Genomic DNA, 219,030 nt, shown 5'->3' with positions numbered 1-219,030 from the left:
AATAAATGAGAGATTAGTGAAAAGGGAATATGGGAAATTAAAAAGAAAAAATACTAAAATATGAAATATTTTAATTTATAAAAAATATTTAGATAAATAAAAGGAGCCTGTAGTGAACAACTGTTAATTAACGAGCAACAAGTAACACACACACACACACACACACACACACACACACACACACACACACACACACACACACACACACACACACACACACACACACACACACACACACACACACACACACACACACAACATTAAGTGTACAATTAGAAAATGCTCTGGATCAATGTCTCATTGCAACTGATAAAGTCCTACTACTAGGCTATACAAATGCGAGGTAGATATGTTTAATATATTAAGTGAAGAAGTCTACTTCTCCATAGATTATATTCAGAAGGTTTTAAAAAAGATACAAAATATATACAAACTGTGTTCTTGCTTGTATTTTATCTTGCGATCACATGAACTCTGTGATTCCAAGCACCGATCAAACTCTCGTATTTATTGTCTCGTATTTATCCACTAGATGGCAGTAATGACTCAGATTGATCTCCAACAGTCTACACGAACGGAAGCAGTGATCAGGAGTGTAAACTGCTTCCCGTTGAATGTTTATGTGATACAGTGACATATTTGGTCATACAATCTTAAGTATTTTTGTAATTTTGTTGAGTTATGGACATCCTCAAAGCAGAGATCTTGAGGAAAAGAAAGCTTATAGAGGACAAAGATCTCATAGACGTGAGTATCGACTGTTCTAGAACGTTCTATAGTTCTACCCTTTAACTTACACAGTTGTGTTTTTTACAGCTCTGTTTTTAATGTTTTTGTAGTTGTGTGCAGATATGTGGGTTTGTGTAATGATGTACTCTGTTTCTCCAGGACTCAAAGAAATACTTCAAAAGGGCTGATCTCGCGCGAAAGGAAGAGGAAGAATATTATAAGAGATGTGGATACAAGGTAACTTACGCACTTTAGCTGTGAATATAGACAACTTACGAAAATTAACCATGTTTTATTGTAGTAAAAGTGTAGTAACCATGTGTTTTGTCGGATTTTTTACCATTTGTATAACAACAGCCAGGTTTACTACAAATACCATGCTTAAACTATGGGTTGTGTAGTAAAACCATGGTTAATTTGTGGTTACCATGGTTTAACTGTAAACATGATTTTTGGTTCTATGTGTAGTAATACAAATGGTTAATAATTTTAAATACATTATGAGTCATACATTCAATTACTTCCATTTTATTCAAGTGGTTGAACAGCTGGTCGAAAACTACGGAGACCTTAAAGGGACCTTTGCAAAAATAAAAATATACAGACTTTCACGTGCTCATGAGAAACTTTCTCGTGCGCACGGGATACGTTTCTCGTGAGCACGTGAAAATCTGTATATTTTTATTTTTGCAAAGGTCCCTTTAGGGTCTACGTTGTAAACACATTTAACTACATTGTATTTGTAACGTTATCCGTCCTGATAATATCTCTATAACAGACTTTCTGTCTTTTAGCTGCCATGGACCCCAAATATGATCATCATCCTAACATTTAAAAGACAGCTATAAGGCAATTTAAAAAAACGCTTTCATCTATAAAGACCCAATTTATACAGTGAAAAATGAATACTTTTAGAATGTAAAATATTTAGTTTACATTGTTACCTTATTATGTGTTTTACTCAGTGTAGTTCTGTACTGTTAAGATGTATTATTTAAACCAACTTTATTAATTATTTTAATATGGTTTACATTTATTTTAGTACATTTATTTATTTAGTTTAATCTGATTAGCCTACTTGTTATATTTTTACTGTTTTAGCAGACCCTAATTTTAAAGTGTTATTTTAATTGTATTGTTTTATTAATTTTTAATTTGCTTTTATTTTTAGAATGATCATTTTCATGTTAATTTTAGTTTTCCAATAATTAATTTAATTGCTTTAACTTATTTCAGTGTATTGCCAAGGCAACATTTCTCATGTTTGTTTAGATTGTTTTTCAACTAATATTTATATTTTATTGTATTTAAGCTTTATTTCAATTAACAAAAAGTTTTTAATAGTTTTACTTAAATAAAAAAAACCCTGCGACATAGAGGGGTCGCTCACTTGCCTGTAGATTTAAAATAAATGAACGGTCCTATTTAAAATGTGTCTTCCCATACTTGTGCATTCGCTCTTTCTCTCTAGTTTTCTCCTTCAGCAGCAGTGTCTTCTGTCTGCTGTGTATCTTCTCATATTGTCTTTCCTGCTGTTTGTGTGTGTGTTCTGTGAGTTTAGGTTTCTAATGAGCAGCCTGTGAGACAGGTAGGGCTCAGGCAGACAGAATGCATGCTGCCAGAGAGATGTTTGATCGGGTTTCGGTTTCGGCATGACTGAAGAACATTTGTGTTTAATTGCCTTTGCTCCCAGTGTTGCACAAAGCTGAAGGCAGCACTACCGAATTTTTAGCCCAGCCTGCATAATGACCACAGTAAAATCATGTGACAGAGGTGCCTAGCCCGGAGCAAATCACAAGTTGCTTAAATTCTAGATGTCTCGCCTGCTCTTTCATTTGTGCAATGCTCTTTTTTTTTTTTACTTCCCTATTCGGTTTTGATTTAGCAGTGCACTGCATGCATGGTGTGTTAAATTCAAATCAGTGTCAAGAAATACAGCTTCAGTGTCAGATTCCTTGCTGTTCACCCATTGCATCTTGGGAGAATTATGTGCACTCATACTTCTACAAGATTACCAGAAGATTTAATCAAATTTTAAAAATACATACCTGCATGATTATATGGAGAAGTATCTGTTTTTGGCCTTTTTACTCGAAAATCTGGCCAGGATAGTTTTTCCTTTTTGTTGTTTATTTATTATTATTTTGCAAGCTGCCTTTCTCAATCTTACATTTATATGCTTTGCAGTGGACTCCCCTGGATGTAACCATAAATAAATTGAAAAAAGAGACCATTTTCTTGTCTCTCTCTCTCTCTCTCTATATGTTGTATTTTTTTTTTAAAGCTGGACAAGACTGAGGATGAGGAGCCTCCATCTACATCAGCCAATCCTGTGTTAGAACTAGAGCTCACGGAGGAGAAACTGCCAATGACGCTCTCTCGACAGGAGGTGGGTCAGCCAATCAGAGCTCACCGAATGTTACTCGTATACTGTGCTTGTTTTCTTGAATGAGTAATCAATCTTCGGGCCGCGTGTAGGCGGTCAGACGTCTGAGGGAACGAGGCGAGCCGGTCCGTCTATTTGGCGAATCCGATTACGATGCTTTCCAGAGACTCCGCAAAATTGAAATTCTAGCACCAGAAGTAAACAAGGTAAGATCCAACTTTCCTCTCGCCATCCTGACACTCTTGTCGTGTGCAGTGTTTGTTTGTTTACCAGGAAACCACATTGACTCATGCTGAATACTCATTGACATACTTCTCATGGATTACCTTGTCTCTGTGTTTAGGGTTTGAGGAACGATCTGAAGGCTGCCATGGATAAGATCGATCAGCAGTATCTGAATGAGATTGTGGGTGGAGCAGAAGGTTCAGTTTTACTGGACACACAACACGACCTCAAAGTGCATGAAGAAAATACCACCATTGAGGAGCTGGAGGTAAACCCACACACACACATAGAATCCACAACGCTAACTTCATCATCATCCATATAGCAGGTCAATTCCAGAATCGGTAGAAAGAAAATCAGAAAATGTCTGATTAGGAGTATTTTAATCATGTTCCCGCTAGGTGGCACTATAGTCTTACATCTGAAATCGAATGTTCTCCATAACTGCAAAAACAAGTAGAGTTCCCAATAATACTCCTCTCGAAAGAAATGAAAAATAAACATGAGAATCCATCAATATTTCTTCAAATGTCCACACTTTTGCACCCTGAAGGACGCTGTTTATTCAAGCTCAATTAAATGATTGTGCCTAAAATATTTTTTACTGTAAAACAGAGAACAAAAATATAAGCTTGAGACTTTGAGACCTTTTTATTGATGTATAGTTTGTCAAGTTTATTCTATTCTTTTGCTTTATAACTAACAGCAACTTTGAACAGGACACCGGTTCACCGTCATGCAAATGTGTTGTTAAATTATTGAAATGTTAACCTAAAGTATCAGAGTAAACTTCAACTAAGGGGTTTGAGTGATACATTTTTTTGGGAAACCCTGAACTAATCTATATGATAACTGGCTGTCTGGATACTAATGCTTTTATGATTTCAGTAATTGTATAATATAAGATTTGCCTCATGTCTGATGCTATATTCATGTCTAATAATCTGTATAAAACAGGATCTGGGAGCATCTCTTGGCACTGGTAATGATGTTCGAGACATGGACGTCATAAATAAAGTACTGAGGGTATGTATTTTTTAATTTACTGTGGTTTTACATTTTTGGGGGGGTGAGTGTTTAAATCATTTAAATTAAGGATGTCAGTTGACACAAATTTGTCAAACATTAAAAATGTTTAACCTGAATTTTAGGATGAACTTTTCACCACCCTGCTCAGACACACAAACTCCATGCGCTGACTGAATGTTGTGTTGATGTGTATGTATGTATGTGCCTGCGTCCAATCACGTGATGACATTCTCCTGGAATCAGTTTGTCTGCTTATTCTGTGCTAATCACACCTCAAGACATTCTAAGTGTCATTTTCTTCCTAAATGAACTGGATATTGTAGATATTACGGAGAATTTGGAGAATACGAAAAAGCATACTTTTACTTATTAACAATCTGCTTTCTGTCTGCTGTTCGTTTGCCAGTCAGACATATTATCCTTTATTCATACTGCCTCAGTAATAAATGTAAAATTAGCGTTATTTGCTTTATTTTATTTTCAGTCACACAGACTTTACTGTAAAATGCAAAGAACGTTCATTAAAGATACTGTGCATTCTTGTATCAAGCATTGGATTTTATTTTATCCAAAATTGTTTATGATTGAGACAGTGAATGTAAATTCTGGTGTATTGTTTTTCAAATAATACAGATTCTATTTTCAATATATTTTTGAAAAAAGGTTGTTTCAAAATAAACAGCTAACCTACCTATAGAGAGTCCAAGTCCCTCCCCTTTCGGTGGACCACCATGGGACCTTATTTCGGAAAAATATTGTATGGTAGTCAATGGCGAGAGACAACAAATATTTGGATCCCGTTTTAATTGTGCCCTGAATTACACACATGATGTTTGTCAATTTAAAAGATACATTTTAAAGTCAAGAAAGTCGCAGTTTGATGTAAAACTGTTGAGGTATAAGACTGTGAAAATACGTAATTACAAAGACTACAAACCCAAAAGGCACGCACGTGACGTCATACCTTTCCTCTCAATGAATGAAGCTAACTTTACTAAAGCTAATGTCTGTCATTTTTTCTATAGTCTACATTATAATTGTAACGTTACGCCGTCATGCCTGTGTGTTTTGTACCAGACTGCACACACACGAGCTTGGTGACGTACATGGTGACAGTGCGAGACGAGAGATGTAGTTCATTGAGCGATTTTCACATAAAACTAAATGTTACTCTTCTGTTTTATGACAAACTGTGACGTTCTTGACTTTCATAATCATCTTTTAAATTGACAAACATCATATGTGTAATTCAGGGCACAGTTCAGACGGAATAAAAAGATAAGTTGTCTCTCGCCATTGACTACCATACATATTTTTGCCAAAATAAGGTCCCATGAGACGGAAGCGGACTTAGGCTCTCTATTCCTTTGGCGTGATTTATTTTTCCAAAACCACTTCAGCGGAAATCCCGCCCTGCAGCCGATTTCATTGGTTTAGGTTACAGTGACGGGTAGGTTTAGGGATCAGTGTTTGGTGTAGGCAATCAGTACAGTGATTGAAATGACCAATGAAAACTTTAGAATCGGCTGCAGGGCGAGATTTCCACTGAAGTGGTTTGGGAAAAAAAAATCACGCATTCCTTTGCACGGCTTAAAGACATTGATACATTTTCCTCCAACATCGCCAACTACTGGCCTGGCATGCAGAATTCTGCGTTTTTAGTCATTTTCACGGATCCGTGTGAAACCCTAAATTATCAACAACATTCAATTGTCGATTAATCGTTTAATGATTTAATTAATCATCTGATGCATAATTTAAGCGTATAATCATTTTATCTTGTGTGCCTGTATATGCATATATTTTGTTGTAGTTCTTGCTGGGCGTGTGGGCTAAAGATCTGAACAGCCGAGAGGACCATGTGAAGCGCAGTGTCCAGGGCAAGCTCGCCAGTGCCACCCAAAAACAGACCGAATCTTATCTGGAGCCTCTTTTTAGAAAACTACGAAAGAAGGTACGCTGTTCTACATGCAACGTATTATTAGATACAGATTCACAAGCCTTTTGTTTAACTCATTGTGTCTTCTATATGTAGAATTTACCAGGAGACATTAAGGAGTCCATTACAGACATCATAAAGTTTATGCTGGAGAGGGAGTATGTTAAGGTTTGTCTTACTAATCTCAATAGTTTGAATTTCAGTTTCAGTTTTTTGTGAAGAAACCCAACTAACACGCTGTGTACGTGCAGGCAAATGATGCTTATCTGCAGATGGCTATAGGAAACGCTCCTTGGCCCATCGGTGTGACCATGGTGGGCATCCACGCTCGTACTGGACGTGAGAAGATCTTCTCCAAACACGTTGCTCATGTGCTCAATGACGAGACCCAAAGGAAATACATTCAGGTATGAAATGACAGTGTGAATAGGAGTGTTATATTACATAGTAGTTGTGTTGTTTATCAGGTCAGTGATCGTCTTTTTTCTTTTCATCTTTTCAGGGGCTGAAAAGATTAATGACTATCTGTCAGAAACATTTCCCGACAGATCCCTCAAAGTGTGTGGAGTACAACGCCCTGTGATGTACACATCACAACATTCAAAGTCATGTTGTCTCTCGCGCTCTCGTGTTGTAAATAACTTATTGATTGTAAATATACCCAACCCCGCTCTTGAGAACATATGGATTTCTGTATCAGTGGTTTTCAATCCTGGGGCCCACCGGTTTGCACGTTTGTGTGTTTCTCTTTTATAACACACCTGATTCAGATCATCAGATTATTAGGTGAGAGTTCCATGAGTGTTATTGAGTGTGTCAGATAAGAGAGACAAATGTGCAGAGCGGTGGGAACCCAGGACCAGGATTGAAAACCACTGCTAAAGGATTGAAAACACTACAGTGTTTTACTTTTTTTTTTAAATAAAAGCTGATCTTACTGAAGTGATTATTTTTTCATTCCATTTATTGATTCTTGATGTATTTGTACTTTAATATAGATTACTGTCATAGTGGGCCGAACACTATGGAAAGTGTTAATTAATTTCTCTAGAGATGTAGATCTGTTCTTTGATAGAAAGATAAGACAGTCCTTTTAAGGATGAATATCAAGACGAGTTGCAATCTGATGTCATTTTCTGACATCTCCTGAGATGAGTTAAAGGAAGTGCTGAGTCACAGGAAGAGTGAGTGACTTCCTCACACTGGGACCAAATCAGATTTAAAACATGAGTAAGCCAAATTCGCATAACTTTGATTCTTGGATTTCCTGCTGACTTCCTGTCTTTTTAAGATTTGGGAAGTCTGATTCATTTTAGTTGTTTGGTTGACAGATTTAATTTAAAGATGCCAATCTCAGTGGTCTCTGTGCTGCAGGTTTTCCTAAACTGAGGTTTGTGAGGGAACTGCAGTGGGTTTGTAAGAATGAAAAGCTAAAATATTTTTTCCCCCAGTGTTTAATGTATGTTTTAGCATTCCAGTTTGATGCTATCACCCTAAAAGAGTTGGTTCCAGGAAAACACTGTTCTAACAATTTGTTTTCAAACATTTCATTTCTTATGGGCATGGCATACGACTCGCACTAGTTTTACAGGTGAAAGGACTTCTCTCTTAACTAGTCTTATATATTTAACTTGTAGTCCTCTGGTTATTAGTTACTTTGACATGTAAATCAATTAGTCAAATCAATACCACTGTAATATAATTTGTTATTTGAAAAGACATTAAAATGTACAATTGTACAGAAAACACTGAAAAGTCAAACCACAAGACAATTTAAATTTTTTTTTTAAATTACCAATAGGATTAAAATCAATGGAATTATCCTCTAAAACAGGTGACGGCAAGGTTATGAAAAATCATTGTCCATTCTTTGATCGTATTTATGCAAAATTATTCTGGTGCAATTTGGCTCTTTTTGATAAAAAAACACTGAAATGCAACTCAGATAAAAGTATGATTTATTTTTGTATGATATATTATATTTCTAATGATAGTAAATTTAAATATGGTATATAAAAAAATGAAGGATAGGACTTGAGTATGTCCATTGGGATTTGATAGTTGTCATTTACTATTGCTCTGACCTCATGTGAGTTACACGTTGTCCCTATATATATACACACACATAAATATAAAAAAAAAATATATGTTTTGACCCATGTAACATTGTATTCTAATAAATAAGCCACCTCTGAGCTACTGACCTACTGAGTCTTCAGTAATAAAATTAGATGACAAATAAACAAATTACAGTCAACAGCTCAAATAAATACAACAGAACAAAGATACAAATTACATAAACAGTGAGTTATTCAGAATAAAGCCTACAGAAATTGAATAATCAAATATAAAATAGCACTGCTCACTGTAAAAATTTAATATAAATTAATCCTTTGTTAAAGCTACAAAATATGCTCAGTCAAGATCAGTGAGTGATTTTCTCTTCGTCTTTTGTTGTTTGATTAACATTAATGGCACAGACGGCAGCATGAATTTTAGGCTGCTGTCACTTTAAGACCTAAGGCATGGATCCAATACTGTTGCACATGCATTATCTTTCTCCTCTGTTTTCGTTTAGTCAAAGCAACACCAAGGAACTTTTCCTCTGCGGTCGCCCTACAGGTTGGAAGCGGAATTGTCCATTACCGTTGTCGTAAATAATTTAGTCTACCGCAGCCTACTGTCGCACACGCACGCTCGATGTTTATCCAGCACCGGCTTTGGAATGCAGATTGTAAATATACAATGATTTCATGAAAGACAGCACAAACGAAGAAGAAACTATGTATGCCGTATAGCAGTCGAATTTTGTAGTTCTTTTTGTGCTCCGGTTACTACCCGAAACCCGAAGTTACATAGTCAGGCAATGGCAGACGTGTCATTCAACCTATTGTAAGTCGATGTACCATCACAAGGGTCTTGGAAATATATTATGAAGGTTGAAAAACTACATAGTGTTACTTTAAGACATAACCAACTGTGTTTGCTTGAACAGTCGCCAAGACAGGCATTTTTTGACACTTTTGTTGTGTGTATTTTTCCATTGAAGCACTAGACGACACACATAATTTTTATTTAGATTACAAAAAAGTCATCATGAGCTGTTTTGGCGTGCACACAGGGAACTATGAGTCTGTGTGTCTGTGCCTAGAAAACATCAAACTGTGAAAAAACTCTTTCACGTCGTCTTGTGCTTGAATCTGAATGGTTAAAAATTGGTTGATTGTTTAAACGGACAAAACTTAAAAACGTGCAAAAAACTTTTATGATGATGTAGAAGTGGGCTGATCTAGCAAGTGACAATTCAAGATGGTCCTTGCGATTCTGCCGTCTTTGGCACCAGAACATATCTGCTAGGGGCACTGTCTCTATAGCACATTTTACGTGAAGGTTGTGTTTTTCCTCTTGCAGAACTGAGGCATTCTGCTCCCGTACAGTGGACATTAACACACCATTGAAACGGGGCAGTCTGTGAAAGAACTGAAGCGTGTGTTTTTACTGATCTCATAACCCACTCTGATACCCCTGGCAGCACCTGCCATGCTTTTGTTAATTGTTTCAGCTGAATTGTGACTCGCTGCTGAGGAGCAGGAAGTTTAAAGGGGTCGTATGATGGAATTTCTTGTTTTCCTTTTTCTTTAGTGTGCTATGTAGCTGTTTGTGCATGTATAAGATCTGAAGAGTTACAAAGCTCAAAGTCTCAAACCCAAAGAGATAATCTTTATAAAAGTTAAGGCTCAGCCACACCTTCATAAAATGCTTAGTTCAAACACACCCCCACAAATCTACGTCAGTATGTGGGGGCAGAGTTTCAAAACACCGCCCAAATGTATACGCAAAAGGCGTAACTTTTATTCTCGCTGTATTATTGTTGCCGCCGGCTCCGTCATGTTATGGAGACGCTGTGTTTTTTGTTGCGAAAGCCAAACTACTTTGTTTGGCCTTCCAAAAGAGGACACAATTAGAAAACAGTGGTTAAGCTTGATTTACAACACTGTTCCTGAACAGCACAACCAAAATATTCGACTGTGTGCTGCGCATTTTTCGGAGGATTGTTTCCAGAACCTGTGAGAGTTGCTCCAAGGCCAGCTGTGCACAAAGGCTGATTCTAAAAAGTGGGGCAATTCCATCTTTGCAAGTACATTCTGGCACTTCTGACTCACACAGCCTGGAAGTATGTTTTCATGTTTTAAGAATTTACTACTGACTATTCAAACGCGAGTTTTAAGCAGAGTAGCACTTGTTTGTTATTTCTACAATCAGAAATGCAGACATGGTTTTATGTTTACATAGTGTTTTCCCCCCGTAGCGTGGCGTGTAAAAAGACAGTACATGTCATTATAATCAGTAATTATGTCCACAATGAAATAAAACCTTACCAGTCTGATACGTTCTGGTCCAGTCCCACTGGCAAAGTTGACCGATCAGCTTGGTCATCGGTATTTCCGGATCAGATTCGGGCTCGAATTGATAGCTGTAGTTACGGACATTATCACCTGTCATTATTGCTTTGGGAGCTGGTGTTCCAAAATAGTAAAGTGTGTGACATTTCCGTCTTGCGCATAAGTTATTCGGGCCAATCAATGCACCGAATCGCTGGCAAATCAGAGCACACCACGCTTTTCAGAACGATGAGCTTTGTAAAATTCGTCGCGTTTCAGAAAGGCGGGGCATAGAGGAGAAACAATAATGTACGGTAAGTGTAAAATAATTACTTTTTAAACGTAAAACTGCGTAAACACATTGCAGTAAACCAAATACACAAAATAATGTTCTTTTTAGAACTGTCAAATGACACCTTTAATACCACATGAAAGTGAGAAGAGGAGGAAAATCGCTCTGATGTTGAGGTAAATTTGGGATTTTTTACTTGATTGCACTGCATAGTGAAATACGCGTGGTGAATACACAGGGGAGCGAGCAAACTTCTTCTGTGGCTCGTCTGTGGTTCTGGTTGCTAGATTCTATCCTCAGAGAGACAGCGTTAGGAACCTGGCTTTGTTTCCAGTGCCGGCCTGCTGTTCCTGTCAGGTTGAGGCCTCTGATTCTTCGAGCCATGACGACGCCTTGGCCACGGCTGTTTTGGCGGGTCATGCTCACTCCGAGCAGCGGCAGTTTAACATACCCCACTCGGTCAGCGCCGTCCAAAGAAGACGAGAGGGAGGATCCCGGATTGTGCACTCGGCTCGAGAGTGACGCGTTCCACGAGACTTTGATATCTCGTCGTGCACCTCAGGGAAAAAGGGGGCGGGAACCACTGTCAAGGTGCGTGGGCATTGAGCCGGCGTGAGCTCATCACCTGACAGGTCCATATCAGAAGCTCATGGCACCTTCCCCGGCTTGAAGGAGTTGGCAGATGAAGAGCGCCGCAGGGCTTGTTGGGTGAGTTCATTGCTTTGGACGATGGCCACACAGAAGCAGGCTCATATCTGTGGAGGCTCATATCTCCGACCCCCCAAGTACCCGCCTCTGCGTGGGCACGACCCAGACAGAAGACACGTCTCGTGACCATCTAAAGGTTCGACTGGCTCTGCGCAGGAGAGGTAATAGCTAGAGGTCATCCTTATCCCAATGCTCACAAAAGGGGATGCAAAGACGTTGTCCACTGCAGCTTGTAAATCACGGTAAGTCTTGCTTGATGATAGGCTTCTTGTAGAAGGTTGGCTGAAGGAAAAGATTCTGAATAAATGCCGCCTTATATAATGGGAAAGCCCCCTCGTATTTTGCGTGTTTGAACGCCATTGGCCAGTGTTACTGTATATATATACTGGGCCTATATATATATACTGGGGTGGTGATGGCGCAGTGGATAAGACACATGCCTTTGGTGTGAGAGACCCGGGTTCGAATCCACTGTGAGACACCACTGTGTGTCCCTGCGCAAGACACTTAACCCCTAGTTGCTCCAGAGGCGTGCGACCTCTGACATATAGCAATTGTTAGTCGCTTTGGATAAAAGCGTCAGCTTAATGAATAAATGTAAATGTAAATATATATATAAATATATATGTATATATATATACTCCCCTCATATTGGCAGAGCTAGAGCAGATCTCTCTCTGGGCTGTGGAGAAAACCAGACTCCAGCTCCCATCACCCCTTGCTGCAGTTTTCATGGTGATGAAAGAGTTGCGATCATAAACACACCAATCCCAAACTCCCAGGTCACACAATATATGTCCTTTCACATAGCATTCCAACACGCGCGCTGTTCTCACGGTTTGTGGGAGAAACACACACATACACACACTTTCATCACATGAGAGAATAACGGCTTCCAGCTGCTTGGAAAGCTGTAACAGAATAGCTGCTCTGCTCCAGACCCTGCAGGGCTCAAACAGAAACATTATTCTGGAAGAATGGACTTTATTAGCATGGGATAGGGAATGTGTGGGTATTTATGTGTCACATGAAATATCAGTGACTACATATGGGGGAAAATAAAGACATAGATGTCGTAAAGTTAAAGCCATACTTCTGTCTTTTAGTGAAAAAGTGTTAAACCCCGTATATTTGGTTACTAGTGTCTTCAACAAGACAATAAACAGGTTAACATTGAATAACTTACATTTTAGACGCAATATTGCCGGTTACTTTGTCTATTTTTGCTCCGCCAACGAAAAGAGGTCCAGACGAAGTCAACGCCTGTTTAATCGTCCACGTCTCCATGTAGCAACACACACTTAAATCGGCATTTTAAACAAATCATTCAGTTAGTGGATGAATCAATCTCATTTACTTAATTTGCATACTAATATACTTATAGTACTTTTACCATATCTTTCAATAGCAGAAATAGTATGAGTAGAAGCCTATGTACCCCCTGAGGTTTCAATTTCAGCAATTGTGTTGATCCTGAAATAATAGTTCACAAAATGATTGACTGAATAATACTTCCTTTGAATGGTACCTGGTTTAAAAGTATGTTCAAAGTTCCATATAGTATGAGTGTGTGTAATTTGAATTAATTCCAGGAATACTACATTCGACATGTCATTGTCATGTGACATCCCAACATCACCCAGACAGCAACATAGCACTGGCACAGATTCGGACCACATCTGGTGCGGGTGGAATCCACATGTACCGTGTTGCTGTCTGGGAAGTTGAGTCCCTACAGTAAAGTGTCCATCAAAAGCACACTTTAAAGTCTTGGCAGAAGTGCTTTTCACCTACTGTTTTATAAATACTTTTTTTCAGGAACTTTCGTCTACTATATAGCAGGAAAGTAGCCTATGCATATTTGCATGCAGCCAGTGATTTTGAAAAAATCTGTTAAGTCGATGTCTCACTCATGATAAAGGCAGATAACAACAAATCCATGTTTTTAAACAAATCGGTTGAATAAATGTTTCACCGTCTCAGACAGATAGCTGCCACCTCCAGCATTATGATGCAACTTGCAGAGAATAACTGAAAACCCAGAGTAATTTACGATTGAAAATCTAATTTACATTGAAGAGACGTTGTTTTACCATGTTGTGCTTGTTTGGACAAGGTTTGAGTCCCCCTGGACTCAGTTAACCTAGGTTTAAGGGCACAATGTTAATTGTTCATGAATTATTGGTGGAGAATGAACCTTTCAAGTCCAGATCATTCAACACTTCATCTTACCACCCCCTTTGGACTGACAGAAGTGGTGCTTTCCACAGACTCTAGTGTTTATTTTGGCCTATAGTCAGTTGTGAGCCTGCCAAATTCAAACAATTCTCCAAAATAACTCCAAATGCCTTGACCCTCCATACTCGGGGTCACGATGATGCCCTATGAAGTCTAGCTTTCATGTTCACTGAACACAACATTCCTCAGTGTTCCTCAAGCCCTTCACACACAGCAGGGGAATGTCATGGATTCAGTGGTGAAATATATTTCATTCAACAAAGCATCCACTGAGCTTCACAGGAAATGGAAGATCTCCATAAACACAGCGTCTCTTTTTGTTCACATTCCAGCTGCAGTGGGTACAATAGACTCAGCTGCCCCAAAACACATATTTCGAGCATCGCACTGAGTTTTCAGCACAATAACATCAGCCAATTCTCCAATGTTTGGTTTTCCAGTGTTGTGTTCCCGTTGCCGGGGGAGATCCCAAGCCATTGTCTGAGGCACAAACATCCTCACACACTTCCTGTGGCACAACATCTGTGAGTCATATTAACATAGTATGTAAGAAGACGGTAAGGAGTTGATCAGAACCCTAGCAGGCATTGCATAACTTAGTGTCCAGTCTGGCACAGGAAGTGATCATAGGGACTTATGGGAAATCCACTTGCATGTGTACTATCAGAGTCAAAAGAAAGTTGTCATCGTTTACTCACCCTCATGACGTTCCAAACATGAGTCTCTATTTTCTGTGGAACATAAATGAATGGAGCAATATATTTGGATATATTAAATGTTCCAAAGGTCCGAAAAATGGCAAAACAGCACCATGGGAGAAGTCCATACCAGTGTTGTTATTGTTAACTAAAACTAAATTATAAATAAAATGGTAACACTTTAGTTTATGGTCCAATTCTAACTATTAACTAGTTGCTTATTAGCATGCATATTACTAGGATATTGGCTGTTTATAAATGCTTATAAAGCACATATTAATGCCTTATTCTGCACTACCATATTCTACATCCCTTAAACCTAACCAATACCTAAACTTAACAACTACCTTACTAACTATTAATAAGCAGTAATTAGGAGTTTATTGAGGCAAAAATCATATATTATAGTTAGTTAGTAATAAGCATTGGACCCTGATCTAAAGTGTGGCCATTATATTTTAATCCAACAATGCTAATATCAAAATCTTTGAGTTTCACATTCCGTTCATAAGCAAACAAACATTGAGGAGAAAATAATTCATATGCAATCAACAGAATCTACCTGGTAAGACAAAAAAATTCTTTATGATTTCAGTCCAAAACTGGACATTCAGTGTGTGTAACCTTGCATGTAGGTTCGAAGCAGGACAATTTTCTTTCCCTTTTACTCAATTAACATGATTTTGCCTATTTTTAAGCAGAATTCAGATATGGCAATCAAATTTCAGTTTCATGTACTTGGTATTTCAATCGCCGGGTGTGACTGTCAGCTTCATCAGCGGCTGATCTCATTACAAATGCAGAAACATAATCCACAAAGGTGACATGCGAGAATTTCAATGACGCCTGGAGGAAGCGGATCATCACCTTCATCCACCTGGAGGGGCATGTTGCGTTATGAATAACGATGAATATACATTAACCATGCATGCCACGCTGTTATCGACATGCAAGATGCACGATCTGAATAATAGCAATAAAGTGATTTCACGCTTCAGTTTAGCGAACATTCAGCAATAATTTATTTCAGAATCTCAAGAACCACCAAGATTTCTCATCTGGAAAATTCAGTATCAGTTGCCAACAACACGGTTTTTGAAAAATGTTACTATACAAATTCTTAATAGAAAAAAGAATAAATTAAGTGTGGAATTTGGTTATATTTAACCTGCCCAACAATTCCACTTTTATTTTTTTCTACAACATTTTATTGTGTCCGGTTATATCTGAAAATGAACTCATAAAACATGCTCTATTGTCAAGATAAAGTGGTAAGACAATTTAGTAACTAAAGTCCTTCATTTTGCACAACTGGTATTAAAACTATGGACAACAGTTAGGAAAAGTCTACAGCTCGGAAACCAAAGCAGCGACTGGTCTTCCTGTAGCACCTGAACGTGTTGTTGCGATTTCCCAGCTTAAAGACACGGAAATAAAACGAATACCGATTTATAAAAATCAAATGATTGGTTTTACTTTTCTTTTAAAAGAACCCAGTTTCCACAGTCCTGCCTATAAATGTTGATAAATGTGTTAGTTTTTTTTTTTTTTATATATAAAAAGATTTATGTTTTTGTTATCGAGTACAGGTAGACGATAGGAGTCAGCTCACATTGGCCTAAGGGGGTATGAGGTCTGAACGACCTCTAAACGTGGACGCGGATGAGGTGTTTTACTTTCCATTAGGGCTGTTTTCACACCGGGTTTTAGTTTTAACATCAAGATGCATTACACAGTGTGCTGAGCATGCACGGAAACAATGAACAATCAATGTTAGGGCAGATAAAAACGTCTTTGAATGGGCAGAATCAGATGACTTTTAGATTTAGCGTCTGGTGATTTGGACCCTTTTGAATACACATTTGTGGTGTCTGCTTATGTTAACGCACAAACTATTGAATTTCTGTAGTAATGGCAAAGGGTGTGCTTTTAGCTACCTGTTTCTTAAGGTACTTTGCATGTACGATATTTTTCGTATCCTGCAGTGTGTAACAATGTCTTTAGCGTTATGGCTTGATGTTTTTCCTCGATCGGACGATCGAGGCGAGGGGCACGCGTGGTTTCGGATCTTGTTGACTGCATGACGAAAGCATGAAACACCCTGTATTGTTTGAGCTTGTGGTTTCTTACCGGTCGCTTGTAAAACTAAGCACCTGCTTTAATCGTGTCACATTCTGGAATGCTGTTCTCCTGAAAGCCTTCGACAGCTCAGGGCGGAGGTAATGTCATTTCCGTTGAAATATTGAGTCTGTGTGCCACGTTGGGTTGTGCTCATCGGACGGATTTATAAATGTGAACATAATCTCATAGTGGTGTTATTGTTAAGTAAAATCCTGAATATTAAAAACGGATACATAAAAACAGAAAACCGATAAGGCCAGGAGTGTTTGGAGAAGGTATTTTCGTGTGTCTCGTTACTTCACTGATGTCACAACACTATACGCGGGGGTTAGTGACGGTTCTGCATGCAGTGTGGGCTTACAGCAGGGCATTGTGGGATGTACAGCTCAGGCTCGGAGCACCATGGTGGCGAAGTTGCCTTACTAGCAAAGTACACCGGTTTGGCCTGAGTTGCAGTACTTCACAGATTGGTCGTTCAATGCCGAGGGTCATGCTAATGCCTCTAACCTAATGCTTCAGATTTGTTGTACAGCTATGGCTTCTAAAAGTTAGCTAATGTTCTGCAAAAATGGTTGAACTTTCTGGATGAGAACCAATGAACTTGAGAATGACAAAACCAACATTACGTACAAAGACCACAATGTTTTTGAATTTCCTTGAAATTATGTAGTTTGTAACGCTTGCGTCATCACCATCTTGGGCGAGATGATATCGGGGCTCGTTTTCCAATCCAGGATGACCGAAGACAGGCTTCTGACATTTTAAATGCTCTTTTGTTATTCACAAAATATCAAAGTCCACAGACAGAGGGAGGGGCTTATGGTGCGCTGCGGTCCAAATGAGATGGGTAATGAAAGAGGGGTTTGTGGTCACATATTGTTTTTTTTTTTTAACAGAACTGAGAACATAAAGACCTACAAAGATGGTTGACGACAAAGCAATCCATCGGAATGTTTTTTGTGCATGTCATGTGCATGAGAGAGAACGACGCCGGCTCTCTGACATTAGTGCAGAGGGACACACACGACAGCAGGGGACGAATGTCTATTTGAGTGTGTGTGTGTGTGTGTGTGTGTGTGTGTGTGTGTTTGTGTGTGTGCATTAGTGGAGTACACTTATAGTACAACGCACAGAAGACATCTCTCTTTTGCACATCACTCCAGCGATGGAATAAACACAGAGGGTTTGTGCATATGGAGGAACCGGCTGCCAGCTAACTGGGTCAAAGTTCAAAAGTCTGAGTGGGAGGGTCAGACAAGGTCAAGCTCAGTTCATTCAGAGTCTTGTATTCCCATAGTTCATATACACTGTACCGCCGGGTATACAGAGAGACAGAGATGAAAGAGAGGTTGAGGTGGTACTGGCTCCAGCCATAAGTGTGTTCGGATGAGTTGAGGTCCAGACTGTGGTCAGGCCTGCCTCCTGAACACTCTTTTAAAGAGAGAGGGATGAGGGAGGATGGTTTAGACGAGCGTTCCCGGCTTTGCCTTCTCGTGCCCGTACCACTGTACGTCCGCTATCTCAGAGCACAGGGGACTGCTCAGGAAACAACTATCGGCGAACGGCGATCTGCAATGACAAGTCGAGGAAAAAGTCTGATAATGTCTTGACATTTTATAGGTACATTAACCATTTATATCACTGTAGCTAGCTTTATATTTGTGCAGCTATCAGAAAGCTCACACAGAATTGAATATCATCTGAATAAACAGGTTCATTTGAACATACTTTCAACTATCCCTATTCATTTTAGTGTTAAAATACATTTTGCAAAAATGTCCCCAAAAATCAGCACAGAAAAAGCAAAAACCTGGACATGGGGAACAATGGTAATGACTACTTTATGCTTTTTGCACATGGAACCAAGGAAGAAAAATGAGAATCCCAAATAAGACAAATACTTGTTATTAAAAGAAAAAAATAAATAAAATTAGATTAATTACTAGGGGTGTGACGAGAACTCGTGCCACGATATTTCTTGTCGAGATGAAAAGCTGTCTCGCGATATCAGTCGGCGATGAGTTTGTGTCATTTACTGCTTATGATAATATGATGGACAAACCCCAAAGTCCAGGTGACCTTGAGTGTCAAGAAAGGCGCCTATAAATAAAATGTATAATAATAATAATTAATACTAAGTAGAACTGAAGTGAGATTCATAGGTAGCATTTTTCGTCAAGACGCCTGCAAAATACCGGAAGTGGTGCATTCCACGGATGAGAATCCATGAACTGCATTATTAGACCTTTTTCTAAGGCTGTACGATATATTAAGACCATTTAAATCACAATTAAATAAATATGTGCAGTAGCACTATTATCATTTGTGGAGCGTGTCTCAACAGCTCGATCAACAAACTCCATTTCTGCATAAGTTGTGGGTTTGGGTTCATGTTGGGATGCAGCGTGCGCCATTTCACCAGATTTGTAACAATCATTTATAAAAATACACCAACTGAGGAGAATACATCAATATTTTTCTAAACATGCATTGTTGTTCAGCGTGATGTTGACATAAAAGTTTAAACGCTTGCTCTGAGTTTGCATGTTTTGATGTCCACATGTTCTTTTTAACACAGTAGCATTTGTATCATAAAGAAATGGCGAAATATTAAAGATTAAGTGAACATTTGGATTAAATTTTGTTTGGCCAACATTAAACGAGGATTTGATCATGCTGTAAAGTGTAACAACAACAATCACAGGCCACTGGCGCCCGCTCTGCAGGCATTTCTTATAATGTGTATTGAACAAAAGTTTATTGTTTATTACATTATGCATTTTAATTGTTGTTCCGTAAAACCATATGATTAGTTGCTTTTGAATCAATTATTATTGCCTCGTTGTTATTATATGTATTTTAAGTCATGTTTTAAGTCTATTGTTCACTTAGGTCTATTTTTATTACCATATTGTTTTGCATTTTGTGATTTTCAGTCGAATAAAATACTTTTTCCAGTCATATTTTGTAATTGAAAATTTCTTAAATATAGTGTTAAAATATCATCTCGTGAACCCAATATTGTGTATCGTTTCATGAGCTAAGTGTATAGTCACACCCCTATGAATTATGTTTTATTTGTAAAACAAGTTCAATTTACTGTATGAAATATATATTAAATGTAATTTTAGATTTCCTTCTTAATATATTTTATATAATTGTTTAACAACCTAAATATATATATATATATATATATATATATATATATATATATATATATATATATAATTTAAATAAATACATATATAAAGAAACTACTTTTTTATTTTTTTTATTTTTATGCAAAAGTTTGGTCATACTGCCTACACCTAAAAGTTTTTTAAGAAGTCATTGCCTCTAGTAATTTAATAATGAAGTCCGCTAAAATAAAACTTGTATTTTGAAATAAATTTAGTTACAAGTTAAATTCCAACACAAAAAAATGACACAATCAGAGAGGTGAAGGAGTGGAAGAGTGAGATACAGAACATGCAGAGAGAGAGAGAGAGAGAGAGAGAGAGAGAGAGAGAGAGAGAGAGAGAGAGAGAGAGAGAGAGAGAGAGAGAGAGAGAGAGAGAGAGAGAGAGTACCTCTCTACTGGTCAGTGCTTTGGTGAGAGGGAGAACGGTCTTCAGTAGGAGAACTTTCAGTCGTATCACTGCCCCAAGAAAACACACACAGACACACACACACACACATTCAGGCAGAGGTGGGTTAGTGAGACACAAAGAGAGAGAGAGAGAGAGAGAGAGAGAGAGAGAGAGAGAGAGAGAGAGAGAGAGAGGGAGAGAGAGAGAGAGAGGGAGAGAGAGAGGTTAGCGTTTGTGGGTAGCCGTAATCAGTTAATGTAGAGTGAGTTGTGTAATTTTGAGACTGGGATAGTTCTGTTACACACTATTAAAGTGAACAACACAGACAAAGCATTGGTACTGTTAGGTGAACGTCTAAACCAAGACAGTATGCTCCATAGCCCAGACTTTGACCAACATCCTCAAATATGTCTAAATTTAAATATAAATATCTACTGACAAACAAAGTGCAATCTACATGAAAACCAAGCCAATTGTGCAAACTTGCAAACAGCAAAATGAACATTTGAAGTACATTTAAACATTCTTGGTCAAAGTTAAGTGCATGGAGAACCATATAAACCTTGAGTGATATCACTGACAAATGTTACAGGTCATTTTTTCCTTTTTTTGCACAAAACTATTCTCGTTGACTACACGTGAAACACGTCCTTTGCTTTACTTTGGGTTACTTATTTAGTTTTATTAAACGATTTTGATTGGTCAATCCACCTAAGAAACTACAGAGATGCAGCACAGTATCTAACAAGCCACTTGAATACTAGAGTGTGTTATATACAGTTTGTGTTATTTTCATTGACTAGCTACTACTTACATATACTATATATATATATATATATATATATATATATATATATATATATATATATATATATATATATATATATATATATTTTTTTTTTTTTACAAATATTTATACTATGTGCTTAAATACATTGATTCTATGTCTTACCCGCTCTGCCAATTGAGTATGTGTTGTGGGCTGCAGGGGGGTGTAGCTGCAGGCTCACTGCAGGGAGTTCCACTCCTCTGACTGTGTGGAGATGCAGCTGAAACACACATAGACTTCACTATAAGACACTAATGCATACTATTGAACTCCAGTCACATATGCTTATGCACGTGGTGAACTTGTCGGAGATAAAGCTGACTGCTTGCTGCCAACACCCTCTTGATCTGCTGGAAAAGGTTTGGAGTGTTTCTGCCACCCAGAGAGAGGCGAAAATCCCCACTACACACACCCACACACTGACCAGACCACCCTGGCAGCATCTATACACACACACGGCTCAAAGCAATGCACTTTATTTTAAGGTGTCATTGTTACAGTGTAATTATATATCTAAGTACAGAGTAATATTATGCAACTACATGTACTTACTATAGTGTTAGGGTAGGATTAGTTGGGGGTTAGTTGCATGTAATTATGCATAATTTACTGTTATTACTATGGTAAGTACATGTAAGATATGTAACAAGGACACTGTAAAATAAAGTGTTAACAAATAGGTCTTATTCCAATTCCATTTCTTTTTCCTTCTTTCTTGCTTACACACACACACACACACACACACACACACACACACACACACACACACACACACACACACACACACACACACACACACACACACACACACACACACACACACACACACACACACACACACACACACACACACACACAGGAGTAGCATGTAGCAATGAAGTGAAATGTACAGACATTACTTAAAGGACAGATGTGAATGAAAATAAGGTTGTGAGGGTAAGAATTACAGTCTGTGCGATTTTTTTTACCATTGGGTACCTGGGTACTGATCATTCAGTGAATAGATAAACTTTATATAAATGAAAACACCATAAAACATGGATTGTGAACATGTTGAATGAAAATTTTTTCTCTCGCAGCCTCATTTTCATTACCCAGGGTTATTACAAATAAATAAAGAAGAGAAGTAGGAGTTTCTCGATCCAAAAATAAAAAAAAGTTTGGATTCAAATAACTTTTTCTAGACGTCAAATTATAGAGTCGTTCGATACAATGGTTAATTAAAACTGTTTTCAGTGTCACAAACCTCAGAAACTGCTAAACTGAAATCATACATAACCAAAAAAAAAAAAGACTTGCAGTTTAATAAGTGATGTCAGATGAGTCTGATTCAAACTGATAACTCTATTGTTCAACACTTCAACACTGATAAAAGAATCTTTTTATCAGACATCATAGATAGCATGCAGTTCTTTTTTGCATAGAACAAGGAAATTGCATAGACAGAGTTATAACTGTCACTAAGAAAATGTTCTTATTCTGTGTTGCTAAGAATGATGTGTGTATATATATATATACACTGCAAATAATTAATTAATTTTAGCATCAATCTGAAGCCAAGTTTGTGTTTAATTGATGTTTACTCTGATTGAGGTATATCGGGTATCCATATATGTTTTGCATAGTTCATATTTGTCCTGCTCACCTGGTGACCCCTTCACTAGCGACCCTATTCGTCCTCCACGGCCGTCTGAAGCGTTGGAGCTGGTGTGTGTGATGCGGCTGTGCTCCTTTATCGATCCAGACGAGCGCTGGTACCAGCACCTCAGCTCCTCTGACACCGCTGCCCGCCCCCCTCCTCCTCCTCCTTCCCTGCCCAGAGACGGAGTCCTCACAATCTGCGAGCGGGAGGGCGTCAACCTCCCGCTGCCGCCACCCGCTTCCCCGTCCTCCCCGGAGCCCCACCCCTCCTTATAAAGCCCCCCAGCTGTGTAAGAGTTGGAGGTCTTGAACTGTGCCTTGACGCTGTAGTGCCCCTCCTGGTCATTTTCCAGGCTGCGGACTACCACGGCATTGGGGCTGCTGCCCTCTGTGTACAGCGGGTACTCTTTGATACGGTACTGCGAGGATGGCTGGCTCTGGCTGTGGAGGTACACACCCTGGTGGCTTCCACACACTCCTCCGTGGGTGCTACCGTTACGGGCCGCTAGATTGGGCATGCTGCCGGAACTGGACGCACCCAGGTGTCCGGCGGACTTGTGGCGCTGTCGCTGGCGCTGACGGGCTTTGGATGGCGAGTCCTCGGCCAGCGTACAGTAGTTGGGGTTAGAGGTGGACGAGGGGTAATAATGTTCTGAGCTGGAGTGGCTGGTGCAAGATGAGCAGTCGTCGGGGACAACAGAGCCATTGCTTCCTGTCCTCTGGGGTCCTGACAGAAAGAGGTCAGGGCTAAGTCCTGCCTCTGTGTTTGCCTCTAAGGATAGCAGCTTCCCCTGAGACTCCAAACTGGAGCTCCGGCCACGGAAGGGCTGAGTTAAACTGAGAAAGAATAGAAAACTGACTTTTAGTGGATTGTTTGGATATATATATATATATTTTTTTTTTTTACAAATTGTTTACGTCAACATGAAACAATGCGGTGTATCTCAAATTGAATTAGTATATTCTATGAAAAATTGCAACAAGGGATGGATTCTATTAATTAGAATTGAGTTGATGTTAAAATAATAGGAATTGATGTAGGAATTATTTTAAAGGAAGATTACAAACACTAACATTACTTTTTATTTTCAAAATAATGAGCACTAATTGATCATTAATGAACGAGTACTATAATGGTAAATAGGGTTGATTTTGGATTTATGTTGATTCTTTAAAACTTGATTTAAATTAGATGTAAACATATATAATTGTATTCAATTTAACAATTTAAAATATGAATGATTCCTATAAAATAAGGATGAATTTATTTCACATAAAAATATAATTATGTGAATAGTGTGTTAAATAAAACACCAGGTAATGTTCTCATGTTGACAGTAGAGGACATTGGAGGGTGTGTGGCAGCACCTGGCTGAGTGGACGTAGCTCCGTGTCCTCAGGTCAGGGGTGGAGGGCATGCTGGACTGACTGTTCCAGTGAGGGAGGGAGCGGACCGGGCTGTTCTGGAGAGAGTTGCTCCCTCCCGCCTCACAGCTGCCTGTGCTTGGGAACCGCCTGTGACTACTGCACAAAGTGAAAAGACAAAACATGATTCATTCATTTAAAAATGCACCAAACTATTCATACCAAACACAACACACATTTTCGGTTCGGTCCGTACCTGGAGTGCGAGGATCGTTTCTTCACCCGTTCGTAGGGTTCGTCTAATGAGCTTTCGCTCCACATGCGGGGTTTGATCGGGGACTTGTCGTAGTCACTACGCTGGTAGTGCAGGTGTCTCAGTCCGTCCAGGGATTGGGGGGGAGGTGGCCGGCTGTGGGACGGGGGTCGGGGAGGGAGACCTTTGTGTGGGGAGGCAGCTGGAGAGAACGTGGGGGTTCCTGTCACCTGGGAGTCATCTGGAGCATAGAGTGAGATGAACTGAGATTAATATATGACTATATGAGTGTTAAGATGGCGTGTGTATATGCGTTTCCTTTCTGGAGAAAATTGCTAAATGTTAGAAATGAAGAAAATTACATTTAAATTAATTTTTTTTTAAATAAAATGTATTTAATTTAGTAAAAAAAGAACTTAAAATAGAAAATAGTTTACAAAATGGCTTGATGTGGATTATCTGATTGCATAAGCCATACTTGAAGTTATTGTAAAAAAAATATTAATTAAAATCTATACTAAATATTAATGAGCCAATTGAATGAATATTAATTAGGCAAATGTTTTGTATCTGTAAACTATATTCCTTGGCAAAATAATTATTGTGTTTATTGTGACTTTTATGATATACCAAACAAAACACTTCATTCTTGTTTGCAACACCCAATCTTAAACTATAGATAGATAAAATCAAACCCTAAATTTTGCTTGTTAAATATTCTGCTTCAACTTGAAATTAGATTATAGAAGTAAAATTGTTATGCGTGTATAAAAGTGTACAAAACGCACCATCATCCAGCACCAGTGCGTCAGACAACGAGCTGTCCTCTGAGCCGATATTTGCTTCTGCCAAACAAAGACAAAGACGATAACAAAGAGGAAACTCCAACACACCAAAATGTCAAACAAATCGCTGCAACCTGAGTGTGAAAATGAGTGAATTTTCACAGCAGAGGTCACACACAAACACATACGTTCACACTGTTTTATAGGTCTATGGGGAGGTGTGATTACTCTTGCTCTCAGCATGAAAGACTTTACAGAGGAAACACTTAATGAACTCACAAGTAACTCGGTGAAAACATCTCTATAAACGTAATTCCTCACCCTCTATGATGAGAGAGGCACGTTGCGTGGGTTTCTTCCCGGAGCGAACGCGGTGCTCGTTGATGCCGTTCTCAATGTCTTGCAGCTTCTTCAGAGCATTCAGATACGACGTCTTCCTCTGTTTCTTCAGCTTCTTGCTGCTGATGTGAGGATCCGATGCTAACCGCCGCGCCGCCTCTGTTATCTGAGACTGGATGGCAAATTCCCTTTCCAAACGCTCCAATTCCTCTTCCTAAAAAACACAGAAGTAAACACACACAAAATGAGTAAATCAATCAAAAAACATGTAATTCTTCACTTTGTGAAACTGCAAACACACACTCCGTCAGAATAACAGCTACGGGCGCCAAGCTGTCTAGTTCTCACACACACATTGAGAGCGCTAAGATATTGTGGCCTCTTATCAATGCCTTCGATTAATCACCCAAAATAAACAATCATCAGTCATGTAAAAGGAACATACACTCTGAGGCGTAGATGACATTGTAACCTCTTATATAACTTCAGCTTGCTTCTTTCACACACACATTCACACAGCTAAGCTCTTTTTTGGGTTTTGTAATCCTGCTCCTTTGGCTGACACTCAACACATACACTGCACTATCACCACTTCCCCTGATCATCCCAGACTGGAGCTATTTATAGACCCCTGCACACAAACATGAGCATCTGAGTCTGAGTTTGGCTTAAAGGGCAGTTTATGATGAAAAAATTGTGCAGCATTCGCTTTGGTCAAGGGGGTCAGAAGTTTGAACGGCACTAACTAAATCAAACTATAAACAGGATGCCCACTCAGACGGGTCGTGACAGTGGTCAAAGGGTGGGATGAGGTTGGATGTCACTGACCTCTCCTTTGGGCAGGATCTTCTTCTCATCCAATTTGAAGGCTGTGCCGATTTTGCGTCTGACGGTGGGCGGCTCCTCACCGGGGTCCAGAGGGTACTCTTTTGGAAGTTTTCCAGTCAACTCCTGAAACAAATCGCACTATGTTACACTCTTAATCCAGCTGTTTATGTAAGTGTTTATTCATATAGATATACACGAGTGTGTGCGATTTAAATACAAGTTTTGATCAAAACTTTTGTGAGCAAAATCCAGACTTGACTGTTTGCAACGCAGTTTTTAGTCATCCTAAGGTGTGCTTGCATTGTGAAGGTCATTTCAAACAGAAGTGTGCTGCCTTATTAGATATTTTGTTTTGTTCAAAATCTACAGCAGCACTTCATGTAATCCCAGAATGCACTGGTCAATGTTAATGCAACATAGCAGAGAAAGTTAATAATTGACAATTAAAAGGTATATTAGATAATAATTCAAAAAGTAAATAGAACTAAGTGGCTAATTTGAAGCCATTTTCATGATTTGAAACACTCTTCACACAAAAATATTGAGTGGAATTGTCTTTGTCTGGCAAATACACAATAAAAAAAAAAAATCTGCCAATGTAGATCGTAGACAGCAAGTCAACTTAGGTTCTCAAAAAGCCGTTATGCGCAAGTGAAAGGTTGTTTCGGTACTTACCGCTTCTCTGATGCAGATGCTCTTGAGTTCCTCTATTCTCTGTCTAAGCGTCTCCTCCAGTGCTTCCTGTCTGGCCCTCAGAGCCGCCAACATGTCCTTCTTAGCGGTCTGGGAGCTGTCCGACTCTTGAGAGCCTACAAATACACACACACAGGGTTAGATCAAATCTAGGGTTGGCATAAGTCACATTTGACCAAATACGTAAATGTGTGCGTGTAACCTAAAGGTCAAAGATCAGAAACATTTAAAAGGTCAAACAAGCATCAGCAGCTCCAGATTTCAGCTTAAACAATCAGACTGACCTTCTCGCTTATTGAGAGGGTGTGTACTTCACCTCTTTCGACGCTCTGAAAGGGGAAGAATGTGTGTGTGTTTCCGGACAGAACTGAACAAAGGGTCCTAATTGTTTAGCAGAATCAGAGCATGGAGCAAAGCTGTGTGCATGCATCAATGCATCTGAGATGTTTACAAGGAAGCCAGTGGAATTACATAACAACAATACCTTAATATCACCAGACAATGCTAAAGAAATTAAATCAGTGTTTGTTTACCCAGTGGGAAATAGCATCATGGACAGATTCCTGCATCTCTGCAGAGGAATATGATGTGTCTGGTGTGTTTAGAAGGGGGTAATGAGTGTGTATGTGGGTAGGTAGCTGTCTGGGAATCAGTGAAGGGTCAGCAGTAATAGAGAGAGAATATGACCGGGGTCACTGGCTGTGTCGCTAGTGCCCAGTCAAGCCTGTTATGTGTGTGTGTATCTGTATCTTTGGTCTAGGGCTACACAAAAGCCCTGAAACCAAAGCTTTTCCTGTCACTGTAAATCACTGTAAAGCACAATATGGCATGGCATTTGGCAATCTTCCATATTGTAACATACACTAGCATTGGGGTCAGTAATAATTTATTTTTTTCAAAGAAATTAATAGTTTTATTCAGCAAGGATGCATTAAATTGATCAAAAGTGACAGACATTAAAACGAATACAAACGATTATTTCAAATATATGCTGCTCTTTTTGTTTTTCTATTCATCAAAGAATCTTTAAAAAGATTTTTTGTGTTTCCACAAAATATTAAACAGCTCAATTGTTTTCAACATTAATAATAATATGAAATGTAAAATCAGCAAATCAGCATATTAGAATGATTTCTTAAGGATGTGACACAGAAGACTGGAGTAATAATGCTGAAAATTCAGCTTTGCACCACAGGAATAAATTATATATATATTTTGTTTTTAAAACAGAAACCAGTTATTTTAAATTGTGATAATAATACACAATATTTCTGTTTTACTGTATTTTTTGGCCATATAAATGCAGCCTTGGTGAGCATAAGAGCTTTCTTTTTAAAAACATTAAAAAATCTTACAGGCCCCAAACTTTTGAACGGTAGTGTATTTCACAGTAAAAAAATATTCAGAGTGACATATAAAATAAAGTAAATATGATCCATTTTAATGTCATATGGACTATAAGCTCCAAAACCAGCTGTTAGGTGAGCACTTCTAATGGCACATTTAAACAGCTGTCTTCCCAGAATCACTATGAACATACGAGTGAAGCAGAGTGGGATTTCTTGCCTCCAAGTTCCTGTGTGTGTGAGAGACAGGAGAATTTAGCTGCAAAGAGCTTTTCCACTCCACCAAGTCTGGAACTGCTGAGAAGCTAAATAAATCATTTTTGCTTCCCACTGGAAAATGTCCAGCACAAAGATGTGAAAAGAAAGACATTAGGAGAAAATCATTTATGGGTGGGGTTCATGGGAACTCCAGAGGTGCAGAACCTTCCTGTAGTGAACCTATGAAGCAAACCTACTGCAAAGAAAGGCATCACGCTGCATGGCACACAAAAACACAGCATAATTCTGTCACCGGAACAGAGGGACATTGTTTTGGAGAGTGTCTCTGTGAAATATCTCTATCTTTTCAGACACTACAGTTGAAAAGGGGTCTCCTGTAACATCTGAGGACTTTACAGAGCAATGACACACACACATGCACATTTAACTGTAGTGCATTTATAACAATGCACGTATCCGCCATTATTCAGCTTGAATTTGCCACAAACAGCATATCAGAATGATTTCTGAAGGATCATGTGACACTGAAATCTGGAGTCATGCACAACAACTTTTTGTTTTCTGCTTATATAAGCAAAACTGCATGGGCAGAAACAAATAATACCAACAACAATAAAGTATAACAGCCTAACTTTTCACAATACAACTAAAACCAGTGGTGGAATTATTTCCCTCCATTATGTCCCACTGAATAGTCTTTTTAAAGTGAATGTGAAATCAAAAATAGATATTGTTTACTTAATGCCTTATTGTGCACAATGCACGCATGTTTTTCCAAAGAAGAAACTTTCTATGTGAACTGAAATAACTGAGTATGACTCCATTTTGGATTCTCCAATCAATTCCAATTGGATAACATCAAGTGCTACCCTACATTTTTTCTCTTTGAATTTTCGTTTTCTCTTTGACCTTCCACTAATCTTTCACGTGTGGTCAATGATTAAGAGGCTGAAGAAACAGCCCAGATGAAAGGGGAGATCATATGACTGACACCAGTCCTGCTATGAGCTCATTTAATTCATGATATCTGACACCACGGCAGGAGTCCAAAACCAGCATCAAGACAAGCTGTTCTCACTCTCACCCCATAGAAAATGTACACACATACCCACACCCCAAAACTCCCAGCGTATGACATCATCATCACCATGAAATCATAAACATTGAATTCACACATATAATATAAGTATATGAAGCCAAGTGCACACTACAAAAGTTTAAGGTTTCTTTTTCTTTTTTAAATAGAGATTGCAATTCTTTCACAATTCCGAATAGACAACTACACAAAATAACATGTAATTTACTAGAGGTTCTGACAAAATGTCAATTGCCCATTAATGTAATTTAACCATGCTCGTATGAGTGAATGTGTGTTCTTCGTACGTGCTTTTGATTTTTAATTTAGTCTTTTTAATTTCTGCTTTAAAATAGTAAGCAATCAGTTGATTTTAGGTTTAGAATGTAATGTTTGTATTTAACCTTTTTTTTTTCTTATAATGTACAGCATAGCCAACATAGATACATTCACTATTTTTTTTTCATAGGCTTTATATTACACGTTGTGTGGAGGACAGCACTGGGCAGGGTGTAACAATAACATGTTGTATACATGGTGAAACAAATAATGGATTACATTTTTTTTTAATGTAAAATAATTAGGCTGTATTGTATAATAAAGGTCAAGAGGCCCATCTATCACCGTTTTCCATGTTCATAGAGTTAGTTTCTGGAGCAAATATATAGGCTATAATCTTTGTTTAGCTTTTTAAAAATTGGCGGATGCTGGTGTTTCGCGTGCGTTCGGCCAATCGTGTACACTAACGTTACTGGTAGTTCCTATAGTGCTGGTTTAGACCCCACCCTAAAGTAGGAGCTTCAATTAGTTCATCCAAAAGGAGTTCCTAGAACTAAAATCGTTCCTAGTTCCTGCGGTGCGAACACGCCAAAATCTGGGTATTTCCGCCAATAGTTCTAGGAAATATGAAAAGGATCCTCTGTTGCGAAAGACCCTATTCAGTAATCTGAATCACTATCGGATAATAACTGAATTGAGCTGGATGATGACAGCCTTCTGCAGAGCTGCTTTATAGCGGATCAAAATTGTTTCATCATTTATACATTTTGCAGTATTGACACTATTGAACTGATTTCAATCACTGAACTGACTCAAGCTGAATAATGACACTATTGTCTTCAGTAGAGCTTATTGCAGAACTGAATTAGTTTCATAATTGATCAACTTTACAGTTATTGAACTGAACTGAACCAACACTGGTTCTTCATATGAATAATGACACTGTTATCTTCTGCAGAGCTGCTTATTGCGGAATTGAACTAGTTTGGTAATTGATTAACTCTACAGTTATTGAACTGAACTGAACACTAGTTCTTCTGATGAATAATGACACTATTGTCATTTTAGAGCTGCTTTACAGCAGAACTGAATTCTTTTTGCATCATTGAAATAATCTGTTAAGTATAAAGCGATATATAAATAAAGGTGACTTGCGAGCATGTGTGCGTTCTGACCTGAGGACAGTAGGCTCCCGCTGCTCCCGCTGATGATTTTGCCTTTGCTGCCCATGTTGGCCAGTTTGGAGGTCTTGAGGGTTCCTGTTTCTGTCAGGTCTATGGCTATCTCGTTCAGACTGCGCGCTGCGTGGATCTTACTCTGAGAGACAGAGACAGAGAGAGTGAATGTGCTTGCCAGCTGTGACGAGTGTGTCAGACTTTTCCAGGAGACGAACATTCCGCAGCTTTTAAAAGTGTAACAGAATCCATGAGCAAGATCAGAGACAGATAGTTGTGTGTGTGTGTGTGAGTGAAAGAGAGAAAGTTAATGTAGCCCTGATGATTGCAGAGAGATGGTAGTCTAGACGGTGAAATGGTTCGAGGGAGACCACAGAAACACACAGAAAGGTTGTTGTAGTAAGAAAAAGGTAAACAAGCAAACACACACACGCACACACACACACACACACACACACACACACACACACACACACACACACACACACACACACACACACACACACACACACACACACACACACACACACACACACACACACACACACACACACACACACACACACACACACACACACACACACACACACACACACTCTTGTACATCTATTTTTGTGTATCTATTCATTGACACAATGGAATCTCTAGCTCCTAACCCTACCCATCACAACTAGTGCCTAACCCGAAACCGAACCCCTAAACCTAGCCTAACCTAAGTCTTGACCCTCACACAGGCCTCTAAATGGATCTCAGAAAGTGAGGTCCAGCCAAAATGTCTCACTTTACTCTCTTTGTCCTCACACCGATAGTCTAAAACCAGTCCTCACAAAGATAGTTGTACAAGTACACACGCACACACACACACATAGATCCTAAAAAACATAAACACACTTACTTTGCTCTGTTTGCGGTCCAGGTAGAACTGGTGTTGGCTGATGGCCATGGCCCAGATGGATTTGATGAGGGTGGGACAGGCGTACCAGGTGTGCACGGCGATGCCACTGTGACCAAATGTCCTTCGCGTTACCGACGCCCTGCAGTTGGAGCAAACACAAACCGACTTTATATTCACTGAATTTTATGACATTGACAGTGCAGAAACGGATGTAAAAAATGTTTATTATTGTCCAAACACATTTAAAACACTGTTATGTGATGCACAGCATATTTGTGTTTGCTTTTCAATAAATACACTGTCATAAAAGGATACTACCTCTAAATTAGAAGAACTACATTCCAAGCCAAAGTAAACACAAGCAAAAAAAACACTGTTGAGCATCTTGTTGCTGGCTAATTAAGCTAATGCTAAGACAAAGCTTATTTGATCTAAAATGTATTTGATTTTTATTACTGTGATGCAATGCTGAATTTTCAGCATCATCACTCCACTCCAGTGTCACATGATCCTTCAGAAATCATTCTAATATGCTGATTTGGTATTGAAGAAACATTTATGATTATCAATGTTGTAACAATTGCCCTTTTTTTAGGATTCTCTTATGAATGTTCTGAATAAAAGTTTGATATTAATTTATATTAATTTTTTTTTTTTTAAGAAAACAAAACAAACTTTTGAATGATAATGTATATAATAGAGAGACACATAAAAACATAACACAAAAATCCATTTAAATTATACTGTCTGCCATATTATTAGCCACCTGTATAATATATATTTATGTGGGAGATATGAAATGTGAACTGGTGTTAGCACATAGTACTCCTGACAGTCATGCAATGTATCGTACTTAACATACCACACACAGTGTAGCCCACATACACACACTCCATTTACACTGTGGTCAAACCCAGCGCACGTGTGTGTCCTGTGATGGGCTTTATAAAAACCTCCAGGCCTCTCCACTAGAACAAAGATAAACAGCAGACCCTCGTGTTCTGATGTGTGTGTGTGTGTGTTGCAATGATAACTGAATGACAGTGAATCTAACAAGAAGTAAAATACATTATAGACCCTCATGCTGCAAAATAAACAAATTGTTTCATCTTCCTAAACTGTTTTGCTCTCTTTCATGTCTTATTTCCCCAGCCTCCAGCATTTCTGTGAGCTCCCCCCGTGTTCTCCTCGTTTCTGGGCTGTCGTGGTTGTTGTTTGAACAGCGTGAATGAGGCGGTTTATCTGTCAGCATCTGAGGCAGCGTGTGCTGCTGCTTTTGGCAGCGTCTGCTCTCCTAAAAGACTAACCAGCTCTCAGCACGCACTGATGATGTCATAAGGGCCTGATTAAAACGTAAACACATCTTAATATCGATGGAGAGAGATTCAGAAAAAACTGAAGATCCGAAACATCCCCAGTTTTGACAGGACGAGAGAAGAGCAGAGAATCGGAATAAACTCAAACTGCATCTCAATCTCTACAGATTCAGAGAGTCAGAAAGAGTAGGGTATGTTTTTGTTCATTTGTTCCAGTTGTATTTCTACGCTCTTCTCCACAGGCCACAGGAAGTAAGAGATTTCAATCCAATAACAAATAGCTTAGCTCGGTAAACGCTTGTGGATGGAAGCCAACCAGTCTAACTTTGAACATTTCTCTCACAATGTTTCTCTTAAGGAAGAGGAGGACAGGAAAATGGGGTTTCCTGTCAAAGTCTGACATATTTTAGAATAAACAAAAGAAACCTTGTATAACTGACATGTAAATGCTTTATAAAGATACTTCATAATCAACCCAATTTTACTCTTGATGCTGTAGAATATCCTATGTTTAAAGCTCGGTACATCATGTCACTTTACTTCCAAGTAATTCCAATTATTCCCACACTTGAATTGAAAAGAATCAAAGAACAAAAACATACAAAAGGGACCCACAAACCGCTGAGATCTTTCAAACGTTTCATGACATCTAAACAAACTTGTCTTTAAAATGTGTGCTGGGTTGGAGTGAAAGTGGTCCCCACCGCATGTCCTGTCAGTGTCATAGACATTGTTTGTAAGCCTATATAGTCCATGACCTGTGTGTGTGAGCGAGCATGTGTAGGCTGTAATGTAGATTTACCTTCTTGGGTCATGAACTTCCACTGAGAACTTCTTCTCCCTGAAGTACAGATTCTCCAATTGTCTCCATTGGAACACCTGCAGAGATGAGAGAACGCTTTAACAACATTCCCAAAACGTCAATCAAACATTCCACGGATGGTGCTCCAATGTCTTCAGACTGTGAACTCCTTCCAGATCAGAAAACTACAGGAACAGCCAGTAAAACACAATCCAAAATGCAAGTCCAAGCAAAGATATTTTACTTTTTCATTCACCTTTGTGTTTATGGTGAAAGTGTGTGATTAAAATCCTCCTTAAATACTGGGGAACATCGAGCCCACCTCTGTATATGTGTAAAATGAGAGAGACTGTTTGGCTTAAGAGAGATGGAGAGAGAAAGCAAGCAAGTGTGGGGGGAGTCAAACCCCGTCCAAGCCTCTCCTCCCTCTGGGACACACACTTCCTGTGTGGGCGGGGTTTATGGAGAGTTCAGAGTGATGTGTTATGAGTGTGTGCTGTAGTAACCCCTGAAAATGCAGTTGCTACAGCTTTGTTAAACTCCTCCACCTCTTTTCCCCTCATTCACTCAAGAAACCAGGTTCTGGTTCTCATTACACACCATCACGCACACACACTGCTGTCTGAGATGCACACACTGAACTCCTCGAGCCATCAGCTGCACAGACACAAAGAAAACGCAAAAGTAAGAGAGTGGCGGAGAAAGTGGTATGAATGTGCGCTCACTGAATCTATTGCTTTCATTTAATAACAGGAGAGAGAGAGAGAGCACTATACACTCTTTCCAAAGCTAGGCTATATAAACTATCCACAATTACTGTTAATATCAATAGTAAGAGCATTCCCTTGCAAAGATTTTGATATAAGGGAAAAAAAGAAGAAAAATAAAGGAAAAAATGATGAAAAATGAAGAAAGGATGGAAGAGAGTGGAGTAGGAAAGGGAGGGGGGTTGGCTTAAAGAGCTCAAGAATGTTTAGAGCCTGGGAAAACAATGGACAGATGAAGGAAGAGGGGAGGGAAGGAACATAGTTACACATACACACACACAAAACTATTTCCACATATATCACTAGGATTGGGAACTAAGAACTGCTTCTTATTCAAAACCAAATGATTTTCACAATGATCGGTTCTGTTAATGTTTTTTTTAATGTCTGCATTGCTCCATCAATGCAGATAAAATACTGCATTCAAATAGCTGTCCTGCATCCGAACAAATATAATAGACCTACATGAAAAACTTCAAGATTTCAAGAGATTTTATCTCTTTTATTGTTTGAATTACATTAATGACACAGAAGACAGCAGATATTAGGCTGCTGTCCCTTTAAGACCAAATGCACGGATTCAATATACACGTGTTTTCCTTCTTAACTGTTTACGTTCACTAAAGACATAAATGATACGTGTATTTAATCATTTAAGCACAATTAGGAGGCAAAAAAAACTCAGTTCAGTACACACACGCTCTATAAGCAGCGGCTTAATTAATGTGCGTCTCTCAAACAGTGCCCTCATATAGCGAAATGAGTTCTCTTTTGCTGCTTATTGAGCATCAGTGGTTTAAACTCACTTGCTTTTTAAGCCACAATGCTTAAAAATGCAAGCATACAATAAGCTTTCGTGACTACACAGCACAGAAACATCATGTGTGCATAACCGTGATATAGACGATAGTCCAAATTCTCTACCGGTTGACAAATTTCTACTGGTTAATCGTGTCTATCAGTATACTGCCCACCCCTGCAATACAAATAAATGAAATGAGAAAGTCTAGTTATTGCAAAATAATACAAAAAGAATCACAAGAATACAGATCTGTGAACAACAATTTGTGAACAAATGACTCTTTTGAGGGAGTTCTTGTAAAGAATCTGTAAAGAGTCTCAAACTTGTTATTGGTTTGAATTGGTGTAGTGACACATTGGTGTTGTAATCATTAACTAAAACTAAAAAAAATATTTTACAATAATTTAAATGAAGTTGAAATTAAACAAAATATAAATATTAGATAAAAAACTTAAAAAATTAGAAATGTTGCCCTGGCAACTTACTTAAATAAATAAGTTGAAATAAGTAAATAAGTTGAAGTAATAAAAGTACTAAAACCAAAATTGAAATAAAATCAATTAAAGCTACATAAAAGTATTAACACAAAATCAAAATAATTAAAAATGACAAAATCACATAACAAAATTGTCAAATGAAAACCAAATATAAAAATCAAGGCTGATTAAAATATTAATAAACACTATAAAAGTATATAAATAATACTAAGCTTATACTGATACACAAGTTTTATGGTAATTCAATAATATAAATAGCACATTAAAATATGTTACCAAAGATTTTTTGTAGTATATTGTTCCTCAAAAGTTCTAAAATTGTAAATTCAATTCAAACTTGTTTATAAAGAAATTTTTTAAAGCACATTATAAAGCACAAAGTGCTGAGCTATAAAAATAATTAATTAAGATAAAACAGAGGACCATTTTCAGGAAAACATTGAGTGGAATTGGAGCCAGAAGAGTTAAATTCCTTACAATTTCAATGCCAATATATCACCGAGACAGTGTCACTGAACAGCAGAGAGTTGTTGATGGTGTTAAAGTGAATGTTTCTTGGTGTTTATGAGATGCTTTGATGGTCTCATGGGACCAAGAACAAACGTGACCCTCAACACTTTCAAAACAACTTTCATTATGGAGATACTAATCTCTCTCTCTATCCTTAAGAGAGTGGGAGGGAGAGGAAAAAGAGAGTGAGTGAGGCTACAATGTTCCATGACATCTAAACACTCCGTAGCTCTCTGCAGTTATAAGAGCCAATGAGGCATGGGGCATTAACCACACAAGAGTATTTTGAGCACAGTGAGGTGGAACTGGGGACTTCAGCTATTGTTCTGGAATGAGACAATCTCAACTGTAAGTGTGCATGATTTTGAAGCATGCAGTCACGAGAGGCTGTAAAAGAGAAAAGGCATTTCAAAGGGTCCCAAGTGCCCAGTGATGCCCTTATGAGCTGAATCCTGGCTCGTTCACAGCTGAACTGTGTTCTAGGCCTCGTGTTGTTTTGTTATTTAGATTTAGTTATTTCCAGAAACCTTGTTCTGGACTTCAAAGGATTTAAAATGAAGGCTCATGGTGATAGGGTCCAGAGAATGGCCATGCCTCTATCTGAAAACCCCATTTCTGTTCTGAAGACATAGATGTAGTTCCAATAAAGTCTGATGTAAGCATGCAGCTAAACTAAAAACTTATAAACAAAAGCATGCAAACACAACTCATACAAAAATGTTGAGTGAAATAGACTTTTCTCAATAAGATGGTACCATTTTCATCAATACTTGTATTAATGAACAACATAGATTTACACTACTATTCCGAATTTTGGGGAAAGACTTTTTTTAAAGAAAGAAAACAATACATTTATTCAGAAAGAACGAATTAAATTAACCAAAAGTGGAAGTAAACATTTATAATGTTGGATAAATTGTTCTTTTTTACTTTCTATTCATCCAAAATGATCAGTTTCCACAAAAACATTAAGCAGCACAACTGGTTTTTAACATTGATGATGATAATATCAAGAAATATTTCTTGAGCAGAATATTAGAATGATTTCTGAAGGATCATGTGACACTGAAGACTGGAGTAATGATGCTGAAAATTCAGCTTTGTTGTCATGGGGAAAAAATGTGAGTCAGCACGGGTATATTTGAAGCAATAGTATTTAGCAAAAATCATTAGGATCAACAACATCAAAAAAATCTTACCAACCCCAAACTTTTGAACACTAGTTTTTATTCAACCTTCTCACCAATTCCAACCATTTTGGATGTAAATAAACACTGCAATGCATTTAGCAAACAGTGCAAAATGCATTCATGGTCTGTCAATAAAACATGCAATGTTGCCTAAATTTGTTGTCTACTATTTGAAAAAAGATTTTTCATTGATACAATGATACCTTATAATCTTGCCTATAATAAGCAGCCAACTAGGTTTTAGAACAGCTAACCACTTAGCTGGCCAAAACCTGCTTACACAGAATGTTCCAATATAAGGGAGTTTAGTAAATGTCATAGGTGTGTCATCACTATGACTCACATTCACTGCTGTTCCTTTTAATATAATGCACAACGCCCACCCTGCAGTCTGTCTGTACACAGAATAATACAATAAACCCCCAACCCCTCTCTCACAAAGACACACATACAGAGTACAGGAAGACTGTGTGTGTGTGGGGCATGGTATTTACTTAGCCAGAGCTATAATGAGCGCTATTGAGAAAAGACAGGGCATTGGAGAGGTCAAAGGTCACCAGCAGCAGACAGAATGAAAATAATCACCGGTGACTCAAGGGTTGCATCTCATGATTCATAGCTACAGCATCACATCTGGCTAGAAAGGCAACTATACGCTTTTCATATTTGCTTTGCTGTTCATACGTTTTATAAGGCACAAATCTTTTAGTAACTGGAGCTAATGAGCTGATCCAAACGAATCAGAAACAGCTACACACATGCCAGTTTTTGGGGAGTGGTCCCAGATTCGTCAGATGCACTAATGTTTCCAGCATGTTTTGTGTTGTCAGGGCGACAGTAATCCTGCGGGTGTCTGCTGCTGGGTTTCCTGTTGCGGGTTTTGGAGTCAGGGAGGCTGCTGGAGGGGGTTTAGGTAGAGGACAATAGCTCTTGAGAATCACACGCACCACAATTCATGACGAAACCACAAATGTACTGGTCACGCCTCTGTAAAACTTTACACACACACTTTGGCAAAGATGCTCTCATTAGGAGAGGGTTTAAATTAGTTTGAAAATCATTAAATAAACCCAACCACTCACTCACTATGTCTGCAACTTTTAGTGTGTGGCATTTTTAACTCACAGTCCCACACACTGCCCACAGATGGAGAACAGCCACTAACTATTAGTGCATGAAAGCTTATCATCAAAACACGAAAACGTGCATGTGTGATGGAGACAAGCTGTGTAAGGAGAACATCAGTGGCAATGACCCATCTGAAATGCAGATCAGATCAATATAAAGCAGCAGACTGGCATTTCATGCAGGACTGGACGTCTGCTTGTCCACTGTAATTAAAGGAATAGTTCATACAAAACTAAACATTTTGTCATTATTTACTCACCCTCATTACAAACATGAGGACTTTCGTTCTTCTGTGGAAAATAAAAGAAGATATTTGGAAAAATGTCTCAGTGTTTTTTTTGTCCATACAATGAAAGTCAATGGGATCCAATCTTGTTTTGACTTGCACTATATGCATAAAAACAGTAGAAATATTCTTTAAAATTTATTATTTTGCATTCTGCAGTGGAAAATAATTCTTACAGGGTTGGAACAACATGAGGGTGAGTAAATGGTGACTTTTTTTTGTTGATTGAACTGTCCCTTTAAATTGTCATCCAGGTTTAGGTGGATTTGTCAGTGGAACTATAATTTTGTTTATTTTGCATCTGTGGCGTTTTTGCAGATGCATTTGTTCTTCTCGCTGGTTTCTCTTCCCTACATTCTGAGCTGACCTCTGCTGCCGCGTTTCATTTTAACTCGCTTTCTGTAACAGATCCTTCTCTGTAAATAGGCCTGAGTTTGGCTTTTCGCTTGGCTAGACTTTCTGCTTTGAAAGCTATTTTTAACTTGCGGTTTGCGGAAAGGTTTCTCTGTTCCTCACCACAGGCTGAAGTTTTTGCCTGTCCTTTGGAGAGAATTTAAACACGGGTGTGTGCTGTGAGTATGGAAAACCAAAGCTAACGGGGCGCACACCTGAAGTAAAGTCATTCTGACAGCAAGCGATTCTTTTGATTGAGACACATTTGTAGCATTTCAGTTACTGGGTGTCACTGATTGTCTGTCTGGAAGTTTGAGAATCCCTGTCTAAAGGGGTCAGACTGCCAGAGGTCATGACCTCTCTGAGGTCACCACACCCGAGTGTCAGACGGTCAGACTTCTAATGGATGATGTCCTGAGGTTAAGCAAAGGTGACCAGGTGATGAACACATATTCACAAACACACACTTGAGGAAGCTCACACTAAGTTTCAAAACACAGCGACAGGACAACTGCTTACATCCACTAGATTTTCTGCAAAGCAGAGAGTTTTAAAGAAGAAGTCAGATTTTTTTCTCTCCCACATGAAGAAACAAAACTTCATAAGAGCTTTAGGGAAGTGACTAGTATTAGGTGGTTGCCTAAGTCAAAAAAATCGCCTAACAAGCGACAATCACAAGTCTGATTGTGTAGAAAAGTAATGGGACACCTTTTCTCAACAAGTTAAGGTATTGTTCAGGTCTGTAGCACAAATGGTGCAGGACAAATTATGCAAAGCCAAGATCTACTAATTAACATCAGGGAAGTAAAACCATTTAGAGATAATGGAGGTGAAGAGATGTGAAGAGAGGACAAACAAAAGTCAAACTGTTGTAAGTCCACAGAGGAAAGACGGTCTTACCTTTCTTGGTTTGACTTTGTCCTGGTAGTCATACTGAAAAATGCCTTTATAACTCAAACCCAGCCACCATGGGATACCTTGCTTATCCTGAGAGAGAGCAAGAGAGAGAAAAAGAGAGCATTAATACACACACGGCGATAAGATGAGTAGTGTCAGCTCATGGTTGATGACAGCATAATTATCTTAAACACACAGTCTTAAGCATGCTTTAACACTTAAATAAAGTGCCGATACTGCAGGTTGTGAGAACATACGTGTGTGTGTGTGTGTGTGTATGTGTGTGTGCACTGACGGATGTACTTATAAATTTCCCCTCCGAGCAGACTGACCCACCTTAACAGCGTAATAATGCACTCCATATGTGGGCATTGACTCCACTACACTCATATAACTGTGAGAGAGAAGAAAGAAGAAATCATTGACAATATGTAATTTATGTTCCATATGCAAACAATTTGCATTAGCAGACAACATGAGGGAGTGGATCTCGGAAGTAGAAAAAGGATTTGGATACTTCAGGCAACCTTAAAATACATGAATGACATTTCTTTAGATACTGAATCAAAAGATCACAAAGAGTTTCCATGATGAAAGTCAATGGACTCCAAAACATTAAATCTCACTCTTGCTCTCTCTGTTTCCAAACATAATGATATTTGAGGTTTATGTCGCCATTGACTTTAATAATAAGGACAAAACTGCTGTGTCTTCTTTTGTGTTCCACAGAAGCAAGAAAGTATTTTTTGGAATGACAGAATTTAGATTTTTGGGTGAACAATCCCTTTAAGGTGAAAAGCATTTGGACACTTTCTGGTCGTCAAACTTAGTGAACATTTTGGACATAACATTCTTTCTCGCTCTCTTACTTGACGATAGCCTGGCCTCTGGACTGTCCGCTTAGCTTCTTATAGTGCTCAATGACCCGGTCCTCACTGCAACACACACACACACATTAGAGGCAACAGATGACAATGTTCATGAGAATGTGGCTGTCAGCCTATTTTAATTCCACAGGAACACGAAACGGACAAGAGTAAGAGCTTACAGATGTACAGAGACACAGCCAATGAAACACAACACCATGAAGGAGATAAGTTCATTCTTAGAACAGGAAGTACACCGGCCTGCTCAATATGAATGTGTGAGTGAGTGAGTGTGTGCGTCTCCGAACGGCAGCATCTGTGAAACACTTCGTTCGCATCAAATAGAATCTGAGGTCAATTATGTTAGCGAATTATTCAAGGGAATCCTTTCCCATGGTGCTCTAAATCACGGAGCAGATACATCTAGTTAATACCTCTTCATTATCAGCTGACAGCTGTGTGTGTCTCTCACCAATATGCGAGCGAAGGGTGCTCCTTCAGTGCTTGTGTAGGCAGTGCAGGCAGTTTCTTCAGATCAGCCCTAGTAACATCATTACTGTAAAAATAACACAAAATGCTCAGAAAGAGTACCACCTAACAGGGCAAAGAATCAGCCAATCAGAATCAATGAACAGCAAGAAGGCGGCAAATGATGAAGAGAAAGAATTAAAGACACGGGGAAAAAAATATAATAAAAAGTATAATAAGAATAATAAGAAATTACTATTATTATCAATAATAAGAATAATAATCTATTATTCATTTTTTTATTACTTATTGTCTGACTTTAATTATTTATCTTTATCAAGCTATGTAAAGAAGAATTAATGATAATAATAATAATTGAAATTGTAATAACAACTGTGTACAAAAATAATAATAATTGTCATATGACTAGTTATAAGCTGCATTTTCAACCAATTTGTGTAAAAACGTTGATCAATTAATAAGTCAAGATTTAGATATTAAAATCTCATTTGATATCACTTCCAGTTAATTTTTTATATGGAAGGTTAAATTGTATAATATCGCTCACAATGTGCTCTGCACATTTTGGCAAAATTAGTAGACTACTAGGGTATTTCACGAAAATAAAATGTGCATATTGTGCCACTCCAAACAGAGAACGACAGAGAGGCTGAGAGGAAGTGTGATAGGAAATAGAGTTGAATAAAACTATCAGACACAGAGTGACAGAGTAAAGCTGGAAGGATGCACATGTGACAGATTTGTAGCTGAGATACTGTGTGTAGAAAGTGTTTCAAGAGAGTGTGTGTGTGTGTGTGTGTAATGGAGAGAGCCAGAGGTTAGTGTGTGTAATTTAACACTGTTTATCCTCTGCATTCCATTTCCTCCCCTCTGTCTCCGTTCCCAGGGCTCACACCCCCATATCTCTCTCATTCCCCCTCTCTCTCCATCTCTCTTGAATCGTGTGCATGTGCTTATGTGGGAAAGAGAGTTTGATATATGCCACAAATTGGATCTGCTTTCACTCTGCAATGACACACTGATAGAAACTTTGATAGTGTGTGCATGTTAAAGGGGGTCAATGGAAGGTGATTCATTCATTCAAAAAGCTTCTTACCTCGTGAAGTCTCCTTTACCTTCCTGTGGGAGAGAAAATGACATATTTTAGAATCAATAATAAGTCTTTGCTGGTAGACAAGAACGCTTGGAAAGATTGTATCCTCTGATACACAGGTGTGTGTGTGTGTCTCATTGGGGAATGCAGTGGCAGCCATCTGGACTGAATCCTTTGAAAGGTCAAACACACATAACATACCTTATACTACAACACCTGGATCACACATACACATCGTAAAGGAAAACCGTATTTCTCTAAAGTACTTCCCTCGTATGATTAACTTACAGTACAAAGGAAACATCCTGTTTTAGATTTAAAATAAAGCACCCTGTCAGGCTGAAATACTGTAGTGACCGGAATATGACTCTATAATGCTTACACGCGTGTGTTTGAGACGTCCTGAACTTCATAAAAGTTCAGCGCAGGGTTCATGAAGGTGCATAAAATGATAAACAGTCCAAAATGATCTTACCTGTAAGATGTAGGAGGCCAGTTCAAACACCACCTCACTGTCCACCTCTATGAGCTCCTGGAGACAGACAGAGAAAAAGAACGAGAGAGTTAGGTTCAGGATTACAGCAGACAGGACAACTCCATTAATCTGCCTCTTATCTTATCTTATCTCTCTCTCTTTTTTAATGACCTGATCTGCTGACTTATCACTGAAGGGTCTATCTAAATCACTTCAGCTATTTCCTGTGTAATCAATAGCAGGACAAAGCCACATACACACACATGGGTTTTTTAGATGAGGGGTTATTGAAGTGTAGGGGGTCTTTACTACTTAAATGACCGATTCAAAACCTTTGCAGAACACAAGAATTTCAGGAATGTCTCTCACAGAAACACACACACACACACACACACACACACACACACACACACACACACACACACACACACACACACACACACACACACACACACACACACACACACACACAGTACTGGCATATATTGGGAAGCTGACTCTAAAGTAGAGTGTGAGCAATGAGCTCATGGTGGGAATGTGTGGTATGCGACAAATGACATTCACAAATACAGAATGTTTTTGGAAGAATTAAACACTTTTTGATACGTTTTAAAACTTAGCAAAAGTTTGGTGTTGGAAAGTTTTTTTCTGTTTTTGAAAAAAAGTCTCTTATGTTCACCAAGGCTGCATTTTTTTGATAATAAATACAGTAAAAAAAATGTAATATTGTGAAATATTGTTGCAATTTAAAATAACTTTTTTCCATGTTAATATATTTTATGATGTAATTTATTCCTGAATTTTCAGCAGTCATTACTCCAGTCTTCAGTGTCACATGACACATGATGATTCTCTAGTGCAGACTTTTGCGTTCCAATCTAAGTAAGCTTAGCTTGGTGCTCAAGAAATTTGTTATCATCATCAATGTTGAAAACAGTTGTGCTACTTAATATTTTTGTGGAAGCTGTGATATATTGTTTTTTCAGGATTCTTTAATGAACAGAAAGTTCAAAAGAACAGCATATTTATATTTTTGCAATAGAAATCTTTATCAAACAATGTCAAAATATATGGTTACTTTTGATCAATTAAATGCAGTTCTTTAAAAAAAAAAGTTTACATACATACGTAAATTTTACACATATGTATATATCATGACATTTTATTTTATGCTGTTTGGTGCCTGAAGGATAGTCGATAGAGAAGAGCTCGGTAATGTGCATGTTTTTATGGTGCCAGAGGCCAATCAGTGTTGTCATGATGTCATTTTCCGGCAGCTCCAGAGTGATTTGTTACATGGAATTTATGGCTAAGATGCTCCAGGAGAACAGATGGAGGTAACAAATGTATGCTAAGGGTAGTAGCTAATACTGCCCTCTAGTGGTAGAGCAGTGACAACAGTTTACCTTATAGATGCAGGACTTTGCATTGAGGAAGAACAACTCTATTGTGGCATTGTCCTTAAGGTAAGAGATGCTTTCAATGTAGAACCTGTTGAAGAGAAAATACACTCAGCAAAAATGGCTAAGTTTAAAGACTGTAGTTTTATATACTACATACACAATAACAATTAACAGATTAAAATTAGTTGTGAATGTGATTAAAAATTGTTCAGTGTGAGTAACCAATTCTGATTTCACTTTAGCAGGTCATTCAATGAACTCACTGAAAAAAAAAAAAAGATTTATTATATACACACTCAAAAACCAATCACCAGAGGGCAACATAAACACTCGCTATATCCTCTTGCTGTCTCCATCCTTCTCAAAACCCACAAAAAGAAAACAATTTCCACTGTACAAGCTTCATTTAGCACTCTGATTAGAGTTAGTGGTAACTACAACAACAAACAAACACATAAGTAATTGTCTCAAAATCAGCATGAATAAATAAGCGGTCTCGGCATGCCAGTTTTCATTTCAGCTGAAGGCTCAAGCCTGTGACATTCACATGTGGACGGTTACACAGACACACACATACATAAATATATGTACAGATGCATGTAATGTATATGACCTTGAACGTACACTGAGGCACACAATGAACTTAAAATGAACCCTACGACACATGACAAAGATATATGCTTTGAATCCATGACTGTGTAAAGAAGTAACTGGCAGTAAAGAAAGAGTTGAAGAGAGAGAGAAAATGAGTGAAAGTAAGAGAGATCAAAGTGATTAAAACAGCATTGACAGCTGGTTTAATTTGAGATGTGAGTGAGACAGAGTCTTAAACGCATCAAAGACTTTAGCTCTCTCCAATCAATAGCCCATTCACAGGCAGAAAGGATAACACACATACACACTGATGTACACAGGACATCATGCATGCATTAAAACGGGGCCTTCACACTAATTCAAACTGCACTGACGTGCAATAGCTCAAGCAGAAGACTTACAACTACGCATGCAGCATTTAAAGCAAAATGCATGCGTGCGTATGCGTGCATTTAAGTGTTTGTGTCTGTGTGTGACCCAGAAAAGCAAAGTGATGCAAGTGGAATAGACTGAAAGAAAGAAAAGCAATCCAAATGTGTCCCAACAATTGCTGAGCTATTTTAATGCGGAGCTTGACAGCAATAAACCAGCATCTACCCACAGCGAGGGTGGTGATGTATGACTGTGTGCTGATTGCGACTTACACGGTAAAATACTGCGAGGGAGCAAACAAATTTGCCCACTATAACTCTCTCGCACACACACAGAGTCATACAAACACACATGAGCAATACATATACTGGGTTGCTCTTTGTATTGGTCATATTTCGAAGCAGATGCAATTCAAATATAAAAATGAAACAACCCTCCCAGCAGATATCTGCTCATGCCCTGCAATTCAAACACAGTCTGATTAACACGCTGCTGTTGCCATGGTGCTCAAATTGCTTGGGGTGTTAATGAGAGGAATGGTGGATTCTGATTGGCTAAGTTCTCTGTAACTGCTAGTGAGCTGTGGTTTACTGACCCCGCTAATTTAAAAGAATAAACAAACACAGACACAACCCCTCTCCCCCGATACGAAAATACTCAGACAGAAGTGGTGACGCCAATTCACTCATAAAGTGTTGTTTTTTTTTAAGCAACTGTGATTTTTTGTTTAATGTAATAAGAACATTATATTTATTTATACAATATTAGTTCTTTCTGGTTCTTGAATCTGATTGGCTGAGATCAGCTGTATCAGCACTGGAGCTCTTTCAGCGTCTGTATCACTCCGTTTGCGGTGACTCATGGCGGTCGAGCAAATCCACTATATTTTCATTTTTGATAATTCGTAGGCGCAATCAAACGTCCAATTTGATGCTTAAAAACGCAGCTCGACGTGACACGTGTTTATTGTGTTTTTTATGCCATTGTACTTACCTTACGCAGAAGTACAGCACAATGGGTCCAGATTTCTTGGGAAACTCATGTTCCAGCACACGACGATCTAACTGCAACCAGCTGAAATGACCCCTGAAACACAGCCCAAGAGAAATGACTGATAGTATCCGCTACAGCAACCGGAAAATCTTGCATCATCTTACAATGTCTCATTCATAGTACCACATAACGTTAAAAAACATCATGTGAAAAATGAGCCACAAGAGGGTAGTTTTATGTTCAAGATGTCATCACATGTGCATTTTCATGCATAATTTAGTCAGTGATGACAAAAACAAAAGCACTCAGGGAAGTATTGCATTGATATATGAAATACTGATGCTAGTCTTAGCAAGTACCACTGACAAGCAACAACACAATGTGTTTTAAATTGTATTTGTATAGGAAAATTTGAACTCACACTGTGTGTGCACTTGTTTCTGACAGAAATCCATTTGTCTATTTGCATGTTGTCCTTGGCGACTGCAAACTGTCAACCCCTTGTTGGGAAGGATCAGCGGGCGGATCAAAGGTCACCAGACAACATTTCAAAATCTTTGAAAACTACAAATAACACATTTCCCCAAGCACACTAGCAGCGAGAACAGACGTGATGCTGCTCTTAAGTGTGCCTTAAAGAAATCATGCGAAGATACGTCTAACAAATGCCGCACAGCGGTAGGTCACACTGTGTAGGACTAAATGAAAAGCTGGTTGTCGCAGAAAGTGAAGAAGGGAGAAAGAGGGAAGCCAATCATCTCCTGTGGCATTATCACAGCATGCTCACTCATTCAGTCAGAGAGCTGAACTATTCATGACTACAGCTTCATCTGACAGTCTTTTCTCATAGGTTAGAGGCATGTGTAGTATTTCATCGGATGTGTTGGGTATACGTACGTCTCATCTACGTAAGAGATTCCAAAATATTCCTTCTCCTTCAGGTTGAAATGGGACGCCACCAGGTCTAGAAGATCCTTCGCCATTAGCTTGGGCTGAGAGAGACAGAAGAAAAAAAAGAAGTTAGGTTTCATCACGAAAGAGATCTTTTCTTTCAGAACATTCACCCAGAGAAAAACACCCAGATACACACACACACAAGGTCAACGAGTTGGCAGGCTGTGAGCATCGTATTCTGATGAGTATTGATGCACTGCAGTGACTCTGCAATTTTATGCCAACTCTGTCTGCAGTCTGTGTGTTGCATCTTGAACAGAACCTGATTTGCTGCAAAAGTAATGTCCAAAATATGCTCATACAACTGGCATATTTGCTCTTAAGAAGGAAAATCGTTTTGATGGTTCTCAATAACGAACTACAAAGGTTTTCGACTTAGCAATGACACACAACCAGAACATTCTGGAAAACTGAGAGACACACCAGTTGTCAAGCTGTCTATGATTCTGCAAGCTTGGGGCTTCCCTGTGTGTGAGTGTAAGTGAGTGTAAAGTGTGTGTCAGAGCCAGTGTGTGGTAAACCATGGGTGTGTCACTGGCTTTGAGCGTAGACACTAAAATCACTGGCATCTTGGGATATCTCTGTACTGCTTCCCAACCAATAAACCATCATCAACACAATCTTTATGTCTATGTCTATACAAACATGCATATTAAAAGTTTGGAGTCTGTAAGATTTTTTTTAATGTTTTTTTAAAGAAGTAACTTAGCTCACAGAGTCTGCATTTATTTGATCAAAACTACAGTAATATCACTTTTCTTTTTTTAATATATTTTAAAATGTAATTTTAATCAGTGTAACATGATCCTTCAGAAATCATTCTTATATGATGATTTGCTGCTCAAGAAACATTTCTTATAATTATCAATGTTGAAAACAGTTGTGCTGCTTAATAATTATTTGATGATTAGATAGTTCAAAAGAATAGCATTTATTTGAAATAGAAATCTTATGTAACATTATTAGGGGTGGGATAAAATATCGATAGGGCCAATAAATCTTTCTCTCTTTCTGTATAATTATAGGATTGTCTAGCAATATATTGATTATCGCAGAATTGCTGTATCATGAATCATGATATTATCTGTACCGTGAGCCATGTATCATGTATCGTATCATCAGCCATGTATCATGTATTGTATCGTGAGCCATGTATCATGTATCGTATCGTATCGTGAGGTACACTGTGATTCCCACCCCTAATTATAAATGTCTTTACTGTCACTTTTGATAAATTCAATGTGTCCTTGCCGAATGTACTGACCCGAAACTTTTGGATGGTATTGAATGTTTTGCTGTGTATGTATATGTTTTAAATTTATTCACTTATTCTTTACAAAATTATATGTTAATAAAAAAAATGACAAAAGTAACAAGCACTGAAAAGAGTCATCAAATCAAATCAAATTAAAACAAGATGTGATTGTGCACTTGTTATGCACAAACATTGTGTGCATGAGCCTGTCTTCAAACACTTTAATTACTGTTTCGGTTTCAACACAGACCATTCTGAATTAAAAGCACACATAAATACACACACACACACACACACACACACACACACACACACACACACACACACACACACACACACGCACGCACGCACGCACGCACGCACGCACGCACGCACACACACACACACACACACACACACACACACACACACACACACACACACACACACACACACACACACACACACAACCCTCTTTATAAGCCAGCCCACCCACACACCCTAAAAATAGCACAGCAAAATCTGGAGCAAAAGTACAATCACTGCCACAACCTCTGCTAACAGAAAGAAAGAAAGAAAGAAAGAAAGAAAGAAAGAAAGAAAGAAAGAAAGAATTTGTAAAATTACAAGATCATCATTATTTTGTTGTGTATTATTACATTTTAAATTGTAATGTAAGCAAAACCCCAATAATAGACCTTATTAAACAGAAAATATCAACAAAATAGTTCAATCCAAGTAAGAAAGAACTATTGCTGTCAATATTATCATGTGCTATGTATTTTTATTTACTCATTAGAGCAGCAATTCCCAAACTTTTTTCTCAACCGAACCCACTTTTGATAAGATAACAACACACTTGCATATTTACAGTTCACTGATGTTGGTAAAAAGTCCCAGAAACATATATTTTTTTTAGTTTAGTGTTGTTTTATTATCTAAATTCATTTAAACGTTACATATTTAGATTTAATTATTAGCTTTTTTATCAACTCACAAAGCCCCCTTGAGTTCCCTTGAGCCTTTCCTTTCTGATTCACTACCCTCCCTTCAGGACAGATCTCAAAAACCCAGCTTTCAGCAAGACATCTTGTTTTAGATATTCTTTTATGGCGTTAACGTTGTGGTTATTCACACATGAACCAATCAGTATTTTATGAGATTCTTCACCTCTCCCACCTTCTTCAGGTGAGACATGCAACTCTTTACCACATAAATCAAGTGGCACATTTAATCTCATCATTCAAAGCAACATGGTGTGAAACAGCCTGCTTCCTCAATTAGCCAAAGCGACTGTGTAAGTGTGTGTCTGCGGTAAGAAGAGGAAGTGGGTTTAACATGGCTGCTATCTTCAATCTTGACCCATTTGTGGCGGTGTATGTGTGTTTGTGCAGTTGAGAAAATGAAAAGAGCTAAAACTCAAGCCATATAAATTTTCTTAAAGAATGACAGTATATTCTATCTCTTTCCGCATCATTCTCTCTCTGTTTAGCCTCCAGACTTGATTATGACAGTAACTGATATAATAATGTGTTCAGACTCTTTGAAATGTGAAGATAAGAAGGATAAAGCAGTATTAATATCCTGTTAGTGTGCACTGTGGGCCATCAATATGAGCGCTATATGGTTTTAACAGATTTAATGTGGGATGGCTATCATCTCCTCTCTGCCATTACACTTACAAAGGTTGATGCAAATCACAGACACACGTTTCCACATGGAGAAGCATGTGATAGCGCATGTGGCTGTGAGGAAGAATATCCGGACGGTTGTGATTTAATATCATTAAACAGTGGGTGTAGGATCAGGACGGAAGAGCGATGACAAGAACATGCGCCGTAAGGTCTCATCAGGTCTAGATCACAGAGATGAGAGATGAGTCAGCTTTCATCACACAGAATGACTTCAACACAATGTAACGCTAGTGTTTTAGTTGAGGATGGATCACTGTTATAACATGTTATCTGACCAAGAATACAGACTAAATACTGCCCTACTTGTACACTGTAAAATAACAGAATTCACATCTGAAGCTGCATTCATACAAAAAGGTGCATTTATAGATAATGCATGTTTACTCCAAAACAGCCAGTATAAATGCATTTATGAAGGAGGTGCAAGCATGGGAATAAATGGGTCCATTCCAAAACAAAGTGAGAGGCCTTGATGCCTTCCTTGTTGGATTTTAGTTTTCACCGAGATTGTAGCAATACCTTCTGTAATTGCTTTTTCCCCAATGAATGTATATGATTGATTTAAAAGTTGGCCAAAAAAGTATGTAAGTGGTATATAGTGAATCTAGGTAAGTATTTAGTCTAAAACTCAGCCCTTTAAGAACCAAATTGCTTACCACAGCTATGCAGACATTACACAGATCTAATTAGCCCTAGGAATGAGTCACGATTTTCGAATATTTGATTAGTTGATTTTATTATAGAATATCGAATAGGTTGTGCGATTATTCTCTATAAAAAATCCCCATGTTTTCGGTTCTGATGCGGTGACACGTTCATGTAACCAGAGGGTGGCAATGCCAAAAATGCATCTAAAAGCTGTCAATCAACTCTCAGACAACAGAAGAAGATACACATTGTCTTACACCAGAGCATGTGAGCGGAGTGGTAATATTTCCTCCAGAGCGGAGAGCGCATTTATGAAGATTACGCACGCTCGCTCAGAACGCCCGCACTGGTTAGAAAATATGTGAAATAAGTAGGGCTGCCCGTGCACGACTAAAGTTTTTTTTCTAGTCAACTAGTAGTAGTTAATTTAAGCAATTACTCTAATCACATACTTATATTGATTTAATTACTTATATATATATGGGAGAGAATGCTAAACCATAATGAGCGTTTTGGTAATATATTGCCTGTTCCGTATCTCAACGCACGCATAAAGCTGGCCACAAAAAAATGCCAAAAGTAATGATTATGCATGAAACATTTGAAATTTTTAATAAACTAGTGTTTTCTGTCAGTGTCGGCTGCAAAGATAAAGTTGACGATGGTGATTCGCTATCTTCGCAGTAGTGAACGCGCCTATAGAGAGAAATGCACACTTCATACGAATTTCATTCGCAGCCCATTTCTTTTAGTTTTTAATTGTTTTGTTTAAAAGTAGACATTTCAAGCATTCTATAGATATACTGTACTTGTCAGGTCTGTGTGGCAAGTATCTTATACGCTGAGTTTCAGTTCATTTATGAGACGCACTCCAGTTCACGCGCCGGCACCTTCGTGTTCCTGATTATATTGTCTACTATATTTGCTTCTTATTTATTAATCCAGGCAATTTGTTGATGAAACACTGATTAAAATGAAGATACAATTTATACAAAACGAAATTCACTTTAAAGAAAGGCTTTCTACAAAACTCAAAATCATGTCTGACCCATTCCAAATGTTTTTCGATATATTGGGCATCTTATGATCCTATCTTACTCATCTCATGTGGTTCCATTTTCATATAATCAACATAGATGAAATAAATAAAAAAAACCATTAAATTATTAAACATAATTATGAAACGTATGTTTTAGTTTTTATTCATTTATGTTTAAGCGTCACACCGCTCCACTTTGCTCACATGCTCTGGTGTGTAGCCTATACGATTTTATACGATAGCGATTTTCAAATAATAATCGAATAATATCTTTGATCTTTGAATTTTTTAATTTTATTTTTGCTTGAAATGCCCATCCCTACTTAGCCCTATCGCCTAACGATTACAGCCCCATTGACTCCCTGTGCCAATGCATTGATGAAGTAAACAGTTGGATGTGCCAAAACTTTCTTCAGATAAACAAAGACAAAACTGAAGTCATTGCGTTTGGAAACAAAGATGAAGTTCTCAAGGTGAACGCATACCTTCACTCTAGGAGTCAAACAACTAAAAATCAAGTCAGGATTCTTGGTGTGTCTCTAGAGTCAGACTTTAGTTTCAGTAGTCATGTCAAAGCAATAACTAAATCAGCATACTATCACCTGAAAAATATTGCAAGAATTAGATGCTTTGTTTCCAGTCAAGACTTGTGCATGCTTTCATCACCAGTAGGGTGGATTATTGTAATGGACTCCTCACTGGCCTTTCCAAAAAGACCATAAGACAGTTGCAGCTCACACAGAACGCTGGTGCCAGGATTCTGAGCAGAACCAGAAAATATGAACATATCACACCAGTCCTCAGGTCTTTACACTGGCTTCCAGTTACATTTAGGATTGATTTTAGAGTATTATTACTGGTATAAATCACTCAATGGCCTAGGACCTCAATACATTGCAGATATCCTCAGTGAATATAAACCCAACAGATCACTCAGATCATTAGGATCACATCAGCTAGAAATACCAAGGGTTCACTCTAAGCATGGTGGGTCTGCTTTTAGCTATTATGCCAGCCTCAGCTGGAACCAGCTTCCAGAAGAGATCAGATGTGCTCCTACAGTAGTCAAAACACATCTGTTTAGCTGTGCATTTACTGAATGAGCACTGTGCCACTGTTCATCCGACTGTTTGTACTGTATTTTATTTTTTATTCTAAACTGTTTTAATTATTCTGATTTCTATTGATTATTTTAATTTCTTCTATATAAAGCACTTTGAATTACCATTGTGTATGAAATGTGCTATATAAATAAACTTGCCTAAGGTACTTTTAGTGTATTATTTAGCACCTATATAACTTCTTTAAAAGTCTTCTTTAAGAATTACCAATTTTGCTCTTGTAAAACTTGTAAGTTCCTCACAGACACAGGGCTCGACACCAATGATTGCCAGATGGATCGAATACTACATTGTTCTCTTTCATGTCTTCTTACACTTGAACAAACAAATTCAGACAAAATTATGTCAAAATGCCCGGTGAGTATCCTAGTAAACATAGTTGGTTAATGTCTTAGTGAATGTAAACAGTTGAGAAATAAAGCACACGTGTAACACTATATTTGATCCAGGCATTGGGTCTTAAATTGACTGCAGCCTAATATTCCTGCTGCTGTTTGTTTTTAATGTTTTAATCAAACAACAAAGGGCAATAAAAAAAAAATCACTCACTGCTCTTGACTGAATAAATTTTATAACTTTAATAAGGAGTAATCTATACTTAATTTATTCAGTGAAGAATATGCAGTTCTATTTTACATCTGATTAATTTATTTAATTTCTGTACCTGATAACTACTGTTAGACTTACCTAAAAAAACGGAAAAGCAATGTTTATTTCATTTGAATATTTGTTCTATTGTATTTATTTGTGGTATTGCTCATGAGTTGATTATTTGTTTACTTGTCTTTAATAATATTCAAAATGTGTTTTAGTTAGGCTAGTAGTTTTTGCTGTGGTATCAAAATTGGAATCAATAATTGTGAAATTTGGTGTCATAAACTTAAGGTTGCATGGCTCAAACACAATGAAAACAATAACCATTTTAATTAATTCATTTATTTATTACTTTTTTGTGGTGGGGGCGGGGCCAGTGAAAATTTTGGCAGGGCAAGTAAAAATTGTTGTTTGATAAAAATCCTTAGCATTGAACCTTGCAGAAATTGTAAATTAAAAGTACATCTGAGAAGAAGGATCGAACTAGAACACGAGAGAACCTAACAGCATCTGCTTTGACTCACCATGGAAAATGATGAACACGATGAACACATAAACGCATATAATTCACAAAATTACAGTCTGTTGGGACAGGTGGGAGATGCTAACGAGCAGTTAGACAGCTGAAAAACAGAGCAAGCTTATCCAAAAATATGAACAAGAATGTTGGCAGCTGTTTTTGTATGTCAAAACTTCATGTCAAAACTGCAAACAGGAAATAAAAAAAGGAAACACAAAATAATTTATCTCCGTTAAAGCCAATATAGACTGCATATTTTCAACAGCCTTGTATGCAAATAAGACTAAAGATGATGATACAGCAAAGTTCAGTCTATAACGGGACTATAAAATCATCAGATGATGTTGCCAGTCGCACAGTGCAAGATCATCCACGATAACATTCAGTTCAATGGTACATTGCCTCTAATGAGATGAGGAAGAAGAAAGGAAGAGGAGGCAGTTAAATGAGGCTCCAGAAAGATCCAATAGTCATCCGTAAAACCGAACCAGTCAAGTATTTCACCACTGCATGTGTAAGATGTTTTACAACTTAAAGTGTTGTCACACAGTAAATTAAAACACCATCTAGTCCAGTTTCTAGTCACCATCTAGTCCCATGATCAGTGTTATTTTAGTGTTTTATCAGTGTTATTTAACTAATATTATATCATAGTTTTCAATATTCAATTTTTTTTTTTATATTTTGTTTAAATTTTGTTGTGTGTTTTGTCATTTATATTCTTTTTTTAATGAAAAAAAATATTTGGTTTATTGTTTGTATTACTATCTAAGTTTGTATTTAAGTTTCTCATAAAGAAGTCACATTTTTATTTTATTTTAATGAAGTCAATCTGTGACATTTAGATTCTCAATTGGACAAATGTATTTCCACCAAGCGAATTTGCAAGTCTCCAAACATCAAATTCAACACATATTTTTTGCGTACATGTTCTTTCACATGCATATGAATGTAACTGTACAGAATGCCAAATTTAGTGTGACCGCCCCTTTAGTTATCACAGAGTCCTGTAGGTACATCAACATAACTCCTCTTACAGAAAAATCGAAGAGCTGCTCAAGGAACATGCAGAACAAAACTAACTTGGAATAACACCAGAATTCTCAATGGCCTGATTAACATACACAACCTTCTCCAGAACATCTGCCCACATGGAGGAAGAAAAAGAGGAGAAAAAGAGTCAGAGAGCAGAAAGAATAGGCTAAATCTTTAATCCAATGCTCAAAGAACATATATCTAAGCACTCATGATTAAAGTAGGACAAATGTGTAAAGATTATGGAATAAGCGTTTCTGCAACAGCTCAATAAATCATAAACTGAAGAGAGAGTGGGGGAAATACAGGAAATACTGCCTTGTTTTTAATATCTTCTCCTCTCCCTCTGCCTCATCCCTTCTTTATTTTCTATCTCTTCCTGGAAATCCCTTCTTTTCCTCTCCCTCATCCTCTTACCTGTTTGTTAAGGACTCTCTCACCTCCTCTCCTCCTTTCTCTGTTTATCAGACCATAACTGCAACCGCAATCAACTCAACCAGCGTTTCAGAGGAGAGAAAGAGAGTGTGTGGAAAATTAGAGATGGAGAAGGCAGAGGAATTACATATCTCCAACTATGATGGAGTTTAAACTCGATTGGAGTCTAAAGGAATCAGGTCACCTAACTGCATCTGACAGACAGGAGAGAGGAGAGAGAGAAGAGAGAGAGAGAGAGAAGAGAGAGAGAGAGAGAGAGAGAGAGAGAGAGAGAGAGAGAGAGAGAGAGAGAGAGAGAGAGAGAGAGAGAGAGAGAGGAGAGAGAGAGAGGGAGAGAGAGAGAGAGAGAGAGAGAGAGAGAGAGAGAGAGAGAGGGAGAGAGAGAGAGAGAGAGAGAGAGAGAGAGAGAGAGAGGAGAGAGAGAGAGAGAGAGAGAGAGAGAGAGAGAGAGAGAGAGAGAGAGAGAGAGAGAGGGGGCCTTCAGCAGAGCTGGAACGGTACTGTCACGACTGTGCCCTGACCGTCAATCTGTACAAAACCAGAGCCATGGTGTTCCAGAAGAAGGCCAGATCTCAGGGACACAATGCTATAAAGTCACGATGCGGCCACTTAAAATGACCCATTAAAACCTGAATCAAATTATATAATTCAATAATAAAACCAATTATGTTATATTGATGTGAAATTTGGGGATCAGTACAAAATGTAAAAAATTGGGATAAAACACCAGTAGAAAAATTACAATTGGAAATTGCCAACAATATTTTAGGGGTTCACCGAAACACATCCGCTGCCGCCTGCAGGGCTGAGCTAGGCTTGTACCCGCTGAACATTGAGATCCAGAAGAGATGTGTTCAGTTCTGGCATCACCTCCATCAGTCCAATATAAAGCCCTCCTCGCCAATGAAACCTCAGCAGAACCTCATCCTCTAAACACACTCGCTCTTCAACTCGTCCATCAGACTACACCCCCCATTGACCACAGCTACAGCCCCAAAACTATTGTTAAAGATATACACACACATCTAAAAGACACTCATGTTCAATCACTAAAAGCTCATTTTGACCTCCAGAATAAACTCCAATGTTACTCGACCCTCAATAGAACCACTAAATTGCCCAGTTATCTATTTATTAAACATTTTAAAGAAAGACAAATCCTCTCCAAATACAGATTAAGCGACCACGATCTAGAGATAGAGAGAGGAAGACATAGACAAACATGGAGAGAGAGAGAGCAGAGGATCTGTAGACACTGTGATCTACAGCACATAGAGGATGAGGAACACTTTCTGCTCTTCTGTCCCAAATATACCGATATAAGAGAAACTTTTCCGCCCAAATTTGAAGCCTTGATCCCATCATTCTATGAACTGAGTGACACTGAAAAAATGTCCTTCTTACTCGGAGAAGATGTTAATACAGCTGCACTAGCGGCTAAATATGTGCTAGCTATTCACAACGCCAGAAACAGCTAATTCTCTGGAGTGATCAAATGTATTTATTTATCTATTTATTAAGATAGATTGTTTTTATTTATCTATCTATTTACAATGCTACATATGACATGATTTATACATATATGTTTACTGTTTGTTTTATTATTTATATATAATATGTTGATGCTTTGGCAACATTGTGTTACACAGTCATGCTAATAAAGCTAATTTGAAATTGACATTGAGAGAGAGAGAGAGAGAGAGAGAGAGAGAGAGAGAGAGAGAGAGAGAGAGAGAGAGAGAGAGAGAGAGAGCATGAAAGAAAGTAAGACAAAATGAATAGAATTGAGCAGGACAGTAAAAAACTAAACAGAAGAGAATAAAACAGACTTAAAGAACAGATTTTTTTATGCAGGATAAAAAAATAGAACATAAGAAGAGAACAAAACAAAAGACAATAGGACATATTAGAACCAAACCAGTTTTGTTATTGTTAATCAAAACATTTTTTCCCGTTAATTCAAATAAAGCTGAAATAAAATAATAATTAGATGAAAAATTTTAATTTAAACTTGTTGCCTTGGCAAGTAACTGAAATAAAATAAGACATTAAAAATAAAAATTTAAGAAAGCAATAAGGTACGAGAGGCTGTGTTGTATCATGAATAAGTCACGGCTGAAGTGGCGTTAATAAATGCACGATATATCAGCCACCATATCGGTATCGGGCAATATGTTCATTTTTAATGTTATCGTTATCGGCCCGATGAGAAAATTTGGCCGTTATATTAAAGCCAATAAATAATGGATTATTTCCTACAGCTGAGACACTTCAGATGCATTAATGGTCAAAATTTTCATATTGGAGCATCTCTAATAAATACTACAATGACATAAAAATAAAGAAAAGAACAGACAGAGGGAATAAAATAAGAACAGAATGAAAAAAATAGAATAGAATAAAACAAAAAACAGAATAGAAAAGAATATTGCATGACAGAACAAGACAGAGGAGAGTAGAATAATAAAATAGAAATGTATTCTGTATGTGTTCAGTGACTGAGATTACCTCGTGATTAGGGTTTTCCTGAGAAAGTTCACATGAGTGTGAGTGTTGAGGAAGTTGTGCTATGTTCTGTTTATATTGAGGTCTGAGCAGGGCTGATGGGGCATGGGAGACAGACAGTGCTGTTATGGAAACTGAACTCATCCTGAGAGAAGATGTTTGCGTTCTGATTTATGGAGTGTTTTGGGTCGGAGGGGGTCGCTGTATGCCTGATTTGAGAACCTGCTGGTTTGGGTCGTTATGGGAACCAAAACCTGCCAGACTGACTATTAGTAGTAATGATGTTTAAAATACACTTGGGAGACCGACATATGCATACACATATGATTGAGTTCAAGTCAGAGTGACCTAATCTCAGAGTCTCTTTGGCCATGAAATCGGAGATGGGCATAAAGGAGTCATTTTACACCTACACACAGAGCAAACATTCAAACTCATACATGCACAGACCGATAAAGATCCACCTATTTCCACAAGACATTAATTATGTCTCAGAGGAACAATGAGGATTTCCCTTCCCAGACAAACGAGAGGAAACCTCAGGCCTTGCCACAAAAACATGCACTAAAACTTCACACCTATACATATAATGTTAACACTACTTAGATATTTCTGCACTAATACTGGACATTGTGCTGTTGGTGAAGCATCATAAAGTCAAACATAATCAATTATCTCAACAAAGCACATCCAAACCAACAATATCACATTTGGGCCATGTTGTACCATTATCTGCATTGTTGTAAAACAAACAAAAAAAGTGTGTTGGGTCTTACCTGTACCAGGAGCTCCAATTTCCTGTCATCCAGGAGATGAACCTGACATCTCCGCCCTTCCGTCATCTGTTGTGGAGAGAGAGAGAGAGAGAGAGAGAGAGAGAGAGAGAGAGAGAGAGAGAGAGAGAGAGATTAATGAAAGCACATTCACCGTAGGGTGAAATCAACTGTAAATACTAGGTCATGGTGACATGACAAAAATAGAAACTCTTTTTTACACACATGCAGCGCGATTCCCAATCAAGCAGCAGAATTCAATCTCTTTCACTCCCACACACATTTAAAGTGAATTATCGCAGACTTCAGCGCTGATGCTGAGTAGCTTGGATTTTTTGTAGGATGTCATAGGTCTTGTTTGATTTAGCCCCTTCTAGTTCTTAAAACATACTGTTAAGTACACATAACTTGGCCACCACCAATCTTTACGAAATTTACTAATCAAGTATTGTAATAAATAAATAAATCAACAAGTAAAAGGCATCTTGTATCACAGAGAACATGCAGATTTTATAGCTGGTCAGACATGAGATAATGACTACTAATTTTCAAATAGTGTTGTTTTAATGTTCTGCACATAGGGCTGGTCCGAATACCATTTTTTAAGCTTCGAAGCTTCGGTAGTAATGAACATCGAATATTCGAAGCTTCGGCGAGAGGGGGCTGAACATATTCTTTTCACTAATAAAGGCAGGAATCCCTGTGTTGGTCTGTCTGTTTGCATTTTGATTATTTCGAGAACCGTTCATCCAACCGACTTCACAAGGGAGTGCAGTGTCGCATTTGGTGCAATATAGATGGACACGCGAGACGCGACACATTCAGAATTAATAAACTTTTAGTCAGCTACAGAACAGCGCGAGCGGGAAGCAGCGCACCTCACGCGGGCAGGGTTTATATGCTCCGAGAACGGACACTCCACTATGATATAAAACGCACACTCACAGGTCTGTTAAATTAAGCAATATTTTTCTGACTAACAAATTACTGACACAGTAAAGGGTAGATTTAAATAAAGAAAAACGAAATTTAAATAAAGAAAAAAATAAATTTAAATAAGGAAAAACGAAATTTAAATAAAGAAAAAAATAAATTTAAATAAAGAAAAACGAAACTTAAATAAAGAAAAACGAAACTTAAATAAAGAAAAAACGAAATTTAAATAAAGAAAAATGAAACTTAAATAAAGAAAAACGAAACTTAAATAAAGAAAAAACGAAATTTAAATAAAGAAAAACGAAACTTAAATAAAGAAAAACGAAATTTAAATAAAGAAAAAACGAAATTTAAATAAAGAAAAAACAAAATTTAAATAAAGAAAAACGAAATTAAGTTAAATTAAAAACGAGATTAATTTAGATTGATAATAACGGGTAAAAGGCTAATACATTTTGTTTCTATTATTCTATTTTCCACAATGTCAAAGCACCGCAGCTTAACCCAAAACACAAGCTCAGGCATGCACTTCGGTCCATACAAACTCCGCTGTTCTGCGCTCTAGCCAGAGAACACTCCCGTTGCAGTTAGGCGTCGGTTCTATTTCTAGCATGCACGCATTTTCCGCGTGGCTCCAGCCGCGCCTGAGACGCGTGTTTCACACAGGCAGTGTGCAAACTCCAACCTGTTAACATGGGAGCTGAAATAAAAACGTACATGCCACACAGCTGAGACGCTCACGCCATGCAGCCAGTGTGTCGCCGGCCTTATTCAAGCGCGAGTGAGAACCGTTTCGCGGGGGATCCCAGGTGTGCAAAAAAAAACGAATATTCGAATGTCAAATTTTCAAATCGAATACCAACCCACTGAACGAATATTCGAATATTCGAATATTCTGGTCCAGCCCTATCTGCACATTGCAATTTTTTTTTTTACTAGTAACATACAAGCAACCACTGTTTATTTTGTTTAGGGTCAAGTTTATCTGTTTAGGGTCAAGTTTATCTGTTTAGGGTCAAGTTTATTTGTTGTAAAAGCTGATACAACAAATACTATAAAACACTTGGGAGAAAATGGGAGTAACATTTACAGAAAATACCACTTTTGTAGTCAAAATTAAAGTCATTAGTTAAAACCAATGGTTACACTTTATTTTTTAAGGTGTCAATATTATAGTGTAGTTATACATTTAAGTACAGAGTAATAATAATTAACTACATGTACTTACTATAGGGTTAGGATGAGGTTTGGTTTAGGGTTAATTACATGTAATTACACATAATTTATAGTTATTACTACAGTAACTTCATGTAACGTGTAACAATGTAATGTTACCAAACTAACATTCTAAAGATTATTTTACAAACAAAAAGAATAAACAGTTCTGCTCATGAATATCTAGCTTAATTGCTTCAAAACGTGCCTCAAACAGACTAGACAAATCAGGACTAATCTAGTCACAAATGTAAACTCCGCATCTTTGGCCATTAAAGGAAAAGTTCACATAAAATTGCAAATTCTGTCATCATTTATGTTGTTCTAAATCTGCATGACTTTTTCTTCATTGGAACACAATAGATGATTTATGGAAAAAATATCCAAATAGTAAATGTCAATAATGTCCAGTGTTGTACAAAAACAGTTAAGGTAGAATTTGAAAGTAGGAACTTTCTTCAGACTATTTTTCCCGTGTGTGTGTGTGTGTGTGTGTGTGTGTGTGCGTGTGCGTGTGTGTTCTGCAGAAGAAAGAAAGTCATAAAGATTTGGAATAATGACAAAATATAATTTTTTGGGTGGACTGTACATTTAAACAATTGCATACGCAACTCAGAACTGCAGTTAACTACATAAAGTCACTTTGTATTGTTTATACGTTATTATGACTATACACATCAGACATAAGCTTCTATCTAGAGATTAGGGCTTACAGCTAATGTTAACACAAAACACACCCTCAACCATGGCTAATTTGTAAAAGAGGGATTGTGCCATGTCAGTCCATATAGATACCTGCACCAGTGCACAATCTGATTAGTGCTTTGATTGCCATCTGTCATGGCGGGGAATGTCTTTTTTTATCAAAGCCAGAAAGGACGGCTCATAATTAATATTAAATTAAGGCCCTGTTTACACGAGAACGATTCTGGGTGAAAACGTAAAAATATTTTATCGGATGTGCCTTTCGTTTACACGGCGACGGCGTTTTGGAGGCTTAAAAACGCAAAAAAGTGAAACCACCCTCCAGAGTGGAAATCTTAAAAACGATCCACCGTCGCGTTCCCATCTAAACAGTAAAAACGCAAATCTGCTCACTGTGGCTCGTGTACGTGTTTACGTCACAGGCATGCGCCATTACAGAAAAATAACCCCAATATGTCGGATTATTTCCAAACGTCGGACCTTCAAGTTGCCATAGCAGCTCTGATAAACATACAAGAGTCTTTTCAGCAGTTGTACAAAATATTCTCAGATATTGGTGTTGTTGTGTCGCAGTGCTTTACATTGCCACCTAGCCGCCTGGAGTGCATACTACATCGAATTTCACACACTTTTGCGTCATCATATGCACGCGGATTTCCCCCCGATAACGCTCGTCTAAACGCAGAATAAAAAGTGATAACGCAACGCCACTTTTGCGTTTTCTCTTCAGATCGTTTCCGTGTAAACATAGCCTAAGTCTGCAGGAAAAAAACAAAACCACGCTAACATCACAGTTTCCTCCAGGCTAAATTGAGAGTGTGCAGTGCCTTCAGAAGTCCTCACACTGTGACAACCATGGTCCAGACGCACTCAAATTACGAAACATGTTTAGAGTTACTATCGTCTGCACACTCCAATCGTTTGATCTCAAATCACTACTTGCTCCCACTCACTTTCCATTCAGTCTCACACACAATTTTTCAGAGTGTTTACTTAAGATTGCTGCTCCTGTGCCAAGCCGTATAGTAAACATCCCATTACGAGCAGGTGGACAGACACATCTGTGAGGAACAGTGTCTGACTAACAGCCATGTCATCGCTTGAGTTATATGGCCTTAAGGATTGAGCTGGTTGGACAACTCGAATACAAAGAACTAAAGTGCAACCAGATACTCCCATTGTTCTTTTCCCTTCAAGAGAGCTTTTCATTTTCTGTTTATTTTCTCTTCAAGGAAAAAAAATGTTTCCAAGGAATCTGAGAGTTGGTGAATGTAATACTAACAGTGGCGGTAGTTCACATCCATCAGCGGTCTTTCCGTCCGGTTCCTGTTTATACATCCTTTATGGATAGACGAGTCAGAAAGGCAGTCGGCACTGACTCACTCTCTCTAATGTGCTATATCTCGCTCTTATTCTATCTCTCCATCTCTTCCTGCTCTCATCCACCTCCTCTGCCTCTATATGTAGGCCAAGTTAAAAGGAATGTGGAGAAAACGGAAGAATACAAGACGTTTCTTAAGCTTTTCAGCGTGGTGGTGTACGTAAGGACATCAGAATGGGAACATGTGGAGTGTTCTGGCTGCCATGAGGAAGCACCGTCCCTGAGGAACACTAACAATGAGGCTGATAAAAGCAGCATGGCTCACATTTCCTCCACGCACACGTGGGGGGAAAAGACTGGAGGAGGGGAGTCACAGGACTAGAAACACATCCTTTCTTCCTCTTCTACTCAGCAGAGCTACAGACTACACAACCACGTGACTGACCACATGATTGATATTGTGTGTCCGAACAGACTGGTGTGAGTTTGTTGTTGACCTGTGAAGATGTGTTTTTACAGGGGGGCTCAGCTTGATGAATTTCTCTTGGTTGTGCTAACATTGAATCTAACTCAACAGCATAGAAACTCTAGCTCCTAAAAATTGATAATCTGTCTTCAGAATAACATACCTTTAGGCAACATCCGGATTCTTATCCCTCAGTAGATAACATTTCCATATCATATAGACAAACCTAAATCAATATGAACTGGCTCACCTGAATGGTTCAGTCTTTATTTGTGTTTTTCTTTTTTTAATTGTATAATTCCTTCCCTGGAGCAGCACATAATCCAATTAGGTCTAACTTTTATGATACTCATTTATAAGAATAAAAATGGAAGCATAATTGATCCAAACTGACTGCTGCAGCACCATTTAAACCATATATCTACTCCAGTTTAGGTATGGGTAATGATGGTTGACTAATCTACTAGTTGTCCAAAAACCAAATAGATCCTTTTGAAAGCATCTTTATGTAAACCCCACCTAAGAAACACATTTGATTGATATCAATTCAACCGAAACCAGCCCAGTTAAACAGGACTTCCTAAAAAAACAAAAAGTTGATTATTGTTTGGGCAACCCACCAATCGATCTTGAAAATATGTAGCTTTGCACATTCATGTTACAGTTTAGAATGATCTTTTTATTAAAAGAGTAAAAAAAAAAAATCCCAGCCAACACCTACTCAAAATGTAATCTATTAAAAATAACAAATAAATTAATTAGTGCCGTCACATCGATTAATCGCGAGTAATTACATCTAACATGAAAGTTTGTGTTTATATGTTTGTACAATATATTGTTTATATTATTATATTCATATATATATATAGGGCTGTGTTGAAAAAATCGATTCACCAATTCTGAATCGATTTTCATATTAATTTCTAAAGATCGATCCGTAACTCAGAGGATCGATTTAATAATAGGCCTACATTTTCCCCGTTAACTTTAACTTGCCGCGTCATTGAATTCACGCATACGCGCAAGGTGGAAGGACATTACAACAACGAACAAGGCGGTCAGTAACGTTAAGCAAGCGGTTGCTTTGAAAACTCCAGAAACGCTCAAAGCTGCGATCTGGCACCATTTCGGGTTTAGAACAAGCAATGCAGAGAACGAACTGACAAAAGCAAAGCAATTTGCAAAGCCTGCCAAATGGAGGTGAAGTATTGTGTAAATACTACTAATCTCAGGAACCACATGATGCGACATCATCAAGACATCATATCCAAGCCCGTGACCGGACCGCAACAGATGACACTGAAAAAAACTGTACAACTGGAAACTTATTCTGCACTCTCTGTCAAAATAACTGAGGCGATTGTGGGCTTCATTTGTAAAGGTAAGCGCCCGTATTCTGTTGTTGAGAACGTGGGATTCAGGCGGCTAATGAAGGTAATGGAACCAAATTATGTCACTGTGTCAATGCTTTTTTCAAAAACACTTATCTAAATCTCGAAGATCGGATCATATCGAATCGAATAATGATAATCGATTCAAGATCTTGAGAATCGGAATCGAATCGATTCTTGAAATTTGAATCAAAATCCAGCCCTATATATATATATATATATATATATATATATATATATATATGTGTGTGTGAGCGTCTGTGTGTATACTATATTTATCTATGAGTGTATATATATATATATATAAATGCATACATATACTGTGTATATAAACACCAACTTTTATGTTTGACGCGATTCATTTATTTGACACAGGAACTAAAATGAATACATGAATAGAGAATGCATCTTTCTCGATCCTTCCTCAAAGTTCGATATCTTTGTGTATATACTACCAAATAAACACAAAACTTTAGAATTCCATGGAATGAATTTAAACAAAGTTAAACAGCCCTACACATATTGGCAGCTAAAACCATATTCAAATTAGCCAAAACATTTAACAAACAAACACAGTTGTGGGATGTGTAAATCTCTGAAGCTTTCTGAGAGCACAGATTCCATGTGGGCCTTGCTCATAGCAAAAGCAAAACATGCAGATCCCACAAGCAAGAGTTTGCGGCATCTGATATTGGGCTGACTTTCCAATCTTAAAGGTTAAACTTCATTACCGACCTTGCGGTAGCCCAAAAGCACCACAGTTTTGTTACATCACCATTTTAAACCTCTTAAGGTTTGAGTCAGGCTTGATAGGAACACTTCCCACCACACAATAGGAGATTAAAAACCTGAGGCTTTGAATAGAGCAAACAGCACATCCCTAAAGCCTGAAGCTCAAGATGTCAAACCTCCGCTCCACTAAATGAGAACACTTCTCACTGGGGTGTATTTGGAGGGGGAGGTGAACAGCTCTCAACCACAATGTCAGAATCTAACAATCAGGTGCTGGGAATTGTGTGTTTGTAGTAGTGTGTTTGTGTGCTGCGTCTGGTGTGGGGTTACAAAATGCCTTGCCTGTAATCACTGAACGGTGAGTCACTGCTTTCTCAGCTGAACTCCAGAGTGGTACATTACACTCACACTGCCCTACGAACCTGTGATGTCATTAAAATCGCACAACACAGACATTTCAGTCAGAGTAATATTTGTAAATCATTGTCATTCTTTTATAGATGATGAAAGTAGGGCTTGCATTATTAATCTAAATGAAAACGAAATTGCGATATGGCTTGGTGCGGCTTAATTAAATAATATGCACTGTGTGTTTCAGAGTGAAGCATGGCACTTTGTTCTTTTACACACAAGCAGCTCATAATCCACTGCCTACAGTTTCTCGTCACAGTAAATCACAGTAAATACTGCTGTGCACAAACTCATCTCTGCATCTTCCCTGAGTTTGACTTGCTTATAAAATGCATTAGGGAACGTAACGTGCTAACCATCTTCCCAAACTTGTAACGAGAAATCAACAAAATATAAGCTTTAAAGTCTCCCTATGTTTTTATGCCAAAACAAAAGCTTGATTAACATTCAAAAATGAATGACAGCCTTAAATACTTAACTAAAACTGTTATTGTTCATTTTCTTATGACTACTTTATAGTCGTATTGTGCAGCCCTACAATGAATAAAGCACAGCAAACCTGGAGCTTTCACACACAAAAAATATTTAAAAAATGAAATCATAGCTGTCATTTTTATTTTAAAGAATCACAATTAGATTCCCCAAACCATGCAGTCCTAATATAAAAGTGCAGTTACTCTGATGCACACTGCAGAGGAGACGATTATAGTATAATATAATCTGATCCGATGATAAACCCACTCTCTGATCAAATTTAAGGCTGACCCTGATGCCCTGTTTAGGGTTTCATTGCGGTTTATCCGTACTAAATCCTAAGCTACATGTTAGCTTCACATTCACTCTCACTGAGCAGTACGATGAGTAGAAGATAGAGATTTAAGAGCATTTGAATTAGTGAACATCCAATATTAAACATGGTAGGAGGTGGTTGATGTCCTTGTGATGGTACAGGCCATCAGACACAACCCCATGCACACAGCAAGGGGGTATTTAGCCATTATTTCCCCTTAATACACATTGACAACAAAATGACAGTGCACCACATTGACCACACATGCACATGGGCACCACAAAGGCAGAACAATCAATGTTCATCACAAATTCGAGTATAAATTAAGTCTCATGATGCAAACTGACAAATGATAAAAGTCTAGGCGACTGCAGATCTGGTTTTCCTGACCATACGTGCTGCTAGAGTACATCAGCCTGCTGACACTGCTGCCCTGCAGTGCAGACATCACAGGGTGAACAGCATAAAAAAAGGCATCCGTCACCCTGAGCCGGCAGGACCACAGCTGCCTAGATAGGCACATCCCAGTCTGCTTTGTTTACAGACAGACCCCAATCACAGGCTGTTCCCCCAAACCCAATGGGCTGCTATCTAGATTCCAGACAGTATTTTAAACGGCATGCATGATGCCTAAAATAATGTCTAGGCAAGAAGCTCACATCTCCACAGAGATGAGTATGTCTGATGTCATGGGACATTATACTAAATCAAAGTGGAATGCATCTTTGAAGCCCAAAAATGCTCTACTGAGGTGTCTAACAGAATTGTTAGGTCCATGCACCAGTAAATGCTGTCTAGGTAGGCAGTTCACATCTCATCAGTCTTTTGGCAGCTGTCATGGGAAACTGCAACAAAAATGAATAAAGTGAAACACATGTATGCAGCCCAGAAGTCAAACGTTTTTGAGAGACAGCACAAATCAACATCTATCTATCTATCTTATTAATGCTGATGGTAATCTCATTTAACAGCCTTAAAACAGCATTTTTCATTAGGTCTTGAGACAGCACAATCTTTTGAGGCTGTCTAGGACATTTCGAGTAAATCTAATAAAGCAAGACTTAACACAGCTACATTGTTCAAGGATTTTAAGGATATGACCGTGATGGTCACATGCATGCAATCCTTTTAAGTTCCTGTCACTATCCACAGCAGATCTGATCATATTCAGCTGTCAGCACAGGTTAATAGCCTTGGAAAAATGGATGAATGAGTCTGAATGGGCAGTAATGGTGACCAAGCAAAGCAGATAAGCTAGCAAGTTTAGTATACAAACTCCTTAAAACGCAACATTATTCGTTTAAAAAAAATACTTTAAGGATGATGTTCGTCAAAATAGATCAACATTATGAGAAAACGATGCAGTATTTATCACATAATATGCCTGTGTTTCTGAGATAAATGGTTAGCAGGCTAGCTGCATTACATTAACAGTTTGCACTGAGCCTTTTCACCTCAAAAATCAGATTTTAAAGATGATATCCTCCGTGTATGGTCACAAAACAGTGCTCTATCGTGTGTTTTAATCAGTATTTCGGAAAATAATTGAAGTATATATGTGTAGTTAAGTAAAAAACATCACGTATTTCACGCATCCATCCTTCCATCGCCCCTCAGACTGACTGAATTGGGAAGCGCGAGACCAGCGCAAAACAAGCGCGAGACGTGCGCGCGATTTACCTTGCTGGAAATCCTTTACACTCCCGCGTTCATGAATTCCTCTTCGAAATAAGAAATAAATGTTCTCTAACAACAACAGCAGTAATCCAGATGGGTTAAGTCCGAAGAGAAAACGTTCACACGCCGGCCTAAATCATCTTCGAACTTAGCATCATCCATGTCGTTGTTGAGATCCCCGGTGAAACTGCACAGGCGGAGCGGAGCGGACTGACAGCGGCAGTGCCAGCATATCCCATCCCATCCCTCTCCGCTCTCAACGCGCTGTTTCACAGGGACCGCTGGCCTGCGTCCAGCAAGCAGATCCGCACAACACTATTCACATACACACTCACAGTTCCTCCACAGCAAACCCCAACCCCTCCTCCTCATCCTCCTCCTGCTGCTGCTCTTCCTCCGCCTTTCCCCCGTGACACCGCGGAGCCGCTGTGATCCACAGCAAAACGAGACGTACACACTAAACAGTTCTGTCTGACATTACCATCAGTTAACACCAGTCTTGTTTTTGTTGTTGTTAACAAAAACTATTAAATGTAATTTTCGTTAATTGAAAGGAATCTGAAATAAAATAAAATAAAAATATGAAAAACTTTTTTTAAATTAGTAAACAATAAAAAACAAAACAATTAGAAATTTTAGAAATGGAATTATAATCAGAAATGGCAACTAATTGAAATAAGTTGCTGCTGCTTTTTTATTTACTCAATATTTTTAAGTGTAAAAATGTTTCACCAATAAAATTAAGTTTATCCCAGTAATAGTTTTTAGAGTGTAGAGCAAGTACCAAGACTTACTGCCAATATATTCGCAGACATTGCTGTGAGCAAGTAAGACATGCTGCTGCTGCTGCACATGTGGCATTCATGAAATAAACCCCCGCAGCAGATCTATACAGGTGGACGGGTTTCTGAAAGGTGCTATAGCTGGCACTGCACTGCTAACAGCAAACTACAAGTAGCCTAGCCTGCATTTGAATGTTGAGCAATGTAGATAATAATGTAAACGCTACCAAATGAGTTAAGGACAGCCTGTGCCATCTAAAGTTTCATGCCAGAACTAGGTTGGCCTATATATAAACAGTACCATGGTAACATCCAAAAAGCATGGTAGTAGCATGGTACTTTTTGGTATTTCTTTATATCACCACAATATTACACAATAAGGATAAAAAATATGGTATAACAATGGTTTGTGGATGTAATGGCATGTTTTGTTTTGCTTTTGACAATGTACCTGGCAATTCCATCACATTCATCGAAATACTTTGGGGTATAGTGCAAAATACTGTCCATGGAATACTGTATGAATATGGTAACCATTGAGTACCATGGTAAATACCAAAGTACCACAGTATTACCATCTGATACTATGACTGTCAGGAATTTTCTGCACTGTGGAAAAAAGTCCTGGTTGTGTGTGTGTGTGTGTGTAGATACTGACCAATGACTAACAGACCCACATCTGGATTTGCAGTAGAAACGCAGAAACATTTGGGAATGGGTTGCACTCACTTTGCCTCAGCCTGACTTTCTTCCGCCCCCTCCGTTTCTAATTTAGATTTCCTTTCCCATTTAGTTTGGCCAGGGTAAATGAAAAAGGGGGGAAAGGAGAGAGAAACGTTTGAAAGATGCTTTTCAAACCGAACCGACTGTTAGAGGGAGCTGATTTGTGTGAAATCCTTCACATAGACGTCTAACGGCCGTTTCACCGCAAAGTCAACATTGCAGAGGACTCAATGAAAACTTTTACAAAAATTGGAAGGTGTTCTTCTTGTAAGGGTCATAGCCTGCATGCATAAATTCTGCATAACGATTCACAATAGCTATTTCTATAATTCTCAGAAAAATTAAGGGTAAACCTGTACAAAAAGGTTTAATTTGTTAACATTAGTTAAATAGATTAGTTAACATGAACTATGGAAAAGACTTCTATTGTATTTATAAATCTTAGTGGAAGTAATTTTAGCATTTATTAATGCAATATCTAGCAATAAATAGATGTATTTTATTAACTAATGTTAACAAGGAATTATTGCATCAAATGTATTGCACATTGTTAGTTCATGTTAATGCATTAATAACGTTAACAAATAGAACCCGATTGTAAAATGACACAAAGAAAGTGATGTGTTCTTTGTGGGTTACTTTACATTTCATATTTTAAAAAGTTCATTCAGAGACCATTTTATCACTATGTAGAAGTAATTCAGCTTCTGTGGAAAGGTTGTGCAATTAATTCACTTTGGTTGGTCTTATGTCTTTAGAAACACTACAAAAGACAAAAAACAAATTCTGTATCATTCGACATTTTTAAATGACAAACTAAACACAACATGTAAAAGCTCTTATGACTATACAAGAGCATTAATATTTATGTGTCATCAGTTCATTAATGCTTACCAGTAATTTAGGTAAGCATTGTTTACTTAATGATTGACAAAGTGACTTTTGAACCACAAAACTAAAAAGAACGCAATTTTAGCCATGTAGTGTGAAAAGCCAAACTACCACAAGGTGCATATAGGGCCTCCGAACAACCAGGGGGCGCCCCTTACTCTCAAAGATTATTTAAGTAGCATATCATTATATAATGTAAACAGATTTTTTATAAGATGCGGATTCAACTTTAGCAGTATTAGCTGTCAACAAAAATGTGGATTTAATTTGACTTGTTCTAGCAGTTTAATGTATTTCAAAGGGTTTTCCTTTCAATTTATAACTTTTTTTTTCATAAAGTGCAATTTGTTGCCAGTGCATACGGAATACCATTGTCATTAGTACTAATGTTTATTGATATTAAACTCACTGTATGTTGTTTGTTTACAGTGGGGGTTGGGTCATTTCGACAGAGGCCCCTTCACAAAGTTTTGCTTAGGGCCCCCTAGAAGTGTATGAACGGCACTGCCAACGCATTCTGTCTTACAATGATACAGCACAGAATTTCCACAGCCCTTGGTTTAACGATTTTAAGCCTTGCTTTAAAACGCACTTGAACTATGGAGTGAAACACTGCACTGAGGGTCAGGATTTTCCATCTCTATTCTTCACTCTCTCACGCATACTCATGGGAGGGCCTTTTGAAAAGTAATTGAAAAACACTCCAAACATAATGCAATTAGGCTGCAGGCTTACATTTCATTATAATCTGACTGCTGGTGATAACACCATCAATAAACAAACACAAGTAACTGAAGTCAATCGCATCTCAGTGTGTTTGTTGAATTTGATGACAGTCTGATCATTCATCTTTGATTTAAATCGTTATTGAGGTCATAACGATTTAAAGGTGGTGCAAGGTAAGCGAGTCACATCATCCCGGCTGTTTGTACCGCTGTTGATTTTGGACTCCCAGCCACAGCGGAAACACTACTGTCCAATTTAAACAGTCCCTCGTGATCTCTCTGCGCTCTCTAATACATATTTTAACTTCATTTATTGGCTCCTTCCTCTGGGCACATGTCCCAACAGTGTCACAAGAGCCCGTTGTTTAAAACAGGCAGTGTGTGTATTTCTGTGCATGGATGGAGGTGAACATTTGTACAAAAGGAAACCCTTGATACTGTGGGGGCGTTTCGGAATAAATGAGAATGTCCAGGCTCACACGACTGTGACTGGGGAGGAAGAAGGTCTAAAATAAACTCCTGAAAGACCAAGCACAACTAAGTCTGCCAGACCAAAGCGCACAATTTGTTTTATACGTACCGTCTTTTGTGTCTAATTCGGCCAGAAGAGTACAAGAGGAAGAGTTTGCAATGTTCTCTGAGAAAATTAAAGGCTGAAATTTTCCTCAAAATGTATAAAAATAAGGGAAACCGACCTCTCTTGCCGTCTCTACAGGAAATGTGGTTCTGGTTAGGAGTCTCAGAGTTAGGTTATTTTTGTCTCACTGCCTCAGGCTCAGAGACAAAGTGGGTTGTATGTGTGTGTATATATCGAGGGGTTTGTTATTTTTTTCGGAAGGCGGTCACACAGGTTCACCCTTTAGCTTCTGCGGACATAAGGACAGGTTGTATGGCTGACATAAACCAAATTGGATAGAGGAAGGATTGAATGCTATTTGTGTGTGTGTGTATACGTGTAGTGAGGTTGCAGCTGTGGCCTATAATGTCTGAACTAGATGTAAACAATGCCGACCTTTAATTGAAGCAAGATGCAGTTCCCTGCTGCTCACATTGACACACACACAGACGTTCATTTTTGTCACTTTATTAATCGTGCACTTCGTATTCATCAAAGAATCCTAAAAGATGCATCACAGTTTCCACAAAAATATTAAGCAGCATCACTGTTTTCAATATGGATAATATTCAGAAATGTTTCTTAAGCACCAAATACTTATATTAGAACCATTCCTGAAGGATCATGTGACACTCAAGACTGGAGTGATGATGCTGAAAATTGGGAAGAAGAAAGTGACTCAGTAAACAACAATGGATGACATTAGATCTTGTTCTTACTTCTCTGCATGTGGCTGTCACAAGACAAAAAAACATTGTGTTGCAACTGTATTAAAAAATGGCGCCTCTTGTGTTGTCTGACAATCGAAACGGAAATAGTTGCGAATCATACTGTACTGTACCGTACCAGTTTAGTCATTCATTATTTGCCACAGTCCCTGGTTTGTGTCTCACCTGTACCCTGTTCCATTGATTATCATCCTCTGTGTATTTAAGACTTCGTCTTCGTTTGTTCTGCGTCATGCATCTCTTCCTTTGGATTATCAATACAAGCCACCCTTGACAGTTAGGCCTGGTTTCACAGACAGGGCTTAGACTAATCCAGGATTAAACTAAACTTAGTTCAATTAGAACATTTAAGTAGTTTTTATAAACGTGCCTTATAAAAAACATTACTGGTGTGCATCTTGAGATAAAAAAAAAATGGCACTGACATTTTAACTGCTTTCAGTTAAAACAGCTCAAACATGGATTTTAGTCTAGGACCAGCTTAAGCCTTGTCTGTGAAACCGGGGGTTAGTTAAACTTCAGAGACTTAAAAAAATGGACCATTAAAGAGATAGTTCACTCTTAAATGAAAATTCACTCATCATTTACTCTTCCTCATCTTACTCCTTTCTTTCTTCCGTTTGCACTGACAGCACTTTCACATTCAACAAAAGCATACATAGTGACCATAAATCTCCTGTGTGTTTCATGCTACAGTCATAAAATTTCCTTTCCATAAAATAGGCTCTTATAATTGCCATGTTCTCATCATCTTCTGCTCAGGGGCTGGGGGTGGACGAGCCACAGGGCTTTGGTGTGGTTCAGTGTTTAGGGTGTAGGATGTTGGCTGTGGGTGGAGGTTTTTTTAATGAATAATCTTAGTGGTTACAAACCTCCTTTAAATCACATCAAAGATCCCCCACAGTCACTGCACTGAGCCCTGTGTTGATATTGAATTTGTGTAATTCTATATGGAGAGTCTTTGCAGATCCAGGTGTGAGTGAGGTTAACAGCAGTTATGGTATTTTCTTAATGGGAAAGTCGTAGATGTATTAGCTGTGGGTCATAAAAGAGTTTTAGATCTGGATCTTTAAAGAGATAAATGGACTAATTGTGCATTGTAAAATAGTTATCCAAACAACGTTTTTGGGATGGACACCAAAGCACCTGTGTATTTACAGCGGTGTATGCTATTGGACAACTGAGGATCATAACTGCACTCAGATGTATGTGAGAATGTTATTGAACGGTCTAAAGAGACCTGTAACTATATAGAAGCCAGTGCAGAGAAGACCGGGAATGACTCTTTTTGGGCCTCATGTCAGCATGTGTGTGTTATGAGGGAAGAAAATGTGTTTCCAGTTAAATCCAGGGGGGGAAAACCAACACACACCCACATGTAAGCACTTCAAACGTGTGTGAGATCTCTCCTGCTGTAAAAAGCTGCAAAGCTTTGCTCCCCTCTGGCCGTACACACTCAAACACACACACAAATAGACATAACCTAAACATCTACAGCTTCAAGCCTACTAACATACCCACACACGCAAATATATCCCACCATATACTTTGGAAACACATGTGACAAATACATAAGATAGTTTTAGTTGAAGTTGTTTCGGTGTGATTGTAAAAGCCCCAGTGTTGAAAGCTAAGTCATTCTGTTCTCAAGCCCTTTTGAATATTGATTAAGGGTAGAACTACTGAATGCAAATCCACCTCTGACAAAAAGAAACCAGCCCTGCTGTGAATGTGTATGAGAGAGAAAGAAAAAGATCTTAGAAAGAGACTGTATCTAGACTATATATATTCATCATTATTCTAGACACTCTTCAGTAGTGATGGTAGTGTAATATGCTTTATATAGACTACTTGCTGGCCGGGGGAGATTGTTTAGCAACTCTTTTTGTACGTAACATCACTCCACCAGTAGGTGGCAACAAGTGAGTCACTGAATCATTAAATCAAGCAGAGAGGAATTGCATGCCTGTCTTTATGAGTGACTCAACGAATACGAAATTGCAAACACTCTTGAGTAGGTACTTATTCTGAATATGTAATTACTTCAAAGCCGCTAAAAAAGTATGTTCTATAGTAGGAGTGTGTGTAGTATGAATGTAATCTGGATGTACTACATCCGCCATATTGTCATTGTGACCTACCAGTGTCAGCTGCGTCGCTTCACTGCCATCCAAAAATCCTCCTGTGCCCTCATGGGATAGGGAAGTGTCCATGTATCAGAATCTCACCAAAAGTAGTAGGGTACTTTTTTTGCCTACTCTTTTATGAGTACTGTTAATTAAGACATGCTTCCTTTGTCACAAACTGTTTTTCGCCTACTTTTTTTTAGGAAGGGATGTGATTTCAGATGCAGACAGCGACTCAACCGATTTAAAAAAACAAAAAAGCTGATTAATTTAGGAACGAATCAAGTGATTCTCCTTGAATGATTCAATGAATCATTTACTAAACAGATTTGTTCAAAAATGTTTTAAACTGTTGAACGTGGATTAGCGATGTCTTCCTATTATGTCTACGTGTATGGTGTGTATATTTTGTGTCATTTTTTTAAATGTAGGTTCTGTTGAAATGCTTGCTATTAAGTCCATTACAAATTTCCCTATCAGGGACAATAAAGTATTTCATTCATTCAGGATTATTTAAAATGACATCTAAAACCATTTTTTAAATTCCTATTATTATTAAGGCATTTTAAATATTAAACTATCACACTACAGGACTATTTAAGCGAACTGGAAAAAAGCTGAAAAAATAAGTTGTGCTATAATTGTCACCAGTCATAGAGAACAAAGAAAGTGTGTAAGTCTGTGCGTAACATGAAGATTGCTGACTCAGGAACTATATGATTCGATAAATGAGATCTCCTCTCACATGACTATGTGTGTCTTTAATTGTGTGTATGTCAGCACAGTCCTCTGAACGTGTATCTAAGAGTGTGAAAGTGTGTGTGTGAACTAGGACATAAACCTCAGTGAATATATGAGTCAGTAGAGCAGCAGAAACGATCCCTCACACACATCACAAGACAGAGAGAGTTTACAGCAAACGAGTCTATTCCTCCTCCATCCAGCCTCTTACACACTCTGACCACAGACCACATCTCTCCTCTCACCATATACACTCTCGCTCGTACCATCATCTTCACAGGCCGTGTATGTTTCTGTGTGTTTAATAAAGGGCTCTCCTGGGAATGATGATCTATTGAAGAGGAAACATTATCTAGGAGTGGTCTGGTCTTAAAGGAAAAGTTCACCAAAAAATGGAAACGCATCATCATTTCACCGTCATGCTATTCTACAATTCTGTGGGACTCCAAAGAAGATGTTAAATGTAAATTATATGTCAAATTAAATGTTAGACAGTGAAGGTCATGCTGCTCTTTTCCTTACTAACAGTTACGGATGCTGTCAATGTGCAAACACGACCAAAAACACTATAATGGTAGTGAGTGGGAGATTTTCCAAAAAATAATCAGGGAATTTAATCTGTTACTTATATAATCCTACATGGAATGAACTACTTTTATGGTGTTTTTTGTTTGTTTTTGGACCCTGACTGAAGTGAGGACGAGTAATCAATTAATCAATGACAATTGAAATTTTTGGATGAACTATTCCTGAAACATTCTCTCTATTTCTATCACTCAATCTCAGAGTCATCCAGCTGTTTTCCCATGCCATGTGTTTGTTGGAGGAATGCTTTCATGAAGCACCGTTGGCTATTTCTGTATGAGAAAACATCTTTAGTCGGTCAAGCATTCTTGGGATTCTGGAGAAACTCGAGCAATTTGGAGTTTGTTGACAAAAGAACTATAGTGAAGGAGCATTCTGGGCCACACACACATCTGCAGTTTATTAAAGTGAAATGGATCTGTGAATGGACTTTAGGTGTTCCTGGATATGATGGACCCCCTACGATAAACACACACACACACTAAGCTCTGCTTTGAGAAATGTTTTTATTCCACCAAAGACATTCTATTGCTCAATTCAAACACCTACTGAGCCGCCTAACTACAGTCTGTTTATATATATATATATATATATATATATATATTTCTTCAAGGCTTGTACCTTTGCGTTCTCGAGCCACCAGGCTGTGTTGTTGTACGAATGAGCGGGCCGGAGTGCGTTAAGGGTTTTTCTGTTAGAACGGTGACCCTAAGGTAATAACTAATGATCTTTGCAACGGAAGTGAATCGATCAAAACTAACTTTAGCTGGTCAACAACTTTATTCTAGAGCTGCTGTAAAGCCAAAACAATCTCTGTTACTTTAATTTCCTATTATCACTGTAAAGCTGCTTTGAAACAGTCCATATTGTTAAAAGCGCTATATAAATGAAGGTGACTTGACTGTTTCAAAAGTAGAAATTTAATACTGCCTCATTTCGACAATATGTCTAGAAATGTCAATTATAAATACTTGTATTTAATCAATGAAATATAATCACAATAATCAATGCAAAGGAAATATAAAAAAGATTCTTGCGGATGGATGCACCAGTATTAAAATACTGATACGATAATTATTATATTTTAAATACACTTCCACATACGTTAGGTTTTCATGATAAATGGTCACTATTAAAACAATTCTGTTTAAATCAATAAAAAACAGTAAAAACATAAAGCAACGCTACAAGTGAATTCAGGCATCACAGCAGAAAAGGTTGCAGTGTAGTTGCCTAAAACTAAAACAATTGAATTCATTTTCAGCAATTGAAATAAAGCTGGAAAAAAATAGCTAGATGAAAAACTTGAATGGAAATTAGAAATTGGCAACTAACTGAAATACATAAGTTTAAACTGAAGTACTAAAATTACTAAAACTGAAATAAAAATAAATCAAAGCAAAATAGAAATATTAAAAATACTAATAAAACTGAGAAAATTTCTAAAATGTAAAAAATTGAAATTAAAACCGAAAATATAAAAATCAAAGTTAATTCAGTAAATACTATAATCGTGTATAAGTAATACTGAATTAACATTGTAATGTACATTATGAAAAATGTATATTCATTTTTAAAATGTTAAAGAATGAATGAATGAATTTTCTACACCAGCCAATAGGCTATTTAAACCTAAAAAAATCTCTTATTACATCCAATAACCGATGTGGTAACAATAAGTTGTGCTTTCTATCTCTAGGCTTATGAGCTTCTATTTCAGTAAGAAGAACGCTGTCTTAGAAACTATGAAACAAAGATAATATATGACACTGAACCTCTTTCAACAAGAGCTTTATAAGTTTAATAGTACATTTCTCACACGCTCAATGATGAGTAGGCCTACATTATTATGTGTCACTGTCATAGAAGTGGGCAGTTTCCACATATCTGTTTCTCTCCCACTCATTTATAATTAAACAAGTGTAAATCAATCACTTTGACCTGGCCCGATGCATAAATGCCCATCTCAACAGTTTCTCAAAGCTGTGATTGGTATGTTCAGGTCAGGTGTGAGAACTGAGCCCCGATTGGCTGTGTTGTGCAGGCACTGCAGACACAATGAACTTCATGACCCATCACATAGTCTAACCAATATACAGAATATCAAACAGAAAGAGAGGAAATGAGCGGGCCAGCTGCCCTTGACTACCCTTCATATCACTTTCTCAAACAGGAAGAAACGACATCCTTTCACACACAATTAAAGTCAATGTGAATTGTAGTCTCCAGACCATTTTTTATTTATTTATCAGGAATTAATTGCATCAATAAGTGGAAACTACATACAGTATCAGAATGGAACCAGGCCTGAGTGTGAGTTTGCTAAAACACTACCTACTGTAAATAGTTTTTACACTCTTCATATCAGAGCAGATCTGTTTGAAAAGTTTGGGGTCAGTATAATTAATACTTTTATTCAGAAAAGAAGCATTAAATTCATATAAAGTGACAATAAAGACATTTATAATGTTGCAAAAGATTTCGATTCATGTTCTTATGACCTTATATTCATCAAAGAAATCCTGAAAAATGTATCACGGTTTATAACTGTTTTTTTTTCTGACATTGATAATAATAAGAAATGTTTCTTGAGCAACAAATCAGCATATTATGATGATTTCTGAAGGATCATGTGACACTGAAGACTGAAAATTCAGCTTTGCATCACAGGAATATATTTCTAATAATAATAATGAATAATAAATAATTTAATTATAATAATAATATCACAATATTACAGTTTTACTGTATTTTTATATTTATCAAATAAATGCATTTGGTGATCAAAGCGATTTTCTTTTATTATTATTATTTTTAATGGGTATGATGCAAACTAATTTGTGCAGGAACTATTTTCACTTAGAAAATGCTAGTAAATTTCACAATTAATTGCAAAGAAATGGCAAGTATCACATCTAATTAAACGTGACATTTTTTTTTAGTAAAATTACAATTATCTTTGTTTTATTTACAACTTCAAAATCATTTTTACAGTGTGGCAGAAGCATTTTTTTCTTTGGAATTGACCTGCACATTAATAAAATAAATAGATAAAATCTTGATTTCATGTTGAACATGTATTGTACAACACACAGTCGACTAAGCTTTGTATCCATACAGGACTAGCAGTGAAACAGAGAAAAAGGAAGACTTGGTAAATCTGATATGCAAATTAGTCTTGGTATCATTCCAAAATGTTTAAACACACGCATCTCTCTTTAATCCCTTTCCCTGTTTACTTTTCAAATACTAATATATCAGCATTTCAGCCTCCTCTTGACACCCTGATGTCACTATTAGTCACATGTATCCCCATAGTAACAGAACGTAATGGTTGCAGGTGCATTTATCTCTCAATTCCTGACTGGCACTAAATCAAATCTCATCTCTGCACACCTGTCTTGTTCCTGGAAGCTGCATAAGTCAGCTCTGGAATTTCTCAGAGCCAAGAGATCCTATCCATTTAATATATCCATTTAAAGAACAAGTAATATTAAAGATATACTTTGGTTATGTTTTGAAAAAACCCAATAGTGTGCAGTGCCTATACTATATTGTGCACAGTATGCAAATTTTCTGTGTGAAATCCCCTGATGGTCTACTATATATGCCAAAGGTGCAGTATAGAATGGAACACACTGTATCCCACAATGCAACACGCTCAACTCAGTGTGATAACAAATATAAACTGTGATTTTGAACATATATTTCCTATTGTATATTCTCATTCACACAATATGAGGTCATTTGACAACCATATAGATGTTTAAAATGCTTAGCAATGCATATTCTTCCACATAATATGTTTTAAAGAAATACAGTATACTACAGTACTCCGAACACACTCTATGTGAAATCTTTAACCACACAAACATGTCATTCACATATGACTTAATTTCTGACTTATTACGTTACTTGATAAGTGTCTTCAGTTAAAGCTTAATCAGAGTAGGAGTGTGTTTGCATGAAACATTAAAACAGCCTAATGATGTGCTGAATCAGGTCATAGGTCACAGAGGATGACGTGGGAGTTTCTGACTGTAATTGGGAAAATGTTCTGGACAATGCTGGTTTTCATCTCTGAATATGACAATTCATGTCGGAGTTCAGCCAAAGCCTTCATCATTTTAAAAGGATGTTCATTAAGAATCTCTTACTATGTCACCCACTAACAAAACTGGACTATTATAAGGGTCAAAGTTCACACATTCAACTGATGAATCAAACGTAAAAACAGTTTGATGATGAATTGTGTATCACAGTTTCACAAAAATATTCAGAACTGTTTAACATTTAAAACATAATCAGAAATGTTTCTTGAGCAGCAAATCAGCATATTAGACTGATTTCTTAAGGATCATGTGACACTGAAGGCTGGTGTAATAATGCTGAAAATTCAGCTTTGCATCACAGGAATAAAATACTTTTTAAAATACATTACAATAGAAAACAGTTATTTTAAATTGTATAATAACATTTACACTATTACTGGTTTTACTGTATGTTTGATCGTGCACACACACACACACACACACACACACACACACACACACACGCACACGCACACGCACACTTCAATTTTCCTTTTCATTTAATTTCTTAAATTAGAATCCACATTCTTTATGATCAAAATAAACTGTGTACCAATGAAACAAACAAACTTCTCATAAATTATGTCATTAGAGGTATTCATAGAGCTATATTTCTGAAAGCCATTAGTGATAATGAAATATATACAGGCAAAATGCAATTTAATTAATGAGAAAATAAATTAAGAAAGTGTCATTTTCTTTTATGCTCAACTGGTGTTGATTGACAGAGATTTTATTTTATCACTATTATCCCACAGAGACTTCATAATCATATTGCATATGTAGCAGGGTATGTATAACCCTTGCTGTTATTGGTTGGTGTCATGCTAACCCTGTGAGCCTATCAGTGCCGAATGTAGCAGGGTGATGTATAGCCCTTGCTCTGATTGGTTTGTGTCATGTCAACTCTGTGAGCCTATCAGTGCCCAGTTTGGGGAGTATAAAAATGTGAGTGGTTTGTTGGCCAGGTATGCGTCACTATGGGTCCTGCCCCTTGTAAACTTAATGTTGTGAGTAATGGTAGGTGTAGTAGTGTTGGGTTTGAACCTCAAACTTTGAACTTGATTGAGATGTTTACATCAGTATATTTGTGGCTGGCAGGAGAGTTTGATGCATCTTCTGGTTTTGCTCTCTGGTGTGCACTTGCTCTTGCAATAGCTGCTAGGTAAGTTTATGTATGTAAAAAATGTGTTCTTTGTTAATGGGAGACTGAATTGCTTGCATGTTTTTAGTGTGTTGTCTCATAAGCGGCGGCATTCTCATAAGGCGAGTGACGATGTGTAGTACAGTGCTGCAAACCTCCTGTGGTATGTATGATTTTAAGTTAATTTAGTTTTTGTTTTGTTTTACAAGTATAGAATCTTTTTTATGTCAGTAGTTTGTGTATTTTTTTTTCCATTGTTTCATTGGATCGCTGAGTGGGAGGGGTTGGCCGTGGTTATAATTTGATTTTGTGTATTTGCACGTAGTGCGTTTAATACTTTATCACTGTGTGTGTTGGATATTGAGTGTGGGGTGGAAATCCAAAGTGTCTCTGCTGGCCATCTTCCTCTTTGTGTCTTTAGTAAATGTTGTTATTTGATACGGTTTACTAGTGAGACTTGGCATTAGGTATTGTATGTCTTCATTCTTGTTCTTTTGTATTTTAATAAAGTGACTTGTTTGTGTATTTTAGTCTACCCATCCTTGCTCACCCCTGCATGCCCTGGTATAGGGCTGTTATTTTCCTGGTGTATTCCAGGTGGCGTAGTCTAGCATTGATTATAGGATCTTTGGTCCCTTTGCAGGTATTATATATTTATTTTCAAATGTCCTCCGCTTCGCCACACATAAAACAATATACAAGCCACCTCATACATTTCTGTGTTCAATCTATCAAATCTAGGGACTCCCTCATCTCATTGTGTGTGCGTGACCTGGCCTTGTGGGTAATACACACTAATCACATGCATTTCACTGTAATCCCGCCAGATTACACACATGCAAACACACAGCAGGGAAATCCCATGATTAGAGAACTGCTGGACTGAGCCCAAATTAATCTGTCAGTTCACTTAATCAGTACTGCATGAGAGGAGGCTATTTCAATTAATTAATATTTATGCTCTATTATATGACTAATAAAATCTGAATATAAATGGAAAATTCTAAATGCGTTTGCGAATTAAACTCCCTCTCAATATGTTGCCTATATAGTATCTGACATTTTATGCTTATCTCCAAGGGATTCTGTTCAGTAGTATGGTGAATAATATTCACACAGGACATCTAAAAATAGTTTCTTACCCTTATGAAAAAAATTTTAATTACAAAATAGGTCTAATATAGCTATGAGCTTCAATGGGGTGCAATTAGAGACTTGCTTAAAAAAATTAAAACAACAACAACAACTCATGCCACCTATTTAGAATACATTATCAGCTGCATAGCAATGTCCTGAAAACAATTCAAAACACCATAGCAACTGCATAGCAACCATCCTGTCAACCAGCCAAAACACCTTATCAACTGCATAGCACCCCCCCTGGAAACCAATCAAAAATCTGTAGTAACTACATAGTAACCCCTTAGCAACCAATCAGAACAATTTAGCAACTGCATAACAATGCCCTGGCAACCACCTATAGCATTAGAGATACAAAAACATCTTAATATGTCTTAATCTATGCTCAAAAGAAACTAAGTTGGCAACCAAATTCAAGTTACCTCAAAATAAACTTTATTATTTTTATCCAAAACGAAATGATTCACATTCATTCAATGATCCACATTCATTTTATAACTCTAAACCCTTTTACAGTCTATTCTCTAAACCCTTGAGAGTTAAATTGAGCCTATTGTATTCCTCCTGAAGTATTTTAGACATTTTAACATTATACTTTTAGATGAAACATAATTGAGAACTGCTGTTTGACTTGCACGTTCATTTCATCACTTTTTTTCAGTTATAACCATTTTTAGCATCTGTCTCATCTATTTGCATTTTTGAATCAAAACAAACAGTTTAACGTTTCTTGCAGTTGCCCGCTCCCACACGTTCCCAAGCAGCATCTGCAGCCTAAATATCTGAAATTATAAGGCACTCAATCATATGATCAGCCCGTCAGCAGCAACAGCGCCACACACATAAATGCACTCTGATCAGCATGATATAAATGAAGCCAAAGAATGTGCAGAGATTAACAGACATTATGTTCTGGGAAAATACCATTGTGGATAAATACAGCTGTGGCGTATCAGTGTGTGTGTTGGGTTGCGTCAAAAGTGATGTTTAGAGAATTCCAGTTTGGAACGAGACAAGGCCGAACAGCTCCAGAAGGCTCTTAAATTTTCCATCTCTGATATCACAATGAGAAGGGAAGGATCCCAGAGCAGCGAGGCCCATTTACCTGCTCCACAGCTGGAAAACAAACTGATGGATTGTGGACCGAAGGGAGAAACAGACTGAGAAGAATGGATGTGTGTCAGCCAGACCTGAGCTCTCTACAGAGTTTGAAGTGGAAGAGTCCACTCATCCGCAGCTGGAGGGGTGGCACGTTGCCACCAAACAGGAGAAAATGGTATTTCCCTCAAATTCAGACCATGTCGGTTAAAAAGACGGAGGAAAACCGCAGGAAAGACTGCTAAACCTGATCACACTGACACACACACATTCAGACTCAATCTAAGAAAAAGGAAATTCCTCCCATGATTCTCAGCACAACATCCATTACAAAATGTAACCTAGAGGCATCTATTAGCTTTGTTATTAGTAACTAAAATGAGTTAACTGAAATAAAGAAATGAAATATGTTAGATAAAAAACTTAAAATTAGAAAACTGAAATAAGGTTAAAGGGATAGTTCACCCAAAAATGGAAAATCTGTCAGCATTTAATGCACCCTCAAATTGTTTCATCAATTGTTTGGTTTCCGACATTCTTCAAAAAAACTTCTTTGGTGTTTGCAGAAGAAAGAAACTCATACAGAGTAAATGAGATAGATTTTTGATTTTTGGGTGAACTATCCCCTTTAAGTCGAAATACAAAAATTACTAAAACAAAAACTGCAAATAAAAATAAATTAAATTAAATTAAAAATGACAAAAATGCGTAACAAAATGACTAAAACCTAAACTGAAATTAAAATAAAAACTGAAAAATATAAAAATAAAAGCTAATTCAAAAATTGAATGAATACTACAATAGTAAATAAATGATAGTAAAATAACACTGACTCCTAGTAGGCTACTATGGAAACACTGAATACCATGGTACTGAATGATTAGCATATTCATATAACATTGAATTTACATGGTACTTCCAATACTATGACAGTGATGGTATAAGATGGGAATATTGTGGAACTTCTTTTTTTAACCATGGAAGTGAAATTTATGTACCATGGCATTTGTATGGTAATGCAAGGAACTTCAAAAAATACATGAACAAAATACCAAGGTATACCATGTCCATAATTCCAATGGTTGAACCATGGCATTTTTTAAATCTCAAAGTAATATAAACATTCCAGCACTATGGTAAATATCAATGGTATTGACATCTGATACTATCACTTAACCATGTATTTTTTTGTTGTTGTAGTAAGCAACCAGCCATCTAGCAATGTGATAGCAACCACTTTTAACACCAGCATCACGGCGGCTAGTTTTGCACGATCAAATGTAAAAATAAACTCCTAGTTTGCTAGTGACGTTCTATTACATGTCCCTTTTATTAATATATATCTCCTGTAAATCAAACTATCTGGGTCATTAAAAGTGAGGACATTCACTCTGTCAGTTGTCTATAAATCAGAGCAGAATGTAAAAACAACTAAACCATTTACTATGTGCAGAGCACTAAACTAACCTCGGGAGTCTTCTGTCTTTCTCACATTCACTCGTTCTCTCACACACCCTCTGAGAGACACACAATTAGGAGCTTAAATGGAACAAGAGCAGCTCTATGGATGTCTATTACGACGCAGGAGAGAAAGGATAATGCCTTCACAGAGCCTGACGGACTGTGCTGGGGTTTAAAAAGAACAGAGAGAGAGAGAGAGAGAGAGAGAGAGAGAGAGAGAGAGAGAGAGAGAGAGAGAGAGAGAGAGAGAGAGAGAGAGAGAGAGAGAGAGAGAGAGAGAGAGAGAGAGAGAGAGAGAGAGAGAGAGAGAGAGAGAGAGAGAGAGAGAGAGAGAGAGAGAGAGAGAGAGAGAGAGAGAGAGCGAGTAGAATGAAAGGAAAAGGGGAGAGGAGGGTGAAGGGGTCTCCCAAGGAAATACCTGCTGGATCAAACACTGCTGCCTGCAAGCAAAGTGCATGGGTGTAGAGACATGGAAAGAATGCATTAGGAAGCCCCTCCTCGTCTCCTGAATATGCCACAATGTATGTTCATCATATTTACTAGCTATGCTAAAGCCATTATCGTCACAATGCGTGTGTGTGTGTGTGTGTGTGTGTGATTTTATAGACAATAACACCATGAATTACACTGCAGACACAGAAAACACCCTCTGGCCAAATTTAAAGGTCATTTTGGGTGGTCACTGTGAGATTACCTCATAGGTTATACAGGGGTGTTGTTTCTTTTTGTAATCTTGAGATTCAAGTGGTCATATGATCGATGAAGAGGGTTAGAAGTCACTTGGCTTTTCATCTGCATGTACAGCTCTTAGGGAAGAATGTGTACTTTTGAAGTATAGTTTACCTAAATATGAAGTATTTAAATATTAAATCAGAATGTATATATAGATGGATAGATAGATAGATAGAGGCTATGTTTCTGTAGGCTCTAGCAGTAGCCTGTAACACATCAACCCTGGAACAGACAAACACTTTTGCTATCATTTATTCAGGTATGTCACAGCGAGATGGAAAACTTTGAGATTTGTCTGCTTCAGTCTGGTCTGTCCTGTTCACAGTAGGAAGGTAGAAGAGAGACACAACCTGAATACTGATCTCTCTCGCTCACACACTCACATACAGATAGATAGAACCGTAGACTCCTGTGGAGAGCTGTTTTCATGACCGTGAGATAGTGGGTGACTCAAGCCCATAGAAACCATCATAGCAACACTAATGCGCTTTATGGCGCACACAATGTCCTGAGTAATGAATTTAAACAGGATGACAAAACCTCTAGAGTTTTACATTTTGTGAGCAAAATGTGAGTACCGTAGTGCATGTCCATGGAAAGCTCACCAGCATGATGCTGGGGTGCTGTGGATAGTTTACAGGGTGTTGCTATGTAGTTATTAAGAAGTTTTGGGTCAGATGAGCCCTTCCCCAAGTTTGTATGATATTCTGGTCTCTAGATATGGTTAATTCTCCCTTTCACCCATTTTATTGTCTGCAAGGTGAAATTCTCCATCAGATTTAAGGTATCATTCATGTCTGTACAAACAAACAGTGCGGGACGAGTTACACGAGAAAGTACTTGTAGTTAGGGGTTTATCAAATCACTATTCTCAGTATGAGCTAGAGTTCAAGTGATTAAATATTTTATATAAATAAATTAAATAAATTAAATTTTATAAAATAATAATACATTTTGTTTAGAATACCAATTGATATTTCTTTTATATATAAAAAACACATGCCATTTAAAAAATATTTATTTAAAAGTTGTCATTCATGTTTGTAATAGACAATTTACATGTGAAAAGTGTTAGATAGTAGATAGTAGATTTTATTTATATTGATTCATTAATATATATGTATTTGTATGTTTTAAAAATACACATACATTAATAAAAAAAATATATATATATATATATAGTTATACAAAATGTATTTATTTAAAAAAAGAAAAATAGTAAGGTGGTTATCATCTACGGATTTTTGCCATACTGAAAGTGACCAAGCACACACACACACACACACACACACACACACACACAGGCACACTAGCCTGCAGTTCATACCTGATAGACGGCACGGACTAGGATGTTAGGAGCTCTGAGATGCGTATGCCTAAATCTTCTGAGGGCGGCCGAGGTCACATCCCATAATGCACTGTGCCTCACACAGACACTCTCTCCCAGACTCATGAGCATCGCCTCCATGATGACAAACATACAGGTACACAGGTGTGTGGTCAAATAATCCCTTCTCAGCACAGGTGTGTGTGGGAGAACAGGTCCCCAGGTAATGTTGGTCTCCCTTTTGTGTTCTCCTCTTTCATTTTCTCATCTCTTCTTCCTTTAATCCTTAAAAATGCCCCATGGGAGACTGAGATTGTGACTTCTGTGTGACTCAAATCTCGTCTTGGAAATGAATTCGGTCTCACTGGTCTCTCTCTCTCTCCACTGCAGGACAAATTCCCAGAATAACAGCTCTTGGTTCGCCCAACACAAACATTCCCACATAGAGAGCACCATTGGTCCCTCTCTCTTTTTCTCTGTTGTTCTCTCTCCCTCTCCCCTACTTGTTTGTTTGTTTTAAAGCAACAGTCCCAGAGCAGGGCATGAGAGGTTTTAAGCTCGCACAATGCTCTGAGACGCCCATCTAGGGCAGAGTGAAGGATAGTTGTCCCTCCCCGCAGGACAGATCCTGCTCGGGTTCATCGACCCTGGGCCACTGAAGAGATACCCGATATGTGTGTCTCAGCTTTCCCAGTGTGGTAGAGTAGCAGACAGAACAACTCATGGGAGTTGAAAACTCGTTTTTCCATAAATGGTTAGGATGACGTCCAGATTCCAAAGATTTAGAGTGGGACATGTCATTTGTGCCAATGTTCTCAAGGCACCATGTGCCCTATCCACATCCAGTCACTAAACTACAGACTAACCAACAAACATTTACCTCCTAACCCCTCCCACAACACCAAAATAGTTCAAAAACTGTCCTGAACACTGTTTGACAGTGCTAGTTAGCAGAGCCGGCCAAGTAGAGCACTGAAGAGGGTCGTCTAAAATAACGAAAGAGGACGATGACGTAACACAAAGTAGAGCTGTATTTTTTGTGGAGCAGAAAGGTTCTTTAAGGTTCACAAGTTCGCCTGCCCATTCAGTCTTAATACTTAATGGTAAACCAACCTGGCTTGCTGTCCTCGAAGGAGGCTCGACCCGAGGCTCGGCTCAAGCTCTGAGCTAAACCCCCCTATAACAGTACTGCACAGAGGAAGAAGAAGAGAAATAGAGGAAATGGGAAGGACAAGGGATGCCAGAAGAATTGTCACTAGGATGACACAGTGACTGCTGTTTATATATGCTCGTATGATGATTATATATGCTATATGATGATTGACAGGACTGAACCTCTTGAACCTACATTTGGAACTACATTTCATTTGTCAATCAAAATTTGACTTTGCGAAACTGACAGTCCTAAAATGTTGCTTTAGTAGCCCAAAATGTATTCTAGAAAGCATATGCACTTGGCAATTGTGATTTTGAAATATTCTATTTCATCATTAAAATCCATTTTCACATTTATCTTTACTGAGGGGACTGGATAGTCCTGGTAAGGGTGCAGGATAGTCCAGGTGAGGGGGGCAGGATAGCCCATGTGAGGGGGTAGGATAGCCCGGGTGAAGGGTCAAGATAGTCCATGTTAGGGGGCAGGATAGTCCGAGTTAGGGGGCAGAATAGTCCATGTCCGTGGGCACCATAGTCCGAGTGAGGGGGCAGGATAGTCCGGGTGAGGGGGCAGGATAGTCCGGGGTGAGGGGGCAGGATAGACCAACTAAGTAGGCAGGATAGTCCGAGTGAGGGGGCAGGATAGTCCACGAGAGGGGGCAGGATAGTCCAAGAGAGGGGGCAGGATAGTCCGAGTGAGGGGGCAGGATAGTCCGGGTGAGGGGGCAGGATAGTCCGGGTGAGGGGGCAGGATAGTCCGGGTGAGGGGGCAGGATAGACCAACTAAGTAGGCAGGATAGTCCGAGTGAGGGGGCAGGATAGTCCAAGAGAGGGGGCAGGATAGTCCAAGAGAGGGGGCAGGATAGTCCGAGTGAGGGGGCAAGATAGTCCGAGTGAGGGGGCAAGATAGTCCAGGTAAGGGGACTTCTTTCTCTTGCTTTTCGAATAACTCTTGCACTCTGACTAAACACCGGATACAGGGATTTACATTGCCTCTTATTTGAACACAGCACATTTTTCTTTCTGTAATTGAACAGAAAACCTTAGTCAATAGCATAACAACAGCGTAAGCAAACCCTCTGATCTTGATTAAAATAACCTCCCGTCTTAAAAGAGATTCCTGGGATTTTCATATTGATGCCGGTGTGGATTAAACTTGCACACACTATCTATGCACACACTATCTTGCACACACTATCACATATCTATGATGAAAAAAACAATACCTGACTATATAAAATTTGGAATAACGTTTAAAATTAAAATTTAAACATGACTGTTTTGTGATCCCTTATAAAGTTTTACCATGGTACCCATAGTTTCAGCTAAAATACCACACAAAAATAATGTAACATAACTTGGTATTAGCCATTTTATGTAACCAAAAATATTAATATATATATACAATATAAATACAAATTAAATTAAATACATACATTGTTTGAAGATCCCATTTTAGCTTATGATTTCAACAATAATTGTGGCATTTTGAAAGAAAATATAGATACCATGGTGATACTCTGCAAGGATTTACAAGGCTACACAAAGACTAACATAAACATTTCTGTGGTGCAGGGAGAGAAATGCACTTGTTCAAAATAGTAAAATCATATGCGTACAGAGAGTGAAATGACACTGTGTGACACCAAACCTCATTCACTAACAGTCAGCTGGAGTCTAATGAATGAGCACAGAAGCACATGCACTTATATTTGTCTGCATGCTGTGGTGGTACTAAGGGGTAAATACAGGCCTATAGAACCAGGACAACAGGGTAAAGAATTGCAATAACTTATTCATGCTACTCTCCTGCCATGCATATTGAGTTTGCACAATAAACCTGATGGGAAGAGTGATAGTACTACTGTAAAGCATAAATGTGAGAGTATTCATGAAGATACATGAGAGAGAGAGAGAGAGAGAGAGAGAGAGAGAGAGAGAGAGAGAGAGAGAGAGAGAGAGAGAGAGAGAGAGAGAGAGAGAGAGAGAGAGAGAGAGAGAGAGAGAGAGAGAGAGAGAGAGAGAGAGAAACAGAATTCCTAAGAACCGTCTCAATAGCTTTGACTGAATGTTTAATGACCTGTTACAAAATGCAGATGTTTCTCCTTGAATTCTGTTCAATGTGAATAAAAAAAACAGATCCTTTGAGAAAACACATGAATTTTACTTTTAATTTGATGAAATTTATTGTGTTTGAAGGGTTTTGTGTAGAATTACATAACATCTATTTGCTTCTGGGAAATGCTGCCAAAAAACCATACCAAGATTAATGAAAATAACGAGTAGTGTTTGCCCAAACAAAAGTTACTGCATGTCACTAGGGTGTTGCTATGTGGTAACTAGGAGAAGGAGGAGCAGAAATTTGGACAAAAAAAAAAATTTGAGTGATGTTGTGAAAGTTGAGCATGTAAGTAATGTGTTTTTTCTTTGAAGGAAATAAGGACATAAAAAACAAGTTATCCAACAATAAAGCAGCATCCATGAAACATGCATAGTCCTTAGTTTCCTGCTGTGTTCAGAATTCATGTTCCTTAATTCGTGATTCTTTATGAGTCACCAGGTGCTTCTTCCTGAGGGGTGAGTGGTGAGACTGTCATTTAGATGTGTGAACGTGTGTGAGCGGCTATTGTGTGGAGGAAGAGGATCAAATATTTAAAAAGGAGGTAGTTCTCAATCTTCTCTCTCTCTCTGTGTGTGTGTGTGTGTGTGTGTGTGTGTGTGTGTGTGTGTGTGTGTGTGTGTGTGTGTGTGTGTGTGTGTGTGTGTGTGTGTGCATGACCAAGTTTGAGCATTGTGTAAAATCACTGAATACCACAGCATTTCCCTGGGTTTCAGAAGATAGACTGCACACACACACACACACACACACACAAAGAACCTCTGGCATCTTCAGTACCATGTGACAGAATTAAAAAAGAGAAATAGAGTTGTAAAAGGGAGAGAGAGAGGGGGGAGAGAGACTTGCTGTCTCAGTGCAACAAAGCTGTTTGAAGTTTATGTGCACTTGCATATATGTATGTGAGTGCACGTGCGCGCGGTGACCTACTTCATTTTGCATATAGGCTAATAAGTGTTTGCTCCTGAATCTTTCTGTGAGCATAAATATTTATGAGGATTATAATGTAATAGCGCAAACCCGCGAGAGAGCAGAGGAGGCGGCCGCACACACACACACACACACACACACACACACACACACACACTGAGCCGGTAGAATTAAGCCTGGTGTAACTCCAATCCAAGGCCACCAGCAGAAAGCACATGCATTTCCTCCCTAGATACCCAGGCGCATGAATAGTCTATTGAGAGAGAAAGATGAGTCAAAATGTATGTGTGGTTGTGTATAATGCTCTATGACAGGCCTGTTCCAGTGCATGTGAAATGATCCATTCTCTACTCTTATTTTTAGCACAAAGCTCGGTACTTGTTCATGTCTAAGGAACATTTGGGACATTTTGGGGGGTGATGCATCCTGTTTTGGGGGACGAATGTGACCCCAACTGACCCTGGGACCATGCACTGGTGTTTCTGGGAACAGAACATGAGATTTAATTGAAACCAGTCCAGTAGACGTCAAGTTCACATAGAGGTTGGAGTCATTTAAAAAAGCTTTATTTTCTCAGACATGCAAAGAGATTGTGTGTGTGTGTGTGTGTGTGTGTGTGTGTGTGTGTGTGTGTGTGTATGGCTGAGCTGCATTCCATTCTAACATATATTAGGTGATTGAAAGCAGTCAGAGCACAGCTGAAATGTTCTACTAATATGTGGAAGTGTGTGTGTGCGTGTGTGTGTGTGTGTGTGTGTGTGTGTGTGTGTGTGTGTGTGTGTGTGTGGCTGAGCTGCATTCCATTCTAACATAATTAGGTGATTCAATGCAGTTAGAACACACTTGAAATCTTCCACTGATATGATAAAGTTTGTGTGTGTGTAAGGAGGAATTAATTTCTATTCCTCAGACTGCTCTAGGGCAGCTGATATTGCAGCATTCGCATGCTGAAGTCTGTGAGGGGTATATGTGTGCATGGGCATGAGTGTGTGTGTGTGTGTGTGTGTGTTATGGGATGCTTTTTCCTCTGAAAATCAGTTTGAGCTTGAGGGGATGTCTAAATGGAGAGGAAGACAATAAAAAAGATAGCGGCAGCTTGGTGTGTGCGTGCCTATGTCTGGATTTCTTGGGGGCACAAGTGAAAAAGCTAGAACATGATGATGTGCCTGTTCTAAATGATCGATTTATCAACTATGTCATTAGTACAAAATATTTGGATGTTTACTTAGATAGAATCTTCAACTCTGCCAGAGGCCATAAATATGAAGACAATGATGCTTTAATGTTGGTAACTACTGAGAAAAAAACCAACTTGTGTAAAGTCAGAATTTAATATAAATAGCATCACATCTTTGCTTGCATATTGTGACCGGCATAAAAAAACTGAAGGGCGAAGACTTGGTTTTATCCATCGGTTGTTGATTGGATTGATGGCATTTTGATAAAAAATAAAAAAAACTCACATTTTTAAGAAATTAAACATATGCATGGATTAATATTTAACAATAAGATCAGGTGAATTTCGATTTTGACAACTTTCAACTATAAGCTGGTTTACTGGGTTTCTCAATCTGGCCAAGCTAGTCTTCAGCTGAAAATCCCCTAAAATCTTTCTAAAATTCAGTCAAAATACAGCCTGGACAGGCTAGGAGACTAGCTAACAATGATCTTAGGCTGGTACAAAATTATTATTATTATTCTTTCAGCAGGAAACAAAACTGACAGAGTGATAGTTTCTTCAAATTTGCCATTAAACTTTAACTTGATCAGCAAGATTTTCTTCAAAGAGTTGACCAGAGGCAGTTAAAGGTAATTTCATGAAACATTTAGAAAAATAAACAACACAAAACATGAAATGTATGGCAATAGCTTGCCTTGTAGCATTTGTGTTTGAGAACTTGTACAGAATCTTAAATCAATAAAGACAATACAACACACACTTCAACACATTCTTGACTTCAGACATGGCACAAGTGCATTAGCAACAGTAAATGTGTTACTTTGAGCATTTTAAAGAACAGCTGACATTACGCAAGCTCAAGCCCATACTTGCATATTAATCCACATTTTCTCTGCATCATGCCTGACCTGCTTCCTAATGGGAGGCAACAGAACGGTTACATTTAACAAGGCTCAATTAGCACTTTGCTTTAGCCGAGCAGCCGAGAGTTAGAGCACTGCCCAGAGACAAACTCTATGGAGCACACAAAACAAGACCCAATTAAAGACACACACACACACACACACGCACACGCACGCACACGTGATTCCACCCAATGCAACAAAGGGTCTCCAAGGAGAACCCCGGCAGCCCACAAAACATGAACAGTTTTCCACAGCCAAACTGCTACTGTTGTTTCGCTAAGCACTGGATTGGAAATCTGCCATCGAAAGCTGCCACTGGTCACACCATATCACAGCAGAAGAACATGCTGAGATAAATTTGTAACTCGACCTCAAAAAAAAAAAAAAGGAAATGAGGAGGAGGAGAGGAAGGAAGTGGGAAGCTGAAAGGATAGGAAATATAACAGTGGAGCATGAAAAGGTAAATGAATGATATAATTATGTGGGTAAAAGAGTAGGGCAGTTGAAGGAGGCGTGAAGAGAGATGAGTGGAGGGAAAAAGGGAAAAGAGGCAAGAGAGAGAAAGATAGGGCTTCTTTCATTGTCATAGGCTAATGAAGCAGAGCATATTTTTCTGTCACAAATGTCCAACAAGCGTAAAGACTTTACTCCTATGGAAAGCACTGCAGCTAAATGATTATATTAACCTTCTGTGAAGAAACATCACACATTCACAAACACACACATGTATTCAATTCAAATTACGCTATTAAGTTAATAGGAGTCTAATCATCGAGTTTTGAAGGGTGAACCTCACCTAGAACATGTACAGGTGATATTTTACCCTGAAACCATAAGAAATAAGTAATATCTGGCTTAAATAAAATGAGGACTGTTAACAGACCATTACAGTTTTTGCATTGTGACATTATTTTCATGACACTTATATTAATTTCCCCTTCAATACGTATTAATGTAATGCAAAAATATATTTTATTATATATTATAATTGATAATTTTAATATTTACTTTTATCTGTAGTAATGAGAATTTGGGAAAAAATGTGCATCATGAAAATAATTGTAAAATAATATTAATATCATAGCTTTTTTTCTCGGTTCGATTTTGGGGTAAACGTGGACATGTTTTTGTGAGATTCAAAACAACTTGTTCTCTCTGACTAAGTCTGTCTCACTCTGTGATTATCCTGTGGTGTATGTCTGCTGTCTGTGGGAGCTGTGAGTCGAAATCACTCAAACAGATGAAAATGAGAGATGGCAGAGCACAAAAACAAAAGAAAAGGGGAAGGGAAAAAAACAATGAGGGGAAGGAGGGGAGTTTGAGAAGCCCGGTAATCAGAGAAGGAGAATGAAGCCCTTGTTCCTTTGATTAAATCGCTTTGTCTGCTAATACCAATGGTTATGCCTTATCAACCGCTGCCGTCCCCCCAAAAAACCTTGTCTGCCATCCTCACAGGAAATCCCTAAATTACAACCGTGTTTCAAAAGAGCCAATCACACAACCCAGTGAGACAGACACACAACACACCACAGCCCTTTATTAAGACCAGCGCTTCCTCTTAAAGGCACTGAACAGCCCGAAGACACGTTCTAATGAAAACACAAGGCAAAGACTTCTATCGTGTTTCATTAGTCTAAAAGTGAACAGATTTTGGATGACTGGCAGCTTCATATAATTCAACTCATCAGTCGGGACGGATTTTGGTTGAATGAACCATATGCTTCTTCGGTGGTCCTCTGATTGACAGCTCATAATTGATGGTTAAACAGGATGGTAGACATCTGCACCCTGGTTATGACCCATATGGACATACGATGGATTAAACATGCCTTCTTGCAACAGACAGCTGGAGAACTGGGAGAGAAAGTGGGAGAGTGGGCAATAAATTGAGAGATGGAATTCTGCAGATGGATATATATATATATACAGTGGGGGAAATAATTATTTGATCCCCTACTGATTTTGTAAGTTCGCCCACTTATAAAGATATGAAGGGTCTATCATTTTTATGGTAGGTTTATTTTAACGGATAGAAAATCCAAAAAAAACACACATTATATTAAGGTTATAAATTTATTTTGCATTTCAGTTAGTGAAATACGTTTTTGATCCCCAAGCAAACTATGCCTTAGTACTTGGTGGAGAAACCTTTACTGGCAAGCACAGAGGTAAGACGTTTCTTGTAGATAGTCACTAGGTTTGCACACATCTCAGGAGGGATTTTGGTCCGCTCCTCTTTACAGATACTGTCAAAAACCTTGAGGTTTCTTGGCTGTCACTTGGCAACTCAAAGTTTCAGCTCCCTCCACCGATTTTCTATAGGATCAAGGTCTGGAGACTGGCTAGGCCACTCCAAGACCTTAATGTGCTTCTTCTTGAGCCACTCCTTTGTTGCCTTGGCGGTATGTTTTGAATCATTTTCATGCTGGAAGACCCATCTTCAGTGTTGTGGCTGAAATAAGGAGGTTCTCGCACAAGATTTGACGGTACATGGCCCCGTTCATCGGCCCCTCAATACAGTGAAGTCGTCCTGTACACTTACCAGAGAAACAGCCCCAAAGCATAATGTTTCCACATCCATGCTTGACTGCCAGGATGGTGTTCTTGGGGACGCCGAGTTGATGCCAAAGAGCTACATTTTGGTCCCATCTGACCACAGCACTTTCTCCCAAGCCTTCTCTGAATCATTAGATGTTCATTGGCAAAACTTCAGACAGGCCTGTACCTTCTTGAGCAGGGGGACCTCGCGGGTGCTGCAGGAATGGTTTGCTTGGTGACTGTGGTCCCAACTGCCTTGAGAACATTAGCTCCTCCCGTGTAGTTCTGGGCTGATCCCTCACCTTTCTCATGATCATCCTTAAACCATGAGGCCAGATCTTGCATGGAGCTACAGACCGAAGGCGATTGATTTTTCATTTTGTATTTCTTCTATTTCTGAATAATCACACCAATAAAAGTCTCCTTCTCACCAAGCTTCTTGTTGATGGTCTTGTAGCCCATTCCAGCCTTGTGCAGGTCTACAATCTGGTCCCTGACGTTTGACAGCTCTTTGGTCTTGCCCATGGTGGTGGAGAGGTTGGAATGGAAGATACAGATTCTGTGTCCACTGACAATAGGACATTAGGAGTACTTTCTTAAAGTGACAGGACAAATCTGTGTTTCACATGGACACATAACCAATCTGTGCTAGGCAGAATTCTTGCTGGTTAGTAGGGGATCAAATTCTTATTTCACTCGATCAAATGCTAATCAATTTACAACCTTTATATAATTAGTTTTTTCGTGATTTTTATGGTTGATATTCTGTCTATATCTATTAAAATAAACCTACCATAAAAATGATAGACCCTTCATTACAAGTGGGCAAACTTACAAAATCAGCAGGGGATCAAATTATATATATATATATATATATATATATATAAATATATATATATATATATATATATATAAATAATATATGTCCCATGTGTATCTGACATCAGTCAGCAGGACTTCAGATTAAGATGCCAATCTCTTTTATTAACTTATCCCAGCAGGTAAAGTAGCATCTCAGATGGTAGTGTGTTCCTCTCCAGCTGGTCCGGGCCAAAACTAAGAAGCTTTAGTCTCAACTACTGTGTCCATTCTGGCACGTGCTTGCACACGCATTCAATGGAGAGCAGCCTTTAAAAACGGCTATCAAGAGAATCTCACATTAGTCACGGTACAGTTTTGTGGAGAGCACTAATGGCATTCGTGTTAGATTAGTTAAGTGGATGGATTCTGCAGCCCGCCGGCTCAGCATTGCTGACGGTGGAAACAAGAGTTTTGTAAAGCTGCTTTCACTGTAATGAAGAATCACAGTGAATCTGAGTTACACACACACAGATTCACATTCTATCTCACAGCGCTGGATATTATAGAGAGTGTAAAGTATTTAGAGTCAGTTTTTGCATGTGAGTTTGCATGCAAGAGAGAGAGAGAGAGAGAGAGAGAGAGAGAGAGAGAGAGAGAGAGAGAGAGAGAGAGAGAGAGAGAGAGAGAGAGAGAGAGAGAGAGAGAGAGAGAGAGAGAGAGAGAGAGAGAGAGAGAGAGAGAGAGAGAGAGAGAGAGAGAGAGAGAGAGAGAGAGACTGCGTAATACGGCATTGTAAAATATTAAACATTTCTTGCAATTTTAGAGCAGGACTTGAATCAAATTAGCACACAACACAATATGTAAAAGCCATGAATGTAGGCTACTTCAGAAAGAGATGTACATGTTCTTTTTATGTCATGTGAAGATAGTTTAATAGTAGTGGTCATTTTTTGATGGCTGATGGGGACCAATGTATGTATGTGTGTGTATATATATATATATACACATCATACAAATTCAATGGTATTTAATTGCACATACAAAGATACAGTGCATATATAAATAAATATTCTAACTATATCGATTTGATTGAATGAATATAATATTTAAATTATTAATCATAAATATGATTAAATAATATCAACAATTTATTATTAATTATCCATGTTAATATTTTCATAATTAGACACATACAGTATATGTCTGTCAATCTGTTATATTAAATTATTATTAAATAATATCAATACTATTTAGAACTATAATGACTTTATTATATATCGGGCACTTGATCTGCCTGACATGGTAGGCTTGATATCATCATGCTAATTTACATTTGTGATAGAGTATGGATCTCTATGAATATTTAATTATTAGTTATTTTGATGGCCCAAAATGTCCACCCACACACACAAATATAAATAGAGATGTAGGCTACACACCCACACACAGAAAGAAAGCAAAACTATGTGTGCACAGTCACATACTGTACGCACATCTGTACGAACAGAACTTTTACCATGCAGCTGTTCTAGTAAATGACAGTGACGTGAAGTGTAGTGTATGAGTGTTTTTTTCTGCTAACATGATTCACATAACAGGGCAGGCTGCTGCATGTTTTGGGATAAACATGGTGATTTCTAGTGGATACCTTTTATCTTCAGTGAACAGACACTATTACGCAACACTTTTCACTGTCATTCAAACTGTAGACCTTAGGAAGCCATAGCGATGATAGTGACCCTCATGAGAGCCAACTGAAGCATTAAACCAACACAAATCACATAGAATTACACAGAGGTTTCGTGCAAAGGATTCATGGAGGTGCATGTCCACTAAGTCAAGACATAAACAGTTAATCATCTCCATTTTCTCCCCAGCTGCACAAACTAACACACAAGTGACAGTCCTTGATAACCTTGAAACAGCAGCATTCAGAAACACACAAGTGCAAGTGCACACACAAGGATCATCTCACGTCTTACCCTCTCCTCGCTATTTCGCCTCAGCGTCCCCACCGGCAGCTTGAGCAGGAGCCTGCGGGTCCTACCGGGCGTTACAGCCGCCTGGACCACCATGGTGTGTGTGTGCGCGTCTGGTCCGCGAGCGTTCAGCGTCTGCTGTCCCGCCACAGACAGACGGGTTGTTCCTCTCTCTCGGTCCGTCTCCACGGCTCCCTCCCTCCAATTTTCAAGCCTGTTTTTCCTTTCTCCCCTTTTTAAATGTGCCCGTGCCTTCTTTGTTGTTGTTTCTTGAACTCTTTCTGTTCGTTTTGCCTGTGTCTTTCAGCGGTGGGTGTCCTCAGTATGGTCTTCAGTCCATACTGTGGCAGCTTTCATACTGCTTTCTTACGAGAAGCGTGTGTGAGTGAGAGAGAGAGCAGAAGGGAGGGAGGTTGTTGTCTCTCTCTCTCTCTCTCTCTCTCTCTCTCTCTCTCTCTCTCTCTGGATAGCCGTGGAATGGCGTGTGTTCTAGATACGTCAGCTTCGCTTCCTCCAGTCAAACTCAATCCAGGTCACTGGATTAATATGAGTATTATCACATACACACACAGTAGCTCACGTGACACTATACAAGAATGTGTGTTTATATAGCAAAGTTCATGTTGTGTATATGTCAATGTTTATGACGAGGGAAAAAGTGTGTGTGAGAGTGTTGTTAAATATCCATTCTCCAGCTCAAACAGAATATCTAATGTTTTGCCATCTGCTGTTCAGATTAGCTGTAAATCCCATGGCTGCTTTCACCAGACAGACAGACAGACAGACACACACACACACACACACACACACACACACACACACACACACACACACACACACACACACACACACACACACACACACACACACACACACACACACACACACACACACACACACACACACACACACACACACACACACACACACACACACACACACACACACACACACACACACACACACACACATATATATAAAGGGAAAATACCCTCAAGCTGCCAACAAGATTACACACTAGGGATCGCTGCATTTGTGTAGGACATTATCGCCTGTATGTCCTAACAGGGACCACGTCTTGTTAAAACCAGCCCTAAACGCCTGTCCGTCCTTCTCTGCTCTTCAAAACTAAATGAAGCAAGCAGACACTTAGTATTACAGTTTTTTACAATCGCTATAACAACGCACCAACACACCTACAACACACAATTGGCAAAACAGTTAATTTCAAGCTCAAAATCACACGTTGTAAACTAAACTCCAACAATAATTTTCAAAATACAATAATACACTAGCAACAATACACTGTCTACCAAAACACTGCAAACATGTCTCAAAATCAAATCATTTTACAAAACACTAACATATATTCTCGTCCAACTGGAAGATTTAGTCGGTCATAGCACAATCATAAAAACACAAACATCAGATGGAATTACAGAAACTGCATTATTTTATATGTGTCAGGTCTGCCCTTATACAACAGACTGTATATTGTATTGATCATAGATTGTGTTTTGCACTGCAGTTTCTTTTGAAGCCTCTCTACATTTTTGTTTTGTTGGGTTTAGGTCTTTTGTTGCAGAAATTCAATAAAAAAAAGACTCATCTCAGAGTGCTTTATAGAATGGTTACTGTAATGAAAAAACGAAGACAGAGACAGAATTGCTGCAATAAAGAAAAAAAAAAGATTTTTTTTTTATATATTTGCATAATTCAATCAGCTGTTTCTCAGTAACAATAGAATAAAATACAGGGGATATATTTCAATTCACAATATAAACAGCTGTTTACCTTGACTTTAGCCTGTAAGGTTAGGTTTAGAACATGGTGTTATCTGTTCTGACATACAGTGTTAAAGCATTGGTAAATTGCCAGTAAAAATACTTTGTTTTGGTCTTGTTTGAGCTTGTGTGTAAAATAAGTTCAAGCATTTTAAATGTGTGTTAATTGTATGCATTTTATGTTAAAGTAACAAGAAATGTGTTAATAGTATAACTTACACAGACGGATGTAGTGCTAACTGTGTTAAGTGTTCAGGAAATTTGTTAAAAGTATTGAAAAAATTGTCATAGCGATTGTAAAACAAATGTAAGTAGGTTTTTTAGGGAGATGTCTGTCTGGAAAACACACTGAAAAGATTTGACGTATCGTCATATTTACAATAGAGTTTAAGAACAATCCTGTAATGCTCAAGAAACAATCGTTATCAATCTTGGCTTGAAACCTCTAGTGAGTTGCGTTCCTCCTTGCCGATTTATGGTTTTAAAGGGATAATTGAACCAAAAATGCTTCATGTAGTTCCAGACCTGTATGGTTTACTTATAAATGTATTTGAACAATATTTCTTCTGCTTTTGTAAAACCACTGAGCCCTGAGATGATTCTAAGGGCCCTGGTCAGAGAGGGGATCCGTTCTGCACTATTGGGGGACCGCTCACCCCCTCCCTCTCTCTTTAATTATTCAGAGAGAGAGAGAGAGAGCGAGAGAAGAGCTTTCCTTCTAATTCCCGCTCAGCATCATTCATTCAGTAGCTGCTCTAGATTAGGAATATTAAAAACCGTTTCTATTTTTACCGTACTGCTAAGTCACCGAGAGTTTGGACGGCTCTTTGCACACTTGCTTTATATTATGGATATAGAGGAACAGTTCTTTATAGCTTAATTATGCATTTGTGGTAAACCAAGATGGGGAACAGGGGAACTGATCAAATTTGTCACAACGTGTGAGCTGGTTCCCTCCCTACTCACACACTATAAACCAAGCTATTACTTCCAGTGTAACCGTGACATTCTTAATACAACCCGAGAGTGGATAAAACGCCCGGGGGTACGGGTTCTAACTCACAAACATACCGTATACAGTATATAAACCTGCCTGAGCATTTTCTCCAATACAGCTGGCCATTTTAGCAAATAGCTGAACATGTCACCATTCAAAACACGGTAAATGAACCTGTCACAGTCTTACTGTTTGGCTAAGTCAATTTATCCAATATAATAACACAAATAAAATCTCTAAACACCCTCAATAACACAAAAGAGAGTGTACGGCAGGGGATGGGGGAGGCTGCTTGAATCTTGCTGAGATGTTCTAATGGAGTTCTGGAGCTCTGCCTCTGTTCTGGGACTGCAGGGGATCTTCCAGACCCTGTTTACACAGCACCCTGTAATCTTAGCCCATGGCACTGTGTGTGTGTGTGTGTGTGTGTGTGTGTGTGTGTGTGTGTGTGTGTGTGTGTGTGTGTGTGTGTGTGTGTGTGTGTGTGTGTGTCTCAGATGGCGTCCATTGCAGCCTATGTGGCTGTTATCCAGAGCCAGTTTTCATAAATTTCCATAATTATAGCAAAACCCACCACACACACACACACAAACAGAAAAAAAAACATATATCCACACCAACGCTCTTCTCAGAGCTTTGAACCTGGTATAAGACCTACTTTGGTGCGAACAGAAGCCAATTGGATGGAGAAGGAGAAGGAAAGGGTTTTGAAATACTTACCGTGGGAAAGGGTGAGGCTGAGATGAGAACGCAGAGTGAAACAAAGAAAGAGGGAAAACACAAGCGCCGACAGCAAGGGTTTGTTCGGAATAATTCACTTTAGTGAAGCAAATTGATAACGCTCCTGGGGTTATTGAGTCTATAAATTATCAACAGTCACTTTAATTTTCCTCATTAAAATAAAGCACATATCTGTTATAGAGTGCTGCAGATGGTTTTTAGAAATACTGATTTGTTTCGGGAGAGAATATTCAAAGGATATTCAAATATTCACTATAGAAAACATAGACTTAAATGAGCCGTATTCTATGATTTTATAGCATTTTAGTGTTGTTTTTTTTCTCTACTTAAGTCTCTACTTAAGAGTAAAAAATAAAAAATGTAATTGTGACAAAGTTTAAAATAAGAAAAAAGTCTTTTGAGAGAGTTTGAGATATAAGGCAGTTAAAAGTATAAAGTCATAGTATAAGATACAAAGTTACAATTAAAGAAAATAAAGTTGCGTTTATGAGATATAATACAGAGTTTCCGCTATTAAAAAAATGGTGCCGGTCAAAGTGACCGGCAGAGGTTTCGTTTTACGGACATTTTGATGATATGCCGGTCAAATATCGCCTCTTAATTAGTCAAGTTGAGGAAAACTGGAGGGAGTCTATTTAACTTAAAAAATTACATAATCAGACCGTATAGAATGCAACATGTTGTTATTATTAGCTTAACTTTCAAATAGACGGAAAAAATCATGAACGTGTGATTGGCGTCAATCAACGCCAATTGTTTTTTACTATGGTTTCACACACATTCACTTTTTGAAACATTGAGGCACGGTGTACCTAATAAATAAAACATCTCCAGTTAACTAGCAGATTATTAATTTAGTTCGCTATTAAATAAGAGATCTAGCGCTAAAATCTGTTGTTTTTGAAATCAAGCTGAGCGCTCGTGTCCGCTGCTATCAGTTGCATGGACGACGCGCTGCGCGAGTTGCGCAATCTTCACTCGGAAGCGCGTTTCAATCTATCGCCGTTGAGGAGACTCTCTATTCATTCCGGTGAAATCACAAAATAAAATGCACACAAACGTGTCCCTGCTTGATATAGACTGTAACCATGCACTGATGAACATATGCTATTTAGTTTTGATGAGAGAAAAGAAAACTGTAGGTAGAAGTGCGCGGATTAGCCACTCATCTAGGCTATAATGAGATGTTCCTGATTCACCATCGTCTGGCCTCTGAAAAAAGCTTTTAAGGCTAGTCTGCCTGGGCCTGGCCATATTTGAAACGTCTTTCAATCGTTCGTTGTCTAGGTCTATATTACAGCCGTTTTAGGGGTGCGCTTTATTTGAAATGCAGCATGCAATGTGGTTTCATAACTTTCAAACGGTAGAGCCTGTTCCTTTATATTTATAACTTAGCCAAAGTTCTGTGTATTTTTGCTTTATACATTTTAGGCTTATTCTCAAATTCAGATTGTGTTAGGGGGGCGGGATCATTTGGCAATTTTAATCGGACAATTTGACCGGAGAGATTTAATTTTGTCGGACATTTCATTTTTTTCCCGGCCAATGTCCGGTAATTACCGGACAACGGAAACCCTGATATAATAGTTGCAATTATGGAAAATATACTTGCAATTGTGCAATAAAAATGTATATTATAAGACATAAAGTGAAAAATTAAGTCGCAATTGTAAGATAGGTCATTGATTAAAATATAAAGTCAATTATGGCAAATAAAGTAGCATTCGTGAGGTAAATAGTTAGATAGATAAATATATATAAATTGTTACAATTATGGGAAATAACTGCATTTGTGAGATAAAATGTCATTGTAAGCGTAGTTTCTGCAGCTTGGAGAATCTTGTATTCCTTGATATGGCCCCTTTAAATATATCAAAGTGATAGAAACATCATTGCGAGACAATACATGGGATGATGGGAGTCACCCCCTTCACCAGTACATGCACTGAAAGACGTCTTACATAACGCATGACGAAGGCACACAGGTATCTACGAAAGACCTATTCAAATACCACATAAACCACAACAGCGAGAGGGACCGAATGTTTTGTCCCTGGTTGAAAGTTTGAATACTGGGTGCCATTGCTTTGTGAGCTGGAAACATGAAAGACAGAACCTGCAGTTTTTTCAGGCTGAAACATTGGGACAATGCTGTGTGAGGTGCATTTACAATAGAAGTCACTGAATACATCACAACACTGCAGCGCTGCCAAATGCACGAGCCAAAGCCAAACAAACATACACAATGGGGTTTATCGCTCATTCTTTATAGTGGCCGGTTTCACCCTGTCCTCTAGTTGGACGTTGTTACTGTTGGGAGACTCACATACACACTGTGCAGTTGTGTGTGTGATGGAGGGCCAATAAAATGGAGTCGTGGCCAGCTATGCCCTTTACACAACCCCATTGTTCCCATGGTGACAAGCGACAAACTACTGGCCATGCCCTCTGCCATTTTGAAAAAATCAAACACAAAAAAATACTTTTATTCAGCAAGGACATTGCAACGCTGTGGCTGTAATGAGCACACAAAGACGAAGGAGATCAACAAAACTACTTTAATAAATCCAAAAAGGTAACAAAGAACACGCAGGAGATCACAGGAATAAGCGTAGCAAAAACGAGACCGAACACTGAACAAAGGGAACCAGGGGCTTAAATACAAAGGGAGACTAATCAAAGGAACTGGGAACAGGTGAGTAACTAATTAGAAACATGACAACCGATGAGTAAACTATGGAAACTAACAAGGAACTAGAACACTGGCAAATGGTAACAGGGGAAACCAAACTAAAACAATCAAACTAAACAGAACTAAACATTACCCTAACAGATGCAAGCAAGGAAAGGAAAAACATTTGTAACGTTACAAAATGCTAATCTTCTAAACTTCCTATACATCAAAGAATCGTGATTTTTATTTATTTATTAATGTTTCCACAAAAATGTAAGCAGCACAACCGTTTTCAACACTGATTAAAATAAGAAATGTTTTTTCATCACCAAATCAGCATAGAATGATTTCTGAAGGATCATGTGACTGAAGACTGGAGTAATGACGCTGAAAATTCAGCTTTGCATCACGGGAATAAATTATATTTTAAAATATATTAAAACAGAAAATGGTTATTTTAAATGGTTAAAATATTTCACAAAATTGCTGTTTTTACTTTATTTTTGATCAAATAAATGCAGCCTAGGTTAGAAGAAAATACCCCTACTTTTGAACGGAGTGTATATCATAAGGTAGAAACTCAAGAGCATCTACCTCAAATTCTTATTTACTTCAAAATCCAATTACATCACACCCTTATATAAAATGCTTCCGACAGCATACATCTCTGGGAAAATAACCTCTATTATTTGTTCCTAAAAGATCTGACGACAGAACATCACACATCACCAAAACCAGTTTTTAATGTGACAGACTGTTCACGGAAATCAAACTTTTTTTTGTGGAACAAAATTAATCTTTTCCAAAAATAACATCAGAGGAATTGTTGAAATATTTGACGTCAGGAGATTAAAATAAAGGGATTATAAACCGGTAGGGTAAAAATATAATCAGAGCTTTGTTCTCAGACTTCCTGAAGGCACTGCAGGCTCTTGATGAAAGACATATGCTCTTCAGCTCACAGAGACTACACAAATCTAATTATTGTCAAAGTCATTAAACAGAAATATAAGGAAAGACATGCTGATTGTATTCAAACATGAGTTGTCTTTCACTTACTCACACAGACAACTAGATTTTAAACTAGAGTGCAAAATAGGGTGAACTGGATGTTAGGGCGTTTTATGTATTCTGAGTGGTTGCTTACTAGCCCACCAAGCAAAAAGTGTCCCACCCACAAGATCAAGTCCCTCTTTTAATGTAAGTCTATGGACTTTTTCCCCACTTGTTTTATTGTCCACCAGGCTAAAATTAGTGTTTCAGTGCAATCATTATCATGGAATTTACAGCAGTTTTTCTTTAACTGGCACACATGCACAGTCGCACACACACAAACAACCAGATTGCACTGCGAAAGTCTGTCAGGCCTGCGGTGTCTCACTCAGACTAATTCAAATGATTGAATTATTTACAGAAGTGAAACTTCAGCATAAACTATTTTCATCAGCATCATCATTTTCATCACCTTGCAGTCACAGATGAAGCACACATTTGAGCAAAAGCCAAGATCAGATGGAAGAAACAACTCAAACCCTTAAGCAATAGTTCACCAAAAAAGAAAATTCTCACTTTAGATTAGCGTCCAATTCTCACTATAAACTAGCTGTTAACTACGACTTATGATGTTAGGTGATAAGTTTAGGCATTGGCTAGGATTAAGTGATGTAATACGGTCATGCAGAAAAAGGCATTACTAATTACTAATAAACAGCCAATTTCCTAGTGATATGCATGCTCTTTTCAAACCTGTATGACTTTCTTTCTTCTGTGAAACACGTAAAAAAATATATTTTGAATAATTGTTTATGTTCATTCAGCAAAAGTCAATTAAGGTCCAAAATAACATTGGACCCCATTGACTTTTTATTGTTTGGAAAATATATATTTTTTTGTGTTCCACAGAAAATGTAAAGTCAAAATGATTGGAACAAAATGAATGAATAATAATATGTGAACCTGGACCACATACCTGGTCACATAGTTCAATTTTTTTAAATTGAGATTATAAATAATAATAATGCTGAAAAAATAAGCTTTTCATTGATGTATCATTTGTTAGGATAGGACAATATTTGGCCGGGATACAAGTATTTAAACATCTGGAATCTGAGGGTGCAAAAAAATCGAAACATTGAGAAAATCGCCAGTTGTCCATTTATGTTCGCGATTGTGCTGCATTCACTCACAAAAATAAATGTTTTATATATTTACGGAAGGAAATGTACAAAATATCTTCATGGAACATGATCTTTACTTATTATCCTAATGATTTTTGGCATAAAAGAAAAATCAATAATTTTGACCCATATAATGTATTGTTGGCTATTCCCACAAATATACCCGTGCTACTTGGGGTTTTGTGATCCAGGGTCACATATATACATATACATATATACACACATAATTTTCATTTTGGGGAGAACTATACAAACTATAGTAAACAAAAAAGAAACAGACCATATATGGTATTTACATGTTTTTCCAAATTACTTCAAAGAATATCATGGAGCTGTCACTTTATTTTTACCATTTTTTGTTACACAAAAGGCATATAAAGGTTTCCTTATTTGGCATATATGGTTCCATAAATAATTTTTTACATCAATGAAACGTTATAGACACTTTATAGTGTAAAAAGATTTTTCAGATTGTTCAAATGTTCTTCACACTATAAACAGAAAAGTTATTTAAGGAACCCATAAGGGTTCTTCTACGGCATCAATGTGAAAAGCCCTTTTGGAACCTTTATTTTTAAAAGTGTAATGGAGAAAGAAAGAAACAAAAAGAGAAAAAGAACTTCATTTGACTTACAAACACGTCCATTAGCATGTGCTCCAGAGTTGTTTCCAGGTCATCAAGTCTTGCTGCCAGTGTCATGATGGCTTATACAGTCAACCAACTCAACATAAACTGATGATAACTTCCAATACGAAGAAAACAAGGCTGTTTACATAAAATGTTTGCACACTACAGCCAAAATGGACATCCAGTTTCCAAAAATTTGAACATCCATAATTGGAATGTCGACATATCCACATGCAATGTCCAAAATCCTTTCTTTTAATCAACGTTCTCTATAACAGCCAAAAGATATCTGGATCACAGAGGACCACACCAAACACAAGGTCTCTTGACTGTGCTCCTCAGAGGTCCGTCCCGGATCAGATTGTGTCAAACTGGACTCCAGATCCAGAAAATAGCTCTAACTAGTGTATGCGTTTCTGAACATCCACATGAAGACCTCCCCTTCTTTGGCTCAATTCTCGGAAGACCGCACCGTATGACAACCCCATGACCCCTAAGTAGCTCATAGTCTTCCTCCAGCCATGAGCACTTTCACACGCAGGACATCACTGAGACAAGAACAGACCGTCCAGCTCACTTCACATAGGGACAAAACTTCATTCCTGAGGATGACCAACAGTCTATGTGTGTGTGGAACAGTGTGTCCGCCTCTTCCTGGAGGCAGTGGACCCACAGTAGATCCCATTGTGCACCGGGACCCATGAGGATGAGGAGGACCCGCGAGGGTGTCTGTGTCTAATGCCCGTCTCATTCACACGGACCTTCTGATCAATGCGGCTTTGTGTTACCCATTAACGAAGGGCCAAGAATGTCTCTGTGACTCAAACAAGGCAATGTGCCGATTCTCTCCAACTTATGTAAGCGATCGAGAGTTTACCACTGTTTACGGCGCATGCAATGCGATTAGAATTATAAATATGAGGTGGAGAGAGAATGACGAGATAAAAGAGACACTGGGGTGTAATTATAAATAGCAGGATATGACTCCATTTGAGTCACAAGTTTAAAGTGTAGACAGAGAAGACACACACTTACATACAGATGCTAACATCTGTTGGCTAATCAAACAGGCCTTATCCTGTAAAATGCAAAGCTAAAAAAACTTCCCGAAGCTGAGGCGGCCATATTCTGAATCAATGATCAAACATGGAACTCGTGCATTCATGTATGCTTCACTATATCAGAACCTAATCTTCTGCATAATGAAAAATTATCAGAGGTCTTAGCGTTTTAAAAGAGCTTCTTTTTATAGAGCTAAACACCATAGAAACACATTTCCTCATGTCTTAAAATACCATGGAAAAGTATTCACAGCACTGAGGCATGTTTAGATCTGAATACAATTGAACCTTGTTCACTCTTAAAACTGATACTCTACATAATCACAATTTTAGAAGATACAAAATGTGCCAGAAATAAAACAAAATGCGGCGGAGTGCGTTTCATTCTCCACAAAGGGCCGCTGTAGTGGACATTAGCATAAAGGGTCAGTTTGGGGTCAGTTAAGATCTTTAAATAAATGTATACTTTTATTTATCAAGTATACATTCAATTTATCAAAAGTTTATATATATATAAAAAAAATTTACAAAAGATTTGTATTTCAAATGAATTGTTTATTGAACTTTCTATTCATCAAAGAATCCCAATAACTGTCTCACAGTTTCCACAAAAATATGAAGCAGCAAAACCCGTTTTCAACATGGATAATAGTAATAAGAAATGTTTCTTGAGCAACAAATCAGCATGTCAGAATCTGAAGGATCATGTGGCTGAAGATCACATGACACTGAAGACATTGGAGTAATGATGCTGAAAATTCACCTTTGTCATCACGGGAATAAATTACATTTTAAAATATATTACAGTAAAAAAACGTATTTTAAATTGTAATAATATTTTAAGTTATTACTGTTTTACTGTATTTTGGATCAAATAAATGCAGCCTTGGTGAGCATTAAAGGCTTATTTCAAAAACATTTGAAAAATCTTACCGACCCCAAACTTTTAAACGGTAATGTCCATGTCAACCCATTTTTAACCATGGCGGAAGGCCTGCAGAACAATCCCATTATGAGGGACACAGCCAGCAGTCGATTAAACTCTCTCTGAAGGACCGGCGGAGGTAATATTCAGTGTGTTAACTGCACCAATGACCAGATAAGATGATCTGATGCAGACTGATGAAGACTGATGCAAGCACCACACTGACTTGTAAGACTGTTGACCTATGACCTCCGTGAAAATGGCAGGTTCACACATGCACTCACACCTTAAAGTGACAATTTGTTACATTTAAGTCTTGTTGACCCCTTGACCCTACAATTTAGTCTGGTTGATTATGACCGTTGACGCTGCTGAGGCAACTTATCTTCTACAGAGGTCACTATCATTAATGCTTATGCTTAGTACAAGTATGTGGTTTAGAACAAAACTCTTACCCTATAGTATATCAATGCATCAAAAACCACATACACACCTTAACTGCAGGGCAAAACTCTGGCATCCACCCACAACACATCAGCATAATGGTATGTATGGGCAAGCAACACTTATTTTTAATCATGTGCTTACTTTCCAATATGTAATGTTTTTTTTTTTTTTTTGTAATGCTACACTTTATTTTACAATTTCCAGTGCCTCCTGTTCAAAATAGTTTGTGCCACGTGCCAACAATCATTTATTTAATCTCATTTGCATAGATGCTAATCATAGGCATGATCAAGTATGCACACTTTTCTAGTGTAAAAATGCTTTCTTACCATAAATGAGAACATGGTCGACTTTAGTTTTTAGTCCAGGAAGACACTCTTTTTCACTGTCACATCAATTATTTCATTCTGCTCTGGGAATGACTCAAACTTCCTTCTGTTCATGTTCAATGTCACAGCCAAGATCCTCACCAGACCAGAGCACATTTTTTGATTAAACGCAGCCGTCTGTCAGATATCCAAAGCGCTCTGACCATGTTCTGACTGTCCACATTCATTCAGTAGCAAATTAACTTCGCAACTCAGTCTCGTTTTTGGTTAAGAAACAAAATTTCTCAGCCAAACTCTTCAGTGCACATGCAAACACGACCTGCAGCCACTCTCACACACTCTTCTAGGCTTAACACACACACGAGAGGAGAAAGACTTAGGTGATCCATTTTAGTCCTGACCTAAAGCCTCTTTCCAGCTTTTCTTAACTGACAAACATCACTCCCCTAATCCACTATGGAACTGCTGTACATATTGGTTGTTATTTTTTATATTTATTTTTACCTAAAACTTACAAGTGAGTGTAAGTCTAAGGGACTTTATTAGGGGTTTATTCCATAACTCTAAGTAACTATAATCATTGTTCAGCCAAAGAATCCTATCAGCCTGACATTTACACACAACCACATGCCCACTGACATCAGGAGTAAAGAGGGCCAAAACATGCTCTAATATCAGTTCAGTTTGATTCATTTTATCCATCTATTTAGTGTTTGTCCTCCTACATTGAGCTAGGTGGGGCATTATTCACACTGGCACATACTGTCACGAACACACACACAGACAGCGTAGATCCAATAGCAGGTATTTATTAAAAGGGGTAATCCGTACTCACATCCAGTCCAGGCAAGGGTCAAATTCCAACAAAGACAGTCCAAGAATAAACAACAAAACATGAGAGAGAAGCAACAACAGGAACGGAAGTGTGGGGACATTAAACAACGAATCCGTACACATACTAACACAGATAGGGAATATATACACAGATCTAACAAGACTAACAATGAACAGCTGGGAACAATGATGACGGGGAACAGCTGAGTGCAATGAACTGATGAGTGACAGTGACAGACAGAATGCTGGGAAATGAAGTCAATAGTGAAGGACACCGTGATAACGAGGACCTCTAGTGGACACCTGGGGAACACAAACCCAACACTGTGACATAACCCCCCCTCTACGGAGCGGCTACCAGACGCTCCAAGACAAAACACACAACACAAGAGTTCAGGAGGGAGGTGGAATGGTGGAGGATCAGGGGGAGGGATGGGGGGCCAGGTCCATGAAAGGGAACAGAAACAGGGGGTGATGGTTTAGCCGGGGGCCAGGGCGGATGCAGACAGTCCATCGGGCGGCCAGGACGAAGCAGACAGTCCATCGGGCGGCCAGGGCGAAGCAGACAGTCCATTGGGCGGCCAGGGCGAAGCAGACAGTCCATCGGGCGGCCAGGGCGAAGCAGACAGTCCATCGGGCGGCCAGGGCGAAGCAGGCGACCCATCGGGCGGCCAGGGCGAAGCAGGCGACCCATCGGGCGGCCAGGGCGAAGCAGGCGACCCATCGGGCGGCCAGGGCGAAGCAGGCGACCCATCGGGCGGCCAGGGCGAAGCAGACGACCCATCGGGCGGCCAGGGCGAAGCAGACGACCCATCGGGCGGCCAGGGCAAAGCAGACGACCCATCGGGCGGCCAGGGCGAAGCAGACGACCCATCGGGCGGCCAGGGCGAAGCAGACGACCCATCGGGCGGCCAGGGCGAAGCAGACGACCCATCGGGCGGCCAGGGCGAAGCAGACGACCCATCGGGCGGCCAGGGCGAAGCAGACGACCCATCGGGCGGCCAGGGCGAAGCAGACGACCCATCGGGCGGCCAGGGCGGTGAAGACCCCTCGGGCGGCCAGGGCGGTAAAGACCAGGGCGAGGACGACCATGGCACAGGAACAGCAACAGACACCGGCTCATGCACTGGAACAGGAACTGGCTTTGGAACAGACATTGGCTCCAGCTCTGGAACAGGCACTGGCTCTGCCTCCGGCTCTGGAACAGACACTGGCTCTGCCTCCGGCTCTGGAACAGACACTGGCTCTGCCTCCGGCTCTGGAACAGACACTGGCTCTGCCTCCGGCTCTGGAACAGACACTGGCTCTGCCTCCGGCTCTGGAACAGACACTGGCTCTGGAACAGGCACTGGCTCTGTCTCCGGCTCTGGAACAGGCACTGGCTCTGCCTCTGGAGCAGCAGCCACCGGCTCAGGAACTGCAAACACCAGCTCAGGAACAGTCACTAGAACAGAAATGGTAACAAGGACACACACAAACACATAAACAAACACTGGCTCAGGCGCTGGAACAGGCACTGGCTCTGGAACAGGCATTGGCTCTGGAACAGGCATTGGCTCTGCCTCCGGCTCTGGAACGGGCATGGGCTCTGCCTCCGGCTCTGGAACGGGCATGGGCTCTGCCTCCGGCTCTGGAACGGGCATGGGCTCTGCCTCCGGCTCTGGAACGGGCATGGGCTCTGCCTCCGGCTCTGGAATGGGCATGGGCTCTGCCTCCGGCTCTGGAACGGGCATGGGCTCTGCCTCCGGCTCTGGAACGGGCATGGGCTCTGCCTTCGGCTCTGGAACGGGCATGGGCTCTGCCTCCGGCTCTGGAACGGGCATGGGCTCTGCCTCCGGCTCTGGAACAGCAGACATGGGCATGTCCAGGATCCTAACCAGACGCTCCAGATAGTCCAGATCCAAGAAGGCAGACAGCACTGGCTCTGCCTCCGGCTCTGGAACAGGCATTGGCTCTGCCTCCGGCTCTGGAACCGGCAATGGCTCTGCCTCCGGCTCTGGAACGGGCACTGGCTCTGCCTCCGGCTCTGGATTGGCCATTGGCTCTGCCTCGGGCTCCGGCTCTGGAACAGCAGACACTGGTTCCGGCTCTGGAACAGCAGACACGGGCATGTCCAGGATCCGAGCCAGACGCTGCAGATAGTCCAGGTCCAGGAAGGCGGACGGAACGTGAACAGTCTCTCGCTGGGCAGACGTGACGTGAACAGTCTCTCGCTGGGCAGACGTGACGTGAACAATCTCTCGCTGGGCAGACGTGACGTGAACAGTCTCTCGCTGGGCAGACGTGACGTGAATAGTCTCTCGCTGGGCAGACGTGACGTGAACAGTCTCTCGCTGGGCAGACGTGACGTGAACAGTCTCTCGCTGGGCAGACGTGACGTGAACAGTCTCTCGTTGGGCAGACGTGACGTGAACAGTCTCTCGCTGGGCAGACGCGACGTTAACAGTCTCTGACTTGAGAGACGTGCCGTGAAGAATCTCTGACTGGGCAGACGGGACTTGAACAGTCTCTGACTGGGCAGACGGGACGTGAACAGTCTCTGACTGGGCAGACGGGACGTGAACAGTCTCTGACTGTGGAGACGGGATGTGATACATCTCCCTTTCACCTCCTCTGCGGCGACCTCCACGGGTCCCACGGAACTTTACCAACCGGGTCCCCTTAAACAACTCCCTTCTCTCCCGCTTGGTGGCTGGGGAAGAGATGTTGCAAAACATACCGCTGGATCTTGTGACGACGGATTCGTTCTGTCACGAACACACACACAGACAGCGTAGATCCAATAGCAGGTATTTATTAAAAGGGGTAATCCGTACTCACATCCAGTCCAGGCAAGGGTCAAATTCCAACAAAGACAGTCCAAGAATAAACAACAAAACATGAGAGAGAAGCAACAACAGGAACGGAAGTGTGGGGACATTAAACAACGAATCCGTACACATACTAACACAGATAGGGAATATATACACAGATCTAACAAGACTAACAATGAACAGCTGGGAACAATGATGACGGGGAACAGCTGAGTGCAATGAACTGATGAGTGACAGTGACAGACAGAATGCTGGGAAATGAAGTCAATAGTGAAGGACACCGTGATAACGAGGACCTCTAGTGGACACCTGGGGAACACAAACCCAACACTGTGACACATACACAGACAATTTTGCCAACAAAGATCTCAGTGTTTGCACTGACAGCAACTTCAGTATGGCAGAATGGAGTTAAAACTTGTGAGGATTCTAGCAAAAATTATATTACTATGACTTTTGCCTCAATAAACGCCTAATTGCTGCTTATTAATAGTTAGTAAGGTAGTTGTTAAGTTTAGAGATTGTGTAGGATTAAGGCATGTAGAATATGGTCCTGCAGAATAAGAAATGAATGTGCTTTATAAGCATTTATAAACAGCCATTATCTTAGTAATATGCATGCTAACAAGAAACTAGATAATAGTGAGAATTGGACCCTAAACTAAAGTGTTACCATTATAAATTAAATATATAACGGATATATATATCCAGGCCATGCATTACAGATCAGATTTTAGCTCCTTTTCTCTCACTCTCAGCTTGCATGTCTTGAAAACAGGATTAAGCACTATGTGTGTCCACTTTAACCCCTAAAATAGTCTTGAGGTCAAGAGTCTAAATCACAAGTCCACTAAGTGGTTTGCATCTCAATTGCTCTTAACCTACTCTAACATGATGCACTTTTTAAGTCACCCACTTCACAGAAATAACATTGTAATCAAGTATTCTGTGATGGCCAATTATGTGATGTCAGTCAACAAACCACAGCATTGAAAATGTATTCTTCACTGTATGTGTGTGTGTGTGTTTGTGTAATAAAGAGCTCTCTGTATTCTCTGTGTTTCTCTCTGTGTATCAAGGTGACCTTGACTGCAGCAGTGTAAACCGAAATCCTCACACTCCTTCAGTCTTTCATTCCATTCATAGTTTATTCTTACTGATTATTCTTATTCTGCCTGTATGTCAGAACCACGGTATCACTGTGTCTACTACCCACAATGCTCTACTTTTCAACCTGAGTCAGCATTGGCTCTCTAACCTATATAGAGCTTTTTGATTCTCTCTCTCAAACACTCACACACACACACACACACACACACACACACACACACACACACACATATAGTGTACATACACCATCGATGGGAACCTGTGTAAGTGAATCTCTCTGATAAAGACGCAGTACGGTGAGTCACGAGTCAGCATTTTCTGCCCTAGTAAACTCAGCCCAGTTTTATACTGAGAACAGCCATAATTCAGAACGACGCACCAACACACACAACACCTACTCCAGAATTTCACAAGGATCCTCTTAAATTAAACAGTCTGGGTTATTTTTAAAAAAAGGCATTAAAGTTACTGCAGGAGCATGTCAGGAGACTCCCAAAGGACATGGTAAAATACTTGAACAACACACACACACACACACACACACACACACACACACAACACACACACACACACACACACACACACACACACACACACACACACACACACACACACACACACACACACACACACACACACACACACACACACACACACACACACACACACACACACACACACACACACACACACTATTACGATCACTGCTACATATGCCCACATAAATGGTGTCATGTATGTGTGTGTCCTTTCATCTCCCTTCTGTGCTGCTTAAAAAGAATGTAAATACATATGCTAGAATATAGCAAAATATAAATTCAAAAGCATTCATAATAGAATGTAAATTCAAATATGACATGTAATTTAAGTTTAAAATGTAAAGCTAATGTAAAATCAAATTTGAAGTGGAATATACATTTAACATGTATATTCATGTGTATAGTAGAGTGTGTAAATTCACATTTAAATTCAAAAATGCACAATGGAATGTAAAGTCAAACGTGGATTGGAATATTGAATCAAATGCAAGCAGAATACAAAGTCAAATGAATGTCTGAATTACAATAAATGTAAAGTGGCAGGTAAAATCATGTAAAGCCGAATGTAAAAGAAGTGGAGTGAAATGTAAATTCAAAAACATGAAATGTAAAGTAAACAAAAAAAAATAAAAAAAAATGGAATTTCGGATTTGGATTTTAAAGTAAACTCAAAAATGTAGAGTGGAATGTGAAATTAAAATGCAAAATGGTCATGTAAATAAAAAAATTGTACAATCATCATTTATACTTCATAGGTAATTTACACATAATATTACTGAAAACCATAGAAGACACTGAATAAAACTCAAACTCAATCTAACTCTACCAATTTATAGTGCATTCTGACCAAACACCTTTCACAGAAACAATACTCTTGACTGCATAACTGCACGACGTGTGGAAGAGAGATGGAGTGTGTGTGTGTGTGTGTGTGCTCATCCGATCTTTAACTCATCTAAGCGACATTCTGAATCACATAAACCAATTTCATGCATGAGGTGAACCAAAGGATCAGTGTTCATAATCACCCTAAGTGTGTGCATAAATTGTGCCTCCGGCTATACAGCCAGATCCAAGCAAAACACTGACAATTAAATATAAATAATGATCACCTAAAATCTCATTGAGTCACCAAACAGAAGCAAATTTTCTGCATAATGACAATGACAACAGAAACAACAATTATAATTCATGTACTTATAAATGAAGTAAAATGAGGTATGTAATGAGGAGAGGTTTCTGCAACAGATAGAATGATAACAACAGATAGAATGATAAATAGAATGACAGAGAGAATGATAGATATGTATGATTGAAAATAATCCAAAATATTTGAAAATAAACAAAGTAATTCGCTTTTACTGAAATGGACAAATACATTTGCTTTTACTGTTTTCCACCACCTCTTTCTACCACAAGGACCATTTGGAGTTCCTAAACGCATCGAGGTGCTGATGGCGATCAAGGCCTGTAGGACAATATGTGTGTACTTCGGGAGTCTATGAACTGTCACACCTTTAGTACGATGGGGGAAGGAAGTTGTAATTACCTAATTTGTCAGTTGGAACGTCTCACATTTGGGTTTTAGTCACATGGTCACAGAAGGAATAAAAGAAGATTGTAACTGTTGTTCTGTCTCTTTTTTATGCTCTTGCTCTTTCTGATTCTCAGAGTCCCTTTCTTGGGGCTCTCTATCTCGTTGCATCCTCTTTTCTTTGTCTCTCTCTCAGGTAACATTTTACATATATGCTGGGTACAATGTTATAAGTTATCATCATCTTATACATCTATTGTGTAACTATTTTAAGTGTATCCATAACCATATTTTGGCATTAAACCTTTTCAATTACAATTGATTTGGTATTGCCTTTGAAGTGCTACCTACTGCAATACAATATTGTCACTCTATATAGCAACGCTCTCCCACATATTAAGCTATTGTAACTGTGCTTATTTCCGTCATTGGTATAAGTAGCAGTGGGTGGTAATAGACAAGAAATGTACAGTTTTCTACCATCTTGCTGACAATGTTTCTTTAATCATTCGGCAGCCTTGCAGCCTGAGCCCCTGTAGGAAATTCACTGTTACAGACAGACAGATAGACAGATAGATAGACAGATAGATAGATAGATAGATAGATAGATAGATAGATAGATAGATAGATAGATAGATAGATAGATAGATAGATAGATAGATAGATAGATAGATAGATAGATAGATAGATAGATAGATAGATAGATAGATAGATAGATAGATAGATAGATAGATAGATACTGTAGATAGATAGATAGATAGATAGATAGATAGATAGATAGATAGATAGATAGATAGATAGATACTGTAGATAGATAGATAGATAGATAGATAGATAGATAGATAGATAGATAGATAGATAGATAGATAGATACATAGATAGATAGATAGATAGATAGGTAGATAGATAGATAGATAGATAGATAGATAGATAGATAGATAGATAGATAGATAGATAGATAGATAGATAGATAGATAGATAGATAGATAGATAGATAGATAGATAGATAGATAGATAGATAGATAGATAGATAGATAGATAGATAGATAGATACTGTAGATAGATAGATAGATAGATAGATAGATAGATAGATAGATAGATAGATAGATAGATAGATAGATAGATACTGTAGATAGATAGATAGATAGATAGATAGATAGATAGATAGATAGATAGATAGATAGATAGATAGATAGATAGATAGATAGATACTGTAGATACTGTAGATAGATAGATAGATAGATAGATAGATACTGTAGATACATAGATAGATAGATAGATAGATAGGTAGATAGATAGATAGATAGATAGATAGATACTGTAGATAGATAGATAGATAGATAGATAGATAGATAGATAGATAGATAGATAGATAGATAGATAGATAGATAGATAGATAGATAGATAGATAGATAGATAGATAGATAGAGGATCTCAGTATGGATGCGTGCAAATAAACTATCGGATGTCAACACATAGACTTCAAAGGAAATATTTCTAAACATAATTACAGTTTTTATCCCTTTATCTGCTGTTGCTTCACATCAGTGCTTGAATGTCCGGTTTGACTTCAGTTAGCTGCCAATTCATCTGCCATTACTCTTAACTTCTGAACAATAACACCCAGTAATTATAATTAATATATGTCCTCAACAGCCAGTGTAACATTAGTTTTTGTGGTTTTCATTCCAGGATAACTGTTGACTCTATGCTCCCACTCTAAACATTGTGACAATTGTGAAATTTCCAGCTCAGTGCATTTTTGGCACAGTGACATCAGTGTGTTTTGGCTGCAGCTCTTAAAAGTCTCTGTCTCGTCATGTTCAATTTGAATGGAATGACATTTTTCTGAGGAAAGAAATAGCCATAATGCTATTATATAGCGTATATTTAATTCTTCTGGCCAATGGGGTTCCATTAACTCACAAATGACTCTTATGAGTCAATTATTTAGTGATTCAATAACATACAGTGCGTTGTCTGATTCACAAACAAATGACTCAAGTCAGTTCTTTTAATCGTTCAAAAGACTTATAAAGTTACAAGTTTAAATCACTCAGACGAATCCGTCACTGAATAACTGGCTGGATCAACATCTGACTCACTTACTGAACTGCAAGTTATCATTACTTTAAAGGAATAGTTTACTTGAAAATTTAAATTCTGTCATCATTTACTCCCCCTCAAGTTGTTTCAATCCTGCATGAATTTCGTTCTTCTGCTGAACACAAAGGAAGATATTTTATAGAATGGCAGTAACCGGACAGTTCAATGTACCCCATTGACTTCCATTGTAGGAAATAAAAATGCTATGGAAGTCAATGGGGTCCATCAACTCAGAAGCAGAAGAAAGAAATTCATACAGGTTTGAAACAACTTGAGGGTGAGTAATTTAAACTTTTAAGTGAAGTCTATTCCTTTAAGACAAGTGATGTCAATCTCAAAATGAATCACATATTGTATACTTGTGTTATTTGACCAAAAATACAGTAAAAACAGCAATATTGTTTATTTGTTTATTTAAAAGGATCCCCATTAGCTGACGCCGAGACGGCAGCTAGTCTTCCTGGGGTCCAAACAATACATCCAAAAGCCAATAATTACAATCACAATTACTCCCAAATATATCATATATAAATACACATAAAGAATAACATAGCAAATAATACAACCTCACTCAACCAATCCAGACAATATTATGATATTGAAAACAAATACAGTCTAAGTCTTTTTTTAAAACCAGTTTTTCCCTTGGTTTCACGAACCCCAACTGGAAGAGTGTTCCAAAATACAATTGACCTATAAAACACAGTCCTCTTCATATAGTCAGATTTAGGTAGGGGTAAACAAACCTGTCGACTATTCACCCCTCTTGTGTAATGTGAATGCATATCTGAACAATAAATTATATTATCATAAAAAAACTTAGGAATCCGAGTGTTAATAATTCTATGAAAATATACTAACATATTAACAGATAGTCTATGTTTGACCACCAGCCAAGCAAGACGTTCATGCATCTCTGCAACACCAGTTCTCGAAGAACAACCGAGAACCGGTCTTGCAGCCTTATTTTGCGCCACTTGTAATTTTTTTAAATGACTGCTTGATGCAGCAGACCATACAACAGAACAGTAATCCAAATGACACAAAACCAATGTACAAACAACACGACTAAACAACTGTAAGTTTAAAAACTGTGCACATTTACGCATTACTGCAACAGCTCTGCCCATTTTAGCAACAACTTTGTTGATGTGATCCGACCATGACAATGTGGAATCAAGCCAAAGTCCCAAAAGCTTCACCTTTTTTACTTGCTGTACATTTTGACCATTTACTTGTATATCAATTTTAGGATTATCAGATAATCTATACTTAGAACCGAATATTATACTCACAGTTTTTGAAATATTTAGAACCAGTTTATTTGTTTTGATCCAATTATACAATTTGCTAATCTCGCTAGACAGAACCTGATTAAGCTCTGAACATGTAGGGGCTGCATAATAAAGAGTAGAATCATCAGCAAACATAGTCAATGTAGCCTTACTGAGTATATACGGCATATCATTTGTAAAAATTGAAAATAACAAAGGTCCGAGGCAACTTCCTTGAGGAACACCACAATCCAGGGACTTGCTACTAGATAATGCACCATTAAAATAAACTCTTTGCGACCTCTCCGACAAATAGCTCTTAAACCACTTGATTGCTGAGAAAGTAAAACCATAACTAATAAGTTTAGAAATCAAAATTTCATGGTCAATCACATCGAAGGCAGCACTGAAGTCTAGTAGTAGTGTACCCACTAGCATTGAGTTATCAATTGATGTTAACCAGCTGTCTGACATTTGTGTCATTGCAGTGCATGTGGAATGACCATACCTATAAGCATGCTGAAACATCGTAGTCAAATCATTGTTAGAAAAGTAATCTTGCACTTACTCAAATACAATCTTTTCCAATAATTTACTTAGAATAGGCAAGATGCTAATAGGCCTACTATTTGGACCACAGAAAGTTGATTTCGTGTCTTTGGGTAAAGGAATTATCTTACCCTCCTTCCAAAGTTTTGGACACACACCACTAATCAAACATCTGTTGAAAATGTGACAGATTGGTTTAGAAATATGTCCAGCTGATAACTTCAACAGCCGACTATCCAAGTTGTCTGTGCCAACAGACCCACCAACAGTCAAAGATCTCAACAACATTTCCACCTGCACAACATTAACCTGATGAAATTCAAAACTACACAGTTTATCTTTCATAATACACCTTTCAATTAGCTCAACTGAGTTGTAATCAACATTGTATTTCATTGTCTCTCTAAAATTAGAAACCTTATTAACAAAATAATCATTAAAATAATTTGCAATCTGTATTGGCTTAGTCAAATAAACTCCATTCACTTCAACAAAAGAAGTACAAGTAGATTTTTTCCCCATGATTTCATTGAGTACCTTCCACATTCTCTTACTATCTGTACCACTATCATCAATTCTCTTCTTAAAATATTCTTTCTTTTTCACTCTGTTCACCTTGGTCACCTCATTCCTTAAAATACAATACAATTTTCTGTCGTTAGGAGAATCAGAAATAACCGCAACCTTTTTAGCCTCTTCCCTTTGAGCCATTAAACTCCTTAACTCAGTATCAACCCAAGGAGCACTTTTGGCTTTAACTGTAAATTTCTTCAATGGGGCATGATTGTTAACAACTATCATAAAACAATCCATAAATAAATTAAGGGATGCATCAACATCATCAATGTCACTTATCAAATTCCATTTAATATTATCCAATTCATTTAGAAAACTCTCCTCATTAAATACCCTATAAGATCTTTTCATAATAATTTTAGGACAGGCTCTAGGTAGCTTAGTTCTCCTGGAGACAGCAATACAGTTGTGATCACTAAAGCCAACTGTTACAGAAATGGGTATTGAGCACATATCGGGATTATTAGTGTAAATATGATCAATACATTTTGATGTTGAAAATCCTGTATTGTTACTAGAAATTCTTGTTGGTTGATCCATTAAATGAGATAAACCACAGGTGTCTGTCATGGTTTTAAGCTTGTTCTTCAAAGGACAAATATCAGACAGCCAATCAATATTTAGATCACCCAACCAGTATAGCTCTCTATTTTCCTCAGTCACCTTATCTAGCATATTACATAAACCATTTATATACTCTATCCTGGCACTAGGTGGCCAATAACAACAACCAAGAATAATAGGTTTTAAATGTGGAAGATGTACCTGTAACCATAACACTTCCACATCATCAATCATTAAGTCATGTCTCAGTTTAACAGGGAAATGATCTCGTATATAAATGGGCACACCTCCTCCAAACCTGTTTCTATCATTTCTATAAATTGAAAACCCCCCTATATCAACATCTGAATTGTCTATGAAGTGATCCAGATGAGTTTCAGAAATCATAAGTATGTCTATTTTTTTCAGTTACAAAAATAACGACAGGTCTTGAATTTTGTTCCTAAGACTACATATATTAATATGTGCAAGGATTAAACCTTTAGGCAATTTATTTATTCTGGTCATCTTAATTAAAGGTAAAAAAAAATTTTTTCAATTAAAGTCCTATATTATAATCTAGTTGAATATCTTGTACCCTAAGTTATTTTAACTTCATCAAGTAGGCTACATACATATAAGTCCTACACACAGACACACATGCATGTACACAAACATATATAAAATTGAGCATTAAAGCTCATTAGGCCAATAACTGACTTTGTCCATCCCTTGGGGTGATAATCAGTTTATCATACTTCAAACTCGCTTTATCACCTCTCTCTCTGGCAGCTTTCACCTTCGGCCACAACTCCTTCCTCCTCAGTTGCACAGCTTCAGAGAAATCTTCGTTAATGTAGATCTTAGTGCCCTTTAATTTCTTGGCAGAAGAAAGAATCAGCTCTCTATCTTTAATGCGAAGAAGTTTGACAACAATTTTCCTTGGTCTTCCCCTCTCCTGAAGATGACCAAGTCTCTGGGCACGCTCAATGTCCATATTTATTCCATCTAAGCCCAAGTTTTTTGAAAACATATCTCGCACCTTTTTCTCTGATTCACACCAATTCTCTCCTTTCTCGTCAGCAATGCCATCAATTAAAATATTTGTTCTCCTGCTCTGGTTTTCAATGTAATCAAGCTTGTTGAACATTACATCCAATTCCTGCTTGGAAGTAGTAATGTTTGTCTCAAATGCCCTTATCTTTGACGCAATCTCAGTGCATCCCATCTTCTCCTCTTCAAACTTTGTTTGGGTAAATTCCAAGCTGGTCTTCAGCTCCTGTACATCTCTGATAACACCATCCAATCTTTTGTTAGTTCCATCCATGATCAGCTGAATGAAACATTTGAAGTTATCTTGCTGCTGCAATAACATATCTTTATAGATCGCTCTCTGCTGCTCCATTAACTGGGAGAGTACACTCATTGTGACAACAGCATCCTCCTCACAAGGAGATGTTTTAGCATTTTTAGGCGGCATAATGTGTCTTACCAGGATGTACCGGAAGTTGAAGAAAGTTGCAAATGTTGATGGTGACAGATTTGTTTGTCAAGATCCTAGTAGGCCCAAAAGCCCATCAACTTGGGCTACAGCCCAAGCTCAGCGGATAGTAGAAATATTGTCCCCAATATTGAGACGTAATTTAAATAAAATACAACTTGAGTCAATTAACCACTAAATTTGGTAATACCAGAAAGGATTCAATATATTTTTGTTAGATTCTAAGAGGCCAGGTTCTCAGACAAAACTCCTGGCAGCCATCTTGGCAATGTCAATTATTCTGTTAAATATTATTACAATCTATTTTTCTATTTTATTATATTATATTTCAAAATGTAATTTATTCCTGTGATTGCTAAACTTATTTTTTTTAATAATATCATCAAAGTTGAAAACTACGCAGCCCGACATATGACATAAAGACAAAAAAAAAAAATATATATATATATATATATATATATTAATTTTCTTTTTTCTTTTTCTTTTATATGTATATATATATGTATATATCATGGCCACAAATTCTCATTTTTGGCCACTCTATTTTTTCCCACATGTCGTGGATGAAACCATGATACATTTAAACATGCCTTTCTCCTCCCACAACACCTCATTATCATCTGTGCAGCAGCACCCTTCTTTTTCTCCATCTGTCATTCTCTCTTGTTTATAATGAGCAGGTGTAGGTGTGCGCATGTCCATTATTACTATCTACCTTCGCTCCCCTGTTGAGCTTTCCTAATGAGGGAAATACTAACATTTTACGCATAGAGCTTCTGCATTCTTGATGAATTCTCACTGGCGTGTCTGTAATGCTGCAAAGTTGCTTTGTTGGCCAAATAAATATGCTAATATCTGCTGAACCTTTGTGGTGTTTTATGTCGGGATACCTGTCTGTCTTTTGAGCAGGACAGTGGATTCCTATAAAGACCTTTTTGTGTCAAGAAAAAAAGACAGTAAGAAAGTGTGAGATTTAAAACCAGCCATGAAAATGTCAGCCAGGGCAGCATGGACGTGTCTTGCATTCGCATATTTCAATTTCAAAGACTCTCCCTCTGTAGATCAGTGGGGTGTCCCATCTGAAAATGATACCTCTAGGGACCTGCCAATCAAATCACCAATTGATCCGTATCAGGGTGACGCGCACCCTCCCTGCAGGCGGACACGCACACGCTATAGAATATATGAGCAATGAGCAAGACCATGAATAAAAGCAGAGATGTGTGAGTGATCTGGTGAAGGGGAAGTGTCTAATACACCCACCCCATCTCTACACCATTCAAAACACACAGACAAGCTTTGACCTCACTTAAACAAATTCTCCCAACACGCCCAACAGAACAACAGGATTTTACCTGCATGAGTATAATATCATGAGTATTCTTAAAATTCTTTCCAACACTAAGGTTAAAGGGATAGTTCACTTTTTTGTCCATACAATGACAGTCAATGGGGGATTTTATTGTATGGGGAAAAAAAACAGCTGAAACTTTCTTCAAAATATCTTCTTTTGCGTTCCACAGAAGAAAGTCATACAGGTTTGGAATGACATATGGGTGATTAAATTAATTATTACTTTTTGGTGGACTATCACTTTAAAGCTAAAATATGTTAAAAAAAAAAAAAAATACAAATATATATAAAATTACACAAAATCATGAGCCAAATCACAGCAGTGCTAATTGGAGGAGTGTGATATTGTTTTTTTCTTAAAAAAAAAACAAAAAAAAAACGGTTGAGACCATATCAAGAAACTGACATTTCACTTGTGTTTTGTCTAGAGTAGACAAACGAAGTAAAATGAACTAAATGTGTGCATGTGTGAGCGAGAGGAGTTGTGGTAGCTAGAGCAATGGCTGTGGTAATTATTAATCATGCTGCATCTCTCAGACACATGCTACACTCTGGCAGATGCACCAGGACAGAGGGCATCAATTACACAAGCACACACACTTACCCTCTTAGCATTTTTTTTAAGTAGGTGTACCCCCACCTCACACACACACACACACACACACACACACACACACACACACACACACACACACACACACACACACACACACACACACAAAGTGATTTATGAGTGTGTGTCTGGGGTGGACCTTGTATAAAACTCATCTTTAACGGTTAATGAATAAAACAAAAGTCATTGTCAGTGACACGGCCCTAACCTCTCCTACTGCTCTCTCGCTCACACAGACACACATGCTCAATGTCAGGCATTAAAAAGATGGATGAGGTAGCTCTCTCTCTCTCTCTCTCTCTCTCTCTCTCTCTCTCTGTGTGTGTGTGTGTTTATATAGAGGTAATAAGTGCAAAACATAACAACATAACAAATGTGCAAACAAACACATGAATGTAGTATGTATGTACAGCTTTACAGTAAATCAACATCAAAAGGTTTCATCAGCATAACCATTTCATCTCTTTGCTCGGTGCAGGAACTAAACTTTCCGTGGAGCTAAACCTCAGGAGGGTCATCTGTCACCTGACCTCTGGCTTTAACCTCGACCCTGACTCTGACCCCAGACCACATTCTGTGTCAGCAGTGTAAGCACACACTCATGAGATTGGATGGATGTGTGTATTTGCACTGGCAGTCTGCCGAATGCTTTGGGTTGATGAATTTCTGCTCTATTCATAACTGCAGAGGTTATTCTGTGTCTCCTCTCTGTCCTTCACTGTGCCAGTCGTTTGGAATTAAATACTAGTGTACTGCTTTCTACATACTGTACAGTGTACAGTATATACTGAGCGCTATAAAAACAACATGAAACATTTCAAACTAAGATCTCACTATCAACAACAACTTGCATGCTTAATTAGATGGCATACAATTCTTATTTTGGAAATATACATGACATTTATAATGTTCTAAAAGATTGATATTTCAAATAAATGAATAAACTTTCTATTCATCAAAAAATGTATTACTTTTTTTCTTGTTCGCGAAGCCATTTTACTCTGATATATGTCACAACAGGGAAGAAAGACTATTGTCGTCTTTGAATAGTGGTATGCTACATCGATGCTACATGACCTCGTTAGCGTGCAGTTATCATCTGGGAAGGAATAAAGGTTATTTAGATTTTTTTGGTTATTTGGCATATTTTCCATCCATTTTTTTTTTTATGATGGTTTGACAATCTAATGGAATCTAAGTGCATTGCATTATGGGATACAGTATTCCACACAGTATGCAACTGCTGCAACAGTAACAAGGCATCCAGTTGTGCAAACTGTGCTCTATTGCATACTAGTAGTAGTTGTAGTACAAGTAGTATGGTACTATGCCATTCCAAATATACCTAGTGGTGTGTGACGGTCTGAATCTGCCTGTGTGTGTGTTCATCTCACAGCGCCCTCTGCTGGTCATTCATACAACCATACTGAATCTAGGTCATAATTACAACTAGCGCTCAGTAATTGTAACAGTTTATGCAGCGAAAATCATGAGTTCTGCTTCTTCTGGGGAGACGCAGGGAGATATCTGACATTGTGCCTGCATTCAAGAGTCATTCAACTGTGCCCTGCAGCGTGTGTGTGTGTGTGTGTGTGTGTGTGTGTGTGTGTGTGTGTGTGTGTGTGTGTGTGTGTGTGTGTGTGGAGCCTTACTGAGGGCAGCGACTGAGAACATGTTACAAAATTAGCATCTCCCCAACCAGAGGCATGTAAATTGGGATGAAGGAGACAAAAAAATATAGACTCTAGATATCTAAAATATAGGTATTTTAGTTTCTTCAGTCCACCCTCTTATCTAGATAAAATAATAATTTTTCAGTTCAGACTCAAATCCCCTTGTATCAGTGAACACAGGAAAATCAGACTTTGATCACACATGACAGAGCACACCTGCCCAGTTACAAATCAGATCGGGGACAGAGGATTATGGCCTGGGATTAAAGCACTTTAAAGACAGAGGCAGTGTCCTAACAAGTAACACACTGCTCTCGAAAGCATCTGATGTCCGGGGCAGACACGCTGACTTACATAAACACCCCAACTGAGTTCTCTTCAACATCCCAGTTGTTTCTCCTAGACGGCAATGAGATGAAATGGAGAGCAAATGTTTGCTCTTCAGATTTAGGCCTACTGATATCTGCTGAGGAAAAATCCATAAACATAGTCTCATGTTTAATGTTAGAAAGACAATCAAATATCTGAGCAGCTCCACATTCATTTCATATACTGTACTAGTACCGGTCAACATTTTTGGGGTTGGTAAGATTTGCTTGTGTTTTTACCAAGGCTGCATTTATTTGATCAAAAATACAGTATAAACAGTAAAATTGTGAAATACTATTATAATTTCAAATAGCAGTTTCATATTTGAATATTTTGTAAAATGTGATTTATTCCTGGGATTGCAAAGCTGAATTTTCAGGCTTCAGTGTCATATGATCCTGCAGAAATCATTCTAATAACATTTCTTATTATTATCAAGGTTAAAACAAACTCTTCAGTTCAAAAGAAGAGTATTTATTTGGAAAACTAAACCTTTTGTACACTGTAAACCAAAATAAGTTGGCAAAACTAAAACAATTTGAGGTAATCATTTACATCAAATTTTTTTAAAGGTGCAATGTGTAATAATTTTGAGTATCTATTAACAGAAATGCAATATGACATCCTTAACTATGTTTTCAGTGGTGTATAAAGAACTTACTTAATAAACCGTAATGTTTTTATTACCTTAGAATGAGACATTTAGATCTACATAACCGCGAGCACCCCCTTCTATGAAGGTCGACATATTGTGACGTCATGTTTCTACCGTAGCCGACAGTGAACAAACAGCGCTACAGAGCGCGTTTCGTCACTATCTTGAAAGAGAAGCAGCAGAAAGCTAGAAGCTAGCCATAAACACCGTCAGTAGTGACTTTTCCCTTGTAAGTGGTGTAAAATATGTAGTTGGATTGTTTCATGTAACTTAGTTCTTCTCCCTCGCTGTGTTATGGCTTTGCTATGTCGGGATAAATGTGCTGGTTACGTTCGTGAGACATCTGATAAGTACTCTTGTCATTGACCGTAAAACAGTATGTTACTGGAATCACCAACCCATCGATTGCGGTCGACAAGTCGGTCTTGGAAGCATTTTAAGTCGATCGCGAAGAGTTTTCATAAATCAGAGAAAAAAAGCCTATTGTGTGTAGTAAATGGTGTCTAGGGGATGCGGAGGCGCGCGCGCTGTTACAATCATGTCATTTGATTTTAAACAAGGCTTTACGCTTTACGAAAAGGAGGGGTGAGCAGTGGGCTGAGCCCTTAGTGCAACTCGCAACCGAACCACTAGATGTCGCTAAAAAATACACCCTGCACCTTTAAGTTAAGAAATCCAAAGTTTAAGTAAGCAGAACTCGCAGATTTTTATTTTGTACTCTTACATTTTAATTGCTCTTAACTTGAAATATTTGAGTAAGCGAATTCACACATTTAACATGTAATCTGTTCAACTAAAATATTTATAGTAGTGGAAACTTAGCTTTAACAAGCTAATTTGATAAATGCTACCTTGCTAACTGCTAACACAATTCTTTGATAGCATTAGCATAGCAAAGCAATTCCCGAATGAGTACGGCAATTTAGAACATTTAACATTTATCTGTTCTCAAACTAAGCTCATGCTCCACTCATCACCATGATGGTTATCCTTACACATTTTGAGTAAGCTAATTCACACATTTAAGTTTGTCTAAATTAAAAGAAACAAGTTCATAAAACTCAAAACAATGAAACATTTCAGATTACTTAAAACATGTCAGTTTTGTGAACTCAAAAGAAAAAATATGTTCTACTCATAATAGTTCATTGGATTGAACTAATTGTTTAATTAAAGCTTACCCAACTCAAACCAATTAATTTGAGCAATAGGGTTTACATTGATAACATTATCAATGTCTTTACTGCCACTTTTTATAAATTTAATTCATCTTTTTGGGGGCCAAATTTATTATCTACCAGGCAAAAACAACACATCCAATTGCTAATATAAGCAACAGCACACATTTTAATTTTCTCTTGGATGCTCTGCAAGGTCTATAGGGCAAACAACATTATCACAACCTCAAGAGACATTCTGATTTTGATTTTGGAGGGTTTGATCTGATTTAATTCGATTTTCAAATATATTTTCAGATCTTAATAATGATGTTGAAATAGACTGGCTGAAATCTACACTAACAAAACCCCTCTCTTTTATAAGAAATAGGTCAGTGTGGAAGATAAGTGGCCCTCAAGAGGGACTCGAATCTGGACTACTGAAGTCATGTTAAACAGAGCAAAGGAAGCATCAGAAAATTGTGTGTGTGTGTGTGTGTGTGTGTGTGTGTGTGTTGCACTGCTCTTCTGTTGGTCCTTAAAATAGTCAGATTAATTCATGAAGAATAAAATGGAAATGCTCGGAGGGAAACGAGGCACATAAACATACACAGGGGCAAACAACAAGCACTTGATTACTCATTAAGGCTAAAGCTTTTTGGAGGTATTCTGAGTGACTGAATGTGGGTCAGTCTCATTAAACTGAATTAGAGGAGTGTCTCTTCGTACAAGCTCCTCTTAGGGACCCCTGACTGATGTGTTAATACAGGAGGACAAAAGCACAGATCCAGATGTGAAAGCTACACTGGCCAGGTTGACCCAGTTCTGTGGGTTCTATATGACCCAACGTGCTCTGCAGAAGATGCCTGGGAGCCAGAAACAACATTTCACATGGAGGACAGGAGCTGTGCTCAGTGGAGGATGCAAATCAGAGGTTCCTGGCCTGCATAGGATAATATTAAGCTACTATTGCTCAGGGCCGTCCCAAGCATGGGGCGAGACCACATGCAAGTTAGCGGAAGTGGGACTCTGAAGATGGGAGGGATATCCTGCTCGGTCTGTTCACAATCGCATTCCGGAGGTTTTGATAACTCAAACCAAGTGGCTTGAGGAAAAGTGCACAATTACTTTTTTAACTTACTTAAGCATCCAAGAAATGCCCTGGCAACCACTCAGAGCACCACTGCAACCACTGAACAACCTCTCAGAACACCTTATCAACCCCCTGGCAATGACCCAACAACCTCTCAGAGCACCTTAGCAACCACCGAACAAACTCAGAACACTTTATCAACCCCCTAGCAAAGACCTAACAACCACTCAGAACCCCTCAGCAACCACATAGCAACAACTCAGAACACCTTGGCAACCACCTAGAAATGCCCTACACTGCTCAGAACACATACGAAATCATTACTGTAGCAACAATTAAAAACACCTTAGCAACCACTCAGAACACCTTAGATATAAATTACTATAGCATCCATCAATGCCCTAGGAATGCCATAGCAACTACTCAGAACACCTAAAGCCTAGTTCACATTACATGATTTTAAGCCCGATTTAAGCCCGATTTGCAAATCGTTGAGCTCGCCGACAGGTCAGGGTGTTATCGCGTGCAAATCGCGAGAGATTAGCGGGCGATGAATGCTCGCCAATCTGTTAGTATGAAAGAGCCAACAACGCATCAAAGACGCTCGCAGACGCCTCGCAGACGCGTCGCCGAGCCTAGAAAAATATCTAGCATGCTAGATATCCAGAGCTGTCGCACGACTCAACCTCACTGATGTCATGAGCAACAGCCAATCAGAGCATGGCATGGGTTGAGGTCACCGGGTAAATACACGATTTTTGCCGTCAGCCAAACATAAACATGCAGCTACATCTCCGATATAAACATGCTGTACTCACCTCCAACTCTCTCTGTAGCACAGACAATCCCTGCTGTTCGCGTATGTGGATCCACTCGCCCATACTCTCTTATTTTTTCTTTTTTTGCGTTTTTTTCTCAGAGCAAATCATCGCGCAAACAGTTTGCAGCACTAGTTTCTGTCTGACGTCCATATTCGCGGCTGTGTTTGTGTTCTTCTTCGGCGTGCGTGCGGGTTCGCCTCATTTCCGGTTCGTTTTATCGCGTGATTTTTCGTGGCAAAACGTGGTTTGTAGACAAGATAGAATCGTTGGGTGACAGAGTTGTTGTCAACTCGTGTAGTGCGTTACCTCCTGTTGCGGATCAATCACGTTGTGTCGTGTGGTGTGAACAGCTCAACAACTTGAACACTCCTGAATTCACAGAGAGCATGTCATGTAGTGTGAACCCCACAGTTCAGCCTGACGTTTTAAAATCATGTAGTGTGAACTAGGCTTTAGCAATTGGCTACTGTAACAACCACACTCAGAACACCTTAAGCCTAGTTCACACTACATGATTTTAAGCCCGATTTAAGCCCGATTTGCAAATCGTTGAGCTCGCCGACAGGTCAGGGTGTTATCGCGTGCAAATCGCGGGGGATTAGCGGACGATGAACGCTCGCCAATCTGTTAGTATGAAAGAGTCAACAACGCATCAAAGACGCTCGCAGACGCGTCGCCGAGCCTAGAAAAATATCTAGCATGCTAGATATCCAGAGCTGTGGCACGACTCAACCTCACTGATTTCATGAGCAACAGCCAATCAGAGCAAGGCATGGGTTGAGGTCACGGGGTAAATACGCGGATAAATACACGATTTTTGCCATTAGCCAAACATATGCTACATCTCCGATATAAACATGCTGTACTCACCTCCAACTCTCTCTGTAGCACAGACAATCCCTGCTGTTCACGTATGCGGATCCACTCGCCCATACTCTCTTATTTTTTCTTTTTTTGCGTTTTTTTCTCAGAGCAAATCATCGCGCAAACAGTTTGCAGCACTATTTTCTGTCTGACGTCGATATTCGCGGCCGTGTTTGTGTTCTTCATCGGCGCGCGTGCAGTTTCGCCTCATGTCCGGTTCGCGTGATTTTTCGTGACAAAACGTGGTTTGTAGACAAGATAGAATCGTTGGGTGACAGAGTTGTTGTCAACTCGTGTAGTGCGTTACCTCCTGTTCCGGATCAATCACGTTGTGTCGTGCGGTGTGAACAGCTCAACAACTTGAACACTCCTGATTTCACAGAGAGCATGTCATGTAGTGTTAACCGCACAGTTCAGCCCGACGTTTTAAAATCATGTAGTGTGAACTAGGCATTAGCAACCACTCAAAACACTTTAATAACCACCTAGCAAAGCCCTGGCAACCATCCAAATCATACAAGCATTGTGGCAACAAGCAGCACTCACATTTTCAGTTCTCATTTAGGATCAAAAACGCTAATAAAGACATACATGCTATATATTTGACACAAAAAAGAGCAACAGGGGGACAGAGAGAGAGAAAGAAAAGAAGAAGGTTTTGACTGTCTTCTTTTATTCATAATGATGGCCTCTGTGCCCCTAATACCCTCCTTGCCTACTGCAGATAAGGAAACAGTTGATTTCACACACACACACACACACACACACACACACACACACACACACACACACACACACACACACGCACACACACAAACACAAACACACACACGCCAAAGAAGGCATATTACATTTAGCATTTGAGTGAGATCAGTTACTGTGTGTATGTCAGTGCATTTATTTATTAAAACTACAAGTAAATGTCAGTGGATTACATTTAGACACTAGCAAGACCTTACATAGTGCCTCTAGAGATATTAACATTTGCAAATTAGATTTAGTGGTAATGATAATTAGATCTAAGACAAGGATTGATGATTGGGTTAAAGGCCTATTCTCACCAAGAGCAAATACTTACCCCAAAACACGATTTTAAATTGAAACATTTATAGGGTCCCATTCACACTAAAGGGTGAAAATGTGTTATGTCTGTCTCAGTATTTAATGTGTACACACACAAAAATTAGCAAGTTTATCTGTCCTATAGGTAAATGTGTAAATTTCCTCTCTCCAGTCAAGTAGAACACTATGAATGTGGAATGCTCACAAACATGCCGTGATAATATTAAAATCACGTTACTCATGCAAACACAGGAGAGAGAAAAAGATCCTTTTGATTTATTAAACTGAATTTAAATGAAAATACACTATTAAATACACATTAACAGGGAAGTAACATGACAACATTCTGTCACTAGTCATTTCACAGCACATTATAGTCATATTACTGTAATGTATTGGAACATTTGTTTCTCTAAACTATAAGAGATAGAAAGTTGATGGGATTTGAATTGAAAAACAGCTACGTTTTCGGGAGTCATACCCCCCTTTTTTGATGTAACTTTCTACATTCAGTATGATTCACATTACACTTCTTCTGCTACAGACTTCAATGATACCTCAAATCACACAGCTTGAAGAGAGGTGTGCACTTTTAGAGACCAGAACATTATTTTAGAGTTTTCGCTTTTGCCATTTTGTAACCAATTAGATATATCTATGAACACACTAGCAACCATATTTCAACGCATTAAAAACCTGGTACGCACTGATAATAAAATTCTAAATAAATACAATTCTATATAATAAAATACAGATGATCTGATAACTATTTTCATAATATTGCCAGTCCTTTGATACGATTTTGTAAATATAAATTAAATTAAAATATATTTTTTTGATCATTTTATTATTATTAATAAAATGGGTACAAATTTCAAGATTTAATTTAATGTTGATTTAAATTATTAGTAATTTTAAAGATTAACTTTAAGCGAGCATCACATAACGGCAAAGGTAATTCAAATGTAAAAATATGGGAACTTAACATGCGCGTAAAAAAATGCTATTAAAAATAACCGATGCAGAAAACAGTCAATAACTGATATAGTACCAATATTGCGTGCATCCCTAAAAACACTGAGAACACCCACAACAACTGCATAACAACACCCTGGCACACAGATTCCTAGCATTGTGGCAGTGTTCATGTTTAGACAATGCAACATCAAGTCTTTATGTTACAAATTGAATGTACACATGTCACAATATATCGCAATACAAAAATGCAACAATATGTATTGTACATGGTGAAAATCTGTATTGTGTATAGTTTACCCAAAATTAAAATTTCTATTTGAAGTTAAAGTTTACAGAGTTTTGGTGTCGGTACTACATTAAACTACTATATAATGTTGAATATAATGTATAATAATGAAATGGGGGAATATCTGTGGGTCCTGATAATGCCAAATGTCTTATGTTATTTTAAATATATCTAGTCAGTGAAAGAGTGCAAGTTCATCTAAAATAATTCTGTATTTTCAGTGTCAGAACCATGACTATTTTTATTCTGGTGTCACCTAGTGCATTGGGTTACCAGCACCAAGTCCAAGCCTATTCATTTACACCCACAATGTAATACCAAATTTAGCATTCTAATTAACAGTACATTTTTGTTAACCTTTAACCTTTTTACCTTGGAGTATCGCAATTATATATTGTATCGTGACATGAGGGTACCCTTATACCCCTAGTTACAAACGCAATACAGCACAATGCACAAAGTGAGCTACTGTAGACATAGTGCCCATTTGATGTCAGAGAGATGGTGACATCATCAAACCACCAGTTCCCAGTGCTAACCTGCGCGTCCCTCACTGTAGACCCTCTGCAGACCCTCAGCCCTTACATTCATGAATCAAAGCACTTCACACTGATCAGCAAGATGAAGACACACTACAGTGTGCAGAAGAGGGTCGGCGTGAGGGGATGACTGCATGCTGGATGTGTGTGTGACACCGTGAGCTTTCTTGATGATAAATGAGCGGTATTACCGAGGGCCTGACTCTGCCCAAATTCAGCAGCCCTAATCAAGGCACAGGGAAGACTAGCCTATATAGAAAGGAGCTGTGTGTGTATGTGTGTGTGCCGATAAGCAGTTTAAATGATGAAAAATTTCCTCTAATGGCCGTTTCTCATGGTCACACTACCACATTCCCTGTGGTGCTAAAATATCCACATATTAGAGTATTCAAAGAGGAACAGCATGAATTAAAACTTCAAGAGATGATGACGATGATGATGATGTCATGGAGATGACACACATGTACCCAGTTGAATGTATGATTACATGAGTGGCATCCACTGCGACAGGGCCCGTAAATCATCACACCGCTGCGTGAGACTGCAGATCAAATGATGATGCCAACCCATCAGCCTGCCTGCTGTTTCTATGACAACTGCCGAAGCAGGGCTACAGTGTGAGAGATTGGTAAAGTGCTCTTGGTCTGACTGCCGCTGATGAGGAACATCACTAGTCCTGATGGAACAGAGCAAAGAGCCGCCGGCCTCGTACTGCACAGCCACACACACACACACACACACACACACACACACACACACACACACACACACACACACACACACACACACACACACACACACAAATGCTGAGTGTGCGCTCTGAACTCCTACTGGCCGTCTCCTCCCTTGAGACTTGAAAGGTACCATGAACATGTGGAGTAAATTGCTCTAATTCAATGCATAAATCAGGACCCCAGGCTGGCAGCTCTCTGGACTGTCCAAATGTGTGCCTGATCATTATTCAGAAAACTCATGCAATAACACTACAAAGGGGAAGGGGAAGGGATGTGTCACTTCCATTCATTAATCCCCTCCAGTGGCCTCATGGGATAGTAAAGTGTCCATCAAATGAGCACTTCAGAATCCCAGCGGAAGAAGTAGGTTATCCAAGGACTTTTCTGCCTACTGTTTTCAAATACTATGGCTACATCTGAAAGCTTAGGCAGCTGACTTGTTGCCTCACTGCCCTATAAGGCAGTGACTTCGCAGGCAGCATTTGCGCATGAAGGCGCCTCACGAAACTGATTTTGGACAGACTTAGGTTGTCTCTTTGTTCTACTGTATTTATGTATGCTTGTAATTTGTTGATTATTTTCAAAGCAGATTCACTCCCCTACAAAACCACACCAATCATTCTAGAATGATTGATTCTTTCCAAATAGAGCTATTCATCTGGTGAACTGTTTTCATATTGCAATATATATCGCAGAAAAACTAAATATCGCAATGCCAGTTTTTTTCCCTTACATCATGCAGTCCGAAGGTAGAATTTTTCAGCTTTCGGATGCAGCCTATGGACGTACTATTTTTTGGCGTTCTGTTTTTCGTATACATTTCAGATGCAGCGCAAATGATAGGAAACAGAAAAATTAAAGTGAAGTTGAAGGAAAAAAGGAATTGGAAAAAGGGTAATGAAGTGAAAGAAAAAAGGTAGAGGATAGTTTATAATTTATGAATGACCGTGAGACTCATTAGCATGAGGACAAAGGCTTTTCTACAGGGAGGGACAGGCAGAGGGGTCACGGCCTCTGTAAGTCTCTCCTCTCGTCTTCAGTCCACACACACACACACACACACACACACACACACACACACACACACACACACACACACACACACACACACACACACACACACACACACACACACACACACCGCTGCAGCAGTCTCTCTCCCTGTCTCACACACACATACACAGCTTCACTGTCTACAGCAGAGACTTAAAACAGACTGACGATTGACCCTATTCTGGTTAACCGTTTACTTGTAGGACAAAATTATATTTCTGGCAAAATCCCACCGTTTTGTACAATAGCAATGCCATACTACATGCATGCTACTACTGTTAACTATAATATATTAAAATTGGACCTCCTTCAAGCAATACAAGACACCTATAGGATTTTTTTTGTTATTTAATTTGTATGATTGCAGTGGCTAATATCATCACAACAGTAGTAACAATAATTAAATTGTATAAATAAAGGAACATGTGAAAGGTGAAGGTGTGATGTTTGCATGCAATACTAATGCAATAAGAGATTAAATGCTACTGTTTGTAAAGTTAAAGCATAAAAATATGTCAGGATTGAGAATATATGTTGTGCCTGCTGTTTGTAAGAATACTTATGCACTGACAATGTAATGGAAGAAAAATGTATAAGTGATACTATGCAATAAATGAAAACATGTCAAGTGAGGGTATGAAGTTTGCATGCAGTTTATGATAATATTATGCAATGAGATAGAAAATAAGTATGAGAATATGTCAGGAGTGAGAATGTATTTAAAAAAAAAATGTGTATGCGCTGAGAGAAATTGCTTTTGCATCTAAAGTCGCCTTTGGCTTTTGGCTTGCTTAGTTGGAGACACTTCATTTTCAACAATAATTGACCAACACAACTGGCCCAGTTTTCTCCCAGCACTTCACCCGGATAATCACTTCCTCATGAACTGTCTGTACTAGCAGCTCCCTGACCCTGATCACTATGACCAGTCAGATCACAGATTCATTACTGCAGCAATGACAGCTGGGAGATGGAGTGGGCAATCCCGCTTCCAACATGGACACCACCTGCCTGTTACGCTACAATAGTTTGCCCCTTTACAGGAGAGCCGACAGAGAGATGGGGGAAGTTTTTGTTATTTGGTTGAGTAATTCAATCAGCTGTTTTCTAACTCATGTACAGGTTTTGCCCACTGCTCTCATCTTTGACCTGTAATATCATACCAGCTGTTTCCCTGTTAATTAACAAAGATGGGAAGGAAACGACAAGGGGATAGAGACAGAGAGACTGCCAGTGGGGTAGATAGACTGGAGTTTCTTTGGTCCAAACCTCTCTCTCTCTCTCCCTCTCTTTCTATCAGTCTCTCTCTGGTTTTTGCTTTGGGGGTATCTGTCTTAATGGGTCCATCTGTTAATATTAGCATGGACAGCTGTAATGCCGCTTACCACAGAGACACATACACTAATGACGCCACAAACACACACACTTGATATGCTCCAGACCAACAATCACATATAGCCTATAGTAAAACCGTAAAAAAATCTTATTGGATTGGACTGATTGTCTGTACTATTCTGTGTGTTTTAAACATTAAAGGGATAGTTCAGACAAACATTTAAATTGTTATCACTTACTCTGTTACTATTTTTAACAAAATAGAAGTTGAAGCCTTCCTTCGAGTTTCAACCTAAATAAAAGCATGACGGTTGAGAAAGCCATAAATATTGCTAATGTAATTGTATACAGTTGTATTATTATTAAATACTAGATTTTTTATTTTACAGTGAAGTATCACAATAGTAATATGTATTATTTTTCTTAAATGTTATTTAGTAATACAATCACCATCAATTTAAAAATCTTATTATATTTTATTAAATATTATATACGTATATTATAAAATTATTGCAATATTTCTTGTTTTTTATATTTTTATTTAGTAATAATAATAATAACCATTTTATTATTATTATTAATTCATATTGATACATAACCACACATTTTGGCCAAACTGTGAAAATAATAAAATAAAATAAATTAAATAATAAGTAGGCCTAATAAATTGCATTTTAACCCTCTGGGGTCTAAGGTGTTTTTGGGGTCCTTGAGATGTTTTGACATGCCCTGACATTTGTGCTTTTTTCAGTTGCTTATAAACATATTAATGGCAAAGTTGTAATTACATTCTATTTAGCACAGTCAATTACAATGGCATTTTTAAAACAGAGAAATCTTTCCCCAAATTGTGCAGTCCTGCCAAAAATGGGTCCGTAGTCTTCTGAAATGTTAGGATATCTTTGTGCTGGGAACATAAATTTAAGTCGTTATTCATTATAAATCTTGCTTGACAGAAGGTCATCATTCACTTGTGAAATGGAAAAGGGCTTCTGGGACGTTCTTACACACAAAAACAATTTAAGTCACACAAAGATTTAAGAAAGAGATGACAGTGAAAAATTATAACAGGATTAGCATTTTTGTGTGAACTATCTCTTTATCAGGTTGGTTTTACTCAACCTGAATTTATTAATAGAAAAATACAATCCAGTCTACAAAAAAAAAAAAAAAAAATCAGAGTCTGTGCACATCTTTAACACCCATCCCTCAACTAAAGCAAGTCTAATTACACGCACAGACACATCAAACTCCCTCGGCTCCCTTCAATAGCTTCTGACATGTAATCCAAGATAACATCTGCTCATTGATCTACTCTGAGTCTAATGGAACTGATAGAAATCACCTTGTCTTTACTCCTCCACATCAGTTAGAGCTTATGGACACAGTGTGTGAGAGAGTGTGTGTGTGTGTGTGTGTGTGTTTGTGTGTGTGTGTGTGTGTGTGTGTGTGTGTGTGTGTGTGTGTGTGTGTGTGTGTGTGTGTGTGTGTGTGTGTGTGTGTGTGTGTGTGTGTGTGTGTGTGTGTGTGTGTGTTTTTCTATCCGGGTGGGGACTTCAACCTGAATGCACACAGACTCATGGGGACTCGTGTCACCGTAGGGACCTAAATTGAGGTCCCCGTGAGGAAACAAGCATATATATCATACAGAATGACTTTTTTTTAAATGTAAAAATGCAGAAAGTTTTCTGTGAGGGTTGTGTTTATGGGTAGGGTTAGGCTTAGGGGATAGAATATACAGTTTGTACAGTATAAAGATTAAGATGTCTATGTAAATTCCCCATAAAACATGGAAACAACCAACGCGAGTGTGTGTGTTTGTGTGTGTTGTGTGTGTGTGTGTGTGTGTGTGTGTGTGTGTGTGTGTGTGTGTGTGTGTGTGTGTGTGTGTGTGTGTGTGTGTGTGTGTGTGTGTGTGTGTGTGTGTGTGTGTGTGTGTGTGTGTGTGGGACAGCACACAGCAATCCAGATTTTTTTTCTCGTTTTTGATCCACTGGCCTACATACATACATTAAGGAGCCAGAGAAACACACTTTCACACACATGAACAACGAGAGATAAGGATGGAAAGCAAAAAACTACATTCATGTAAACAGTCAAACACTTAGCCTCATTTGTAGTCCAACATAACATTTCTGCGAACCACCAAAGACATGAATGTTATAGTCAACATGAAACAGCATTCACAACCCATTCTGCTCCCTTTATGTTGGAGTGAAACTGAATATTCCATAAGGAAAATGTAAAGCGCACTAATGACTCAACTCACTTCAATTACTTGCGATGGAGTGATAAAAAAATAAGTTAGCATTTTTGCACTTCTAGTTCCATCATCCTGAAGTCAATGGATTTGAGGTTAAATTTCGGAAATAAGATTTTCACATTTTATTATATGATAAATACATTACTTGGGATTTAAGCTTCAATGTGTCTACGTACTCCGCTTCCACAGCCTCGTTGCATTTTTACTCATGAAACAATGTATGAGTACTCACATTCATCAAGCTATTCTAACTCAAACTTATACATTTTAAATAATGACTGAGTGGTTGTAAAGAAGTTGTGCAACTGTGGATAGTTTGTTAGTTAGTTATACCAGTTATAGCCTACCTTTAACTTTTAACTTCTGGCGATTGTATTTTGGCTTTAAGATTCATGTTCATTTGTGAAGATTATCTTGATGAATAAAATTAGCAAGAATCATAAACTTTTGTTATTTTCTGCAATAATCCAAAAGCCAGTGAAAAATCTATTGGCATTTTGTTGGGGGAATCGAGGTGATGAAGTCAAATTTACATCAACCTTGCAGCACTCTTTTGCAATCCACTACAGGATTGTATCTCCACAAGGATATACTGTATGCAAAGCCTTATATAACAAAAACGAGGTATCTTATAAGGCAGCATAATGTTGCTTTGGGAACAGCTTTCACATCAGGAGTATATATCATCATACTTTAAAATGAGGTGGGCAGTCACTGGGGTTTCATGTTTTGGCAAACACACTTAATGTTCAATTACTGAGTGTGTTTCAATAACTCTAAAGAGTGTTTCTAGAACCCCTGTGGACTAAAATTAAGGAATAATGTATTACATTTCTGCTGTCTGCTCATATCAGACAAGACTGCTGACATCTCTTTATCCCCCTTTCTCTCCATCTCTGTTTTTTCATGCATGGCTAGACTTGACTTGTCGACAATTGCTGCCTCAGCACCACAATACAGTGGTGGATCCACACACACACACACACACACACACACACACACACACACACACACACACACACACACACACACACACACACACACACACACACACACACACACACACACACACACACACACACACTAAGTAGGCGTAATGGTTTTCATACTATACAAACTGTATATTCCATCCACCTACACTAACCCTACCTCTAAACCTACCCATCACAGAACACATTTGGCATTTTTAAATTAAAAAAACACAATTTAGTATGTTTTTTAAGCCATTTGGCTTACGAGGAGGCAAGAAGAAACCACGTTTATGTTGTAATACCCATGTCATTATACACATCTGTGTCCTCATAAACCATACAAGAAAGAACACACACACACACGCGCACGCGCACGCACGCACGCACACGCACGCACACGTGCACGCACGCACGCACGCGCACACACACACACGCAACAGTATCAGAGATAGCATTTTGTAAAAGTGAATGTGTGTTAATTAATTGAAATGGAACTCCTAAAGCAACACAGTTTGAAATGGTTTATATTAGAAAGTAGAACAAACATCCTGCTGTGCTGGCAATCTGTTGGCCTCATGTAAACACACACACACACACACACACACACACACACACACACACACACACACACACACACACACACACACACACACACAGACACACACACACACACCATGAGCTGATCAAAAATCAACAGCATCAGGAGAAACCAACCGCAGCCCACTTGTCCTGTATGAGTGAGAATAAGTTAGTGCAGTGTATTCTAGTGGTGCAATGGATCACACTTAAGGTGATGATACATAGGGCAATTTTTTGAGCAATGTTGCTGGGCAATGTTGCCGTCAGCGGACAACCAGATGAGACACAGGGCCCACGAACTATTTAAATTATCCAGATATAAATGTGTTTCCCATTTTCAATGGGAAAGTGCCCAAGCAACAATTACTCGGCAAGATTGCCCAGCAACATTGCTCAAAAAGTTGCCCCGTGTATAATCACCTTTACTGTTCTGATCATTTACGTTTTTTGAGTCACAGATCGGATAATTTTTCGGATCAGCAAAAAAAAAAAAAAATTTAAATGTAACTTTGCTTTTTATTTATTACTTAACGCTCACTTGAAGTACTTCGATACCACAGCAAAAACGACTAGCCTAACTGATAAAGTTCAAACACAAAGACAAGTAATAAAATAAGAACAAACACATGAATTATAAGCAAGGATGAATACTAAATAACACAGTTACAAAGTCTACCAGTAATATTCAGGTACAGAAATTAATAATTAGGCCTAAATGTTGTCACGGGAGTGGTGCGTGACCCTTCGGGCGGCTATGGCGGTGCAGACCCTTCGGGCGGCTATGGCGGTGAAGACCCTTCGGGCGGCCATGGCGGAGACGACGGAGGAGGGAGCCATGGAGGAGGCGGGGCTGATGACTCCAGGGCGCCGACTGATGGGGGCAGACCAGAGCCGACGAGCCCAGGTGACGCCGAAGATCCAGCGGGACATGGTGGGGTCGCCGGCTCAGGCGACTGAGGTGCAGGCGGGGACACAGAAGGGCACACTGAAGGCAGAGGGAGTGAGGACCAAAGGGGAACTGAAGGGAGTGAGGAGTCCAACTTCAAGGGACTAGGTGAAGCCAGAGGAGTGCAGTCCAGAGGTGAGGGAAGGTGGACGAGTGACCAAGGTGGATTCGGGGGGACGAGGGAGACTGGCCGAACTGGTGCACTGATGGACCACGGTGGAGCTGAAGGAGGTAGGAGCCAAGGAGATGTGAATGAACTGTTGGGCTGAGGCGGAGTTCTGGTCACAGAGGGTGGAGGTGGAGACCGGGAATCCACCAACCCAACTGGAGCTGCAGGCTGGCAGACCCACGGTGACTCCACCTCGCAGAAGGAGATGAGGAGCTGAGAGGCTGACAGGCAGAGGCGGAAGATCAGAGTGGTGGCATGAGAGGAGGTGGGAGAGGGAGTCTGGGTGGGAACTCAGTCTCAAACTGGGCAGACGTGACGTGAACAGTCTCAGGCTGGGCAGACGTGACGTGAACAGTCTCTGGCTGGGCAGACGTGACGTGGACAGTCTCTGGCTGGGCAGACGAGACGTGAACAGTCTCAAACCGGGCAGACGTGACGTGAACAGTCTCTGGCTGGGCAGACGTGACGTGGACAGTCTCTGGCTGGGCAGACGAGACGTGAACAGTCTCAAACCGGGCAGACGTGACGTGAACAGTCTCTGGCTGGGCAGACGTGACGTGAACAGTCTCTGGCTGGGCAGACGTGACGTGAACAGTCTCTGGCTGGGCAGGCGAGACGTGAACAGTCTCTGGCTGGGCAGGCGAGACGTGAACAGTCTCTGGCTGGGCAGACGAGACGTGAACAGTCTCTGGCTCTGGGCTGGACGGGACCAGCGGTGAAGGTTCTGAGCTGGACGGGATCAGCGTCGAAGGCTCTGGGCTGGACGGGACCAGCGGAGAACGCTCTGGGCTGGACGGGACCAGCGGTGAATGCTCTGGGCTGGACGGGACCAGCGGTGAAGGCTCTGGGCTGGACGGGACCAGCTGTGAGGGCTCTGGGCTGGACGGGACCAGCAGTGAAGGCTCTGGGCTGGACGGGACCAGCAGTGAAGGCTCTGGGCTGGACGGGACCAGTGGTGAAGGCTCTCGGCTGTACGGGACCAGCGGTGAAGGCTATGGGCTAGACGGGACCAGTGACCAATGAACGGATTCTCAACTGTTCACTTATGACATAACCGAGAGAATACTTGCCGGGACGGGTATTTGGACTTAATTTTGTATGTCCCCGTTCAAGTGCAAGGAAACGTGAAAGAGGAATCAATTCGGTCTTTGAGCGTTATGTGAAACGAGGCTCTCTCTCTCTGAGCTGTGCACACAGATAACAATGCGAGAGTCCCGATTTTAGACTCCTCTTCCGCGTTTAAAATCGTTTGAATGTGTAAATTGCCAAGACAAAACAAGTCCCAAATAATACATTTTCACTCTATGATGGTTAAACTTTGCAGTTACCACTTCACAGAACAACTGCGATCCGTTGCACTGCAAGTATATTCTAATAAATGATGATTTCAAAGTATTTATGTGCATACATGCACATGTAGAGTGTATACATATACAGTATTATATTATAAATGATTTAAGTATACATAGGCAAAAACGGACAAAGAAATAAGGAGAACTCAGGGTTTAAATTACGGGAAGCTAATTGGAAAAACAGGAGTGTAATTTATAATTAAATATTCTTTAATAAAAACATGAAAAATAGGCTTTTGGATCTGACACTAAAAATTTTTAATAAACAATAAAATAAAATAATTGATGCTATTGATTGTATTGTAGTGTTTTGTATTGTAACCTTTTTCAAATCACATCACAACCAATGCTCATGCACACACAAACAATCACCCATGCATATTTATTAATGCATTAAAGTTCGAAGTGTCACACCGTTGCAATCTGTAAGGCTTGTGTGGCTGCAACACCTGTATGATTATGATTTCTATAAACTCACTCCCACACACACCACTGCTGGATCTGCCTGCCGCACCAGTATGTGCTCACACACTATTCCGAAAACCATTCTATGTATTCACACACATTTGCGGAACTAGATGGAGTCTCTAAAAAAAAAGAGAGCGTGAGATGAGATGATGTGATGAAATGTCACAGGTTGACTCTTTCTATAAACACGGATCACTGGACACAAATGAAAATCTTTATGAATTCAATGTGACTCTTTATACTTCTGCATCTGCGGACAATGATCGACTGACATTGTGTTCTTTCTCTATCTCTTTTTTATCCTCTCTCTGCTTTTGCATTCAGTGTCAAGTGCACAAACGAACACACAGACCTTGACTTTACCTCAACTTACTGTGAATTTTACCTCTGAATTTCGCATCCACCACCACACTGGCTCTCTTTTTGACCAAAAATACTATTATGTGAGAAGCCACCACAACCTTTTAATCTTGTCATCTCATGCTTTCTGTCCTTACTGCTGTTTCCAGGCAGAGGAGACATTAAAAACCCACGTTTTTACCGGCACTCACTCTCTTCTCTCTCATTCTATAGCATTTTTCCCATATCCCCTGGCAACCAGAGCACTTACCCGAGTGCGCATGGGAGAAAGCAGCCCTTCCATGTCTTCTGCTCATTCCTCAGAATACCCACAATCCTTTCACTCAGATATCATAGCTCCGGTAACGTATCCAAACCACTCCACTCTCACCGAGCAATGAGCACAGCTCTGGGCGCACATACGTGGTCACACACACACTCAACGTCAGAGCATCCCCCCCACCCCAGCAGGAAAGCCTCTGTGTGCTTGTGTGTGTGTGTGTGTGTGTGTGTGTGTGTGTGTGTGTGTGTGTGTGTGTGTGTGTGTGTGTGTGTGTGTGTGTGTGTGTGTGTGCGTTCATTGACCGTGGGAGTTTGTACTTGAGAAAAGGTTGCTACATTGTGTGTTTGTGTGATAACATTTCACTGTTCCAAGTGAGCTGCCTACCTAGACAAATAATTAGAAAAATACAAAAATATGTATAAAATATAATAAATATATATTTAATTATGTGAAATAATTAAATAATAAATCTATAGATGCATATTTACAAATGTAAGAATACAAAAAATTGCACTTATTTATGTATGTGTATATATATATGTGTGTGTATATATATATATATATATGTGTGTGTGTATATATATATATATATATATATATATTTTTTTTTTATGGACTTTATATTTGGACTTTATATTTTATGGATTTTTATATTTTATGCATTTTATATTTTATGTATGTATTTTGTACAGTGTATGTATATATAAAATGTATATATGTCAAAAATGTATCCAAGATGGCAGACAAAGTTAAAGAAATGTTGATGATAATAAATAAACTTGCTTAATCAATAATGGAAAATAGTATTTTTTTTACACGTGTATGCTATATGTTGAGTTATTAAAACAAATAACTCTTAGCTTAGCAACATGCACAAAACAAACTTGGAATCAGTTTTGTGTCATGAGTCTTGTGGGCTTAATATGTAAAGTATTATTTTCAATCTACACAGAGAGTTTCAAATCAGTCACACAAGAATACATTTAACTTAGGATGCTCACTTTGTAGGGCAGTAAGTCAGCTCACTAGGTTTTAGCACATAGCTTCTGTCTCTTATTAATGCAATCATTCTCACATTCTAACACACACTTACTCAATTCCTCTCATCTCTTGTCCCTGGAGTCTCAACCCCGATTCTCAGATATCTGAAAGACTTCCTCGCTGTCACAAGTTTGATCTCTCAGAATCAATTAAAACGTGAACAGAAACGTTCATAGCTTTACTGACAGATACATCTCTCTCAGTTACACATTTGGGACTTTTAGTGTATCACTTCACTTCATTCAAAAGTCAAAGAAGCATTAATGAGTTTTCTATTTTGTTACGTTCCCCAGCTCCGCTGTGTGTTTCAACATATGTGTTTGACTTTCCCTTGCTCTTAATTACAGATGAGCCACACCTGAGCGCAGCCGTATACTTGAGCTACAAAAGCTTTCCGGAACCACACCTGGGCGCACACAGAGCCTGAGAACGGAATCGATGCATTGCCGTGCTGCCTGTCGTAGGAGATTTTGCAGTCCACCCCGGGAATCAGAAGCGTTCCGCCTTTGTAACTCTGTCTGTATTTTGTGAACCTAACCGATACTTGTTAACCGACCTACTAAATAAACATACCCCTATAATTGACACGAGCTCGCCTGTGTGCGTCCCTCCTTTATGTTAGGGGTGGTGTCCGTCCACCCGTAACATATTGGGGGCTTGTCCGAGATTAATAGTTTGATTAAGTCGGACTTTAGTGTTTAGTGTGAATTGCAGAACTTTTGAAGACAACAACATTTTGGTGAGTATTCTGGTGCGCAATTATGATTGTCTGTTTATTTGTTTAGTCGACTGTTTATTTTATTTTTGTTGGATATCTCAGGAGGGGGCTCGGTGGGAAGCCTCGAGCTGAGTATGCCACTGAAGATTGCGTAGATATTTAGGATTTTTTTTTGGCTTTGTATATAGTTAGTTAGAGAAGCAGGACAACATTTTTGCTTATCAGAATACTCTTTAGTTTAGTTGTATAGCTTGTGTTATATATTGGCATATTGCCAACTTGAGTGAGCGCTGGTGTAGCCTACTCAGATTGTACTAGCGTATTAGGTAAATTTAGGGGTGGACATTAAAATTCGTGGTCGTTTGTAGCCTGTATTGTGCTTTTCGTTTGACCACTTTAGACAGTTGCTACATTGTAGTTAGTCGCAGTTTAACCTGCTTTGGTGAGTTTTTTATTTATTTATTATTACGTGATTTTGGTTTGATTTAAGCGTTTTTTCGCATTTAGAATGGCAACAGAGGAAGCATTCGTTAAAGAACCCTCTACTGAATTATTTTTAAAACTTTAGAAAGAGCAGCTGTTAAATTTGGCTGCAACTTATGAGGTTGAGCTCACTTCTACTGAGAAAAGCAGCAAAGGGACAATCAGAACCGCTTTAAAAACTGCTTTGCAGGGTAAGGGCATTTTTCCTATAGAGAAATCTCCCGTGTCGATGGAAGCATTACAGCTGCAGATTCGTTTGAGGGAGTTAGGTATTAAAGAGAAAGAAATTGAGTATGACCGTTAGCGCATGCAAGCACAAATCCGTGAGCATGAACTTGAAAATCAACTAGCGTTGAGGAAGTTAGAAATTGAGGCCCAGAGGGAAGGTATCGCTCCTTCTGACACTAATTTATTTGATATCGCTCGCTACATCCGTCTTGTGCCACCTTTTGTGGAAAGAGATGTGGAAAAATATTTTCCACATTTTGAGCGTGTTGCGACCAATTTAAATTGTCCGAGAACTGCGTAAGCATTCCTCCTGCAATGCGTTTTAGTGGGAAAGGCGCAGGAGGCTTACTCATCGTTAACGGTAGAACAGAGCGGTGACTATGATGTGGTGAAAGCGTCAGTTCTGAGGTGCTATCAGCTGATCCCTGAAGCATACCGACAGAAGTTAAGGAATTTTAAAAAAACTGAGCGTCAAACTTTTGTTGAATTTGGTCGAGATAAGGCAGCCCTTTTTGATCGTTGGTGCTCATCACAACAGGTTGATAGTCAGGAGAAGTTGCGTGAATTAATTATTTTGGAAGAATTTAAGAACTGTCTGCCAACCGCAGTCGCCACCTATCTAGCTGAGCAGAAGGCGGAGTCGATATCTGAAGCCGCTATCCTTGCTGACGAATACGTTTTGACGCATAACGTTGGCAGAGAACGTTTTCGCCTAAAAGTTAATCCCTCTGTGACCTCTGATATAGACATGAAAAAGAGTGCAATAAAACAAGAGGATAGACACTGTTTTTATTGTAAAAAACCGGGGCATATCATCGCAGACTGTTTAGTATTAAAGAAAAAACAATCCACGAAGCCAATGGGTCTCGTTAACTCTTCTCTGAAGGTTTCACCTGTCCTCCATGCTGAGTTAAAATCAGAGAAAACTCAGTCCATGTACGAGCCCTTTCTGATGAATGGGACCGTATCTGTGTCTGGCGAGGGAGCTGTTGCTGTGCGCATCTTGCGGGATACGTCCGTTGCGCAGTCTTTCCTCCTCCGAGGTTTGTTGCCGTTATCTGACAAGACTGCAACAGGTAGTAGTGTCCTGGTTCGAGGAATCAAGATGGGTTTTCTCGATGTTCCCTTGCATTACGTGCATCTTGATTCAGATTTGGTGTGTGGTGACGTGGTTGTTGGCGTTCAAGACTTTTTGCCTGTCCCCGGTGTCACGTTTCTCCTTGGCAACGACCTAGCCGGTGGAAATGTGTGGTGCCGTGGTGATGTTCCCCCCGAGGTTGTGTCTGTGCCGCTCAGTCAGGAGTGTCCCGATGAGTGTGCATAAAAATTCCCAGAGCTTTTTCCAGCCTGTGTTGTCACTAGGTCGCAGACTCGAAGGAAGAGGGATACAATACCTCCTCTTGGCGTCGACCTAAGTGACAGTTTCATTGCTCACCCTGCGGAGTGTGAGAGGCTCCTGGAACCCACTTCCACTCTGTGCCGCAGTAGTCCTGTTCATGTGAGGAACAGGGGAAAAACAATAGAACCAGATATATCGTTGTCTTTAGAGAAACTTATTAGTGCTCAAAAAAAAGATCCTACTCTTGTTTCATGTTATAATACAATTCAATCTGTTTCAGACCGTGCCAGCAAAAGTTCAGTTTTTTTTTCCGAGACGGATTACTTATGCGGAGGTGGACGCCTCACAAAAGTAATGAATGGGGTGACATTGAGCAAATCGTTATGCCGACTGAAAATAGACGTACAATTCTGAGTATTGCGCATAATGGTGTTTCTGGTCATTTAGGTGTGACTAAAACATTCAACCGCGTTCTTCGTCACTTTTTCTGGCCGGGGCTGAAGCGTGATGTGCGGCGGTATTGTAAGACGTGCCATGTCTGCCAGGTTACTGGTAAACCAAATCAGATAATTCCACCTGCACCGTTGTGCCCAATACCTGCCGTGGGTTAGCCTTTTGAGAGAATAATTATTGACTGTGTTGGTCCTCTTCCACGGTCGAAAAGTGGATATCAGTATCTATTAACAATCATGTGTACTGCTACTCGACTTCCCAGAGGCAGTGCCTCTGAGGAAAATCACTGCTAGAATTGTGTCCTGGGCTCTATTAAAATTCTTTGCTTTTGTGGGGCTACCGAAAATCGTTCAAACTGACCAAGGAACGAATTTTACTTCGCGTGTCTTCTCCCAAGTCCTAAAATCGCTCCAAATTAAGCACAACATTTCTAGCGTGTACCATCCGGAGAGTCAGGGGGCTCTCGAGCGCTACCATCAAACGCTTAAATCGATGCTGCGTACATATTCTTTGGAGATGGGTACGAACTGGGAAGATGCGATTCCTTGGATGCTTATGGCCTCTAGGGAGGTTGTGCAAGAGTCACTTGGTTTCAGCCCTGCAGAACTAGTGTTTGCTCACGATGTTCGCACGTCTTTAAGCGTCATTAAAGATCAGTGGATGAGCAAGCCTACCTCTCGTAGCGCAGTACAATTTATCAGCGACGTTCGCTGCCGTCTACACAGAGCGCGTGAACTCGCTCGAGAGAATTTAGAAAAAACCCAATCTAGCATGAAAACGTGGTATGATCTCAAAGCCAGAGCCCGTTCGTTTAAACCTGGAGACCAAGGGTTGGTACTCTTACCCGTGCCCGGTTCTGTGTTTCAGGCACGATTCGATGGACCATATACTGTCGAAAAAAAAATATCGGATCTGAAATATGTAATTGTAACCCCAGACAGGTGAAGACAGGCTCGCGTCTGTCATGTAAATATGCTTAAACCATATTTTACACGTCAAGAGGTTAAAGCTAGCTTGTGTGACCTTGACGTACCCGGTCCTGTCGAGGTGCCCGTATTGCCGTCTTCACTGGTAGACGATGATGATGAGGTGACTCCTCTGTCGCGATGCGTTATTGAAGGTCGACTTAAAAACTCCACTATGCTGTCCGTTATTGTAAATCGTTTGCCACATTTAACACCCTCTCAAGCAGCTGATGTATCGTGTGTGATAGATGATTTTCCTGAATTATTTGGAGATGTACCGACTATGACCACTGTTCTAGAACATAACATAGACGTGGGTGATAAGGGCCGATTAAACAGCACCCGTATAGAGTAAACCCAGAAAAGCGAGCTATCCTGAAACGGGAAGTTGAGTACATGATAAAGAATAATATTGCTGAACCAGCTCTAGTCTGTGGAGTTCACCGTGCCTTTTAGTTGGAAAACCTGATGGCACTTACAGGTTTTGCACGGACTACAGGCGTGTTAATGCCATCACTGTGCCAGACTGCTATCCATTACCGCGGATGGATGACTGTGTGGACCGTGTTGGCTCGGCTACATTTGTCACTAAAATCGACCTCCTAAAAGGTTACTGGCAGGTGCCCCTTACACCAAGAGCAAAACAAATATCAGCTTTTGTGACCTCCGATGCGTTTATGGATTATAAAGTTATGGCTTTCGGAATGCGGAATGCACCTGCCACATTCCAGCGTTTAGTAAATATTGTTTTAGCTGGAATGGCAGATTGCGAGGCGTATTTGGATGACATAGTCCTATATAGTACACACTGGTCCGAAAACATGACAACTTCGAGAGCTTTTCCGTGGACTGTCCAATGCGAAGCTCACAATTAATCTAGCAAAATGTGAATTCGGAAAAGTCTGTTGCTTCAACCGTTTAACCTCCAAATTGTACATATCCGAGGAGTAGACAATATTTTCGCAGATGCGTTGTCTAGGTTGAAAGCTTAATAGTGATAATAAAAAAATAAAAAAAGTATATATACTCATATATATACTCATTATTTACTCAGAGATTTACTTTAATTTATTGAACTTGCTAATCTAAAATAAGCTAATCTAAAATAAATAAAACATATAAAGAATGTTTTTTTTTTTTACACATAGTTGTGTATTGCCTATGAGTTGACCTTATACACCAAAGTACTACATTCCTGTGTAATTCTATATATATTTTTTTTCATATGCCATTACAGATACCTGGAAGCTAAACAAGGCTCGAGTAAAAATAAATATTTTTTTATATTTTATTTGAAAAAAGCCGTATACTTGAGCTACAAAAGCTTTCCGGAACCACACCTGGGCGCACACAGAGCCTGAGAACAGAATCGATGCATTGCCGTGCTGCCTGTCGTAGGAGCTTTTAACAGACACAGACACACACACACAACTTTAGCTCTCGTCATTTAAGTTTCATGCATCATGGTCACCATAGCAACTTTCTCCACCTTGGATCTACACTTCCAAATTCCTCTTCCTCTAGGTACTCTAAAATAGCTCACAACATGCAATGATTTCCACTGTACTAAGAAACAAAAAAGCCACTTGTTTGGTTCTGGAACTGGCGTTTAATTTGTCATGTGATGCTTTCTATCAATTTCGAGGCTTTTCTCCACGATGACCTTTCAAAAGCCCACGTGGAAATCAATGAGATCTCCAGAGATCAAACTAATCTCTGTTCTGCACCGGTCAAACCACCTGTCATCACTCTGTTTACGTGACATATGACCTCAGGACCGAACGGTGCAGCTTTTATGTCTGCGACTATGTGTTGTGCATACAGTTTATAAAGCAGTTAAAAGGAGAATTGCTTAGCATAAAAAAACTCCATTCCACCATGTCCATTCCTTTTCTAAAGTTCAATGCAGCACGATATATGTAATTGATTTGAGCTGGCAACACAAACACACACAGCGATCACAACAAGATTTGAATAACTAGAAAATGCAATATGCAAACTCATGCACAAATCATACATGCATCATACAATCATATCAAGCATTTGCATGCGGTTCATGAGGTTACATGAATTACTTGATGTTTACTGTCAGTAAAAGACCCTTGACCCTAATTAAATAAAGTATGTATGTATAAAGAAATCATGAATATAAATAGTATAGACGAAATTGAGTTTCTTTCATTCCACTAAACCAACCACTGGATATCCATATAACAAACTCAATAGATAAAGGAAATCTGATTCCTCTTTACTGAGCTAAATCATAATTCTATTATTCTGAGGAGTTGTCAACATTGGGTGGCAAACTCATCAATCTTTATACAGAGCAAGTGGTACATCCCACCCCAAACAAAACACACACACACACACACACACACACACACACACACACACACACACACACACACACACACACACACACACACACACACACACACACACACACACACACACACACACACACACACACAGGCTCAGCTTCCAGACAAACTGTACATAAGCGTGAAATGAGAAAATTCTGCTCATAAATATTTATTACCAGCCATACATTTAATAGTAAAGAATATAGTATAAAGTATATGAGAATAGCGACACTGAAGAATGACACTGCCAGTCTTCTTCAGTCATTCTTCAGTGTCAAGTTATTCTCATATACTTGATGACTGCTGACAATTCAGCTTTGACAGCATAGGAATACATTTCATTTGACAAAATATTAAAACAGAAAACGTCTCGGTTACGTATGTAACCCTCGTTCCCTGAGTAGGGAACGGAGACGTTACGTCGGATGACGACGAATGGGGTTTCGCTTAGAACACCTATCGACTTCGAGTATTACAAAACGAGCCAATGGCAAGGAAATGCCATGGGTCTGCGGAATTTGCATGGCGTAACTCCGCCCCACCTCGTGGGTATAAAAGGAGGACGCCGGCAACAGGCAGATATGTTTCTTCGCTGAGGAGCCAAGACTGAGCTCAGGCGATCCCCGCGGTACAGCGGAAAGTGGCAGGCAGACGTAACGTCTCCGTTCCCTACTCAGGGAACGAGGGTTACATACGTAACCGAGACGTTCCCTTTCGTTGTCACTCCGAGTTACGTCGGATGACGACGAATGGGGTTACCAGTCTAATCACGCCACCTTCTCAGCTGTCTTCCAGTGCCCTGCGTAAATCTGAGATCCCTGTCGTGAGACTGGCACGGACGAAGGACTCCTATTTAGCACAGGAATACCAAGGTACACTGGGGAGCATATCCCAAGTTCAGGGAAAATATGCAATTACTGCCAACCCAGAGGGGGGGACTTAGAGAATACACATGTGACCCGAAGGAGACATGGAGAACACTGGGGTGTCCAGCCGCAGGTGGAATATTTCAACCCCAGGGGTGGCAAGGTGGCTTGCCAAGGGAAAGACACATGCTCGGGAGGCTTACAGTGGAAATACACATGTGGGGGTCGCTCAGGGGAGGGACCATGCACACGGGAGGCACCTAGCCGACGCACAGGCAATAGACACTGGCGCCAACGTCAGGAGTGCTGGAGGAACTCAGGGCTTTTCGGGGAAGCTCACCTGAGGAGAATATCGCACGTATCCAGTCCGTGGAGTGGAATGGCGAGCAAGCGAAGACACCTGAGCGGGTCCAGTACTAGCTGGTTGAAGCGAGTACATGAGAGGACACTGGCTCCACTCGGAGATTGTAGAATCTGGCGAATGTGTTAGGTGTCGCCCAGCCTGCAGCTCTGCAGATGTCTGTTAGCGAGGCGCCATGCGCTAGAGCCCAAGAGGATGCCACACTCCGGGTGGAGTGGGCAGTCACACCAAGGGGGCACGGTCGACCTTGCTGCTGGTATGCCAAGGCAATGGCGTCCACTATCCAGTGAGACAACCTTTGCTTGGAGAGAGCTTTTCCCTTCAGCTTCCCACCATAACAGACAAAGAGCTGGTCTGAGGTCCTGAAACACTGCGTCCTGTCTACATAGGCGCGGAGGGCGCGTACTGGACAGAGCAGTGCCAAGGCTGGGTCTGCCTCCTCCGGGGGCAGCGCTTGCAGGTTCACCACCTGGTCCCGGAAGGGAGTGGTAGGAACCTTGGGCACATATCCAGGCCGGGGTCTCAGGATCACGTGAGAGTAAGCCGGCCCAAATTCCAGGCACGCTTCGTCAACGGAGAATGCATGCAAGTCCCCCACCCTCTTGATGGAGGCCAATGCAACCAGGAGCGCTGTCTTCATAGACAGGAACTTAAGCTCCATTGATTGCAAAGGCTCAAAGGGAGCACTCCGCAGCAGTTAGAACCACTGAGAGGTCCCAAGAGGGAACGAGAGGAGGGCGAGGAGGATTCAGTCTCCTCGCTCCTCTCAGGAACCTGATGATCAGGTCGTGCCTTCCAACAGACTTACCTTCGACTGGGTCATGGTGTGCGGCAATAGCGGCAACATAGACTTTCAGGGTGGAGGGAGACAGCCTTCGCTCTAGCCTATCTTGAAGGAAGGAAAGCACGACACTAATCGAACATCTCCGGGGGTCTTCTTGAAGAGAAGAGCACCAGTTGACGAAGAGGTTCCACTTCAACGCGTAGACATGTCTCGAGGACGACGCTCTAGCGGAAGTGATGGTAGCCGCCACCGTAGGTGGAAGGGTACTCAACCTGCTTCGTCCCGTCCAGGAGCCACACGTGGAGGTTCCAAAGATCGGGACGAGGGTGCCATAGGGTGCCCCGTCCCTGAGAAAGGAGGTCCTTCCTCAGGGGAATCGGCGAGGGAGGTGCTGTCGCGAGGAGTACTAGTTCGGAGAACCAGGTCCGGGCGGGCCAGTATGGCGCGACCAGAATGACCTGCTCCTCGTCCTCCCTGACCTTGCGCAGGGTCTGCGCAAGCAGGCTCACTGGGGGAAACGCATATTTGCGGCCCCGCGGCCAGCTGTGCGCCAGTGCATCCGTGCCGAGCGTGCCCTCGGTCAGGGAATAATACAGGGCGCAATGGGTCGAGTCGTGAGAGGCAAACAGATCTATCTGTGCGTCCCCGAACTGGTCCCAAATCAGCTGAACCGACTGGGGATGGAGTCGCCAATCTCCCGGGAGGGGCTGAAGCCGTGCGCTGCACAGTTCAGGGCTCCGGGGATGTAAATGGCATGAAGCGACCTCAGATGCTTCTGACTCCATATGAGGAGGTGGCGGGCGAGTTGCGACATACGGCAGGAGCGTAGACCACCTTGATGGTTGATGCATGCTAAAGTGGCGGTATTGTCTGAACGGACTAGTACGTGTTGGTTCTTGAGCACGGCCCGGAAGCGGCGCAGAGCAAGACGTACGGCCAGCAACTCGAGGCAATTGATGTGCCAGAGGCGGCGGGGTCCTGTCCAGGAGCCCGCGGCAGCACGTCCATTGCACATGGCACCCCAGCCCGTGGAGGAGGCATCTGTCGTTACAACAACATGCCGCGAAGCTCGTTCCAGGGGCATTCCGGCCCGTAGAAAACTGAGGTTCGACCACGGGGTGAAGGTCTGACGGCAGGTCGGAGTAACTGTTACTCGGAGGGTGCCGTGTTGCCATGCCCACCTCGGGACTCGGTCGCGAAGCCAAAGCTGAAGCGGTCTCATATGAAGCAATCCGAGCGGCGTTGCCGCGGCTGCAGAAGCCATATGCCCAGGAGCCTCTGAAAAAGTTTCAGTGGAACCGCACTCTTGCCCTCGAACTGTCTCAGGCAAGTCAGCAGTGACTGCGCGCGCGCTAGCTCGTAAGCTGCGCGGACATGGCGACCGAGTCGATATCCATACCGAGAAAAGAGATCCTCTGCACGGGGCAAAGTTTGCTCTTCTCCCAGTTGACCCGAAGGCCCAGACGAGCTAGGTGCCGAAGCACTAGGTCCCTGTGTTCGCAACCTGAACTCGAGAGTGAGCTATGATCAGCCAGTCGTCGATATAACTCAGGATGCGAACCCCGTGTTCCCGAAGGGGAACAAGGGCAGCCTCGACGACCTTCGTGAAGATGCGAGGAGACAGGGCTAGCCCGAAAGGGAAAACCGCGTACTGGATGCCTGCCCCTGAAAGAAAACCGAAGGAATGGTCTGTGTCAAGGAGAATAGAGACATGAAGTAGGCGTCCTTCAGGTCGATCGCTGCAAACCAATCCTGGGCCGTATGCATTCGAAAACGCGTTTGAGCATCTTGAACGGCATCCTGTGAAGGGAGCGGTTCAGCACGCGCAAGTCCAGGATTGGCCGTAACCCACCGGTTTTATTGGGGACAATGAAGTAGGGGCTGAGAAGCCGGCTGGACCTCATCTCGGCTGGAGGGACAGTCTCGATTGCGCCCTTCGCCAGCAGGGTGGCAATCTCTGCTCTCCTGATGGGGGCATAGCCACCGACAAAAGTGGAGCGGACTCCCCAAGTGGGGAGGAGACCGTGCGAACTGAATCGCATAGCCGAGCCTGATGGTCCGCGCGACCCAGCGGGCCAGACGGGGAAGCTCTAACCAGGCTCCCAGGAACTGAACCAGCGGGATCATGCGACCACAGGCGTCCCCCCGGAGGGGCAGCGAAGCGGAGTAACTGGCCCAGACGTGGACGGCATAGCGGCCCGATGTGGGGGCACAGTTAGCAACCGCGCCCTGGCAGAGGGGCCAGGGGAGGACCAGGCTGGTCGTCCCGCGGGGGCCTGCTCTGCCAGGGGTCTGGCGACAGAGGGGGACAGGGGCGAAGCGGTCCGTGGACGGCACGCCATGTCAACCACCTCTGGGACAGAGGGGGACGAGGAGAGCACGGCTTGTGGGCGGCACTCTGTGACGTCCGAGAACTCTGTGCTCAGAGACGGGAGAATCAGCTCTTTGGAGAATAAGGATTCTTCCCCGGCCCTCCCCGGGGAAAGGAGTGGTCCTGCTACCAACTCCTGGAAAGAACTGAGTCCCATCTCTGAGGAGCCCAACTCAAGAGCGCCGCTTAACCCGGCGTGTAGCGGGGTGCGGGGCTGGAGAGGACTGTGGTGTCCGGCCACGGCCTCCAGAGCCGACCCGGGTGAACGGGCGGGGTGGGAGCCGCGGGGGGGGCGCCCTCGGCAGTGGGCAGACCGAGGGATCTGAGCGGACGGCGGGGCCGTCGGGACAGAATCAACCTCAGTCTGCTCCATCGCCGAGGTGCCCGTCTCACGAGCGCCGCTTAACCCGGCGTGTAGCGGGGGGCGGGGCTGGAGAGGGCTGTGGCGTCCGCCCGCGGCCCCCAGAGCCGGCCCGTGAACGGGCGGGGTGGGAGCCGCGGGAGGGCGCCTTCGGCGGTGGGCAGACGAGGGATCTGAGCGGAGAGCTGTTGGGCAAGCCCTCAACCGCACCGCCGAAGAGGCCGACCTGGGATATGGGAATGTCGGACAGACGGGTCCGCGCGACATCCAGCACATCAGACAGGTTCAGCCACAGACTGGTGAGCATCACCTGACCCAGGGAGCGTACGGCCACTTTCGTCGCTCAGAGAGCAAGGTCAGTGGCGGCGCGCAGCTCAGTGAAGAGCCCTGGGTCAGTCCCGCCCTCGTGCAGGTCCATGAGCATCTGGGTCAGGTGGACCAGCAGAATGACCATGGCATGCAGTGAGGCGGCTGCCAGTCCCGTGGCGCTATAGGATCTCGCCACAAGCGTAGACGAAAAACTACAGGCCACGGGCGGGTGCTTAGGATTGCGCCGAGAAGAAGCACTCTGAGGACACATAGCATCGCAACAGAGCGTTCAGCCGGGGGAACCCCAGTGTACCAAAGGGCAGCGGCCCCATCGAGGGGAGGAAAGGCGGATGAGATCAGCGAGCGGTCCTGAGAAGACAAGGGGGTCTTCTAGGACTTCGAGATCTCATCATGCACGTCCGGGAAGAGAGGTATTGGGGGTTGCCACGGACAAGGGTCGGCGGCCTTACCCAAAACCAATCTTCCCAGGAAAGCATGGCCGTCTTCTCCGGATCAGACTCAGGCACAGCCGTATGCACACCGGAAGGTGGCAGCTGTGACGAGCCCTCACTTCCAGAAGACTCAAGCCCACCTAGTGATGCTGCAACAGACATGGCATCTTCCTCTGTAGCTTCAACTGAAACACGCGGGCCACCAGAGGGTAGACTCGCGGGAATCAGCAGTTCACTAGCGGGCACCGTCATTGAAGAGGGGGGCTGGGGTCACGGACACATAGTCGGCGCCTTGTTCCAGACCGTAACCCTCAGGTCACCCTGGCCACAAGCCGAAGATCGGGGGGTGGATGAGGGGACTCTTACTCTTGCGAGTTCACCGAGTCTCGACCTATTTATGACGCGATGATCACGTTCCCTTGCGAGAACATGAGTCACCCACGAGCGCTGTTCAAGCATGATCAAACACACTAGACAGCGCTCGTGCCCATCAGAGTCCGATACCAGTCCGCTGCAACCAGAAATGCACGGGCGAGCCGTCTTTAAAAAGACGTGCCGCGTGCGAGCTCTTTTATGAGAGGAGAGAAAAAACTCTGCGATGTTGAAGCGCACAGGGAGACACACACACACTGGCAGATCACTGCACAGATCAGCAGGCACTGTGAGCTCGCTGCAGATCGCCGTCACACCAACACCGGAGAGAGAAGCTCGTCTCGTAGAGCGAAGTCAGAGATGACTGTGGAGTGAAGAAATGCTCTTGGCTCCGAAGCGAAAACATATCTGCCTGTTGCCGGCGTCCTCCTTTTATACCCACGAGGTGGGGCGGAGTTACGCCATGCAAATTCCGCAGACCCATGGCATTTCCTTGCCATTGGCTCGTTTTGTAATACTCGAAGTCGATAGATGTTCTAAGCGAAACCCCATTCGTCGTCATCCGACGTAACTCGGAGTGACAACGAAAGGGAACTGTTATTTTAAAACAATATTACAGTTTTTACTGTTTCAAAAGGTCGTCCACCAGTCTTAAACCTCTCTCTTCAGGTGCTGGCAGCAGTTTTTTTGTGGTTTATCTATAAATTGCTCAATAACACCTGTATTGAATAACTACCATAATCTCCACCACAGATTTCACAAAACAGTAAAGCAATAAAGCCGAAGATTCAATCTTACCTGAAGTCGTTGTTTATGCACTGAATTAATTACAAATAGATTTCCAGGCATTCCTTTTCTTTGATCCCACAGCTGATGTGTGCAGTTTTTCTTTGCTATTAGCTTTAAAAGAGTTTTCTCTTGCTCGAGTAAAGTCTTTTTTCTGCAGCCATTGTTTCCTTGGATTTGCTTCTCAGTTCCATACAATTTTAAGCTTTTCTTGGTTCATTCCATGTTTTATTGGCAACCTCAGTCGTGTTAATTCAAGTTAGCACAGTCGTTTTTAAATGAATCTTGTTTATTTTAGTTCAGGACTTCATAGTCCAGGTGTTAGTAATCTGTACTTAATCTGTTTCAGAAAGACATTTTACTATGATTAACTGTTCTAAATTAAGGCCTACTCCTGTCTTAATTTAAACCCTGTCTGGCCAACCGCCCTTAGGTTTCTTAGGTAATTGAGGTAGGTAAATCTCTTTGATATAAACCCCATTACTAACATTAGCATTCTCCCAATTGGATTTAAAGCATTTATTTTTACTTATGTTTGGCAAGTGTTCACCCTGGACCCTGCATAGAGATGAAGCAGTTCATGTTGTGATGGATGACTTATGTTTGCTTTAAACACATCAGACCGAGCCCCCAATAAAAGACAAAAAAGATGAACCATTACATTATCAGTAGTTGACATGGCAATAGAGGGTTGAACATTGTGTCTCTGGGTAAATATTGACTCTGATATCCAGACAGATCCAGGCTGGAGAACAAAGAGGAGTATAATTTTCTCTAAGTACATCTGCTGAAGGCTTTCATTAGGATCTATAGAGTGTTAGGATCCTGCTAATGGCTCTTCGCCCCTGGAAACAACAGAGAAACAGGCTTCACAGTGGGACAGTTCTGGACTAATGGCTGTAATCATCAATTAGTCGCCATTAACATAACAAGCTCAAATGAACCAATTAAGAATTCAACAGGCCAATTGCTTTTAAGAGTGTTTCCATCTCTGCTAAAGGTTTTGACAGGAATTACACTTCTTTATTAATTCATTGCAGGTTTAGGTATATTTGTATGTAAATTTAATTAATTTGCTCCCGCTGAGAGTATTCCTACAAAAATGGAAAGATTATTAGGAACTGGAAACATGTCTTTTTTTTAAAAAGCAGAAAAATTATCAATAAATGCAATGTTTACATACAGTGTTATTTTAGCATTATTTATTTGCAGTTTTCTTTGAAAATTTCTTTTAGTTTAAATTTTAGTTACATTTTTAGTCATTTTGTTATATGCTTTTGTCTTTTTTATTAGTTTTTATATTACTATTTAGGTCTAATTTTTTTCAGTTTTATTTTTAGTTTAACTTATTTTTATTTATTTCCAGTTAGTTATTTTAGTGCTTCATCTTAAACTTTTTCATCTAATATTTATAATTTATTTTGGCTTCATTTCAGTTGGCAAAAATGCTTTTAATAGTTTTAGTTTTAGATAATGATACTTAGCTCAAGTAAGTATTATAATAGTATTACTCTTGATTTTTGGAAAGGGTACCTTTGAGAATCATGTAAAAATACTAATCATTCATTACCATGGTATTGCCAGAGCCATAAAGTTGCGACAACTCCATTCACTCCAATGGAACGTTGTTTTACACTAATGGTGGCTCGTGGAGCCTCTCAATAGTTCCCGGAAGTAGCAGCCGCGCTATAGAGTTACAGCAGAACAGACCGTTTGTGGTGCACTTTTAAAAGTTAAGACGTTTAAAGAATAAGATTGTATATCATCAGTACATCTGAATCAAATTAACTTGTGATTTAAAGCATGCTAGTTGATTATTGCTCTCTAAATTTGTAGTTTTAGGGGACGTTATCAGATAAAAGATGGGTCATTGGATAACGTAAGTAGCGCATAACAAACCACGAACAGCCTATTAATGGTTTAACCCGTTCTATTAATGCAGTTTTATCCTTTTTTGTTTAATAAGAGGAAAAGACTTCTAAACGGGTTAAATATAACATTGGGAAGTGTGATACGGGATTTTTGGATTGATGGGAAAAGGAAAATTCAAGTTCATTAGTGAGATTAAAAACAATGCTTAAAACCAGCAAGCCGTTTAAAAACAAAAAACAAATCACACTAGGCTAAATGAGGAATCATACTAAATACTATAACTGTATCATATACTACTACTGTATATAATTTGTCCCGTTTTTGTCTCCTTTATCTCTTTCAACAAAAGCTCAAAGGGGATTCAGTGGATCCTAAAGACTCCCTGCACTGTACCCTCACCTTCATCTCAGCTCCTTGGATTTTGCAAGACTTTCCTTGCTCCTTATTTTTAATAAACATTAAACTTCCCACTGTTGGTCTTTGTGAAAAAGTGCAGATACACCTTAATATGATTAGCACACAATTTAGCATAAAATCTTTAGTTCTATTTAGATTGCTCCTGCTGACTTGAGCATATTTTCTGTGTCATATATTGTAGTGTCGGACACTATACAACAGAGGAAAGGACAGACAACATGCTTGACATGCAGCTTACTAGACATGTATAAATCCATTGTGCTAAATCAGTGCAAAAGTATATATATATATATATATATATATATATATATATATATATATATATATATATATATATATATATATATATCATTGACAAATAAAGCTTCAAAAAAGGTGTTTTTTAAAAATCTTTTCAAAACTGATGTAATGTATATTTTTGAGTCATGAACAATGTATTTAAACAAGTTTCTCATTAAACAGCTTTAAAAGTACTGATATTTATAAAATTTGTTTATATGAAAGGTTTTAAACCTAAAATGATGCCATAGAATTTCGTTTTTAATTTTTTATTCTTAAGACACCATTTTAAATAGTTTCTTAGTCTGTTCATTTTTGCGGACAGTTGCACAACCTGACATTTTAGGGGTTTAAGATAACAAAACATAAAATATGTATTATTTATGAATGAATGCAAACTAAATAGGTTTAATAGATTAAAGTGATGTATGTCATGAATTTAGCTATTTATGTTAAAAGGAAATAATGCACTTGGACCCGGAAATAATGTGGGTGTGTGTGTATAATCATCTTTTGTTTTAGAATTGAATATATTATGTATTAGTAATAAGTGCATGGGGTGCATAAGCATTGTAAACGTTAAGATGAATGAAATTTCACTTCATTTAATTTTACTTGTTTGCAAAGGAAACAGACAATCACCTGTCATCCGCAAGTCTCCTATCCTTGTGAAACCACAGTGAACATTACGTGATACCCTTAACTAACATACAAGTTTAAGAACACAAAAATTCTTCAAAACAACTGCAACACGGTCTTTAACCAAGGTAACGTTAGCCAGAAATATGTTGGCAGGCAACGCTGGTTGATCAAACTAATCATTAAATATTAGCAGATTTTTATCTTTTAAAAACAACATTGCTGTAACTACATACACATACTAAATTCACATGTATTACATACATATTGTAAATCAATGCATTTTTTGACTACAAATTACCAAAATTCAAAGTTCTTCTCTCTAACTCCATGGATTTGGATTGACGCCGAAATACTTCCTGGAACTATATGAGGTCTACGAGCATCACGTGATAACCAAGCATTTTGAACTTCTGTTGTCGCAACTCTTTTTCTATATGGCTCTGGGTATTGCCACACTTCACCATGATGCTAAAACACACTCCCAGAGGCACAAACAGCAGAATCTACATGAGCAACTCAGTCGCCATGGTAACCAGAGACAACATTGAGCTGTGGCAGAATCGATGCGTTAAAGTGGCGATCAATGGTGAGCACACGTCCCTTTGCACCTAACAGCAGACCTGTCATATTATCTCTCACCAGTCACCAACCCTCAGGGCCGCATATATGTGTGTGTTAATGATAACTGCACTGCTGGATTGATTGGATGCTAATGCTGATATTTGGGCTTCAGGCTTGTTTGAAGAGCATTAACATGCCTGTTCCTGCTCCAACACATGTGTGGATATTGTGGAAGCCACATCAAATCAATATGAAGTTCATGATGAAATCCCTACACAACTTTGGTTGTTCAGTCGTATCCCTGATGGCTGAGTAAATACACATTAGAGAGATACTGTTTGCGCTCTCGCTGTGAGATCTAGGGCTGTTTCTCAATATTCGTTCTTCAGCGTTTTTGCGTCCTTGTGTTCGCTACTACATCATCATCAACTGTCGAAGTTCAATTTCAATACTCAAGAACGTACAGGGTACGTACAGAGGATGCATGAAAGATGCGTTTTGGATATCGAGGATGTATCGAATGCAGACTTGAAAGAATGGCTATGTCTCAATTGAAAGGCTGCATCCTTCGAAGGGCTCAGACCTCAAAGGCCAGACTTTGTTGTTAAATGGGACGGTCCAGCCTTTGGAGGACTGTTCATGTCGCCAAGCAACTGTGACAGCTGCAGTTAATGAGTGACAGTAACGTTTGTACTAGACTTTTTTGAAAGTTACATTAAACTGTCTGAAAAAAAAGTTTAACAAACTGTCTAAATATGTTCACCACGGTCCATTTCTGTATATAATAAAAAGTTTAAAACTATATATAAATCGCAACATTTAAACTGCTTTACAGTTGTTGTTTTTTTCATTTGTATTATTTGAGTAAGCTGAAACCCAATACTTTCATTTAAAAGTGTAATTCGGAAATTTCTCTCAAAAAAATCCTGTTGCCACAATGAATTAAACCGTAGGCAAGGCTGCGAAGGATCCATCTGTCGTATCCTTCATTTAGCTGGAAACGAAGGACGGATTTGAAGGAACCTTCGAAATGGGACTGCCTTCGCCACGCAGCGGTTTTCCCAGATGTGCGTTTTTGTTGTTTACCGTTTTCAAAAACTTTACCATTTTTAAAAACTTGCACTTTGAAACCCGTTTTCAAAAGTTTGCATTTTATGTTACGTTTTATTTATTGTGCATTGATCGCTAGGGACAGTAAGTTGAGCAACAAGATCGCAGCACATCTCAATTCTCACAAAGATGTGTTTTATGTCCTCGCCTCCTTCCAAGTGCATTCTTTCAAGGTAGCCTGGCAAAACTGGTCACTACGGCCACGCAAGTTTTTTGTGTTCTTGTAATTGAGAAACAGCCTAGGACTTCAGCATTAGTGGGCTGGGCGAACCCAGTGAGTGAATCATACAATGATTCTCAGGTGGATTAACTGTGGCTAATGCGCCTATTTGGCAACATAAAAATATGCCATTTCTAATCTAACTCTTCATAATTACTGAAACATAAAAAAAAAAAAAAAACTATATGCACTTGTATGAAAAAAAATGAAAAATGAATTGCAGCAATATTAAAAATTCTGTTTGTTAACAAAAAATTATTTTAATGTTATAGCAGATAACCGATGAGTGCCAATATTAAAATTCTATACTATTTTGTGTGTATAAATGGTAACACGTTAGTTTATGGTCCAATACTCACTATTAACTAGCTGATTATTAGCATGCATATTACTAGGATATTGGCCGTTTATTAATACTTATAAAACACTTATACATGTAATGATGCCTTATTCTATATTCTTAATCCTACCCAATTCCTAAACTTAACAACTACCTTACTAACTATTACTAAGTAGTAATTATGAGTTTATTGAGGCAAAAATCATACTTAGTGATGTTTTTTTTAAGTGTTATCATTAAATGAGTGTTAGATGACTGCATGCTAAATTAAGGGCACCAATATGACCTTTACCGGAACAGGCCAATATTTCTTATCTTTACCCCAAGCAGTTGTGAGTTACAATTGCATTAATTATCACTCATCAGCAACAATTGTCATATTTGGTTGTATTAATTTTGTAATTTCACTGGAAGAAAAATTGGAATTGAAACAAACTAAGAGATTCACTGCATGGCTCTGGAGTGTGAATGCCAACACGTTTATGTGTTTTTGTTGTATTTGTAAAAATGTACACTACCGCAATACCATTTCAAGCAATATCACAGTGTGTTACTGCAGGCCATGCTTTCATATATCATTAAAGGTGATGAAAAGACATGGTAAAGCAGGGCCTACATGCTGTGCTGTGCTCTCTTTCTCTCCCTGTGTGTGCGGAGACCCTGCAAACACTGAAGTATGAAGTCATTCGCTCTGCAGTCTCCTAGCAACTGTCGTCAGGGGCAACCCCTGCCTAGCTTTCCAGACGGCAAGCAGCGACGGCTGCATCTGCGCTGCTTCTTTGCTTCTCTCTGTTTTTTTTCTGGTGGGGGTGGGAGACAGCAGGAAACAAGCGGGAAGCGGGACAGCAAGGTCTGTCCGTCATCTCTGATCTCCCGTCTCTCTCGCCTCCAGTGCCAATCCAAACACACTCACAAATACACACACGCACAAACAAATGAAAGACAGCCAGCCAGTGTCTGCTCTCTGTGTGATGTTCATTCATTCTCTTTCAGGCTATTCTTTCCCTTTCAAGAAGCTTGCAATCCATCTCTGCTGCACGCAGATGCACTCATTTATTTACGCACATTGTACTCTAAAGAAGTGTTCTTAACTCGTGGGTTGCAAAAAAAACAAACAGCTGAATGCAAATAATAAAATTCTAATTTATAATTGTGCATATAGTAAGAAGGATGGTAAAATAATTGTTCTATCAACTTTTACCTTTGACGTCAAAGGCTGTGCATCCAAATAAACTTCCATATTTTTGCACAAATTAATCTAGATGGAAGTTTGATCGATTCTGCATTTACAAAATTCAATAATCATGTCAATAATGTAGCATATCATTTGGGCTTTTGCACCTGATAATATTAATTCAATTCAATGTATAATTTTAAGAACATCTGTTTACTTTTGGACAATACAGGAATAGCACAAGTTGAATACTGTGTCCAATGTAAAATCTGAGTCCTGAAAACCAGTTGAGAAAAACTGTCTAAACCACAAGAACGAATCTTATAGTGTGTAACACCGGATTTCCGTCATTGCATGAACAAGAAGCCAATGCTTCCACATGTCATGTTGTCATCTTCCCATCTCTGAGTTACATGTACAGAAGATTTAATTAATAAAATCATTCCCTGCCATAACAGAGAGATTACTGTTATCCCACAGAGTGAGTATCGCAATACAGATAGATAGATAGATAGATAGATAGATAGATAGATAGATAGATAGATAGATAGATAGATAGATAGATAGATAGATAGATAGATAGATAGATAGATAGATAGATAGATAGATAGATGTGAATGGCTGATGCATAACAAAAATATGAAATATGTGTCTGGGACTGAGCTCAAAAGCCAGACCAAACTCATCATTTTTATGGAGCCATTTCTTGTCCTTTGGAAGAGAGATCTGTTGCCATAATTTGAAGCTGTAACACTTTCATTCACATCTACACTGCCATCATAAGTCAGTCCAGCATTACGATGTCATTTAGCACTGCACGGGTCACACAAGCGTCTCAGGTCGGGAGATGGCTTTACACACCACTGACATGAAATTTATACACACTCTTAGAAAACTCCCAAGAGACCATGTGTGTGTGTGTGTGTGTGTGTGTGTGTGTGTGTGTGTGTGTGTGTGTGTGTGTGTGTGTGTGTGTGTGTGTGTGTGTGTGTGTGTGTGTGTGTGTGTGTGTGTGTGTGTATAAATATGTATAAATATACTGAGCACTGCCTGACATATAGGCATGCACAATCTGAACTTCATGAAAACAACCAGATAAAATATATTTCATATCTCAGTTGTTTCTAGATATCAACAAGATTAAATGGAAATCAATTAGAGACTTTTACGAAGTCTCCTGTTTCTCAAGCTATTGACCTAAAAATTATCCTAAGTAATAATCTCATATGTGTCTCTTCTAGTGTTTCAGAAGCAATCTCAAAGTCTCAAACTGGACACAGACTGGTCAATATCTGCAATCAAAATTAAGATATCTCAATATTATGAACTTATAATATCTCTCATCAAATTTCTCAGACTAAATTTTCAAATTTTATAGCAAGTAACTAATTTTTTAAATTGTTAGTAAAAAAAGCTGAAATAAAGTATAAATATTAGATGTAAACTTAAAAACTTTAATGAAAATTTTTGTCTTGGCAAGTTACTTAAAATAAGTTAAATTACTAAAACTGAAATTTATTTAAAATAAATTAAAGTTTAATAGAATCAAAAAATACTAATACAAAAACAAATACTAAAAACACATAAAATTACTAAAATGTAAACTATAATATAAAAGTACATAATATACTTTAATAGTTATAATACTAAAAATTCAAAATATTACTAAATACTATAATAGCATAAAAATAAATAATTCCTAGCTCTATACTTTTACATTTTCTCATTGAGCCTCCCAAGGAATAACTTGGAATAACAAGGAATTTGGAATAACTTCTGAGACAGTTGATGATTATCAGAAACTTAACTGAGCATTAAATATTCCTCTAAACAGGTATACAAATTAATTATTCATCAGTTTACTGCGTCTTACATTATCTGGCTCTGTATTATTTCGTATTGCAAAGTGACTCAGAATAACATTATTATAGCCAAAAACAAACATTTTTAGGACTGTCTTAGTTGCATACTGTACTTAAAAGAAAATAAAGCCAGTGTTGAATGAAAAATGTGTTGTTCTTCAAAATGTTCTTTAACACCTCTCCCCCCAGGGCACATTTAGAGATGAAGTGACCTTAAAAAACGACCAGAAAAACAATTCGTTTGGCCTTTTTGACCTTCCACCTTTAAGCTTGGGCAGAGGGATTTGGAATGATTTAAATCAAGCAGACAGATGGAAACACACACTCCGAAAAACAAAACCACACACAAACAGGAACTTGAATATTTTCATTTTAGAGTTTCCACACACTTGCATGCTAAAATCATGACATTACAAGGACGCATCATTAAGAAAAATGAAGGCAGTTGGAAATGTGACATGACACAAACACAAACATAATTAGCCTCACTGCTCTGTTTATGATAAGTAGATCTCATCTAACACTCTCATGTGCAGGGGTTTACACACAAACTCCCATAGATAACCAACAATAAGTTGTCAAACAAGCATCTGGTCACACAATCAGTACAATCACCAAGGGACACAAGCATGCCTCACACTCCTGAGGTCGATTTCTCATTTTAGCTGAGCAGGAAATGACACGCTGATTCATAGAGGGAATCGAAGACAACAGAGATCACATCATCAGTCAGGATTGGGGAGCCATCTAGTGGGACTTGAGTAATTAATTTGGCTCGTTCTGTGGGTTTGTCATTTGCATCAGTAATTGGTACTCTCCTAAATGATATTGTCCTGGTTCTAGATTGAGACAAATGGATTCAATCAGCTCATGACCACTAACCATAAACAAATCCAGCTGCTTCTCAGTTTCAATTTTCTTGCATCTCAAGTATCTACTGCACACTACATATACAAAAGTACCAAAATATGTATTTATGAAGTTTCATAAGGCTTTTTACCACATCAGAATTGCATGTTCATAATAATTGTTTACACATTCCTCGGAATCTATTTTTTTTAAATAAAATTAAATAATAATAACAATATATTTAATCAATTAATTATTTATTAAAGAATAAAGAATGTATTCAGAGACCTATAACATTTTTCACGTTTCTACACAATTAGATAATACCAATATAGGTAAATAAAATACCAAGCAATGCTTACTTTTGTTCAGTCTGGTGTAAAAAGGTCACATTAGCAATTAAAGAAAAAAACACTTCAGCAAAACATGGTCAGGTCAAAGTGTCTGAATAATTTTTGGTCCCAAATTTTTATACATTTTACTGGTAGTCCACTGTATGAAGATTTTTTGGGTATAATATGACACAGTTTACTTTATTTTGCTATCCTCACTTACATTAATGAACCATAGTGTCCTGCAGCCACTAGTAAAAATATATATATATTAATTGGTTTGACTGTATATGTGTGTGTGTGTGTGTGTGTGTGTGTGTCTGTGTGTGTGTACACACTCACCAGCCGCTTTATCTTTATTAGGTATGCCTGTTTAACTGCTCATTACGTAAATATCTAATCAGCCAATCAAATTGTAGCGACTCAATACATTTAGGCATGTAGACATGGGGGGCGTCTCAATCAGCTCCCTAGTACAGTACTCAGGGCAGAGGGCACTGATGAGAGAGTCAGAAATTTTAAGGGCTGTCTCAATCGCAAAATCCTTCTAGTGCACTGGAGAAAATTTGCTCCCTGAAAAATCCCTCAATGGACCGCGAAGGGAGCATCGATGCTCACTATGCTTCCTTACCGGAAATTATGTAATTTCTGAAGAAATAAACATAAAACGTACAAGCCAACTCAAATACAATGACACGCGATTAAAAGATTTGAAAAGACAAACTGTTTCTTTATTATATGTTGGAAATTGAGTAATCACTGTCACAATGTGTAGTGAGCCATGGTCCTTACCAGTGCCCTGATTCGTGTACACAATATTCATGAGCTTGTGAGCTGATTGAGATCCAACCATGGTCAAGAAAGATGATCTGCTAAAGTTCAAACTGAGCATCAGACTGGGGAAGAAAGGGGATTTAAGTGACAACTTTGAACTTAGCATGGTTGTTGGTGCCAGACGGGCTGGTTTGAGTATTTCAGAAACTGCTGATCTACTGGGATTTTTACACACAATCTCTAGGGTTTACAGAGGATGGTCTGAAAAAAAAATCCAGTGAGCAACAGTTCTGTGGGCAAACATGCCTTGTTGATGCTAGATATCAAAGGAGAATGGCCAGACTGGTTTGAGCTGATAGAAAGCCAACAGTAACTCAAGAAAACACTCATTACAACCGAGGTCTGCTGAAGATTATCTCTGAACGCACAACACATTGAACCTTGAAGCAGATGAGCTACAGCAGCAGAAGACACACTGGTGTCAGTCCTGTCAGCTAAGAACAGGAAACTGAGGTCACAAATCACACAGGCTCACCAAATTTGGACAATAGAAAATTGGAAAAACGTTGCCAGGTCTGATGAGTCTCAATTTCTGCTGCGACATTTAGATGGTAGGGTCAGAATTAAGTATAAACGGCATGAAAACATGGATCCATCCTGCCTTGAATAAGCAGTTCAGGCTGGTGCTGGTGTTGTAATAGTGTGTGGGATATTTTCTTGGCAAACTTTGGGCCCCTTACTACCAATTGAACCGCAGCCTATCTAAGTATTATTGCTGACCATGTCCATCCCTTCATGACCACAGTGTACATGGATACTTCCAGCAGGATGTGTCATCACAAAGCTAAAATCATCTTAAACTGGTTTCTTGAACATGACAATGAGTTCACCATACTCAAATGGCCTTCACAGTCACCAGATCTCAATCTAATAGAGCACCTTTGGAATGTGATGGAACCAACGGGAGATTCACATTATGGATGTACAGCTGACAAATCTGCTGCAGCTCCATGATATCACGTCAATATAGATAGACCAAAATGTCTGAGGAATATTTCACCTTGTTGAATCAACACACACATAAACATAAAATGTTAAATGTTAAAAGAAAATTGTCTATAAATAACATTCCATCATATAACGCAGGAAAACGTGTAGCAGCCAAGCATATTTTTCAAGCTATTGTCAACATACTATGATTTCAGGTGCATACTAATGATCCAAATCCTTTCTATTAATTCCAGGAATAATGGATAGTATTCAAAATCAATTAAATGCAGCATATCATCTTTCAAGCACATAGTATGCATGTCTTATGCTCTAGCTCCCACTAGTGGAGAAACACATTCATTGGACTATAAGCATCATTCTTTTTGAACAAAAAAATTCAAACTTACTCTCATAAAGCTGACAGCTCAATCTACAGGCAATGTTGTTGAACTTTAAGTCTGTCTCTAAGGACAGCACATTTTCAGTGTTGAGGAGAATTATTTCCCATGTGTTCTTGCTTTTCTGCTTCAAATGAGATTCTTGGGACCACAAGACGCCACATAAATCTAGACAAAGGTGAAGCCATCTTATCCTTACTACAAGTCTACACAAGAAAGAAAGTCATAGAGGTTTGAAATAACATGAGGGTGAATAGCCTAAAAGATAAGAGAATTTTAATTTTTGTCATGCTGGATGACATGGATGGATCATCAGGGTTTACACAAACTTTGTTTATGTCGGCTGTCATCTTCAGAAAAAAGGGCATACTAAATACTAGCACATTTGGAAATCCATATTAATTATAACTCTTCACTCAAACTGCTAACACAAGCCATCACAACAACATCTGACAACATGAGCCATAGTATCACATTTTATATTCTGTAAATGGATCTCCTGTCTGTCAGAAAATCAGCATTTTCCCAACATGTTTTGAATGTCAGTTCCCTGTCAGAAACTGGCCTGTCAGTCAGATTTTGAATCACAGACTGACCTGCCGTTGAAACTGTATATATTTTACATTCACTACCAGTGCTGCATCATTAGGATGGTGTCAGATTCAGCTCACTTTCACTGACAGGAAGTGTGCATCACTAAATACCTCCCACTCCATGCAAACACTCCATGACAATTCATCTTGCCCATATCCTGAAATTTCAAAGTCCATCAGATTACACCAAATTTAATATTTAAACACTGACACATAAACAAGCAGAAATGCCAGACATCAAATGCATCGAGTGTAACTAATGTTTTCTTTCGTAATCAGCTTTGCTGCACGGTATTTGCTGTGACACACACAGATACACAACAAAAGCAGATAAAAAATGAATCATCTAATCTAGATGATTCATGAACATGACATGCAGGTAAATAATAAAATTTGTAGCATTTAATTGATGGTATTAAGATGTGTTCCCCATATAGACACCCAATATAAACATAACATGATTTGGTGCGCTTAGCACCTTCCCTTGGTACCACAGCATGAGTTTCAGTTACTGACATCTGTTGGGTCTGTGAGGCAGATGGATTCATGCACACACACTCGGCGGCATGGCACTATCTCCACTAATGCAAATCCCCTGCTAATGGAGCAGAACCTACCAGAACAACCCCTCTTACCCAATACTCACCGGGCCAAGCCATAGCTATACTGTAAGAGTCTTGTACTTGCTAATATATTGTTACCCTGTATTAAACATCAAGAAAACAAACTATAATGATTGCATTCAGACATTGTTTCCCTGACTAAGTGGGTGATTCTTTTATACGTATGTATGTGTCTGTGATTTCATTTTTAATGATAAAAAAAAGTCATTATAAAATACTAAATTACGTATAGGCCATTAGCAATAGGCCAAACGACACTAGCATATACTTAATCATTTTATGTATTGCGACATAGCAAATCAGATTATTTTGGATTCGTTTTAATTATTTTAAATGAAACCTAATGCACTGTAAAAAAAAAAATCATGATTTAACATAACTTTTTATCTTTTGTCAAATCATTAGATAACTAATGTGGTTCAGATAACATAATATTTTGATTTTCTATTTATTAAACCAATCATTGTATTAACCAAGCATTTTATATGTCTACATGCAACGTTTGATTGTTACGTGAATGCTTGAGGTCGGTATTGATTTCTACTCATATCCTCAGGCTGAGGGCTCAGGCAAAACGTGTCGGAGATACAGTATTTTTGTAGTGAGGGAGTTTCAAAAGTTGAATCGTCAATCGCCCACTTCGAACCCCCCCTGGCTTTGGCGCGATGTGTGTTTTAATGTGTAGGCAGAGAAGTGGGTGTCTGAAATGGATTGAGGCTGTGTTTACTGATTACTGAATTTTCCTTTCTATGTTTCTTTCCTTTCACACACACTTGCATATTTGCATTTAACAGAGCACACTTTACTATGACGCACACGTACACATTCAATTTCTCTCTATCTGTGTCTGTCGGGGTTGATTATGGGTTGTCAGCGTCTAAAAGGAGACCAGACAAAATGGCAACAAATCCCAAAAGACCTTCAGTGCCACATTGTGTCTGTACATCTGTGTGTGTGTGTTTGTGTGTCCCACATGTCTTAGTGAAGATCATATCTCATTATACAGGTTTTAATTGGCCCCTTGTGATCAGACCTTCTTTGTGTGCCAGGCTAAAGTGATAACCTTGAGCCATGCCATTAGTTAAGCATGAAACGGCCCACAAAAAAAATTACACACACTCACAAACACACAACAAGATAAAAAAATACCATAACGATATTAATATGTATAAGATTAACCACAGAAAAAACACATGTGCACAAACACCAGAAGTACTCCATTAATTCATGAGGCTCGAGTCATTCAGTGTATGTCAAAAAACGTCAAAGCTACTCCCACGGGATTTAACTAACAAGCTAGAGTCAGACTGTTTCCTTTCCACGTGTCATCTATAGGGACTGCAGACCTCTTACAATGGCAGAAACTGCAATCATTACTAATAACTAGTGTCCTAATCACATCCTCTTTGTACCGATAGCTCCTCTTAAAGGGATAGTTCACCCAATAATGACTATTCTGTATAATTTGTTTATTCATCAACATATCATTCAAAATGTTTCATTCAAAAATGTTCACTCTGCTCTTGTCCATACAGTAAAATCATAAGAATGAAGCAGATAATGAAGACTGTCTTGCTTATAGCAGAGCCCTCAGGAATTCAAAGATGGAGAGAAATAATGAAATTATATATATATATGTATATATGTATATATATATATATATATATATATATATTGCAGTGCAGTGTGTGTGCGTGGTGTGTGATGCTGTTGCTTTATTTTATCTTTAAGTCAGAATAATCCATTCAATAAAATATGTTTGCTATTATTTCTTGCTGACTGTGCTAAAATTGTGACTCTGGATACACAGGAAAAGTTCAAGGCAGTCTGATCAGAATGCATTATTCTAGTACTAACACCTTGTCCATAATAATAAACCCTATAAATAAACTCTGTCCCGTTTGGCTGATCTGATCTAATCTTTCTCTCGGTCAGCGCTGTGAGTCATAGATATTAACTTTTCTCTTCTTTTCCATCTCAGATGCAATTTCTCCTCTCTCTTTATTTTTCTCTCTTGCACTTTCTCATGTGTATGTACATATCCAATGATATTTTTTCAGAGTAGACAGCAGAGGTAACAAAACAAATGCAGTTGTGGTCAGAATTATTGGCACCCCTGGTAAATATGATCAAAGATGTCTGTAAAAAATAAATCTGCCTTGTTTATCCTTTTGATCTTTCATTCAAAAAATTCACACCTTTAATTGAAGTAAAAGAATTGAATGTGCGGGGTAAATCACATTATGAAATAAATGCTTTTCTCTAAAACACGTTGGCCATAATTATTGGCACCCTTTTATTAAATACTTTTTACAACCTCCTTTTTCCAAGATAACAGCTCTGAGTTTTCTCCTATAATGCCTGATGAGTTTGGAGAACAACTGACAAGAGATCAGAGACCATTCCTTCACCTCTCCAGATCCTTCAGATACCCAGATCCATGTTGGTGCTTCAGTTCACCCCATTCATTTCACAACTCGCGTCTGTTGTCCAGCCTGTAGAATTCAACCAATTCAACCAGAAGATGACTTCGAAACTCCTGAAGCGTTTCCAATTTTGTGTGCCAAATGCATCAGACGTTCAGCCAATGATCCGTCGGTGTGATGTCTGAGGCTGAGACTATAGACTTTAACTGTCACTGTCCCGCTAGCGGGATAAATAACTTTACTTCAAAATATTACTACTAAATCCTAATTTAATCATGACAAACTATATATCGTTGGAAAGATCTAAGACTCCTAAATAGATATTTTAGGGCTGTTTTTTTCATACAAATTATGTATGAACAGTAATATATGAATTTATGACAAGAGTGCGACTCAAAAAATCAACATCATTACAGGAGTTTCTGACCTTTGTCAGAAAAAGTCGACGCGCACACTTTTAATAATTGAAACTTTGGTTCTCTTACGAGAGGTTCTCTCGTATTGCGTAAGTTTAGCTTACGCTACGGGAAAGATTCATCTTCTCGAGATACTGAAGCCAAAAAATTATCCTTAATTTTGTATAACTTGTCAACGCAGTGCAGCAGCTAGCAGACCTAGAGCAGGCCATCTCGCGTGCTCATTGGCTGCCCTGCGGGCAACTGCTGCAGCCTACCAGTGCGCCCGGCGTGACGTCACGCCCAATGAAGGGCGCCCGCGCCTTTATAGCGTCACAGCCCACCAGATAGGCGTGGCTTAGCGTATAAAAATAGGGGCTGTAGGCTGAATTCTCTGATTTTTCGACTCTTCAGCGAGCTCTTCGCATCGCTGGATTTGAGAGAAGCCACCGCCGCCGTCGAACAGCGAACAGCCAGCTTAGGACAGCGCTGAGGAAGCCGGCCGTCTTCGCCACCTTCAGCCATCCGTGCGAGCTACGCTATCCGGCGACGTATCCTTTTTTGCAAATCATTCTAAAAGAGCAGCGAGCGTCTTTTTAAAGATGCCTCGCACTTCCTGCGGCTCGTGTAAAGCCCCGCTCAGCGCCGGAGACCGCCACCTGATCTGCGCTCTCTGCCTGGGCCTGGAACACGCAGAGCTCGCCCTCGCGTCCGGGGGCTGCGAGCTCTGTGAGGAGCTTCCGCTGTCGACCCTGCGGGCTCGACTCGAAGCGTTCAACACCACAGCAGTCACTCCGCCTCCCGTGGGACCGCGCAGAAAGAAGCGCCGTTCCCTGAGACAGCCGGAACCTGTGGCCACAGCGACGCGCTCGCCGGAGAACCTCCCTCGAGCCTCGCTCTCGCCTTTTCCACCTCTCCTCACTGACGCGCAGCTGCCGCTTGCGAGCCTCACTGCCGTCACTTTGGAGGATGAGTCCGTGGGACACGCCACAAAAGACTGCTGCTCTATCCTGGCATCAGACAGCGAGGAATGGTCGCTTCACTCCGCCTCCTCGTCAATCCAGGAATCCGCCCGTACCCGCGCTGGAGCTGACGCGGAACTTATGCGCCTGCTGACGCAAGCTGTCGACCGTCTCGGGCTCGAGTGGTCGCTGCCGAAGGAACCCGCGCCGAACAGGCTCGACGGCTGCTTCCTTCAAAGTCGCCGCCGCGCAGTTTCAGAAACCAGGCCCGCTCCATTCCTGCCGGAACTTCATGCCGAGCTGACGAAGTCGTGGAATTCGCCTTTTTCGGCTAGACTTCAGTCACAGGCCTCCGCGTCGCTCTCCCGAGTGGACGGCGCCGCCGAGAAAGGGTACACAGCGATTCCCCCTGTGGAAGAGGCGGTCGCAGCGCACCTTTGCCCGCCCTCCGCGAGATGGCGGTCACGGTCAGCCCTCCCGTCTAAAGCCTGCAGAGCCACTTCCGCCTTGGTCGGCCGCGCTTATGCCGCCTCCGGCCAGGCCGCGTCTGCTCTACACTCGATGGCTGTGCTTCAGATCCTGCAAGCCGACCTCCTCCGTGAATGAGATGAGAAGGGCCGGGACCCAGCTGCGGTCACGGATTTGAGAAGCGCGACGGATCTTTCTCTCCGCGCCACCAAAGCTGCAGCCCAGGCCATCGGACGAGCCATGGCCGCGTTAACCGTGACGGAGAGGCACCTCTGGTTAACGCTCGCGGATATGAGGGAAACTGAGCGAGCCACCTTTCTGAACGCGCCGCTTTCCCCCACTGGTCTCTTCGGCCCAGCGGTGAACGGGATTGTTGACCGCTTCTCTATGGTGCAAAAGACCATGCAGGCCATGAACCTCTTCCTGCCGCGACGCTCGAGTTCCGCCACAGGCCGCTCTCGCGAGAGACAAAGCCAGCCTCCTGTGCGAACCAGCACCCAGCGTCCAGCACAGCTTCAGCATCAGCCTTCGCAGCGACGTCAGGGCGGCCGCCCTAGATCGCGCTCAGACAGCCGTCGCAGACCGCCGCCCCCCAGAGGGCCTCGGCAAAGGCTCTCGCTGAAGTCTGAGCACGCGAAGCCCTCCTAACAGCGGGAGAGAAAAGACGCGCGTGTCCCGCTGCGGCCGGACCGCCGTCAAAGTTCATTTCCCTGTCAGTCCCCTTCGAACAGGCTACTGCAGTGGTTCAACTAGCAGCCAACGAGCCGGTTTATTCACCCTCTCGCCTGCACACAAACGCCGTTTTCACGGCGACCCAGAGAAATCTCAAAAAGAGTATAATGTCTCGTCCGGCTCACGCCGTCAGTGTTTTAAGTGTAGTGAATGTGCCCACGCCCCAGTGTTCACCCCTACACATAAGCACTCAAAATCCCGTGTCACTCACAGAGCACACTCTCATAAAGCGCAGAAAAGCCGCTCGAGTGTTGAATGTAAGAAATGTGTCCACAGGTCTGTGCCCACTATCTGCCCGCTCTGTTACACGATCAAAAAAGCTTATGAACGTAAGTCTCGTGCCCGCCAGAGAGCGCTCACGCTTGCTAACACAAACCTTCCCCCGGGTCCCGCCTGTGCGTTTAAGTGTTATCACGAAACACAGGGCGTTAATAAAACGCTCCCCATCTACTATGATCGGGGCGTCAGATACAGTTGTAAGTCTCGTGCCCGCGTGCGCGCGCTCACGCTTACAGAGAGCTCTCCCGCCCAGAGCACTGCTCGCGCGTCAAAGTGTGGCAAAAGTATGTTCCCCATCCCTTATGATCGGGACATCTCACATAAGTCAGCCGGTCTCGGCTGTCAGCGAGCGGCCATTGCCCAGAACCGAGAGCGCGCGCGCCGCGCTCTCGGCTCCCGTTCAGTTTCACAAGCCCGCAAATGGCGGCGGTCTGAACCCGGAGGCCATTCGCCCCCTGGCGGCTCACATAGCTGCGTGGGAAACTATCCCAGGGATTTCAGAATGGGTGTTGAGCACAATAAAGCAGGGCTATGCACTTCAATTCGTTCGCCGTCCTCCGCGCTTTCAAGCCCGGACCGCGACGATAGTGAATGCGGAAGTAGCACACCTACTTCACGCAGAAATAGCAAAGCTGCTGTGCAAAGGGGCTATAGAAAAGGTGCCGCCTTCTCTGAGCGAGTCAGGCTTTTACAGCCGATATTTTCTCGTACCCAAGAAGGACGGAGCCTTCAGACCTATCCTAGATCTGAGATATTTGAACAAAGTGCTTGTAAAAAGACCGTTCAAAATGCTTACGACCAGAAAAATCCTCGCGCACGTTCGCCCGAGGGACTGGTTTATTTCTCTAGATCTGAAGGATGCCTATTTTCAGATTCAGATAGTACCCCGTCACAGGCAATTTTTGAGATTCGCCTTCGACGGTCAGGCATATCAATACACCGTCCTGCCGTTCGGCCTGTCCCTAGCACCCCGTACATTTACAAAGTGCATGGACGCGGCGCTCGCCCCCCTGAGAAGTCAGGGGCTGCGCATAATGAACTATCTGGACGATTGGCTGATATTGGCACAGTCAGAGACAGAACTACTATCTCACAGAACAGTGCTTCTCAGTCATCTGGAAAGCTTGGGTCTCACGGTCAACTGGACCAAGAGCTCATTACTGCCCAGCCAGTCAATTTCCTTTTTAGGAATAGAACTGGACTCGGTGACCATGACGGCTCGTTTATCGACACAGCGCGCGCGCCGTGTTCGCCACCTAGCCGCATCTTTCCAGAAGGGCAGCTTTCTCCCTTTGAAAACATTTCAAAGGATGTTGGGCTGTATGGCATCAGCTGCAGCGGTGCTCCAGCTGGGCCTACTGCGCATGCGCCCGCTCCAACGCTGGTTGAACGCTCGCGCGCCTCGCCGAGCCTGGGTGTCTGGCGGCCAGAAAATCAGAGTGACTCAGACCTGCATAACAGCTCTGCAGCCCTGGTTAGTGGCCGATTGGTACCAGCATGGAGTAATGATGGGAACCATCTCTTATCGGAAGGTCATCTCGACAGACGCGTCCAACTCGGGTTGGGGCGTGCTGTTCGAGGGCAGACCGGCCTTTGGCCAGTGGTCAGACCAGGAGAAGGGTTTTCACATAAACTGTCTGGAAATGATAGCGGTCGAGAACGCGCTGAAGTGCTTCCTCCCGTTTATACAGGACCAGCATGTTCTTGTCCGCTCGGACAACACATCTGTGGTATCCTATGTAAACCGTCAGGGCGGTGTCAGATCCAGAAATCTCTGCAATCTGACGGAACGCCTCCTTATTTGGTCACAGACGAACCTGCGCTCGCTGAGGGCGGCGCATGTGCCTGGCCATTTGAACGACGGCCCAGACAGACTGTCCAGGGACAATGTTCCCCCAGGGGAATGGTCCCTGCACCCCCAAACGGTCCAGAAACTGTGGCGCCTATTCGGCAGAGCGGAAGTCGACCTGTTTGCGTCAAAAGACAACGCTCAATGCCCGATGTTCTTCTCGAAGGACGAGGACGCGCTGGCCCAGGTTTGGCCCAGCCTCCCGCTATATGCTTTCCCTCCGGTCTCTCTGTTGCCACAGGTGATCAAGAGGATCAGGGAAACGCGCCACTCGGTGCTCCTCATAGCCCCGCGTTGGGAGAATCAGACTTGGTTCCCGGAACTGGCACGGCTGTCACATACAGCTCCGTGGCCGATTCCGGTGAGGGCAGATCTCCTCTCTCAAGCTTGCGCCACGATCTGGCATCCCCATCCAGAGCGCTGGTCTCTGCATGCATGGTTGATCAACGGGTACTCGTTGCCCTGCCAGAAGGAGTGATGAACACGATCACGCAGTCTAGAGCCCCTTCCACGAGAAGGCTCTACGCGTCTAAATGGTCGGTGTTCTCTGGATGGTGCACCGACAGAGGTCTGGACCCGCGGACATGCGGGGTGGCGCATCTGCTCACTTTCCTACAAGAGCTGTTGGATAAGGGAAGATCCCCATCCACGCTCAAAGTTTACGTGGCGGCCGTAGCAGCATTCGCGGAATCGACGCACGGCCAGTCACTGGGAAGACATGAGTTGGTCATCCGCTTCCTTAGAGGAGCTAGAAGGATGAATCCGCCGCGCCCCCCGTCGGTTCCCATGTGGGATCTTTCACTGGTCCTCGAGGCCCTGAAAGCTTTTCCATTTGAACCACTAGACTCCGTGGAGTTGAAATATCTATCACTAAAAGCCGTTTTTCTGACTGCACTGTCGTCAGTAAAACGTGTAGGGGATCTGCACGCGCTGACTGTCAGCGCGTCGTGTCTTGAGTTCGGACCAAATGACTCTAAAGTCATCCTCAGACCTAGACATGGTTATGTCCCTAAAGTGATGGGCACTCCATTCAGAGCGCAAGTTATTTCGCTGTCAGCTCTGCCAGCATCTGACAGCGAAAGTGATGTGAATCTCCTCTGCCCTGTCAGAGCGCTGAGGGTTTACATTACGCGCTCCGCCTCCTTCAGGCGTTCGGAACAGCTTTTTGTTTCGTTTGGTGGGCGCGCCAAGGGGCTTGCCTCCTCGAAACAGAGCCTGTCCAGATGGATAGTGGACGCTATAGCGGCAGCTTACGCGTCAAAAGGCCTGCAATGCCCTCAGGGCATCAGGGCTCATTCCACGAGAGGTGTGGCCTCGTCGAGGGCATGGTCCAGTGGAATTTCTATCCATGACATATGTGTAGCGGCGGGCTGGAGCTCCCCGTCTACCTTTGTCAGGTTTTATAACCTAGAAGTTCCTGCCTTGCAGGCTAAACTGTTGTCAGTCTGAAAAGAGGTGTATTCTGCCCAGATCTCCTGCTCAGATCACGTTCATGACTCAGCTCTCCTGGTTGAGCTACACTAAGTAGGGTATGTGCCATATGACTATACAGCCCGGCGCGCTGCTCTGTATTCCCTATGTGTGCTTATGTACAAGTGATGGCCCGCGTGGCTGGCCACCTTATTTTTTCCACTTAAGGGGTTCCCCTTAAGCTCGGGGTCTCATGTGGATGCTTGGCGCGCATGGCGTTGACAAAGTGTTCCCGTAGCGTAAGCTAAACTTACGCAATACGAGAGAACCTCTCGTAAGAGAACGATACTCGGTTACTAACGTAACCTCGGTTCTCTCTAGAGAGGGAACGAGTATTGCGTAACCGGCCGTGCTCACGCCACAAGCGACTTCGCTTCAGTCGTCGAAAAACCAGAGAATTCAGCCTACAGCCCCTATTTTTATACGCTAAGCCACGCCTATCTGGTGGGCTGTGACGCTATAAAGGCGCGGGCGCCCTTCATTGGGCGTGACGTCACGCCGGGCGCACTGGTAGGCTGCAGCAGTTGCCCGCAGGGCAGCCAATGAGCACGCGAGATGGCCTGCTCTAGGTCTGCTAGCTGCTGCACTGCGTTGACAAGTTATACAAAATTAAGGATAATTTTTTGGCTTCAGTATCTCGAGAAGATGAATCTTTCCCGTAGCGTAAGCTAAACTTACGCAATACTCGTTCCCTGTCTAGAGAGAACCGAGGTTACGTTAGTAACCGAGTATCGTTTTTAATGCTAAAAGTTCATAATAAAACAATCTAGTATTTGTCAATAAAAAATATAAAATTATATTTTAAAAAGTAAAGTAAAAAATCCTCTAAAAAGTGTAATATATATATATATATATATATATATATATATATATAATTTCTTTATTATAATTATATCACATATTTTAGTAGTTATCATAAATTAGGTATCATATGAAAGCTTACGAACTCAGAATTCACCCTGTGAAAACCGTTTTGAAATTGGATATTTTTTTATTAGACCGCTCCCCTTTTCAGAATCAGAATCAGAATGGGGTTTATTTGCCCTGAATGTTTGTACAGACAAGGAATTTATTTGGCAGGAAGGTGCATACATATAACATACAACATATAGGATATAATAAACACAAAAATGTGCCAACATGGGGTACCTAATAAAGCAAAGGTGCAAATATGCCAAAGTGCAGAAATAGCAATGAGCTAAGAGTTTTTAATTTAAAGCTATGTGTTTTTAATTTAAAGTCCAATGCAACTATTGAATGTTTAAAGTTTATAATAATCAGTGTAAATACGGCATGGATAAGAGTTTATAGTTCAAGTTTGAAGTCAGTGTCAGTGAGAGCTCTAGGCCTTGTTAAGGAGGCCAGTAGCAGAAGGGAAAAAACTGTTCTTATGGCGTGAGGTGCTGGTCTTGACGGACCGCAGCCTTCTGCCAGAGGGGAGTAGGGAATTGCCAGGGTGGGAGGGATCTGCCACAATCCTCTTTGCTCGTTTCAGCACCCTTGAGGAGTACAAGTCCTCGAGGGAAGGCGGATTGCAACCGATCACCCTCTCTGCAGTGCGGATGATACACTGCAGTCTGCTCTTATCCTTGGCCGTGGCAGCAGCATGCCAGGTGGTGATGGAGGAGGTAAGAATGGACTCTATGATGGCTGTATAAAAGTGCACCATCATTGTCTTCGGGAGATTGAATTTCTTCAGCAGCCGTAGGAAGTACATCCGCTGTAGTGCTTTCTTGGCGAGGGAGCTGATGTTCAGTTCCCACTTTAGGTTCTGGGAGAGGATAGTACCCAGGAAACAGAAGGACTCCACAGTGTTTACTTGGGAGTCACACAGGTTGATGGGGGTAGGTGGGGCTCTGCTCCTTCTAAAGTCCACAACCATCTCCACTGTCTTTAGAGCATTGAGCTCTAAGTTGTTCTGGCTACACCAGTACACCAAGTTGTCAACTTCCCACCTGTAGTCAGACTCATCCCCATCAGAGATGAGCCCAATGAGGGTGGTGTCATCCGCAAACTTCAAGAGTTTGACGGATGGGTGACTGGAGGTGCAGCTGTTGGTGTATAAGGAGAAAAGCAGAGGAGAAAGGACGCAGCCCTGAGGGGAGCCGGTGCTGATAAACCAGGGGTCTGAGACTTATGACCCTAGCTTAATGCACTGCTTCCTGTCAGACAGGAAGTCTGTGATCCACCTACTGGTAGAATCAGGTACATTGAGCTTGGTAAGGTTGGCCTGAAGCAGGGCAGGGATGATGTAATTAAAGGCGGAACTAAAGTCCACAAACAAGATCCTTGCATAGGTTGCCGGAAAGTCCAGGTGCTGAAGGGTGAAGTGTAGGGCCATGTTGATTGCGTCGTCCACAGACCTGTTGGCTCTGTAGGCAAACTGCAGGGGATCCAGGAGAGAGTCTGTGATTGATTTGAGGTGGGCCAGCACCAGACGCTCAAAGGACTTCATTACCACCGAGGTCAAGGCGACAGGTCTGTAGTCGTTATGTCCTATAGGCCTTGGCTTTTTGGGCACAGGGAGGGATGATGGTGGAGGACTTAAGACAAGCTGGTACATGGCATGTCTCCAGAGAGGTGGTGAAGATGGTGGTGAACACAGGAGACAGCTGGTCCGCACAGTGCTTAAGGGTGGCTGGAGAGATGGAGTCTGGCCCGGCTGATTTTCGTGGGTTCTGCTTCTTGAAGAATCGGTTTACTTCACTCTCTTGAATGGAGAGAGCCAACGCTGTGGTGTGGGGAGGGAGCTCTGGTGAAGGGGGGTGTAGAACAGGACCGTCCATTTGCCTGTCGAATCTACAGTAAAATTCTTTCAAGTCGTTAGCCAAGCGAGAGTCATTAGTGGTGTGGGGGGCTCTGGGCTTGTAGTTGGTAATCTGCCTGAGCCCCCTCCAGACAGAAGCGGAGTCGTCAGTAGAGAACTGGTGCTGCAGCCTCTCTAAATACAGTCGTTAAGCCTCCTTCACGGCTTTTCCAAACCTGTTTTTCGACTCCTTGAATCTATCCCTGTCCCCACTCCTAAATGCTTTCTCTTTCTCCACCCTAAACCTTCTGAGTTTATCTGAAAACTAGGGCTTATCATTGTTAAAATGCACCCTGGTACGTGTTGGAATACAGCAGTCTTCACAGAAACTGATGTATGTCGTTACAGCCTATGTGTGCTCTTTCAGGCTATTGGTAGTGAACCTGAACATGTCCCAGTCAGTAGAGTCCAATCACGCCCGCAGGTCCTCTAAGGCCTCACTGGTTCACTGTTTTGATATCCTCACAGCGGGTTTACAGAGTTTTAGTTTCTGTCTGTAAGCAAGAATCAGGTGGACCATGGCATGGTCAGAGTGACCCAGTGCTGCACAAGGAACTGCATGGTAGGCTTTACTGACCGTAGTGTAGCAGTGATCCAGAGTGTTATCTTTTCTGGTAGGGCATTTGATGAATTGTTTATATTTGGGGAGATCATGACTAAGATTACCTTTGTTAAAGTCGCCAAGAATAATAACTAAGGAATCCGTATTTGTCCGCTCCACGCTCAGTATCTGATCGGCGAGTAAGCGCTGGGATTCTTTAACATTAGCTCCCAGTGCTATGTAAACACCGACCAGAATAAACGACGCGAACTCGCGAGGCGAGTAGAAAGGTTTGCAGTTTATAATAAATGATTCCAAGTCCGGGGAACAATTTTGCAGAATAGCTGTGATATCTACACACCAGCTACTGTTAATATAAAAACAAATACCTCCACCTTTTGTCTTGCCGGAAAGAGCCGCGTCTCGGTCTGCTCTCAGCAACCTAAAGCCGGCCAGTTGTAACGAAGAATCCGGGATCAGATAGCCCAGCCAAGTCTCCGAGAAACATAGGACAGACGCTGCAAGACAGTCTCTGCTTTTCACCATCAGTAGCTGGAGTTCATCCATTTTGTTGCATAGTGAATGAACATTTGAGAGAAAAATGCTTGGCAGCACTGTACGGTTACCGCGTCCGTGAAGCCGCACAAGAGCTCCCGCTCGCTTTCCCCTTTTCCGCCAACGTTCCTTTGTTTGCACAAAGCTGAGCCCGGCTTCCACTAGAATGCCCACTAATTCTGCAGCTGGGAGCATAAACATGGGAAATAAATCCACTGGAGTTGTTTGCCTGATATTTAGAAGCACTTCTCTTGTTAGGGAACGCCGAAAATCATGACAAGACACTGAGTTAACAAACAAAACAAAACAAAACACGACGCACCATCTGACCGTGGCTGCCATGCACGGCGCCATCATAAATGTAGGCCTGTTTGGGCATCATCATAATTTATTATCAAAAATTTTCTAATCTTGACAAAACACATTGTCAGAAAGGTCTGAGTCTCAATGTTCCATATTTAGTGACAGAAGTGATATTTGGTTTAAAAATTATTAATTTGTTATGGCAGAATGCATACAATTAAATTCAATGGAATTCAATGGCACCCAGTGGCTATTTTTGGTACTACGCCTAAACAAAATCTCATGGGAACTTCAACTTTTGTGATATCAACTTTAAATTTGGAACACAACTTGGTTAGATATATAGCTTTCATTTTATAGTAATTTTATAGTAAAAAATATTTTGTAAAATATTTATTTTATATAAAAAAATATTAATAAAGTATATTTAATTTACTGTAAATTTTAATTTCCATAACTTTTTTATACTTTAATTTTTTGAAGTGCTTTCACTTTATAATAATCTGCTGATTATTTTCTTTAAAACAAGACCAAACTTAGGTCTATATTTCAAAGCATTCTTGAAATACAACCATTTAAGTTTGTATTGTGCATCTTGATGTCAATTATCAAAAAAAAAAGGGGGGGGGGGGGGGTTGTGACAGTTAAGGGGTTAAATGGTGTTCCACAAGCCTTTGGCTTGTAAAAATCAAAAGGAACTGCAACATGAATTTACATTGGACTGAAAATCCGCAGAGGGTACTTTGGTTAACCTTTTCAAAAGTCCACCACACACCATTGGCACAGACACTTCCAATGATGTTTTCCTTCTGCTACATCTATTCAGATCTGTTTGGTATTGAAAAGAGTCTTTATGAATGCCCTACTAACCTACCCTATCCTACTAACCTGAAATGTCTCTGTATACATTTGTTTGTTCTTTCATAATGTAAGGAAAAAGGTAATACACAACCCAGAAAAAGTCCAATGGTCTGTTTCTACTGCTCTAAACTTTAAATTTGAACTGCTTCCAAGTTTAACCATGTGTTAAATATGCATCTGGTTTGAAAGATACACACAATCTGCAACACAAATATGCATAAACACACACAGTCTGCTCCTGCACCTCTCCATAATAATAAAAAACCCTAGTTTAAGGCTCTGATCAGCAGGAAGATGAGGTGAGATGGATCTACAGCATTAAACAAAAACAGTGTGTTGTGTTGTTGCTTTTTGCACAGTTGGTGTGAACGCTCAAAGAGATTGCCGGCAGATGGGATTTATAATTATCTGTGGCGCTCAAACGTTTGGGGGTCCAGGATTTTTGCAAACACACTGGTTGTAGATACACACTGGCACATGAGAATATACACAACACACATGTAAATAAATAATAAGATGTTGTATTGAATCCAGGCAAAAACCAACAGGCAGTGGAATATCTTCTATACCCACAAGCAATTGTGGAAATTGTGAATGCATTAACTCAAAATAATATGCAAAAAGTTGAGGTGGATTTTCTTGCGTTTTTCAATTAATTGTGTCGAAAACCTTTTTACATAAAAAAGACATGGGTTAAACTTTTGTGCACTGATGAGAAGTTTACAGCTATATTATAATTGTTTGGATAGAACCCTAAACCTAACCAACCCAATCGAGAATTGGGTCAGAACCATCTAAAGACCAAGCTTTCAATTTATTATTTAGTTATTAATTCAAGCTGAATTATAACTAAATAAAACAATTTAAAAATAAATATAAAAGTATAAATAAAAAGAATACAAAATAACAAATAAATATATATTTTTAAATGCATAAAAAATAATCTTTCTCATATTTAATTTTTGACAGGAATGAAAACGAGGCTGTGAGGGACAGATTACAGTGTGTCCAATGGATTGTATTGTTGTTTAACAACACCAATTTTTCATGAAACGCCTTTCAGGAAAAAAATACTTTTAGTAGACAAAAACTTGATAAACGTTTTAAAAGTTGTGAAAATTACATGATCTAGGACCTTTGTGCGTGCCTAGACTAAGTCTATCCCTAACAGCCTCGTTTTCACCCGTCTTCAATTCAATATGGCATCTAACCTGACTAAGTTCTATTCCTCATTTGTAAGCCACTTTGGAAAAAAACGTCTGCTACATGAATAAATCAAATGTAAATTCAACCAGCTAGCAAACACCAAAAAACCCTTGTAATGCCTCAGCAGCTGCATAACAATACCCGATTGTGGCAGTCAGTTAATAATTTAAATTAAAAAAATAAAAATAAGTACTGTGCATTTGACAAATAAAACAAATACAAGTTTCATATATTCCCAAATCAGTATCGACCTCAAACATTTCCAACAACATACACACACTCTGTCCATTCCTCTTCCTTTCTTTGCCACATTAACTCGCCATGTTCCCTCCAACACACAAACACAGTAGGACAGGACAAACCGCCGCATGAGGTGAGAGGTTGAGCTCCGCAGTGCAGGGAGGAAATCTATAAGGTGTATAAATATAGAGTCACAGGAAACAGCACCCCATTGATCTTCTCAATTACGGACAGTGATATTTAATCCACAGTCTCTGCTGCTTCTACACACAGATTAATATTGATCATTGCTCGGAGATCAACAGCCTCTAGCGATCCTGCAGCAATATCATAACCTCTGTCTTATTGAAAAGTGGCACATCCTGGATTTGCTTGTGGGATATGAGCTGACGACTGAATATAGAGATTGGCAGTTTTATTACAGGGCAAAATCATTAATTATATGCACACACTGTATACATTTTAATGAGGAGGAAGTTTTATTTGGTTCACAGCAGCATGGGGTCTCACAGCAGTCTTGTAGCTGTGTGTGTGTGTGTGTGTGTGTGTGTGTGTGTGTGTGTGTGTGTGTGTGTGTGTGTGTGTGTGTGTGTGTGTGTGTGTGTGTGTGTGTGTGTGTGTGTGTGAAGAAGGGGGGTCTACTTCCCAATACTGTTATAAATCACCATCTCTCTCTCTCTCTCTATCTCCCCACTTAGAGCCTCTGAATGATGTCATTCTGCAGAATATCAAGTATTACACACACACACACACACCCATGTCAGGACCAGGACTCTCAGAATACACCAGAGGCATGTGTAGTTGTTAGCTTAAGAAGCTATTTCTACTTGATAGTTTTTTAAGTTATATGTGCTTCCAATGTTTTTTTCTTAAAGCCCTTAATGTTTATCAACATGTTAGATCATCATTTTTGTCACACTTAAAATAATTTCGGAGCTGCAAGCTACTTTAAAAATAACGTAATGTGACAGACGTAATGTCACTGGTAACCTAATGTTGTCACATTGATTCAGTCATATGTTTAAAGGGATAGTTCACCCAACAATTAACAAAGATATCTTTATTTACTCAACCTCATGTTGCTCCAAACCTGTATGACTATTTCTCCAGTGGAAAAAAAAGTAAGTTATTGTGTGGAATTTCATGTATATTCAACTTTACAATTTAGCTTTAGTTAACAATAACAACACTTATGACTTATGTGTCTTTTAAAGCTATACACTTTGGCCAATAAAAAGATAGTTGTTAAATGTTATTAGCTAAAAAACTGCGTACATTAACATTTAATGCCATTTTTGACTGTATATGAATTAGATTTGAGAACAACAATTTGTTCGTCACAAACTGTTTGTATGACTGGTAATGTAGAGCATGAACTGGATTGTACATACATACTCTCTCTCCTCTCTTGGTGAAGTACACAGTGATGGATGTCCTGTTTGAGAGGTGTTGTGCTCCACTGACCTCAATATATCAGATATGTGTGAAAACACACACACACACACACGCACGCACGCACGCACGCACGCACGCACGCACACACACACACACACACACACACACACACACACACACACACACACACACACACACACACACACACACACACACACACACACACACACACACACACACACACACACACACACACACGGGTGACATCATCGATAAAGCCAAACAACGGAAGGCCAGTGCAGTAATAAGCTCTAACATGATTAAAAGTGAACGTGGCAGAGACATCTGGTGTGTATGTGCAGCTCTGATCTCGCATGTGTGCATCTCAAACCTAATTTTTCCATTCATGTCCCGTATGCAGGCAGTTTAATGAGGTTAGTGCAGATTCAAGGGCTGTTCTGTGGGAGCGAGAGAGAGATGATCCATTCCTCTCCATTAGTTCAGTGTGTGAACAGACTGCATACTGCTAAAATGAAGATGCAGACCTCTGTGCTGCTTTAATCAAGGGCAGATTACATTTAATGTACTGTGCGTAATGTACAACAGACCTAATGTACAGGTGACATCATCAGACAGATAGCAAGTAAAAGTGTTAAGGTAGAAAATGGTACGTATAATATTGTAGTCAACATAAAAATGTTCAAAACCCATTTAAGTTCCGAAATCAAATGTAATTCAGAGTAAAATAGGATATTATATGTGAGAAAAAGTAGACAGAGACTTGATTTTATGCAATGGGAATAGACTGGACTGAAATGATGTTTCAAAATGGAGATAAATGGTTGGAAAGGAGAGCTTGTAATATTAGATGGACTGGTGACGTCAGCCAAAAAGCACATTTGTTTCTGGTGGTCAAGAAACTTGATTTAAAAACTGACACTTTGTTTTTTTGCAATATAATATATTCCAATATGAAAAAATAGAGGAATTTTCACCAGATTCCCTTAATAGAAAAAAAAAAAAAAAAACGGACTGATTTTTTGTGTGCAAACCATTATTTCCGATGACCGATGTGAGTGTTCACACTTGGGTATACTCTTATAAGTACTCAAACCTCTTTCAGTAACTATAAAGTGAATAAAAAGTTTTCATACGCCACATTCCTATTATTTTTGACCAATTCAATATGACTAAAATAACGAAATATGACCAAAATAATAATTTTTGTTGTAATTATATCAAAAACTTAAATAATAAAATATATTGCAATTTTACCATTGTACTGTAAAAGAAAACTGTAATATTACAATACTAATATTTATGCCTTAATTTCTTCATTTTAAAATGTTAAACCTTTTTTGTTAGATTGCCAGCAAATAAACAAATGCACTGCTGGTTTATAGTACATGTATTTATTTTAATTGCATCCTTCACGATCTGACTGTAGCATTAAGCCATTAGATTTTATTTCAATATATTGTATCAGCTCTTTGATTTCATGTTGACTTTGTAATGATTTTCTACCAAAACAATTGGGGGTATGGATAATTAAATGTAGATAAATGGCATGAACATGTACCTCTCAGTTATAAAAATTGCAACGGAGTAGTCTTGCATAGACCCAAAGAGAAGCAAACTTGAAGCCGATGGTCAACTCCAAACAAATTAGAATAGGTTTTGCTTGAGCATATTGCATTTACTTGATACCAAGTGTCTTAATTAATAACTTGATCTTCCTCAAAGTGCTCACTTTTGCAGCCTGGTATTACCTTAAAGGGGTCCTATTATGCTTTTCCACTTTTTCAACTTTAGTTAGTGTGTAATGTTGCTGTTTGAGCGTACAAAAGACCTGCAAGTTTACAAAGCTCAAAGTCCACTCCAAAGGGAGATATTTTATTTAATAGAATCCACTTTTCAAGAACTACAATGAATGGCTCATTTGGACTACAACGTGATTTTCCCGGATCTTACGAAGTCACAATGGTACTCATTTACTGTAAATAAACTCCGCCCACGGAATAGCTATACGCAGAAAAGGGACGAAAAGTGTCAAAAAGACGCTGTTTTTTCCACAACGTTGCCAAAAATCATTTGTTTGACCTTCCTAAGGCTGATGAACTTAAGAGTGGTTAAAACTTATTTTAAACACTGTTCCTGAACATTATAACCCCAATGTTTATCTGTGTGCTGCACTTTTTATGGAAAACTGCTTGTTTTCTAGTGCTTTTATAAGCAACAGAAGCATCGTTCACCGCTATTTGGGGAAATTAACCATGGATTTGTGATCGATTACCGTTTGTATTACTTTAGTTTTCAGACAAATCACGCAGCCAATCACAACACACTAGGCCAGCTAACCAATCACAGCACAGTTAGTATTTCGGAAGGAGGGGCTTCATTGAAATCGGCGTGTTCGAGCCAGACTGGAGAGAGAGATGCTGTAATAAGGAAAAATATGTGAAAAATAATGCGTTTTTGGAACAATCAAGCATGAAACATATTCTAGTACACCCCAAAAACTTTGAGAAAGTTTTGTTATGTTTCAATGTAGGATGACATCTCTCAAGCACTGCACTAAAGCCGGTAAGCCAGAAAAGAGCTTATAAAATAAACACAGGAGATAGAAGTAAATGCTTGCACATCCTAACAGCTCCCTGTGGACTATATAACTGTTTCTCTCAGAAGAGTCTCAACAGACAGCGCTCAAGTCCACAGTGTCCAAACATCTGAGCAGGTAGACCATGTTTTCACTGCTACCGTTTACAATGGACACTAGATTCTGCCAAAACAATTACTGTGTTAGTAGTTATTTATCTATAGCCAATTAAAATTGAGTGAACTTGTTTTTTTTTTAAACTTGATAAATATACAGTCAAACCAAAAATTATTCAGAAACTAGATATCATTTTTTTTTTTTTTTTTACTAGTGGGTCCCGGACATTTATGTAAGTGTTCATTTACCGTTCATTTATGTAAGTGAGGATAGCAAAATAAAGTAAACTGTGACATATTATACCCAAAAAAATCTTCATACAGTGGACTACCAGTAAAAATTATAAAAATTTGGGACCAAAAATTATTCACACTTTGACCTGACCATGTTTTGCTGAAGTGTTTTTTCTTAAATTGCTAATGCAACCTTTTTACACCAGACTGAACAAAAGTAAGCATTGCTTGGTATTTTATTGACCTAAATTGGTATTATCTAATTTTGTACTTAAATTGAATAGCGGACAGCTATTGAACCTAATTAATTTGTGAGACAGTGTAACAGAAGGATGGCCAAAACCAGTGAAATATTCTTTTCTTATTTTAGTATCATTTTCTAAACTACTGTATAGTGAACCAAGTGTGATAATGTGAGGAATGTTGAAGGTGTCTGAACATATTTTGGTTTCACTGTATAAATATATATATATATATATATATATATATATTTATAGCTGTTGAATTTGCAAAATTTTCAAGCTAAAAAACCATGTTCAAATAATTAAAATTTCATGGGAATCTTTTCAACACATGAAATCTTTTCATTGCCAGAATTTGCTTATCTCATCAATTTTGCCACTGCACTTCTGGGACAAATATGCAAAATGCTACTCAAGGCCAAGAAACTGTCTAGTCCTTTTAAAAGGTGAAATACACTCAGCATCCTCTGTCGGACAGCAAAAAACTCTCCACTGTAATGTGGTATGCAGCTGATCTTCAATGACAGAAGGCTAGAGAAGAAACGAAAGAATGGGAATGGGGAAAAAGAGATTTTTTTATATATCCTGAGAGGTTCCCTGCAACATTTGAATCTAATGTCCTTTTTCTGCAGTGACTGTCAAAGACAATCCCGATATGCAAATGTGATAAGAACTACCATGTTCACAATGAAACGATTGCAACATTACTATATTGTATTATGCACTATACTGCAATACTACATTGTGTTAAAGTCCCCCTGCAGTGAAAATCAAGTTTTTAATGTTGTTTTTATGTCTATGAGGTGTTTTTTATGCTTTAAGACAAACCATGTGCAAATTTATAAGTTAACACCATTGCTGAATATTTTCTCTTTAAAACTGCAATGATCTAAAGACGGTTTTAAAATAGCTGATTTCCAGATTATTTGCTCACCCCCAGGCCATGTACAGAAGATGTACAGAATATAACTTTCTTTCCTCCGCCAAAGAGAAATTAAGGTTTTAGTGGAAAACATTCCAGGATTTTTCTCCATGTAATGCAAGTGAATGGTGACTATTTTTAACGGTCCAAAATCCATATTTAGGCAGCCTCAACTACCTTTAAGAATAATTCCATTAAGAATAATTTATAAACAAAGCTAAAAAATTAAACCCTAGTTTTAGACAAAAGATCATGAGACATTTTATAGACACAGACAAAATGAACTTGTTTTAGATATTCTGATAAAAGTGATCAATTACTTTACCAGCTCTCGTATTATCCTAAATGTCCCTTATCATTTATGCCATTTAACTGCTACTTTGAACAATTCACTCACATTTAGAAGCTACTACAGGCAGATGCTTTTATCAAAAGTGACTCAAAGCTCAAGCTAAACATTTCTTTTTACAGTTCATCCACGCATCAGACTCAAACACATGACCTTGAAGTTGCTAGCGCCACGCTAGTCACACAACACAAATAAAAACGCCAGCCCAATGCCAGAATGTATATATTTAAAACCACTATCTGCAGTCGTAATGAGATTCTGATGGTCGCAGAGCTGTACTGAACATCCCAGAGGATCTCAGACAGATAAGGCTATTGATCTAGACACAAATAGTACAGAGCAAGAGACATGGGTTGATGATGGAGCACAGTGCACGCAGATGCCGCTTATGTGCATATGCAGTTCCCATTAGGAGCAGATTTTCCTAGAAAGAAAGCTTGCATTGTTAGGCTGCATACACTGCGCTGGTGATAACATTATATGACAGCAGGATACTGAAACTAATAAAGTATTCATCAGAAGCGAGAGACGTGTGATGATGAGTAATTGTCAGAGCCACTGTAAAAGTGTGTAAACAATAAATACAATATTTTGACAAAGCAGAAGATATGAGCCTATTAGGTGAACATCTTCAGTCACAGACTGTTTCTGTAAATTGATTTAGTTTGATGGCAAGATGGCTAAGGACGAGCTGATAGGTGGGGTCGTATACCATTTTGTAACCATGGTAGTCGAACAGATGGGTTAGTACAGGAACCGCATGCTGTGTGGGGCGTGTGGGTGTGTCACCATCTGAGACATTGTGTCATAAATCCATGAATTCTGCAGGTGAAATGCAAAGTGCTATTATTATTTATATTCAATTGTATAAAACAAACAGATGCTAATTAGATGTTAATGTAGCCCCAGTATTACAGTGATAATGCATTTTGATAATACAAAAATTTATTCACAGTATTACAGAAATAAATACTTTTATTCAGTAAGGATGCATTAAATTGATCAAAATTGACAGCAAGATGTTTAAACCACTACAAAAGAGTTCCATTTAAAATGCATACTGTTCTCTATTCTTTAAAGAATCATGAACAAAAACTATCAAGGTGTCACCAAAAATATTATGCAACTGTTGTCAACAATAAGAAATGTTTCTTGAGCAGCAAATCAGCATATTAGAATGATTTCTGAAGGATCATGTGACACTGAAGACTGGAGAGATGATGCTGAAAATTCAGCTTTACCATCACAGGAATAAATTACATTTTAAAATATATTACAATTAAAAAGTTATATTAAATTGTAATGATATTTTCAAATGTTACTGTTTTATTTTTTAATTCAAATAAATGCAGCCTCAGTGAGACTATAGTGTGTGTGTGCGTGCGTGCGTGCGTGTGTGTGTGGGTGTGTGTAGAATCATCCAAAAAATCTCCCATGATGTATTCAAATTATAAACGACAAATAAATTAATCCAGTTTCCTGCTCAGATCGAGTACAACGTCCTGGGGGGAAAAACAGCTATATATGTTCAGTTTCACTTTTTTTATTTATGAATTCTACAGTACCACAGTCCCATGATGCATGCAAATCGTAAACAGCGAAAAAAGAGGCAGTTTTCTGTTCATACCGTGTGCATAATTTGCAGCATCCCCCCAGATCGACCGATAACTTTGATCATATTTTACCGTCTAGGTTTTTGTGCTTCAAAGGAAAACGATGTAGGCAGTGATGTCACCGTGACATTGAATCATGTCTGAGTGTCTCAGAGAAATGCAGGAGATTAATGAAAATATGAAGTGTTTGCTGCTTTTATTGGAAGACTAATGAGAGCGAGAGGAAGGAGGCCTGGTTGGCAGGCATTTACCCTCAGATGTCTCCCTCAGAGTGAGAAAGAATGAGAAGGACACAGCCACAGTGTTTCCCATGGATTCATGCTTGTGCTTTATTGTGATTTCTTGCCTCTTACAAATGTCAAGTATCTTAATTAACGTTCTGACTGAAATATTAATGCTCACTGCAGATACATCATTAATATTCATCCAAAAGCAGCCCAAAATCATGTTAATATTTCACGTGTTACCAAAGATTTAACATGATGAAGTGTGTACTTGAATGTGCACTCTGGCTTTATAAAAACATACAGCCACTGAGGCAGTATAATGAATAAATTATACGAAGAAAATGCAATCATCTCTGCCTAAAAACAAGGAGCGATGAAGAGCCTTTAGGAATACTCAACACGTTCAGCTGTCTATATTTGGAACAGGGTTTGTATGTAAACGCATGTGCGAATGTGTATGTGTGAATCATCTGACCGTCTTGGCAACATTTCTGAACGATGAGAAACTGAGAGAGAGAGCGAGAGACCTTCACAAGGACAAGGAGAACAGAAGATATACATTTATACTGTATAAACTATAAATCTCGATAAAATGGATCGATAGATCGAAATTTTAAAATATATAAATTCTATACTATTTTGTTAAAATAAATGAAAAATAAAACACTAAAATCTCAAATCAATCATTTTAAATGCTACAAGTGAATTTAGGCATAACAACATTATAATGTAACGCATTAGATAACGGCAAAGGTCATTTAAATAAAATAAATCCAGGGCATTTTCATGGACAATTATTTATCTAATTTCATAAAAAATAAATTATTAAAAATAAAAAAATAACATCATCGACATAAAAAAACTCTAATAGTAGCAATAATCAATAAGGTATGGAATATGGATATATCGTTAAGATTTTTCAGTTCAAACAGCAAACTCATTCTAAGGCCAGCAAACAAAAATTGTTATCCACAGTTATCCACAATTCTTCTTATTATTTTTTTACTGTACATTATAGCATTTTAATTGTAGTGTGCACAATGTGTTTTAAAACAAACAAAACAGTACTTAAAGGGATCGTTTTCCCAAAAATTTAAATTGTGTCAACATTTACTCACCCTTAAGTTGTACCAAACCTGTATGAATTTCTTTCCTCTGTTGAACACAAAAGAAGATATTTTGAAGAATGTCGTTACTCAAACACTCGATTGACCCCATTGTCTTCAATAGTATTTTTTTCCTACTATGGAAGTTAATGGCTACCGTCAACTGTTTGACTAACGACATTCTTCAAAATGTCTTCTTTTGTTTTCAACAGAACAAGTACAACTTGACGGTGAGTATATGACAAAATTTAAATTTTTGGGTGAACTATCCCATTAAGCTATTTGTGCATCTCATAACAGTAACAGCCCAAATTCCTGTATCACTGCATCCCTGGATGGATCTTCTGAAGCAATTGTGGATTTTTTTTCCCAAGCTATTCTGAACTCCAGTGTCAGAGGTGATAGAAGCGGATAAAAGAAAATGAGAAATAGAAGATGAAAGCTTATTTGCAGAGCACTTTGCTCTCTCGTTCTCTCTCTCCCTGTCTTCCTCACCGTGGCCTATCACCATGGAGACAGACAGCTGTTACAGGTAGGGCAGAGGGGTGAGGCGAGTGACATGCTTTCTCCTCGTCTTTCCAGAGGTGATCCAACACCAGTCTACGCTACGCCCCCTCTCTCTTTCAGCTTCACAGCCTTTCTCCACACCTTTCAAAAGCACAATAGGCAAACTCAACGGTGTTGAAACAGGTGCACACGATCAATAATCATCATCTACCTGATTTCACACAATTCCCAAATAAAAAAAAAGAAGCCAAACAGCTTATTCAGCCAAACAGGTTGAGCGCGCACACATACACAAAGTCAGCGAAACAAAAATCAGCACTAATAAAAAGAAGCCCATCGTGCAGTAATAAGACCCCAGTGTTTGAAAAGCACACTCTGCAAATGTGCGTCCGCTGAACTCCAGATTTCTTTCAAAGCAGCGGTTGTACAAGAGACGACATATACGGCGAATGTTTGTTAGATGCTGATGTCAGGGCACCTGTCAGAGGTTTTTCACTGCAATGTTAGTGTGGCGTGCTGCAATTCGGTCAGCGTTTGCTGGCGGTGCTGCAGAGTGCACGTGCTACTGCTTTTGTGTGTAAGTAAAAAAAAAAAGGAAAGACTGTGCAGCAGTCAAACCCATCAGGTCAAATGTGACAGATAGTTCATAAATCTAAATCCCGCGGGTGTGTTTAAGTGTGTGCATGTGTTCAGAGTTGGCTCAAAGAGCACTGTACTCACCATAAGCAGGCAGACGGCAGATTCGGGCATCAGTTGCACAGCCATGATGTCTATACTGCAAACAAGCGTTTAAGTAATGTTCAAGTTGCGTGCCGAAACCCTAAAGGCAATCGTCACGCTCTACAGCACCACCAAAATTGTCCAGGCAATATTTAGCTAACGCTCAAGAAATGTATTGTATACTCTTTCACAGGACACTGTATAGTTTCCCGTTCCCGTGGCCGTACGCTCCCTACTTCTCTCCTCAACGTCTTCCCCTCCGTTCAGAAATCCCAAAGCACTGTTCAAGCTCCGTCCTTCATCCAAATGAAATGTCTCTTCTTTGATCTCAAACAGCCTGTTAGACTCCCTCCTCCCTGAGGACGGACACACACATGCACGCACTCGCACACACATACAGTCCGAGAGGAGGCAGAGACTGCCGTTTCAAATGACCAAGCAGCACTGCAGACACACATGCGCTCTCACGTTCACAAATCCGACTGATACAACCAAACACGGCAATGAGAGAGAGAGAGAGAGAGAGAGAGAGAGAGAGAGAGAGAGAGAGAGAGAGAAGAGAGAGAGAGAGAGAGAGTCAGAGAGAGAGAGAGAGCGTGCCCACCCATCAATGAACACAGAAATCATATCAAGTACCATGAGGCCACTTAGGATACAAGCACACACACACACCTTCCCTTTCTCTAAAAGGATTGATTTGTAAGTGCTAGTAGACAGTTATAGCATCACTTTGCTGAAATTAAAAGAAAAAATGAATAATGCAGAAGAAGAATAAGTGCTTGCTACTGTATTACTATTGTTTATAATTAATGTAAAGGATTTAAACAAACCATTAACCAGTGTTTAACTCAACACATTTAATTTGTGCTTTAAATCAGGGTATGGTAGTTTTCTATGCAATCAGACTTACAATTTCAGGAAAAAAAACAAAAAACAGGTTTACATTGAAAGAGGGACCTGAGGCATATCTAGACTAGAATATCATAGACTTTTGAGCCTTTAAGCAACCCTTTAGTAACCACCCAGAACAACCTAGCAACTACATAGCAATATGCAAAAAACTCAGATTATTTTAGCAACTGCATAGTAACACCCTGGCAACCACCTAAAAAACCCTAGCATCATGGTAGTGACTTTTCCACTGGAAAGCAGCAGTAAGCAACCAGCCAGCAGCCACCCGCAGCAACTGCAAAGCAGTTAAACAAGCTTAAAAATCCATCAAAAAACCTACACTGTAAAAAATGATTGTTGGTTTAACTTAAAAAGAGGAACCTGGTTGCCCTAAAATTTTGAGTTCAAATTAAAAAAAAATTAGTTAGAAAGAGATTAGTTCAACAGAAACTCAAAATATTATATTATCTGAATAACATTAGTGAATATAAAGTGATTTGTCAAAAGAAAAAAGTTGTGATAACAAATCATGAAAATATTGTGCAATATTGTATTGTGCAATATTACACAGATCAAACGCATAGAAACACCCTGGTAACAACCCACAGCACCATGGCGATAACTTTTACACACAAAACTGAGACAAGCATAACTCACATTTTCTTCACCCAAAATGTAAAAAAAAAAAAAAAAAAATTGTTAAAAAAAACCTTGCTGCCTAAAATTTTAACTACAATCTGTATGTAATTTCAACTTAAATAATTTTTAGAAAATTGCTTAACTTATTTTGATGAGTTAAAGTAATGTAAAAACATATGTTGTCATGACTTATTGATCATATCATTTCTTACAGTGCAGAATAACCTAGTAACTGCATAGCAACATGCTAAAAGCCTATAATAAACCTAAAATAAAAACCTACATTTATAAATACTAATAATTTTTTATAAATTATATTAATAGTAACAAGATTACATTTTCGTTTTTAGGGTTTTATATATAGACAAAACTCTAATATTAATTAATTTATTAATTCTATAATTTTAATATACTGTACATTTATTAACATTGATCTATCTATCTATGTATCTATCTATGTATTCATCTATCTCTATGCAAGCATCACATTTTCTTCAGAAACCGTAAAAATCTAGTGCTAATCTGTGCTTTTGTTCTTGGTCCAATGAATGAATGAGAAAGAAAGAAAATAAAGAGCGATAGTGAGTGGAGCCTCAGGGGACCTAACATACTTTCTCCAAACATATGATTAGATATAGCAACTCTCCCTCTCTTTTTCACATACACAATCCACAAGGTGAGAAGACAGCACTTTTTTAGAGTCTGCTTTTCCTTATGGGATCTTGTCCCATGTGACACTACCTCAAAAGGGTTAAAAGCACTATCCCTTTAAAAGGATTTGCTTTGTGTAGTTTTACAGAAGCTCACACACCTGGGTCTCCCTCTTTCTCTCTCTCTCTCTCTCTCTCTCCACACACATGCACACACGTTTTTTCCTTGGCTGGTTCTTCCAACCCACACAGGACTAATTATCCCTCCAGAGCAGCAGTGGACTAACAAAGATAAATGAAGTCACACTCGCGGTCCGACTGACTGACTCGAGACATCAGGGTGGGGGGCGTTCGGGTGTGGCAGAGGGTCTGTGTTGTCAGGACAGAATCAAAACCCATGTATAGTGGCGGTTCTAGACCATTTCAACTAGGGGGGGCAAGCTGGGGCCAGTTGTACTGTTAGAGGGGCCAGTTACATTTAGACCTTACTGTTGTCATATCATTTTCTGCACTGCACTGCAGGCATTAACAGGCAAAATACCATGTTTATAATCATTCAACAATGTATTTGCATTTCCATTATATTTTCACATTTGCATTACATAATCAGTATTAGTCACAGTAACTGTAATTGACATGATGTCCTTCTTTCTCTTCATTTTGGTGAGAACTGTAGAGCAAAAGCAATGGGGACCAAGAAGCTTATTAATTCATTTACTGAAAATAACTGACTTGTTAGGTAACTATGTCTAACCGTTTACAGGGTTCCTGCACACTTTTTAAAGTCAAATTTAAGGCTTTTTAAGACCTGAAGAAATCAAAATTCATACCGTACATTAGGGGTGTGCAATATTGACAAAAATATATCTCAATATTTTCAATGTTTTGTTGATAATAATTAGATGATTTTTACTGATTGTGTTTTTGTGCTGGTGCCATGGCTGGTTTAGGCCTGTTGTTAACAGCAGACTCACGTAGATATTCATATTTTTCATATTCTATGCAGTGGTCAGTTCACAGCAGTGACAGAAATTAAAATTTTTTAATTAATTTTTAATTAATTTAATTTGCCACCTTAAATTGATTTCCAGGGACATTTTCACCTATACTGTATATGGACATTCTTTCTAGACTTATTTAGAGTTATGAATCACCTTTTATGTCAAATACTAACATTCAAATTATTCAGTAATTATACTTATTTATACAATAATAGGCTACTTAATTATACAATAATTATACAGTACCACTGTTACCAGTCAAATTAATTAATTCAATCAAAATCCATCTTTGCAGTGCAGAGGTGACACAGAAGCAGCATCGCATAAATAAAGCTATGAGATTTTTTTTTTTAAATCAATATTTAAATATGAAATGATTTCTAATTTTAACGTTTTAATTAAAGGGTACTTTAAATATGAAACTAAAACCGCCAGTAGGCAGTGGCAAGTCACAGTCTTAATAAGTGAGTTGAGGGATTCATTCATTCAACCGATTCGTTCAAACGGCTGATTCATTCGGGAAAGGAGCAAGTGATTCGTTCCAAACGCGGATTTCAGTCAAGAAATCATCGCTGTCTGTTGCATTGAGACTCTGATACGGTTTCATTTTGAAATTCTAGTCGGCGAAATAAAGGGAAAACAAACAATATTGTGTTTAAAAATAACTCCCAATGTTAAATTATTGTTAATTTAACTGTTGCTTAACATCAATAACACAGTTGCAATTGTGCACGGGAAAACGGACCTCTTGCTGATTTGATATTCTAATATAAGAACATAATATGATATAAATATAAGACATAAACTCATTTGGAGACATAGCCTACCTATGAACTGCACACAGCAGTGAAAGGACGATAGACAAATGCGATGTCAGCTCAGCTTTCTTCTTCTCTCCTCTCTCGCGTGCAGGAGACAGACGTTATTCTGCCGCGATTCCCGCGAATGTGATGCGAATTGTCACGTGAACAAGCAAATCCACAAAGATAGAATAATACAAAATAATATGCATACAACGATAAACAACGATAGCAAAAAAAAAACAGTTTTGTAAAAATTATTTCACCCCTGCCCCCCCCTCTAGAATAGAGGATGACACGGGAGTGGATTTTCACTCCTGTCCCGTCCCACTCCCATAGAAAGAAATCTTGTCCCGTCCCACTCCCAGACCAAAGTTTAAAAAATAATCCCATCCCATCCCGCTCCTGGTAAATTGACTCCCACTCCCATCCCGCTCCTGTTTAAACTGACTCCCGCTCCTGTACCGCTCCCATATATTTTTTTCTTCAATTAGTGTTTAGTTAATACATAGAATTTGATTTAATCTGCTCTCCATCCTGTTTTAGACCAGCTGCTGAGCCCGTTTCTAGATTTTCTCCAGAAAATGGAAGACAGCAAATAAAAGAAAAACAGTACATAGTTCACACCATGTCTACAATAGTTAAATAAACCCAAACAGCACATAAAGCTGCATTTTACTCATTTATTGTTGAGTAAACAATACATTTATAGTTTATATTTATATATATTTTTTATTACATGTTAATTGAATTTTCATCAATTATGCTCTTGCATCATGAGTCCATCTTAGCTATATGTTGCTGTGTAGGAACAAAAGTGCATCTACATTTTCTGGATTGAGGGTAGAACGCCTCTCCTCTATCAGTCTTCCCGCAACACTGAAGCTACGCTCAGAAGGAGTACTTGTTGCGGGGATAGCTAGCAGCCTCTTGGCAACTGGTACGAGCCCACCTGACATCTCCCGCCAGAAGTCAAGAAGACACTGGAAACGTGTCAACTTAGTGTCACTCATGTATTGCAGCACCAACTGGCGACCATGTGACTCCATATCACCACTGTCCTCCTTCCTCTCATCCTCTTCTACACAACTTCCAAAAAAGTTATGCACCTCCATAGCTCCTTGCTCTGGGGGTGGATCTTCAGGAAAAAAGACAGATTATTATAGAACATTGTCATTTACAATCTAGTTCTTTGTAGTCTAACATACTCAATTGTCTAACACACCTATATTAAACATTACCTATAAGGTAATCCTCACACCTGTCCTGTATGTGTGTGTCACTCTAAATAAATTAAAATAAATTTTGTCATTTGCTCTGCAAATGCTGTTGATGCTAGTGTTATTCACCCTCTTTCTCCACAAGGCCTCTCACTCTCTCATCTGTCCCTGCTGTTTCTGTGAGTGCTGTCAGGGTGCTGATGACCTCCTCATACTCCTGATCGTTGAGAGTTTTCCTCAAGAAACTCCTCAGGCTTGGAGAGAGAGCTGTGGCTACCTTATGGTACAGGTGGACTTTGAATTTCATCTCCACTGCCTGGGCTAACTTCCCTTTCAGCTAGGGGAGGAGGAGCATGACGATACTTGCAACATCATTGCACTGCTTATGTTTGCTACTTGAATGACCACCAACTAAATGAAAATCAGAAATGTATTGTATTACCTCTTTTACAATCACACTGTCTCCATCCTGGATCGACAAACCCCTCAGTAGAGTAGCCTTGGTCGGGAGGACAAGGTGAAGGGTAGGTGTCTGATCAGTGGAGAGATGCCTGGTTGCCTCATCGAAAGGTTTCAGGAGTTGGATGATGTCTTCAAGAAGTTCGCAGTCTATGTTGTTGAGGTAACGGAGCTCGTTTCGGCGAAGCAGGATGTCATGCAGCCTCCCAGATCTCAGAGCATCATTAACAGATTGGAGCATTGCTAGTCTGGTATTCCACCTCGTCTCCACAGATTGCTTCAGTGACTGGTCCAGTGCTTTTTGCAACCTAAAATATAAAGAGATTGCACAAGAAAAATGGATGTTACGGTGACATAAATTCCAATTCATTGGCCTCTATTTTGGGAAAACAACATTTATTTTAAAAAAAGAGATTTATTTAAAATTGAGTAAAAAAAACAAATACCTGTGCAGGTATAAATTACAGTAGCTTCTTTTTATTTATTTCACTTTAATTTCTTTCAAATTATATAAGCAGCTTTACCAGGAAGACATAAAATTGTATGCTATTTTACCCTGCTCTTTTGAAGTGTGTGACAAGGGTCTTTGTGTCCTTAAACAGCTTGATGATGTTGCTGTGCACTGGGTTGTTCTCGTCCAAGTGGTCAAATACATGTTTTAAGATTAAGTTGATATTATGGCCAGCACAGGAGAGTCGGACATAATCCTTGAATGCTGCAACCACATTTGAGCCATTATCCGTTACAAAAAATTATACTCCTCCTCTCGGCAGTCAGGATTTTGTTTTCCCCTTGAATCAGAATAAATTCTCGAATTAGGTTGTACTTTAAATCTTGAATTAACGATATTGCATGCATTCATGTTGGTTCTGTTCTGTTTACCCTAAGGGGGGTTATTGCTGCTCTCCCTGCTATTATCCATGCTAGGCTGCATGGATGCGCAGGGAGTTCTCGCCCAGAACGGCACCATACCGCCAATCCAAAATATGCTAATTGTCAATCGTATTTGACGATAGTGGTCCTGATGGAACTGTATTTTTATTTGAAATGTAATTTATCCCTGTGATGACAAAGCTGAATTTTCAGCAGTGTACTCCAGTCTAACATGTCACTGTTGTTAGGCCCTTACTGGGGACTTACAGTGTGTAGTTCAGGTAAGAGCTATCCTGTTGAAGACCTCTGGGAATGCTCTGTCCTTTTGCCTTCATCTCTCCTCTCTGTGGGGGTTTTAAATGTCAGATGAAGAAAATATCTAAATTCCCAACCAGAAGAGGGCAAAGGCCAATCTTGATACGCTTGAAGTCAAATCCTGTTGCCGTTTTAAGCTGTCTGGAAAATAAACAAGATGTGTCACATACATGAGTTGAAAAGGTCTCATTTACATAAACGATTCAGCTTGTATAAACGAGTTTTGGCATCTGATTTTATTGTTTAGAAAATAGCTAAACTCACCCTATATGTATAGGCTACCTGAATGATACCTCTCAGATTGTACTATTACTTTTTTAAAATTATTTTGGACGAGTTTTATGCTGACAAGAAATGGCGTTTTAAATTGTACAAATAGCTGTAATTACACAAAGACTGGGTACATACATTGTAAAAATAGCTGTAATAACACAGATTGGGCAAAAAAAATCATATCTGTGAAAAGCAATAAAGCAAAATGCATGTCAGCTGCTGGAAAAATAATTTGTATACAGTATAAAACTTCTTCAGTGATGATATATAAGACTTGCAAACAGTCTCACCGCACCAAGCAAATAAATAACTTAAATTCAAGTATATACTTAAATTAAATCAACCTAAACCAGCTGAGAATATAAAGTATCTCCCATGGGATCTGTGAAGACTACAAGTGGGAGGAAAATCAATACAGTCTAGAACTGCAATACGATTTTAAGACAATACTGAATCAATACAGACGCCAAGTATTGATTTTAATTAGTATTTTTGTTTGCCAATTTATGATTTTTTTTTGTAATGTTAATATAATGCAAAGTCGCTTCATAACTTAATTAGATAAGTGAACTGTGTTATGCTTTGCCAAATGAGTCATACTGAAGTCAAATATAACAAGATTCATTAATGGCAATGCATTGCAATTTATAGGATTCACACTATAGCAGTAGAATACATTAAAATAATGCAATATGCAATACATTCTCACAATCTAACTGAGTGTCAGCTATGAGAGGAGAGCATTTAAAGGTCCATCATATAGTCATTTGTAGCCAGATCTGTATTGATCTTGTCGCTAGACAAATAAATCATTCACACCTAGCCCCATAATAGCAGGTTGACACAGAACTTGCATGTTTGAACGGTGTGTATGTGTGTGTGTATATATATATATATATATATGTTGTATATAAATAATAATTTGGAGACTAATTAATTAATTAATGCATCATCATCACAAGAACAGGTTAATACTTCTGGTTTTCAGACAAAAACTTTGAAGTTGGGCTTGCTTCTGTAGAAGGATTCATGCTGTATACATTCTCCATGCTTGGAAAAAAATATTGAAAGTCCAATTCGGATTGTATAAAATGAATATTTGAAAGGTAGAGTGTTCATGAGTTTCTCCCTGATACATTTATTGTAAAAACCGTGGGCTTCTATGAACAGAGAAACTTCAGCCTAAAATCACTTTAACACGATAGAGTGATAGAGGAAGAAATAACCCTGTGCTAGAGTGATTTGCTTTCTGTGCCCTATTGATTTAATAAAGCATGCAGCGCTCAAGTGAGAATTCAATAATAATATCACACAATAAAGTTGAATTGAATTGAGTCTCAAAGCACTTTTATTTTGAGTGGCTGCTGAAGGACATGCTTTTCAAAACTCCATCTCTGCAAAGTGGAACCTAGAATGTGCATTCAGTGAAGCTCATTTTATAGCAATAATGCATGGCCTCTTAAAAATTAATAATTTAATTTTCAGACACAAATAATAGACACAAATAATAATTTACTAATATTGTTGTTAATAATTGTTATTATTAATAATTATATTTATGGTTTTTTTTATATATAGATGGGCAAAGTTCAGATACAAACACACCAGGAAATGAAAAAAACAAGATATTGTGTATGTTTTGAATAATGTTTACTAGGCTACAAATGCATGCGTTTGCATTTTGGTAACAATTTTGCTGCATTTTGTTACATTTTTGTAATCTAATCTAGAACTTTCGATGAAACAATAAAACAAAAAAATTCCCTTTTCTCTAATTTCCTTTAAGTGGAATTCTAGAATAATATTGAAATAAATATTTTAAAAGGCAGGCAGATTCTACAAATCAACACAACAGTGCCCTCTGCTGGAATTGAATGAATTAAATCTCACACACTAACCTTGCGGCAGTTAGTGGCAAGGTACATCTTTATTCACAGCAGTGTTGCCAGGTGTACGATAATAATGGTATTTGTACTATAATTTTGACCTCTGTACGATCAATAATAAAAAAAATCCCATAATGTACGATAACTTCAGAGTTTTCAGTCGTTCGTCCAAACACACATCCTACCTCTTCTCTCTCTGACCCAGAATCATTTCGCAGGCTCACCTGCCTGCACGCAAGCACATATACACACCACACACCCACAGGGACCACACGGTGTCAGCCCCCCCCTATCCCCCCCCATCCCGCCTTCCACGACCCATTAAAGGTACAATATGTAAATTTTGCAGTAAAATATCCAATAACCACTAGGCCAATGTTATATATTTTCTTTAGTTGATTACTTAAAATATCCCAAATGTTTCAAACAATTTGTAAATCGTGAGAAAATTGCGATTTTAACCAAGGAAACGGGACGTGTGAGCAGGGGTGAGGAGTCGCCAGTCAATGACGACATATCCGCGTTACCCTCGGTTTCTGCCAGGTTTGACCTCGTACTGCCATAGTAACCATGACAGACGTTGACAACTGGCACGTTATGCCTAGCAGGAAGCTCACGCTGTTGCTGTTTTGTTCAAACATTTTGGACCATGGCAAGCAGACTTTGAGACAAAAAGAGGACTAAAACGAAGATCAACATCTTTCGAGATGCCGAGAGCTCCTTCGACTTGACAGACGCGAGTCTTGCATGTACTTTTAGACAGGTGAGCAAATGTACATAAAACAAATGTTATCAATGATAATCAATGTTATTTAGTTCAACATGAATAAATGTTAGAATATGATCTGTATGTTATTCTAATGTTGATCTAGCTTAGCGCACTTAGTCTTATACAGCCAACACACAACCTAACTAACAACATTCAACACACTCAAATGCTGTTTAGTGTGATAGTGTCGTTAGAACAAGTGAAACAGTGCTGCGTTACCTCAAGTTTAATTCGTCTAATAAACTGACCAGTGTGAGTATTAATTCAGCACTTGCGTGTAGTTCGGTAGAATGAAATGTCTTTATTCTTTTATATCCGCGGGACTCGCGTTGTGTGTGGCGCTGGTAACTTATACGTCTAGCAATCGCGCCCTGCTTCATACCAAAGTCGTGTTAAAACATTAATGTATTCACTTATCCATAAGAGATCCATAAGCTTGACGACAAGATCCATAATTCAGTTTAATGTGGAGTATACGTCATCAGTATACGCCTTTGTTATTGTAAGAGGTTAGCGACCCCTGCTGGCGAAAAATCCTTGCATATTGTACATTTAATGACTAGAGACATTCAAAATGATGCCCATTTGCCTGGTTACTATAACCAAATGCTGGTTTGCAAATTCCAGTTAGGCTGCTGTAGCAAGCATCCAGACTTGCTAAGTAGCCTACAAGTTGTGCACACTAAAAGCAAATTGTCTCTAAAAGTCACGTGACACAACATTAGTTAGACAAGCTACAATACTGAAATATTACCATATTATTATTATTATTAACAAGGTAGTTCAAATGTACTTTAAAAAGGTATATTTCAAAAGGTTCAAAACAACAACAACATGGTTAGGGTTATACAGGTTGAATTTTTTTTAACCTGCAGTAGCCTACAGATTCATTCCCAAGTTGCATGGTGTCGAATTCATAAAGACAGTTTTCATCGCTTACAGATGATAAAAAGCTTTTAAGGTTTTGTTTCAATTTACTGTAGGTAAATATCCTGTTAATCCAGCCCTCTTATTGAATTATGTGCTATGTTATCTGCGTCTCTCGAGTTACTTTTTTGATGAGTAAAAATCGCTCCAAAAGATTCAGTGTGCGAGTGAGCTGATCGAATCATTTGATTCAAAACCACGAACAGATTCAAACAGATTCATTGAAAATAACTGACTCATAAGAGTTTATTTACGAATATGGAATCGCTATAGTCCTGATTAACGTAGTCGTACACAAATTAATGATTACGTCCTTGAAAATGTTACTAATACTGATAGCCAACTGCCAAACATTGCTCTTTTAAAGTCACTTTCACCTGGACATCAGTGACCATACTAAAATGGATTAGTCATCCCATCTAGTGATCAGGTCTGAATCACACTTTTTAACCTGAATATTTAGTCAACAAGTTGATGTTTCCAGACCACACGCATACCCCATTATTTAATTAGTCACATTAGTTAATGTGGCATTCTTACTGTATGTCAAAGTAACATAGATAATGTGAATAATAGATTAAAAGATTGAATTGGAAGAGATGAACAACATTATGTAAAAACCAGCATGACTTTTTTAGATCCAAGTTTTCCAGCAGATTCATTCATTCATACACATTCAGCCAATCAGCAGCCTCAGTCTCTCTCTCTCTCTCTCTCTCTCTCTCTCTCTCTCTCTCTCTCTCTCTCTCTCTCTCTGTCTGTCTCTGTGTGTGTCTCTCTCTCTCTCTGTGTGTGTGTGTGTGTGTGTGTGTGTGTGTGTGTGTGTGTGTGTGTGTGTGTGTGTGTGTGTGTGTGTGTGAGAGAGAGAGAGAGAGAGAGAGAGAGAGAGAGAGAGAGAGAGAGAGAGAGAGAGAGAGAGAGAGAGTTTGTGTGAGTGAAGTAACCTTGCAGTCTCTCAGCAGCATTGGGAAGCTGCAGTCACTATAAGAGGCTTTCCTACTGCAATCCCCTAACTGTCACAAGCACTTAGTCACTAACAGAGACCTTTCATGAGAACCTTAGCAACACTGTCTCCTTGTTGATGTCAATGAGGGTATTCAGAGTTGGCTACACATGTGAATGTGAAATGTTGTGAAATATAAATATAAAAAACAACTTGTGAAGACATTCTAGTTACAATGCTTGTAATGCAGCAAAGATTATGTTTATTAATACGTTTTTTTTTTTAAATCTTGGTTTCCAGTAAAACCTATGAGGTAAGAAAAATAGCATATTTTAAATTGTTGCTCACTCAAAAACGACAAATCTATCATAATTGATCCTCCTGTCATACCAAACCTGTATGATTTTTTTTCTATGGTACAAAAGGAATATCCTAGTTAATTTTCAGTATAGTGAAATGAGAAGATGGCTGTTGAGCTCCAACATGATGAAAAAAAAGCACCATAAAATTATCATGAAGTAGTCTACACAATGAGAACTTCAGTTGTAGTCTGTTCCTCACACACAAAACTATTGTATGATTTCAGAAGACTTATAATATAACTTATGGAAAAATGTGATGGAAAGTGGTCAGGATATTCCTAAAAATGTTATAAAAAAATGAATTAAAAAAAAATTCCTAAAACCTATGCCAGTCCTCAAGAAGTCTTATTCAGAACACACTGAATTGTCATTTTTGTGTAAACCGTTCCTTTAAGATATAGGGCCCTGTTTTAACGATCTAAGCGCATACCCTAAAGGTGCAAGTGCACTTAGGGCGTGTCCGAATCCACCTTTGCTAGTTTAACAAAGGGGAAATGGTCGGCGAGCCAGGCGCATGTACTTATGGCTCGTTTCCACAGAGCAGTACGGTACGGTACAGTACGGTTCGGTTCGTGTCAGTAAACCATGATCCGGCTAGCGTTTCCACCGCCAACAGTACCCTACTTGATAGGCGTGGTGTTTGCCGGAAAGAAGCGGTCAACGTCATTTTCGCGCGAAGAAGAAAGCGACAAAGTAAACACCAATGGATGGCATACAGCAGATCTTGTCCTTGCTTCTCGGCATGTTTGTCACAAGAAGACAAGAGCCGACATTAGGCATTTCTCAATACCAAGTATGTAAAGTTCTCAGCAGAAGGACTCCCGAGGACGCGAGTCCGGTAATTCTCCAAATGGAACAGCGTATTCGTGAAAGCGTCACTCAGCTCGCTCTGCATGTACATTTTAGGCAACAATAAAACGAAATATGTTATAAAACACCACTCTGCCTCTTTTCGTTTTCATTTAAATAAATTTTAAACATTATAGGCACACAAATGTGGTTCGTACCTGATGACATTATTCACAGCATGTTTAACGGTAGCCTATAACAAAACGAACTAGAAAATAAAGTTTGATGAGACAAACTTTAAGTTGGCTTGAGAAAGACGGACCAGAGAGTTTGAATAAGTTTAAAGTTTAAAGAAAGAAAGATTAGTTAGAAAGAGAAAGAAAGATGGATTAGTTAGAAAGAAAGATGGATTAGTTAGAAAGAAAGAAAGATTAGTTAGAAACAAAGAAAGATTAGTTAGAAAGAAATATAGATTAGAAAGAAAGATTAGTTAGAAAGAAAGATAGATTAGTTAGAAAGAAAGAAAGATTAGTTAGAAAGAAAGAAAGAAAGAAAGAAAGAAAGATTAGAAAGAAAGAAAGAAAGAAAGAAAGAAAGAAAGAAAGAAAGAAAGAAAGAAAGAAAGAAGAAAGAAAGAAAGAAAGAAAGAATGAAAGAAAGAAAGAAAGAAGAAAGATTAGTTAGAAAGAAAGAAAGAAAGAAAGAAGAAAGATTAGTTAGAAAGAAAGAAAGAAAGAAAGAAAGAAAGAAAGAAAGAAAGAAAGAAAGAAGAAAGATTAGTTAGAAAGAAAGAAAGAAAAAGTAAAAAAGAAAGAAAGAAAGAAGAAAGATTAGTTAGAAAGAAAGAAGAAAGATTAGTTAGAAAGAAAGAAAGAAAGAAAGATTAGTTAGAAAGAAAGAAAGAAGAAATATCAGTTAGAAAGAAAGAAAGAAAGAAAGAAAGAAAGAAGAAAGATTAGTTAGAAAGAAAGAAGAAAGATTAGCTAGAAAGAAAGAAAGAAAGAAGAAAGATTAGTTAGAAAGAAAGAAAGAAAGAATTAGTTAGAAAGAAAGATTAGTTAGAAAGAAAGAAAGAAAGAAAGAAAGAAGAAAGATTAGTTAGAAAGAAAGAAAGAAAGAAAGAAAGAAAGAAAGAAAGAAAGAAAGAAGAAAGATTAGTTAGAAAGAAAGAAAGAAAGAAGAAAGATTAGTTAGAAAGAAAGAAAGAAAGAAGAAAGATTAGTTAAAGAAAGAAAGAAAAAGAAAGAAAGAAAGAAAGAAAGAAAGAAGAAAGATTAGTTAGAAAGAAAGAAAGAAAGAAAGAAAGAAAGAAGAAAGATTAGTTAGAAAGAAAGAAAGAAAGAAATAAGAAAGATTAGTTAGAAAGAAAGAAAGAAAGAAAGAAGAAAGATTAGTTAGAAAGAAAGAAGAAAGATTAGCTAGAAAGAAAGAAAGAAAGAAGAAAGATTAGTTAGAAAGAAAGAAAGAAAGAAAGATTAGTTAGAAAGAAAGAAAGAAAGAAAGAAAGAAAGAAAGAAAGAAAGAAAGAAAGAAAGAAAGAAAGAAAGAAGAAAGATTAGTTAGAAAGAAAGAAAGAAAGAATTAGTTAGAAAGAAAGATTAGTTAGAAAGAAAGAAAGAAGAAAGAAAGAAGAAAGATTAGTTAGAAAGAAAGAAGAAAGATTAGCTAGAAAGAAAGAAAGAAATAAGAAAGATTAGTTAGAAAGAAAGAAAGAAAGATTAGTTAGAAAGAAAGAAAGAAAGAAAGAAGAAAGAAGAAAGATTAGTTAGAAAGAAAGAAAGAATTAGTTAGAAAGAAAGATTAGTTAGAAAGAAAGAAAGAAAGAAGAAAGATTAGTTAGAAAGAAAGAAAGAAAGAAAGAAGAAAGATTAGTTAGAAAGAAAGAAAGAAAAAGAAAGAAAGAAAGAAAGATGAGTTAGAAAGAAAGAAAGAAAGAAAGAAAGAAGAAAGATTAGTTAGAAAGAAAGAAAGAAAGAAAGAAGAAAGATTAGTTAGAAAGAAAGAAGAAAGATTAGCTAGAAAGAAAGAAAGAAGAAAGATTAGTTAGAAAGAAAGAAAGAAAGAATTAAATAAGAAAGAAAGATTAGTTAGAAAGAAAGAAAGAAAGAAAGAAAGAAGAAAGATTAGTTAGAAAGAAAGAAAGAAAGAATTAGTTAGAAAGAAAGATTAGTTAGAAAGAAAGAAAGAAAGAAAGAAGAAAGATTAGTTAGAAAGAAAGAAAGATTAGTTAGAAAGAAAGAAAGATTAGTTAGAAAGAAAGAAGAAAGATTAGTTAGAAAGAAGAAATATTAGTTAGAAAGAAAGAAAGAAGAAAGATTAGTTAGAAAGAAAGAAAGAAAGAAGAAAGATTAGTAAGAAAGAAAGAAAGAAAGAAAGAAAGAAGAAAGATTAGTTAGAAAGAAAGAAAGAAAGAAAGAAAGAAGAAAGATTAGTTAGAAAGAAAGAAGAAAGATTAGTTAGAAAGAAAGAAAGAAAGAAAGAAAGAAAGATTAGTTAGAAAGAAAGAAAGAAAGAAAGATTAGTTAGAAAGAAAGAAAGAAAGAAAGAAGAAAGATTAGTTAGAAAGAAAGAAAGAAAGAAGAAAGATTAGTTAGAAAGAAAGAAAGAAAAAGAAAGAAAGAAAGAAAGAAAGAAAGAAGAAAGATTAGTTAGAAAGAAAGAAAGAAAGAAGAAAGATTAGTTAGAAAGAAAGAAAGAAAGAAAGAAAGAAGAAAGATTAGTTAGAAAGAAAGAAAGATTAGTTAGAAAGAAAGAAAGATTAGTTAGAAAGAAAGAAGAAAGATTAGTTAGAAAGAAGAAATATTAGTTAGAAAGAAAGAAAGAAGAAATATTAGTTAAGAAAGAAAGAAAGAAAGAAAGAAAGAAAGAAAGAAAGAAAGAAAGAAGAAAGATTAGTTAGAAAGAAAGAAAGAAAGAAGAAAGATTAGTTAGAAAGAAAGAAAGATAGATTAGTTAGTAAGAAAAAAAGAAAAAAGAAATATTAGTTAGAAAGAAAGAAAGACAGAAAGAAAGAAGAAAGATTAGTTAGAAAGAAAGAAGATTAGATAGATAGATAGATAGATAGATAGATAGATAGATAGATAGATAGATAGATAGATAGATAGATAGATAGATAGATAGATAGATAGATAGATAGATAGATAGATAAGTTCATTAGTACATATAGAATGGTAGTTTAATTGAGTCTTGGGCTTCAGGGAGTTTAGATTTGAGTTTTTGTGTTGTACACTGCTGGGCCACCGTAGCCTTGGCTCAATTTGAACTGTTGCAATGAAAGTCAATGGGATTTTTATGATTTTTAATATTAATTTTTAAGAAATCTGAAAGTCAAATCAGTCTGAAAAGATATAGCACACTAAGTCAGAACAGTCTGAAGGTCTGACCCGAGTTTGGAGTTTGTAGAGTTAAAGCTCTAGGAGGAGTAGCAGTCAGAAAATTTTGGTTAAGAAAAAGAAGAAGAAAAAGAATAATAATAAGTTTAAATAGGATTTCAGTAAGTTGGCTTTCACAAGCCAACTTAAATATAAAACACAACCCCGCATTTCGTTTAAATTTAAAAAAATATTAAACATATTCCAGGCAATATGTGCATTTGTACAAATGTTGCAATAAACAACATTACAGTGATAATCTTGTAATAAAAAAATGACAAAACTCAACCCTATCTCTTTTTGTTAAATTTCAGTTTTATCAATAATAGCCATTATAAAAGTATAAGTAAAAGGTAACGTTACAAGAAGCTATGCAATAAGAAATAAAGCAAACAATTCAGTCAAACATACAAATTCAGCGCTAGTCTAACGTTAACGTTACAACGGAAAAGTTATAGCCTAAATATATGAAACTTCACTTAGCCCTCAGCCAAAACGATTGGCCAGGGAATGAATTATCGATTCACGAGACCAAAGATCACCCGTTATATACACAAGACGAATTACCACTACAGAGTCAGCGGCAAACGTCAGAACGACTAGCCGAGGAAAGGCTGTTCCAGGCGGGGAACATGAGCGCCGGGCGCCCGGTGATCGCCTGGAATGGATCAAATTATCATAAATCCTTATAAATAAACCGCAGATTTGAGCTTTAAACAACTACATTCTCGCCTCAAAAACTCTTAAAACTACATTTCGTGAAAGAATAACAACTGTATATTAAAAATGGCGCTTCTTATGTTGTCATTCCCCTTATAGCACGCGCAAGTGATGATACTCTGTCAACCAATCAGCGTTCTGCAGTGAGTATAGCTCCACCCTTTAGTACCGTTCCACTGTGCTAGGTACCCCAACGGAAGGGTACCCAAAAAGTGGTACTGTACGGTTCGGCTTTTTGGTACCATTCACAACTTTTGACAGTGGAAACGCAAATAATTGCGTACCGTACCGAACTGTACCGTACCGTACCGCTCAGTGGAAACGAGCCATAAAAGGGTTGTCCCTATTCTATTAATGAGTAATGGGTGTGTTTTGGGCGTAACATGAACTAAACCAACCAGAGTCTCATCTCCCATTCCCTTTAAAAGCCAGGTGCGTTCACCAAGCTCTCTCAGCATTTCTTATTTCTAACACACACACCACGTTTACCGTGGTCTAGCGGCTATGAAAACAGAATCAAAAGCTGCCACACTCCGTATGTTTTTCCATCATCTCCAGTCACGTTCATATGAAAATTGCTCAAGCTTATTTTGTCAATTAGATCGAAAGATCTGGAAAAAACAACACACATTTACTCACCCATAAAAGAGACAGAATAAAACACCAGGTGTAAACGGTAATGTGTCTCCCTTGTCTACTTGTGATCCGATCGATCAAAGCGCATCTCAATTCCAGGTGTAAACAGGGCCTTTGTTACTAAGCCAAAAGGAACTTCACGCTTCTGAACAGATTGTAGAAGAATCTCACAGAAATTGTGCAAGCCCGATAGTTTTAGAGCCTAAAACGGATGGCTCCTTACGATTCTGTTTGGGTTATTGCAAGGTGAATGCTGTGTCGAAATTTTACGCATATCCAATGCCGCGGTTTGACGAATTGTTTAATCGGCTTGGTACAGCTCAACTTTTTTCGTCACTGGATTTAATTAAAGGGTATTGACAGATCCCCTTATCGCCTATATCCAAAGAAAAAAACAGTCTACACTATGCCGTTTGGATTGTACCAATTTGTTATGCTTCCTTTCGGGTTTTTCAGAGCAACTAACACTTTTCAGCGTCTCATGGACAGGATTCTCCGACCGCATGCTGCATATGCCAATGCCTTTCTGGATGACATTATCATATAGTAATGACTGGCAGCGTCATATAGAGTATCTGCGTGCTGTCCTGCGAGCGCTGAGAGTGGCCGGACTGACGGCCAACCCAAAAGAACTGTGTGGTTGGGTGCATAGAGGTCAATTATCTGGGCTTTCGCCTGGGTCATGGACAGGTGAGTCCCCAAATTAGTAAGACTGACTGAGGACTGATGCAGTCTGAGGATGATTTGGAGAATGATCTGATATTTCATTGTCTGTTGATGAACTGAGTTTATTGAAGCACAGTGAGCGCGACTTAATAAAAGCACAAGCCTCAGTAACGCTACCCTGACTTCTTTCCTCAACTTGAATTGAGTAACACCTCACAATCCCAAATGAAACGAGCAAACATAATGGCGTCTTACTTCTTACCTTTCCCAGATTTGTATACAATGCATTCAAAGCTGTATTTACAGGCCAGAGCAAACTTAAGAGGTCAAACCAAAACCAGTGTCGGTAAATAGGCAATGGGGTCAAAATACCAAACAGTTTCTTACTTACAATTTCTAAATCACTCTCAGAGAACAAACAAAGAACACGGAACTCTTAACACTAGAATGTTTGTCTAATCACACAGCCAAACCAACAATATACTCACAATAACACAATGTTCTGCCAAAAGGGAGTGACATCAGGGCTTTTTAAGGTGTGCCAGGAAACAACTGCAATAATCAGGATGGACAACTAATTAGCCTGCAGGAGACAATAAGCACACAAACACAGAAAGAGAGAAGAAAATATAAAGGGTTGTAACAGTTGACACCCATATAAACATTATCAAAATTATCTCAGTTTCCCAGAAGTAAATACAACTTGAGAGGGCGTTCATGTCCAATTTCCCACCATGAAACTCGTATTTACTATAATTCTGATAGCACATGAAGGCAGCCACAGACTTGTTCACAGAGAATATACACTATTTTGCTGCTCGGATAAATGTATCTTGTTTTAAGGATGTTTAGAAATGTTTTCCTGGCAAACAAGATATTGATTGTTGGCTGTTTTTCAGTGTACTTCAGGTGCTAAGTCCAGTGCTAAGTGCTAAGAACAGTAATCAAAAACACAACAATAATACCTTATGTGTATTGGTTGTTAAAAAATGCATGTGTGCAATTATAAGCCCCACCCGGGCGACTGATGAACACAGCAGATCATCAACAGTTGATCAATTTACACAAATACACACGCTGACCTGTTCTGTTGGAGGTTTGCCAGACAGTGGCAGTGTAGGAACAATTGTCTTCCTTACATAAGTCTGCTAATTCTTCCTGCTTAGTGATGGGGAGATGCACACATACGTCAAGTGGATTTAAATACCTGGCTGACTTGTTGACAATATAACATCCTGTGAGATAAACACACTTGTCTACCTTAACCCATTTCTCCTCCTCCAGAAATTTCCCACAACACACTGACATTCACAAACCCCTAAACAACTTCAATCACAAGCTAATTGTCTTTCCCTCAAAATAAATAGGTTGACACAAGTGTCTGATATAGGGAAGGATGCTTGTTTGCCTGTGCACACAAACAAGGGGGCAAGTTTGTTCAAGCCACCGTTTTGACAGAGCACTTCTTGTAGAGCATCTGCGTGTGATTAGTCCGTCAAGAGCAGTCTTTGCCATTTCTGTTGCTCCAACCTGAAGCCTCGCAGGGTTCAGCACTCTCCATCAATGCACACTGGGATTTGACTTTGTTTATGTGAAAGCCGTTTCCAGGCTGTTCACACACATAGTGATAGAGGTGACACACACACACACACACACACACACACACACACACACACACACACACACACACACACACACACACACACACACACAC

The 219,030-nt window shown here is 39.3% G+C and overlaps 2 protein-coding genes across 18 annotated transcripts; one reads left to right on the top strand and one right to left on the bottom strand.

The window, feature by feature from the left end:
• The first annotated feature begins 548 nt into the window (after window positions 1-548).
• On the top strand, window positions 549-7,224 carry prpf18 (PRP18 pre-mRNA processing factor 18 homolog (yeast)). 2 transcript variants are annotated; one of them, XM_077193685.1, is made up of 11 exons: window positions 549-747; window positions 889-966; window positions 2,291-2,317; window positions 3,014-3,118; window positions 3,208-3,321; window positions 3,459-3,608; window positions 4,298-4,366; window positions 6,183-6,323; window positions 6,405-6,476; window positions 6,560-6,715; window positions 6,811-7,224. In XM_077193685.1, exons 1-11 carry the CDS (start codon window positions 682-684, stop codon window positions 6,889-6,891), a joined length of 1,059 nt encoding a protein of 352 aa, XP_077049800.1. In that variant the 5' UTR covers window positions 549-681; the 3' UTR covers window positions 6,892-7,224. The 2 variants fall into 2 exon arrangements, with proteins under 2 accessions (XP_077049800.1, XP_077049801.1); XM_077193686.1 differs by lacking the exon at window positions 2,291-2,317.
• An 8,400-nt stretch (window positions 7,225-15,624) lies between these two features.
• On the bottom strand, window positions 15,625-199,615 carry frmd4a (FERM domain containing 4A). Of its 16 annotated transcripts, none has more exons than XM_077193670.1 (24): window positions 199,127-199,615; window positions 59,467-59,532; window positions 47,809-47,903; window positions 46,912-47,004; window positions 44,956-45,040; window positions 43,550-43,606; window positions 43,078-43,100; window positions 41,965-42,048; window positions 41,496-41,561; window positions 40,963-41,020; window positions 40,630-40,716; window positions 34,157-34,233; window positions 32,039-32,177; window positions 31,144-31,285; window positions 27,032-27,165; window positions 26,357-26,479; window positions 25,511-25,742; window positions 25,193-25,249; window positions 24,408-24,645; window positions 24,155-24,310; window positions 22,791-23,623; window positions 21,269-21,365; window positions 20,317-20,384; window positions 15,625-18,316 (listed from the first exon to the last, which is right to left on the bottom strand). In XM_077193670.1, the coding sequence occupies exons 1-23, from the start codon at window positions 199,169-199,171 to the stop codon at window positions 20,321-20,323; spliced, it is 3,051 nt and encodes a 1,016-aa protein (XP_077049785.1). In that variant the 5' UTR covers window positions 199,172-199,615; the 3' UTR covers window positions 15,625-18,316; window positions 20,317-20,320. The 16 variants fall into 16 exon arrangements, with proteins under 16 accessions (XP_077049785.1, XP_077049784.1, XP_077049779.1 ...); XM_077193669.1 differs by lacking the exon at window positions 199,127-199,615 and adding an exon at window positions 99,625-100,140; XM_077193664.1 differs by lacking the exon at window positions 199,127-199,615 and adding an exon at window positions 88,018-88,368.
• Window positions 199,616-219,030: the final 19,415 nt, after the last annotated feature.

The sequence above is a fragment of the Siphateles boraxobius genome, unplaced genomic scaffold (genome assembly GCF_051911475.1).
Source record: "Siphateles boraxobius isolate OS27281-9 unplaced genomic scaffold, OSU_SipBor_1 31, whole genome shotgun sequence".
Lineage (NCBI taxonomy): Eukaryota > Metazoa > Chordata > Actinopteri > Cypriniformes > Leuciscidae > Siphateles > Siphateles boraxobius.
Note: the sequence above shows the minus strand (reverse complement) of the source record. Positions and strands in the feature narration are given on the sequence as shown.

Bases quoted from the DNA above. Each gene is read 5' to 3' on its own strand.
- prpf18 (XM_077193685.1), top strand. From the start codon at position 682: ATGGACATCCTCAAAGCAGAGATCTTGAGGAAAAGAAAGCTTATAGAG. The intron at 3,119-3,207 runs GTGGGTCAGCCA...GGCCGCGTGTAG, and splicing joins TGACGCTCTCTCGACAGGAG to GCGGTCAGACGTCTGAGGGA. The intron at 6,477-6,559 runs GTTTGTCTTACT...GTGTACGTGCAG, and splicing joins TGGAGAGGGAGTATGTTAAG to GCAAATGATGCTTATCTGCA.
- frmd4a (XM_077193660.1), bottom strand. From the start codon at position 88,170: ATGTTTGTCATCATGGAGGCGATGCTCATGAGTCTGGGAGAGAGTGTC. The intron at 34,234-40,629 runs GTAAGACCGTCT...TCATCTCTGCAG, and splicing joins ACAAAGTCAAACCAAGAAAG to GTGTTCCAATGGAGACAATT. The intron at 18,317-21,268 runs GTAAGACATAGA...TTGTCATTGCAG, and splicing joins ATACTCAATTGGCAGAGCGG to ATCGCCGTTCGCCGATAGTT.